Source organism: Eleutherodactylus coqui, chromosome 1 (genome assembly GCF_035609145.1).
Source record: "Eleutherodactylus coqui strain aEleCoq1 chromosome 1, aEleCoq1.hap1, whole genome shotgun sequence".
Taxonomy (NCBI): domain Eukaryota; kingdom Metazoa; phylum Chordata; class Amphibia; order Anura; family Eleutherodactylidae; genus Eleutherodactylus; species Eleutherodactylus coqui.
This window is the reverse complement of record NC_089837.1, coordinates 247,002,548-247,290,905: the sequence shown is the minus strand read 5'-3', so window position 1 is coordinate 247,290,905 and position 288,358 is coordinate 247,002,548. Positions and strand designations below refer to the sequence as shown.

At 45.5% G+C, this 288,358-nt stretch overlaps 3 protein-coding genes across 4 annotated transcripts in view; 1 reads left to right on the top strand and 2 right to left on the bottom strand.

Annotated features, from left to right (window-relative positions):
• MTRES1 (mitochondrial transcription rescue factor 1) overlaps positions 1-15,056 on the top strand; it is a 16,390-nt gene extending 1,334 nt beyond the window's left edge. Inside the window, exons 2-4 of one of the 2 annotated variants that reach the window (XM_066607830.1) lie at positions 11,066-11,519; positions 13,219-13,291; positions 14,548-15,056. In XM_066607830.1, the coding sequence (XP_066463927.1) occupies positions 11,074-11,519; positions 13,219-13,291; positions 14,548-14,763 (735 nt within the window). In that variant the 5' untranslated portion in view covers positions 11,066-11,073 and the 3' untranslated portion in view covers positions 14,764-15,056. Of the gene's footprint in view, positions 1-11,061; positions 11,520-13,218; positions 13,292-14,547 lie in introns of both variants that reach the window. The other variant, XM_066607820.1, reaches the window with a different exon arrangement.
• Positions 15,057-20,375: 5,319 nt separating this feature from the next.
• On the bottom strand, positions 20,376-51,371 carry BEND3 (BEN domain containing 3). Its single transcript, XM_066607807.1, has 4 exons — positions 51,111-51,371; positions 44,067-44,126; positions 33,039-33,241; positions 20,376-30,663 (listed from the first exon to the last, which is right to left on the bottom strand). The coding sequence occupies exons 2-4, from the start codon at positions 44,107-44,109 to the stop codon at positions 28,435-28,437; spliced, it is 2,475 nt and encodes an 824-aa protein (XP_066463904.1). The 5' UTR covers positions 44,110-44,126; positions 51,111-51,371; the 3' UTR covers positions 20,376-28,434.
• Positions 51,372-132,686: 81,315 nt separating this feature from the next.
• LOC136580517 (amine sulfotransferase-like) lies at positions 132,687-236,927 on the bottom strand. Its single transcript, XM_066581168.1, has 8 exons — positions 236,874-236,927; positions 235,795-235,946; positions 205,817-205,992; positions 185,654-185,862; positions 148,982-149,108; positions 141,296-141,390; positions 134,761-134,941; positions 132,687-132,915 (listed from the first exon to the last, which is right to left on the bottom strand). Exons 1-8 carry the CDS (start codon positions 236,925-236,927, stop codon positions 132,785-132,787), a joined length of 1,125 nt encoding a protein of 374 aa, XP_066437265.1. The 3' UTR covers positions 132,687-132,784.
• Between the last annotated feature and the right edge of the window lie 51,431 nt (positions 236,928-288,358).

The following is a 288,358-nucleotide window of genomic DNA, read 5'->3' as shown; positions in this document are numbered from 1 at the left end:
GCGCTTTCTGCACTTGTCGTTTTTTTTTTTCCATAACTAGATGGCGACATGCAGCATGAGCGCGGCGAAGCCGACCCGTGCAAGCTCTGCAACAGCAGGTTTAGGGAACATCACAAGCTGTCTGCAGCCTGTAAACAGCTGGGACCCGGAGACCCCACAGAGGACAAGCAGCTGCTATATTTAACACCACGGTGGACCCTTTTTGCATGAGACTATTGTGGGACGCAGAAGTACTCAACAGTCATCCCAGCAATGATCACTCCTCTGCTTCTACACATAGGCGCCATCATTGATCAGGGAATGGAGGGGGTTTCCCCACGGCTTAAAATTGCTTTACTGCCACTCTGGTTGCTCCTGACAAGACATGTCGCTGCTGCATTAACAAAACTGCAACTCTGACATTGTTTTTGATTTCTTTGACATTCACTGTGTTGTGAAGAACATATGGATTTAATTCTGCGAGGCTGTACAATCTCCACATTTAGGTAACTTTTGTTTTAATAGTTTTGCACTACAAACATTAAAAAATTGTGCGTGTATATACACTATTTGTCAAAGAAAAAAAAAAAAAAATCAAGCATCTACTGTTTCCCTGAAAATAAGACCTTGTCTTATAATAATTGCCTCAAAAAAAAAAACAAAAAAAACCGCTAGATCTTATTTTATTTACCTAGCAGCCTTTGTCCAGGTCCCTCCCGCTGCTCTACAGAGATCCGCGCAGTTCTCTGTCTTTGGACGCTCATACAACATCACTTCATGGTCACAGGATTCATAAATCCCGCCTCCAGGAAGCAATGGCTGTGCAGCAGTCGAAGTACCAACCACAGCCATTGCTTGCTGGAGGCAGGATTTATGAGTCCTGTAACCAGAAAGGAATCTTGAAGAGCTTTGAAGACTGCGGGAACCATGTGGACCTCTGGAGAGCAGCAGGGGGGACCTGAACCGAGCTTGCTAGGTAATGTATTCCTTTTTTTTTGTAGTGTGACTAGGGCTTATTTTCTGGTTAGGGCTTATATTTCAATAAATTGCCCGAAAGTGCTGCGGAATAAGCTGGCGCTATACAAATAACAAGATTTATTTTATTTAAAAGAAGTTGTCGTCTTGCTGCAAATCTCAGCACGCAGTTACATGTCAGGCAGATATACAACCTTGATTAGAGTCGTGGCGTGATTAGATGAACATGCTTACCATCTGAAGCCCTAAGGCTGAGTTCCCACAGAGTGGAATCCTGCCAGAAATCTCGTGGTTTGGCTGCAGCCAAAAACTGCGAGATTTCCGTCGGAAAGCGCAGCTTCAAAACCCGCGGCACTTAGCCGTTTGTTTTGGAATGGCTTGACTCCAAAACATGCTTTTTCATTGCAGCCGGCGCTCCCATAGAGTTGAGCGCCGCTGCAACAGAAAAAACACATTGACATGCTGCAGCCGGGGAATCGGCGCCAACTTTGCCACTACGGATTGGCCATCACGTGTGGACGAGATTTTTGACAAATCTCATCCACATGGCTGGCTTATCCCGGGATTAGCAGCCGCAGTGAAATTCTGGACGGGTAATCACTTCATCGTAGAGGCTGATCAGATTGGTCTGACATGATTGACCCTTCATGAACCCATGCTGGTGAGGAGTTATTCTGTTGTTCTCCTTGAGGTATTCTTCCGTGGCGTCTCTCAGAAACCCCTCAAATATTTTTCCAGTTACTGAACTGACACTTACCGGCCTGTAGTTACCAGGCTCACTTTTGGTCCCCTTTTTGTAAATTGGAACCACGTTGGCAATGCGCCAATTCAATGGTACAACCCCGGCCTTGATAGTATCCATAAATATTAGATATAGCGGCCTAGCTATCACATCACTTAGTTCCCTTAGTACCCTTGGGTGTATTCCATCTGGACCTGGCGATTTTTATCGATTTTAATCTTTTTTAATCGGTTCCGCACTTCCTCCTGCGTTAGGTATGAGATATTTCGTGAGGGGTTCATTTTATTCCCCTGTATCTCGTGTGGCATTTCCTTTTCGTTTGTGAATACGCTTGAAAAGAAACTATTTAATAGGTTTGCCTTCCCTCCATCTTCAATGATTTCTCCTGCATTATTTGTTAAAGGGCCAGCGCTCTCGGTGCAGATCCTTTTGCTTTTAATTTAGTTGAAAAATAGTTTTGGGTTGTTTTTGCTCTCTTTGGCGATCAGTCTTTCTGCCGCCTCCTTAGCAATTTAGATTTTATCTTTGCATATTTTGTTTTTTTCCCTGTATGATTTAGCGCTTCTTCACTCCCTTCTTGCTTTAGTAGTTTGAACGCTTTCTTTTTTTCGTTTATTGCCCCTCTTACCGTCTTGTCGAGCCACATTGGTTTCCTTTTACTTGAAGTTCTTTTATTTTTAAAGGGAATGAACTGCTCACATGAGGTGATTGGGATCCTTTTAAACTCCTCCCATTTGTCCTCTGTACTGATATTTTTGAGGATGTTGTCCCAATTAATGTTACCGATAGTAGTTATAAGCTGATCAAATTTTCCTTTACTAAAGTTTAGTTTGTTTGTCGTTCCCTGATAAGGTTTCTTATTGAGCTGGAAGTTGATTATATTGTGGTCACTGTTCCCCAAGTGCCCCACAACCTGTACCCCCTTTATTCACTCCGGTTTGTTAGTACTAAGTCCAGAGTGGCCCTCGCTCTAGTTGGACCCTGCACAAGTTGGGTAAGGTAGTTATCTTTAATTGATCTCAAGAACTTATCACCCCTGTGAGATTTGCAGGTTTCGTTTTCCTATATTATATCGGGATAATTAAAGTCCCCAATGATAATTACTTCGTTGCGGTTTGACACCTCTTCTATCTGCCTTAGTAGTAAGGTTTCAGTTTCTTCTGTTGCTTTTGGCGGTCTATAGAAGACCCCTATCAGGATTTTGTCTTTTTTTTTTTTTTTTCTCCCTGTATTTCTACCCACAGAGATTCCACATGTTCATCTCCTACACCTATATCTTCCCTTAGCCTTGGCAATAAGTACGATTTAACGTACAGACATACCCCTCCCCCTTTCTGGTTTCCACGGTCTCTTCTGAAGAGGTTGTAACCCTGTAAATTCACTTGCACTTATCATCAAGCCATGTATCCGTTATTCCAACTATATCATAATTTTCATCGGCCATTCTCACTTCAAGCTCACCCACTTTACCGATCAGACTTCTTGCATTCGTGGTCATACAATTTATACAGTTTTTCTTGTTCTTTAAATTCATTTTGTTGCTTATGGTACTATTGGCTCATCTGTCAGTTCTAACTGTACTAACCCCACCCATTGCTTAGACCCAGGTCGCTAGCTACACTGACTACCCCATTATTTCTCTTTTTACCCTCCCCCCCAGTCCCTAGTTTAAACACTCCTCCAGCCTTCTAGCCATCTTCTCCCCCAGCACAGCTGCACCCTCCCCATTAAGATGCAGCCCGTTCCTACGGTAGAGCCTGTAGGCGACAGCAAAGTCAGCCCAGTTCTCCAGGAACCCAAATCCCTTCTTCTTATACCAACTCCGGAGCCACCTGTTTATCTCCCTAAGATCCTGCTGCCTTTATAGTGTGGCCTTAGGTGCAGGTAGTATTTCCGAGAAAACTACCCTGGAGGTCCTCGCCCTAAGCTTGGACCCTAAGTCCCTGAAATCATTTTTGAGGGCCATCCATTGACCTCTAATTTATTCATTAGTGCCAACGTGCACCATGACCGCTGGATCCTCACCAGCCCCTCCCAGTAATCTGTCAATCCGATCCGCGATGTGTCGAACTCGAGCGCCAGGAAGACAACACACCGTTCAATCCCGGTCCTTATGGCTATCTGTCCCCTTTATAATTGAGTCCCCCACCACTAGGACCTGTCCAGCCTGCCCTACGCTCCCCGTCCCCATCTCACTGGAGCAGTCATCCCCCTGGCATTCAGAGGGCATGTCGTGCTGCAGCGGTGCTGGCTCTGTAATGGCATCCCCCTCATCTGCCAGCGTTGCAAACTTGTTGGGGTGTGCCAGTTCAGGACTAGCCTCCCTGGTTCTCTTACCTCTATCCCTCCTTCTTTCTGTCACCCAGCTTCTTGCCTGCTCCCCCTGCTCTTCCGTACTACCATCCGCCCCCGCCTCTACCCCAGCGAGTGTCTGCTCAGTGATCATCAAACTCCTTTCCATGATGTCAATGGCTCTCAGTGTTGCCAGATGCCCATTTAGATCCAGGATTTGGGCTTCTAAATGTTCGACGTGCACGCATCTTGCGCAAGAGTGTGCACCCTCGATCGGCTGATCAAGGACCGCATACATGGCACAAGTAGCACAATGGATGGCATTGCCAGGTATGGAGCTCATCCTAATGGGGATCTACAATGAAATTACTGAAGTAGTGAAGATTGACTTGCTCACACACTGCCGCCTATGCGCAACGGCTCATGCTTTTTTTTTTTTCTTTAAATCTAACTCTTGCACTCTCACTCAATCACAAAATCCTGCTGTACTTACATCTTGCACACAGACACTTAAACACTTACACTCTGATACCCCCTCACTCAGTCAGACACACATACACACTAAGACACACAGAGTACACTTATCTGCTCTGTCGGCAGCTCCTCCGAGAATGTTTCATTTGATTCTGACAACTCCTAGGGGGAGGGATTTCTTTTTTTTTTTTTTTACAATGAGTATGTATTATAATAATATGGTTATTCAAAAAGGAGACTTGGGGATTTAATTACAAACTACTAAGAACCAGTACTCAATCCACACATCACAAAAGAGGAAGGTTCCTAGTTTTTTCTAACATAGCAGTAAGTTCCATATTCTCCCACAGTGCAGTGCTCAGTGTCTCGTTTATGGTCCCTGAGCGACCAGTGACCATCCCTTTGCAGATGCAACCAACTTTTCTGTGATACTCGGAAATTTGCATTTGACAAGACGACTTCAGAATTCACTTTGCATTTGAACAGTGGATTCACGCTTAGGGCAGTCTCATACAGGAGCTTTTTTTCCCCTGCATTTAATGTGTTTTCAGTGCTTTGCCAAACACTGTCAATCACTACCATTGATTTCAATGGGGCTTCTCAGACAAGCAGTAAAATGCAGTGTTTTTACAGGCGCATGTGTTAGTGGCCACAGCAAACTGAAGCGCATTTCTCCTGTGGTGTCACCATTTCTTTATAATGGGCAACATTGCTGCGGTGCAGAAGAAGATGGAGCTTGCTGGTATCTCTTAACCCCTTCCCGCTCCATGATGTACCGGTACGTCATTGGGATAGCGCGAGATCATGACTGACCTCGCCCTATCCCGCAGCGGGAGCCGGCTGTCAGTCACAGCCGGTGTCCCGCTGCAACAGCGGGGGGCCATCGGAGATGTGCCCCCCGCTGTTAACCACCTCCCTGCCGCGATCTAAGTAGATCGCGGCAGGGACAGAGTTCACAGAGGGAGTGCGCTCCCTATGTCTCCGGACGGCTCTCGCGAGAACATCGGGAGAGCCCGGCCTGTCGCCATGGCAACAGGACGCCAGACATATAAGCGATAAGGCATGGCAGAGCAGTAACTCTGCCATGCCTTATCACAGCGATTATAGGTACTTAAATAGGTACTCAGAGGGACTTAAATAGTGTAAAAAAAAAAAAAAGTAAAAAAAAAAGAAAAATGTAAAAAAAAAACCCCTTTTTTTGTGCTTTTTTTTTTTAAGATTAGCATAAAAAAGTAAAAGAAATTAAAACCCCACATTTGGTATTGACGCGTCCGTAGCGACGTGTACAAAAAGGTGAACATGCTTTTTATTTTGTACGGCAAAAAGCGTTAAAAAAAACGCTAAAAAAACAGAGGCAAAATGCTAATTTTTAGCATTTTGCCGCACAAAAAATGCAATAAAAGTGATCAAAAAAATAAAAAAGTTACAGGACTTTGAATGCAGCTATAGAGGAAAAAAAAGATTTCCAAAAAAAGGGGTTTTATTGCAAAAAGTGTTAAACCTAAAAAAAATATAACAATTTTGGTATCGTTGTTACCGTACCGACCCGCAGAAAAAATTTGGTGTGTCATTTATGCTGCATGATTAACGCTGTAAAAAAAAAAAAAAATCTATGGCAAAATTGATGCGTTTTCTCTCCCTGTTATCATAAAAAAAATTATAAAAGTTTTACGATATAGTCTATGTACCCAAAAGTGGCACCGATTAAAAACTACAGCTCGCCACGCAAAAAACAAGCCCTTATACGGCCGCATCCACGGAAAAATAAAAAAGTTATGGCTTTTGAAAAATGGAGATGGAAAAATACCAAAAAAATCGCTTGGTCCTCAACGCCAAAAAAAGGCCATGTCCTTAAGTGGTTAAACTTTCCTCTTTTCAGTGATATGAGGATTCTGCATCCACCCTCTTGTAGTTAATTACAAAACTAAATCCCCAAATCTGATCTTCCTTTTTGAGTAACCTTGTATATACTTTGTATTGCTCAGTTTTTGTTGACAGGCGGGATATGCAAAATCAGCTGATTTATCCATGTGGTTGGCCAAACAAAACCCACAGTGTGGTTTTAATACCATGCTGAATGTATTTGTTAGTCAGAGTACTGGTTTCACAATGCAGTGCTGTAAAAAGACGTATGAGTTGTCACTAACAGGTTAACTGTTGTCAGTCTAATCGAGAGAGCACAAAGTTGTCTTAAAGTCAAATCATGGCGTCCAGAAGTTTCATAATGCGCGGCAGCGTGACGCTGAGCGGTGCAGGCAGCCGCACGCTCTTCACTACGGAAGCAAACATTTTAAGCGTTTATTCTGCACGTTCTACTGGCTCACAAATTTATGGAAACCGGCCACAAAAACCTATGTGAGGCTATCACATGGACTAGCGCGATATCGGGCCATGAATCGCTGCCTGAGTTTTGCACTTGCCAACATACAATTTCCCCACAGATGTGAGGTGGTGGTGTTGTTTCCCCATTACTTTGGGAAGAAGCGATCCTCCACCACAGCTGTGGTGTGATGCGATGCTGCCGCCGGCCCCTTTTGAAAACAATGAGGGGTGCGATGCTAGAACACGTGCTAAGATAGGGTATGCCACAACTTATTTCCCGAATCTCGATGCGGGAAAACGCTGCTCATGTGTATGACACTATTCAAGAGAGTAGGGTTCATATTCATACGTCTCACATTGCACGAATCTCACCCGTGTGAGGGGAACCTAAGGCCTCATGTCCATGGGCACGCTCAGTGGAATCACATAGCGGTTTCCACCTGTGCCCACAGCCATGAGGCCAAAAATGTCATTAATGTCATTATATTCACCTGCCCTGTGTCGCGGCCAAACCTTTTTTTTGCCTGGCGGATTTGCTTGGGACGCTGACAGCAGGCCGTGCCCAATCAGTTTTTTTTTTTCTTAATCTCCTGCTTTCCCGTGGATCCGCGGCACAGCACAGTGACAGATGCAGGTGTGCCGCAGATACCGACTGCTTCCATTGACTTCAGTGGGAGCCGTTCGTGTGGGTGATTTGCAGGAAAATGAGGCATGCTGCGATTTCTTCACCTGCGTGCAACCCACACGTCGGGGAAAAAAATTACACCCGCATGCAGTTATTTGCCCTGCAGATGCTAATGCATCCTTATGGGCTTCTGGAGCTGCGGATCTCCCGCTCGGATTTTAATAAAATCTGTACATGGATATTGGGCCTAAGGGTGCGCTTACATGTGGAAAATCCACACCATATCTGCTACAATGGAAAATCTGCAGTAAAATCCGCAGTATTGATGTGGCTTTTGATGCTGACTTTGGTATGGACTTCATTTCTTCAATTTAAAGGCTGCAATTTGCTGCAAATATGCCTCAAAATCGGTACCAAATGATGAAGATTTGGGTACAGACTCGCACCTAACTTCGTAATGCAACGGATTCTGTGGATTGTGGTGTATGCACATATCCTAAGGGCTCATGTCCACGGGCATATTTCGCCGCATATTACGCATGCGTTGCACAGCCACGTGAATGGAGTCATTGGACATTCATTGATCCCTGCATATGTGCATGTTGATACCCACAAGAAATAGATGGCAGCATGCCCATTTTTGTGCTTGCCACACAGCATGAGCCCTGTACACTTGTATAGGCTGCATGTGAAACAGCGGAGAATTAAAAAGTAAAAACATTGTGCGAGAGATACGCGGGCGTGCGCAGTGCACTTACAGCCATCTGTATCATGTCCGTATAAAGGATGTATTACAATACACTTATGGGGAACTGGCCTTTAAAAGAGTTGTACCAAGATTACAAGTTATCCCCTATTCATAGGGCAGAGGATAATTTACAGATGGGTGGAAGTCTCAGACTGAGACCTCCAACAATCATAAAAAAGGGGGTCCCTTCTTCCGAGTCGTCCTCACTATGGGCTTACTGCACCCCCTGCAGTGAGGAGGAGACCTTCTGCTGTACAGCTATACGCAGTGAATGGAGTTAAGGGACTTGCATCCGCACACATGAGCGTGTAGATGCAGATCACAGCATGCTCTGTTTCTCGGCATACCACGCAGCGTGAGCCCTATGCATTTGTATGAGTGATGTATGCAAATGCTGTCCATACACAATAAATTGCGTATGTGTGGTGATTTCATACGCAAGCGCACTCTCAAACAGAGCGGGGAATTAATAAAACTAAAGCGTTCACAATGCGCATGTGTGTTATACGTGGTCATGCACAGTGCATTCGCTGTCTATATGCGGTCTCTACTGGTATTTACAAACATGGGTAAAACACTGCCTACACCCGTGGGCAGGAGGCTTTAGGGGGTTTAGCTCGCTAATAATGTGACTGGTCAGACAAGACATTTCCAGAGCGTTGGGCAAGCAGTGGACTTGCCAGTTTGCTCCCTAAGACCTTGACTCCCTTCTTCCTTAGGAGATATCTTAAGGAATAAGTATAGGCCGAATGCACACGGGTGTAGGCAGTGTTTTACCCATGTTTGTAAATACCAGTAGAGACCGCATATAGACAGCGAATGCACTGTGCATGACCACGTATAACACACATGCAAATATGCGCATTGTGAACGTTTTAGTGCGCTAGCTGCACATCCACAGAGCAAAGACGCTGGACAGGTCAGCCACGGGTTGCATCCCGCTGCTGCAATCTCGCAGTCGGAATCTGACCCGGCCGTCTGCATTCGGCCATATGCACATCCTATTTCAACCGTCGCTGATTTGAAGCTTGTTGTCACTGAGGAATTCAGTAATATAGTTCAAATGTGTAGGGATGCACGTGGCTTCTTGTGTCCCAGCTTCGATCTTCAGGGTGCTATGGTTGATCATTATGTCGAAAACGGACATTAGATGCAATTTCTAAATGTTTATTTATTTACATTTTTAACAATTTGTTATTGAATGGGCTGCGTACTTGCATCACATTAAAAATGCTCCAACTACTGCACCACCCTGCATATTGTTACACAATATGTGTTCTGCACTTGAAGGACCTGTTCTTTCAGCTATTTCTTCATGGTTGAACTCTTGTTGTTATATTAAGAAATCAGCAGCACTGATGTCTTATGGCTTGCAGGAAATTTGGGTTACCTGTTAGCTTACCTGAGCTTCCAGATGACTCTTCAGATTTATGTTGCCACTTTCTGGCCATTAGGACTTGTGCCCTGTGTTTTCCCCTCTACAGGGTGTACATCTGAATCTCAGTCCTCTCAGGACTTGTTGGAGGAGCTGCTGCTGTGTTCAAAAACTGTGCAGAGAACTGCAGAGATTCTGCACATAGACATAACCTCAATCTGTAGGAGTGTACAGACTTAGCACTGTACATGTGTATCAACAGCAGCAAATATCCCACCATTTGCATACAGCAGGCATGTCTCTGCCTCTCCTTTCTTTCTGTTCAATGAGTAGGATGATTAGTCTCCTGCTCTGCCATCCCAGCGTTTCCTGTAAATTGGGAGAGCAGACGGTGGACAACAAAGTAGGAGGAAGGGAGGTAGCACTTTAGAGTCATTTTTTCAGAACAAACATTTGGTACTGGTGTATCTTGTCTAAACCGGAACTAGAGGTGTGGAGACATGGGTTGGCCTGGCTCAGTGACAGGGAAGGGGCAGGTGATGCCCCAGCAGTGGATTGGCGGATGCAGGAATCAGACCCAGCAGTGTTTGACAGGCACCCCAGCCGCATTAATTCTTCACTGCCAACCGTGCTGTAAACTTTCCAGCCACTGTAGGCTAATGTTTTCCCCTGGCGGCTCCAGTAAGTTTCCCAGCTGTACCACCCTAATTTCCCCACCCACCTCCTGTCACTTATCCCGCTGCTGTCCTTTGTGTCGTTGCAGCTCCTGCGCTGTGTCCTCGGTGCTGGTCTCTGGTCCTCCTTCAGCGCGGCTTAAGACGCTGACACTCTCACCATCGCTGCATGGATGTAGCGGAGGCACAGAGGCCACCGGCGTTCTGAACAGCAGGAAGCTCTGTGAGCGATATGCTCTGCTGCTGTCACTCGTACCGCCGCAATAAGTTGTCAGTGAGCGCCTTGCCTAGCACCTGAGTCTAACACCCAGGACCTCACATGCTGCCTGTGGGGGGGATAGCCAAGCGGTAGACCTGCGGAGAACCATCTGCTGGCTACTGCGGCTAAGACTCGCCGCGGGATGCTGCATCGCCCGTGGACAGGGGGACTTAGACATTTATGTATGTTAAGAGCGATGACCTTTGATCAATATAGACCTTTGATTAGACAATACTTTTTCTAGTTGCCTAGTTATTTCAGGAGTTGTCTGTGGTATAGAGGGTGTATTTGGTAATGTGTAATATTGTGGAGTTCTTGGTAAGCAAAGAGGGCTTTTTAAAACTGTAATATTACCCAAAATTGTAATACGGCTTTCTGCACACTGCTGCATAATAATCTGTAGTCCAGCACATGTAGCCTGCTGTGGAGCCATGATGCAGCACTGTGTACGATTCAGCATGGTATACAATATATGCAGGGATTACTTTTGGAACAGCTAAATGTTATATGGGTGAAATGGAAGCTGCAGAAGTGTGTGTTGCTGGGGATGCCTTACATGTAGTGCATCCATTAATGTGGTGTTTTTTGTTGTCTAGCTAGGTTATGAAATGACTGGAATCAGACTGTCCCTTAGAGCCTTCAAAAATGTGCACTTTTATTCCGGCTATCTTCAGAGCTGGAGTTCGCTGACATCTGCTTCTGCTGGATGCGTGACTTGTTGGACGTACTGTAGGCACCTGTTGCACTGCTTACACCACAGCCAGCCAGCAGCCCGCTCACCACACACAAGGGCCAGTGAATTTGTGACTACTTCACTTGTCAATCCATTTCTATATGCTGTGAGACATAAAAGTAAGAAAAGTCAAAAACGGAACAGGACGCATTCATCTCCTGATGATGATGAAGAGGAGGAGGATCTAGAAGATGACAGTGATTATGAAGATGAGCCGGTGGAAGATCCCAGCATACCAAAGGACTATAAAGATGTAGAAAAAAGTGTGCAGTCATTTCGTTTTGATGTTGTACTCCATGCTGGATTAGACATGTCACGGAAGTAAGTGCTGTAATGCCGCCTTACATGCATATTTGAAAGCTCATGGTTCCCTAACTGGTAGCATTAATTGTCATACATTGTACGTACGGAGCAAATATGTCAGAATTCTGAAATCGAGAAGCTAATGGATTCTGATCTGACACTTTCTGCTTACGATGAGACTCTTTCTAATTAGAAAGAAAAGTGTGTGATAGAATGATTTGTTTTTCATTAACATACACCTAATTATTTTGTGTACTTCTCAGATTATATTTTTGAGAACTGCTTGATGGGAAATGAAGGGAAATTGCGTGGCGATCTCTCTTCATACAACGCGGGTGCTGGCTGTTTCTTACAGCTGACACCCGCCGGCAACAGCTCCAAAAAGCCACGCAGCTCATCGGAGCTGTTAACCCTTTAAATGTCTGTCAATTCTGAGAGCAGCATTTAAATCCCCGACTGATTTTTCTTTCCAGGCTTCCTGAAAGGAAATCGGAGAGCTGTGCGAGTGTCATGGCAGCCATGGGCCTTCTGAAAGGCATTCTGCCATGACAGCCCTGAGGACTATCGAGTGATAACCCATGGGGTGGCTGGATAGACTGCCTGCCCGATCACAGTATGATGTAATGCTACGGCATTACATTATACTGCAGGATCGATCAAAGCATCACAGGTTGTTGTCCCCTAGGAGGACTAAGAAAAAAAGTAAAAATAAGATGAATAAAGTTTTACTAATTATAAGAAAAAAAAAACCTTTTGCCATATTTATAAGAAAGGAATCTAAATAATACAACAAAAATACATATTTTTGGTATTGTTGCATCCGTTAAAGTCTGATCTATCAAAGTAATGCACCCTGCGAAATAAATGTCAGTGGTGAAAAAAGATAAAGAACGCCAGAAATGCGCTTTTTTTTTTTTGGTCACACTGTCTCCAAGACAAAATGCAATGAAAAGTGATTTAAAAAAATCGTATGTATTCCAAATTGGTACCAACGCAAACTACAGGACATCCTGCAAAAAATCAGCCCTCGCATAACTATGTCAACAGAAAAATAAAGTTATGGCTGTCAAAAGGTGGCTTCAAAAGAATTTTATAAAATTAAATATCTTTGAAAAATTATGAAAGTAGTACAGCAAAAAAAAGCTGTGTTTTGGTATCATAGCAATCGTACTGACCCATAGAATAAAGTTATCATGACATTTTTGTTGCAGTTTTTTGCGCCGTAGAAACAAGACGCACCAAAATAGGGCGGAATTTCTCTTTTTATTTTATTTTGCTACACCTAGAATGTTTCAAAGGTTTATTAGAAGTACATTTTATGATACTTAATGTACCATTGCAAATACAACTCGTCCCACAAAAGTAAGCCTTTAGATATCAATGTCTATGGATAAATAAGAGTTACAATTCTTCTAAAAGGGGGGAGGAAAATCCGAAAATGGAAACAAAAAAAGAAAAAGGGCCATGTCCTTAAGGAGTTAAAGGAGTTTCTCAGGTCATCAGGAGTTTTTCCCTATCTTCATCTGCCACCCCTGGCAAAAAGCTGACAAGTCGCTGCAGGGAATATTTAGTATTAGGTGGCGGCCTTTTAGATGTCAACTGTAGAGATTTGGAGGGGGCAGTAAGATTTTTATTTAACTTTGTGAAAAAAATGTAAATCAATATCTGATCTTTGTACCCTCATTTATCCATTTTTACGTTTATATTTTTTTTCCAGCAAAATTGAGGAAGCCTTTTATGATGGCAAGCTACGACTTAATGGAGAGAAGCTATGGAAGAAAAGCAGAGCGGTAGGTACTGGTTGTGCATAACAACCCTGCTGGGGATCATAAACTACCTCTGTTAGTCTGCTTTTCACTGTATTGATACGTTTTTCAGCATGAAGCCCATTCCTGGTAGCTTTAACCTTTCTACTAGGTAGATGTGAGGAACTCTATAAAACGTGTACATAATGCCAATACTTCATATCAGTAAGAGCATCCATGGCTTAAGCTTCCTCCTTATTAAAACTGGTCATGTTAGTTAAATGCACCTTTTTTCATTAATACGAGATGCTTCTGTTATTTGGTAGCATATTGTTTTACCTTAAATAATTTATAAATGGCATAAGTCAAGCCTAGGCTAGTTTAACACAAGTGAGTGCAATATGGGGCCATGAACCCTGCCCCAATATCGTGCACGCCATCCATGCAAGAGTCTCACATAACTTTGGGGATCCTCTGCCGCAGCTGCTGACAGAGGATCGCGGAGTTCTCCCATTCCTTTACAATGAGGCTATGATGTGAGATCATGCAGCCAGATAGAACATGCTGCAATGTGTTTCCCGCATAGCATTGCGGTACCATGCGGGAAAACGCTCATTTGTATGAACACATGGGGTTCATATCTAAAAACGCACAAATCTCGCACGATTTTATCGCCTGTGTCAAGCTGGTCTTACTGGTCCCTACTCGCCTAGTTCTAGGTTCATAGAGCAATCTTGTGCAACTTTTCTAGTTAATTATCTAAGAAAAATGTATATATTAGCTTTTTTGCTCCCTAATCAATAAGCAATCTCCTCTTATGAAACCGTTTTCACATGGCTCCAGTGTATGAAGGAACTTGACAGATGTCATTGATTTAAAAATCCTAATACAATTGTAAGCTTTGAGTGTGGTCTGTATCCATGGAGGCACATTGGCCTGCATAGGAGCAGTATATACAAAATGGTGATATATCTTAATGCCAGTTGCAGAGTAGCTTTATTTCTAATGCAATATTGGAGCAAAAAGCGTTGCAAAGTATCCATATATTTTAATTTCTTTAATGCATGATTGCCGGGATGGGTTCTTTTGATATACACATAGCTGGAAAGAGCTATCTAGTGTGCAGTAGTGTGGCTATATACTGTTAGCGCACAGCTTTTACCGCTAATTGACAGGCTGCAGTTGTAGCCCAGCCAATTGCTGTCCCCCAGCTGTGGGTAGTGCATGTGTCTTACCCATGTGTATGGGCACCCTTAAAATATTGGTAAAATATACTGACTATCTGTTTTAACTGCCCTCAGGTGAAAGTTGGAGACATTCTGGATTTAATTGTTGAAGAAAACCGGGCTGCAGGGACTGTAACTGTGATGAGAACTATTTTGAAAAATGTACTAAAAGATAAAACTTCAACAGATAAATTCAAAGTTCAGCTGAGACGATGGAAAAAGCTCTCTGTGCCAAAAGTGTTCGAGGCTCCAAAAACCACAGTCATGCACACAACGGATTCGGACAACTGACACTAACATTGGGGGGAAAATGCTACTGAAAGACAAAATATTATTGCTATATCTGTGCGTGGTGTTTGGGAGACACTATTCATATGTTGCTGCAAGAGTTTCTTGAATTTTGAAGTGTCCTTCTAGCTTTCACATCCTGTTCATGTCGTTTTTTTTTCTTTTTTTTTTAATACCATAAGGAGTTGTTCTTGCATGCTATTGTATTACATTACACCAGATATTTTAATAAAAACTAGCACACTGTTGGACCCTAAACAGGACGGCTTTACTGAGGGCAGATCATATCAATCTAATCTCACTGATTTCTTTGACTGTCACACAAGTGGTGGATGCGGTTGTGTCATGTCCATCACCAGCTAGATTTCCGTAAAGCTTTTCATACAGCTTATAAAGAAGTTATTGAAAACTGTACAATTATTGGACAAGATATTGAAAATTGGTTAAGATATCAGAGTGGTAGTGTTAATGGAGTGTGGTTGGAACAGGGACGAGTTAAGTCTGACAACAAGGGTCTGTTCTGGCGCCGATTTATTTTTATGTACATAAGTGACATAGGCAAAAGTTTAATAGGTAAAGTTTTCTGATGATACAAAGGTGTGCAATAGGGTTGATACTCCTTGGTGCTGTCTTGAACACAAAGTGATTTAACCTTACTGGATAAATGGCCAAAACGATGGAAACTGCAGTTTTAATGTCTCCAAATGTAAAATAATGAACTTGGGGAGAAGAAAGTCTTAGACTGAGTATCCTATTGGTGGTTCTCAATTATCCAGAATTTCAGAAGAAGGATTTGGGGGTTCTGATTTTGGACATCTTCAAAATGAGTCTACAGTGCAGTCAGGCAGCAGGGAAAGCAGGTACAATGTTCAGCTGCATAGCTAGAGGTATAACCAGTAGAAAGAGGGAGATTGTGATCCTGCTGTATAGAGCTCTGATGAAACCACAATCTGCAATACTGTGTTCAGTTCGGGGGAACTTCACCTACATGAGACCACGATAAACTAGAACGAGTCTAAAGACTGCTACAAAAATGGTGTAAGGTCTCAAGAACATCAGGAAAGACCAATAACTTTATTTATATAACCTCGTGGAAAGGGGGAACATGATTTAAACCTTTAGATATGGTGAAGGTGTAAATGAGGTTCAGGAGGAAAGTGTTCTTATTAGGAAGCTAAACACTAGGATAAGGGGGCACAATCTGAGATTGGTTGGGAGAAAATTAAAGGCAATGTCAGGAAACTTTACTGAAAGTAGTAGATGCTTGGAACAAACTTCCAGCAGATGTGGTTGGAAAATCCACAAATGGCTACATGCTTATGCCAGGCATGCCTGAATTCATCTTAGCAGAGAAATAAAAAGGATGTATCAGGCAGACTAGATTAAGCATATGGTCTTTTCCTGCTGCCAATCTATATTAGCATATATCAGAAGGTACCCCAGGTTATCCTTGCATGTCCTAAATAATTATTCTTTTGGCAAGTTGATAATACAGTAAGTGGTCATAATGAAACTCCCTTGGGCTGTACTTGTACATCCAGTTTTTGATGCAGGATTCTTTTTAGCCAAAGCCAGTAGTGGGTCTAAGTATAAGCCCACTCTCACACAGGCATTTCTAAAAAGGCTGCGTTTTGTAGCATTTTAAAACAGCATTTTTAAAGCACTTAATTATTGCAATGAGTGATGTGCGTTAAAAATGTGCGAAAATAGAAAATACGGCATTTGTTTTAGCATGCATTAGAGACTTTGCTAAACCACCTGTCTGAGAAGCCCCACTGAAATCAATAGAGGCTTAGTACAGCATTTTTAGTGGGCGTTTTAAATGCTAAACTCTGTACAAACTGCCTGTGCGAGAGCGGCCTAAAAAAATGAATGTCACCTTTTTTTAGATCCACTTCTATCTTTGGCTTAAGCCCTCAAAACACCATAGTAGTAGTAATATTTATTTATATAGCGCCCACGTATTCCGCAGTGTTTACAAAAACTGGCAGATACAGAGACAAAAGTACAAAAACCACGGTTGCATGAAGTAATCAATTCATGAAAACAGTAGGGGTGAGGGTCCTGCTCCAACGAGCTTACATACTCCAAATAATGGCGTGATACAGAAGGTAAAGGGGCTGGAGATGTGCATGCATTGGGGAGTGTGGGATGCTATACACATAGACAATGGTCAGACTTGAGCCATATAGTGGCTGAATCTATATGACTGCAGGGGGGTTGGTTGCGGCTAGCAGGGATTGGAGTCAGGACAGGGAGCATGTTATCAGGGGGGCGTACAGAGGGGTTTAGTTTAGGAGATATGGTATGCCTCAAGAGGTACGTTTTTTAGAGCGCGCCTGAAACTTTGTGCGTCAAGGATTCTTAGAATGGTAGAGTTGGAAGGGACTTCCAGGGTCATCGGGTCCAACCCCCTGCTCAGTGCAGGATTGCCTGGATCGTTTGGAGGCAGCGCTTTCCAGAGGACTGGTGCTGTTCTTGGGAAGTCCTGGCGGCGGTAATGAGGGATTTGAATTAAAGGGGCACTGTCTGATTTTGTTAGAGCGCAGGGCACAGGCTTGCTGGTGGATTGAGATGAGGGAGGCAATGTAGGGCGGTGTGGTGCTGTGGAGGGCATTGTGGATGAGGTAAGAGGTTGAATTCTGTATATGATGGGCAGCCAATGCAGTGACTGGCACAGGGCAGAAGCATCTAAATAGCAACTGGACAGGAAGAGGAGCCTGGCTGCCATATTCAGGTTGGATTGGCGAGGGGAGAGTCTGCTGTGGGGGAGTATAGCGCTGGTCAACATTATTGGCACCCTTGATTGTTTAGTATAGTAAAGCTAACATCTTCAGAAATAAGTGGCTAAATATGAACTATGTCTCATTAGAATATTTTAGTAGCATCTCCATGTACATTCAGCAGAATAATTTACTTGTCACTCTACACAGTCATTCCTAAAAAAAAGAAAAGCATTGTATGACATGGGGAGTCTCCACACACTTGTAAATATCTTTGAGCCTCTTCTGTCTGCTGGTAGTCTCTTTTACGGCAATTCTCTCAAGCTCTTACAGGGTTCCTTCCTCAATAGCAGGTTTCAGCTCTCTCCAAAGATTTTCAATAGCATTGAAATCAGGACTGATTACTGGCCCGTTAAAAAACACTACATAGTTGGTTTTTTTTTTTTTTTGTTATCCTCATTAACCATTTCTATGCACTGCTGGATATGTGCTTTTCGTTGTTATCCTGCTCGAAGACCCACTTAATGTTACGCAAATCTTGTTTTCTTACATTAGGTACACTTTGCTCTAAAAGGCTCTGATTTCATTGTTTCTGTAACACATTCAAGGTCCTGGAACACTTACTTAGTCTTGTTTCTTTGTACTATGGCCGCCTTAGTCCTTTAACTTGCTCCACATCTATTCAGAGATCTGAGAGAATTTCAGAAGCGGCTGCTGCCCAAACCAGGGTTCCTTCAACATACCCATTGCAGGAGAGGGAAACAAAGTTGAGCTGGTGGGACCAGCGTGAAACAATTACTGCGGCAGACACAATAGCAACAGCAGGTAGCGGTGATCTGATATTTCTGGACTATTAGTAAAAAATAAATTGACAGAGGAAATAATGTTTAGAATTATGAGTTGCATTTAACTTAACTTTTTTTTTTGTTGGACAACCTCCTTATACAGTGCCATTGTCCTTGCCCTTTGTCCATAGATATGTGCTGTGTATCGTATGGCACCGATTGAAATCTTCACTCCAGTTCAGCCCGAAGTCATTTAAATGTTTGTGATTTGACACATTTCCAACCAACTTTCGTACAGTTCTCTCTCCAATGCTCCCCTTTCCGTCACATCCTGGGAGGTTCTTGACTGTTCCATGAGTAGCAAACGTCTTGATAGGATTTTGAATTGCTGAAGTCAGGATGCCAAGAACTTTGGCTACCGTCTTGTACCCTCTAGCCTGTGTATGCTTAGTAAAAATAACATTTCTGGTCTGCTCAGCACTCCTCATTGCAATTATCAGCAAGAAAAAAGGGAAGAAATGGCTATTTTAAGCATGAAAATCACCATTCATGTGGGCACTGACAAGCCGGGGACAGGTCCATATGAGTCTTTTTGTTTCAAACTGAACAGCAGTGCCATTATTAGTGTTCTGATTGTTACTAATTTTGTACCTTTTTTTTTTTTTCCTGCGAAGGATTTTTAGTGGTTTATGCTTTATTAAACGAGTTTAATTATAGTGCTTCTATAAACACTTATTACAGGAGCTAGTGTACATAGTGCACTTAATATTCAGGGCACAACTGTACCTTTTTTGCCTGGATTTTCAGTTTTACATGTGCTATTTTCTTTGGAAATCCCCTCCACCCATTTCAGTGAAGAAAAAAAGTTTCACATTGCAGCACGCACTGCCCCTCATTTCATGCCGGCAGAGTTGCATTTTTCAACATGTAAAGCACACTGAAAACAGCATGGAAGTATTTCTAGCAATTACTTCTGCATTCCTGCAGTTTCACAGTGTTGCTTCTTGGGTGTCCCACATGAACATGCATGGAAGGGATTTCTCATTGCGGAGCTTAATGTATCCAAGTATTAAAGGAGTGTTTTGGGCATTTACTATGATGACCTAGCTGGATGGCATGTAAATGAGACACAAAATTTTCCACACAGTTTTGCTTTAATTTTGATTAAAAAGATACAGCACCTATAGTGCTTGAATACAAAAGGCTAAATTACAGAAAATAGAACGTTAGCTTTCCTTCACCGTTTGGTGGGTGTTTTGTACACACACTTTTTTTTCCATATAGATAAAAAAAATACTGTGCACCAAAAATTAAGAAACGAAAGAGAATGTCTGCGCCACTCTTAAATTCCTGTTGCCCTGCAGCCTTCCTCTGGCCATGGCACCTTTTGGGACAGTTTTATCCCATAAAATACTGTTCAAAATCATCCCATATCCCCTAAACCAAACCCCTCTGTACCCCACCTGATAACATGCTTCCTGTCCTGACAATTCCTGTTAGCCGTAATCAACCGCCACCTGCAGTCATACCGACTCCGCCACTATACGGCCTGACCATTGCCTATGTGTATAGCATCCCTCACTGTCCACCTCGCCATACAGTGCACATCTCCAGCCCTTTACCTTCTGTATCACCCCATTACTTGTAGTATGTAACCTCGTTGGAGCAGGACCCTCACCCCTATTGTTTCCATCAACTGATTACTTCAGCTAACTGTGGTTTGGTTTTTATTGCCCGTCTTGTACGCGCTGCGGAATAAGTTGGTGCTATATCAATAAAGATTATCATCATCCTCCATAGGTCTTGTTCAGTATGGCGCTCTCCACAAGGAGAAACCTTACACACACATTGGACTGTTACCTAGCCAAGCCAGAATCATACTGCACACTGATGAGGGGCAATAACCCAGAAACAGCTGTATTTACATGGATATTCTGGTTCATCTAACATTCATAGACCTATTGCAAGGTGTGTTAAAAGGCTGGATGATGTCAACACAGAGGGCAGCTACCATTCCATTAGGTGGTACTATGGAGGATTATTCCATCACTCATTTGCATGAAAATAAATATACAAAGTTTGTTTCCTTTCATAAAAATTATTTTTTTTAAATCATGTTTCCTTAACCCTCTTACAGGTAACAACATAAGTGCATTACTGATAGAAAACATTACCATGAAATATTTTATTAAATGTTAAACAAAAAGATGACATGTACACATGAAACTATAAATATAAAAAACAAGTAGTAATGGGTCTGCATATTGAATATCTAACCTGAGAAGTAGCACAGCATTTAGTGCAAATATCACAATTGTTACTGTACTTGCCTAATGCTATTAAAACACGTGTTGTTACTGATATGACATCGCAGAACATTTTACACAATAGTAATTCAGTAGGAGTCACACGAATAAAACGTAGCAACAGGAATGTCGTCCACAGCCAAGCAGAGCGGCCGATTCCTTCAGCTGGAAATCAGCCGAGTAAAAAAAGTCTAATCCGATTGTACCAGAAATATCATTTTGTATCGTACATTATGTGTAACACTGGATTGGTTCGTTAATATGGCAATAAAGCTGACACTTTTACAATTGGAAAGCTCATTCTATAAACCTCGGTAAGTGTGCAATCCAAGGAAAGACGGTATGCGCCCAAAAATAAGTGGGCATTTGTGCACATGCAGTGTGGCCCTGTCCGGGAGGCTGTGTGCACACTCTAATAGACATCAGCGGAGCGCGTGTGCTATGTGCACGCTGGTACCTCGAGAGCACAGTGCTGGAGTTTTGTACCTGGTGAGTGTGGAAAGCAGCTCCCTGGACTCCCCCATTCCCTGACTAGCATAGTTGGTGGGGCTCAAGGGTACTTGAGAGGTGCCCTTTAATAAGAACATTGTCAGTCTCCTGGTGTGCCGCTCATTCTCCTTGCGACTATCAGAGGGTCTCGTCCTCAGGGAGCCTCAATTACATTTGCATTAGGTAGGGCAAAAGAGGCAATCACCACTCGTTTTCTGCTTTTATCTTCAGTAATCAGTTATGGAGTACTTCTGTTAGGCCACTCTCACACAGATGTTTTTAACGCCCGCTAAAACCGCTGCACTAAGTCTCCATTTATTTCAACGGGGCCTCTTCGACACTGTGCTAAAACGCTTGTCTCCAGCGCACTAAAGCAAACGCTGTATGTTCTTTCTGGCGTTTAGCATGTTTTTTATGCCCTACGTCGCTTATTAAAATAAATGAGGTACATGAAAACCGCTGTATATAGCATTTTTGACAGTGCTTACTATGCAGGCAGGAGGAGAGAAAAAGTAGTGACGTCAGCAGCTTGCGTTACCTGTGTTGTTACTGACATCATGTGCTGTAAAAATGCAGGCAAACCGCTCACAAAAACACAGCGTTTTTTCACAAACGCCTTTCTGGGTGGCCTTAGGCCACTATCACACATGCACTTTTTACCATGATTTCAATGTGGCCTCGCACACCTGTGCTCTAACACGATGTTTTCTAACGCACGAATTTTCGAGCGCTGTCTGCTCTTTTTGGCGTGTTTCATGCTTTGTAAAATGCACATCACAATGCTGAGGTGTGTTAAAAAGTGCTGTCGAACACTGTAGTGCATTCGAAAACGCTGATAAAAATTGCGTTGTTTTGCCAACATGGTGTGCGAGAATGGCCTTTGTGTATACTTGTTTGTCTTACTTTATTGTGGAGATGGTGAAATCTTAGATCTATATAAGCAATTTTTGGCAAAAAGTGAGCATTTAAAGAGGCTGTTTCTTGAGGACAATCCTGTTTCATGTGACCAAGTAGCGAAGATGGACATTGGGGGTAAAGGGGTGAATGTCTTCTGCAAAAGACCCCACAACCATTTATTAAAGAATGGCCTTTCTTATGTTGTCCTCAGTCCGCCCATGTATTACATAGTTGGCATGTACCACTACCTTTCCTGTGCGACAAAACAGAATTCTTATGTGCTCTATTGAATCAAATAACAATGGTCTACAATATATTGTTCAAAATTTTGCATTCTTGGTAGATTTATAGTTTTCTATTTAAAATGACAAAGATATCAGCTAAATTAATTTCACTTACTCTTCAAAGGCAGTTTTCCTTAACACTCAAATATCATATTCTATTACCTTGTTCAATGAGACTTATAAAATCAGACAGAATTACAATTAGCATTATTTCAATATACCTAGTAGTGTTTCTAAAACAAAAAGGAAGCAACATTGCAAATAGTATTAAAATCTACTACTCTAAGTTTTTATACAGACCTAGGTGTCTCTATGGTAACAGATAAACAAACTGGTGTACCAGAAAGAAGTAATCCAGAATGAAAAATATAGCTGCTGCTGTTGTTCCCAGACACATTACTATGTCTGTCCTATATTGTAGTTCAGCTTCATTGACTTGGGGAAGAGCTTCAAAAGCAGACGCCACCCATACCTAAACATGCCACTGTTTCTGGGGAAAAAAATATATACTCTTTTTAGTCCTATGCAACTTATTTCGGGTTGTGTGCCAGTTTTTAATGCCATTTGTTGAGTCAATAAAAGACTTCTATTATATTATCCATATCTTTTGCATGCACATCTGGCTTTCAGATAAACAAAATGCATGAAAAACCACCAGATAAACCTGTGTGTGAAACAGCCCCTACACCCTATATAGTATTCTGCTCACTATTTTGCATCCATATTTGTAAGCCAAAGCCAAGAATGGGTCTCAAATATGAAAGACGCAAATATTTCCATTCCACTTTTACTCTATAGGTTCTAATCCTGGTTTTGGCTTATAAATACTTATGTAAACTACTGACCCCAATATTGCCTGGATACAGTGCTTTCATAAAGACAGCTTTTGTGGCACTTTTTGCTGTGTTTTTTTGTGTAAAAGCCAAATGTGGATCCTATAGGAAGAAGTATAAGACCTTCCTTATATTTTCCATATCTTTTGAATCCACTTCTAGATTGGTTTGAAAAGCTGCTTTAAAAACCAATGGATGGAGTAGTGGGACTGCGACCGAAATGGAGCAGTGATGCGCCCACTAAAATGCTGCTCCTTTCATTTGGCGACAGTGGACTTTCATGATCAGTGGGTCCCAATGGTTGGACCCCAATTGCTCAGTTACTTACCACCTACCCTGTGAATAGGGGATGTTTTTTGGTAGGATAATCCTTTTAAAGTCTTAGGCAGCTCTAGGGTGTGCAATCCACCTACACGTGAGGACAGCTCTGACTGAGCTCAAAAGCATTTGAATATGCATAAAAGCAAGTAGGCTATACTGGTTAGCAGCGGTTTCACAGATTGCGTTTAGAGTTTATATTGTACCACCCACTGAGATTTTAATGGTTCAGCATGTGGTGCAACAGGAAATTCGGAAGTCTATCTCAAACAGAGTTCTGCCCTATAAGTAAATGCACTAGGAAAATGCTAAAACAACAAAACAATATTTTTTTTCATAAGTCAAAAGTACAAGTGATTAGAAACTTCGGAATCTTATAAAAAATAAATGTTTTCTCCACTTATTAAAATCCTCCCCTGTTCTCCCCTCCATCCTGTACTAATTGCTCACTCTCCATTTACTGATAAAATGCATACACAGGAATCCATACACCAAGAGATAAACTTAGAGCAGCTGCACAGGGAGAGGATGCAGGGAAAGAGGCTGAGACACGGCACAGACACTGCTGTTGCTTCTAGTAACTGTTTTTCCTTACCTCAGTGCTACACTGTTCAGTACTGCTTTATAATCTACTCCATGCTGCTTCTTCTGATGGTGTGCTATAGAGAGAAAGAGGAGATTCTCTTCCCTGTTTCTATATGTACTGTAAATTGAAGACATCATAGCAGCTAGTCTCCACCCATTCTGGAGTGGGGCACAAGGAAAACTTACAAAATAAAATAAATCTTATTTGTATGGCGCCAATTTATTCTGCAGCACTTTCAGGTAATTTATTTATTACCCCACCACCACCACCAAGCTGGGTACTCATTTTACTGAACTTAGAAGGATGGAAGGCTGAGTAAACCTTGAGCCAGCTACCTGAAGCATTCAGGGATTGAACTCACAACCTTAACATAGCTGTAAGTGACTTGAAGGTGTTGAACCAATATCAACTTATCGCCTATCTAATGGATAAGCGATAAAAGTCTGATTGTTGGGTGTCTCACTGCTTAGACCCCCACCATCCCTGAAAACAGGAGTCCCATGTTCCCCTCTACTCCTTACTTTTGTCTCACTGCACTCCCCTAAAGTGAGGAGATCAAAAGGAGTGGCAGTCACAAATGCTGAGTGCTGCTACATTCATTTTTCAATGAGGCTAACAGAAGTAGCTGAGTACAAGTGCTTGCTTATCTCTGGCACTCCAATTGAAGATGAATGGAGCAGCACTTTGCATGTGTGATCAGTTTCTTTTAATCTCCTCCTCACTATGGGGAGCGCAGTGAGGAGCAGAGGGGGACACGGGACTCTAGTTCTAGGTATTGGTGTCCTTAAAATGTGGCTAAGATATTTACAGCACAGACCTCATATACTGTAGTCTGTGCTGTCCTGTGCAGGCTCCTGCATAGGTTACAGCCATCCTGGAAACAAACACGTTTTTGGGCTTCATCTCTGCAGTTTCTTCTAGCCATGCAGCACAGATTACAAGAGATTTGTGCAGCAAGAACAAAATGGAAATTTTATGCAAACATTAATAATCAAAGCTTAAAAACGTGACCTAGGTAACAAATACAAGATGTCATGTACCGTAACAGGATTGCATTCATCTTCCTTTTTGGTGTTCCCTTGCGTTCCAAACTATACTCTGCTGTCCGCAGCCATCACATGACATCACCTCTGCTTCCCGTGGCTATAGAGTATAATCTAACGCACCCAACTGTTGAGGCCACGGACAATAATTCAAATAGTGACCTGGGGGACAACAGGCAGGGAGTCCATCCATATATCCTGAAACCATCATGTACGATGGTTCCTATTGCTGGTCTAAGTTGAGAGTGTGCTTCAATTAGGGGAAGAAATGCAGATAAACCAAACCTGATGGCAGCCAGGGGTTTTGTTAAATTTGCAAGGGACAGTTGAAATGAAGGAATTATGTCATAAAATGTAAGTGCTAGCTTTTTTTATCTTTATTATATTTGTAATGATTTATATAGTTCTGCTTTTGTGGCTACAATCTATAGATAAACGCAAGTTATGAATATGAACATATTTAAAGTCACTAGAATATTTTGGGAGAATTGTGCCGTTAGCTGCAGTTATGATAATAATGAACTTGCTGATTATCAAAACAAAACTTATCTGGAATGGACCTTGCTTAAGTGATTTTGAAAAATCATTTTCAAAAATCACGATCCACTATTCGGTACTTTGTTTATGAGCCAGAGCATTAAGGCCCGCTATGTCACATCCTAGTGTAAGTAAATCCAGTCACGGTGTCATGACCCAACTATTGCACAGAGCCAAACCTGATGGATTTCTTGTAAATGTCTGGCTGTGACAACTTTAAGCGACGCTAGGCACCTGGTGAAACAAGGATGGCCGAACTGATTCTTTGACTACCTGATAGACTATCAATGCATACTATACACAATGTGCAAGACACCACATGCTGATCTGACTGGCCAGCACTGCTCATATAGACAGCACCAAAGCAGGTGCAGCGTCTTATGGTCCTTTTACACGGGCTAGCGGTCGGGTAAATGACTGCAAGAGCGCAGACGTCTCAGCAACAGTCATCAGCACCCGTGCAGAGAGTTTACACAGAGACTTCACCAGGGGAGAGTTCACACAAAACCAGAAGCCCACGATCCAGCGATGACTGAAAAGTCATCTTATAAACCTGTGAACAAATAGTGAGCGATTTTTGTACATTTACACTGCACGATCATCGCTCACATTTGTTCGTTTGAATGGCCCATTAGACTTATGATGTATACTAATACACAGAGTGCATCAGGTAATCAGAGAAGTTAGTTTACCTACCTTTGTTTCTCCAGGCCCAGAGGGTCACTCTTAGCGTCATAGTACAACTGCATTCACTTATGTTAGGATGCAATGTAAATGAGCCGTAGTGTGATCTTTGGGTGCATGCTAAAAAAAATCGCCATGTAGTACTAGCATAAATGTGGAGAAAGATGAAATTGGGAAATTACAAATATTCTCTGATAAATATTTGTGTAGAATCTGAAATTCGTATCATGCCATCTGAAATGGCACTGTTTTGTGGTTTATGTCAATTGTCAGTGTATATGGTTATAACTAGAGTTGAGCGAACGTACTCTGCCGAGCTTGATGCTTGTTCGAGTATTAGCATACTCGATGGTGCTCGTTACTCCGAGGAAGGGAGAGAAATTTTACGAAAAGCTCGACTCGAATAACGAGGACCCGAGCATTTGGGTGCTCGCTCATCTCTAGTTATAACTTGAAACTCTGATGGCAAGCAAGGTGTCATGAGCCACTGTTTAGGGAGCACCACTTTAATGCTCACTGATGAGGAGCCCCTTGATTTGGGAGAACCTATTGGGGAGGCAGCTTTGACAGAGCTGCATTTCTGTAGCTGCAGAACTCTCAGGTTTAGTAATATAAATTTACCTCAAGCGGAGTTAGTCCTAAAACTTTTGCAGAGGACTATGATCCATGACGAGGCCTAAGTATTACCAGGGTCTTCTGGGGAAGCCCCCAAAGAAAAAGACTGAGAAGCTGCACTCTAAAGAACCCAGCATGTTCACAAATGACACTGAGGATGCACAACAATTTCTTGTCCGAGACACACATTGTCAAACTACACCCCTCCCAAAGGCCACAATAAAACTTAAAGGGGTTATCCAATTCTAAACTATTGATCCTCAGGCCAGGTCGTTAACAGTTCATCAATGGCGGTGTGTCACAGAATGTCTGTGCCACAATGACTTGGGTGCTTAGCATTCGAGACACCATTCTAGCAAAAAGATTTTCTAAAGTGGTTAACAGATTTTAAGACTCAAGCTCAAATGGGGAATGAGTAAAACAAATATACAGGATATATAAATTACACTTATTTTTCCTTTAGGCTTCACTCCTGTTTAAAAAAAATGTAATATGTGGCCCCTGGGCCTATCAGGTTTCCTACTTAAGTCTTGCTGAGATGCAATCATGTTTTTTTTTGTTGAAAAATTAAATATGCAAGGAATTACAGAACTGAAATATGCTATCTTTTACATAAGGTTGTATATTACAGGAAAAAATATCTAATTAATTCTCTGTCACATCTAAAATGTGAGACTCTGAGAAGACACTTTTTTGTTACGTATTAAAAATATATATTACCTTATTTTTCTAAGTTCAACTTCACTTTTGAAGCTCAACAGAATTTTTATCTTTAATAAAATATAGTATTTCTAGCACAAGTAATCAATAAAATAGAGAAACTATTACAATTTGTGGTTGAACACTATTCTGTGGAAAACCAATTCGCTAGAGGACTTATGCAAGACCACATAGTTCACATGATGTTTTCGTTTGTGTAATAAATCTCCCATTGAAGATGAATGGAGCAGCACTCCAAGTCAAGCAATCGATACCCTAGGAGCTTACAAAACATTGTATGCTGCAGAAATATTACACCTTCAAAATCAAATATTAGGAAGGCAAGAATGCAAACTGTAACAAAACCCAGAAACTTTAGGGGAATCTGTCACCTACTTTTAGCCTTATAAGTTACTGAAAGTAGATGTCCTGTTGAATCCTGGGAAGTGTTATACTTCCGTTCCCCCAGTGTTAGTGCTGAAAACTGTGTCTCAATGCATTGAGTGGCGCGCCAAGTAGTCCGCCCGTTCTAATTTTATAGTGGGCGGACTACTTAGCAGCACCATTCAATGCATTATGGAGCAGCGATCGATGCAGGAGGTAAATATAACACATCCCCGGACTAAGCGTAGCTTATTGGGGCTAAAAACAGGTAACAGACTCTTTCATAGTCAAAAAAATACAGAAAGACGAAACAAAAGGAAAAGAAAAAAAAAAAGATTTTAAATGGAGTGCAAATGTGCAGTCAGTCTCACATTCTGGAAAAGTACTAAAATATTGTCCTACACCAGCAATATTCAGAAGAAGACAAAAACGTTGAAAGTAGCACTATTAAATTTCTACAAAACAATTAGAATATATCACTAATGTTTTCTTCAACAGGTGTTGCTTTGATTTTTTGTAGCTTTTTTAAGTATATCACATTTTTTTCTGTTTGGACGTCTGCACCTTTCATCAATACTAGGAATACATTCGTAATGCCATACTTCCTCCATCTTGTCCACAGGGTACACTGCCTCCACATAATGTCGAATTAGCCTCAATCTTACAGGATCGAGCTGCTTCTTATTGCATGCTCCTGAGTGGTTGTATTGAAGTCTTAAGTTTTCTGAAGTAAATAACTCTGGAAAAAGTCTTACTAATAGCCTGGCAGCAAAATTTCCAACAGAAAGACTCTGCTGAACAATGTCCCTAATTTCTTTATCACTTAAAAGATACATTGTAGGCACAGGGAATTCTGGAGGTGGAACTTCAATTTTATCTAGTGGTATTTTGCAGAAGTCCTTCGTGCTACGTTCAGGAGGGAGAGGTGGTTCTTCAATGAGATCTCGGTATCTTTCGGTGTTCAAGTCAAAAGGTACAAAGTCTTGCCTCTCAGGCATTGGAACGTAAACCTTCCTCTGCTGCTGGTAAGATCTCCTTTGTTCAGTATCCCTTCTGCGACACCTCTCATCCAGCTTTCCTACGAATTCCAGAGTCCAAACTCGGTCATTCTTTGCTCTGGGATAAAGTATTTGAACATAATGTCGGATTAGTTTTATGCGAACAGGATCAAGCTGTTTTTTTCCTAGCGATCCACTGCAGTTATATTGTTTTCTTAAGTTCTCATGTGTGAAAAGCTCAGGGAACAAATGAACCAGAAGCCGTGAAGCAAAATTACCAATTGACAAACTAGTTTCATATATATTTTTAATCTGCTCTTTGCTAAGCAGGAATTGTGGAAAAGGTATCTCAAAGTCTGGTTGGGGAATGTCAAATTTATCAAAGTCAAATGGAACAAGCCATATTTTTTTAGATCTTCTTCCTGGCTTTTCAGTGTCTACACCATCTTCTATCTTTACAACAGACAAGTCATCAGGTAAGTTTGACTCAAAACAGTCATCCCGACCATCATCACATTCACTACCATCAATAAACATGCTTTCCAGCTCATCATTTATTCTATGTATACACCGCTGCAGCCAAACATCTTCTTCTTGTACTTCTGGAAAGTAGATCTCTGTATATTGGCGAATCAGCTGCAACCTGTGTGGATCTAGCATAAAACCTTCAGGATCTCCAAAATACCGGTCTCCAAATTTTCTTTGGTTAAATATTTCAGGAAATAATCGATGAAACAAAAAAACAGCAAATTCACCTGGAGATGAAGCCTCTTCTAAATATTCGCTTAGGTCCTGTTGACTGAGAGCATATTCAGAGACAAGGGGATTAGCTCTCTCTAAAATGCCATTTTCTTCTTGCTCCTTGTCAAAGTGAGCATTTTGAGTTGGTGAACTTTCAAAGAAACTGGTGGTGTGCATTCCTTGGTGGGCACTTTCCATTTCTCTTTCAGCCCAAAACCGATTAAATAAGTCATTTATCTGAGGCAAAACATCAACTTGCCAAACCGTATCATTCTTGACAGAAGGATAACATGCTTCTACATAGTTTCTTATAAGCTGAAGATGAAGGGACTCAAGTTTATTTTTACTGAAGAATCCACAAGTGCTGCAGTTTTTAGACAATGCATTACTTCCAAAAAGCTCCGGAAACAGTTGAACCAATAATCGACATGCCAGGTCGCCAGCTGAGGAACTCTGGTCCATCACCTGCTTTAGTTCAGTAGTAGTTAGCTGATATTCAGGTGGTGGATGAAATTCTGCCACCACTTCATGGGGGCTCACTTTTTTCTTTATCCTACTTACCTCAAGAGATAGAAGGTCAACTTTACTGTGGAGCTGTGTCATATTGGAATTAAGAGTGTTGAGGGTAAAAAACATTTTTTGGATTAAGGAATATATGTTTGAGTCATCAATCATGTTAGAACTCATACCATTGTTACTAGAATCTCGTTTACGTAAATCAGTAAATATACGAATATTTGAAGTGCTGATCTGAGTTCCTCTTTCATAATGGTCATTAGAGGACACAAGATCCAATGTAATAGGATTTCTTTTCTCTGTGATTTTATGTGAAATTCCATATAAAGGTTTCTTATGAGAGGAGGCAAATTCATTGAGCATTTCATCTCCTTCATCTGGTGAAGTACTGTTGCACTCAGAGTTATTTCTCAACTCCAGGTTTCCACTTTCAGATTCTCTGTTTTTCATGCATGAAAGCAGATTCTAAAATGCAATAGATATGTAATTAACACATGTGCGCTAGTAGTGAAAACAAAGTTTAGTGGTTTAATTATGAGCATAAATCTATAATTAATGAAAATATATCAAACAAAGTAAATCTTAGCAATATAGAAAGTACAATAAGTATATCTGCTATAACTAAACTATTCATAAAACATTAAACATAGATCAAAGAACACATTTATTTGTGCTATTCATTTAGCATGCCTCTTCATAAGACATACTTAGCAATTAAACTCAATTTATATTTAAAAACCCCCACTAAATGTAAAAAAAAATAAAAAATCATGGAATCACATCATTCACAATAGGTGACATTCAAAGCTCACCTCCTCTCCCTCCCTGCACAATGACCTATTTGCACACATCAAAAAGCATTTTAGAACGCTCTCTGATAAAACTCTATGGGTCCCCTCCCCTCATGTCAAATTGTGCACATGGCCCATTAGGCTGCTGTAAAGCACATCTCTAAATGCTGTTATCGCAGCTCAGGCAAGATGGTAGCCCCCACAGTCATGTACAGACAACAGAATAAAAAAAAAAAAAAAAAAAAAAAAAAATCACCAGAAAATAAAAACATTAGAAAAATGGAAAATGTTTCATTATCTAGTTTTCATTGTACAAAAATAAAGGTGATACATTCCCTTTGAAGCATCATTGTTGACAAGCTTTCATACAAGCCACACACTAAGGCTGCTGGTCCACAGGCAGGTTTGAATTGCATTCCCCACGGCGATAATCCGGCTGCGGGGAACGAAGTGAAAGCTCTCTACAGCGTTGCTATGGAGAGCACTTACCTCTTGTCCACAAGCGGAAAATCGTTGCGATTTTCCGCTCGTGGGCGGCAATTCACAGCATGCTGTGAATTTATAGTGATTCTCCGCAGTCAGCCTGTCTGTCAGATAGGCTGACAGCAGAGATCTGTCTGCCGGCTCCTGCTCCCAGATCCTGGAACTCCGCTGCGGGATACCGCAAAGCCCATGGACAGGCAGCCTAAGTAGTAACGCCTAATGTAAAGGTCACCAAGAGTGGCAATTCATAATTGGCCAGTAAAAATGGATCTTTACGGCCCATTTAGACACAACAATTATTGCTCAAACAACATCTTGCTGTGTTTTCTGAGTGGAATACCAGCTGAAACAATAGTATCAGTGATATCCCGCTGAGAACGTAGCACACGGCACTGATAAGGCTCATCACAATGAGCAAATTGTTAACGAAATCTGCATAACAGCTGCACGTTAGACACATGATTCTCACTCAAAAGACTGATTTTGAGCGATAATCATTGTGTCTAAATGGGCCTTAAGTTTTAGAACTTTCAAATTATATAATAATTATTCTTCTTTAATTAATGACCAAACTCAATTACATACTTACAAGGCTTTTCCAAGACTTTGATATTGATGGTGAATTCTTATTGTAAACCATTAATATTAGATTGGTAGGAGTTTAGACTCCCAGCACCCTCACCAGTCTGATATGGATGGCTTATCATGAAGGACCATTTACATGAAATGATTATCGTTCAGTGTGAATGCGAAGAAAATTGCTCACTTGTTGTTAACGGTTGTTTAAGTTGACTTTTCAGTCAGCTTAAAAAACCTTGTTAGCGCGCTGGCTTGTCGTTCCATCTAAGTTGGCGGTGACGTCAGCACTCACGCAGTCATCCAAAGGACTGTCGGCCTGTGTAAAGAGCCTTAAGGCCTCCTTCCCACGAGCGTGACGGGCTCCGCAGCGTAATATTACGCAGTGAAGCCCGTCACGGCGCCCCCCAGAGCCCCTATACTTACCTGCGGGACATAGCGTGAAATCGCTTCCCCGCCCACCGCCGCCGCGTCACCGCTCGTCACCGCCCACCGCCGCACGTCACCAGCCGTGTCACGTGCACAGCCGGCCGTGTCACGTGACGCGGCCGGACCGCGTCATTTGGCGTCATATGACGCTCGGCGGTGGGCGGGAAAGCGTTTTTTCACGCTATCTCCCGCTGGTTACAGCGGGAGATAGCGTGAATGGACGGCTTCCATTGACTGCAATGGAAGCCGTCAGTGCGTACAGCCCGTCCTCACCCGCAGAAAATAGAGCATGCTGCGGGTGAGGACGGGAGAAATCGCGGTGCGTAATTCCGCGGTGGAATTACGCATCGTGAGCATTGAGCTATTAGGTTCAATAGAACCTAATAGCTGCGTGCAACGCCGCGGATTTTCGCCGCGAATTACGCGGCGGAAATCCGTTCGTGGGAAGGAGGCCTAAGGCTACCAATCTAATAGGAATGGCTTATAATGCATCAATAGCAAAATACTGAAAACCCCGTTTCAAAAATATTTCTCTGAAACATAAAGCTAGGCTTTAATCACCTCTGGGATGAGTCGTCTTTTCTTCAAAATTGTAAGAATTTCGGCATCATTGCGTGAAGTTTCAGACGGGTTATGAACTGGTTTCCTTTTACTGGACTGACAACTAAGTGTTGATTCTGGAATTATCTTCCGCACAGAAATGGAACGGGAACAAAGCAGCTGATCTTCTTCTTCACCTGATGATTCCACTTTTATAATTTTGACTGTAAAATTCAGATAACAGTGACATCAAATACTGAGTATTTATCTTGGTATGTAATGCAGGTAACAGGGATGTAATAGATGCTGACTGGTGCTCAAGGAAGGGAAAAATCAGGAAGAACAGATCACATATGAACTTCTCTAAATATCTTATACTCAGTTTACTAAGCAATTTATTCAATCCATGCAAATCAGTAAGTATTGAGCTTAGGGCTGAGTCATTTAACCAAAAACTAAAATCTCAGTATTTTATTTTATTTATTTTTTAATATCTTAAGTTACTAAAACAAGCTAAAAACGTACCAAGACACTGTTTTTTCTTTACATAAGTGAATCACATACATAGGAATTCCTTATTACTAATCAGAATTCAACTGAATAATTCTGATAAACAGTACTTATCAAGGAATTGCTATGTATGCAATTCCTTCATGTAAAATAATGGGGTATGAACTTTAATTATATACCCATGAAGGATGGGGTTCTACACCCCCACTCATTCCAGTGCCCATGTACTATGCACACACCCCACTACAGCCTCCATATACTATCCTTCCCCTAGTCATTACAATTCCACTCCCTGGTGTCCTGCACACCCCACTTTCCCCGCCCAGTATATTAGCCCCACCCACAGGAGGCAGGGCTGATTTTGATTTTAGAATTCTGACGAAAGTTAGAATTTTGCCTCAGCACAATTAATCAGATTAATTCAAATGCCTAGCCCTCATTGAGCTTGACCTATTATACAGTCTTAGGGCTCTTTAACAAGTCCGTATGCAGCTTTTACATTATCTCGGCCACACCATAAATTTGCATGAGTGGCCGTTTTTCTGCTCTCATGACCAGCGTTTTCTGGCCCATTCACACGACCGGGAGCAACGTTTTTTAGCAAAAAAAATTAAAATACGTCGCACCCTGGAAAACCCTCGCTTTGCCAAAATACTCGGGATGCCTTCCAATGCCTATATAGGAGGCACCTATAAGCCTTTTGCAGTGTTGGACACTCCTAAAATGCCTCCCCCTCCCTTTTTTTTGCAGCACCCATAGGAGTTTATGAGAGCCACCGCTGTATATCGGGCAAAAGATAGTTCCAGAACTTTTTACCCACTGTATTTGCGTTGGTGTGTATTTCGGTCGCGCATGTTCCATTTTTCACGGTACGACGTATATTCACCCGTGTGAACAGATGCATTTGAAAACAATGCCTTAGATGGTTGCATATATCGGTCAGGTGTAAAAACACGCCATTTATGCACTCGTGTGAATGAAGCTTTACTGCTGACCCTGAGATTGCAGTTCAATGCTAATAAAAACAGACTACCCAAGATGATGTCACATCATCCAGAATACCAATCAAAACACTTTTTTTCAAGTTTTGAAAGCCACCATGCACTTTACACTTCACGCACTTGTAAACAATCTGTTGTCTGCAATTCCCCAACACTCCAAAGTAAGGGGTGATATCAAGCTGTTCATATCAGGGAGGCGTGGTTTGATGGTTAACCTGAAGAAGACGTGTCATAGTAGAGTTCTCTGGGACCACTCTTTAAATAGCCATTCTCTGTGGCTATACTGCATCAAAAGTGCCTTATAGAGCCTCTCGAGGACCCGTCTGACAACAATATCACTTTAATGAGGCCTGAGCATGGGAGCAGGGCCTATCATCTTGACCACATGTGGCACGCTCATGAGCGGTGTAGTGCCCAAATAGCTTCCCTTCTCTGCCCGCTATACCCAATCTCTGTATTCCTTGCTGGATTTTTTAGGACAATCCGGTTCTACTGGAGGTGCCATAAGAGATCTGGGCATGGATATAGCGCCTGTCAACCTCAATAGTTGCTGTCCTCGAGTGCCTGCAGCTGCACTCCGTGCCAATTTGGGAGTTGTCCTCTCTGCTCTGGATTGTAGTGGGCAGCCCTCAGCAATGTGGTTTTTCCCTGGAGCTCTTAATACTAAGACAGGCTACTGGGGGGTGAGGCCTGACACTGCTATAGGGAAGATATGCTGGCCCTGAAGTGAGCCGTGGAGATGCTTGGCTCTTGTTTGCATATCAGGAGGTAAAAGCAGGAAACATAGGACCTAGAAATATGGACTATCTGCCTCTCTAACAGCATATCTGCTGCATATAATAGGGACATGTCAAATCAACCTCAGTCTGCTTTGGGAGGGGATGCAGAATCTGACTAAGATCCTATTCAGTGTATATGTACGGGTGCAGCACAGAGACTATTGCAGTTTTCCAGGCTAGTTATAGAGGCGGAGGCAGGATAGCCAGACCACTCTCTCTCTCTGTATCACAGGGCTCTTGAAGCCCCTCCAGTCCACAATAACCAGCATCTCGTGCACCATCCCCTACACAGATGAACCAAATGTTCTCCGAGATGTTAACCACCATAAAGACCTTGTTAGTGGCAAAGGTTGACCTGACACAGGAATTTGTTTTGCTCAAACTTTATCTGCATGAAGTCCGTGAGTGAGCAACTTAAGCTAAACAATGCATCTGACACTTTGGGGCTGATTTCTGATCAGATCTCCTCTCTTAGGCAACAAGTTGCATTTTCGATAAATAGGAGAGGTGACTTCGAAAACAATCTTAGACGAAACATCCGGATTGTGGGTCTGCTGGAGAAAGTGGAGGTTTCCTTTACTGAAACATGGCAGAAAAAGCTCTTTCTTCCCCTTCTTCAATACTGAAAGAACACAGTGTTCTATTGCAATTTAATGATCAGGGTGCTATTCTTCAATCTGTCTGCACTAAATAAGAAATTTTAGATAATAACTCGAGTTTCCTTTTTTTTATGGATTTCTCGGTGGTTCTTTCCAACACCGTGCTACCTTTAACCCCTTAGTGGCCAGCCCATAGTGTTTTTACGTCCTGCCCAAGTGGGTCTTATTCCCTGAGGACATAAAAACGTGTCCTGCAGGGAATAGAGCCACGTGGGCTATGGACATAACAGCTCCATGCTGTCAGTGCCTGCTGGTAGCCGACAGCATGGAGCTGTCATCCTGGGCTGCGGGCAGTCCCCCCCAGCAATGCGATTGGCGCTATCCAATGGATAGCGCCAATCGCATTAAAGTGCAAAAAAGTTTTTAAAAAGTTAAAGATTCAGCTGCCCTCATGGATCAGATCCATGGGAGCAGCTGAAATTACTCACCCACGTCCTCCGCCGAAGATCTGGTCCTCCCGGACCCGCCGACGCTCTTCTACGCATGTGCGCCAGACAGATGACGTCACAGGCATGCGCAGAAGCCCTGGCAAATTTAAAATCTCCTGGCTCCCGCGGTGAGCTGTCCCCGGGCCCGTGATCGCCGCTATCCAATGGATAGCGGCAATCACGAAAAAGTTTTTAAAAAGTACAAGTTTCACCTCCCCTCATGCTTGAATTCATTCAAAAACTGTGGGGTAAAAATACACAGTCCACCCCTAGATAAATTTGTTAAGGGGTCTAGTTTTCAAAATGGGGTCACTTGTGGGGGTTTTCTGTGGTTTTGGGCACTCAAGAGCTCTGTAGGTGTGCTATGGGGCCTAAAAGGTCTTCAAGCAAAATTTCTGTTCTGAAAGCCACGGACTACTCCTTTCATTTTGGGCCCCATTGTACATACGGACAGAAGATTGGGGCCACAATGGGTATATCTCTGAACACAGGACAAACAGGGGTATCTATTTTGGGGTGTCAATCCTCATTTTCATGTGCACTATAGGGAAAAAAATATGTCTTTAAAATGAAATATTTGCAAAAATATGAAATTTTACTTTTTCTCCTATAAATTGAATTCCTTCCTGAAAAAACCCCTGGAGTCAAAATACTCATGACACCCCTCAGTGAATACATTAAGGGGTGTATTTTTTAAAATAGGGTCATTTGTGGGGGTATCTATCATTCTGATACCTATGAGCCTTTGCAATCTTGGCTTGGTGTAGGAAAACAAAGTGTTGCTGAAAAGTAATGTTAAATTTGTACGTCTCCTAAATGGTTAAAAAAAAACATAAAAGTTTTTCAAATGTGCATTCAGAATAAAATAAACAGATGGAAATATATATCTTAGCAAAAGTTTGTACGGTATGTTTGCACATATTTAATATATTACAATTGAAAATGTCAAAAACCGATAATTTTCCCAATATTGGCACTTTTAATAAATATACACAAATTCTATTGGTCTATTTTTATCACCTAAATGAAGTACAATATGTGTCGAAAAAACAATGTCAGAATCACTTGGATATGCAAAACCTTTATGGAGCTATTCTATGTTAAAGTGACACTTGTCAGATTTCCAAAATTTGGCCTGGTCATTAAGGGGTTAATGACACGTTCAATAAACTGCAGGAAAATGGCTACAAGTATGCCAAGCTTTTCTCCGCCAGGTTGTGAGTTATTGATGGAACATCATCCCGACAGAGGCCTTGAAATGGGCACTGCAGCTCCCCAGGTACTTAATTGGAATTTTACTTGAATGGGGAAAATGTTGCTCCTATGGCTAATGTTCTGATTTTATGGTTTGTTCCTTTCCTCAAGATTGATACCTGAATACATGCACTACAATGTTTTCAGTTGTTTGTTTACTTTGCCTTTACAGGGAACACATGATAAACGATTTCCATAACTTTTATCCTATCATGGGTCCCGCGGGGCGACCTCTCTCCATACAGCGCCGGCGCCAGCTGTTTATTATAGCTGACACCCGCGGGCAATAGCCGCGATCAGCCATTTGGCCGATCACGGCTATTAACCCTTTAAATGCCGCTGTCGATTGGTGGCTTGATGGACTGCCTGTCAAATGGCAGTATGACGTAATGCAATAGCATTACGTCATACTGCAGGAGCGATCAAAGCATCGCTGGTTGTTGCCCTCAGGGGGACTTTAAAGTAAAGTGTAAAAAAAATAAAATAAATAAATAAATTTTTATTAATTGTAAAAAAAAAGTTATAAAAGTTTAAATCACCCCCCTTTTGCCATACCTATAATTAAAAAATCTAAATCATAAAATAAAAATATGTATTTGGTATCGCCGCGTCCGCAAAAGTCCGATCTATCAAAGTAATGCATTATTTTTCCCGCACGGTGAACGTCGTCTGAAAAAAAAAAAAAAAGAACGCCAGAAATGCACTTTTTTAGTTACCCTGTCTCCCAGAAAAAATGCAATAAAAAGCGATCAAAAAGTCGTATGTATTCTGAATTGGTACTAGCGGAAACTACAGGACATCCCGCAAAAAATGAGCCCTTGCTCAACTACGTCGACAAAAAAAAAAAAAAAATTTATTGCGCAGAAGATGACCGCAGAAAATGATTGAAAAAAATTAAATGTCTTTGGAAAAAAAAAAAAAATAGTATAGTTACAAAAAACTATATAAGTTTGGTATCGTAGCAATCGTACTGACCCATAGAATAAAGTTATCATGTCGTTTTTGTTGCAGCTTGTGCGCCGTAGAAACAAGACGCACTGAAAAATGACGGAATGTCGTACATTATATGGTACAGTAAATGGCATCATTTCAAAATACAAGTTGTCCCGCAAAAAACAAGCCCTCAAACAGCGACGTCGATGGATAAATAAAGGAGTTACAATTTTTTTGAAGGGGAGAGGAAAAAACGAAAATGGAAAAAGAAAAAGGGGGCCGCGTCATTAAGGGGTTAAAGAGGAAGCTACTAGAATGGTGAGTGGTCTACAAACAATGTCCTATGAGGAATGGTTCAAGGATCTAGAAATGTTTAGCTTGCAAAAAGGATACCAATATCTGAAGAGCTGTCACAGTGCAGAGATCAGCCATACTCACTTGCACAAGGTAAAACTAGAAGCAATGGGATGAGAGAAACTATAGTATCTGTTGAACACCAGATTGTCTCTCCTCCATTGCCTCAAACATTTTTTTTTGCAACTGACCTCTTGCTCACACAAATGTATAGACAGACTGCTTACTAAATATGGACTAGGTCTTAGAAATGTTTTAGGAAATTGACTAAGCTTAGGAGTACTTATAGATTACCAATCAATGATATCAGACAGAGCATGGCCAAGTGATCAAAAGACGGACATCATAGCACGAGCTAAAAGGCGTAGCAAGTTATGCATATGGTAATTCAGGTGACTTTTGGTCACCTAACTTCAATGTATTTGTCTTAAAGGACTAGAAATTCTTTGGCTGTTTTGACAAATAAACAGAATCATCTGTGATTTACACAAGTTCTGTGTGGCGTCTCCGTGATTGTCCGAGCAGCTTGTATTAACCCTTAATATGGAATAGCAAGAATATATATTAGTGCTACATTGTGTTAACAATTGGATGAAACTGAAAGGGAGGAAACACAGATTAAATATTAGAAAAAAAAACAACACATTTTGACAGTGAGGGTAATCAATGAACGGAACAGGTTGCCATGGGACATGAATTCTCCTTCAATGGAAGTGTTCATATAAAGGCTAGACAGACATCTGTCTGGAATTATTTAGTGAATCCTGCAATGAGCAGGGGGGTGGACCCAATGACCCTGGAGGTCCCTTCCAACTCTACAATTTTTGGATTCTATTCAAAGTGGTGAACTTTCTGACATCACGAGAGACAACCAGTCCGTAGTACATAAATTGGTCAACTATTTGTATAGACACTAGTAGGACTATTATTAGGGGCCAAGGGGAACATGACAGACTTAAAGCAATTGACCTGCAGGCCTGAAAAATCTCTAAACTCCTCAATCAAACGAAGGAGTAGCCAGGGAAAGACTACCCTCCGCCAAATAGACTAAGGCATCATGCATATACAGTAAGATTTTCTCCACGTTTGAGCCTCCAGGTAAGACTATATTCATTATTAGCTATAGCTTTTCTGACAATTGCCCTACAGTTTCTGTAAGCTGCATTATATTTTTATTTAGATATTTCCCCCTCTTTCCATTTGATAGACATGTGTTACTTCTCCAGATATTAACAAACCTTTGACACAGATATATGTCCTTCTCCAGTCGGTTGGGGATAGGCCTTTTGATAGGGTTTAGTTGCGATTTAGTGTAAATATTACTGATTTGACATTTCAGGATTGAGAAAAGGTGGAGGACTCCTACTATCCTGCTGTAATTCATGCCTGTGACCTCCTTATACAAATCAAGTGGCTTAATAAATTTTATTACACTCCTGTTAAGCTTAAAAAGATAGGAGCCTCTACCTCAGTTCTTTGCTTAGGGTGCCAAACCTCAGGCCTCATGTCCACGGGGAAAATCAGGCCCGCTACGGATTCTCCATGGAGAATCCGTAGCGGGTCCCTCCTGCCCCGCGGACATGAGGCATAAAAATAAGAATTAACTCACCTCTCGCCCGCTCCGAATCTTTTCTTCGCCGCGGCGTCATCTTCTCTGCGTCACGGCCGGATCTTCTTTCTTCGGCCCGATGGATGCGCAGGGTGACGTCGGTGACGTGCCCCGCGCATGCGCCGGCCCGAAGAAAAAAGATCCGGCCGCGACGGAGAGAAGATGGAGCCGCGGCGAAGGGAAGAACCGGAGCGGGTGAGTAAATTCCGATTTTTGTCTCCCGCGGATCCGGACGGCTTCCATAGGCTTCAATAGAAGCCCGCGGGAGACCCGCACGAAAATGGAGCATGGTCCGGATTTTTTCATGCTCCATTTTTTTTTAAATCACTTTCATTGACCATCCGCGGGTATTTATCTACCCGCGGGTGGTCAATGCATCCTTATGGGATGCGGATCCGCGGGCAGAAGAGTTAAAATCCGCTGTGGATTTTAATTCTTTTTTTGCCCGTGGACATGAGGCCTCAGGGTGTACTTTCCTGTATTCAGTATGGTCATGCCTGACAGTTTTCCCCTGCTGGAGAGAGGTCATCAACTTCATGCACTACAATTTAAATTTTCCAGCTCAGCTGAACCCACAGGTGTGGGTTTTATATCCTCAGTATGGTCCATGGAACTTATGATAAAAATCTTTTTTTCGATTTAGTGCCAGGAAAACAATTATTATAACTTGGAAATCCATTGATGCCCCCTAGGTCGCACACTGGATCCAACTTGCGAATAAATATGTTCCACTATACAAAATTTTATATCTAAATAGAAAGTGCCCACGCAAATTTGAAAAAGTTTGATATTTTTGGTTGGACCTAAGCAGAACAATATCATAAGAATAGTTTCTAGACTGGTTATGGACGAATGTGGCCCTCCCTGTGTCAGTCATTCTGGTGGTTACGATGGGAGATTCCGGGGTATGTGCCGTGTCATGGGTATCATTGCCATTCACAAAGAAAATCTGCGACTCTGTTTAAAATATTGTAACAAATACATTGTCTATTCACTGTTGGTTCGGATTATATTGCTTAATCAACTCTATGATTCAGACCTCTGATAAAGCTATGTATATGTAGTTCAATTGTGACAGATGAGAGACAAGACTGATTTGTTCTATGATTAGGTTTACCTTTATTTCAAAAAGAAAAATAAAGCCTTTGAAATTCCCGCAGAGTTTCCACCCCTGCCCGCTTGCATAGGATTGCATTACAATACGCAATCCTATGCAGAAGGCCGCGATTTGTCCGCAACCACGGCATGCTCTATTTCTGTGCGGGTCTTGCAGAGACCCGCACAGAAATGTAACTCCCGGGCCACCAGCTCCGCTCTGCGCATGCGGGATCCGACCCGACCGTCTGCAGGCGACCTTTCAAAGGCTCAGTAGAAATCTCTGACAAATAGCAACGAGATTTCAGCTTTCAGTCTACTAAGGTAAACCTGAATATGTAAGACGTTATACATTTTCTTCAAACTATTTTATGTATGGGGACTTCTGTGTTGGACATTTTCAATTACAGAAAAATATTAATGGCACCAAAAGGCTTTTGTAAATTACAAACATATCTATGAAAAGTAAAGAATTTTGAGTTTTAAGGATTTTCTACTCAACATGGCTCAAAAATAAAGCTTTAGGTATCTTTTTGAGATGTAGCAACAATACTACATTAGAACGGAAAAAAACACAACAGAAGGGAATCTGGAGTTAGAAAGGAGAATCTGAACATTACTGCTCAAGTTAATCTATTGAAGAAAACAAATGTATTCTGCAAATCACAAACCCATAAAGCCCTTAGCCAGTAGACAGCTTTCTGTTTCACTTATGCTGGCCACACACTTAATTCTCCAACTTCCTCACAAACAAACATGTGCAGATCTGCCATGACTGCATGCCTATTTCATTGAGGAGAGTTGTATAAACTGCTTTAAGACACCTCTACCATTCCTTATCTCTCAGTGGAACGAAGAATTGGACATGCTGAAATCCAAAAGCTGCCCCCATACATATAAGACTGCCAGCTAATAACACCAAAATAAACCTACATTTATCTAGTGCATGTTATCCCAGGCTATAAGCCAAAAGCAATGCCTAATAGATTTGACTGTAAATTTCACCCCGACTGGCACTAATGCTTTGGTATACTAAGTATACAAAACATCATTGTAGCGATCAAATGACAATAATGTGAAGTCTCTAAGTGGTACTAAAAAAATAATAATAATAAAATGTATTAAAGTTTATTTAAGCAAACCATTTAGATAGATGATCGCTCAAAATAGTTTGAATGACAGTTTTGAGTGATCACCTTTGCATACTTTATAGTAGCTAAATAGCTACTTTAGAATATGCAAGCGCAGCGAGACATCGCCACGGCCGCTAATGGAAGTATACAGCTGTTTTGCATAAACAAACAGCTGTATTCTTCTCCACTCTGACTGCCAGTGTCTCCGCTGTGCATCCACAGCAGGACACAGGCGCAGAGAATTTTATCAGCGCAGCCGATTGCTCAATTCTAGCAAGCTAGAATTCAGTGATCAATGACTCGTGCACGAAAACTGCACGTTGTCCCTGCATTTAGACAGAACGAGAATCGCTCAAAAGACGGCTTTGAGCGATTCTTGTGGTGTCCAAAAGGGCCTAAAGTAGTTTTATTTTGCAAAATTGTTAAAAAAAGCAAAGCAAAAGCTGGAGACCTGTCGCCTCTCTGTAGCCCTTCTGATTTCCACACTGGAATTGACTTGATAGAATAGGGGCAAAACTATAGGAAAGTGCGCTATGGTAAAGCACACACAGACTTTATTTACATTTAACAGTTTTAAGGGGTAATAATTACGCATTCAGTCAGGAATCTGATGAAGAACCCACTTCAGGCACAAAATGTATAATTCCCATGTCAATTTATTTCATGTAAATGAAGTCAGTGTGTGTTTTACCACAGCACTCTTTTCTTATCAGCGGTAGCAGCATCCAGTTCCTATCTCTTTGCCCCTGTTCTTTCAAATCAGTCCAGTGTAAAAGCCGAGGTTCAGCGTTCCACAGACTACTATAAATGCCACAGACACACAGTCTAATGTGAATATTTTCTTGATTTTACATGTAATAATGTGGATTTTATAACTATAATTAGGCTTCCATATGACTAGGCTTAGAAGCCAAAGGTGGCCATATGATTTCTTTCAGCCTGAATCCCTGAGAAAGCAATCATAGCGCAGGCTTCTTTCACACTGCGTCTGCAAGTGTACATTTATCATATGAGCTGGGAAAGCTCCCGTCACATATAGTAAACAGTTATATAGACCCCTGATACACCTGGAGACCTTTTGAATGGTTTCCACCAGGGTTCCCTTTTTCACCATGTGGAATAGTTCAGAGGCATACTTTTTTATTTTTTACAATGGCAGTCTATGGATTCCACTAAACATGCATGGCTGAGGCTCCTGGCATAAACACTCCATTGGAAACCAAAATCGCAATGTGAAAAGTGCGCAAGCTTTAATTTTCTTGTAGTGCTTTTTGAAAATAGAAATAGGACATACCTTCAGCATCATCCTCTTCAACTCGGAATTCAACTGAATTCATTTTTCTTTTAACTTTTCCTGTATAAAAAAAATAACAATACTATTGTAACATGGTGCTATGCAGGAAACCACTGCAAACATGAATGAATCTCGCAGTTTTCCCGTCAGTGTGACGAAGCCCCTATGGTTTGGGTAGATAAGCTCTTACCTGAAGTTCTGTTCCTCCTCCTCTGTTTGGAATAGACACAGATAGCTTAACAGGTGCAATATAAGACCCTGGATGATTATCCCGCCCCTAATTACTCATCTGTGCAAGCCAATGGAGACTGCAGACCCCAATACTATATGTGCTTTTGTAAGGCCGGCTGCACAGGAGCGTGACGGGCTCCACCGCGGAATATTCCGCGGCGAAGCCCGTCACGGCGCCCCCCAGAGACCCCATACTTACCAGCGGATCCGCCGTTCTGGGTCCCGCATGACGTTTCCCCGCCCACCGCCGCCGTGTCACATGACACGCCCACCGCGTCACATGACGCGGCCGGCCGTGTCATGTGACGCGGCGGTAGGCGAGAAAGCGTTTTCACGCTATCTTCCGCTGTGTTACAGCGGGAGATAGCGTGAACGGACGGCTTCCATTGACTGCAATGGAAGCCGTCAGCGCGTACACCCGTGGCAAATAGAGCATGCCGCGGGTGAGGACGGGAGATTTCACGGTGCGGAATTCCGTGGTGGAATTCCGCACCGTGTGCCCTGAGCTATTAGGTTCAATAGAACCTAATAGCTGCGGGCAACGCAGCGGATTTTCGCCGCGCATTACGCGGCGGAAATCCGTTCGTGGGAAGGAGGCCTTAATGTTACAACGCTTGTCAACATAACCCACCAATATATCCTCTTAGCAGAATGTATTTAACCTGTTATAATACACATAGAATATTGTCTACAGTTTTGGACATCGATACTAAAGGATATATCAGAGCTTATGTGGGTGCAAAGGCGGGCAACTAAAGTAATAAACAGAATGGGCGGACTACAATACCCAGAGAGGTTATCAAAATTGGGGTTATTTAGTTTAGAAAAAAAGATGGCTGAGGGGCGACCTAATAACTATGTATAAATATATCAGGGGACAATACAGAGATCTCTCCCATCATCTGTTTATACCCAGGACTGTGACTGTAACAAGGGGGCGTCCTCTTCGTCTAGAAGAAAGAAGACTTCTACACCAACATAGAAGGTTGTTCTTTACTATAAGCACAGTGAGACTATGGGACTCTGCGTGAGGACATGATGATGACAAACTCGATAAAAGCGTTCAAGAGAGGCCTGGAAGAACAACAGGTTGAACTGTATGGACGTATGTCTTTTTACGGTCATACATACTACCGTGTTTCCCTGAAAATAAGACCTACCCTGATAATAAGCGCTACCCTGATTTTCAGGGGTGGGTAAGTAGGTGGGCTCGAAATAGAAGCCCGACCCAAAAAATAAGCCCTAGCCAGACTACATGGGGAAAAAAATACTCAGCCTAGCACCTTCAATGAATGGCTGTGATTGATTTATCAAGCGCCGGCGCTGATTGGTTCGTGAGCACTGCCTCAGCCAATTAGAGCAATCCCTTGCTGGAGACGGGGTATTCAAGCCCCGTTACCAACAAGAGATGCTCTGTCAGCGCTAAAGACTACACGGACAGCGCTTGTGAGTATAAGACACCCCCTGAAAATAAGACCCTGTGCCTCTTACAGGGCAAAATTTAATATAAGATAGGGTATTCTGTTTGAGGAAACACGGTATGTGTTTTGAGCGATAATCGTTGTGTGCTCTTTTACAGCACAAGGTGATCGATCGCTCAAATGTTGAGCAATCACCTTGCGCTCTGAGCAGGGGATACAGAAGACAGAGCCGCTTGTCTTCTGCATCCAGCTGTTTCCCACTCTGAGCGCCTGGCTGTTATACCAACGGGTGCTCTCCCAAAGCTTCATATATTTCATTTATTGCAAGATTAACCCCTAGTTGCACTATGTTTGTATCTGTTGAGTTGAACCTCACAATTGGGTTAATATAAATTGTATATATAGAGGACCATACAAATTTCCCTTGCTATGCGATGGCATTATACTTAGCTCCCCTTTTATATAGAAATTAGCCTGCATGTTCAGGAACAACAAAACAAAAAAATTAAAAAAAATAAAAAATTAAAAAAAATTAAAACAAAAAAAAAACCTTTTCCTTATTTCTCTTTGTCAAAAGATAAGTACAAACATGAGCATATATGTTGTTTCTATGTACATGATATTAGTCTGACTTGAAGTATAGCCCCCATAAAGGGATCTGATCCCAGAGGGAGAAAAAATAAATAAATGAATTCCATTTATTTTTTATCCTGGACAAATATACTCATATTGGTTTTCTGCATATATGATGTTTCTATATATATATGGTGCAGGTTTGACTTGCAGTATAACCCCCCCCCCCCCCCCCCAAAAAAAAAAAGGGTCTGGTTTAAATGTACTTTCTTCTCTATGTTTGATTCCTGTATATGCAATGCAGGTCTGACTTATAATTTAACCTCTGAGGGGATCTAGTCCCCAGTTTATGGATCCAAATATGGAACCAATAACTGGCGCGGCAAAGCAACGTTCAATGATATACTGATCAGAGAGTCCTTTTGGATCCATAAACTGGGGACTAGATCCCCTCAGGGGTTAAATTATAAGTCAGACCTGCATTGCATATACAGGAATCAAACATAGAGAAGAAAGTACATTTAAACCAGACCCTTTTTTTGGGGGGGGGGAGGGGGGTTATACTGCAAGTCAAACCTGCACCATATATATAGAAACATCATATATGCAGAAAACCAATATGAGTATATTTGTCCAGGATAAAAAATAAATGGAATTTATTTATTTATCCTCCCTCTGGGATCAGATCCCTTTATGGGGGCTATACTTCAAGTCAGACTAATATCATGTACATAGAAACAACATATATGCTCATGTTTGTACTTATCTTTTGACAAAGAGAAATAAGGAAAAGGTTTTTTTGTTTGTTTTAATTTTTTATATTTTTTTATTTTTTTGTTTTGTTGTTCCTGAACATGCAGGCTAATTTCTATATAAAAGGGGAGCTAAGTATAATGCCATCGCATAGCAAGGGAAATTTGTATGGTCCTCTATATATACAATTTTTATTAACCCAATTGTGAGGTTCAACTCAACAGATACAAACATAGTGCAACTAGGGGTTAATCTTGCAATAAATGAAATATGTGTGCGATATGTGTTTATTATAAGTTTTATTTGTAAGCATTATCCTACCAGTAAGGCAGGGTTCACACGGGGCGGATTTTCGTTGGAAATCTCGCGGTTTGGCCGCAGCAAAAACCGTGAGATCTCCGCCGGGAGAACCGCCGTTTGAAGCGGTCCGGCCGCATGCTTTTCCGTTGCGGCTGGCTCTCCCATAGAGGAGAGCGCGGCCGTAACATAAATAAACAAAAAACCGACTGTAAACAGACATGCTGCTTCTTTTGAAACCGCGGCTGCGGCGGCAGCCGCGGTTTCAACCGGATTTACCGCAGCAGATTAGCCGTCCCGTGTGGACGAGGTTTCGGGGAAACCTCGTCCACATGGCTGGCTAATCCCGAGATTAGCGGCCGCGGGCGGTTTTGTAGCGGGCGGATCTGCTGCGGCAGCACCGTGGCAAATCCGCCCTGTGTGACCCCTGCCTAATAGTTTGATGTTTTTTGTATATTTTCCCTTTTGCCCTATAGCCTGTACAGCTGACAGTCATTGTAATTATTTGTTCTGTTCCACCTATTTAAGCTGGTCCCACACTCTATTCAGATCATACCACTGACGAAGGCTCTGTGCAGCCGATACGCGTCTGGTTAGAGATGTGTATACCTGGCAAATTTTAAATAAAGGAAGATTATACATTTTATTCTGCAAGTAAGCGTGGACTACACTTTTTCCTGCATGGAATTTTCTGCTGTTTAAATCCAGGACCGGGGGCAGGTGAACCCGTTTGAGCAAGCAGTGGATCGTGAGATATATGAAGTGAGCAAGCTGACAGCACAGCACACTATTGTCAAGTGTCTTTTTCTTTTGAGCAAAAAGCGTTGTGTCTAAAAGGGCCTTAATAAAACCATTCACTCAGCTGGCACTGGGAGACTGATGTAGGCTTTCTAGTCCCATCACCATTAAGCATAGCAAAGCAACTGCCAAGGTAAGAAGTGGGAGTGGGGAGCCCACACCGACTGTATCAGACAAACCTCATTTACAAACTAAAGCGGCAGAAGTGCCACCATTAGACTGGGTTCACACAGGGCGGATTTGCGGCCGCTAATCTCGGGATTAGCCAGCCATGTGGACGAGATTTCTCAGAAATCTCGTCCACACGGGACAACCAATCTGCTGTGGTAAGTCCGGCTGGAACCGCAGCCACGGTTTCAAAAGATGCAGCACGTCTATTTACTTTAAATTTTTTTGTTTACTTTCGTCGCGGCCGCGCTCTCCTCTATGGGAGCGCCGGCCGCAACGGAAAAGCGAGCAGTCGGGCCGCTCCAAAGCCGCCGCGGCTTTTTCCGCGGCGGAAATCTCGCGGTTTTTGCTGCGGCCAAACCGCAAGATTTCCGACGGGAATACGCCCTGTGTGAACCCAGCCCTACAGTTTGATATCTGACAGTGTTAAGAGAGGGGTGCCATGTAAAAAACTGTTCCGTTTATATTATGGGAGGAAACGTGACATCAGACATCACAGTAAAAAAAAAATAAAACATTTTTTTTTCATAAGAACACTTTTTAAAAAAAATAATGGCTTTCCTCACACAGGCGTTTTTGTACAGCGTTTAACGCTGCGCTAAATGCTGTACAACGTTCCCATTCATTTCAATGCGGCTGCTCACACCAGCGTTAAAATGCAGTGTTTTCAACACTGTGCTTTGCAAGCAATATATGTTTTATTTTTGGCCATCTTTGAAATGAATGGGCAGAGGTTTTGGCGCTGCTGAAAACGTGGCACAGCTTGGTACTCCGTTTTTGGCAGTATTAAACGTGGGTTCCTACCCTGACGTTTGGGAGGGGGAGCTTGAAATATAAGCCCTATCCCGAAAAGCTACACTATGTGAAAAAAATGTAAATAAGCAATACTCACCTAGCAGACGCTGTCCGGATCCCCGACGCTGCTCTCTGACATTTGTCATCACCGACAGAGCATCTCTTGATGGTAACGGGGTTTAAAGCCCCCGCGTCCAGCAAAGATTGCTCTGATTGGTTCATCAAGCACTGGCTCTGACAAGCTGAGCCCATGGCTCAGCCAATTAGAGGGCTTCCTTGCTAGAGGCGGGGTCTTCAAACCCCGTTACCATCAAGAGAAGCTCTTTCGGCGATGACAAGTACTTGGAGCTCCGGAACACTGTGAGAGGGACCTTGCTAGGTGAGTAGAAGGCCTCCTTCACACAGTCCTGGCATTCAGCTTTGTAAGCTGAAACCGCTGACAAAACGCATGTTAGCACTGCTGAAACCGCAGTAAATGCAGCGTTGAAAAATGCATCGTTTTTCAAACGCCTGTGTGAGGGTGGCCTTACGCTGCTCTCACGCAGATGTTAGTAAAAACGCGGCGATTCAGTTTTTTTTTTGAACGGCGCATTCAAACACGTTCGACAACATTTATAACGCACCCCATCATTGCAATGGGTGATGAGGTGCATAAAAAAAAATTAAAAAAATTGCTGAAACACACTAAAACAGAGCAAACAGCGTTTGAAAATCGTGGTATTAGAAACGCTGGTCTCAAATGCTTGTCTGAGAAGTCCCATTAAAATCAATGGAGGCGTTTTACAATGTTTTTGGTGGGCGTTTCAAACACTGTTAAAAACGCCTTAGGGCACTTCATCATGCGGTGGTAGCTCAGGATATAAATAGGCATATAGCCATGGCAGGACTGGAGGCCTTGGCTGCAATTGCAGCCTATAGGTAACGGTCATTGCGTTGTCACCAATGAGTTGATAAAGGAAGCCTCCTCCCTCTGTCTAACCCCCTAAATCCGGTGGACTCTATAGACCATCTAGTGGTGCGGCTGAGGCCTCGCTGTAACAGGACCCAGCAGTAACCTCCAGTGCCCACACCACTTCAAGTACAGTAGGGCCACCTTCACACCAGCGAGGAAGCTGTGCACGATTTGTGTTGCGAGATGCACAGATATGAACCCCATTCATAAGCATTACTAAGAACGGTCTCACACGGCCGGGTCAGATTCTGCATGTGGGAGCCTGCAGTGGAATCTGTCCCTGGCCGTGCATACCTTTCAATTCCTGTATCGCGGATGGCCCGGTCAGCTCGCCGTCGGTCATACGCAGTACAGTATTTTTTCCTGTGCTGTCCCTAGGCGATGGACACAGGTACCCACGACCTACCCGCAATGTCAACTGCAGATGGGCCGCGGGTCAATGGAAGCCGTGTGGAATCCGCACAAGAATAGAACATGATGCAAATTTATTTCCACAAGCAGGAATTGCAATTGCTACCCGCACATGCGAATGTTCTGTTCTTGTAATGGGTGAGGATCTCGGATTCCACAGTTCACACCTGGTGGTAAGGTATGTGATAAGTGGCGGCAGGTCCTCTACAAAAGGGGGCGATATCAGAACCCTGTATTTTTTTAACGGAGGCAGTTCTAAAAAAATAAATAAATAAAATGTGGAAAATCTCACTATATAAAAAAAAAAGTCCTCAATTTCCATGCTGGTTGTAAAGCTCCCTCCCACAGCCCCCTAGGACAAGGAGGTGACGGCACAACTACCAGTGGGCTCCGGCGCAGCACTACTCCCAGCACCCCCTGCTCTGCCGCGGCGGCTCGGCGGGCTGTGACGTCACGCGGCAGTGTATGAGGGGAGAGCCGGCACGTGACGGGGTGTGCTCCCGCGCCCGCCAGCACTTCCTCACTGTGGGCTGTGCCGGGATTGCTTTGTTCTTTCGTGTGACTGCAGCAGTAAAGTAGAGCTGTAGCCGCCGGAGCGCCGCCTCACCCCCCTGGTGCTCCGGGTGGCGGCAGACTCCCACTCACCTCACATGGAGAGCAGGCTCCCGTGGATCTCCTGCGCGAGGCGCGGTTGTAGAGCAGTTGTACGAGGGGGTGACCGCAGCTTCCCGTCGGGTCCTTTCCCCACCGCCTCCCCCCGGCGTGTCTTTGTGTGCTGCGTGTCCGTGCGCTCTCGCGTGACGTGACGGGACTCCGTGTGTGTCATTTCCGCAGAAGGACACAGGGAGACCGAGGCTGCGGTGGGAACAGCCCCCTGCCCTCTCCACTCAGGCGCTGCCAGGACACAGGGAGCGCTTCTCAAGGGCACATGAGCGCTGCCCGCTGGAGGGAGTGCAGCTCCCACATGACTTTCTGCAAACTTTTCTGCAGTCTCCCAGCAATGTGCCCGGTGTCTAATGCCACGAGATACACGGCCTTTAACCCTTTAAGGACGCGGACCCTCTTTTGTTTTTTCCTTCACCCTCCTATAAACTCCTAATTCTTTTATTCATCCATTGACGTAGATGTCTGAGTTGTATTTTTAATGGTACTGTTTAATGTGCCCTATAGTGTAATGAAAAACGTCTAAAAAAAAGGGAAAAAACCCCCAAATGCCACCATCGTTGGGTCTGTTTTGTCTCTAGTGATCTGCTGACAGCCATAACCTTTTTATTTTTCTGTTGACATAGTTGTGCGATGGCTCATTTTTTGCAGGATGCCCTGTAGTTTCTATTGGGACCATTTTTGAATACATACAACTTTTTGATAGCTCTTCATTGCATTTTTTCTTGGACATGCGGTGACCAAAAAACTGCAATTCTGGCGTTGTTCTTTTTTTTCTTCTCACAACGTTCCCCATGCAGGGTAAATACTGCGTTCCTTTGATAGATCAGACTTCTATGGACGCAGCGACACCAAACACAGTAGTTTTGTTTTCTTAGTTAGATCTTTATTATAAATAATGCAAAAGGTTTTTCTTTTAAACTTTTATTACCTTTTTATTTTTTTTAAGAATTAGTAAAACTTTTACAACTTATTTGTACTTTTTTTTTTTTTTAGTCCCCAGAGCGAATAAGAACTTGTGATTCTTTGATGGTTCCTGCAGTATGATGTAACGCCATAGCATTACATCATACCCTGATCTGACAGGCAGTCTATCAAGCCACCCCATGGGCATGGTTTTATAAACACTCTGCAAAGGCCTTCAGCTGCCATGAGAACCGCAGGCCAACCCGCAATCTCGATGCAGGGGGCCGCACGGGACTCCCAAACATTGGTTGGGGCATTTAAAGGTTAACGACGGCTTATCGGAGCTGTAAGAAACAGCCGACATTCATGTTGTATGGAGTGGGATTGACCAGCCATCTCTCTTTATACATACCCTGACACCCCAGGACGTAACTGTACGTCCTGCTGTGTTAAGAAATTAAAGATGTTCACACATTATAAGGGCTCATTCCCATGGGTTTATGGGTACATCACACAGTGTTTCACCACCCCACAGCTGGTGGCGCGCCGGCTGTCGTCACATATGGCAATAAATGCACTGCACATATATCTCATTAACTCTAGTGCAACCTTTTTTTTTTAAATTCCCCGCTCTGTCTCATAGCAACACCGCCACTTGATTTGTACCTCACTTTAAAATCAAGCGACTATCGTCCAATGTAAACAGGCAGTCACTCATCTGTGAACAACTGCCTTTTCACAGTGCATGGAAGCAGTCGGCCAGAAGATATCTCCAGCACACTCCACCTCCATTCGATAAACAACTATCGCTCCCGTGTGAAAGCACAGGAGCGATAGTTGGCCCGTGTAAGGTTAGGTTCACACAGGGCGGATTTGCCGCGGTTCTGCCGCAGCAGATCTGCCCGCGGCCGCTAATCTCGGGATTAGCCAGCCATGTGGACGAGGTTTCTCAGTTTCTAATCCGCTGCGGTAAATCCGGTTGAAACCGGATTCAAAAGATGCAGCATGTATGTTTACTTTCGTTTTTTTTTTTATTTATGTCATGGCCACGCTCTCCTCTATGGGAGAGACGGCCGCAACGGAAAAGCATGCGGCCGGGCCGCTTCAAAGCCGCGGCGGTTCTCCCGGCGGAAATCTCGCGGTTTTTGCTGCGGCCAAGCCGCGAGATTTCCGACGAAAACACGCCCTGTGTGAACCCAGCCTAAAAGTATCTGTAGGCCACTCTCACTCAGGCGTTCGTAAATGCAGTGGTTTTACTAGGGCAGAGCTGTTTGGTACAGAGTTTAGTGTGAGCACTTGCCTGCGTTGTTGTTACTGCACTAAAAACCTTGTGTGGTGCAGAGTGTAAGCTCTTGCTCATGACCTGAAGGTTGCAAGTTCAATCCCTGACTGGTTCAGGTAGCCGGCTCGCGGTTGACTCAGCCTTCCATCCTTCCGCGGTTGGTAAAATGAGTACCCAGCTTGGTGGGGGGTAATAAATAAAAAATTACCTGAAAGCGCTGCGGAATAATTTGGCGCCATTCAAATACCAAGATTTATTTTAAAAACAAAGTAACAACGCAAAGAAAACTGATGGCGTCACCACTCCCACTTTCCCGCATAGAACGCTGTGCTCAAAAACCTGGCAAAATACTGTACACAGCGTTCTACCGCATTTTTGACAGCATTGAAAATACTCCCTGTTGATTTCAATGGGGGATGCATCTCGTTTAAAAATGCTTAAATGACGAAAATAGAACAGACAGTGCTCGAAAAATGCAGGGTTCGAACGTAATTCTGAGAAGACCCATTGAAACCAATGGAAATGTTTTACAGCATTTAGCACAGCGTTTGAAAGGCCGTGGTAAACACTGTAAAAAGCGTGTGTGAGAGCCGCCTTAGTGTGCACAGAGCCCAGGGCTCTGCTCACATCAGCGTTTTTGCTCTGTTCAATCAAGGGACAGAAAAATGGAAACCCTTCAGTAAATGGACCCTGTTACGTGTGCTACTTGGATCTGTGGTACTAAGATTCCTAGCAGCACAGCTTCATAGGTGGTCAAGGGTTAATGATTGAGCTGGCTGGGTGTGGTAATCTCCAGCAGCCAATCCCCCTGAGCCTTCAGCACATATAAATTCAGTCCTTGTCAGTCTGAAGCTGGTCTTGTACTGTTTGGATGTATCTGCCTGGTTCTCACTCAGATCTGTGTTTGTAAGTAGGTCTGTGTCTCTCTGCTTCCCAAGTACTGTTTGGACACCTGTAGTCCTGGTCTGCAGCACATGCAGCTTCCCTTCCCCTGTACAGGTGCGGCCTCCAAACGTCATATGTCTTGCTCTGTGTGTCAGTTGGTGGGTCCCTGACACAGTTCCCTATGTCAGCTTGACTGACTGTCTATCCCCCTTGGTATGAGGACATATAGACTTGCTGTGAGTTTCATCTGTGTTCATGTGAGCTCTGGGTGGAGTCTGTGTGGTTTGCATTATATGTTAGAGTTCGTGCCCTGGTTGTCTGTCCTGTTGCATGCTTGCTGGGTGATCTGTGACCTGTGTCCTGTTTGCAGCCTGCTGTGTTATCTGTGTATTGCTGGTTCATGTCCGTTTGTACGTTTATATTCTGTCAGTTTTGTGTTAGCTTGCTGTGTGACCTGCTATCTGTGTCCTGTCCTGTTGCAGCGTGCTGTGTGAGCTCTGTCTGGTTCTGCTGGACTCCTGGTTAGTGTAAAGACTAGCGGTATAACCAGGAGCTGTGAAGTTGGCCCGCTAGCTTCCACGTTTTGTACAAAATGTCAACTAATACCTGGTATGTATATTCAGCTTATCCTCTGTTACTAGTGTTTGCATTTTGGCTGCTGTATGCTGTGATTCTATCTCTGTGTGTCAGCTCACTTTGTCCTGTTGTTCAGTCCCTGTCGTGGCATGTGTATGTCTCATGTTGTGTGGCGTAGTTCCTAGGATCAGCTAGGGCCCAGTTCCGAAGACCGCTGGGCCTCCCTTTATTTGGGCGATGTCCCCGCTTAAGTAGGGCCATGTCATCCTGCCTGTAGCACAGGGCCAGTTGCTTGTTACCCATGTGCAACCTGTGTTCGTGCATCCATTCCTATTTGGGTATGATTGTGTGGGCCCCGTGCTTGTGTGCCCACACGATCGTAAAAGACCCATCCTATGATGGAGCAGTGCAGTTCCAGGTGGATTTCTTTGGCTATAATGGGGTCCATCTGGGTTCCGCTAGTCTGACTCCTTTTTGTCAGAGAAAATATTGCAACATGCTGTTCTGTCCAAAAAAACAAAAAAAAACAGCATCAGAGGCCCTGAACGGAGCCTCCAACACAAATATGAATAAACCCTAAGGATGCTTTCAGATGGGGTGTAAAAATACACCATAATCAAAACTGCAGCAAAATCCACGTTTTGCATATGGATCTTGCCCTTTGCAAATCCGTGTCAAATTCACATGTAATGTTCGATTGTTCTCAGTGAGAGAAACTAAGTAATCTTGTAGATATGATACCTTTTTAATGGCTAACAAAGATGCATCATGTTATAGCAAGTAAGTTTTTGGGGATATTGCACCTTCATTCAGAACAGTTTTATTATGTGTCTTATCTCTCCTTCAACCTGCACATGGAGGGAGATGCAGCACCACCTAGTGGATGACAACATTATTACAAGTCAAATTCTGAATTCTTATGAAGTTTTATAGCAAAAAAAAATATGATTTGGAGGAGGACATCCCTCTTGACCTCCTTCAGACCTTTTATATTTTCCACTTATGTAAGAATCCCAGGCTAAGGTTCATTCCATTCTTGAGGGTATCAAACATCACCATAAATTTGTACTCCCAAATTTTTCTGTGAGCGCGTGTCAGCGGGTAAGCGTTTGCGCGAGAGCGGCAGCGAGTGAGCGGTTGCAGCAGCGTGTGAGCAGTTGAGGGGTCGCAGCAGCGTGTGCAGCGGGTGAGGGGTCGCGGCAGCGGGTGAGGGGTCGCGGCAGCGGGTGAGGGGTCGCGGCAGCGGGTGAGGGGTCGCGGCAGCGGGTGAGGGGTCGCGGCAGCGGGTGAGGGGTCGCGGCAGCGGGTGAGGGGTCGCGGCAGCGGGTCAGCGGTCGCGGCAGCGGGTCAGCGGTCGCGGCAGCGGTTGAAGCAGCGGGTGAGCGGTTGAAGCAGCGGGTGAGCGGTTATAGCAGGGTGTGAGCGGTTGCAGCAGCGGGTCAGCGGTTGCAGCAGCGGGTCAGCGGTTATAGCAGGGTGTGAGAGGTTGCAGCAGCGGGTCAGCGGTTATAGCAGGGTGTGAGAAGTTGCAGCAGCGGGTCAGCGGTTATAGCAGGGTGTGAGAAGTTGCAGCAGCGGGTCAGCGGTTATAGCAGGGTGTGAGAAGTTGCAGCAGCGGGTCAGCGGTTATAGCAGGGTGTGAGAAGTTGCAGCAGCGGGTCAGCGGTTGCAGCAGCGGGTCAGCGGTTGCAGCAGCGGGTCAGCGGTTGAGCGGTTGCAGCAGCGCGTGAGCGAAGTGTGAACAAGTCTATCTTCACTACTTCCACAAGTAAATTGTAGATCCCCATTAGGATGAGCTCCATGCCTGGCAATGTCATCCAGTGTGCTACTTGTGCAATGTATGCGGTCCTTGATCAGCCGATCGAGGGTGCATACTGTTGCGCAAGATGCGTGCACGTCGAACATTTAGAAGCCCAAATTCTGGATCTAAATGGGCAACTGGCAACACTGAGAGCCATTGACATCATGGAAAGGAGTTTGGTGCTCACTGAGCAGGCACTCGCTGGGGTAGAGGCGGGGGCGGACGGTAGTACGGAAGTGCAGGGGGAGCAGGCAGTCAGCTGGGTGACAGAAAGAAGGAGGGATAGAGGGAAGAGAACCAGGGAGGCTAGTCCTGAACTGGCACAACCCAACAAGTTTGCACGATTGGCAGATGAGGGGGATGCCATTACAGAGCCAGCACCGCTGCAGCACGACACGCCCTCTGAACGCCAGGGGGATGACTGCTCCAGTGAGACGGGGACGGGGAGCGCAGGGCAGGCTAGACAGGTTCTAGTGGTGGGGGACTCAATTATTAGGGGGACAGAGAGGGCAATCTGCCATAAAGACCGGGATCGTCGAACGGTGTGTTGTCTTCCTGGCGCTCGAGTTCGACACATCGCGGATCGGATTGACAGATTACTGGGAGGGGCTGGTGAGGATCCAGCAGTCATGGTGCACGTTGGCACCAATGAACAAGTTAGAGGTCAATGGAGGGCCCTCAAAAATGATTTCAGGGACTTAGGGTCCAAGCTCAGGGCAAGGACCTCCAGGGTAGTTTTCTCGGAAATACTACCTGCACCTAAAGCCACACTAGAAAGGCAGCAGGACCTTAGGGAGGTAAACAAGTGGCTCCGGAGTTGGTGTAAGAAGGAGGGATTTGGGTTCCTGGAGAACTGGGCTGACTTTGCAGTCGGCTACAGGCTCTACCGTAGGGACGGGCTGCATCTAAATGGGGAGGGTGCAGCTGTGCTGGGGGAAAAGATGGCTAGAAGGCTGGAGGAGTGTTTAAACTAGGGACTGGGGGGGAGGGCAAAACGAGAAATAGTGGGGTAGCCAGTGTAATTAGCGATCTGGGTCCAAGCAAAGGGAATGGGGGACGAGCAGGGGGTGGGGTTAGTACAGTTAGAACTGATAGATCAGCCATAAGTACGAATAGCAACAAAACAAATTTAAAAAACAAAAAAAATGATATAAATTGTATGATCACGAATGCACGAAGTCTGATCGGTAAAGTGGGCGAGCTTGAAGCAAGAATGACTGATGAAAGTTATGATATAGTCGGAATTACTGAAACATGGCTTGATGATAAGTGCGATTGGGCGGTGAATTTGCAGGGGTACAATCTCTTCAGAAGAGACCGAAGGAACCAGAAAGGGGGAGGGGTATGTCTGTACGTCAAATCGAACTTGAAGCCGAGGCTACGGGAGGATATAGGGGTAGGAGACGAACAGGTGGAATCTCTGTGGGTAGAAATACAGGGAGGAAAAAATAACAAAATCCTGATAGGGGTCTTCTATCGACCACCAAAAGCAACAGAAGAAACTGAAGACTTACTACTAAGGCAGATAGAAGAGGTGTCAAAACGAAACGAAGTAATTATCATGGGGGACTTTAATTACCCAGATATAACATGGGAGAACGAAACCTGCAAATCTCACAGGGGTGATAAGTTCTTGAGAGTAATTAAAGACAATTACCTGAACCAACTTGTGCAGGAACCAACAAGAGGGAGGGCCATTCTGGACCTAGTACTAACTAACAAACCGGAACGTATAAAGGGGGTGCAGGTTGAGGGGCACTTGGGGAACAGCGACCACAATATAATCAACTTCCAGCTGTCAATCAATAGGAAGCCTTATCAGGGAGAGACAAAGAAACTAAACTTTAGTAAAGCAAAATTTGATGAGCTTAGAACTACTATCGGTAACATTAATTGGGACAACATCCTCAAAAATATCAGTACGGAGGAAAAATGGGAAAAGTTCAAAAGGATCCTAATCGCCTCATGTGAGCAGTTCATTCCCTTTAAAAATAAAAGAAACTCAGCTAAAAGGAAACCAATGTGGCTCGACAAGACGGTACGAGGGGCAATAAACGACAAGAAGAAAGCGTTCAAACTACTAAAGCAAGAAGGCAGCGAAGAAACGCTAAAATCATACAGGGAAAAAAACAAAATATGCAAAGATACGATCAAAACTGCCAAGGAGGAAGCAGAAAGACGGATCGCAAAAGAGAGCAGAAACAACCCGAAGCTATTTTTCAACTACATAAACAGCAAAAGGATTTGCAGGGAGAGCGCTGGCCCTTTAAAAAACAATGCAGGAGAAATCATTGATGATGACGAAGGGAAAGCAAATCTACTAAACAGCTTCTTCTCAAGTGTGTTCACCAAAGAAAAGGAAATGCCACACGAGATGCAGGGGAATAAAACGAACCCCTCACAAAATATCTCATACCTAACGCAGGAGGAGGTGCGGAAGCGTCTAAAGAAAACTAAAATTGATAAATCACCGGGCCCAGATGGATTACACCCAAGGATACTAAAGGAACTAAGTGACGAGATAGCTAGGCCGCTATACCTAATATTTCTAGACACTATCAAGACCGGAGTAGTACCATTGGACTGGCGCATTGCCAACGTGGTTCCAATTTACAAAAAAGGGAGCAAAAGTGAGCCTGGTAACTACAGGCCAGTAAGTCTCACTTCAGTAACGGGAAAAATTTTCGAGGGGATTCTGAGAGACGCCATCGATGAGTACCTCAAGGAGATTAAGGGAATAACTCCTCACCAGCATGGATTCATGAAGGGTCGCTCATGTCAGACAAATCTGATCAGTTTCTACGATGAAGTAAGCTCTAAGCTGGACCAGGGACAATCTATTGATCTTGTATATCTGGACTTCTCTAAAGCCTTTGACACCGTGCCACATAATAGGCTAATATACAAAATGAGGCAGCTCGGACTGGGCGAAAACGTGTGTAAGTGGGTAAAAAATTGGCTCAACGATAGAAAGCAGAGGGTGGTAATAAATGGTTCGTACTCTGATTGGACCACAGTCGCTAGCGGGGTGCCACAGAGTTCAGTATTAGGCCCCACTCTGTTCAACATATTTATTAATGACCTGATAGAGGGGCTGCACAGCAAAATATCAATATTTGCAGATGACACAAAATTATACAATATAATTAATGCAACGGAGGACAATGTGCGGCTACAAACGGACCTGGATAAGATGGGGGCTTGGGCAGAAAAATGGCAAATGAAGTTCAATGTTGAAAAATGGAAGACTATGCACATGGGCAGGAGAAACGGATGTCACCAATATTCACTTATTGGGGTACCACTAGGGAAAAGTGATATGGAAAAGGATCTAGGGGTATTAGTGGATAATAGACTAAACTGGAGTAACCAATGCCAGTCAGCTGCTGCAAAGGCAAATAAAGTCTTGGGGTGCATTAAAAGAGGTATAGGGGCGAAGGACGAGAACATTATCCTTCCACTATATAAGGCACTTGTCAGGCCTCACATGGAATACTGCGTACAATTCTGGACACCGGTGCTCAGGAAAGATGTCACAGTGCTTGAAGGGGTTCAAAGAAGGGCAACTAAACTAATACATGGAATGACGGGACTGGAATACCCAGAGAGGCTATCCAAATTGGGACTATTTACTCTAGAAAAAAGAAGGTTAAGAGGCGACCAAATAACCATGTATAAGTACATGAGGGGACAACACATGGATCTCTCCCGTGATCTGTTTACACCCAGGACCACAAAGGTAACAAGAGGACATCCGCTACAATTAGAGGAAAGTAGGTTTCATCACCAACATAGAAAGGGGTTCTTTACTGTAAGAGCAGTTAGACTGTGGAACTCTCTACCGGAGGAAGTGGTGATGGCAAAATCGATAGAGGAGTTTAAAAGGGGACTTGATGTCTTTCTGGAGAAGAAGTATATTACAGGATATAAATATTAGGTTAAGTGTCAATCCTGGTATACAGGCAGGTAGGAACTATTAGGGGTTGATCCAGGGAACAGTCTGATTGCCATTAGGGAGTCGGGAAGGAATTTTTCCCCCAAAAGGGCTAATTGGCTTCTGGCCTTGGGGTTTTTTGCCTTCCTCTGGATCAACACAGTAGGATAGACAGGCTGGACTAGATGGACAATGTCTTCATTCGGCCTTACATACTATGTTACTATGACTTGAAATTGCCCTTCAGTATAATAATTCTCATCTGCCCTATGCTGTGTCCCTGACCACAAAAATGTTTTGCCACAGGTAGTTCAGTCCTTTCCTCTAATTAAGAGGCCATGAGCTCTCATCTTGACTCTCAGTTTTTGTACTGTTTCCCCGATATAAAGCCCCCCCAACAGGAGATTTACTGCACAGGATCAGGTACACAACATTGGACGTGGAACATGTGAATGTCTCCGGGATCTTATAGTCTTGCTGTGTGTTGGGGATCCAAATCCTGTCAGCAGTCAGTGTATCTATGTATGTATGTATGTATGTATGTATGTATGTATGTATGTGTATATATATATATATATATATATCAGTGCGGACAGGATACGGATTATGCCTGACCTGCATGAAAGTAATTCAGACTTTTCTATTCCAGAACTCAGATTCCACATAGAGTATACTCCGTAAGTTAGTTAGGAATCTGAAAATGCGTTGAGATCCACCACCAAAATATCAAGAGGGGGGTTGACAGGAAAGATACTAACCGCCAAAACTTTTCTCTCAAAGATGGGCAATTGAATATTCCATTGAAGTCAGTGAATTCACCCATTTAGCCTTCAGGTCAACTCTGGTTGAAGAAAATGACATTTTCCTATGCACTCATACTGGGTTCCCTGATATAGAGGCCCAATAGACCTGGACATTGGCCCTGCTTTAATTCCAATTACATTTTCCTCACAGCAACAGAACTCCAAAGACATTACTATTAAAAACCTCTAAATACTGCTTTGCCCATGCTGTTTATGCTCTCCTTTTTGGGAAATGTGGCTTCTCAAGACATACAGCCCTTTTATCCCCTAAGAGTGCCCTACTGAAGACATATAGCAAAACATTTCTCGAGGTAGGACAGACATTCAACTATGCCATTAATGTGCACAGAGACAGGTGGCACATCGTAGATTGAATGGGGGATTTGGCACGTAAAGCCCACAAGTACTATAATTTGGAAGCATTCAATTTTTTGTGGCCTACAATTTATTGAAAAAGTAAAAATAAGGTAGAGGGCCAGGAAGTCACTTGCAGAATTCAAGCTGTCTTTTCTAAATAAATAGCATTTTTGTTCAGAGGATAAGCCTACTAATGGCCCAAACAAGTGAAACTGAGTGATAATCGCATCCGTTGATTGAACGACAAGAAAGAATTGTGCGGTTCTAATTCGTTGCTCAGTTTCAGCCGGCATAAGAATCAGCACCAGTGTTTCACATAGGAATGTGAAACACTCAATGATTAGTCCATGAAAACTGCACAATTTTCAATGAGATTTGTGTAGTCTGAACACACTGCCAGAGCACGGATGAGCTTGTGATGACGTCACTAGGTTATTTGGTCTAGCAAACGAGAATTATGAGATTCTTGTCACATGTAAAAGGGCCATTAACCCCTTAGTGACGGCCCCATCGGGAAACTACGTCCTCAGTAAGTGGGCTTTAATCCTAGAGGACGTAGTTTTATGCGTCCTCTTAGGATTAATGCCCACTTGCCTGAGGACGTGACAGCTCCATGCTGTCAGTGCCCGCAGGTTGCCGACAGCATGGAGCTGTCATCCCAGGATGCGGGCAGTCCCCCCCCCGGCATAAAGTAAACAACTGTGTTAAAATGTAGATATTCAGCTGCCCTGATGGATCGGATCCATCGGGGCAGCTGAAAATACTCACCCGGCTTGTCCGCGGTGTCCCCCGAATATCGGGTCCTCCCGGACCCGCCACCGGCCTTCTGCGCATGCGCGCCACACGATGACGTCAGGCACATGCGCAGAAGCCCGGGAGCCCCCGGCAAATTTAAAATCTCCTGGTTCCCGGCTCCTGAAGGTAGCCGGGAACCAGGAGATGTTACCGGGGACCGTGATCGCCGCTATCCATTGGATAGCGGCGATCGCGAAAAAGTTCAAAAAGTAAAAAAAAGTCAGTTTCACCTCCCCTCATGGATCGGATCCATGAGGGGAGGTGAAAATACTCACCTCGGTCCTCCCCGATGTCTCGGGACCCGAAGTCCCCATCTGCGCATGCTTGATGATTGACATTAGGCGTGTGCACAGAGGGGCTCGAGCCCTGGGAAATTTTAAATTCCTCTGCTCCTGGCTGCCATGTGTAGCCAGGAGCAGAGAGATTTCATCGGAGACATGATCACTGTTACCCAATGGATAACAGTGACCATGTAAAGTAAAAAAAAAAGTGTAAAAAGTAAAAAAAAAAAAGTTTAAAAGCTTACGTTTCATCTCCCCCCACGGATCATATCTGTGAGGGAGGATGAAATGACGTACCTAAGACCCGCGGATTTATCCGCGGATCTTACCCCAGCTTCTGCGCACGCGCTCGTCGCCACAATGGCAGGCGCAGCACAAAAGCTGTGGATTGACAGGGTAATTTAAAATCTCCCTGCTCCTGGCTACAAAACTTAGCCGAGAGCCTGGAGATTTCACGGGGGGCTGCAGTGAGCGGTTCCTGATTCCTTCTTGGATAATGGCGATCACGTAAAAGTAAAAAAAAGGTGAAGGTTCATCTCCCCTCACCGATGCGATCGGTGAGATGAGATGAAACTTTTTACCAGAGGCCTCCGTATTTGCACCCCGACACGATCCTCCTCCGTGAACTTTCCCGGATTCTGCACATGCGACCGCCGGCAAAACACCGGACACATTCGCAGGAGTCGGGGAGCCCAGGAAATTTAAAATCTCCTTATTCCCAGCGACCAACGATCGCTGAGAGCCTGGAGCAGTGATGGGTGGCCTCATTGAGCAGTCCCCGGTCACGTGATAAAAAGGTAGCGATCTACCTTTGGCCGGTCTCACATGACTGGATAGGATTTACGGATTCAGCATGCGTCTGATCCGCGGTAATACGCAGATCAATCGCATTGGATTACACAATTCCACTCACATTAGTGGGTCGGAATTGCGTAATCCACTCGAAGAAAAGAGAACGCAGCAGGTTCTATTTTACTGTGGATATCCGCAACATAGAGCCCATTGTGCTCCATGGTCGCGGATATACCCAAAGCCAATACGCAACTACTGAGGTCACAAAATACCCCCAAAAAGCATGAGAGGAGGGGGGATACACGGTTTTATTGCCCCATGTACCCATCCCAACCAGCCTCCATAATTACCTCTGTCTTCGGAAATACTACACAGTTCACATTATTACCTTTATCTAAGATTTGGGGAACACCGAAAAGGGCGCGGGGGGGGATTTTTTTAAGGTGTCAATTTTTATTCCGTACAAGTGGGCAATGGGTCCTGGAATTTATTCAGTTGTGCCCTGCAATCCAACGGGTGTTCCCTGCATTACAGGCCTTGCCATGTGTCCTTTAAGTAGATTAGGGCCACAAGGGGTATGTTTTTGAACACGGGACAAATGGGGGTATCCATTTTGGGGTGAAGGTCTTCATTCCTATGTACACTGTACAAAAAAAACAGTTTTTTAAATTGACAAAATTGCCAAAAAAATGAAAATCGTAATTTTTTCCTTCTGCTTTGCTTAGATTTATTCAAATACTGTGGGGTCAAAATACACAATACACCCCTAGATGAATTCATTAGGGGTATAGTTTTAAAATGGGGTCATTTGTGGGGGTTCTTTATCGTTTTGGATGCTCAATTGCTCTGCAAGTGGGCAATGAGGCCTGGAATTTATTCCGTTGTACCCTGAAATCCAACGGGTGTGCATTACAGGCCTAGCCATGTGTCCTTTAAGTAGATTAGGGCCACAAGGGGTATGGTTCTGAACACGGGACAAACAGGGGTATCCATTTTGGGGTGAAAGTCCTCATTTATATGTGTGCTGTACAAAAAAAAACAGTTTGTAAATTGATACAACTGCCAAAAAAATTGTAATTTTTTCCTACTGCTTTGCTTAGATTTATTCAAAAATTGTAGGGTAAAAATACACAGTACACCCCTAGATAAATGCGTTAAGGGGTCTACTTTTCAAAATAGGGTCACTTGTGGGGGTTCTCTCTCGTTTTGGCTGCTTAAGGCCGCCTGCACACGGGCGGAAATCCCGCGGCGGGATTATCCGCGGGATTTCCGCCACTAAAAGCCTGCATAGGAGTGCATTACAATACGCACTCCTATGCAGACGGCCGCGGGTTGGCCGCGTGAAATGTCGCGCGGCAAACAAACCGTGGCGTGTCCTATTTCTGTGCGGGGCTAGCCGAGCCTTGCACAGAAACGTCACTCACCCCGCCGCCGGCTCCGGTCTGCGCTCCTCCCTGCAGGCGCTGGGGTCGGGTCCCACGGCAAGAATTCTCGCCGCCGGATCCGACCCGCCCGTCTGCAGGCGGCCTAAGGGCTCTACAGGTGGGCAATGGGGCCTAAATCACCTTTATGCTAAATTTCTGTTCTGAAAGCCACCGACTACTCCTTTAATTTTGGTCCCCGTTGTGCATCCAGACATAAGATTAGGGCCACAATGGGTATGTCTCTAAACATGGGAGAAACAGGGGTATCCATTTTGGGGTGCAAGGCTTCATTCATGTGTGTGCTGTGCAAAAAAAGCTGTTTTTAAAATGACAGAATTGACAAAAAAACCGAAAATCACAATTTTTTCCTTTTGCTTTGCTTGAATTCATTCAAAAACTGTGGTGTCAAAATGGGTAGTACACTCCTAGATAAATTCGTTAAGGGGTCTAGTTTTCAAAATGGGGTCATTTGTGGGTGTTCTCTTTGGTTTTGGCCGCTCAAGAGCTCTACAAAAGTGCTATGGGGCCTAAAACGCCTTCAAGCAAAATTTATGTTCTAAAAGACACCGACTACTCCTTTCATTTTGGGTCCCGTTGTGCATCCAGACATAAGATTAGGGCCACAATGGGTGTGTTTCTGAACACGAGAGAAATGGGGGTATCCATTTTGGGGTGTAAATCCTAATTTTAATGGGCACTATAGGAAAAAATGTCTTTAAAATGACATATTTGCAAAAATATGAAATTTTATTTTTTCTCCTCTAAATTGAATTAATTCCTGGAAAAAACTGGTAGGGTCAAAATACTCATGACACCCCTCAGTAAATACATTAAGGGGTGTAGTTTTTAAAATGGGGTCATTTGGGGGGGGGGGTATCTATTATTCTGACACTCTTGAGCCTTTGCAAACTTGGCTTGGTGCAGGAAAACAAAGTGTTCCTCAAAATGCTGAAAAGTAATGTTAAATTTGTACGTCCTCTAACTGGTTAAAAAAAAACCACAAAAGTTTTTCAAGTGTGCATTCAGAATAAAGTAAACAGATGGAAATATATATCTTATCAAAATTTTGTACAGTATGTTTGTACATATTTGAGATATTACAGTTGAAAATGTGAAAAAATGACAATTTTTTCAAAATTTTTCCAATATTGGTACTTTTAATAAATATACACAAATTATATCAGTCTCTTTTTACAACCAAAATGAAGTACAACATGTGGCGAAAAAACAATGTCAGAATCACTTGGATATGTAAAGCCTTTACGGAGTTATGCTACATTTACCGACGCATGTCAGATTTCCAAAATTTTGCTCTGCACTAAGGCGCAAACAGGCTTCGTCAATAAGGGGTTAAACGTTTTAGCAGTGTTAGCTAAATTTATGCTTCAGGTATATTTTGGGATTTCAAGTCTTCTAAAATAACCAGACACCTAAACGGCATCTATGTTCCGGAAGAAGTACTACTAGCAAGCCTAGATGTTGAAGCATTGTACACATCTATACCACATAATGGAGGTCTGAGGGCGGTAAATCACTTCCTCGAAGAGAGAGGGATGACCTATCATCAACATAATCTCCTGGTATTGAGGCTATTGGAATTTGTCCTCAGTCACAATTACTTCCTGTTCGATGGAAAATTCTCCCACCAGCTCAGGGGGACCGCGATGGGGAGCCCATTTGCCCCCAGTTATGCAAATCTCTACCTGGGCTGGTGGGAGGAGAAAACCGTCTTCACTGAAATGAACCAAGGGTGGACCTCAAAAATTGACCTTTGGCTCTGATACATCGATGACATATTGATATTATGGTCAGGAAATAGAGCAGAGTTCAATGAGTTTGTGAAGATCTTAAACATCAACGATCTAGGCTTATTCTTTACGAGTGAGATACATCAGGACAGTATTACATTCCTGGACATTAAAATCACCAAAACATCTACGGGACTTCTAGACTGCTCGCTATATCGCAAGCCGACCTCAACAAATACCCTACTGCACTATGGAAGCCACCATCCGTGGTTATTAAAGAAAGGGATACCAAAGGGACAGTTCTTGAGAACAAAAAGGAACTGTTCTAAAGAACTGGAATTTGAAACAAAGGCGAATGATATGGCCAAGAGATTTAGACAGAGGGGATAAACTGTGGACATTATCTCGGAAGCGCGACATACAGTGTCAGAAATGCCAAGAGACGCACTTTTAGTGGGCAGAAAAGCGAATCACCTAAATATAGAGGAAAACAAAATACGGCTAGTCAGTACATATGATGTGGAACATAGCGAGACGAGGAGGATAATCACCAAATATTAGGAATTACTGAGAAGAGATACAGACCTAGTCAGTTGCCTGCATCACAGGCCCAATATTACATACCGTAGAGGGCGAAACTTACGGGATAGATTGGTGCACAGCCATTTTACCCGAATACCAGAGAACATTACCTGGCTTAGCACAAATTCAGTAAAAGGATCATACCCATGTTCGGGTTGCAAGGCATGCACATTTATGGAGAGAGCCAAGACTTTTCGCAGTGCTACTACTGGGAAAGAATTTGAGATTAAAGATCACATAAATTGCCGTTCTACTGCGGTGGTTTATCTAGCGACAGGCCCGTGCCCACGCAATTATGTGGGCAAAACCATGCAGCAGTTGCGCAGAAGAGTTCTTGCCCATGTAGGAAACCTCAATAGGAATGAGCGAACAAGTCTGGCAAACCACGTCCGGGATGTCCACCAAAACAATCCAAACGTACTCAAGTTATGGAACTGATAAGACCGACGGGTAGAAGAGGAAATGTGGATCGTAAACTTCTGCAAAAAGAAACGGCCTGGATTGATCGGCTTAAAAGTTGTGCGCCGGAAGGTCTAAATGAATCTCTATCATTTGCAGCATTCATTTAAAACTTTCAAATCAACAATAATGTAGGTAATCAGTTGAGGTCAGACGAAATTCATCGCAATGAGTAAAATATAGATTGGTCTAACACTTGGCCTATAAAAATTTGATACGTAGGTGATTAATCAGCTACATACTTTTCTAAGAATTCAGACTATACGTCTAATAAACAATACAGAAATAAACTGATGTACGCCTAAATAACCATCTAAGATTACATATCAACTCAGCATCCATTATATGTTAGGGCTGGATAGTCTTATGACTAACCCCCCACCCTTCTTACCTATCCTCAGACTGTATCCTTGTGTGAGACAAATCCACAGAATAATGGAAAAGCCACCAAAAAGCTGTGTAAGATTTGGGATATTGTTAAGCAAGTCCCCAATCATCTTCTCCATGCAAGCGCGAATTGTATCACAGCTAGCAAGTTAAAAGATCGCTGCTATAGATGTGGGTACTTACAGTGGCCATTACCAAGTCCTAATCCATTATCTCCACGCAAGCGCCAAGTTCACTACCGCTAACAGGCATAACAGCGCGAATAGGAGGAATTCTGAGCTCCATGAGAGACTAAGTCTCTCTTAAATTATCTACCCAATATCTTTACTGTGGGAGTACCCACAATAGAAATACAGTGTAATCACAAACTGGTGGTATACATATTTGTGTGTCAGGCCAGACAAATGATAAGAGAAGTCTAACAAAGCAGTCTAAGTACTGATATTCCGGGGTGTAGTAATTAATTTGAATCCCTCAGAACCTGCATATAATTGGCCAAGGGGACCCCCCCCCCCACACACACACTGTATATGCCTGTACCGCATACAACCCCCACAAAGGGTGCATGTGCATTTCTGCGGGTGTGCATGCATTATATAAAAAAATTAATTTCTCCGTAAAGACATAGGGGTAAAAACGATACGTGTTATCTATGTTGAGTCTATGTATGTGAGTGTATAAGCATATTATTTTATCGTTAATAATAATAAAAGCTACGTTTTAAGCTTAATAAACAGTACAAATTTAAATAGGTTTTCTACAGTGATTGAAGATTTATGGCATGATTCCTTACTGACCAGACTTAGGGCGCCCACCCACTGGCGTTTGCGATTTTCGTGCGTGAAAAACGCAGCGTTTACGTGGCGTTTTTCCCGCGTTTCCCGCGCGTTTTTCGCAGCGTTTTTTGCCGCGTTTTCGCGGCGTTTTCACGGCTTTTCCATTAATTTCCATTGACTTTCATGGGTGCATTAGGAGAAAAATAAGGACACATATGCAACTGACAGTTCCTATGTTAAAAATCGCAACGCAACGCAAAAAAAAACGCCAGTGGACAGGAGTACATTCAATTCTAATTGCTCTTGAGAAAAAACGCAAAACGCAAAGAAAAAAAAATCGCCAGTGGGTGGGCGCCCTAAAACACATAAAATGACTGATGTTAGTAAAATGGAAACACTTTTGCTGCTCCAACATTTTTCCTCCTTTTGTGAACACTTCTATATCCCTGGTGTACAATCTACCCCTACTACTATTAGATACTATTTCTCCCTTTGCCATGGAGATGTCCCTGGATGGTAAGAAGGTCCATGCTGCCTTACCTTTCCTTAGTCTCCTGTCATGACCCTATTTATTTAAATAACAATCTGGGATATGAAGTGTATCACAATCTATACACGTTGGAGAGGAATAGCTTGTGCAGAGTTAGGCCTCATGTCCACGGGCACGCACGGTTTCCAAGTTGTGGAATCCTGTAACTGCTTCCATCTGTGCCCGCAGCCATGAGGCCAAAAATTACACTTACTCACCTGTCCGGACACTGCCGGGGTTTCCTCCGTCGCGGCTAGATCTTCTTTCTTCTGCTTGGCGGAAGCGCTCGGCATGCAGCCGCATGCTCGGTGCTCACCTCTTCTTTTTTTTTTTCTTGAATCTCCTGCTCTCCCGCGGATCCCCGGCACACCCACAATGACAGCTGTGGCTGTACCGCGGATAAGACTGCTTTTATTAATTTCAATGGAAGCCGTCCCTGCGGAATCCGCAGGAAAATGGAGCATGCTGTGACTTCTTCCTGCGCAAGTGATCCGCACATTGGGAAAAAAAAAATCACATCCGCATTCATAAATTGCCCTGCGGATGCAAATGCATCCCTATGGGCTTCTAGAGCTGTGGAAATGCCCGCACGGGAGACACGCACGGATTTTATAATTAAAATCCGCTTGTGGACATTGGGCCTTATTATACTCTCTATTGTTAGGATCAACTGTATGCAAGAGATTTGTATATTCTCTTGTGATAGGTGGTTAATTGCAAAAGAGGAATGCTAAAGAAATTAAACAAATGATAAATTAGATTATCAGACATATTAGGAGGACCTGGAAACTGCCTTGCAATAACACCCACAATGTATCCTCCTATTCCTTGAAACCAGTTTTCTGGGTTAAAAAAAGGAAAAATGTGTCGGCCCACCATGAGTGCTTTTTTTTTCTCATGCTCCTTTAGCCATCTATCTTTCATTTCCGAAATCACTTGTAAACTTGCTTACCCTTGGGATTGATAAAATGGCAACTGCCAGATACAATGATTTGACACATTCCCCCTTGAGCTGCTATGAGGTAATTAAGACAATAGTATGTTGGTTTGTTAGCACTATCAATTGGGCTTGGATTGCGTTTGTTTGATTGAGTAATCCCAAAATTGCAAACATTTGGTTATCCAGATAGTCAGTAACCTCAACTAATTTATCCCAAATTTGGATTCACATGGGGAGAACAGAGTAAGTACTGAGCACATAAATGACAGGACCCATACTTACCAAATAAGGTCTACCATTTGGTCTGGGGTACATATCTGCCTTTCTCTTGTAAAGTGTGTATTCAGGGATACTGATATGACAGATCATGTGGCAGCACAAAGGTAGCAGGCATAAGCCTGGCAAGGGTATATAGGCCTGTATGATTTAGAAGAAACCATTTATATGCCTCATGATGACCACAGATTATGTATATGCTAGATGTAATGGCTGCTACTTATCTAGGATGCAAGACAAATGTAATCCGAAAAGCAAAACATTCCAGCCTCTGACTCAATTTTTCTCAGTATTGGGCCAAATGCACACGGGCGGAAATTCCGCTACAGGATTTCCTGCAGAATTTCCACCCATGCCCGCTGCCATAGGATTGCATTAGATAATGCAATCCTATGCAGACAGCCTTGACCGTGTGAAAACTCACGCAGTAAGCAAATCACGGCATGTCCTATTCCTGTGCGAGCCTCGCAGAGGCCCGCACAGAAACTTCACTGGTGACGCGCTGGCTTTGCACATGCACGGCTGTGTGACAGCCAGCGCAGAGCGAGACTCCGGGAAGAGGTAAGCGCCAGGTCACTGCAGAAGCACAGCTTGCATCCCGCTGCAAGAATTTTCGCAGCGGAATCCGACCCGGCTGTCTGCAGGAGGCCTTATTCCGTAAGACATTGAGACCTCCTTACATTGTATAATTGAAACAATGTAGGGATTCCCCTAATATGGGTTCAACTCCTATGCATTGTACTCGCTTATTGGGTAACCCATTGCAATCCTCATAGGGGGTGTGATCTGAAAACAGAGTTGCCCCATTATTGGTGACTTCTATACATGCACACTCCATTCAGGAGGGATAACAATTTGCAGTTACATTCTGTTTGGCAAATGGGATGGCATGGTGATCCCTAGTCCATCTGTGATTTAGGACCAACCACGGGTCACCAAGCCATGTTCCAATCATCACTGAGGCAGACCTGGTCTGGTGTTTTTGTGACAACACAGGGTTACCAAGACTTTAGGGAGGCCGGAACCGGAGCCCGGAGGGCCATAGGTAGAGGCGGACATGACGGGGTTAACGGGGAGGAAGGGGTTAATAATTTTAAAAGAAAATAGGAAAGTATGAGGTAAAGGGGGGGGGAGGGGTAGAAAAGGGGGAGTGAAGGATTATGGGTAGCGAAAAGAGCGCGAAAGAAGGGGGAGGAGTCATTCCGGGTGCAGCAGGGGAAAAAGAAGGGCCTGGAGCTGGCGGAGAGAAGAGTGAAGAGCGGTGAGAGAAAAGTGAAGACAGCGGAGGAAAATAGAAGCGGAGCGGGAGAAGACCGGAGGAAGAGGACTCTCGGGAGAAGACCGGAGGAAGAAGACTCACGGGAGACGACCGGAGGAAGAAGACTCACGGGAGAAGACCGGAGGAAGAAGACTCACGGGAGAAGACCGGAGGAAGAAGACTCACGGGAGAAGACCGGAGGAAGAAGACTCACGGGAGAAGACCGGAGGAAGAAGACTCACGGGAGAAGACCGGAGGAAGAAGACTCACGGGAGAAGACCGGAGGAAGAAGACTCACGGGAGAAGACCGGAGGAAGAAGACTCACGGGAGAAGACCGGAGGAAGAAGACTCACGGGGGAAGACCGGAGGAAGAAGACTCACGGGGGAAGACCGGAGGAAGAAGACTCACGGGGGAAGACCGGAGGAAGAAGACTCACGGGAGAAGACCGGAGGAAGAAGACTCACGGAAGAAGACCGGAGGAAGAAGACTCACGGGAGAAGACCGGAGGAAGAAGACTCACGGGAGAAGACCGGAGGAAGAAGACTCACGGGAGAAGACCGGAGGAAGAAGACTCACGGGAGAAGACCGGAGGAAGAAGACTCACGGGAGAAGACCGGAGGAAGAAGACTCACGGGAGAAGACCGGAGGAAGAAGACTCACGGGAGAAGACCGGAGGAAGAAGACTCACGGGAGAAGACCGGAGGAAGAAGACTCACGGGAGAAGACCGGAGGAAGAAGACTCACGGGAGAAGACCGGAGGAAGAAGACTCACGGGAGAAGACCGGAGGAAGAAGACTCACGGGAGAAGACCGGAGGAAGAAGACTCACGGGAGAAGACCGGAGGAAGAAGACTCACGGGAGAAGACCGGAGGAAGAGGATTGTCCGGGAGAAGACCGGAGGATGCAGCGAGGAGGAAGAGCCTGAAGAAGACGGTATCGGGGTAGAATGGAGGCGTTAATGGAGCGGATCCGGGCGGCGGCGGCTGAGAGAGGCATCGGGTGGCTGGAGAGACTGGCAAGTGAGGGAGAGGAGGCCGCGTCGGGCGCGTGCGCCGGAGAGGCTTAGCCCCGAGCACGCGCCTGTGCGTCGGCGCCGCACAAGGAGCCCAGTTATGGAACCTCCAGCCGGGTTAACCTCCGCAACGGCAGGCGGGGGGGCCAGGGCTGGGAGGAATCCTACCCGGCGGCGTAACGCAGCGTGCAGCTCAGGTACCCGTGCTGGAAGGGGGGCGGGGCCTGCAGCTGCACAGTCGGCTCCAGGAGCAGTTAGAGGGGGGGGGCGCCCCAGCGGTGAGTGTAGCAGAGAGGAGCGCCCCTGTCCCAGATCATCGGGAGGATCCGGAGCAGTAGTTAGCAGAGGGTCCAGAGCTGCAGGTGAGGAGCAGTGTGGACTCAGTGGGGGGGCTGGCCAGGAGACCAAAGAGCGGGGTGGGGAGCAGAGGATCGAGCAAAGAGGGGGACAGCATCAGGCTGGTCCGGAGAATATTACTAATGCCGGTGTTTTGAGTGCCAGCGGGGCGGCTGCGCGCGGAGCGGAGAGGCGGCAGTCGGCAGAGGAATCGGACGGACCGAGCGGGACATGGATGGATTCCAGATCGAGACACCAGGAAGACGGATCGGCGGCTGGTGGGCCCACAGCACCTGCGCAGCCCGGTGAGTTACCCATGCAAAACACTTTCAATTTAGCGGCTAGATCTGTGCCCGCCAGGGGGAATATGGGAATAGGTAGTGGTGCGGTCGGTTTTTCCGGTGCGCATGCGGCGGATAGCGAGATGGACATGGGGGCACTGTTAGGTTGTATGTGGGAATTTTTGCAAAGGCAGGAGATGGGGCCTGCCGGTTTGCCTGTTTCGGCGTTTAGCACGCCGTGTAGTGTGTCGTCTGGTAGGGAGGGCTCACTAACGGGAGCCCCCGCCGGGGCGACTGGGGGAGAACAGGCAGTGGGATCTGGGGGGCCAGGCATTGGACCGTCGCCGGTCGCGGCCTGGAGTACTTCACTGCCAACACCATCCAGTAGGGTAAGTACTATGGGGGGCAGCTCGGGAGGGGCAGAGGAGTCGGTGTCGGGGGTGGCGGTAGCCGTACAAACGGAAAAAGATGGGGAAGCGGTGCGGTTGGATGATAGGGCAAAAGGGGAAGTATATGTGTGCTTCGAGGGCCCCTTAGAGGCCCATCTTAAGAAGGAAGTTAGGGAAAAGATATGGAGGGACGAATTTGTAGAAATATTCTCCCTCTTGCCTTTGGAAAAATTTAATTTAGACAGAGGCAAAAGGACGGAGTACAAGAAGGAGGAGGAAGAAAAACGCAGGTGGCGTTTAATTCCTCAAACTTTCAATAATTGGTTGCAGGCGTTCGCTATCTTGGCAAGTGTGATAGGAGAGAAGGCGCCGGATAACTGCTCGGGCCTCTTCTGCTATTTAGATTCAATAGGCGAAGCATATCATGTATACGGGGGTCAAACCTGGTTAAGACATGATGAACAATTTAGGCAACGGAAGGCTATAAGGCCGTCAATCCGATGGGACCAAAAGGACATTGGTCTATGGCTTCGGTTTATGGCGCCAAGCCGCTATGGGCAGCCTTTTCACGGGGGAGCCGGGCCATCAGGCCTGGCCTCTACCTCGCATGGAGGGAACCAGGGAGGTCAATCGGGGGGTAACAGAGTCGGTTTGTGTTGGCAATTTAATGAGGGCCAATGCAAATTTGGGCCAGGTTGCAGATTTAAGCATATCTGCTCCTATTGTAATGCCGGGTCACACGGAGCAGCTAAATGCTTTAAGAAAGGGAAGGGTAAAGCCCCAGGGGGGGGCTAGAAAAAGGGAGGACGCCGGTGAGACTGGAAGAGATGGTCAGGTTCCTAAATAGGTATCCGGACAGGGAAAAGGCTAAATTACTATTAGAGGGTTTTCAGGATGGGTTTCATATTCCGCCCCCGTTGCACGTAATTCCATTCTCGACAAAGAATTTACTCTCGGCCAAGAGGAATCCGGAGGTGGTTTCGGAGAAACTCGCAAAAGAAATTAGCTTAGGTAGGATGGCAGGTCCCTTTCAGGAGCCTCCCTTGCCGAATTTCGTGATGTCTCCCCTTGGGGTAGTCCCCAAGAGGGAACCGAATAAGTTTCGGTTAATACACCATCTTTCTTATCCAAAAGGGGCATCAGTGAACGATGGCATAGACCCGAGCTTTGTTCGGTGGTTTACACATCGTTCGACGCGGCGGTACGATGGGTGAGAAGGTACGGGAGAGGGGCGCTGTTAGCAAAGGCCGACATTGAGTCGGCATTTCGCCTTTTGCCGGTTGCTCCAGGCAGCATTCGCTTACTGGGTTGTTTTTGGGAAGGAAAGTATTTCGCTGATAGGTGTTTGCCCATGGGATGCTCAATCTTGTGTGCATACTTTAAAGCCTTCAGCACATTTCTAGAATGGGTAGTGAAAGACACTGCAGAGTTGCAGTCAGTAATTCACTACCTTGATGACTTCCTGTGTATTGGACCAAGGGAGTTGCCAGTGTGTGCGACTTTGCTGGGAACATTACAGTGGGTAGCGGACCGGTTTGGGGTGCCATTGGCCCCTGATAAGACAGAGGGACCCACAACTTCCCTTCAGTTTTTGGGTATATTGATCGATACTGAGGCGATGGTGTGCCAATTACCGGAGGATAAGTTGCGGGATTTAAAATACGAGGTGGAAAGGGCACGGAGCTTGCGAAAAATTCCGTTGAAGGGGCTTCAGTCATTATTGGGCAAGTTGAATTTCGCTTGCAGGATAATGCCTATGGGGCGAATTTTTTGTCGAAGAATGGCATCGGCCACGGCGGGGATTCAAGCCCCGCATCACTACATCAGATTGGGGAGGAATGTAAAAGGGGACTTGGCGGTTTGGTCGTCCTTTTTAAATAAATACAATGGGAGGTCCATGATAATCTCGGAGGTGAGTGAGAACGTGGACTATGAGCTATTCACGGACACGGCAGGGAGTGCAGGATTTGGAGCATATTGCCAAGGGCAATGGTGCATTGGGGAATGGCCAGAGAAATGGAGGGAGGAAGGTTGGACAAAGAATCTGGTGTTGTTGGAATTGTTTCCAATAGTGGTGGCCGTGGCGCTTTGGGGCGATCGCCTTCAGAACAGGAAGGTGAGGTTCCATTGCGACAATATGGGGGTGGTACAGGTGATTAATTCCCTGACCGCTTCCTCAACCCCGGTGGTGAATTTGGTACGCCACCTGGTATTGGAAACCTTGAAATTGAATATTTGAATAGTGGCGGTGCACGTACCAGGGATTAAAAATTCAATCGCGGATGCTCTTTCTTGGTTTCAGTGGGAGCGATTCAGGACCCTGGCCCCCGAGGCGGAGGACCGAGGGAGGACGTGCCCATCTCATCTTTGGAGTGTGGTAAGAGAGCAGTGGGGCACCTGATTGAGAGGTCACTGGCTCAGGGTACTAGAGCTGCCTATATCGCAGCTTGGCAGGAGTGGGAAAGTTTGGGTAGGACACATTAGGGCAGGTGAGGTGGAGGAAGATAGAGTGGGGGCGTTATTGAGTTGGTTAGGAAAGGTGGAGCAGGACAACGTTTCGGTGTCGCGTGTTAATCGGGTTAAGGCGGGGGTAGCGTTTGGGTGCAAGTTAAAGGGTTTGGGGGACATAACTAAGAATTTTTTTAGTGAGGCAAGCTTTAAAAGGTTTTAACAAAGGAAAAGAGAGGATTGATTCACGCAGGCCAGTCTCGTTTGAGTTACTAGAGAAGATTGGGGAGGTACTGGAAGGCATTTGTGAGGTATTATTTGAAAAGATATAATTCAGGTTAGCATTTTCGTTGGCCTTTTTCGGGGCATTTAGAGTGGGGGAGTTTGTTTCTCCAAGTAATTCGGTTGGGGGAGGATTACAAACGGGAGATGTAAGGAAAGTTGATGACCATTTAGAGTTGGTCATTCGCCGATCGAAAACAGATCAGGCAGGACGGGGACAGTTGGTCAGGTTGGGAAGGGTTCATGGGTCAATAATGTGCCCCGTGAAGGTGTGGGAAAACTATACTGGGGTAACGGGCAAGAGGTTAGGTCCTTTACTGCAGCACGAGGGGGGACAGTTTTTGTCATGCTTCCAGTTTGCAGCGATCTTTAAGAAGGCGCTGAGGAAGTTGGGTGTAAATGAGTCACAATTTGGTACACACTCGTTCAGAGTGGGGGCGGCTACAGAGGCAATGGTGCAGGGGTTGTCAGGAGAGTTGATCAGGAAGATTGGCAGGTGGCAATCAGGGAGGTATAAATTGTATGTGCTCCCTCAGTTGTTGTAGAGGTTTGGGGGCGGGGCTAAGTTAAAGGGGAGTTGGTCAATATTGTTTTTTCTTTCATTACAGGTCCACAATCGGCGTTAGTTTGGGTTATGGGCCACTCCTATGTTTATTGGGGGGCGGAGAGAGCCAGCGTGAGGCAGGATGGGAGGCAGTTGAGGTTTCCTAGGTCGGAGGCGGTTTTGAGATGGATGGGAATTAGAGGGATGTCTTGGTGCAAGGTGTTACAGGAATTTGAAAGGATGGTGGGCTTAGACAGGGCCCCGGACATAGTCGTATTACACGCAGGGGGTAATGATTTGGGGAAGAGGCCATTCAGGGACTTATCAAAAGATATCAGGTATGATATCTTGAGATTATTAGCGTCGCATAAGAAAATGGCAGTGGTTTGGTCTGAGATTGTACCAAGACAGATTTGGAAGTTTGTACGGACAGCAAAGGGTTTGGACAAAGCACGAATAAAACTAAACAGAGAGGTTTCGCGCTTTGTCGGCAGGAACGGGGGTGTAGCAGTGCGACACATAGACTTGGAGGCTGGCACTGGGAATTATTGGAGACAGGATGGGGTCCATCTAAATGAAATTGGGCTAGATTTGTGGCTAGAGGCAGTGCAGGAGGGAATTGAGCGCGCCTTGGTCTTGTGGAGGGCGGCGCAGGCTTGAGGGCTCAAGCCGTGCTGGCTGTGGCGGTTAATGAGGGGTCCTTGGAGTCATTTACGAGGGGGTAGTGGGGGGAGGCAGGGGTAGTAGAATTACCTCCTCCCCCCTCCGGTTCGGATTAAGTGTAGGTGGGTCTGTCGCCTCTTGGTTGGACAGGGGGTTCCCTATAATAGTGGTTGGTGTTTCTAGCCGTGGTATGGCTAGATAGGCCTGGGGTCGGGAGGTAGGCGACTCGAGGTGAAGTGGCGAGTCTTCTGAGTCAGGTTATTAGAGACGGGAGGCGTGTTTTTTAGGAAAATAGGGTCTCCCAAGTCAGGTTTTTTAGGAGACGGGAGACAGTTACACCTATTTTTCCTTGGGTTTTGTGAGGCGACAGATAGTCTTAGTTGGGAGCTCCAAGGATCTCTCCAAAATAATTTAGGGTTAGGATTAAAAAGTGTTATTTATGTTATATTGTTATGTTATAATAAATTGGCTGCTGTGGCCAAAAAATTAATCCAAAAGAAGTTGTCGGTGGTTATTTTAGATAAGTGTGGGGGGGGGGGTAAAAAGGGGGTAATAGGCTGCAGCAGACGACTCTGTTGTACCGAGTCAAGGGAGGCCGGAACCGGAGCCCGGAGGGCCATAGGTAGAGGCGGACATGACGGGGTTAACGGGGAGGAAGGGGTTAATAATTTTAAAAGAAAATAGGAAAGTATGAGGTAATGGGGGGGGAGTAGAAAAGGGGGAGTGAAGGATTATGGGTAGCGAAAAGAGCGCGAAAGAAGGGGGGGGAGTCATTCCGGGTGCAGCAGGGGAAGAAGGACCTGGAGCCGGACGGAGAGAAGAGTCCCGCCCGCCCGCCCTAGGTGTAAGGGGGGGGGGGGGGGGGATATTAGTATCATCATAGCAGTGGTTAAGGAGGGGTCCTTGGAGTCATTTACGAGAGGGTAGGGGGGGGGAGGCAGGGGTAGTAGAATTACCTCCTCCCCCCCTGTCGCCTCTTGGTTGGACAGGGGGTTCCCTGAAATAATGGTTGGTGTTTCTAGCCGTGGTATGGCTAGATAGCCCCGGGGTCGGGAGGTAGGTGACTCGAGGTGAAGTGGCAAGTCTCCTGAGTCAGGTTATTAGAGACGGGAGGCGTGTTTTTTAGGAAAATAGGGTCTCCCGAGTCAGGTTTTTTAGGAGACGGGAGACAGTTACACCTATTTTTCCTTGGGTTTTGTGAGGCGACAGATAGTCTTAGTTGGGAGCTCCAATGATCTCTCCAAAATAATTTAGGGTTAGGATTAAAAAGTGTTATGTTATATTGTTTTGTTATAATAAATTGGCTGCTGTGGCCAAAAAATTAATGTTGTCGGTGGTTATTTTAGATAAGTGTGGGGGGGGGGGGGGGATAAAAAGGGAGTAATAGGCTGCAGCAGACGACTCCGTTGTACCGAGTCATGTTAGGCTATGACCTGATTGCCTCAACAGTAGATAACTGTTGATAACTGGAGCATTGCTGTGTGTATAGTTTTGGTTATCTGGATAACTTTACGGTCTCATACCCACGAGCGATTCGGAATACGTCCGTGAATTTCCACCGCGGGAGTACTGCGATTCAAAACAAAAAAGTGCCAGCGAGTGATCGCGTTTTTCCACGCGGATTTCTGCAGTCTCCATTTCTTTATATCAATGGTGCCCTCCCGCTGCGGAAATCCATGGTAAAATGGAACATGCCATGATTTTTTTCCTGCTCGTAGAAATCCCCATGTGTGCATTGGCTGGCAGAAACAGGGTTCATGCATGTCATGGAAAACCTGGAATTTGATAAAAGTCATGGAATACCTGGAAATGTCATGGAATTTTCTAATTTTGTCATGGATTTTTGTTTTTTGTCATGCAATTTTTTCTGAGTAATAATAATTTCTGAGGTTCTTGTGTGTTTTACTTATGTTTGTCCAAAACAATTTATTTATTCCATTAGAACAATATAGGCCAGGGAATAAGGAAATTGTTCTGGATAAACAAAACTAAAAACGCACAAGACTCTCAATAATCAGTCTTGAGTTCAGTTCTCCAAATTTGCTAGCCAGGTAGAGGTGCATAAGAATCTGGACTTTATTTCTTGCCATTCTTGGTGGTCTTTTCTGCCTCAAGATGTCAAAAATTCTTTCTTATACCCAAAACAAGGGTTTGCACCAAAAACACATATATCTATGAATTTTAATAGCAACATGCCAGTTTTTTCTGGTTGGACAGTAATCTAGGTGGTTGTAGATTATTTCTTCACAATGGCACATATAGATGGTCTTCCTTCTGTGACCTGTTTGTCTTCCTTCTTTGTGAAGTTTATTTTTCATCTTCATGGCACTCCCAAGCATATGGGATCTGACAGAGGGGTTGAATTTATTACCAGATTCTGGGAGAAATCTAAAAATCAAGATGATCTCTAATAAGTATTAGGCAGGATGCTGCACTGCATGGAAGTGAGGATTCAAAGGAGACACGCAGAGTGTGGCAGGCAATCAGGTGGGGGCTGTAGTGATGCAAATATTTATTTTCGCTGGAGAGGCTTTTTAAATATTACTGCAACACCCCAAATGAACTTACTGTAGGTACAGCCAGAGGCCTAAAACATGTCACAGTGACGCCACACTCTATTTGGACACTCTGGATGATGATGACGCAGAAATAACGGAGACCAGTCCAGTTTAGGTTAGCAATCTGAGAGTGAGCAAATTTACTAACGTTGGAAATTTGCAACAACAGGTTAACTTTACAATCCTTAGGAAATGTATTCATAACAGATATTCAAGAATGCAGCTATTGATTTGATGATACTCTATCTTCAATGCTCTCTCTTATATTACTGAAGATTTGATTTATCAGACGATTTTCCCCACTATTGAATTGGGCTGAACAATTGAGTTAGATTTAACTGTAGAATTTGATGAAGCAGAGAGACAAGTGGCCGTGCGGCTAATCCTGGCTTTATCTTGACCGGGTAGCTATAATTCACTGTTAGACAAAGATGAACCTTGGAAAGGATCTTCTGTATTTTCTGCTGTAGATGCCAAGGGAACGGGTTAGATCACTACACTCTATCTTGGGAAAACAATGTGAGGACATAGCTATACCCGGACTTACTGGTTTCTACTTTTAGATGATCGATGGCGAGGATTTCCAAGAACTTGGTAGTAATGATGGGATGTAATGGGGCTCTTTGGTCATGTTAGGCTCTTCTTTTGGTTTTACAAACTGTGCACTTTTGACACCATTTTTCTATATCATCTCTCATGCCAAACCAGAAAAAGTGCTGGCGGATCACAGCTTCAGTTTTATTGACTCCAAAGTGTCCTGATTAGAGATGAGCGAACGTACTCGTCCGAGCTTGATGCTCGTTCGAGTATTAGCGTGTTCGAGATGCTCGTTACTAGAGGCGAGCACCACGCGATGTTCGAGTCACTTTCATCTCTGAGACGTTAGCGCGCTTTTCTGGCCAATAGAAAGACAGGGAAGGCATTACAACTTCCCCCTGCGATGTTCAAGCCCTATACCACCCCCCTGCAGTGAGTGGCTGGCGAGATCAGGTGTCACCCGAGTATATAAATCGGCCCCTCCTGCGGCTCGCCACAGATGCATTCTGACAGAGATCAGGGAAAGTGCTGCTGATGCCGGAGCTGCTATAGGGAGAGTGTTAGGATTGATTTTAGGCTTCAAGAACCCCAACGGTCCTTCTTAGGGCCACATCTAACCGTGTGCAGTACTGTTGAGGCTGCTTTTTGCAGTGTTGCACATTTTTTTTTTTTTGGATATCGGCCGTGCAGAGCATTGCGTCCAGAGCATTGCGTCCTGCAGTAATTTTACATAGTCCAGGGCCAGTAGTGGTGGTGAGGCAGGGACTGTGAAAGACATATACAGTCTATATAGGCAGTGGGCTTTTCCCAAAAAATTTGGGGAAAAAAATCTATTTGGGCTGCCTGTGACCGTCCTGACTGTACTGCGTCTCTGCTGGGGGTAGTTGTCCTAATTCATACGCAGCCAGCTAACTGTTAGAGCAGGCTTGCGCAAAATTCTTTCCTGCCTCTGCTGTGCGTTCCGTAAGCGAAGTCAGCCTCCAACCACAGGCCAATAAGCGGCACATTTAATTACAGCGTTCTGTTTCTGCACTACTGGTAATACAGCATGCTGAGGGGTAGGGGTAGGCCTAGAGGACGTGAACACGGGCGAGGATGCGGAGGCCCAAGTCAGGGTGTGGGCACAGGCCGAGCTCCTGATCCAGGTGTATCGCAGCTGACTGCTGCGGGATTAGGAGAGAGGCATGTTTCTGGCGTCCCCACATTCATCTCACAATTAATGGGTCCACGCGGTAGACCTTTATTAGAAAATGAGCAGTGTGAGCAGGTCCTGTCGTGGATGGCAGAAAGTGCATCCAGCAATCTATCGACCACCCAGAGTTCTGCACCGTCCACTATTGCAACTCTGAATCCTCTGGCTGCTGCTCCTCCTTCCTCCCACCCTTCTCACTCTATTACAATGACACATTCTGAGGAGCAGGCAGACTCCCAGGAACTGTTCTCGGGCCCCTGCCCAGAATGGGCAGCAATGGTTCCGAATCCTCTCCCACTGGAGGAGTTTGTCGTGACCGATGCCCAACCTTTGGAAAGTTCCCGGGGTCCGAGGGATGAGGCTGGGGACTTCCGGCAACTGTCTCAAGAGCTTTCAGTGGGTGAGGAGGACGATGACGATGAGACACAGTTGTCTATCACTCAGGTAGTAGTAATTGGAGTAAGTCCGAGGGAGGAGCGCACAGAGGATTCGGAGGAAGAGCAGCAGGACGATGAGGTGACTGACCCCACCTGGTTTGCTACGCCTACTGAGGACAGGTCTTCAGAGGGGGAGGCAAGTGCAGCAGCAGGGCAGGTTGGAAGAGGCAGTGCGGTGGCCAGGAGTAGAGGCAGGGCCAGACGGAATAATCCACCAACTGTTTCCCAAAGCGCCCCCTCGCGCCATGCCACCCTGCAGAGGCCGAGGTGCTCAAAGGTCTGGCAGTTTTTCACTGAGAGTGCAGACGACCGACGAACAGTGGTGTGCAACCTTTATCGCGCCAAGATCAGCCGGGGAGCCACCACCACCAGCATGCGCAGACATACGATGGCCAAGCACCCCACAAGGTTGGACGAAGGCGTTCACCGCCTCCGGTTTGCACCGCTGCCTCTCACCCTGTGCCCCAACCTTCCACTGAGATCCAACCCCCCTCTCAGGGCACAGGCACTACCGTCTCCTGGCCTGCACCCACACCCTCACCTCCGCTGTGCTCAGCCCCATCCACCAATGTCTCTCAGCGCACCGTCCAGCCGTCGCTAGCGCAAGTGTTGGAGCGCAAGCGCAAGTACGCCGGCACGCACCCGCACGCTCAAGCGTTAAACGTGCACATAGCCAAATTTATCAGCCTGGAGATGCTGCCGTATAGGGTTGTGGAAACGGAGGCTTTCAAAGGTATGATGGCGGCGGCGGCCCCGCGCTACTTGGTTCCCAGTTGCCACTACTTTTCCCGATGTGCCGTCCTAGCCCTGCACGACCACGTCTCCCGCAACATTGTACGCGCCCTCACCAACGCGGTTACTGCCAAGGTCCACTTAACAATGGACACGTGGACAAGCACAGGCGGGCAGGGCCACTATATCTCCCTGACGGCACATTGGGTGAATTTAGTGGAAGCTGGGACAGAGTCAGAGCCTGGGACCGCTCACGTCTTACCCACCCCCAGAATTGCAGGCCCCAGTTCGGTGCTGGTATCTGCGGCGGTGTATGCTTCCTCCACTAAACCACCCTCCTCCTCCTTCTCCTCCTCCTCCTCCTCCTACGCAACCTCTGTCTCGATATCAAGATGTGTCAGCAGCAGCACGTCGCCAGCAGTCGGTGTCGCGCGGCACGGCAGCACAGCGGTGGGCAAGTGTCAGCAGGCCGTGCTGAAACTACTCAGCTTAGGAGAGAAGAGGCACATGGCCCACGAACTGCTGCAGGGTCTGACAGAGCAGACCGACCGCTGGCTTGCGCCGCTGAGCCTCCAACCGGGCATGGTTGTGTGTGACAACGGCCATAACCTGGTGGCGGCTCTGCAGCTCGGCAGCCTCACGCACGTGCCATGCCTGGCCCACGTCTTTAATTTGGTGATTCAGCGCTTTCTGAAAAGCTACCCACGCTTGTCAGACCTGCTCGGAAAGGAGGTGTGCCGGCTCTGCGCACATTTCCGCAAGTCCCACACGGACGCTGCCACCCTGCGCACCCTGCAACATCGGTTTCATCTGCCAGTGCACCGACTGCTGTGCGACGTGCCCACACGGTAGAACTCTACGCTCCACATGTTGGCCAGGCTCTATGAGCAGCGTAGAGCTATAGTGGAATACCAACTCCAACATGGGCGGCGCAGTGGGAGTCAGCCTCCTCAATTCTTTACAGAAGAGTGGGCCTGGTTAGCAGACATCTGCCAGGTCCTTGGAAACTTTGAGGAGTCTACCCAGATGGTGAGCGGCGATGCTGCAATCATTAGCATCACCATTCCTCTGCTATGCCTCTTGAGAAGTTCCCTGCAAAGCATAAAGGCAGACGCTTTGCGCTCGGAAACAGAGCCGGGGGAAGATAGTATGTCGCTGGATAGTCAGAGCACCCTCATGTCTATATCTCAGCGCGGTGAGGAGGAGGAGGAGGAGCATGAGGAGGATGAGGAGGAGGGGGAAAAGACAGCTTGGCCCACTGCTGAGGGTACCCATGCTGCTTGCCTGTCATCCTTTCAGCGTGTATGGCCTGAGGAGGAGGATCCTGAAAGTGATCTTCCTAGTGAGGACAGCCATGTCTTGCGTACAGGTACCCTGGCACACATGGCTGACTTCATGTTAGGATGCCTTTCTCGTGACCCTCGCGTTACACGCATTCTGGCCACTACGGATTACTGGGTGTGCACACTGCTCGACCCACGGTATAAGGAGAACCTTTCTACTCTCATACCCGAAGAGGAAAGGGGTTTGAGAGTGATGCTATACCACAGGACCCTGGCGGACAAGCTGATGGTAAAATTCCCATCCGACAGCGCTAGTGGCAGAAGGCGCAGTTCCGAGGGCCAGGTAGCAGGGGAGGCGCGGAGATCAGGCAGCATGTACAGCACAGGCAGGGGAACACTCTCTAAGGCCTTTGACAGCTTTCTGGCTCCCCAGCAAGACTGTGTCACCGCTCCCCAGTCAAGGCTGAGTCGGCAGGAGCACTGTAAAAGAATGGTGAGGGAGTATGTAGCCGATCGCACGACCGTCCTCCGTGATGCCTCTGCCCCCTACAACTACTGGGTGTCGAAGCTGGACACGTGGCCTGAACTCGCGCTGTATGCCCTGGAGGTGCTTGCTTGTCCTGCAGCTAGCATCTTGTCAGAGAGGGTGTTTAGTGCGGCTGGTGGAATCATCACAGATAAGCGTACCCGCCTGTCAACCGACAGTGCCAACAGGCTTACACTCATCAAGATGAACAAAGCCTGGATTTCCCCAGACTTCTCTTCTCCACCAGCGGACACCAGCGATACCTAAACAATACGTAGGCTGCACCCGCGGATGGAAGCATTGTTCTCTATCACCATCAAAAACGTGGACCTTTTAGCTTCATCAATCTGTGTATAATATTCATCCTCCTGCTCCTCCTCCTGAAACCTGACGTAATCACGCCGAACGGGCAATTTTTGTTAGGCCCACAAGGCTCAGTCATATAATTTTTGTAAACAATTTTTATACGTTTCAATGCTCATTAAAGCGTTGAAACTTGCACCTGAACCAATTTTTATTTTAACTGAGCTGCCTCCAGGCCTAGTTACAAGTTAAGCCACAATAACCAAAGCGATTAATGGGTTTCACCTGCCCTCTTGGTTGGGCATGGGCAATTTTTCTGACGTACATTAGTACTGTTGGTACACCAATTTTTTGGGGCCCTCGCCTACAGTGTAATCCAATTAATTTTTTGCCCACCTGCATTAAAGCTGACGTTACATCAGCTGTGCTGGGCACTGCAATGGGATATATTTATGTACCGCCGGTGGCTTCCTGGTACCCACTCATGCTGTTGGTCCACACGGAGTTGTACCTGCCTGTGTCTACTTCTAAAGAACCCCAGTCTGACTGGGGCATGCAGTGTGGGCCGAAGCCCACCTGCATTAAACATGACATTACCTCAGCTGTGCTGGGCAATGCAATGGGATTTATTTATGTACAGCCGGTGGGTTCCAGGGAGCCACCCATGCTGTGGGTCCACACGGAGTTTTAACTGCATGTGTCCACTTCTAAAGAACCCCAGTCTGACTGGGGCATGCAGTGTGGGCCGAAGCCCACCTGCATTAAACATGACATTATCTCAGCTGTGATGGGCAATGCAATGGGATATATTTATGTACTGCCGGTGGCTTCCTGGCACCCACCCATGCTGTCGGTCCACAGGGACTTCACAATAGGGAGTTGTACCTGCCTGTGTCTATGAATTAAAAACCCCGGTCAGGTTGGGGCATGCAGTGTGGGCCGAAGCCCACCTGCATTTAATCTGCCGTTAGCTCTGCTGTCCAGGGCACTGGAATGGGATACATTTATGTACTGCCGGTGGGTTCCAGGGAGCCACCCATGCTGTGGGTGCACACGGAATTCCCATTGCGGAGTTGTACCTGCCTGTGACTATTTATAAAAAAAACGCGGTCTGACTTGGGCATGCAGACACCTTGACAGAATGAATAGTGTGTGGCACATAGGTTCCCCATTGCTATGCCCACGTGTGCAGCTCCTGATGGCTGTGGCACAGGATTATATTTCTCATTACTTCTGTACAGCATTGTGGGCTATCGGCCCGCCCCTTTTAAAGAGGGTCGTTGCCTAGCCGTGCCAACCCTCTGCAGTGTGTGCCTGCGGTTCCTCCTCATGGCAGACGCACTTATAAATAGACATGAGGGTGGTGTGGCATGAGGGCAGCTGAAGGCTGTGCAGGGACACTTTGGTGTGCGCTGAGGACACTGGGTCGTGCGGGGGGGGGAGGGGGGTTGGGCAGCATGTAACCCAGGAGAAGTGGCAGCGGAGTGTCATGCAGGCAGTGATTGTGCTTTGCTGGAGGTAGTGTGGTGCTTAGCTAAGGTATGCATTGCTAATGAGGGCTTTTCAGAAGTAAAAATTGTTGGGAGGGGGGGCCACTCTTGCCGCTATTGTGGCTTAATAGTGGGACCTGGGAACTTGAGATGCAGCCCAACATGTAGCCCCTCGCCTGCCCTATCCGTTGCTGTGTCGTTCCCATCACTTTCTTGAATTGCCCAGATTTTCACAAATGGAAACCTTAGCGAGCATCGGTAATATACAAAAATGCTCGGGTCGCCCATTGACTTCAATGGGGTTTGTTACTCGAAACGAACCCTCGAGCATCGCGAAAATTTCGTCCAGAGTAACGAGCACCTGAGCATTTTGGTGCTCGCTCATCTCTAGTCCTGATTGATCATGGTGGGCAAGGAGTACTTGGTTGGCATCTCGACAGGGAATTACTATTTGGTGTAGGCGATGTCCAGAGGCAGAATCAATAGAACTTCGTTATAGGATGTTTTTCTTCAAAAACAGCCTTTTCCACTGTCTCCATAATCTCTGCAGCTCAGGGTCCATAGATTTATGTAATATACTTCTTGAAATGGCTGCAGTGAGCAGATGTTCTTGCAAATCTCCAAAAGGTCTACTTTCCTGCTGTAGTAGGAACTATTTTTTTTACAGTGTCTTCTTTTTCTGTTGGGTGACTAGAGGAACTGGTTTGGCAATTCTGGTGGGCTTGTTGTAGGGTGAAATCTGGCATCTCAATGTCTTCCCATGTGTCCTCTTCAGGGGAATTGTCTAATTCTGTGGGTAGTCGAGAGAGAGCGTCAGCATTGGTATTGCTCTTCGCTGTGTGGTATTTGACTTGGAAAGTAAAGTTGGCATCTTTGTTCCAATGCCCCTGGTTTGGCAGAGTTCAGATGGGCAACTGAATTATTACCTGTGTATGCTGTAAAGGTGGTGGCTGCAAGGTAGTCCTTGAATTTTTCTGTCACAGCCCAGACTAGCGCAAGAGGTTTCAGCTTGAAGGGGCTGCAGTTTTGATTGTTTTTTTCAGCACCCTTTAGTAAGCAGCTGGCATAAGCGACTACCCTTTCCTAGCCCTCTTGCACCTGGCTAAGCACTGCGCCTAAGCCTTTATGCGCTCCCGTTTAACCTCTATACAGATGCTAGCTTTAATCAGAATAGGCAAGAATGGGGGTAGTAGTTTCTTTTTTAGGACCTGGAAGGCCTGCTCTTGCTTTTCTTCCCAGTTTATAGCAATGAGCCTACTAAAAGTCTCTTTTGGATGCCCGCACAAAACCTCTTGTAATGTAGCCGCAATCTGCAAACTTGGGGATAAAGCGCCTGTAATACCCCCACAAACCCTAGAAAACTCCTGACATCTTTCAAGGTTTTAGGAGTAGGCCAATTCTTTACAGCGCTCACCTTATCAGGATCTGGGTTTACCCCCTTGACACTGACAATGTGTCTGAGTCTGAGATAGCACACTTTAGTCTGTAGTAGATAACATTTAGATGGCTTTATTTTCAAGACATGATCAATGAGAGTCTGAAACACTTCACTGAGGTGTTGGGTATGCTCCTCATAGGTTTTGGAGTAAAGGATTACATCATCTAACTATAACAGGACAGACTCAAAATTTTTGCGGCCTAAGCACCTTTACATAAGTCTTTGGAAAGTGCCATGGGCGTTTCAGAGGTCGAAGGCCATGCAGTTGAACTCAAATAGCCTCATAGTGGTGGGGAAGGCAGTTTTTTTCTCTATCCGGCTTACTCATGCGTACCTGACAATATCCACTGGTCAGATCCAGAGTGGAAAAATACGCAACAGATCCCAAGGCCGTCAGGGACTCCTCAATACAAGTGAGAGGATAGGCATTTTTGTGTGTCACATTGTTAAGCTTTCTGTAATCTACACAGAAACGGATGCTTCCATCTTTTTTGACAAGTACTATGGGAGCAGCCCAGGGACTATGTCTCTCCCGAATAACATTATGATCATTCATTTCTTGGATCAAGTTTTTAACATACTGATATGAGGAAGGTGGAATCGGCCTACATCTCTCTTTAATAGGCACGTGACCATTGGTGGGGATAGAGTGGCAAAGGTCCTTGACCTGGCCAAAATCAACGCTATGTCTGCTGAAAGCACCTTCTTTTTCTAGAGCCACATTTTTTATTCCCTGCACCTGATCAGGGGGTGTCTGATTATCCTCAATCTATAGGTCAGAGAACCAGGAGGGAGCCTCAGTGGGACCTGCCTGTGCAGACTGTGCGTCTTGCAACGCACTGTCAGTCTAACTCTCAAACACATCAGTGGGTCTAATGTCCTTAACGTGGGCTCTTCCCAAATGGCCCTATGGATTGGCAAACCGCTGCTGAGCTTATAAGGCTTGTATAGTGGTTTTTAATACAGCTCTCTGGGTCCCAGACACTGCAGGCACATTACTCTGCAGTGCTTCTAACATCTCAGAATAGCAGTTCTTTAATATATTCATGCTAAGCATGATCATTGGTGCATTTTCGTCAGGCACATCTACCACCAGAATCCCTTGCTGGCGTAGCTCCGCCTTTCCAGCTATAACGCTCGGTTCCCAGTACCTCACTACAGGTACAGGCAGGCCATTGCTCGCCACCAGATTAATTAACTGTTTAGGCGGACAGCTGAGAACTTCCAGGGACCAGTATTTTTCAAAGTCATGCTTGCAGATAGTGGTGACTTGTGACCCGGTGTTAATGAGTGCAGGCAGGGGCATAACATCACCTATGGATGGGGGCCTACATACTTAGAAATGCCCTGTGCTACATGTGAACCTATTGTCTGTCCTCCCTGGATGCGGTCCTTCTGCCCAGGGGTTGCCCGTTTAAACGGAAGTACGTTGAGATCGTGTCCGCTTTGGCGGCAATGCTCACAAAATGGCCATGAGGGGTGTAGATAGCTTCTGGCCGGCCGATGCGTTCCCGGTGGTATCCTGCGCTCGGGCCGTACTGGCTGGGACATTGGACGTGGGCTTTGTAGCTCGCTGACTTTCAGACACAGCGCGATAGCACTGTGAGTCAGCTCTGTCATTTGCTTCTGCATCTCTAACAGTGGGGCAGACATATCACTGCTAGATTGTTCCGCCTGTCTGTACACGTCACTCAACACATTCATTTTCATCTTAGGCTCCTCCCCATCAGCGGTCTGGGGCTCCGTACCCAGAATAGCAATGGCCAGTTCCTTGAATTGTAAAAATGTGCTATCGGGGTGCTGTACCGACAGCATCTTTAACTGGTTCCTGAGAGCCTCTGTTAATGAGCCCTCAATAAACTGTTCCCTAAGAGCCTGGTCTCCACCAGCGGACTCTTTAGGGTTGGCCCTTATTACGGCCTTCATGTCCTCCTGCAGGGGCAGTACATATTCTCTTAGGGTCTCCCCTACTTTCTGTCTTTATCTCTGACATAGTGTGTTTATCAAAGATAGCCTGCAGCCTATCCATAATGTCTTTCACCGTCTTTTTGTACTCGTGCGACCATCTCTTAACTTCTCTGACAGCGGGCCCTTCTAGCTGGTCTATGAGAATTTTTGCTTTCTGCTTCATAGCTAATGAGTACAGACATGGCCCCCATCTTCCCCTTAAATTCCTTGAGTGTGGCGCTCGCCATTTTACTTAGGTAGCCATGGTGCTCCTTGGTGATAGGGCATGGTTAGCGGCGCAAAGTTAGGGGTGCTAGCAGCTGCAGGGACTGATTCTGCAGGCACAACAACATCTGCAGGGTCATTGATGGCTTGCTGGTTGCCATTGGAGATACCTTCAACCGACCTCTTGATTTCATGTTTGTAAGCCACAAAAGGTACTATCCTGTTCGTAGCGGCCAAGATTTAGGGGTTGCAATACCCCAAATGAACTTACTGTAGGTACGGCCAGAGGCCTAAACCTTGTCACGGATGACGCCCCACTCTATTTGGACACTGATAATGACGCAGAAATAACGGAGACCAGTCAAGTTTAGTTTAGCAATCTGGAGTTAGCAGATTTACTGACTTTGTAACAACAGGTTAACTTTACAATGCTTTATAACAGATATTCAAGAATGCAGATATTCATTTGATGATACTCTATCTTCAATGCTCTCTCTTATATTACTGAAGACTTGATTTATCAGACAATTTTCCTCACTATTGAATTGGGCTGAGCAATTGAGTTAGATGTAACTGTAGAATTTGATGAAGCACAGAGACAAGTGGCTGTGCGGCTAATCCTGGCTTTATCTTCACCGGGTAGCCATAACTCGCTGTTGAACCTAGGCAAGAATCTTCTGTATTTTCTGCTGTAGATGCCAAGGGAGCGGGTTAGATCACCACACTCTACCTTGGGAAAACAATAATTGTAGGAACACTCCTCCACGCCGACTACGGAAACTGCAACCTCTCCTCACTCGCTCCTGGCTGAGTCTGCCTAACTGCTTTGTGTCACTCCCTTTTATAGACACTCTCTCACTCACTCTCACACTCTCACTCTCTCACTCACTCTCAGGGACCTGGATATGTGCTTCCCGCCCCTGGCTTTGCACCAGTAAGATTAAACCTGACTGTCAGCTAATGGGAAACCAGCTGACATCAGGACTGAGATCTATGGTTAAAGCAGAAAGGGAGCCACAGATAGCACCCTCTGGATCCAGGGATGGCATCCAGACAGGTGAGACGGGACAAGTGTACTGTGAGTGTTCTGTAGTACCCTCTGGACCACTACACTACTTGTGCTTTCAAAATTGGAAAGAATTCAATTCTTAACAGTTACAACCATTTATGTGCTTTTTCTATGCATTAACTATTGCTCGGCGGCTACTTCCATTCAACAAATAATTGTATGAAGAAATCTGTGACTGCAAACTGCATTTGTTCAAAGGATAAGGTTAGCCAACAAGCAACAGCACCCTCCCTACACACCCATAATGATTGTTGTCCTGGTGATCGAGAATTTTCGCGTCCCTTATGACTCTACGCTTTTCACCACTGGAGATGTGGGAGCATAGGCCAGACCAAACTAATACGCCTCTCGCCGCCAGTACGGCGGATTTTCAAAAGAAATGGGTGCATAGGTCAGACCATGCTAGAACAAAATAGAATTGGGGATACAGATCAGTAACTATATATTGTAAAATTATTAATACAATCGCCCATTCAAAGATTGAGTCTCTTAACTGTACTCAATAGATATAAACTGTTAGCTCCCTAGTGGTGAGAGCTCAGAGTGGCTGACGTGTGAGAGGGTTATAGGAGGAACTTCATGGATAGAATAGCAGGACCAGGACAATACAAGGAGGGCTTTAGAAGTATCAATACAGCCTGAGACAAAGGGTCCGATCCCCTGTGTTTCCCACAATGGAGAAACCTTTTCTCCCTCCCAACAAGTAGAGATCCTATCGTAAACAAAAAAGCAGCAGCGCCTCTGGCCTGGATGGTAGGTCAGGGCATAAGTGCCATGTAGTGCTAGTATCAGTATAAGTACAGAGAAGCAGGAGCCTCCCCATGCGCCATATTGCGTAAAATGTTAGAAACACGGTGGAAGGGGGGAGTGCAACCAGTTAGTCAGCACTTTCAGGCAGGAAGCTGTGTTAGTAGTGTAGAGGAGAGCTACATATTTGCAATAGGCTTTTTACTTAGTTTATTAGAATCCATTACAAGACAAATATCAAACAGAGAGCTAAGGGCTGCCACTTGAACTCGCAAGGTCCTGGGACTAAAGGCCCATTTACACTGGACGATTATCGCTAAAAATTTGCTAATCGGCAATCGTTTTAGCAATAACCGCTGCGTGTAAATGGGCGCGAGGCACCCGCTTTTCGGGCACTTTTTGCTGATCATTAAAATCAAGCTCACCTAAAAATCATCTCTCACTTTTATCAGTAGTTCTCCACAGGGGAGTGCTGATAGCATTCTTTGGAGAACAAAGGATCTAAGCACAGATAATAGCCTGGGGCTATTTAGCTGCTTTTAGGGAAGGCTTCATTTGCATACATAATTGGTATTTAAGTAGCTGAGTAGCTACGTACATACCAATTATTTTTTTATGCAAAATAAGCCTGATTTTTGAGCGATTATCTGCTCATGTAAATGGGCCTTTAGGCCTTTATCTAACCCTGCTTGAAAAAAATTCTAAGATTTTTAAATAATCCGGATTGTTTGTATGTCGACTATCGGTTTTATACCAGGCATAAAATCTATTCCAGACTCTGGAATAGATATTTGAGGTAACGGTCTTGCAACTTTTTAATAGCGTATCAATTACCTTGTGAGATAGCCCCGGACTTTTTAGTCTTTGTCTCTCAGTAACCAGGCTGTCAATTTTAGCCAGCGAAATTTGTGGAAGAATACTGGACCCTGGGATAAAAGGTCCTCCCTGAGAGGCAGTGCTATGGGGAATTGTATTGCCAAAGAAGTCGGCATTGGAAACCATGGTCTCTTTGCTCAGGCTGGTGCAATAAATATTGCCGTGGTTTGGCTTTTTTTGTGTTCTTTGCAGACAATCGAAAATTAATGGGAGAGGGGGAAAAGCGTATGCCAGAGACATATTCCAGTCCTGAGAAAATGCATCTAGTGCCACAGGATGATCTGCGGGATTTAGCAAACGGAATTTTCAGCATTTGGAGTTTTCCCTCCGTGCGAACAGGTCAATCTGCGGCTGACCCTACTGGGTCACAAGATGATGAAACACTTCTATGTTGAGGGCCCTATTTCCTGGATCCAGCGTTCTCCTGCTTAGGAAATCTGCTACCTGGTTTAAGGACCCTTTTAAATAGACTGCAGGTAACGAAAGGACGTTGTTTTTCGCCCAGGATAAAATTCTTTGTGTGTGTGTGTATATATATATATATATATATATATATATATATATATATTGTGAGACAGTGACTGACAAAGTGCTGGAGGGTGGATACGTGCCACCGAGTGGCCTGGGCTCGGTGGAGGAAGCCAGCCTTTCTGTGTCAGTAACGCTATGTTACTGACACGTTGTAGTTTGGTAAGTGGCTCCAAACAGCATAGTTTGGGCCGGCTTTTCCTGGAGTGGTCAAAGCGAAGGGTGGGATGGCCACTCCCACGTACCAGGTGAGGCTGGTACCAGGCCTTATAAAGCCTGGGCCTGCAGGTCAAAGACAGAGCATCTGGCTGAGAGCCAGAGAGAGAGCGCGTCTGGCTGAGAGCCAGAGAGAGGGCTCTGTGGAGCAAGGAGCCCAGCGTGTGGGCTGAGAGCGCCAAAGGCGAGGTTGACAGGGTGACGCCCCTAACCTCAACACCCAGGAGGGTGTGGTGAGACCTCCACAGGTCTGAGGACCGGACTGGCTGTGTGCAGCAAGCAAGAAGTATTCTGACAGTGAGTAGTCAGGAACAAGCATATGTATAGTGAGTGCTCAGATGAGCAGGTGTTTTATTTCTGTTTTGGTTTTGTTTCTGCTGCAATAAACCCAGGCAAAGCCTGGACTAAAGAACGTTGTTGCCCGGTGTCACTGTCTCTGGCCGCGGATGCCCACGCTGCTACTGCCCTAAACGCTAATCCCTCACTATATATGTGTGGGTACATACATCTAATCTAAATTCTATCTTGAATCTATATCCACAAAATCTATAATCCAAATGTAATATATGTATATATAATCTACATAATTCATAGATAGATAGACAGACTCACATATATACACACTGTATGCAAATGAGCCTGCAGTTGACAGTGGATTGTGATTTCATCAATCCAACATTCTAAATGCAAGAGCTGGGCAACCATTTAAGTCAGTCTTTGCTGCAGCTGGAAGGAAGCAGAAGTGTCCTCATTGTTTTCCCCTGAGAAGCTACAGATAATTTGTATTTCAGCTCACAAGGGGGAGACAGCGGCCTACAAAAATCTAATTGGCTGATGTGGCGCTTTTTTATTAAAGGTAGGTTCAATTGTTCCATGGAGCGAAATAGGTAGGTTTAGTTCTTGCCAGTTGGGGAATGCTTATAGGCAAGACATTAACACAAGCAAGGCTCACCCTGTGTAATTGTGGGTCAGCTGCTATTAGCACAGTGGTACGAACTATGGAGTGCAGTTGGCATTCACAATGTTCCAACCGTCTTCTACGGCTTGAGGCCACGTCACAGGCACTCGCAAGCCACAATCTCAAGCAGCCTGCGGACAGCACCCACAATGCACCAGGATGGATATATATATCTTCAATCTATATCCACAAAATCTATAATCCAAATCTAATGTATACCTATAATCTACATAATTAATAGATTGATGGATAGATAGGACTGGGGGCACCTACCCAAACCAACTTGCTCGCTAAATTATTTAACAAAAACTCCCAAAAAACTTTTTGCTGTTAAAACGTGGGGTAGGCCACAGCTTTCTTAAACCTTTCGTTTAACACATCTTAATTCTTTTTAACTCTTTCAAGAACTACAACTCTTCCATGCTGTAACATATCACAATTCTTATTATCCTGAAAAACTCCACGGACGTTCGAAATCCCTGATCTCCTTTGGGCTTGCTAACCTTCCACGAATCGCATCTAGCATGGAAGTCTCTCTGTCTGTACCAGCTGTGACAACTTTCAAAGCAGTTCTCTGCTTTCGCCTAACTTTTGACCGAAAACCATTCGATGACCATCAAGGGTGGGTGGGCGGTTACCTTACGACTATTCTTTCTTCCAACTTCCACTGACCGCTCTTCTCTGCCGTCCTTTCTTCCCTTTTCCTTCACTACTACTCTCCTCCCCTTCCTATCTCGCCTCCACCCTTATCTCTTGACTTCACCCTCCCCACTATGCTCGCTCCTTTAACATTCCTATTGCTATAGGCCCCCAGTCCCTTGCCGCCTCGTTATGCATTCTGCTGCATACAAGACTGTGGGGCATCTACCCAAACCAACTTGCTCGCTAAATTACTAAACAAAAACTCCCAAAAAACATCTTTCTGTTAAAACGTGGGGTAGGCCATAGCTTTACTAAACCTTTCGTTTAACACATCTTAATTCTTTTTAACTCTTTCAAGAACTATAACTCTTCCATGCTGTAACATATCACAATTCTTATCTGGAAAATCACAACGAACATTCGAAAGCCCCGATCTCCTTCGGGCTTGCTAACCTTCCACGAATCGCATCTAGCATGGAAGTCTCTATGCCATCTGGGATGCAACATATCCCTATGTCGTGAAATGCCCCACCCCACTAGCCCGAACTGACCCTGCTTCCACTCCATCCTGTAAACCAGACAAAAACGTGTCCATCCCAACCTCGTTAAGATGCACTCTGTCCTGCCTCAAAGCTCCCCTCTCTCTATCCTCCAACTCCCAATGCCTCACTGCTATGCCCCCTAACGATTGAACAAACTGACATTTTTAAATTAATCAGCTTCTGCACCCGCTCAATGGCTTCCTGATCTCTTGCATTTTTCCAGCACCTTCTTGCCACAATGTCTGACCAAACCATGACCGATTCCTGGAAACCTTCTCTAAAGTGCAACATGTCTTGCTTCATCAATACCAGCAGCTCTCCCATCTTCGTTTTTCCTAGGTTGTCCCCCCCCCCCCCCCTCCTGGCATGAGCGACCAGGATGACTCTTCGGGGGGGTCCACCTGCTTATCTGTAAGACTTCGTGCAAGAGCCTGGGCCATTGCAGCCCCCTTATCCTGTGCCAATGCACCGTGATTCTGTCCAATCCAAGGTTCTTTGTTATTGGCCGCACTAGCGTCCATTTTTCGGCCCAATACACGTAGGAATAACCAACGATCCAGACCGTCCATAGTTCCTCAACTGCAAAGAAACCCAGCCAACAGAAAAACACCGCAAAATGTGTAAAACAGCTACCCCGTTTAAAATGATAAAGGTCAATGAATAATCAAGTCCAGACGCACGTAAGACTTATAAGCCTCGGACTTCCATCTTCCTAGGCGGTTTACATCATCTTTATGCATACCGCAGGCATCCACCATAGTGGTGGCCCCTATACGAAAAGAGTGAGTCCCGAACTCTGCTGAGTTCAAGACCAGCTTCCCTAACGCAGAACGCAATACCGCCGAGAACTAAAAACGAGTCAATTGAAGGCTTGAAGCATAGACTAAAAACTGCTCGCCTGAGCACCGAATTGCCATGTATTGTGCTACTAGTTTTACCGGGCACCAACCTGTGCCTACCTTGTTCATCGACAGCCATTCTCCTCTTCCATACGTGTCGTGGATTTTCTAACGCAAACTTTTAACACTCCATCCGTAACAACCACGTCTGTCTTTTTTTTAAACCACCCGACCTAAATATACTTGCTGGAACCAACTCAATAATTCTTAACGCCGCAAAAAAACGCAAACGCAAAAGCCACTCTAAATAACAATGTTTCTATTTCATCCACGCACGTTATTGCCAACACTTCTAACAGGTCAACCAAAATGGAAAAGGTGAAAGGCATCTACGCGCCCCCCTCCTTCTTCCATCCTTTTATTATTTGGCCGAAAGCAAACTCCTTCATCACGTCCACTTTGCCACGTAAACACAGCAAAAAGGCTACTCCAGCCAAATGTTTTCTAGCCACTCCAACTGAAACTCCTCTTCCATGTAAAAATGTTAACATATCTAACGTTGCCGACCAGGCTCTTTCTCCATCCACCACTCTTCCACCAGTATGCGTCAACCACACCGACCACACCGCATTGTAACCTCTCCAGGTCGCCTCTGCAATTGACGTCCGCACCAACTTTAGCAATTCTCTTCTGCTAGATTCCATAAGAAAAGAGGGCAACGTACCCCTTCAGCATCTGCTGTCGGGTGACTTTCCCTGAACGTCTCCATCTGCAAACGAGAGAATGCGTCAGCCACCCCGTTCTCACAACCAGGCACATGTTTTGCCCTAAAGCATATGTTCATTTGGAGGCACCGCAACACAAAATGTCTTAATAGAAGAGGAGAAGAAGAGGATTGCTTGTTAATTGTCTGCACTACCGCGGCATTATCCGAACAAAAGCAAATCTTGTGATCCGCCAACTGTGAACCCCATATCTGCAAAGCCACGATCAAAGGAAAAAATTCCAACAACGTAACATTTTTGGTCCATTGCCTGTCCATCAACAACTTTGGCCAGGGTTCCCTGCACCAATTGTTTTTGAATATAACTCTAAAACCGACGGAACTGACTGCGTCGGAAAACAAACTGAGCTCACGACCCGCCAATTCTTCCTTCGGGCACGCCACCTGCCCGTTGAAGGCATGCAAAAAGACTTTCCAAATATGAAGATAGGCCCGCATACCTCGCGTCACATGCAAAAAATGATGAACCTCCTTTTCCCCCGCTGTCGCCAATGATAACCTCCTCGAAAAAACACGGCCCATCGGGATCACTCTGCAGGCAAAATTCAACAGGTCCAGTAGAACTTGTATCTGACGCAATTTCGCTTTTTTGTAAACCACCAATGCCTCCACTGTCTGTCGGAGCTAAGCCACTTTATCTGTCGGCAACCTAAAGACCATTTCTTCCATGTCAATTTCGATTCCCAGAAAAACTAACTGCATCACCGAAGTTTTTTCTTCTGATAGTGGGACGCCAGCCCGACACATGAGCTTTCAGAATGTCGACAGCAAAAATTCACAATCTCCCGTTGATTCTGACCCCACAAATAAAAAATCATCTAAATAGTGGATGACCCATGGGATGCCCGTCTCGTACTTCAACATCCACTCAAGAAACTAACTAAATAACTCAAAGTAATAGCACAATATGGAGCATCCCACGGTCAAGCACATGTCCACAAAAAAATTGACCGTCGATCCTGCAACCTAACATAAAAACAATCCGGGTGAACCGGGAGCAGGCGAAACGCAGACTCAATGTCTGCTTTTGCTAGGTGTGCCCGCTTACCGGCCGTCCGAACCAGTTTTACTGCGCTATCGAATGACTTATACGATACGGTGGCCTGTTCTTTAGCTATGCCATCATTTACCGACTCACCAGCTGGGAACAACAAATGGTGGATTAAGCAATATTTGCCGGATTCCTTCTTGGGTACAAGCCCCAAAAGGGGAAACACGCAAGTTCGGGAAAGGAGGATCCGAGAAAGGGCCGGCCATGTGGCCCAACTCCACTTCCTTCAACAATTTAACTCTAACCATATCAATATTATCTAAAGCCGATTTTTAAGTTGGGGCATAGCATCGACGCCGGTTGGTGGGAAAAAGGGATAACGAAACCCTTAGTGAAGCCCTCCTTGAGAAGATTTGCCTCCCGCCTCATGTGATACCTGTCGAACCACTGGTGCAGGTAACTGCTTCTTACTGGGGATCGACACGCTGTTGGCAATGCCCACAGGGGCAGGGCCTCGCTGTCTACAGAAGCAGCGAATCGCCGCATGCTACCCTCCGCATACCAAACATTCATGTCGGAACTTGCATGTCGCGTAGAATCTGCAATGTCCCTCATTGTATAACCAACAAGAGCCATTCGGTTAGACGCTGAGCTAATATGGCCTATCCCCGAAACCCGCCACCTGAAGTCCTCATCGTACCGCCACCACGCCGAACCACTGTGAAGCTTGTAAGCGCTATAGATGGTGTTCAAGTACACCATTAACTCTGGCCCTTTGTTAGGCTGATGCTGACAAGTCACGTGCGCTAGGACCAAAAAGGCCTGCAGCCAATTTCCAAACGTTTTTCCAATCTTGGGTTTTTTTTATCCGCTCCTCGCTCGTAAGATCGCTCTTTGTCTACTGTCATATGGTCTGCCGACAACAACGACCATATATCCACATAATTTCCTTTTTTTATTTTATCGACAGTTTCTTCCAACAAACCTCCTCCCAAAGGGGCTACACCACAAAATAAGGAATTTGCAAATTTTAGTCCCTCCGCGGGATCCACTATGTTATCCTTCACGTCAGGCAGGCCCACGCCCCCTGATGACCCGCAGGACACTAAAAGCCCTTGTTCTGGATCCACTTTGTTCAACAATGATTTTAAAACGGCAACTAAATCTCTTTTTTCCACCTCCCCTGCGGGGTCCATTACATGTCTCCACGCTTTATAACAAGATGACTCAATGGCTCGACTGACCTCCAGCGCTGCCAAGGGTGGGATCATCTCTGGCTCTCCTCGTCGACTCCCGCTATGTCCTGGTGCTTGTCGCTGTCTGCTCCTAGGCGATTCCCTTCACGGCACTTCTTTCTATGATGGTCCATCCTGGCCCCGAACTGGCCAGTCGCGTGACCGCTCGTGCCTCCTGCGGCGAAAGGGCCCCTCACTTGTAGAGGATGCCAGCGAGAACGATGCCTGATGGTGATCTCTGATTGGTAAGGCCGATCCGATCGCCTGCTTTCCACGCCACTGCTACTGACTTTACATTGTATCGCGTTCCTCATGAAGCTTGTCGCACATCTCCTCCGCTCGCCTTCTAGGTGCCAAGAGGGAAATGCACTGTATTCTCTTGCTGTTTCCCCTTGACTGCGTCTACCATACTGCCCTTCCTGCCAGCGCTGGCCACGCACTCTGCTGCCCCCTGCTATTTGCCCCATGCAATCTGCCCGTGCCGCTGCTCGAGGGGAAACGCACACCAAGCCACCAAAGGGCCCGAGATATCTATCTCTATTACCAACCGCCGGTGTTTCATGCCTGGCCCTGTTGTACCTGTCCCTGTATTCTCTTGCTGAAGTGAGCCTCTCACTCCTAGCCTGTGCCCTGCGCTCTGACCCATGGCTGAGGGCTTCATAACACACCCCACTCCCGCCCCTCTTCCCTGCCCCATACGCACTGCTGTCCCTCCTGTCCACCTCACTACCTGAGGAGCTAAAAAGTGAGCTGCTCCTGCCTGCTTTGCTACCCGCTGCTCTCTTTCCTATTCCCCTCTCACTGCCAATGCTCCCGTTCTCTGTGCCATACAATGCTGCAAGCCAGGGCCGCCATCTTGCGGCACCACGTGTCGCCCTCCATCTTGTCCCTGGTGCTGTTCCCCCACCTGTTTTCACTCACCAGTGCTTCCTGCTGTCCTGCGCCTGACAGTGTGCTGGGTCTCCTGGCGGACCTCTCCTCCGCCGTTGGTTTGGGCCTACGCTCCTGCTGTATGGCACCCACTGCTCCTCCCCGCTGCCTGCTCCCGCTGTCCTACGCCCGCCGGCGCACTGCTTTCTTGGCTCCAATCCCGCAAGTGTTGCTGCTCTCTGGCTCCTAGCCCCGCACCGATAGTCCGCGCTCGGGCTGCAACTTCTACCGCTGCGCTTCGCGGCCGGGCTCCGGCTCAATCTTGTTGGGGGGTTCTTCCTCCTCTGTGGCCTCCCCTTTGCTGTGCACTCCTTCTGGGTTGCCTGCGGCTGCTCTGGCTGTCCTCGCCGCTGCTCCGTCTCCCTGGCCGACATCGTCTCCAACGCTGCTGACTCCGATCTGCAGGTCGCCAATAGCTTCTCCAACCAACCGGTCCCGTTTTGCATCACCGCCTGCAGATCTTCTTCTGTAAGTCCATTTTTTTCCTTTCTTCCTTCTTCTGTCCACCGCCTACTGTCTTCGCCCGCTGAAAGCTCTTGCACTTATCTTCCGACTCTTCTTTCTTCCAACTTCCACTCGCCGCTCTTCTCTGCCGTCCTTTCATTCCCTTCTTCTCCTTCACTATTACACTCCTCCCCTTCCTCTCTAGCCTCCACCCTTATCTCTTGACTCCACGCTCCCCACTATGCTCGCTCTTTTAACATTCCTATTGCTATGGGCCTCCAGTCCCTTGCCGCCTCGTTATGCACTCTGCTACATACACATAGATAGACAGACTCACATATATACACAATGTATGCAAATGAGCCTGCAGTTGGCTATGCATTGTGATGTTATCAATCCAACATTCTAAATGCGAGAGCTGGGCAGCCATTATAAGTCAGTCTCTGCTGCAGCTGGAAAGAGGCAGAAGTGTCCGCATCGCTGTCCCCCCGAGAAGCTACAGAATATTTTTTTTTTCAGGAGAGCGCCTTTTTAATTCAGCTCACAAGGGGGAGACAGCGGCCTACAAAAATCTAATTGGCTGATGTGGCGCTTTTTTTTTTTTCTTCTTTTTTTATGGTAGGTTCAATTGTTCCATGGAGCGAAATAGGTATGTGCAGTTCTTGGCAGTTAGGGAATCCTTATAGGCAAGACATTAACACCAGCAAGGCTCAAGCCTGTGCAATTGGGGGTCAGCTGTTATTAGCACAGTGGTACGGACTATGGAGTGCAGTTGGCATTCACAATATTCCAACCCTATCTTCTACGGCTTGAGGCGACGTCACAGGCACTCACGCGCCACAAGCTCAGACAGCCTGCGGACAGCACCCAAAATGCACCAAGATCACAGACGTATGAAGACCGCGCGGCAGCGACGACAAGGACCTTGTCAACCGCAACTTATCCTCACTACTCCCACTTGCGCTATCTATCTATTTATCTAACTATCAATCTTGTAGATTATAGATATTCATTATATTATGTAGATGATAGATTTTATGGATATAGATTAAAGATAGATTTTAGATTTTAAATGTGAGAGCTGGGCGGCCATTTTAAGTCAGTCTTTGCTGCAGCTGAAAGGAGGCAGAAGTGTCCGCATCGTTGTCCCCTGAGAAGCTACAGATAATTTGGATTTTTAAGAGAGCGCCTTTTCAATTCTGCTCACAAGGGGGAGACAGCGGCCTACAAAAATCGAATTGATGTAAAATAAAGGACAGCGCTCCAATCCACTACAGATAATTCCGCATATAAATACAGAAAGTGGTATAAGATGGGACTTACCTGGTGTGGGTGGGAGGACCCAGTGTCTGGGTGACCCACCCCACACCTCCAGGTCCCGGAAGGCGTATAAATTAAACTTCATGGCGATCCACGTCCTAGTTTCCCTGCCCCTGTGCTGAAAGGGGGAGAGAGCTGGCCCTAAGCTTGTCACATCGATGCGGCCTAGTAAACGTATAACAAAAAATTTAAATCTTTAATAAGGATCTAACGACGCGTTTCGTCGCATTACCGCGACTTCTTCAGGTACAAATAAACACGCAATCATTCACAGAAATATAAAGGCCCTTTATGGGACTTACATTAAAGATAAAAACAATGGGATGCACGAATGATGTCGGTACACAGGCTCCAATATCCTTCCGGAGCGTACAAATGGTAATAGGAGGAGGACGAAGTACGTCCGATCCCGGAGAAGACTTCCGGGATCCCATTGTGTCGTATGTCCGTCCGAGAGCTCACCCATGATGCGTGTCATGTGACGTGTAGCGTCATATGGCACATTTGCTGTTTCTGGATACCGGGTCTGACGTACAGTATGACGTCATGACGCCCTTGTGGAACGCACATATCCGGACTTATCATCGGCATGATTATTTTTTCTTTTCAAAATACCAATTGGCAATTAATATTGTAAGAGACTACTGAAAGGTATTACTTATTACCATTGTAATAGAAAATAAACCTAACCAGGCTTAATATTTCTAATGGATACCCCAATCCCAAACATTGCCATATTATTACTAAAAGACAAATGTATATACATATATATATACAAATTGATATACATACACATATATTCATATGCCATTAAAACTGAATAGATATGGTTACAATATTTCCTATAAAAACCTATGATAATACATAAAAAGATTTCTTTCCTAATACTAAATAAATTGATAAATACTAAACACATAATACTATTTCTCGTATTCAGATATATATTCTAGAATTCGAATATAAAAACATTACTCTAAAATTTCTCCAGAACTTCATTGAGACCGTGAGGCATTAATGTATTTAATTTAAAAATCCAATACATCTCTTTGATGCGCAAATTTCTTATCGACCGAGAAGAGATGCTTTCCAATGGGATGATCTTTAATCTCGCAGGGTCACAGTTGTGGTGCGTTAAAAAATGTCTCGAAACGCTATGCTTTGTAAACCCCCTTCTTTATGTTGCTTTTATGTCTGGAGACCTTAGCTCTCAACATATTAATCGTTCTACCAATATATCTTTTATTGCATGGACATTCCAATAAATGATCACATTCTTGGTTCTACACGTGAGGTGTTGTTTAATTTGAATCCTTACCCCCTGTTGCTATTTCAAGCGTGCCATGGACAATATGCGCACAACTTTTACAACGTTTAATACCACACCTAAACACCCCCTTTTTCCCCAATCCCAGTCCTTCAACCGATGTTTCCTTTTTCTCTTTCTTAGGATGAGATGGAGCCAGTATGTTCCTTAGTGTTTTATTTTTTCTAAAAATGTACCTCTGTTTATGATGTAATGTGTCCCCCAAAAACGGATCATTCTTTAGAATAGCCCAGTCCTTTCTAATGATCTCTTTAATATCCTTGTGTTGTGAACTATACTTTGTAATGAACGAAGTTTTTATAGACGTATCCATGTGTTTGTCCTCTCCCTCCTGTCCTTTCTTCCCTCCGATTTCCCTTTTGCTCTGCATCTACCTTGGTGTATGCCGCTTCCACTATCCCCCTGGGGTACCCTTTTTCTCTAAACCTCTGTTTTATAATCTGTGATTGTTGTTCAAAATCCAATTTGTCATATCCCCTTTTCATATTATAAGATATCGTCAATATATCTTTTATACAGTGCTAAACCTCCTCCTCTCAAAAATGCCCATAACAAGATTGGAAAAGCTTGGCCCATAACAAGATTGGAAAAGCCTGGAAAAAATGCCCATAGCGGTGCCACGTATTTGTCTATAGAAATTATCACATGTGAAAGAGTTGTTACCGAAAATGAATGAGATAGCTTCAAGTAAGAATTTCCTCTGTTGGATTGGCATAAGGGGATCCTCATTCAATATCTCACTAATCGCCTCCAAACCCTGTTGGTGAGAGATGTTGGAATAAAGGGCTTCTACGTTCCACGAGGGCGTCATGACATCATACGTCAGACCCGGTATCCAGAAACAGCAAGCGTGCCATGTGACGCTACACGTCACATGACGCGCATCACGGGTGAGCTCTCGGCCAGACATACGACACATCGTGATCCCGGAAGTCTTCTCCAGGATCGGATGCACTTAGTCCTCCTCCTATTACCATTTGTACGCTCCGGAAGGATATTGGAGCCCGTGTACCAACATCATTCGTGCATCCCATTAGTTTTATCTTTAATGTAAGTCCCACAAAGGGTCTTTATATTTCTGTGAATGATTGTTTGTTTATTTGTACCTGAAGAAGTCGCGGTAATGCAACGAAACGCGTCGCTAGATCCTTATTAAAGATCTCAATTTGATCTTTTTGTGCGTTACTGATGGATTGTTTCCAGTGAGCGCCGGGCTTTTTTCCTACATTTTTTGTTACACGTAATTGGCTTATGTGGCGCTTTTTTTTAAAGGCAGGTTTAATTGTTCCATGGAGAGAAATAGGTAAATTCAGTTCTTGGCAGTTGGGGAATGCTTATATGCAAGACTTTAACACCAGTAAGGCTCAAGCCTGTGTAATTGGGGGTCAGCTGATATTAGCTTAGTGGTACAAACCACAGTAGGGATGTATCTCTGCAGCAAAGATTTATAAAAGACTTTATGAATCCTCCATGACTCCGGTAACTCAAAAGCCACCGGATTGATGACTCTGGTAACAGGGAAAGGTCCCACGAAACGTGGGCTATTTTCAATGCGGGGGCCTTCGATCTCAAATTCTTGGAGGAGAAATACACCAACTGACCAAGAGAGAAAGAATCCTAGATGGTGCATTTATTAGCACCGCCCTTTAACATAACTTTCCTGGCCTGTTCTAAATTCTGTCGGACCTCACCCCAAACCTCTTGTAGCTTAGCAATTCTAGCTTTAGCTGCAGGGTTCTCAGAAACAGAAGAAACCCCTAACGAACATCTGGGGTGATAACCCACATTACAGAAAACCGTCGAGGTACTGGATGCGGAATTGCAACGGTTATTAATAGCAAATTCTGCCAACACCAAAAACTCTGCCCACTGCTGTTGCTGATCGCTCACGTAGAGCCTGAGATACTGAGTAAGTTTTTGGTTCATGCATTCCGTCTGTCCATTAGATTCAGGGTGAAAGGCCGTAGAGAATGACAACCCCACCCTCAAGTTCTTACAGAACGCATGCCAAAAACGGGCCTCAAGTTGTACCCCCCCGATCAGACACTACATCATCGGGGATGCCATGCAACTGTACCACTTCCTTAATGAAAATGGACGCCAATTCAGGAGCCGACGGTAACTTCTTTAATGGAACAAAATGAGCCATCTTAGAAAAACGGTCAACTACCACCCATATTACCGAATATCCTTGAGAAACGGGTAAGTCGGTAATGAAATCCATAGATAAGTGCGACCATGGTCTGGATGGAACAGGCAGTGGCAGTATAGGCCCCTCAGGGTGTCTCCTCCTATTCCTTCCACGAGCACAGATGGTACAGGCCTTCACAAAACTCCTGACATCCCAGGCCATCCGTGGCCACCAGTACAAACGTCTGCATAATTCTAACGTACTACTGATTCCCGGGTGCCCCACTAAGACTGATTTCTGGACCTCCTCCAGTACCTGCAACTGCCAGGCACTGGGTACGAAAAGCTTCCCTTCTGGAAGAGAAACCAGGGCATCAGCCTGAGCCGCCAAAATCTGGTTGGATATGTCTGACGTCAAGGCCGCCACCACTATTCCAGGTGGCAAGATTCCCTCAGAGTTGGAATCCTCCTGCTCGGGAGCTCCAAAACTGTGAGATAAAGCATCAGCCCTGACGTTCTTAGACCTTGGGATATATGTAATGACAGTTGTCCCCATCCCAGACGGGGTAAGGCGCACCCCTTCGCCTACTTCGCTGACGGCAACTCCACGACACCGTAGGCCGGTCTTTCCGGCTCCTGACATCAGACGGACCGACGCGTAGCTGCACACAAAAGAGGAGTAGCCCTCTCCTTTTGTCCCGGGGGGGTTTGACCTATTTTCTCAAAGCGCTGAGGAGTGGGGACACACACACTGGAGTCAACGCACCGCAGCTGCCCCTCTGCCATTTCCCTTTGGGACAGAGCCACGTAGTCCCCGAGTCCTCACTCTGCCTGTCCACCTGCGCTAGCTGGCGGACAGCTGTCTGACCCAGGCACCCCTTGTGAGCGACTGGGCATACAATGACGCCTCTGCTAGTTGAGGAAGCGTGCAAAGCGAAAACAAAATGTAAAAAATCTCTCCCCGAGGGGCTTGTTAACCAGTGCCCAGAGAAAGACAGCATGACCAGTAAAGAAATTAGTGGCCAAAGATGGTTACCGTGCTGGGATACGTTTCCATACACCATGTGACCCTTTGCAAATTCTGCTTTTTAGCTGAACAATTGCAGACAAATTAATGTATGATTGTAAGTGCCATCCCATGCCACCTCCGTCGCAGTATTTCATTCACCACAAACGACAGCATAGAGGAACTCAGAGGCCAGTACTTCTACATTTTTTATGAAGAAAACAACCCATTTAAAAAATTTTTTTTTTACCAACATTGCAGGTGAGAACCTGAAAGATTTGTTGAGCGAGAGTGCAGGGTAATTTTTTTACCAGGAGTATAGATGAACCCCTGAAAGATTTATGTACCAAGACTATAGGCAAACCCCAGAAGCAATTGCTTTACCAAGAGTATAGGCGAGCCCCTGAAACATATGTGTACCAGGAGTATAGGTGAACCCCTGAAAGATTAGTTTACCAAGAGTATAGGCGAACCCCTGTGTACCAAGACTATATAGGCGAACCCCTGAAGCATTTGTGTACCAAGACTATAGGCGAACCCCAGAAGCAATTGCTTTATCATCTCCTGTACCAGGAGTATAGGTGAACCCCTGAAAGATTAGTTTACCAAGAGTATAGGTGAACCCCTGAAACATTTGTGTACCTAGAGTATAGGCGAACCCCTAAAACACTTGTGTACCTAGAGTATAGGCGAACCCGTGAAACATTTGAGTACCAAGAATACAGGCGAACCCCTGAAACATTTGTGTACCAAGAGTATAGGTGTACCCCAGAAAGATTTGTTTGCCGAGAATGCAGGTGAACCCCTTGCTGTTGGGGTCCCCCCGGGCTCGGTCCTGGGCCCCCTTCTTTTCTCGATCTACAAAGCCCCTATTGGACAAACCATCAGGAGATTTGCCCTCCAATACCACCTGTATGCTGATGACACCCAGCTATACACCTCTTCCTGTGACATCTCTGCACCTTTCCTCCAAAACATCACCGACTGTCTGTCCGCTGTCTCTAACACTATGTCCTCTCTCTACCTAAAACTAAACCTCTCTAAAACTGCCTTACTGGTATTTCCACCCTCCACTAACCGACCTCATCCTGACATCTCCATCTCAGTGTGTAGCGCCACCATAACTCCTAGGCAACATGTCCGCTGCCTTGGGGTCATATTCGACTCTGATCTATCATTTACCCCCTACATCCAATCTCTCGCCCGAACATGTCAGCTGCACCTCAAGAACATCGCAAGAATCCACTCTTTTCTCACTGTGGACACACTAAAAACGCTTACTGTTGCCCTCATCCACTCTTGGCTCTATTATTGCAACTCATTGCTGATTGGACTCCCCTGCACCAGACTCTACCCTCCCCAATCTATCCTGAATGCGGCAGCCAGGCTCATCTTCCTGTCCAGCTGCTACTCGGATGTCTCTGCCCTGTGCCGGTCACTGCACTGGCTGCCCGTTAAATACAGAATTCAATTTAAACTCGCTACCTTCATCCACAAAGCCCTCCACAGTGCAGCGCCCCCCTATATCGCCTCCCTCATCTCAATCCATCAACCAGCCCGAGCGCTCTGCTCACGAAAACAGACTGAGCACCCCTTTAATTCAAACTTCTCATTCCCGCCTCCAAGACTTCTCCAGAGCAGCACTGGTCCTCTGGAATGCACTACCAAAGGCTACCCGAGCAATCCAGGACTCGCAGAACTTCAGGCGTGCTCTAAAAACGCACCTCTTCAGGGAGGAGTACCGCATTCCCTAAACAAACCCCTCTGTACTCCGCCTAATAACATGCTCCCTGACCTACTGACTGCAATCCCTGCTAGCCATCATAAACCGCTCCTGCAGTAATACCGTTTCTGCCGTCACACGGCCAAATGTTGGACCATTGTCTGTGTATAGAATCCCTCACTCTCCACCTCACAATACCGTGCACATTTCCAGCCCTTTACCTTCTGTATCACCCCATTACTTGTAGTATGTAAGCTCGTTGGTGCAGGACCCTCACCCCTATTGTTTCCATCAACTGATTACTATATAACCGTGGTTCTGTAATTTTTGTCTTTCTGTATTTCCCCTGTCTATGTAAGCGCTGCGGAATATGTTGGCGCTATGCAAATAAAGATTATTATTATTATTATTCACTGTAGCTCTAGCATTATGTTCATTATTTTTTAGAAGTTCAGGATACGCAGTGTTAGAGATTTGTCTAAAACAAAAAGAGCTGTAGTGCAGCAAGCAGCATAAAAAGTGAGTTTTGTCAGTATGATATAGTTTTTAATAAACATTGAGGTGTATGTTCAAACTTCAAAGCTAGCTATTTTAATTGATTTGATACCAGTAATATAATGTTACTTAGTGGTAGGGACACAACTATCAACTGATGAGCTTTATAGCATAATTTTAGTCTTTCATTTTTGTCTTGCAGCCCCAAGCTGGGCAATTGGAAGAATACCAGAGTGAAGTGGCCCAGTGAATGGCTACTTTTGGCTTATCCTGAGGGTGAGCCATTAGAAGCTCACAGCTGAACAACCCCCTTGGTACTCCTAGATCCAAGTTATTTTCAACCGTCGCGACTGCTGGTCATACACAGGAGCCTTGTGCAACTCATTGTGCAGTAGTGTCTGGGAATGGGGAGAACGGGGCAGCATCAGGCACTAAGCGGTATTCGCTAAAAGGGTTGGATCACTTCTGTTGAAAAGGGCCAACTTTGTGTCAAAGAGGTCTGGTACTCAATAAATGCTACATTCAACCATCAAGACAGGAATTGGAAAGCTTTCGAACCCACCTGTTTTGATCACAAAAAGAAGAGAGGGGCTGTTCTTCCTTGCACACCTATATACAATCTGAGTTCCACACGAGAGGCAGTCATTGAAGTAACAATTCTTACCTTACTACAGGTCGGGACCATAGAAATAAAAGTAACTACATTGAATCCCACTATATTATGTTCATGTGGATTCAAAGAGGGGATGAAATGGGAACCGTAACCATTGAGCAGCCTGAAAATAATCTGTATTTTAAATTAATAGATCCCACAAAACTAAGTTGCATCTGAGAAGGTTAAAGATAAACCAAATGCTAATGCAGGGTTTTAAGGTTTTATTGAGGATTGTTCCAGAATATTATGATGGACAGGGAGGTTGGTTCTGCATTGATGACCAATATGGAGAACTCTTTTTCCTGGAACATATACGGGGAGGTTGGAGATGATGGCACTTGCTGCAGTGTGTAGGAGTGGCTTGAAGGTGAGCACCGACTTAAGGTACACTTTTGGAATTGCATTCAATTTCACACCTTTGTGGTGCAGTAAAATGTTTTGCTGTTTACCGATAAAGAATGCAGAAGCAGTGTTTTGTTTGTCCACACAGATATTCCAGGAAAACTTCTGTGTGGTGCAGAGTGTTGATGTAACAGAAATGCAGTTCTAAGCTCTCACTCATGACCTGAAAGGTTGCAGGTTCAAGCCCTGCCTGGTTCAGGTAGCCAGCGCAAGGCTGACTCAGCCTTCCATTGGTTAAATGAGGAGGGTAAAAGATGATTTAGGAAGCCAAACCACCCAGCAAAAGCAGTCTGCTTGCACCAGAGAACTTTGCCTACCTTAGATCTCCCCCAAGTTCACACCAAGGATGTGACTCCTGTAACCCCAAGAGCCAACACAGTTGGTGTGGATATTTTCTCTGTTGCTTAGTCTCTGGTAGGGAGACTATGCTTGGAAGAAAGAAGAATAAAACAATAAGTTTGCTTTAACACCTTAGTGACCAGCCTAACATGTTTTTACATCCTGCCTTTGCAGGACGTGTATGGAGGGAGATAGCACTGCCATCGCAGGTGTCAGCTGTTTCTTACAGATGACACCCACAGGCAACAGCCCCGACAAGCCACTCGGCTAATCGGAGCTGTTAACCCTTTAAATGCTGCTGTCAAATCTGACAGCAGCATTTAAATCCCCCGAACAAGGGAGAGCTGTGCAGGTGCATAGAATATAATTTGTCATATTTTTTGATGTTCATGCAGTGAAGGGATTAAAATAGTGACAGATTAAAACAGACAAATCGCAGGGTCCTAATAGAATTCACACCTGGGTTCTAAGGGAATTAGGTAATGTAAACCATTGTTTCTTATATTTAAGGATTTTATAGTGACGAGGTCTGTTTCATTGGATTGGCGTATAGCAAATATGATGCAAAAATCCAAAAGGAATTAAAAAGCGAACAAGAAACTATAGGCTGGTAAGTCTAACTTCTATTATGGGTAAAATGTTTGAGGGGTTTCTAAAAAATGTTATCCAGGAGTATCTCAATGAAAACAGCTGCATAACTACATATCAACATGGGTTTATGAGGAATCACTCCTGGCAAACCAATCTGATCAACTTCTATGAGACTGGACCAGGGAGATTCACTTGATCTTGTACACCTTCATTTTTCAAAAGCATTTGATACTGTGCCACATAAAAGGTTGGTATATAAAATGAAAATGTTTGGTCTGGGTGAGAATGTGTGCAAGTAGGTAACTGGCTCAGTGATAGAAAGCAGAGGGTGGTTATTAATGGCAAATATTGTTATTGGGTCACTGTTACTAGTGAGGCACCACTATATTAATCACCTTGTAGGATTGCACAGTAACACATAAATTTTTTACAGATGATGCAAAACTATGAAAAGTAATTAACACAAGAGAGGACAGTATATGGTTGAAAATGGATCTGGATAAGTTGGAGGTTTGGGCACAAATAAGGTTCAGCACTAGAGATGAGCGAACACCAAAATGTTCGGGTGCTCGTTATTCGGAACGAACTTCCCGCAATGCTCGAGGGTTCGTTTCGAACAACGAACCCCATTGAAGTCAATGGGCGACCAGAGCATTTTTGTATTTCGCCGATGCTCGCTAAGGTTTTCATGTGTGAAAATCTGGGCAATTCAAGAAAGTGATGGGAATGACACAGAAACGGATAGGGCAGGCGAGGGGCTACATGTTGGGCTGCATCTCAAGTTCACAGGTCCCACTATTAAGCCACAATACCGGCAAGAGTGGGCCCCCCCCCCTCCCAACAACTTTTACTTCTGAAAAGCCCTCATTAGCATGGCATACCTTTGCTAAGCACCACACTAGCTACAACAAAGCACAATCACTGCCTGGATGACACTCCGCTGCCACTTCTCCTGGGTTACATGCTGACCAACCGCCCCCCTCCCCCCCACAGCGCACACCAAAGTGTCCCTGCGCAGCCTTCAGCTGCCCTCATGCCACACCACCCTCATGTCTATTTAGAAGTGCGTCTGCCATGAGGAGGAACCGCAGGCACACACTGCAGAGGGTTGGCACGGCTAGGCAGCGACCCTCTTTAAAAGTGGCGGGTCGATAGCCCACAATGCTGTACAGAAGCAATGAGAAATAGAATCCTGTGCCACCGCCATCAGGAGCTGCACACGTAGGCATAGCAATGGGGAACCTATGTGCCACACACTATTCATTCTGTCAAGGTGTCTGCATGCCCCAGTTAGACCGGGCTTTTTAATTCATAGACACAGGCAGGTACAACTCCCTATTGTGAAGTCCCTGTGGACCAACAGCATGGGTGGGTGCCAGGAAGCCACCGGCGGTACATAGAAATATCCCATTGCATTGCCCAACACAGCTGAGGTAGTAATGTCGTGCGTAATACAGGTGGGCTTCGGCCCACACTGCATGCCCCAGTCAGACTGGTGTTCTTTAGAAGTGGACACATGTAGGTTAAACTCCCTGTGGACCCACTGCCTGGGTGGGTGCCAGGAAGCCACCGGCGGTACATAGAAATATCCCATTGCATTGCCCAACACAGCTGAGGTAGTAATGTCGTGCGTAATACAGGTGGGCTTCGGCCCACACTGCATGCCCCAGTCAGACTGGGGTTCTTTAGAAGTGGACACATGTAGGTTAAACTCCCTGTGGACCCACTGCCTGGGTGGGTGCCAGGAAGCCACCGGCGGTACATAGAAATATCCCATTGCATTGCCCAACACAGCTGAGGTAGTAATGTCGTGCGTAATACAGGTGGGCTTCGGCCCACACTGCATGCCCCAGTCAGACTGGGGTTCTTTACAAGTGTACAGATGTGTTAAAAACTCCGTGTGCACCTACAGCATGGGTGGCTCCCTGGAACCCACCGGCGGTACACAAAAATATCCCATTGCATTGCCCAACACAGCTGAGGTAGTAATGTCGTGCATAATGCAGGTGGGCTTCGGCCCACACTGCATGCCCCAGTCAGACTGGGGTTCTTTAGAAGTGGACACATGTAGGTTAAACTCCCTGTGGACCCACTGCCTGGGTGGGTGCCAGGAAGCCACCGGCGGTACATAGAAATATCCCATTGCATTGCCCAACACAGCTGAGGTAGTAATGTCGTGCGTAATACAGGTGGGCTTCGGCCCACACTGCATGCCCCAGTCAGACTGGGGTTCTTTACAAGTGTACAGATGTGTTAAAAACTCCGTGTGCACCTACAGCATGGGTGGCTCCCTGGAACCCACCGGCGGTACACAAAAATATCCCATTGCATTGCCCAACACAGCTGAGGTAATGTCAGCTGGAATGCAGGTGGGCTAAAAATTAATTTGATTACACTGTAGGCGAGGGCCCACAAAAATTGCTGTATCAACAGTACTAATGTACATCCCAAAAATTGGCCATGGCCAGCCAAGAGGGCAGGTGAAACCCATTAATCGCTTTGGTTAATGTGGCTTAAGTGGTAACTAGGCCTGGAGGCAGCCCAGTGTAACGAAAAATTGGTTCAAGTTACAGTTCCAACGCTTTTAAGCGCATTGAAACTTATAAAAATTGTTCAGAAAAATTATTTGAGTGAGCCTTGTGACCCTAAGAAAAATTGCCCGTTCAGCGTGATTACGTGAGGTTTCAGGAGGAGGAGCAGGAGGAGGAGGAGGAATATTAGACACAGATTGATGAAGCAGAAATGTCCCCGTTTTGGATGGTGAGAGAGAACGTAGCTTCCATCCGCGGGTGCAGCCTACGTATTGCTTACGTATCGCTGCTGTCCGCTGGTGGAGAACAGAAGTCTGGGGAAATCCAGCCTTTGTTCATCTTGATGAGTGTTAGCCTGTCGGCACTGTCGGTTGACAAGCGGCTACGCTTATCTGTGATGATTCCCCCAGCCGCACTAAACACCCTCTCCGACAAGACGCTAGCCGCAGGACAAGCAAGCACCTCCAGGGCATACAGCGCTAGTTCAGGCCACGTGTCCAGCTTCGACACCCAGTAGTTGTAGGGGGCAGAGGCGTCACCAAGGATGGTCGTGCGATCCGCTACGTACTCCCTCACCATCCTTTTACAGTGCTCCCGCCGACTCAGCCGTGACTGGGGAGCGGTGACACAGTCTTGGTGGGGAGCCATAAAGCTGGCCAGGCCCTTAAAGACTGTTGCACTGCCTGGGATGTACATGCTGCTCGATCTACGCACATCCCCTGCTACCTTGCCCTCGGTACTGCGCCTTCTGCCACTAGCGCTGTCGGCTGGGAATTTTACCATCAGCTTGTCCGCAAGGGTCCTGTGGTATAGCAACACTCTCGAACCCCTTTCCTCTTCGGGAATCAGAGTGGGCAGGTTCTCCTTATACCGTGGATCGAGCAGTGTGTACACCCAGTAATCCGTCGTGGCCAGAATGCGTGCAACGCGAGGGTCACGAGAAAGGCATCCTAACATGAAGTCAGCCATGTGTGCCAGGGTACCTGTACGCAACACATGGCTGTCTTCACTAGGAAGATCACTTTCAGGATCCTCCTCCTCCTCCTCCTCCTCCTCAGGCCATACACGCTGAAAGGATGACAGGCAATCAGCCGGTGTACCGTCAGCAGCGGCCCAAGCTGTCTCTTCCCCCTCCTCCTCATCCTCCTCATGCTCCTCCTCCTCCTCCTGTACGTGCTGAGAAATAGACAGGAGGGTGCCCTGACTATCCAGCGGCATACTGACTTCCCCCGCCCCCGTTTCCGAGCGCAAAGCAGCTGCCTTTATGGTTTGCAGGGAATTTCTCAAGATGCATAGCAGAGGAATGGTGACGCTAATGATTGTAGCATCGCCGCTCACCACCTGGGTAGACTCCTCAAAATTACTAAGGACATGGCAGATGTCTGCCAACCAGGCCCACTCTTCTGAAAGGAATTGAGGAGGCTGACTCCCACTGCGCCGCCCATGTTGGAGTTGGTATTCGACTATAGCTCTACGTTGTTCATAGAGCCTGGCCAACATGTGGAGCGTAGAGTTCCACCGTGTGGGCACGTCGCACAGCAGTCGGTGCACTGGCAGCTTAAAGTGATGTTGCAGGGTGCGCAGGGTGGCAGCGTCCGTGTGGGACTTGCGAAAATGTGCGCAGAGCCGGCGCGCCTTTACGAGCAGGTCTGACAAGCGTGGGTAGCTTTTCAGAAAGCGCTGAACCACCAAATTAAAGACGTGGGCCAGGCATGGCACGTGCGTGAGGCTGCCGAGCTGCAGAGCCGCCACCAGGTTACGGCCGTTGTCACACACGACCATGCCCGGTTGGAGGCTCAGCGGCGCAAGCCAGCGGTCGGTCTGCTGTGTCAGACCTTGCAGCAGTTCGTGGGCCGTGTGTCTCTTATCGCCTAAGCTGAGTAGTTTCGGCACGGCCTGCTGACGCTTGCCCACCGCTGTGCTGCCACACCGCGTGACACCGACTGCTGGCGACATGCTGCTGCTAACACATCTTGATTGCGAGACAGAGGAGGAGGAGGAGGAGGAGGAGGGTGCTTTAGTGGAGGAAGCATACACCTCCGCAGATACCACCACCGAGCTGGGGCCCGCAATTCTGGGGGTGGGTAGGACGTGAGCGGTCCCAGGCTCTGACTCTGTCCCAGCCTCCACTAAATTCACCCAATGTGCCGTCAGGGAGATGTAGTGGCCCTGCCCGCCTGTTCTTGTCCACTTGTCCGTAGTTAAGTGGACCGTGGCAGTAACCGCGTTGGTGAGGGCGCGTACAATGTTGCGGGAGACGTGGTCGTGCAGGGCTGGGACGGCACATCGGGAAAAGTAGTGGCGACTGGGAACAGAGTAGCGCGGGGCCGCCGCCTCCATGATACTTTTGAAGGACTCCGTTTCCACAACCCTATACGGCAGCATCTCAAGGCTGATGAATTTTGCTATGCGGACGGTTAACGTTTGAGCGTGCGGGTGCGTGGCGGCGTACTTGCGCCTGCGCTCCAACAGTTGCGCAAGCGACGGCTGGACGGTGCGCTGAACTACACTGCTGGATGGGGCCGAGGACAGCGGAGGTGAGGGTGTGGGTGCAGGCCAGGAGACGGTAGTGCCTGTGTCCTGAGAGGGGGGTTGCATCTCAGTGGCAGGTTGGGGCACAGGGGGAGAGGCAGGGGTGCAAACCGGAGGCGCTGAACGGCCTTCGTCCCACCTTGCGGGGTGCTTGGCCATCATATGTCTGCGCATGGTGGTGGTGGTGAGGCTGTTGGTGTTGGCTCCCCGGCTGAGCTTTGCGCGACAAAGGTTGCACACCAGTGTTCGTCGGTCGTCAGGCGTCTCTGTGAAAAACTGCCAGACCTTAGAGCACCTCGGCCTCTGCAGGGTGGCATGGCGCGAGGGGGCGCTTTGGGAAACACTTGGTGGATTATTCGGTCTGGCCCTGCCTCTACCCCTGGCCACCGCACTGCCTCTTGCAACCTGCCCTGCTGATGCCCTTGACTCCCCCTCTGAAGACCTGTCCTCCTGAGTAAGCGTTGCACACCAGGTGGGGTCAGTCACCTCATCGTCCTGCTGCTCTTCCTCCGAATCCTCTGTGCGCTGCTCCCTCGGACTTACTGCCCTTACTACTACCTCACTGCAAGACAACTGTGTCTGATCGTCATCGTCCTCCTCACCCACAGAAAGTTGTTGAGACAGTTGGCGGAAGTCCCCAGCCTCTTCCCCCGGACCCCGGGAACTTTCGAATGGTTGGGCATCAGTGACGATAAACTCCTCTGGTGGGAGAGGAACCGCTGCTGCCCAATCTAAGCAGGGGCCCGAGAACAGTTCCTGGGAGTGTTCCCGCTCCTGAGCAGGTGTTATTGTAGTGGAGTGAGGAGGCTGGGAGGAAGGAGGAGCAGCAGACAGAGGATTCGGATTGGCAGCAGTGGACGGCGCAGAACTGCGGGTAGACGATAGGTTGCTCGAAGCACTTTCTGCCATCCAGGACAGGACTTGCTCACACTGCTCATTTTCTAATAACCGTCTCCCGCGTGGACCCATTAATTGGGCGATGAATGTGGGGACACCAGAAACGTGCCTCTCTCCTAATCGCGCAGCAGTCGGCTGCGACACACCTGGATCAGGCGCCTGGCCTGTGCCCACACCCTGACTTGGCCCTCCGCGTCCTCGGCCGCGTCCACGTCCTCTAGGCCTACCCCTACCCCTCAGCATGCTGTATTACCAGTGATTTGATTTTACAGGCAGCTAATAAATTGGCGCAAGACTGCAGGCCAAATATAATTTTTTCCCTTTTTTGAAAATGAAAGGCCCCACTGCCTCTAGTGAATGAATAATCTAAGTTTAATAACTGTGCTGTTTTCCTGCTAATGTGTCACAGAACGTGAGGGTAGCAGAGTTATTAACTGTGGCAGAGCAGGTATTTTTTTTCCCAATTAAGGAAAGCAAATGGCGAAGCCAGGAGTAAAACGTAGCTGGGTGCGTATGATTTTTACAGGTTGCACACGCAGCCGACACGTGTCCACCGGCGTTAGGACGGACAGAGGCAGGACAAATAGAATTATTTTCACTTGTTTTACAAGCAAAAGGCAGCACTGCGTATATTCAATGAATAATAACTGTGTTGTGGCCCTGCCTATACAATTCTTTCCCTGCAGTATCAATGGAGGGTGGAATGCTCTGCAGAGGCGATTTTGAGAAGCAAAAAAAAATGCAGCACAGCTAACAGCAGCCTGGACAGTACTGCACACGGATAAATATGGCCCTAGAAAGGACCGTTGAGGTTCTTGAAGGCTACACTCACTCCTAACACTCTCCCTGCCTATGCAGCACTTCTGTCCCTAATGCCGGGTGCAACGCTCTGCAGAGCCGATTTTGAGAAAAAAAAAAATGGCACTGCTAACAGCAGCCAACACACAGCTATCAGTGGCCCTAATAAGGACCTTTGGGGGGTCTTGAAGCCTACACTAACTACCAATTCTTTCCCTACAGCAGCTCCGGTACAAACAGCACTGTCCCTCATCTAACTCACACGGCATCTGAGCCGAACCGCGGGAGGGGCCGACTTTTATGTTCGGGTGACACCTGATCTTCCCAGCCACTCACAGCAGGGGGGTGGTATAGGGCTTGAACGTCACAGGGGGAAGTTGTAATGCCTTCCCTGTCTTTCAATTGGCCAAAAAAAGCGCGCTAACGTCTCAGGGAAGGAAGTGAAAGTAACCAGAACACCGCATGGTGTTCGTTACGAATAACGAACATCCCGAACACCCTAATATTCGCACGAATATCAAGCTCGGAAGAACACGTTCGCTCATCTCTATTCAGCACTGAGAACTTTAAGGTTATGCACATGGGCAATGAAAATATGTTACAATTATACACTAATTAGAAAACCTCTGCAAACTTAACTGGAGAAATCAGTGTCAGGGTTAAAAGAGGTCTAGGGACACATGACAAGAACATTGTTCTTCCTCTTTACAAGTTACTGGTCAGACCACACTTGGACCACATGGACCATGCATGGAATATTGTATACAGTTTAGAGCACCGGACACTTAAGAAGGATATATCAGATCGTGAGCAGGTTCGAAGGTGGGCAACTAAATTAATAAATGGAATAGCATTACAATACCCAGAGAGGTTATCCAAATTGGTTTTTAATTTAGAAAAAAGATGGCTGAGGGATGACCTAATAACTATGTATAAATACATTGGGGGTCAGTACAGAGATCTCTCCCATCGTCTATTTATACCAAGGACTGTCACTGAAACAAATGGGCATCCTCTGTGTCTAGAGGAAAGAAGATTTCTATATTAACATAGAAGGGGGTTCTTAACTGTAACCGCACTAAGACTATGGAACTGTCTGCTTGAGGACGTGGTGATGGTAAACTCACTAAAAGATTTTAAGAAGGGAATGGATGCCTTACTTGACTGAAACAATATTATAGTCACTGTTATAGTCCCTGAATAATTCAGAAGGGTTGTTGATCCAGGGAGTTATTCTGATTGCCAGACTTGGAGCAGGAATGAGGAAGTTTGGCTTCTACCTCATTGGCATTTCTTGTCTTCCTCTGGATCAATATTGTGGGAGGGGGTAATAGGCTGAACTGGACGGATACAAGTCTTTTTTTAGCCCAAAATATTGTTAATATGTTACTATGTGATCTCCTATACTTCCTAATTGGACAGATATCTCTTTAGTATAAGTTAGTAGGGTTATACATTGATGCTTATTGCTTAAGTGTTCTCTTCATTTTTTGAATAGTGTATATACAATTATTTTTGATTAAAGAAATCCTCTAATTTCAGGACAAAATTTTGCCATGAAACCAGAAGAGTGAGTTATACTATGTGCTATTGATCTTCTGTGTTGATATCCCTCTGATATGCTGGTTCTGAGTCCTATTTTCAGCCAACCAAGATGGCTGACACAGTCTTCAGACTAACTAATCAATACAGTGAAATGGTAGTGCAAGACTACCAATGCAATATGCATGCTGTCTGACTAGCTAGACATGATCACATGATCATTTCTGGTCAGAGAGCAGTGCACAATGAGCATCCAGTAGCTAGAAAATTGCAGTGGCCATCTTGAGTGGCTAAAAACGAGATACTAAAATAGCAGATTGAAAGTATATCGGCTTATAAGAATAACAGCAGGTAATATACCCCTTAAAGGTCCCGGGACACAATTTTGTCTCCAAACTGGAGGGTCACTTTAAATATATTATGGTTGTTCTGATATTTGTTACCTATTATTCATAACCCCCAGGGGTTACATTTTTGATACAGGGAAGGAAAGCCCCAGTCATTGGTTTCCATCTACCCATAAAGGGACTCCAATATACTGTGTGTTGTTACAGACATGAGTCTTGCAATAGTTAGTCTTCGTCTATTTTGTAGTCTGAGATTTTTCTTATTTTGTTTCTCTCTATTTGCTATTTTATTATTTCTATGTTTTTTTCTTATGTTTTTTAATTATTTATAACCTGAAAATTAAGAAAACCAAGTTATTGTAAAAATCCAGTTTATTATTGTGAAAAAAAGTCAACCACAATATATAGGAGACCACAAGACCATCATCCACTGAAGTATAACAAATCAATCATGTTCAGAGTTGAAGGTTAAGCTGATTTTCAATCCTTAGATACGTTAGACGGTAGGTCCTCGGACCTTTGAAGGTGAATTCTCAAACCGCATGTGTAGTGGCCAAGGTGCAGGGCACACCACTGAGGAGATAGCAGGGGTAGTTGTCAGGGATGGCACGATAGCTCTACCAACTCCTCCCCTGAGGGACGTGTGTGACCCTTTGTCAAGGCCCTGAGAGGCCTCCTCAGGCAAATGCTGGTGGTGTGATTTACCTGTCTATGGGGTTGTCACAGGTGACGACACCGTTCCTTACTCCGCAGTGAAATCCAAATGGGAGAAATAAAGTCCAGACACACACAGACAGGTAAATTGCAGAATACACAGTCGCTGGGAATGGGCAGTAACCGGAATTTTACCTGAAGTTTTCCAACAAGTGAATTTACAGGCAGATGTAGATTAATTACACGCCAGTGCAGGAGACAATTGAGGTCAGGGAAGAGAACATAGGATGACACCGGGTCCACAGTCCCAGTTATCTGATAGATGCCGCTTCTGGAAATAGAACACTCTGGAGGAGGAAAAAAGAAACACTCCACCGAACAGTCACTCTTTTCCTTTGGACATTGCATGGCGGACTTCACCTTTCACGCATCAGGGAGTTGAGGTCCTGGGTAAGGGCATCCAATACCTCTGTTCCTCTTTCATTCTTCACCACATGTAGGTTGAAGGTACCTACACGTGGCTGGCACTCTCTCTCGGAAGAAGAACCGCGAAGAACAGCCTCTTGCACATACCTTCGAAAGCACATATATTAACCAACGTCATGTGACAAGACAAAACCCAAACATTCATAGACATTAACCTCTTACTCGCTGTAGCTGTGCAATATACATAACTAGTGTCGAGACAATTTGCACAATGCATCCACAGTGAAAACATGACGTGAAACAAATACAAGAGAATTATGGAGGGGTCAAATACATAGACTTTGGGTCACTACACATGTTTCTGTAAAAATCACACATATGATTTTCTGAGTGTTTTTTTTGCTGACCACTGCAGGCAGATATTAGCTGTAGATCATAAGGGAAATAATAAATGTACTACAAACTGCATTTTTTGTGGCATTTTGGCTTCTGTATAACAAAAAACAACAAATCTAAAAAATGTTTGAGTAAAAAATGCCACACAAAAAATGCATGTACCAGTTAAAAATATCTCAGGCTTTTTTACATGTGTTTTTTTGGGTTAAAAACGGTACCGAGAATTGTGCGTGAGCAAAGCATGATAGCCTTAGGCTTTATTATTAACACAACAGTATATATGCGCCTAATTTAGCCATGTTAAAAAATTTCGACCATCTGAAGCATTAGAATTAGAAATGATCGAGCACCAAAATGCTCGGGTGCTCGTTGCTGGAGTCGAGCTTTCCGCGATGCTCGAGAGTTCGAACATTTTTGTATATGACCGATGCTCGCTTCGTTTTCATTTGTGTAAATCTGCAAAACCTACGAAAGTGATGGAAACGACACAGATACGGATAGGACAGGCTAGGGGCAACATGCAGGGCTGCATCTCAGGTTCCCAGGTCTCACTATTAAGCCACAATAGCGGCAAGAGTGCCCCCCCCCCAACAATTTTACTTCGGACAAACCATCATTAGCAAGGCACACCTTAGCTAAGCACCACACTACCTCCAACCAAGCACAATTACTGCCTGCGGAACACACCGCTGCCTCTTCTCCTGGGTTACATGCTGCCCAACCCCCCCCCCCCCCCGCACAACCCTGCGTCCAATGGGGACTCCATGTGTCCACACACTACTCATTCTGTTTGGGTGTCGGATACCTCATCGACAACGCAAGGGGTAAACCATCTGCACTGCACCCTACCCAAGTCTGTCAGTGTTTTGGGGACAGACAGGGAAGTCTGTGCGCACCCACAGCATGATTGGCCCACAGGAACCCACAGACGGTACATAAAGAAATCCCATTGCAGTGCCCCGGATAGCTGCGGTTACGTGAGAGGAAATATATGTTGGCTGCGGCCCACAGTCCATGCCCTAGACATTCTGTTTTTTTTTTTTAAAGTGCCAGGCAGGTACAACTCCGCTATGGCAAGTCTGTGTGCACCCGCAGCATGGGTGGCTAGCAGGAACACACAGACGGTACAGAAAGAAATCCCATTGCAGTGCCCCGGATAACTGCGGTTGCGTGAGAGGAAATACATGTTGGCTGCAGCCCACACGCCATGCCCTAGTCAGTCTGGGTTGTTTTTCGGGCCAGATAGGTAGAACACCGCGATGGGAAGACTCAGTGCACCCATAGTATACACAGACCCCTGTAATATTCCTGTAGCAAAGGTATAAGCTGACCCCAGTAACAGTTATGTTGCAGAAGTCTAGGGAGACCCCAGTAACATTTCTGTAGTAACAGTATAGACAGACCCAAGTAACATTTCATTAGCAGAAGTGTAAGGCAGACCCCAGTAACATTTCTGTTGTAATAGTATAGACAGAGCCGAGTGACATTTCTGTAGTAACAGTAGAGGCAGACCCCAGTAACATTTCAGTAGCAGCAGTATATGCAGACCCCTGTAACATTTCAGCAGCAGCAGTACAGGCAGAGTCCAGTATTTGTAACATTTCCGTAGTAACAGTATAGACAGAGCCAAGTAACATTTCTGTAGTAACAGTATAGGCAGACCCCTGTAACGTTTCTGTAGTAGCAGTATAGGCAGACCCCTGTAACATTTTTGTAGCAGCAGTATAGGCAGACCCCAGTACCATTTCTGTAGAAGTAAAGGCAGACCCCAGTAACATGTCTGTCGCCGCAGTATAAGCAGACCCCTGTAACATTTCTGTAGCAGAAGCATAGGCAGACCCCAGTACCATTTTTGTTGCAGAAGTATACACAGACCCCCTGTAACATTTACAAGGCAGAAGTATAGGCAGACCCCAGTAACATTCTTGTAGCAGAAGTATAGGCAGACTCCTGTGACATTTAAGTGGCAGCAGTATAGTCAGACCCCTGTAACATTTATGTGGCAGAAGTATAGGCAGACCCCCAGTAACAGTTATGCAGCAGCAGTATAGGCAGACCCCTGTAGCATTTCTGTAGCAGCAGTATAAGCAGACCCCTGTAACATTTCTGTAGCAGAAGCATAGGCAGGCCCCTGAAACATGTCTGTAGTAGAAGTATAGACAGACCCCAGTACCATTTTTGTAGCAGAAGTATACGCAGACCCCCTGTAACATTTACGTGGCAGAAGTATAGGCAGACCCCTGAAACATTTATGTGGCAGAAGTATAGGCAGACCCCTGAAACATTTATGTGGCAGACGTATAGGCAGACCCCAGTAACAGTTATGTAGCAGCAGTATAGGCAGACCCCAGTATCATTTCTGTAGCAGCAGTATAGGCAGACCCCACCACCGTTGCTGTTGTTGAAGTATAGGCAGACCCCAGTAACATTTTTGTAGCAGAAGTATACGCAGACCCCTGTATTATTTTAGTAGTAACACTATAGAAAGATCCCAGTAACATTTCTGCAGCAGAAGTATAGGCAGACCCCTGTAACATGTAAGTGGCAGCAGTATAAGCAGACGCCTGTAACTTTCTTGTAGCAGAAGTATAGGCAGGCAGGCAGGCAGACCCCAGTAAAATTTCTGTAGTAATAGTATAGGCCAACCTCTGAAACATTGGGATACCATGAGCGTAGGCGAAGGCCGGAAAAATTAGTTGGATAAGAGTGTAGGCGTGGGCCCGAAAAATTAGTGTACCAAGAGTACAAGTGTACCTCTAAAAAAATTTACCAACCGAGAGGGCAGGTGAAACCCATAAACATTTTTTTAAAGATACAGCTCACTGTTGCTTAATTTGTAACAGAGCATGGAGGCAGCCCTGTTGAAAAAATTGGTTCATTTAACAGTTTCAATACTTTTGAAACTTAGAAAAATTGTAAAAACAGTGGGAGATGTAGACGGGCCTTTTGGGCCGCAGAAAAATTGGCCGTTCAGCGCGATGACATGTTGTTTCTGGAGGAGGAGTAGCAGGAGGAGGACTAATGTCAGAAACAGATTGAGAAAGAGAAATGCCCCGTTTTCCTGGTGATAGAGAAGAGTGCTTTTATCTGCGGTTGCAGCAATAAGAATCTTTTAGGTTCTGCTGCTCTCCGCCGGTGGAGAAGAGAAGTCTGGGGAAATCCAGGCTTTGTTCATCTTTAGGAGTGTAAGCATGTCGCCACTGGCAGTTGACAGATGGGTACACTTGTACGTGATGATTCCCACAGCTGCACTAAACACCCTCTCTGACAAGACGCTAGCGGCAGGGCAGGCCAGCACCTCCAGGGCATACAGCGCACGTTCGTGCCACGTGTCCAGCTTTGACACCCAATAGTTGTACGGAGCAGAGGCATCACAGAGGATGGTGGTACGATCAGCTGCGTACTCCCTCACCATCTTTTTACAGTGCTCCCTCCGACTCAGCCTTGACTGGGGAGTGGTGACGCAGTCTTGCTGGGGAGCCATAAAGCTGGCAAAGGCCTTGGAGAGTGTTCCCCTGCCTGCGCTGAACATGCTGCCTGATCTCCGCACCTCCCCTGCTACTTGGCCCTCAGAACTGCGCCTACTGCCACTAGCGCTGTCAGATGGGAAGTTTATCATCAGTTTGTCCACCAGGGCCCTGTGATAATGCATCACTCTCGAACCCCTTTCCTCTTCGGGAATGAGAGTGGAAAGGTTCTCCTTATAGCGGGGGTCAAGAAGGGTGTACACCCAGTAATCCGTGTTGGCCAGAATGCGTCTAACGTGAGGGTCACGAGAAAGGCATCCTAACATGAAGTCAGCCATGTGTGGCAGGGTGCCAGTACGCAAGACATGGCTGTCCTCACTAGGAAGATCACTCTCAGGATCCTCCTCCTCCTCGTCCACAGGCCATACACTCTGAACAGATGGGAGGCAAGCAGCATGGGTACCCTCTGCAGTGAGCCCAGCTGTCTCTTCCCCCTCCTCCTCCTGCTCCTCCCCCCTCCTCCTCCTCCAAAACGCGCTGAGATATAGACATGAGGATGCTCTGACTATCAAGCGACATACTCTTTTCCGCCGTCTCCTGTTCCGACCGCAAAGCGTCAGCCTTTATGCTTTGCAGCGAACTTCTCAGCAGGCAGAGCAGAGGAATGGTGACGCTAATGATTGCAGCATCGACGCTCACTATCTGGGTAGACTCCTCAAAGTTTCCAAGGACCTGGCAGATGTCGGCCATCAAGGCGCACTCCTCGGTAAAGAATTGAAAGGGCTGACTCCCACTACGCCGCCCATGTTGGAGTTGGTATTCCACTATTGCTCTACACTACTCATACAGCCTGGCCAACATGTGGAGTGTAGAATTCCACCGTGTGGGCATGTCTTCCAACCTGTCCTGCTGCTGCACTTGCCTCCCCCTCTGAAGAGCTCTCCTCAGTTGGCTTAGCGAACCAGGTGGGGTCAGTCACCTCATCGTCCAGCGGCTCTTCCTCCGAATCCTCTGTGCGCTCCTCCCTCGGACTTACTGCCCTTACTACTACCTCACAGATAGATAACTGTGTCTTATCATCATCATCCTCCTCACCCACTGAAAGCTCTTGAGACAGTTGCCGGAAGTCCCCAGCCTCATCACCCAGACCCCGGGAACTTTCCAAAGGTTGGGCATCGGTCACGACAAACTCCTGAGGTGGGAGAGGAACCATTTATTCCCAATCAAGGCAGGGGCCCGAGAACAGTTCCTGGGAGTCTGTCTGCTCATCAGAATGTGTCATTTTCATGTAGTGAGGAGGCTGGGAGGAAGGAGGAGCAGCAGCGAGAGGATTCAGAGTTGCAGCAGTGGACGGCATAGAAGACTGGGTGGTCAATACATTGCTGGATGCATTTTCTGCCATCCACGACAGGACCTGCTCACACTGCTCGTTTTGTAATAAAGGTCTACCACGTGGACCCAAAAAATGGGATATGAAGCTGGTGACCCCAGAAACTTGCCTCTCTCCTAATCCCGCAGCAGCCGGCTGCGATTGACCTGGACCAGGAACTCGGCCTGTGCCCACACCCTCACTAGGACCTCCGCGTCCTCGCCCGCGTCCACCGCTACGTCCTCTAGGCCTACCCCTCAGCATGGTGTATTTCGAATACAGCAGACACAGAGCGTTGTAAAAAATTAGGCAATTATTTGCCTGCACTTGGAGGCTGACAGTGGTTATGTTATGCACACTGTAGGCCAAAAAAATTATACGCTAGGCTGCAGAAAGGCCTAGCTGGCTAATAGGGAGCCACTACAACTCCTAGCAGCCACGCAGTAAACTGCACACTCGCACAGGTAGGCCTAAGGAGGAATTTTTTTTTCAGATGGTTTTGAAAAAAACAGGAGTCTAGGTAGCGTGTATATGTCTTTCCCTCTATCAGCGTCTGTGGCTGTACGCTGTGTGTGAAGTTGACAGGACACACAGAGCGGTGTAAAAAATTAGGCAATTATTTGCCTGCACTTGGAGGCTGGCAGCGGTTATGTTACGCACACTGTAGGCCAAAAAAATTATATGCTATGCTGCAGAAAGGCCTAGCTGGCTAATAGTGAGCCACTACAACTCCTAGCAGCCACAACAGTAATGCACATGGTCACAGGTAGCCCTAAGCAGGAGCTTTCTTGGGGTACTTGTTGACAGGATTCTACACTACCACTGTCCCTGCCTCACCACTACTGCCCCTATACTCTGTATAATTGGCTGCAGACTGAGAACGCAATAGTTTGCAGAGCCCAAGATGAAAAAAAAATTGGTGCAAAACTACTCCTAGCAGCCACAACAGTAATGCACACGGTAAGATGTGGCCCTAAGAAGGACCATTGGGGTTCTCGTAGACACTGACGCCTAACACTCTCCCTAATCTCTGCCAGCGTGTGTCTGAGGTGAGCCGCGGGCGGGACTGCTTTAAATACTCAGCGGTCACTTGATCTCGCCAGCCACTCACTGCAAGGGGGTGGGATAGGGCTGGAACGTCATAGGAGGAAGTTGTAATGCCTTCCCTGCATGTCTATTGGCCAGAAAATGGCGCAAAACATGCAGGGAAGGAAATGGAATCGACTCGAGTACCACGTGGTGCTCGCCTCGAGTAACGAGCATCTCGAGTACCCTAATACTCGAGCGAGCATCAAGCTCACATGAGTACGTTCGCTCATCTCTAATTAGAATCCAATGTGTTCATTCAGTTGAGCGACGACACAGGAAATACAAACGTTCAAAAACAAAAATTGTATTGTGCATGACATAGAGCAAGCTGCTGTGGTCATCTGCAACACAGATAATTCATGTATGCAGGGTCTCCTGCCAGGCATACAGAATCCGTTCTGTCTGTGTGAGCCTGGCCTGAGTCTGTATAATCATTTATTTCTGCTGCTATAGCATTATCTGTTCATTTTTAAGTGATTATAAAATTTTAATTTTGAGGGGATCAACTCAGGGTTGCTTTTGGCAAATATATTGGTTTTGGTATTAAACACAGTGGGACCCTGAGCCTTTTCTTTTTGTTTTTCCCTCTTGCATAATAACCATTTCCTATTCACTGGTGGACTCCTCCGACATAACCACTGAAGCTTGTACGGCTCTGATGTTGGAAAGCGTCAGACAGTGTATACTTACAATACTCTGGCGGCCGCTCCGCTACTCCAGCTGAACCAACACGTACCTATTAGAGATGAGCGAGCATACTTGCTAAGGCAAACTACTCGTGTGAGTAGTGCCTTATGCGAGTATCTGCCCGGTCGTCTCTAAAGATTCGAGTGCTGGCTGGGGAGAGCGGTGAGTTGCGGGAGTGAGCAGGGAGGAGCGGGGGGGGGGGGGGGGAAGAGAGAGAGAGCTCCCCCGCCACTCCCAGCCCCCCGCTGGCACCCAAACGAGCAGGCAGGTACTCACATAAGGCACTACTCGCTCTAATAGTTTGCCTTAGCGAGTACGCTCGCTCAGCTCTGGTACCTATCAATTAGTTACTGGTTTAGCCAACCGATTGCACTGTTCTATAATGGCAGAAATAGCAAGCCCTCTAGGAAACCCTCAATCTAAAAATGGATTGGAAAGGGTTAAAAAAAAGGTTCAAATTTTATACTGTGTTCTGCAAGCAAAGATAACCTGTGCTGAAGTTACTGTTGTATTGCTGTTTTAAAGGGTTTTTTAAAAGAAGTATGAAAATGTATAAAACCAATGTGAATGCTTGTAATATGAATGAATAAGGCCTCCTTCACACGGGCGACAAAGTCGCGTTGCTACAATGCTACAAATCGCATGTATGTGAAGCCCATGCTTTCCTATGGGTTCCTTCACGCGTGATGTTTTGTAGCATGCAACAACCTGACACAAAAACCTCGCAGGTCCGGCGATATGCCCACGACACGCGAGGTTTTGTAGCCCATGTTTACCTATGAAGCCTTCCTCCCTGTTGCATCGCATCACACGAAAACGTGACTTTCGTGTGGTGCGATGCAACTTTGACAGTAGAAAATTGTACTGTCAAAGCTTAATCTAAACCCTAGCTGCAAGAAAAAAATTAAAAAAAAAAGACATACATCACCTTACAAGTGCTCCCCACCGCTGCCGCAGCTTCTCCCCAGGTCCCGGCCCTGCTCCTCCTCTCCATCTTGTGGCTGGGGATTGAAAAATCCCTGTCTCCTGGAAACGCTGGCTGTGATTGGCTGACACTTAGCCAATCACAGCAAGTGCTCGATGAATGGCAGTGATTGCACCAATCACAGCCATTCATGGAGCACTGGCTGTGAGTGGCTAAGCATCAGCCAATCATAGCCAGCGCTTCCAGCAGCCGGGGATTTTTCAATCCCTGGCCAGAAGAAAAAGATGATCCATGCCGGGAGCCGAGGAGAAGCTGCTGCGGCGCCCCAACAGCGCGGGAGAGGTGATGTATACTTTTTTTTTTTTCTTCAGTTACAGCTTATTTTTGGGGTAGAGCTTATATTTAAAGCCCCCCCCCACCACCACCCCAAAAATCCTTGCATCCTTTTGCAGCACTACAAAATCATGGTATTGCTGCGAGAAGACCCAGCAATGCGATAAGCCTGCGATTTTCTCACAGCAATGCCATGTCACCCATGTAAAGGAGGACTAAGGATAAAGTATGTTTATGTGGTTTTTGCTCATTCTTTGCATTCTCTGTATCTCTAATTCCTGCTGCTCATCTTACTTGACCACTTTAGGACTACTGTGTGTCATGAAAGATTCAGGGCCACTGGAGCAGGTGAGTGACGAGCTGCTCTGTGCAGGGGGTCGGGTCGGGTCCCACCGCGAGAATTCTCGCAGCGAGATCCGACCCAGCCGTCTGCAGGCGGCCTTATGCATAGTAAAAAATTGCTCACACACGCAGGGTTTTACACCTAGAGTCGTGTGAGCCTGGCTATAAAAAGAGAACGTTAGAGATGCAGATTCTCTCAGAAACAGAAAATTGTGACGGCTTTGAATTTACCACTAACTTCCATACATAATATTATCAAAAGACTCAGAGAATCTGGAGATATTCATGAACCGAGTTGATGGTCAATATTGGATGCTTGAGACCTATGGGCCCTCAGGTGGCATTGCATTATAACTAGGGCCTAGGAATACTTCCAGAAATCATTGTCTGTGAACACAGTTCACTGTGCAATCCACAAATGCAAGTTAAAACTGTATTATGCAAAAAAGAAGCCATATATAAAAACAGAAATGCTGACATCTTCTCTGAGGCAAAGTGCATTTAAAATGGACTGAGGCAAAATGGAAAACTGTTCAGTGGTCAGATGTATCAAAATTTGAAATTCTTTTTCAACACCACAGACGCCGTATACTGCGGACCCAAGAGGAGAGGGACCATCCAGCTTGTTATCAGTTCAGAGTTCAAAAGCCTTCGATGCTATTGGGTTGTATTAATGCCTATGGCATGGGCAGTTTAAACATCTTGAAAGGCACTATCAATGCTGAGAGGTTTCATAACAACATATTCTCCCATTGAAACAACATCTCTTTCAGGAAAGGCCTTGTAAATTTCAGCAAGACAATGGTAAGCTACATACTGCATCCATCACAACAGCATTGCTTCACAGAAGAAGAGTCCGGGTGCTGAACTGTCCGCCTGCAGTCCAGACCTTTCACCGATAGACAACATTTGGAGCATTATGGAACAAACAAACAATCTAGCAAAGACGACACAGGACTGATGAGCAACTCATCAGACAAGAATGGGACAACATTACTCTCCCAAAACTCCAACAGTTGGTCAGCTCAACTTCCAGACAATTACAGATGCAGTAAAAAGAGGGGAAGCTGCACAGTGGTAGACTTGGCAATGTTCCAACTTTCTTGAGATTTTTTTTGCCATCAATTTCTAAATGAGTTAATTTTTAAAAAATGAAACGGTAAAATGTCTCACTTTCAACTTTTGATGTGTTATATGTTCTATTGTGAATAAAATATGGTTATAGAAGAGTTTTAAATCAGTGCACTCTTTTCATTTACATTTTACAGAGTCCCACCTTTTTGGGAATTGCGGTTGTACTACAATGCTGTAAATCGGGTTATCCCGATGATACTGCAGTCCATATATACTCTAAGGCAGGGGTCCCCACCTCCAGTCCTCAGGGACCACCAACAGGTCATGTGTTGCAGCTGTTCTGAGGCCTGCACTTTGCTTGCAGGCGAGACCAGGTTTTGGGTGTGCCCATGCTTCTCCTGGAGCTGAGGGGTGTGGTAGTTGCAGGAGTAATGTAAGCCAGCACCTGGTGCTGAGTAGCTTGGCTCCTACTTAAACAGTGCCAGCATGATCTCCTGTGCTGGTCAATCCTTCAATTACCTTTGGACAGCGATGGAGGAACACACCTTGGCTGAAGCTCCTAGCTAAGTTCTTTTATGCTTTGTTTGGTTTTCTGTTTTACCTTTTTTTTGTGCTAGGGCTTCCTGACAGGGACTGGTCAGTGGCCCGGGCTCGCACTTGTCAGAGCGGTCGGTCCGCCGAGTAGGCAGGGCCCCCTCCCGGGTTAGGGGACGACAGGGAGAGAATTCCCCTTAGCTTTTGTTTCTTTTTGCATAGTTGTGCCTTTTGTTTGTGTTTTTGAGGTTACAAGTCCAGAGGACGCAACATCATGTTTTTAGGATATCCTATAGTAAGAACACCTCTGGTAATATCTGAGGCACTCACTGCCACAATAATTACATCACCTGTGCAACACTGAGAAAAACCTGAAAACATGGGCTGTCAGCGGTCCCCGAGGACTGGAGTTGGGGGAACACTGCTCTAGGGTATACTGTATATAGACTGAATAGACAGTTTATCAAACACACCCAACTAGTATTGCAATCGACCTTCTTGAAAATCTTGGCAATTTGTCATTGCATAAATTCCACTAGGCAGCACTCAGCCATTCATCAATGACAGGTGAGTGCTGCCTGTGATTGGTCACAGCAGTCAGCCAATCACAGGCAGCGCTCAGCCATTCAATGTCTGAGCGCTGCCTGTGATTGGCTGAGCACTGACCAATCACAGGCAGCGCTCAGCTGTCATTTAATGACGGCTGGTTGCCGCCTCTGATTGGTTACAGAGCTCAGCCAATCAGAGGCACCACTTTCTGGAGGTGGGGATTTTTCAATCATTGGCCTCCAGAAGACAGGAGATGACTGCCGGGGACAGACAGAAGAGCTGGACGGCTCTTCTAGGTCAGTTACATTTTTTTTTTTACTTTTCTTTACGGCTAAGGATGATTTTAAGGGAGAGGCTTATATTGCAAGGCCTTCCCTGAAAATCATCACTGCGGGGGTTGCCTGCAACTCATTGCTTTCAATGGGGCGACATCTGCGCTGGCCCTATTGAAAAGCAATGGGATAGGATCGTGGACCTCTGCCATAGCTATGTCAGGAGAGCGCGATGTACTCTCTATGCTTTCAAAAATAATGAGCGACTGAGTGTGCAGTGAAGGCATCGAAAAGAAGAATGAAACCATTAAAAATCATTGGTTTCATTTTTATGCGCTTTCACTCACAACCAAAGATAGCCTATTGCCAGTGTGAAGCCAGCCTAATGTAGATTTACACTAAAATTCACGTGACTTTATGCTGCCTTCCGGGGTCATGTATCAAATTTCCATACAAGGAAGCTCCGATTTTAAAAAGGCAGGTGTCCTAATAAAGTGGCTATTTAGTGTATAATATCATGTAGTAAACTCTTAGCCTCCCTGGATTGGTGGCAACAATTGCAGCACTAATCGCTTAAAGAGGTATTAAGAAATTGAACAGCACAGACTTTGGATCTATTTAGACTAAAAGCACAACATGATGGTAGAGGATGACCATTCACTTTAGGTTTATTATGAAGATAACAGAACTCTAGGATGCATCTTCTTCATTGAGGTCCCACACAAAGGTGATTGGCAGATCTCCCATCTTCTCTTTGTAGACTTTATCAAACATCTCACTTTGTGCCACCGTCATCATATTTTTCCAGTCACCAACAATCCCTGGTAAAGAGCATAAATAAGCTGAGCCAATGGATTTCTGTACAATGAGTGATACAGTTAAGAAAACCAGATTAAACTACACATCCTTACCAGCATCTGACCAGTGACAAATTGTGTTAACAAGTGTACTTACAGCCATTACACCTTTCAATAAATGTCATGAATCATGACACACATGTCAAAGCACTCAGACATGGAAAGAGAGCATTCCCAGGAAATATGTATTTATGCTTCTATGTAATCAGTTTATGATGGAACATTTGGAAGTAGTTCCCTTTAATATCGTGTAAATACATTTTTCACCCAACTAACCAGCATGATTCCTTGTCTTAGGTCTCCACATTCACGCTTGCCCCCTGCCAGGTTGATAATGGAAGTGACTGCTGTCAGTGTTGTGGTATTTTTCGTTACTGAGCCAGTCTATGTTATTAGAGATGAGTAAAAACTATCTTCCAAAATGCAGAGCACTCTGATGTGTTACAATGCTTAACCCCTTAAGGATATGGCGTATTTTGGCAATAAGGATGCAACAAATTTTGGGAGATTTTTATCTCCATTTTTCAAATGCCATAACTTTTTTACTTTTCTGTCAACACGGCTGTATAAAAGTTTGTTTTATGTGGCAAACTAGTTTTTATTTTATCATGTTTTAAATTATGTATTGTATAATTTTTAATAAATTTGAGGGGGCAGTGAGAAAAAACATCAATTCTGCAATTTTCGTTTTTTGCACAGTGTTAATTATACAGCATAAATTAAATGACACATTTTTCTGCTAGTTGGTATAATTATGCCGATACCAAAATTCTATATTTTTGTTTAGGTTTTTCCACTTTTGCACAATAAAAAATTTTTCTGCATTGTTGCATTCAAAGTCTTTTTTTCATGAATTGGGCTCTGTGGGTGCTTGTTTTTTGTGTAATGAGCTATAGTTTTTATTGGTGGTATATTGGGGAATCTACGTCTTTTTAAACTCTTATTGCATTTTTTTGGGAGTTGAAACAAACAAAGTAAGCATTTTGGTCCCTTTATTTAGGGTTTCTTTTACAGTTTTTGCATTACAGGATAAATAGTGTGTTCAATTTTTTCCAATGTACTATTTTTTTTATACTAAGAAGTGAAAGTGTACAGCCTTTAGCTATGCCCCTGGCTCCCCAAAAACATGTCCAGCCAGCAGTGATCCCAGTTCACCAAGTGACCGCTGAGCCAGTACAGTAAATAATTCTTCACAGTCTATAAACAAAGACTGGCAGAGCAGTGAGTCAGCAGAAGACCTCGATTGATGAAGGCTTAAGCTGGCTTCACACAGGTGGACCAGATTCCGCATTCGGGAGGCCCACAGCAGATTCCCACTGTGAGCCCGGCCGGAGACCTGTACCTGAATTTTCTGTATTGTGTACAACTGTGACAGCTTGCTGTCAGTTATGCACAGTTTTTTTTAAACTGTTTGTATTGCTAGCGCTGTCGCTTAGCGATGATGCAGGTACCCGCCACCCAAACGCAATGTTAATTATGCATGGGCTGATGGTTGGATGACCTCTATTGACTTCAATGAAGTCCAACTGCGCAGAATCTGAGGCAAAATAGAGCATGCTCTGATTTTTTTCTCTGCTTGCAGAATATGCAATTCATATCCGTGAGCAAAAAAGTGATTTAACATGCTTTTCAATGCCCATGTTTTGCGGCGGATCCTTTGTGCAGATTAGGATTGATAGCAGATTCTGCAAATAGAGTCCGCCCACATGAAGCCCACCTTAAGAGGCAAGTTCTGTTTTTTTTTGCTGGATTTCCTGTTTTTTTTTTTTTAATTTAAATTCAAGAACAATCCTTTTCATTTTACTTTACCTTTACGCACAAAATCTCCTTTACTATGGTCAATACTGTCACTCGTAAGAAATTTATAATTGGCAAGAGGATCGTCTTTCATGTTCTTAAAAGTTGCTTTTTCCACCACAATGTCTATGGCTTTCTCATTGAGGGTTATACCCACAAATTTGCATATTTTCAGTACAGCAGATCGAAGGTCCTGAAACAGACATGAAAACAATAATCACAATATGCACAGGTAAGGGCACATTCACGTCTGCAGCAAAGATTCTGTTTGGAGCTTTTGGCTGAGATCCAGCAGAAACTTCTAGATGAAGTAGTGCAGCATGCTGTACTATTACATTCAGTAAAATGTCAATCAAAATGCTGGTCACATTCATCATTGTGGCTGAGATGGTTGTATGCTTTGGGCATGTCCAGAACCCTATCGCCTCAGGGCCTCATTCAAAAGTACAATTGACGGATAGCAATAACCGCATTACAGACTGGTTTGGCGATACAAATTCAAATTAGACCTTTATTGAACATAAATATATATGGATTCCTAAAAATTAGTAAAACATCTTATAGCAACATTTTGGACTTGTTTGTGCTGTCAGGCTGCTAGAGGATAATACATCAATGAAGGGTCCAGTGGAGTGAGTTTCCGCAAGCTAGACAGAGCCTATTACAGTCTATGGTGTTGATACAGCGTTATTCAGCTCCGGATCTGGCGGTTTTGGTGCTTTCATTGTTTGGCTCCAAGTGTGGAGCCAAGCAATGGAAATCAGCCGGAGCAGATGTGAATGGGGCCTAATGGAATATTTTATAATTGCCAGCACCATCATAGAACCGGTTTACTAAATGTCTCAAAAGGTTAATATATTTCTGTTAATTATAAAACTTTTGTAACTACGCATTTGATGACCAGTGCTGCTGCTGTGAGGACAAGCATCATGGCTTTAGATGGATTCTGATCTGAGCCAGACTTCAAATAAAGGGAAGATAAATTCCTATGGTTAGGCACTTATCAATAAAGATCACCTTCACCCTGTAACTGATGGCTTCCCTCTTCTAACTGTGCAACCCTTTTTACTACCATATACAATGAATCTTCTCACTTTGAATAACCAGCTATTAGTTCACACGGGGTGAACAGCCTCTTCCAAACTCACAGGCCAACTATTCCTGTGCAGTGCCAGAAGAAAATAAATCAGGAATTGGCACTGAGGATGGTGAAACTTCTTTGGATCATTACTATTGCAGTCAAGTTTATACTGTAGGTACCATACTCACAAGTGGTATCAGGGCAGCAGGGTATTGTTTAAGCTCCAAAATCCTATGGGATACATTGAGTGACAGCATTATTTTAGTGATAGTTTGCGGAATACCATGAAGACCAGAAGGATGAGGCCTCTTCTACACAGCAGATACCTTTTTGGGGTTCAGCTGCAGGCCCAGATTAGAAACTATGTAGAAGAGAAAGAGAGCTTCTTTCAAAAGATACATTTTTCAAATTTGGCATAGAGTTAGTTCTGCCTCAACCGCTGGAGTACTGTATGAACTTGCCTGTGATGCGAGTGGATATCTGGTGAGAAGTTCCGAATATCGTAAAGATACACGACGACACACTCGTAGAGAAGGTCCCTGAAGAGGTCATTCCCAAATTCCTGAAAGATGGCTGAAGCATTTACCAGACCGAAAGACATTACTAAATACTCATAGTGCCCATCCAGAGTGTTAAAGGTGGTCTTCCACTTGTCACCTTTGTGGATGCAGATTAGATTGTAAACTCCTCCTAAGTCAAATTTGGTGAAGATACATGCACCGTGTAGGCGATCAAACAGCTCAGGGATTAAAGGTAATGGATATTTGTTTTTAATGGTAATGGTGTTCACGCCCTAATAATCTGTGCAGGGCCAGAGTGACCCATTTTTATTTTAGAAAAGAATCCAACCCCAGCAGGAGATGAAGACTTGCGAATTAATCCTCCGTCGTGATTGTCTTTGACGTACTCTGCCATAGCTTTGGTCTCAGGGAGTGACAGAAGGTATACTCTGCCTCAAGGCGGTAAGGAACTTGGCAGCAGATCAATCAGGCAGGATGATATGGTGGCAAACATTCTGCCTCTACCTTGTCGAAGAGATCTGCAAAACTGTAGTAGGCTTCTGGCAGACCCTGGAGATTCTGAGGCACCGGAGGGTGTTGAACAGCTGTATTGGAAGCATTCACATGGAATAGCAGGATAACCCCAACGTAAAACCTGGTGGACCTCGGAAGGACCAGCAAGGAAATCTTCTCTGAGTGGAGAATGCCTACTTTCAGACCCAGCGGCTATGTGACAAACTGAACAGTCTCGGAAAGGGTACTTTCATTCACAGTTCTCACCACAAAAGGTTGGTCATTAGTCGAATAGGAATTTGCTAGCAGTCCACCATGGCGTGATGATGAACCAGAGTCCAGGAAGGCCAACATAGTGAACGGAGTGCCAGAGATGAACAAAGTCACGGGTAAGTTTAATCTTGGATAGGACTGATCTTCACTTAAGGTAGCCTCTCCTACTGACCCTAGACTTGAGTTTCCTGGCTTAAGAAAACAAGTACAGACATAATGCCCCTGGGCTTCACAGTACATACAGATTATTGGAACATCTAAATGAGGACTTCTCTTCTGCAAGCTTGAGCCTATCAACCTGCATGGGCTCTGGCCCAATACCTAAAGGGATAGTCAGAGAGGTAAAATGCAGCCTCTGGAACCTGGGTGCCAGTTGGATAGATCTCTTCTCCTGGGCCGCCTCTGTGAAAGAAATTTTTAAAGAAATACGCGTGAATGAGGTAAAATTAATAAGTAAAAGTCACAAGTGACTATGCCGTCAACAGAAATTCAGAGCCGGAGATCCGAATTGCAGTCAATGGTAATGGGTTCTGGTTCTAAACCACCCAACACCGTAATTTTATTAAAAGGAAAGGCGTAACATCATATAGATATGAGATGGATTATACAAATGTTACATATGCAGGCTATATGATTACATACATTTTTGGTTAAAAGACCATATTCCCATGCTAAAATATAATTTTTGGCATAAATACATTGTTAAATGCTGAGGGATTATCCTTTAATTGTTCTGTTTGTAAGACATCAGCAAATACCAGTCTTAGGTGCATCCTGATACCATTTCTGAGATAAATTGGCAAATATCTGTGTCTCCATAATTCCGGGAAAAGAACAAGATTAAAAATTGTTTCATGGTTCATAAACGGGTCATGATAACCTCTCGGAATGCGTTAAAGGCATCATCAAAATGAACCATTTCTTTGAATTAATCTAAATTTCACTAACACCTCTTCCCTGGAAGATCAATTCTTGTAGCCAGAGAGATCAAGGTGTCCAGGCAGGACAGAATCTCATGACCCACCAATTCATCCTTAATTTGACTTGCCAAGCCCTCCCAAAACACTGCCACCAGGGCCACATTTTTCCAGCCCAACTCAAGAGGCCAGGGTTCACAATTGAGTGGCATACAGATGCAGTAGGGAGGAGGCAGCTGAAGTTGTACGACTAGGCTCAAAGACTTTCCAGAACATCTCCACAAACATACTTAGGTTACTGACCACGGGAAAGGTCTCTCCAAAATAGGGTTTATCCAGGCCAGCGCCTGTCTGGAAAGGTGAGACATCATGAAAGCCACCTTAACTCATCTGTTCCCTTCAGACCATGCTAACAGTTTGAAGTGTAGAGAGCACTGACTAGTGAACCCATGGCATTGTTTAGGATCTCCATCGTAGCATGGAGGGGCAGATAATCAAGGATCGTATCCACCCACAGAGCCAGTCTTTGGGGAAGTACCGGAGTTGTGGCTAATGTGGTGCCATTGCAGTAGTTATTATGTAGTTCAGGCGAGTGTTCACATTGTACAAGTATGGCAGTATTTTCTCCTGGCGATCACGCTGTTAAACCATCTCTTCAAACAATTCTTAGAGTCCCCGGCAGGAGGGATCAGCGGGGTCCATGGCCTCAGCGTACGGTTATGGACAGCGAGTGTGAACCCACTGTGCCAACGAACTGGTTTGGCTTTAAGCTAATCCTAAGGGTGTTATTCTGATGATTCCCTGGTATTCACCCTTTAACCCATTTGCAGGGATCTGGACTTCGCTACGGGAAACCAATCAGGCTGCTACCTTCTGGAGTAGTCCCGATGTGGTTGGCAGCTGACCCACGAAAGTCAGAGGCACCGATGCAAAGCACTGTGAAAACAGGCCAAACTGTAATCAGAATCCAGTGCAATGTTGGGGCAGGCAGAGAAACATTATTTGATAAAAGTCCAGGAATCAGGGCAGACACAGAAGTCTGATACAGGAGACGCTTGCTGGGTGACTGAGGCAAACTCACAGCAACACTCAGGCAAAGGAGGAGGATCCCCAGCTTAGTTAAATAGGAGGACAATAGCCTATTACCTTGCAGCTGGGCTGAGAGCAATGGGGAGGATTAACTCCTGCAATGCTGATGGAAAGAATGTAGCGTAGAGTCCATTCATACAGAAACAGCAGAGTGACAGTGAAGACCCATTTAGACACAATGATTATCGCTGTAGGATGTCTATTGAGCGATAATCATTGTGTCATTTACATCCCAAGATGATTGCTCAAATGTTGAGTGATCACCTTGCTCTCTGGAGGATGCAGAAGACAAGCGGGGGGGGCCACTTGTTTTCTGCATCCAGCTGTTCCCCGCTGGGAGCACCCAGCTGTCATACAGCTAGGAGCTCTAAGCGGAGGATGCATAAGACAAGCAGGGTGTCCCCGCTTGCCTTCTGCATCCAGCTGTTCCCCGCTCAGAGTGCCCAGCTGTCATACAGCTGGGAGCTCTAAGCGGAGGATGCATAAGACAAGCAGGGTGTCCCCGCTTGCCTTCTGCATCCAGCTGTTCTCCGCTCCGAGTGCCCAGCTGTTATACAGCTGAACGCTCTGAGCGGCAGATGCAGAAGACAAGCGGGGTTTCCCCACTTGCCTTTTGGCCTCCAGCTGTTTTCTGCATGGAGCGCCCCGCTGTTATACAGCCAGGCACTCCGAGCGGGGTATGGAGAACAGAGCTGGACCCCTCTGTTCTTCATACCTAGCCTGTCATCAGGGAGCGGGATATAGCTGAAACAATAGTATCAGCTGTATCCCCCTGTTAATCCCTGATAAGGCTCATCGATGTCTCTCAGCATGCTGAAAGACGACGATGAGCGATGGCTTACTGAAAACTGCACGATGTCAGTAGTTACATACAACGATTATTGCTCAAAAGATGGTTTCGAGTGAATTTTGAGCAATAATTGTTGTGTCTAAATGGGCCTTAACAGTTTCTTATGACCACTTGATATCAATAATAATAATTACCTTGACTTCTTGTTATTCAATACTCATCACTCACCTTTCTGAAGTGGATTTCAAGTTACTAAGGTTCCAATAACAGACTAGAAATGCAGCGGAAATATTTGTAAAAAACAGGGACTATGACACAGCAGGATATACAGCGAAGAGATCGCTCTTGTCAACTAAATGCTTACTTTTAGCAGGTTGCATTCTGGATATGTAGCAGTTTGCTAACATACAGTAAAATTTTTTAGTGAGACAATGTCCTCACATTTTAGTCGATAGCATTCACCCTGAAACTCAGAATGCTTATGGTGCCTGAAGACTTTTGACCAGTAGTGTATATGAAGAGAGGATCAAGGAAGCAACAGATTGTGCCAGCCATATTAAGTAGGGCATCAAGGAAGTTAACCATACATTCTACATGAACAGTAAAACCGAAGGGTTGCAAATGCTGCCTCCACGGCTTAAGGCTAAGGTTACATGTTGGTTTTTGGCCATGAGATGGGTCAAGTGACAAAAGAGGTCTATAGAATTGTGACATCACACTCATTGACTTGAATTAAGTTGTGGTGTGAGCTGCAAGAGATCGTAACAGCGACCTGCATATTGCAAAAAAAAAAAATAATCAAACCTCAGTGGATATTTTGGGATCTGCTGGTCATTGTCACGGCCACTTGTGGCTTGTACCACAATGGCGTCGATCTTTATGAGTGTACAAAGTCACAGGGCCACTCGACGATCTTTGGTTACACGGCCTCTGTGTTACTATCAGGCTCAATGTCCACACTGTCTAGCACTAGTGATTTACATTCTGGGAATTGAAGGCACTGTAGAGTAATTTGATGAATTGAAGCTAACATTCCCAGCTAAGATGTTAGGTTTGTGTATGTCACACACTTGCCAACTGTACTGGAAGAATTGTGAATGCTACTTGTGCTATAACATAGGATCACTACAATTTGCATTACATTGCATGTATGAAATAATTTTGTTATGTTGATTATATTGATGTTAAGTTGTAAAATATAGTGAAGTGGTGGATATACACTATCACTCTGAGAACAGAGAATCAGAAATCACAACTGTGACAGATTTTATGGATTTGGTTGTAAAACCCTTTCATAGATGTAAATTCCAACCGGATGCCATAGTTGTTAAATTCACTTTATATACTGCACAGGTTGTTATCATCAAATAAACCCAATAATTACCTTTTTCATTTCTTCATATGTTACAAAAAGTATGTTGAAATCCTCTTTATGTGTGTACCAGCCCCTGACATGATCAAACCACGAGCCACCAAAAACTGTAAGATAAGATTAAATGTTTCTTTCCAGAATTTATAAATGCATAATATTTCTAAACTTTGAAATTAAAACCGTATGGTGCTCTAAAGTAATTCACAAAGTGCAAATTTACTAGTACTGTAACTAATAGAATAAAATAAAAAGCGCCTCATATGTGGGACAATTTGGTAAAATAGTTCTCTGCAGGTTACAAGAGCTGCTCACCTGAAGCTCCTGAAGTTCTAGGCAAGGAGAATGTAATCCAGCTGGCAGCTGCTCATTCCTCTTTGCAGGTGGATGCCGTTAATTGCATGAAGCTATGGAACACACTGCCGGGGCCAGGATACAGCGAGGGAAGTAGAAATCCTTTTATTTCATTTGACAGGTTAACTATCCATACAGGAATGAGGCAACAGGTTTCTCCAAAATGCTTTGTCACTGCCGGTCCATGGTGGAGAAGTACGCTGCCTGATTCCTGCACGGATATTTTACTGGTGAAATGAAATAAAAAGATTTATACTTCCCGCGCTGTATCCTGGCCCCGGCAGTGTATTCCATAGCTTCATGCAATAATGTTATTTGAGTGAAAAGCAACAGACTACACATTGACGTTTTGCCAGCAAATACTTTTACGGATACTGCGACAGCCTGCAGTCCAAGATCAATGACTGATCATGCAACCTTTCAAGGACTTAATACAAAATGGAGCACCCGGTCTAAGGAAACGTTTGCGATTGTCATCAAGGCCACATTTGCAATAAATGTAGCAACATTCATTGGTGAACACTACAACCACTGTTAGGTCCAGAAGTTGACACAATTTTCATAATTTTGCTTCTGTACACCACCACAGTTGATTTGAAATAGTTATTAAATTTCAATTTAAGTGTAGAATTTCAGCTTCAAATCAAGGGGTTTAACCAAAATATGGCATTAGTCATATAGGAATTACAGCCATGTTTTACATACTTCCTCCATTTTCACTATTTTCACAGATTCAAGGAATTGTACAAGGTAACACAATTCTAAATATAAGAATTATCTGGATGCTAATACTTTGCAGTCAATGACTGTCTGAAGTCTAAAGCACATCGATATGACCAAATACTGAGTTCCTCCCCCTGAGATACATTCCCAGGACTTTACTGCGACTGTCTTCAGTTAGATTTTGTTCATGGATCTTTCTGTCTTCTATTTTGTCTTCAGCTAGTGAAAAGCATTCTTAACCAGGTTGAGGTCATATTACTAACTCAGGTATTGAAGATTTCCTTTTTATAAAGCTTTTAGGTTGCTTTAGTGGTATGTTTGATATTATCCTTCTATATCAATGCAGCAGTCGAAGAACCAATCACAGCCATCACGTTGTGGAGGCGAGATTTATGAATTGGCTGAGACGCGGCGTTGATTGGCCAATTCATAAATCCCACCTCCACAACTAGACGACCGACTGGTTCTCGAGCTCTGCTCAGCCAATCAATACAGCACTTGATGCACCAATTGCAGCCATAACATTGGTGCATCGAGCGCTGCATTGATTGCTTCTCAAGTGCTGCTCAGCCAATCAGAGACATTGCTTCCTGGTTACAGGTTTCATAAATCCTGCCTCCAGGAAGCGATCTTCAGTTGCTGAGGACAGAAGCAAGCATGCCGGAGCTCCAGAGACCAGCAGGAGGAACTGGACCGTGCCTAATAGGTAATGTGTGGGTTTTTTTTTAAGTAATCTAGCTAGAACTTATTTTCAGGGTAGGGTTTATATTTCAAGTCTCCCCAAAAATCCTGGTAATAGAAAAAAAATTGTTTATAAAAATAGAAAGTGTTCTGAAAAATTCCACAATATTTGGGATATATGGTGGAGTTCCTTAAATACTATTTTTACTCTGAATGCTCCTCAATTCATACTAGACCAATAAACAATCTCATATTCTTGTGTAAACAAGCCTATATGCTTTCTCTGGCACTTGTCTTTGACCCCTATGCTTTACCTTTGGTGGATGATTTTGGGGTCATTAGATTAGGTACATGCTCAATACCACAATAAAATCTTGAAATTTTAGATGATTAATTCAGTGAGCTGTCAGGCAAATTGAAAGTCATAATGTTAAGTCTATAACTTGGGAGTGTGAAGTGTTGCTAAAGGATGTTCATAGCAAGCCATGGAGACACTGCAAACAGTGAAGCTGAATGGTCGGAGAGAGAGACAGCAAACAGTGAAGCTCAATGGTTAGGGAGAGAGACGGCAAACAGTGAAGCTCAATGGTCAGAGGGAGAGAGACGGCAAACAGTGAAGCTGAATGGTCAGAGGGAGAGAGACGGCAAACAGTGAAGCTGAATGGTCAGAGGGAGAGATGGCAAACAGTGAAGCTGAATGGTCAGAGGGAGAGATGGCAAACAGTGAAGTTCAATGGTCGGAGAGAGAGAGATGACAAACAGTGAAGCTGAATGGTCGGAGAGAGAGAGATGACAAACAGTGAAGCTGAATGTCATCTCTCTCTCTCCGACCATTCAGCTTCACTGTTTGTCATCTCTCTCTCTCCGACCAAACAGTGAAGCTGAATGGTCGGAGAGAGAGAGATGACAAACAGTGAAGCTGAATGGTCGGAGAGAGAGAGATGACAAACAGTGAAGCTGAATGGTCGGAGAGAGAGAGATGACAAACAGTGAAGCTGAATGGTCGGAGAGAGAGAGATGACAAACAGTGAAGCTGAATGGTCGGAGAGAGAGAGATGACAAACAGTGAAGCTGAATGGTCGGAGAGAGAGAGATGACAAACAGTGAAGCTGAATGGTCGGAGAGAGAGAGATGACAAACAGTGAAGCTGAATGGTCGGAGAGAGAGAGATGACAAACAGTGAAGCTCAATGGTCAGGGAGAGAGATGGCAAATAGTAAAGCTGAATGGTCAGAGAGATGGCAAACCGTGAAGTTCAATGGTTGGGGAAAGATGGCAAACAGTGAAGCTGAATGGTTGGAGAGGGATGGCAAACTGAAGCTGAATGGTCGGGAGAGGAATCGACAAACAGTGAAGCTGAATGATCGAGGACAGTGAGACAGACAGAGAGACAGACACACATACACAGAGAGACAGAGTGAGAGAAAGATAGAGAGACAGACACACACACACACACACACACACACACACACACAGACCTGTAGGCTTTTTTATATTAGATATCTGCTCCAAATACAAAGTGATGCTCTGAATAATCACCTAACCAAGGAGATTTAGAAGTTCACAACAACCATATCGGGTGAAATGACACAAAATTAACCTAACTATATTTGGTATTACTAAATCAATATATTTTTATACACAATAAAAAAAAATCATTTTTTTCTGTATTTTAGGATTAAAATTATTAAATATATTATTACAATTGCTTCAAATATACCTAACGTATTATGTTTTGATAACCTAATACATTGTAACTGTATTTGTTTGCATAAATGGAATAGATTCTTCAATAAAACAAGTTTAAAAAAAGAAGAATATCTGCGTAGACTTTGAAAAACTCCATCCAGAGGTTGTCCTTAGTCAAATTTGAACTTAGAAATTTAGCACTGCCAAAGTAGCAGCACTAGCAATCGAGCCACCACACTTGTCTGTCCTATGCCGAAGGAGGATAACAGCAATAAGAATAAACCCAAAGAATCAAAAAAAAAAAAATCCCAACCAGATTTTGCCCTTGGCCAAATTTGAATCTCAAACTTCAGCACTGCAAAGTGACAGAACAACCTAGCTACCACACTTGTCTCTTGTACTCCAGATAACAGAAAAATCCATCCATATGTTGCTCCTGGTCAGTTTTGAACATTGAATTCCATCAACACTAACAACGGATCCGAAGGCAAGTATGGGGTCTTGGGGGGGCGCTGTGATGGACTCTGCTGCAGTTTTCCACTTGCAGAGCCCGTCATGGCTGTGTGCATAAGGCCTTAAGGGGAGGGAGAATTGGGAGAAGGCGAAGTATAAGAAGGAAAAATAGAGTGGAGAGGTAGAAGGAAGAGGGAAGAGGGATATGAAGCAGAATAAGATCTGCGCCTTCTTAATTTTTCTCTTTCTCCCCCCAGGAGGAGGAAGCAGCTTGGTGATTAGGGACTAGAACTGTTTCCTTGCAGCAATGGGAATCTATGTTCATGGCACTGGGTTTCTAGGTTCACAGCTGATTATGGACAACATCTGCATAGCGTTTTTATAATCTTTGTGTTCTTCTCCATTTTCTTATATTCTTGTTCTTCTCCATCTTCTCCTAAGATATCATCTAAACTGCTTATTAAAAATGTAGTCAGCATTCATGGTATTCTAGAAAATATTGTTTCTGATCCAAATTCTCAACTTATTAGTTTTGGAGGGCTTTTAGTTCTAAGCTTAGGCCTAGTCCACACAAGCATTCATTAAATTCAATGAATGGCTGAGCGTTGCCTGTGATTGGCTGAGCGCTGTGACCAATCACAGGCAGTGCTCAGCTGTCATTCAATGAATGGCTGAGTGCTGCCTGTGATTGGTTGAGCGCTCAGCCAATCAGACAGCCCTTTAAGCAGGTGGGAATTTTAAATACCCACCTGCCTAAAGAACTTCAGAGCAGTGCAGGGGGACCAAGCGGCTGAATGCGCCGAGCCCCGACAGTGCCGGAGAGGTAAGTATATATTTTTTTAAATCTTTTACACAAGCCAGGGATGATTTTCAGGGAAGGGCTTATATTTAAAGCCCTTCCCCGAAAATCACTGCAGGGGTTACCGGCAGCCCATTGCTTTCAATGGGGCTGCCAGCAGCAGCTCCATTGAAAGCACTGGGAGAGCAATGCGTTCATTTGCCACAGCTGCAACAGCTGTGGCAGGGGATTCTTTACTCTCCGTGGGGAGTGCCATCATTATTGAACACTGTGACAGTGCTGTCACAGTGTTCAGTGATGAGGGGAATCCCCCACGGGGAATATTTCCTTGCAACACGGACCTATGCGGTGCATGCATGTTCTATTTATTGCAGGTGCGGAAATTTGCATGGCTGTAAAATGGACATGTGAATACATCATAGGAAATCAATGATTCTAATAAACACGGGTTTTTGTGCGCACGTAATAGCGCACAAATACACGCTTGTCTGAACAAGGCCTTAATATGCAAATTTCTTCCTTTTCAGCTTATGAGCCTGAAACATAAAAGGCCAGACTGAACATTCTAACCAAACTGTAGAGCAATGTCTACACTGTTGTATTTCAGATAACCAGTCTGAATGTTGGTACTGATCATTTATTGCATATTCAGCAAGAAGCGGGTAAGCCACCCAATCTATAAAAAAATTATTTTCTTTTACTGTAATAATGGATTTCATCCGCGGTAAGACAGCACTTCCGAAGCAAAGTGAAATAAATATACTGGATGATGCATTATAAACTTTGATCATAAATAAACCTCAAATTTATAAATGCACCAGTAATACAATACAATATCCACGTATCTGATGTTTGCAAGTTTTTAGTATTTGTAGTGTGCTTTTAGACCCTGCCTGTATGATAGTACCTGTATGTCAACCTAACTCTGTGCTTTCCCATTTCCATGGACCATGCACAATGCATAGCATGTCCTAATTTCGTCTGTAAAAACAGAAGACAAAAAGGGACATGCAGGGATTGTTTGGCATGTAATACATGTACAGCATACCACCCGAAAATACAGCCATGTGAATTGGCCTCTAAGATGGTCTTCTTGCATTGACACCTCATTGGACCACATATTAAGAGCACCCATGCACAGCTATTAAATGCAACTTCAACACTTGGAATCAGCTCTAGACCATTTATCTCATTCATGTGTTGTGAAATAAGGAAGTAATAAGCTACACTAGACTATAAGAGTGTTTATCAGTCAATTGTTCAATCACTTTTGAGTCTCTGAAAATTGAAGGACTATGTAAAATGGCAGTAAATCTTATATGGTTAATGCAATATTTTTGTGAAACCACTTGAACTAAAACTGAAAGTCTACACTTCAAGCACATGTTAACATATACTTTATTTAATATGGCAACCTACATGTCATAGATTGCTTCCATTGGAGGCATCTGTCATAGCTATTCAGCGGGAAAAAAGTATGTGTTAAAGGTATGTGATTTTTTTAGCCCATGGTGACTGATGGCTGACAGTTGGCACTTGTTTGAGGCATCTATCAGACGTAGACATTTTTAAATTCAACTCGTACTACACATCCCATGATATATCAAGTATGACCGAATATACAAAAATGTGAAACTGATGGTCACTATAATTGTAGTGATGCGAAGCCCCAATAACACTGACAGCTGCCATCATAAGAAAAATTTCTAAATAGACTTTTTTAAACTGCTTCTCCCCATGTGCTTCAGAGTGGATGTGGATGTATTCCAAGCTTTTCCCTCTCTATACCCAGACTGCTGAAGAGCAAGGATTCTCCTCTTGTTCATCCCATATTGTGCTTCCTTACTGCTGAGCCTCTCACATTACTGCTCAGTTACACCCTCCTAAAACTCCTGGTACTGGGACTGAGCATGTTCGGCCAACTAACTGGACTACAGATCACAACACCAGGTAGCAAGCTACAAATATTGCATTTTGGGCCAGCAAGTGCTGAGTGATTATGTGGAAAACCGTTGAAAAGATTTGATTACTTTATATTGAGGATTTTTATTTTGTACTGCATACTTTCTATATAAATCACATTTTATATGTTGAAATACCATTTTAAGTTGTACTTAGCTGCTCATGGGTTTTGCTTAAAATTACACAATTATTAAAGGGGTTTTCCGGGCAAAAATTATTGATCATCTATCCTTAGAATAGGTCATCAATAGTTAATTGACAAGAACCAGCAGCTCGGAATCCCTGGCAATGAGCTGATTGCCCGGCCCAGTATCAGCAGCAGGCTGGATCTGTGTCAGAAAATGTAATAGCTGCTTTAGCTCCCATTGACTTCAATAGGAGTGAAGCTAGCTGCTATGCTTCCTCTCCCAACCCCTATGATACACATCCTGCCAGCTGCGCTGACAGTGGGCCAAGTGATCAGCTGATTACTAGGGGTCTCGAGCAGGGGTCTTGAGGTGTGCCTAGTCCGTGGCACACCTCAATCCCGGGAGGCTTATAATGTAAATAGGTGATAAAGATGTTTCATGGTTCCAAAGGAGAGATGTATTCAAATAAATACAACGCTTTTCGGCTTTCAAGGCTTGCTTGAAAGCCGAAATGTGTTGCATTTATTTGAATAGATCTCTATTTTGGAACCTTGCAAAACATCTTTATCACCCATTTACATTATAAGCCTCCCAGGATTGAGGTGTGCCGCGGACCAGGCACCCCTACGAAGTAAGTCCTTTTCTACCTATATCCATACCACTGGAGCGCTAGGGAGGATGTTTGGGCATGGGGAACATGGATTTAAAGCTGAACTCAGGCAGCTACTTTTCAGAGGCTCCATTTGTCGTTTACTTTTAGAGCACTTTGATATATGTGTTTCTTTAGTATATATATATATATAATGGCTATTTTTAACTGTGGGATCTAGAAATGCTTGACTTAAAAACTAAAAACTGCAATTGATTTGCTTAGGAACAAATCAAACAATAGTTGCATGCTTTCTGTTATTACCTTTCCCTGATATGAAGCGCTCTGTGAATATTTCCCAATTTATTCCAGATTTGAATTTTGGATTCAGGTTGTAGAAGTGGTAATAGGACACCAAGACATCTTTTGGGTTTCGATACACATAAATAATCTAATAAAAAAGGAAAATAGTATTTGTAATTTAAGAGCATTTATCAAAATGTTAATTTAATGCAATTATTTATCAACTGGCTGTGTCGAGTTCTGATTGTTGAATATTGCAATGGAATCTGACTCACCAGCTTTGGATCCACTGTGATTGTCCAGTCCAGCGAGCCAACATGCATGTGCAGGGCAGCGAATGACGCGCCGGCGCTGGGCGGTGACGGATAGACGGCTTCCATTGGCTGCACTGCAAGCCGTCCACGCGTTTTTCTGCGCAAAATAGAACATGCTGCGATTCTGCTCGTGAGCAGAAAAATCGCAATTGATTTCCACTTGTGGGAAGGGGAGAATCCCTTATCATATCTTGTCTATGGATGGCTATTGCTGCGGAATTTGTGGCGGGTTTCTGGCCCCAGATTCCGCAGCGATAATTCATCCGTGGGCAATGGCCCTAAATCAGCAACAAGCCATTCACAGAGTAAACTAAAAGAATAATTTTATAATTAATTAAAAACGTATTAGGCCTCCTGCAGAGGGCCATGTCAGATCCTGCTTTGAGAATTCTCGAATGCATGCCGTGCCCCTGCAAGTGACCACCGCAGCTCACCTGCTCCCAGCGAATCCCCGATCAGGTATGTGTCGGCTGCTGCCAAGCCTGCACGTGCGGAAAGCGGAGCCGGGGCATCACTAGTGACGTTCCTGTGCAGGCCTCTGCGAGGCTCACAGAAATAGGACATGCCGCGATTTGTTTACCACGCGTGATTTCACGCGGTCAAATCATGGCGGTCTGCATAAGATTGCATTATCTAATGCAATCCTATGGCAGCGAGCAATCCGTGTGCAGGAGGCCTTAATGGGCTAACAGGACAGACGCACACAAACAATCTGGGAGATCCCTAGAGTTTAAGGAAATCATAACCCTTGTAGAGTAGGTGACACCGTGATCCTTGTGGATAGTATAAGATTGAGAGAAGTCCCAAGAGACCACTAAAAAATAATGTTGCCACCACTATACCAACATTGAGCTTTTATAAATGAACAGTCGTTTAAACATGGAGTTGCTCTAAATAAACATCCTACATTTATTTCTAGATTGATGAGCTGTTTGATAAACCTATCAGCCAATAAGTGACTATCAAGGAAAGCACATGAACGCCCATTCTACATCTAAAAGGTGTATTTGTGCTTCTGTCCCTGAATAGTGAACTATAGTATCACAGACAGTCTGCTTCCTCCAGATAGTCTGACACTTTGATACTACTACTCTGAACCTACTAATCAGGAGGTACTCACTGTAGTGGTGGCAACACTATTTTTTAGTGGTCCCTTGGGACTTCTCTCAATCTTATACTATCCACAAGGGTCATGGTGTCACCTACTCTACAAGGGTTATGGTTTCTTTAAACTCTAGGAACCTCTCAGATGGTTTGTGTGCGTCTGTCCTGTTAGCCCATTTATAAGTTTTTAATTAATGATTAATAAAATTGTTCTTTTAGTCAACTCTGTGAAGGGCTTTTATAGGTATATTTAGACTGTTTCTGCCCCTGTGCAACAAATACAGTAAAGCCGGGCTCACATGAGCGCAAGTTTACTGCATATTATGCACTTGGTGTATGTGGTAATTCACAGGCAAATACATTGCTTTACACTGGTTCGCTGATATGTGCAAGTAAGAATTGCATAATACATGAGTGCAAAAAAGAACGCAGCATGTTCTATTTTGACGCTTAGTATATGCAAGAGAGACTATACTTAGCTCTAGTATTCCTAGTTATTCTGAAAACACTTGTATCACCAGCCATTGGTTTTATTACTTCTTTGTATCCAAAATTTGTCACCTCTGGTAGTGCAAGCTAGTCATACCAGATATGACACTATGATTATTTTCTAGCTCTTTCCTGGTTTTCTTCATGGAAGATGGAAACCAGAATGGAACCAGTGCTGGATAGTAAAAATGCAGTTTGAAAGCTCTTTATACACGGTTTTCGTCTTTCAGGAAACACATACGTCTCTAGGAGAGACGCGTCAGCCCTCTCCCGCCCACAGTAGTGAGTGGCTGGGCCGATCAGTTGACTGCCGAGTACTTCAACTTGTCCCGCCCGTGGCTTGCCTCAGACGCATGCTGGCAGAGGTTAGGGATAGTGCTGCTGCTGTTGTGGCTGGCTGGGAGCAGTAGTGCACCAACTTTTGTATTACGCATCTAGGCCTGTTCCCAGCCTTTCAGTAATAGTGTTCTCAGCCTGCAGTGCCGTACAATGAGCTCTCATCGTGAAACTGCACTATAACATTTCCTAGCCTACTGCAAACTAGTTCAGTTATATCGTTCTGTCTGCAGTGCATTAGATAGAGGTCTCACCGCTAAACAGTACTGTAATATTTCCTGGGCCACTGCAAAGTATTTCAGCTCTGCCGCTGTGCAGAGCATCTCAATACCCTTTCCTTGGTGGGGTTGAGATAGCCGCAGTTATCAGCACTATCTACTGGCTTTAGAGTCTTCTCCCACTCCATACAGCCTCTCTTATCTACAAGTCTCTGCGAGCAGTAAATAACACCAAGGTATCAGCGCAAGACAGCAGGTTAATTTTTTCAAGTCACAGCATAGATCCTCTGCTATCTACAAGTCTCTGTGCGCGGTGAATTAGCCACAGTTGTCAGTGCTGTACAGTGGGGTAATTTATTTGGGCCCGACTCCATTCTTAATCCGCCATAATGAAGAGTAGGGGTAAGGGTCGAGGATGTGGGTGTCCAAGTGAGGGTGTGGGCATAGGCAGAGTTCCTGGGCGTGGTGAATTACAGCCAGCTGCTGCAGGATTAGAAGAGAGGCAAGTTTCTGGGCTCCACAGCTTTATATCACAATTTACGGGTCCGCAGCTACCACCACCTTACATGTGCTAGTTACCCCACCCACTCACCTACCACCACCTTACATGCAACCGTTACACCCCACGCATCCACCACCGCCTTACATGTTCCCATTACCCCCACCCCTCACCCCCCACCTTACATGCTCCTATTACCTGCCACCCTACATGCTCCCATTACCCCCCCCCACCCCACATGCTGCCCCCTACCCCACATGCTCACCCCTTCCCCCCCAGCATGCTCCCATTACGTCCCTCACCCCCCACCCAAATCCCATTCAAAAAGCCACTTACCTCCAGGACTGTCGCTCGTCCCCTGCAGCTGTCTGCACCGCCGTTCTCGCACGCTGGCTCTGTTGCCACCGGATCTCTAGATGAAATATGCCCCCAGCTCCTGATTGAGGATGCCAAGGGTGCCACGGCTAGTAGTCTTGGATTCTGTGTATTATGTCGCCATTGGAATATGCGGATGGCGACATAATATAATGAATCCAAGACTACTAGCTGCAGAGCCACGGCACCCCTGGCAGCTTCTTGCGGCACTCCTGGGTGCCGCGGCACCCCGGTTGGGAACCACTGGTCTATACTCTTGCTACAGAAAGGTTACTGGGGTCCGCCTATACCAGTAATCGAGAACCTTTTAGAGACTGAGTACCCAAACTGCAACCCAAAACCCACTTATTTAATCAAAAAGTGCCAGCATGTCAGGGGGCGGGACTTATCACAACGTATGATTTTACCCCCGTCGTTCTAAAAAGGACAGGGCCGCTTCAAAATAGCGCGCAGATTTTGACTGCTTTTTGGATGCAGAATTGCTGCAGAATGTCCTCAGCGGAAATTTCTGTGGAAGAATTCTGCAGCATTTTCGCATCCAAAAAGCAGTCAAAATCTGCACCGTCTATTTTGAAACACCCCTGCCCATTTCCGCCACATGTAAACATAGCCCAGTGGTAATAGTGACCCCCCAGCGGCACCCAGCGTAATAGTGACATCTCGCGGCGTAATGGTGACACTCCGTCGGCCCCCAGCGTAATAGTGACGTCCCATGGTGACCACCAGCATAATAGTGATGTCCCATGGCAGCCCCCAGCATAATAGTGATGTCCCATGGCAGCCCCCAGCATAATAGTGACGTCCCATGGCAGCCCCCAGCATAATAGTGACGTCCCATGGCAGCCCCCAGCATAATAGTGACGTCCCATGGCAGCCCCCAGCATAATAGTGACGTCCCATGGCGGCCCCCAGCATAATAGTGACATCCCATGGCGGCCCCCAGCATAATAGTGATGTCCCATGGCAGCCCCCAGCATAATAGTGATGTCCCATGGCAGCCCCCAGCATAATAGTGACATCCCATGGCGGCCCCCAGCATAATAGTGATGTCCCATGGCAGCCCCCAGCATAATAGTGACATCCCATGGTGGCCCCCAGCATAATAGTGATGTCCCATGGCAGCCCCCAGCATAATAGTGATGTCCCATGGCGGCCCCCAGCATAATAGTGACATCCCATGGCGGCCCCCAGCATAATAGTGATGTCCCATAGCAGCCTCCCCCCACCCTGTCACTCAGTTGTGGTGCGCTCTCCTGCGCTTCAGCTTCTGCCACTGTCCTCTATGCCGGGGCCGCTGGCCAGGCCCTGCGCTGCCTGTGCCGGCTTTCTCAGCCTCGCCGCAGTGAATCAGTTGCTTGACAGGTGTATTATGTCGCCACCCCTTACTTCTGGTGGCAACATAATACACCCATACCAAGGAGACGGTGGGGGAGAAGGATCCGGTGCTGCTAGCAATGCAGCTGGGTGAATGCTGGCAGGAGAGCTGCGGCCCCTGCCGGTATTCACAAGTGGTGAGCGGCTGATGGCGGCGCGTGCCAGCAGGGAGGGCTCTGCGTGCTGCCTCTGGCATGCGTGCCATAGGTTCGCCACCACTGGCCTATACAGTTTCTACTGAATGGTTTGAGGGGTTCACCTATACTTCTGCTACAGAAATGTTACTGGGGTCCGCCTATACTCTTGCTACAGAAATGTTAGTGGGGTCTGCCTATGCTGTGGGTGCACAAAGACTTCCCCATCATGGTGTTTTACCTATCTGGCACAAATACACTGACTAGGGCAGAAATGTGGGCCGAGACAGAGGTCCTTGGCGGGGTGAAACTCTGCCATGTTTTGGCACTCTGATTTCTTCCTGTGTAATACCATCTTTGAGCACCGACAGCATAGGCGAGCCCAAGGAACTCACATACTTCCCAGAGTATTGCAGGTTTTACCTCGGTCATGGTTTCTCAGCCTTGTTATGCCACCTCCTCCTCCTCCTCCTGCTTGGGGTCTGGGGATCAGTGCTTGGCAACATGTATTTTCTCTCGTGTAACCATAGTTATCTAAGATACTGGTTTGGGCCAAACGAAAGGAGCGTTACTGCATTAATGAAACGTTCACAGCTGCACTAGCATCTGAGTCCGCTTTATGCCCACGATTACTGAGGGTGTGAGCCGAGGTTGAGGTCCTTGGCAGGGTGAAACTGCCTTGTTTGGGCGCTCTGATTAATTTACGTGTAATACTTTCCTTGGGTTCCAGGGACTTGCCTATGCTGTGGGTGCAAAAAAAGACTTCCTTTTGTGTTTTACCTGTCTGGCACAAATACACTGACTCACTAGGGCAGAAATGTGGGCCGAGGCCCTTAGCAGGGTAAAACTCTACCATGTTTAGGTACTCTGATTTCTTCCTGCGTAATACCATCTTTGTACACCGACAGCATAGGCGAGCCCAAGGAACTCAAAGACTTCCCATTGCGGTGTTGAGCTATCTGACACCTACACAGAATGAATTGTGTGGGGACACATGGATTTCCCATTGCTATGTAACTCACGGCACCTTGGGTCACACAAGGTGGAGGCTGGATCGAGCCTGACCCAGGGCCCGCTCACATACTTCCCACACAGAGTATTGCTGCATTGTGGAGATGTGTAGAAAAGCTGGCACCTGAGTTTCCTTTAAGCCCACGTTTGTGGCTCCTGACAATTTTGTGACGGAGGTGGCACGTGATTGGAATGATGATCGTACGCCAATTTATCATCAATTCTCAACAGCACCGTGGGCTATCGCCCACACTTTCAGAGAGGGTCGCTGCCTAGCCCTTCCAACCCTCTGCAGTGTGTGCCTCCAGTTCCCCTTCATCCATTACGCACCTATAAATAGACATGAGGGTGGTGTGGCTATGAAGCGAACGTGTGGAATGAGGGCAGCTGAACGCTGTGCAGAGAAAATTTTGGGTACACTGTGGACGCATGGTCGTGCGGGGGTGGGGGTGGACAGCAATGCCAGCATGTAACCCAGGAGACTAGGCAGCGGTGTCACCTGCAGGCAGTGATTGTCCTTGGTTGCAGGTAGTGTGGTGCTTAGCTAAGATGTGCCAGCACATGTGCCTTGCTAACAAGGGTTTGTCCGAAGTAAATAGTTAGGGGTGGGGGGAGGGGGGGGGGGTGACGCCAGACTCTTGCCCCCATTTTGGCTTAATAGTGGGACCTAGGAGCCTGAGATGCAGCCATGCATGCTGCCCCTGCCCTTCCCTATCTGTTTCTTCGGTGTTTCCATGACTTTCTGATGTTTTCTGGTGTTTGACAAGTCATCCCTGTAGTGAAGTAAGGGGTAAAGTCCTGGATGGTGTGTATATACCACGGAGATTACTAAACTCCAGGATAAAACTCTGGAGTTTGCATGAGACAGGGGCTGTCCGGGTCACACGTAAATTCCGGTCCAGGAAGTACCTGAACCTGGAACACAGCTGAAACATAATTGAAGGAGCAGGAAAAGCTCAGTAAGAGAGATGGTTGCAGAGTGTGTTCAGCCAGACCAGAGAGAGGACAGACTGTGTGCAGAGTCCCTGGAAAGCTGGGTGGAGTTAACCTGGAGAGCTGAGGGAAGATAAACCCTGAGAAGGGGGGGGGGGGTTGGGTGAGAATCCCGGCATAAGATTACAAGGACTGTTATTTTGTGTGCCTTATGGACATTATGTTGCTGGAGAAAGCCTGTGTTTATGACAGAGTTTGGCAATAAACCACCCTGCTTTACCATCACTTGTCTCTGCTGCCCCCTGACTTTCTACAGCGGAAACATACCTGTTGTGGATCCTGCTTACATCACCTATGCGGAGCATCGGTCCCATACAAAAATGCTCGAGTCGCCCATTGACTTCAATGGAGTTCGTTACTCGAAACGAGCTCTCGAGCATTATGAATAGTTTGACTCAAACAACGAGCACCCAAGCATTTTGGTGCTCGCTCATCTCTATTAGTCTTTTAAAAAGTAATGAATTATAGTGGTTTATTAGGAAAAAACCAAATCAATTTAAGTAGTTTTTTTCAGTGTATTCACTCAGGAAAATGAAGTGTCAAGTGAAATTCAGAAAGACAAATTAAACTAGACATTAAATTAGACCAGTCAAACCCAGAAAGAAGTTAAAAAGAAAATAGACAAAATCACTGGTCCTGATGGCATGCAACCCCAGTTTCTAAGGGAATTAAGTAATATAAGAAACAGTCTATCAATCAAATTAAAGGACTCTATAATGATGGGATCTGTTCCACTGGATTGGCACATAGCAAGTGTGGTGTCCATATTCAAAAACTGGGGTCAAAAAGCCAACCTGGAAACTATAGGTTGTTAAGTCGAATTTCTATTATAGGTAACATTGTTCAGGGGCTTCTAAGATATGATATCCTGGAGTACCTGATTGAAAATAGCTATATAACTCCATATCAGCATGGGTTTACAGCGGGTTACTCAGCTTCTACAAGGATGTAAGTCTTATACTGGATCGGGGAGAGTCATTGAAACTTGCATATCTTGGATTTTTCCACAGCGTTTGATAGTGTGCTGCATAAAAGGTTGCTATATAAAATGAGAATGCTTGGTCTGAGCGAGAATGTCTGTAAGTGGGTAAGTAACTGGCTCAGTGATCAGAAGCAGAGGGTGGTTATAAATGATACATACTCTGATTGGGTCACCGTTACTAGTGGAATACCACAGGGGGCAGTATTGAGCCCTATTTTTTAATATATTTATTAACGACATTGTAGGGAGATAGTACAGTAAAACATCAATATTTGCAGGGGATACAAAACTATGTAAAGTAATTAACATGAGAGGACAGTATACGATTGCAAATGGATTTGGATAAATTGAGGGATTGGGTAGAAAAGTGGCAAAAGATTTTACACTGAAAAATTTAAGGTTATGCACATGGGCAGGGAAAAAAACCATGTCACCACTACTAAATGGGAAACCATTAAGCAAAACTGACATGGAAAGGGACTTGGGGGATTTCAGTTAACTGTAAGCGCAACTGGAGCAACCAGTGTCAGGCTGCTGCTGCAAAAAGGCAAATAGGATCATGGGGTGCATCAAAATAAGTCATGGGGCACATGACGAGAACATTGTTCTTCCACTTTACAAGTCACTGTTCAGACCGTACCTGGAATATTGTGTACAGTTTAATACTCAAGAAGGATTTATTAGATCTTGAGCGGGTACAAAGAGGGGCAACTAAAGTGATAAATGGAATGGGTGGACTACAATACTCAGAGAGGTTAGCAAAATTGGGGTTATTTTGTTTAGAAAAAAGATGGCTGACGCGTGACCAAATAACTATGTATAAATATATCAGGGGTCAAAGATCTCTTCCATGATCTATTTATACCCAGGACTATATCAACAAGGGGAAATACTCTGCGTCTACAGCAAACGTTTCTATACCAACATAGAAGGGGGTCCTTTACTGTAAGAGCAGTGAGTGTTCTGCCCAGCAGAAATCGAAGTAACATAGCAGCCATTTTAGGTGTTTAGTGGTTACAGCACCATCTAGCTCTGTTAAAAATGTATGACACCTTGTTTTTCTATCATAAAGACTAATGTATTATGGGTAGTTTGCAAGGCATTGTGGGAAGGAGGAACTTCCAGCTTCAAGACAGAGCTCAGACCAGCTTTCTGCACCCTCCTCTTCAAATTCCACTATCCTTGTAAAAGTATATCTGGTAAGAAAGCTACCTTTGTTTCTGAGACAGTATGTTATGCAGAGCTGTTCAGTGGTCAGTTGTGTTACTCAGGGAGTTATAACTGTTTAGTTAGCTATGCAATACTATATATAGCAGCCATTTTACCATGTACCTTCATGTTACTGTTATGCGTGTTTCCTATGCATTATACTTATGTCAATTATCTGTGTTCTTATAGTTTTACCACAATCAACGAATGCACACTCGTATTCTACGATCTGTTAACCAATAAACCTGTCAGATTAAGAAGAACAGTTTGTTTATTTGGAAGACAGAAATGGTTAAACTGAATGTCGGACTGCACACCGTGTGAACGTGTAAGAAGACAGAACAGTGAGACTATGGAACTCTACGCCTGAAGACGTGGTGATAGTGAGGGAGTTCAACAGGGGCCTGAAATACTTTCTTGATCATTACAATATTACATATTATAGTCACTGATTACATCAGAAGGATTGTTGATCCAGAGATTATTCTGATTGCCAAGTTGGAGTCAGGAAGGAATTCTCTCCTAAAATGAGGAAAATTGGCTTCTACCTCAGTGGGTTTTTTTTTTGCCTTCCTCTGGATTAACATACTGGTAGGGTAATGGTTTGAAGTAGGACGACATACTGAATCAGTTTAAATTCACTGATTAGACTCATAAAACCAAAAACACTTAAAAGGATTTCTACCAAACCTGCCCATCCATGGACAAACAAAAATACCAAAAAAGGCAACTAGTGTTAGTAGCACTGACCCCTAATTCCAATGTCGCGATGGAGCCAATAGGTTCCAAGTTATAAAGAGCTGTAGATGGTTTGTTGGTTATTTATTTTCTTTTATCTTGTTTATTTTTGATTTTGGCATCCTGAGACATTTTCTAACATCTTGAGAGTGGCAGTTTTGTTTGATTCTGTACAACCCTAGTGCTTACTTTGATCATTCCGAACACAGTCTTCAAGAGAGCTGCAGATAAGTTGCCCTGGGATAAATGGTAAGCCTCATGTAATGTGTATGGGCATGTCTAACAGTATAGTTTACTTTGCCCACTCACACTATGAATGGGAAATAGTTTGTGAAAGCTACAGACGATCTAGATTATCAAATTTGCACAATATGAGGGGGGGGGGGGGGGGTAATCAAACTAATGCAATTCAAAATTAATTGATTCTTGTTTCTAACCAACACACAATAGTTACCAACCAACACACAGTATTTTTTATTTTTTTTTAAACAAAGGGATTGTTTTTAACGGGGCACAATGTGGGGGTATGTAGAAAAAAAATTTTTTTGATTTCGCCGCGGCACCCGTGTGAATGAGAACTTACTGCAGAAAGAAGACGGACACACTTCACAACGGACAACTCCCCGCAGCGCCGAAGAAAGAACACATGACCGGCAATGAAGCCGGTCACATGTTCGTTCTTCCAGCGCTGCAGAGAGACGTCCGTCCTGAAGTGCGGCCGTCTTCTTCCTGCAGTAACATGGGAGCCGATACGCCCGTGTGACTAAGCCCTAAGAAACAAACAGTCTGTCTATCACATTACCTAATTCCCTTAGAACCCAGTGTTTCGTCTATTCTAATCTTTATACGATGGCTCTGCACTTCTTCCTGTGTTAAAATGCTGAAATTTAGTGGAGTTTACATTATCACGCTGCATCTTTTCTGACATTTGGATTTCCTCTGTGAATGCAGTGGAGTAAACAATTTAATAGATTTGCTTTCTCCTCATCACCCTCCTACATTATTTCTTAGGGCTCAGTTCCACGGGCGGCGATCCGCGCAGAAAAACGCCCGCACCGCGTGTGGACGAATATCCGTATGACCAGCTCCATTGCTAGCCATACGTTCTTTCTCTGGCAGGTGGGGATATTCATGTGCACCTGCTGTGCGGGCATTTTTCCGCACGGAAATACGCATGGATTGCTACCTGTGTGACAGAGCCCTTAGAGGGACAACACTTTCAGTAGTAATCTTTTTACTATTTAAATAACTGAAGAACAGTTTAGGGTTAGTTTTACTCTCCTTTGCAATAAGTCTCTGTCTATACTGTTTTCAACTTTTGTCTGCTCTTTATAGCCTTTTTTTTAAAAATAGGTTTTTAGTGCTTCGCAGCCTTGTTTTAGTAGTTTTTAAAATTTTTTTGTTGTTTATTGCCCCATTACCGTATATACCGGCGTATAAGGCGACGGGGCGTATAAGACGACCCCCCAACTGTCACCTTATACGCCGGTATTCAGTGGAGAAAAAAAAAAAAATTTTATTACTCACCTCCCACGGCGTTCTGTCGCGCTCCGGCAGGATGTCGCTCGCTCCGGCGGGCTGTCGCTCGCTCCTCGTCCCCGGCGCAGCATAGCTTTCTGAATGTGGGGCTTGAAATCCCCGCTTCCAGAAAGCTAATACACACGCCGGCAGCCATGACATCATTGAATGGCTGTGATTGGCTAAAGCACACGTGGCTTCAGCCAATCACACTATTCAATGACATCATTAAAATGGGTGTGATTGCTAACACGTGCGCCTTCAGCCAATCACAGCCATTCAATGATGTCATTGAATAGTGTGATTGGCTGAAGCCACGTGTGCTTTAGCCAATCACAGCCATTCAATGCTGTCATGGCTGCCGGCGTGTGTATTAGCTTTCTGGAAGCGGGGATTTCAAGCCCCGTATTCAGAAAGCTATGCTGCGGCGGGGACGAGGAGCGAGCGACATCCTGCCGGAGCGCGACAGAACGCCGTGGGAGGTGAGTAATAAAATTTTTTTTTTTTTACACTTTTTTTTTTTGTATTACCGGCGCATAAGACGACCCCCGACTGCAGAGCAGATTTTTCGGGGTTCAAAAGTCGTCTTATACGCCGGTATATACGGTACATCTTTATTGAGCCATATTGATTCTCCTATTCCTAACCCTTTTATTCCTGTAACGCATGAACTGCTCACAGTAAGTATTTAAGATATTTTTTTTTAATTCTCATTAATTGTCTGTAACCTTATTTTTGAGGACATTCTCCCAATCAATAATGTTTAGGGCATCTCTGAGCTAATCAGACTTGGTCTTCCTAAAGTTTAATATTTTCATAACCTATAAAACACCTTGAGCACTTCCAGTTCCGGCTCCATGGAGTAAGCAGCTGGAGAGGAGCTCTGTTACCTCTGCACACACACCGCTAAGTCAGTGGGACCTGCTGGGGTGTGGTGTATGTAGTGGCAGCGGCGCTACTGGTATCCGTCTCTCTGCAGCGCTTCCCCTACCACCAGCTGTGGCAGATGGGGAACGACAGCAGACCTACTAGGAGCTGCTCCTGAGGCCATCACCGCTTCCCTGCAAGACTTCACCGAGTTAGGAGAACTCAAACCTGCACACTATAAACTGTATGCCTGCCTGGGGAGCTGGGAAAGGAGCAGTGGTGTGGAGGAACACACATTCCTCTCCATCGTGGCGGCAGCGGCCATCTTGCAGCACATGTGGGCTCTGAAACTCACAAAAGATGAAGTGGAGTAGAAAAGGGAGCTGCAGTACTGAGCTGGAAACCCACAACTTCTAGGCTGGACGCATTAGCAGGGAGAGGGGGAAAATAAGGTAAAAAAAATAAAATAAATCTATTAACCCTTTATCTACAGACCGCAGGTCCAATTCTATTGCATCGTGAACAAGGAATATAATGAATAGAGAGGAAAGGCCATAGGAAGGAAGCTGCAATAAGGTTCAATATTTTGATGAAGTGCATTGCCCTTGCTACAATACATAATTCAAAGCTCTGTCCAAACTCTCACTTCAATGCAGTATATACACACACACACACACACACACACACACACACACACACACGACTTGATTGTTAAGATGGGCCGTACTAAAGCAAAGTGAAGGGAAGCAAACGCAAAAGTAACCCTTAAAATTAATCTCAGATTAAGATTGCAAATATAAAGATGGGACCTCATCTGCTGTTTTTCCTGCTTCTCCTACAACATCAGAGCATGACAACCTCAGTGTAAGAGAAACAATAGTGGATTATAAGAATTTGGCAATAGAGGCGGCAAGATTAATTTCTCCCAACATTCAAGAAACTCTGGCGATTACAGTGGCTGGCTCTTTACGCCAACTCCAGGAGGTGATGGCACAACATGACACCTTTTTAGGGAATATAGAACATGAGATGGAGATTGTCATCAAAATACAACTAAATGCATAGAAAAGTTATTACATGCCAACAAAAAATGATGGAACTGTCTAGAGGAGTTAGAACATAGGTCCAGACAAAACATCTTGTGTTTAATAGGCGTCCCAGAATCATATTTACAAAAGGACTTACATCAGTTATGCAAAATCACGATCCGTAATGCCCTCGGGGTTCCCCATACTTGCAAGGTTGAACGGGCGCACTGACTGGGGCCAATTATTTGATCCAGACCAGACAATACAGCCTTGAATACAAACATGCATGCTAGGCCAACTATTGTGAAGTATCTGGACTACATAGATAAGTCCCTAATTTTACGGAATTTCAAGAGCCACAAAAATTTGCTAGAGATTGGGGAACCGAAAATCTTAATTTTCGCAGATTATTCCTTAGAGGTCCAGCGCAAAAGAAAGGCTTTCTCAACAATCTGCTCTGCATTATACAGGAAACTAAAGTTTGCACTTTTATACCCAGCAATATTAAAAGCATTCCAAACAGATGGCACCAGCCTCACTTTTCACGACCTGGAGAGGTCAGAGAGAAAGCTTCGTTTGACAACTCCCAGAACCTCACTGGAGCAACGAGGAGAAAATACCTCCGTCACAACACAAAACGGCAGGAGCTGGCGGGACGACATCCCAGGACCTTCCTCTGCACCTAAGAATCAGCGAGGTAAGACTAATGGTTCCAGCATCAACCATGTGAAGTCTATGGGGCATGCTGTGAGTATGATGCAGCAAATGGAACGGCTACATAAAATGTGGACTGATACAGGACATTAGACAAAATACTGCTTTTGATGTAAATGTCCTTTTTTTGTTTCTTCCGCTATGATGTTTAGCTTCAATCTATGGAGTGGAGATACTAATTTAAATCTAACAGTGAATTCTCACTTCATTTAACTCCACGTCGTGACTTACAAAAGGAGCATAGGGAAAAATGTGATTCCAGCACGGTCGTAACTGTGTTATGATAGGTAGATCTTACTCCTGAAGTTGCTTACGAAGTGGAAGCAAAGGAGATCAATGTATGCTTTCTCTTTTTGGGCTAATGCAAGCCATTTTACCCCTAAAAAAAAACAAACAAAAAAACGCATTTCTTCTGTAATAAATCTTGACATTGCGTTTGACATGGCGGGAGAGAGATGTTTTATTGGTTTTTGGTTAAACTTTAAATATAAGTAGATCGATTTACTGGTGATTTACAGTATTTATACTTTTTATTTCAAAATGTATTTTGAGATTTTCTGCAGTACAAACATTATGAAAAGCCTTTTCATTTTTAACAAGTCGCGATCGACTCCTTGTTTAGACCTGGGGATAACATTAACTTGTCCTTGATGGCTGTTTGCTGTATCGTGACAAAACCCTTGCTAATAACCTTACTTAGCAACATTTTACCCCAATCAACTGCTGTCAATAATTGCTTAATATAGACTTTGAGTGTAACTAAAACTTGTAACTTATATAACAATGTAAGGCTTAAGTAAGGAGAGAGAAGGAAGAAGAGGAGGGAAAAAGAAGAGGGGGGAGAAGAAAGGGGAATGAATTTTGGTCCATATTCCATGGTTCAGCACTTAAAGGGGTTGTCTCGTGAAATCAAGTGGGGTTCAGCACTTCTGTATGGCCATATTAATGCACTTTGTAATATACATCGTGCATTAATTATGAGCCATACAGAAGTTATTCACTTACCTGCTCCGTTGCTAGCGTCCCCGTCGCCATGGATCCGTCTAAATTCGCTGTCTTCTGGCGTTTTTAGACGCGCTTGCGCAGTCCGGTCTTCTCCCTGGTGAATGGGGTCGCTCGTGCCGGAGAGCTGGTCCTCGTAGCTCCGCCCCGTCACGTGTGCCGATTCCAGCCAATCAGGAGGCTGGAATCGGCAATGGACCGCACAGAGCCCACGGTGCACCATGGGAGAAGACCCGCGGTGCATCGTGGGTGAAGATCCCGGCGGCCATCTTGGTAAAGGAAGAAAGAAGTCGCCGCAGTGCAGGGATTCGGGTAAGTAATAAACTTTTTTTTTTTTAACCCATCCCTTGGGTTTGTCTCGCGCCGAACGGGGGGGGGGGGGGGGGGGTGGGCCTATTGAATAAAAAAAAAACAACAAAAAAAAAAAAAACCATTTCGGCGTGAGACAACCCCTTTAACACTTGGGATTAGTTAGGCAGAGTTCCACTCACCAGCCATTGTCCGAACCCTGGCAAGTTGCGGAATGTTAACCAAATCTCCCACGTGGCATGATATGCGGGATATTTCTCGACATCCTTTGCTCGCAACTCTTCCATACGGCCTATTTCGTCCAAAGCGGTCACCCAGTTCACCTTTGTGGATGGATCTTGGGATCTCCATAACCTCGGTATCACTGTTCTCATAGCTAAAAAAGATAAAATCTTAGGGAGCCCCTCCTGTTGGCTCCTATAGATCCCGGAAGGATCAACAAGAGAGCCATTTCAGGTGACAGCGCCAGAGAGTCCTTGTTTAGGGCGTTTGGAAGAAAATTGAATCTCTACATGAGTTTCCTGACCTGCAGGCAGGACCACCATAAATGTGAAAGAGTACCGACCTCTCTTTGGCACCTCCAACACAGGTCAGACAGCCCCGGGATAGTATTTAGCTAGGCGCGCAGGGGTACAGTACCATCTCGTTAACAGCTTGTAGTTGAGCTCCTGGTGGCTACTTGATACTGTCATCTTGTGGGTCAAGCATATGGCTTTTGCCCATCCCTGTCCAGTCACCAAGAAGCCATAGACCGCAGAGATCTCACTTCTTGTCCTCTGAGATCCCTTGCACATCCCTTCCAAAGGGGTGTCTGATGCCGTCAGATCTGCGATCGGACCCAGAGTTCATATATAGTGGCCAATCTGCAAGTGTTGGAACCACGCGCCTGTCACATGCCCTCTACCTCCCAAGAGCGTTTAATGAAAAAAACAAACAAAAAAAAAAAAAAAAAACCCTCTCCGTCCACCACGTCTTTGACCCTGGGGAGCTCAATGCCCAGCCCGTCTAATAGGGGCAGTCCTGCATCTCCCTGAGGAAAGTCCGGATTACCCCTCAGTGGTGTCCAGGGACCCGGGACCCTCACCAGGCCATGTTGCAACACAAGGCCGTCCCACGTTTTCAGTAGGGAGCTTATAAAAGAGGAGACTAATGCCCCCATTATCTTGTGAGTGGCTTGTATGCAATCCCTTATTCTGGGAGCATGTGTGTCCATCAGGGGGATAACTGTCTGCCTCCTGTGCGGTCTTGCTATGCTGGGTTGGATGCTCAGGGTCCCCCTCAATTATGGCAGCAGTCCATGAGGGGGATCTATCGCCACCCCCGTCAGCCCCAGAGCCCGCTCCCAGGGTTACTCTGTACTTATCTGAGCCTGGTGGTGCCAGCTCTCCCATTTCCTACACTCCGCTTGCTTCCTCGCTGTCTGTCGGGTTCTGTGAGCTTCGGGCGCACGTGGTCCAGCGCCATTTTGGGAGCAGGAGCCGACAGCCCATGGCCGCCGAAGGAGCGTTCAATCCTCTGCGGCTCATCCTCCGCTGCCTCCTGTGCCTTCTCTGCGGTTCTCCTCTTCACCATAGGGCCGTCGGAAGAGTATTTGTGCCGTCTGAATCACGGTAGGCTTGGGTTGTCGGCAGGTGCAGCGGGAGCTCGGCAGAAACACGTTTCACTCCAGCATCAGCTAATTCCCGTATTTATACTTTTTATATATAAGTAAATTATATTATGCAAATTATTTCATGGAATGTGAAGGGACTTAGATCCCCACAAAAACGGATGCTAATATTACGTCATCTAAAACTGTTAAAAGCAGAAATTGCCCTACTTCAGGGAACACATTTGACAGAGGCAGACTATTATCGTATGTGAAGGCTATGGGAGGGGAGGTGTATGGGTCGCCAGCAGTTCATTCTAAGGCGAGGATGATGATACCCATTGAAAAAGAATTAGGATTAATGGTACAGGAACAGTGGAATGATTCTAGTGGCAGGATTCTGTATCTATGCATCAAGAATAGTTTAGAAGAATTTAGCATTTACAATATATACAACAAGCAGCAATTTTTTGCAGACTTGTCCATTCTGCTATTAACAGTCACTGAGGGTCTCAAAGTAGTTGGAGGTGATTTCAATTCGGTATTTAGTGCAATAGAAGATCGATGTAGCCAAGCTGTAAGGAGAAATACCCCTAGATACCAAGATTCCACCTTACAAAACTTTAGCAATACAAATTAATTTAGGGATATTTGGCGAGAACTTAATTCGGAGGGACGACAATTCACGCACTTTTCTCACATGCAAATATATAGTCAATTCTGGACCATGAATTATGTATCTCCTAACTTGCTCTCCAGAATAACTAAAATTTACATAGGGGAATTGGTGATTTCAGATCATGCCCCAGTGTTGTCGTCGTCATTATGTGACAAAACCCCTAGGGGTACAGATTATATTTGGAGATTCCCATCATATCTAGCTGAGAATGAGACTTTTTGCTTGTTGATACGAGGCTGGTGGTTGGAATATGTGTCAGACAATGAGGCGCATTTCAACAACTCTCAATTGCTAAGGGATACAGCTAAAGCTGTTCACAGAGATAGACTAATCGTATATGTAATTTCAATGAAAAACTATATCAAAGATAAAATAGATCGCTTCAGTGCACTACTGTATAATGCGTGTACTTTGTTCCAATTTAGGCGAAACATACAAATATACGAAAAATCCTGATAACCCTTGATGATATTAAAACGAACCCAGCAGCTCACCCCTTTCCAGCACTTCTCACAATAGGCATGGAAAAGACGTTTGATAACGTCTCATGGCAACGGCTGAGGGCAGTGATGGATAAAGGTGGCTTCACACGGGCGTATTTTTGTGCGTGCATACGCACGCACAAAAACACTCCTGTTACAGCACGTGCATTCCCTATGGTGTATGTCCATGTTTTTACAGGTGTGCGCCAGTAAAGATAGGACATGCGTGCACAATAGGGAATGCTTGCATTGTCTTTAATGGAACCAGCTGCTGCCAGCGGCTCCATTGAAGACAATGGTCTGCCGGCACCCCTGATTTGTTTTTCAGGGAAGAGCTTTAACCCCTTAGTGACAGCGCCATTGACTTTCTACATCCTGCTGTTGCAGGATGTGAATGGAGGGAGGTAGCGCCGCTATCTCCCTCCATACAGCGCGGGCATCAGCTGTTTATTACAGCTGACACCCGCGGGCAACAGCCGCGCTCGGCTGATCGCGGCTATTAACAGTTTAAATGCCACTGTCAATTGTGACAGCGGCATTTAAATCCCCCCACGGTGAGATCGGGGGGAGCCGTGCAGGTGTCATGGCAGCCGAGGGCCTTTAGAAAGGCCCCAGAGCTGCTTTATGAGACTGCCTATCAAGCCATCCCCGTGGGGTGGCTTGATAGACTGCCTGTGAAAAAGCACTATGACGTAATGCTATAGCATTACGTTATACTGCAGGAGCGATCAAAGCATCGCATGATTTCAAAGTAAAGTTAAATAAAAAAAAGGTATAAAAGTTTAAATCACCCCCCTTTTGCCATATTTATTATTTAAAAAAATCTAAATCATAAAATATGTATTTGGTATCGCCGCATCCATAAAAGTCCAATCTATCAAAGTAGTGCATTATTTTTCCTGCACGGTGAACGTCGTCCGAAAAAAGAAATAAAGAACGCCAGAAATACACTTTAGTTACCCTGTCTCCCAGAAAAAAAACCGCAATTAAAAGCGATCAAAAACTCGTATGTATTTCAAATTGATACTATCGGAAACTACAGGACATCCCGCAAAAAATGAGCCGTTGCTCAACTACGTCGACGAAAGAAATTAAAAAGTTATTGCGCGCACAAAATGACCGCAGAAAATTGGAAAAAATTAAATATCTTAAAAAAAAACAAAAAAAAACACAAGTACTACAGCAAAAAAGATACTATATAAGTTTGGCATCGTAGTAATCGTACTGACCCATAGAATAAAAATATAAGGTTGTTTTTGTTGCAGTTTTTGCGCCGTAGAAACAGGACACAGCGAAAGATGGTGGAATGTCGTTTTTTTCCCCCCATTTCTCTCCGCTTAGAAATTTTAAAAAGTTTTTGAGTAAATGATATGGTACAATAAATAGTGCCATTGAAAAATAAAAACTTATCCCGCAAAAAACAAGCCCACATACAGAGACGTCGATGGATAAAGGAACTACGATTTTTTTTAAAAGAGAGTAGGAAAAAATAAAATTGAAAAAAAGCAAAAAAGCGCCGTCACTAAGAGGGTTAAACATAAGCTCTTCCGTGTAAAAAAAAACAAAAAACAAACATTTTAGTGAAAAAAAAAAAAAAAAAAAAAAAAAAAAAGCCTGTCCGCTGCTGCCATGTCCCCCGCGGGGATGGATAACATGTGGCAAATGTTTTCTTCATCCCCGCGGGGAAAAAAAGAATTCCCTGCTGCACCTGCCGCATCTGTGACAGATGCAGCAAAGGAATTCAAAATTCCCACAGGGAATAAAGAATTCTCTACCGCAGCTGTCCCAGATGACAGCTGCAGTAGCAGATCTAGTTGCCAGCACCCAGTAATTGTTTTTCAGGGAGGGGTTTTAAGTATAAGCCCTTCCCTGAAAAACAAGGCAGAAATAGTATAAAAAAAAAAACAAAAAAAACAAAAAAAAAAACAAACTCACTTTCCTTCAGCTGCCAGGGCTCAGCCACATCCTCTCAGCGCTGTCCCTGGCTCCCCACTGCAGTTCTTTCAGCAGGTGGGGATTTAAAATCCCTGCTGCTAAAAGAGCTGCTTCTGACCACAGGAAGCTCTCGCCTGTCATTCATTCAGTGAGAGCAACCTGTGATTGGCTGAGGTGCTCAGCCAATCAGAAGCAGCTGTCTGATTGGCTGAGCACCTCAGCCAATCACAGAGCTCTTTCAGCAGGCGGGGATTTTAAGTGAATGGCTAGCGCTCGATCCAATCGCAGAGCTTACTTACACAGCGCTGACGGCAGGTGGATTCAAAGCCGAACAGGGAGATGACAGTGGGGAGAATTCTCAAGCAGCTTGCCGCACCGCCGGGGAGACCATCGCCGAGGCCACAGACGCCGGCTGGGAGAGGAGTATTGCATTTTTTCTTTACCTAGTGTATTCGAGTATAGCTAGGCTTATACTCGAGTCAATAAGTTTTACGAGTTATTTGTGGTAAAACTTATTGACTCGGCTAATACTTTAGTATATATGGTACGTATCTGCTAACAGCCAGCCACAGATCGTTTATGTTATAACATTGTACATCTCGGTCCAGACCCTGGACTGTGGAAACGTTAACCATGTCTGAGATTATTGCAATGTTGGATGTGTCCCAATTTGATTAATAAAAACATTTAAAAAAATAAAATCTGCAGCAAATGTACAACAAAATCCACAACCAATATTGACATGTAACAAATTGTGATACAGATTTGCTGTAGATTTTTCCACTGATTTGGCATGGCTCTGCAGCAGATTTTACTCTTTCAACTGAATTCAAACTAAGGGCGGCTTCACATGGCTGTATGCACAACTACACTTTTCTCTTCTTGGGCTATCCAAACTCCAAGCTATAGCGCAGGAGTTTGGAAAAAAACTGCAGGAACATCATTTCTGCCCTATCTTTTGTCATCTGTATTATTAGCGGGCGAGAATCCTGATAGAGAAAATGAAACCATTGAAATCAAATTTTTCCCATTGAGTTTAAGCCCTCAAGAGATTAAATCTGCTGCAGATCCACACAAAATGGTGCAGATTTGCTATGTATTTATTCCACATGTCAATGCACCATAAGGGTGTATTTACACATAGTGGATTTTGTTAAGGATTCAAACCAAAATCCTTGTCAAAATCCACACCATTTGGTGCAGATTTGTTTTTTTAAACGTTAAATTTTTATTGGCATTTTCTGTATACACAGTACTAGAATTTACAACAAAAGCATTGACAGTGATAAGGAAATTACCTTATTCTGCATTCCTAACAATACTGTAAATCACATATTTGAGGGGAAAGCTAGGGGAGGGGAGGAGGGGGTGGGTAGGGGATGAAAGGGGGTAGAGGTATTGCGAAAAAAAATAAAATTTACACACACACACACACACACACACACACACACGCACACACACGCGCACACACACACGCACACACGCACACAAATTGTTTTATGTAATCTGGTTCATCTGTATATTTGTATCATAACGTTATAGAGCAAACATTTATTCAAAACATAACAATTGGCAGTCCATAGAGTTGTATTAGGTTGTTTTCCAGAGTCCCCAAACCTTTGTTTTTTTAATGTGTTGTCTCTCAGCGCCAACCATTTTTCAAATGTTTTTTGCTCAGCCATACCGTCTATAAATTCGCTATATGTGGGAGGGGACGGGGTTTTCCAACGTTTGGCTATAAGTGCTTTAGCTGTCATCATAGCATGGGATAGCAAATATCTGGTGCGTGGGGCATATTTTTCCACCCCTATTAGTAATAAGGTTGTTTTCCCCTTCCTTTTTGTATGGATATTTAAGGTCCTGTCTACGTGGCTTAGAACTGAGTTCCAAAAGTTGCTCAGCTTGGTGCATGACCAAAATAGATGAGAAATTGTACCCCTTTGGTCGCAATCTCTCCAGCATTTGTCGTTGTGGTGGAATCTGGCGGCAAGTAAGCTCGGTGTGTAGTACCATCTTAACTATATTTTTAGTTGTGTTTCTAAAATGCCCATTCCCTTTGTGGAGCCACATGCGTTTTTCTATGCTGTTTCCCATGTTTCAATTGGGATTTTCTCACCTAGTTCTTTTTCCCAATTGAGGATGTGGTTTTTTTTTTTTTTGTATGTTGAAATTGTCGGTTAGTAGATTGTAAAAATACCTAGTGTCTGATTTCCCCATCGGGGGGGGGGGGGGGGGGGGGGGTGTCGTAATTTTCCCAAGAACAATCTTTGGAATTTTTGTATTGTGTATAGGATTTTTTTCCCAAAAAGCTGATATTCTAGTGTAACTGAATAGGTCATTTGTTAGATCGAATTCTGACTTTGTTTTAAAGGGTTTTATCCCCATTTCTGTAGTGAGGTTATCCAGTGTTTTCATACCCTTCTGGACCCAAGGTTCGACGTTTATATCGGGCATGAATAAATTTAATATTCCCAATGGGAGAGCCGTTTTTTTATAGGAGTTGTGTGAGGCCGCTTTTTTTGAAAACTCCTTCCAGGCCACTACCATTGGGGGTGGTTTTTTTTTTAGATCGGAGTGATTTTTCGTCGCTGTAAGTGATGCAGCTAATAATAAATTCCCTTTGAGGGGGTGGATGTAGGATGCTTCCATGCCTACCCAAGCCATCGCTCCGTTGGTCTTTAAGCAGTTTCTGGTCTGGTTTAAAATAGTAGCTGTAAAATATTTCTCTATCAGGTACGTCCGCGCCCCCTTTTCTACGGTGTAGGGTTAGAATTGTAAGGGCTACACGCGGCTTGCCCCCTGGCCAAATAAAGTATGTTAGTTGTCTTTGTAATCTTTTGATTGTATTTTTTGAAATCGGGATTGGCAATACCCTGAAAAGATACAGGATCCTTGGCAGGATCTTCATTTTATATGTCATGATTTTTCCTAGCCAGGAAAGGCCAATCTCTGACAAGCGGTCCAGTTCCCTCTGGATTGATGTCATAAGTGGTATAAAATTTAAGTCCTCCAATTTGTTTAAGTTTGCTGTTATTATTGTGCCTAGGTATGGGATGCCCCCTGATTTCCACTTAAAGGGGAACTCTGTTTGAATAGTTTAAGGTCTTTTGAGATATTCATTCCCAATATTATTGATTCATACTACAAGCTCAACGTAGATAAGATTTTTTCGAATTGTTGTAAGATATGGTGTGCTCCTCTCAGAGACTCCAGGGGTGATGACAGCATGAGGACGATATCATCGGCGAATAGGCCGATTTTGTGTTGTCGGAGTTTTGAAAGATTCCCCTCGTGTCAGGAGAGGTTCTAATCATCTCCGCCAACGGTTCCACCATTAGAATGTATAATATAGGGGAAAGCGGGCACCCCTGTCGTGTCCCGTTAGATATTACAAACTTGTCAGACAAGGCCCCATCAATCAACACCCTGGCGGCAGGGCAGGAGTACAGGGCCCGGACGGTGCGAATTGTGCTCTCCCCGAAACCAAATTTTGTTAGAGTTTGGAAAGCGTATCCCCAGTGAACTCTATCAAACGCTTTTTCTGCGTCTAGGGCTAGCATGATGGTTGGAGTACAAGAAATTTTTGCAGAGTGGATAAGGTTGAGTAGTTTTCTCGCGCCGTCCGAAGCCTGCCGCCTCTTTACAAAACCTGCCTGGTCAGAATGCACAATTATTAGGGGGACAGACAGGGCAATCTGCCACAAAGAATGGTGTGTTGTCTTAGTAGCGCTCAACATCGACATATATTAGATTGAGTTGACAGATTACTGGGAGAGGCAGGTGTGGACCCAGTGGTCATAGTATACATTGGCACCAATGACAAAAAAAAGTTAGAGGTAGGTGGAAAGCCCTTAAAAATGATTTCAGGGCATTATGATGTAAGCTTAGAGCAAGGATCTCCAAAGTAGTATTTTCTGAAATGCTACCTGTACCATGTGCCACACCAGAAAAGCAGAGGAAGATTAGGGAGGTAAACAAGTGGCTCCAGAATTAGTGTAGGAAAAAGGAATTTGGGCTCTGGAAGAACTGGTCTAACGTGTTGTTGGCTAAAGGTTCTACCATAGGGATGGGCTGCATCACAATGGGGAGGGTGCAGTTGTTCTGGGGGAGAAGATGGCTAGAAGGTTGGAGGAGTTTAAACTAGGGACTGGGGGTAAGGCAACCAGAGAGATAAAGGGTAAGATAGTGTAGACAGTGAATAAAGGCTAAGTAATGGAAATTGTGAAGCAGCGGTGGGAGGATTTAGTACAGTTAGAACTAGTAGAATAGTTTATAGGGATCCACTTAATATAAAAAATAACCCAAACCTTCTATTCTAAGGTAACTAATGCTAGAAGTCTGACCAATAAGATCGACAAACTGGAAGTAATGTATGAGGAAAGGTACAACATAGTGGGAATAACAGACCTGCTTGGATGAAAGCTGTGACTGGGCAGTGAACTTACAGTCTGTTCAGAAGAGATCAGAAAAACAGAAATCGGGAGGAGTTTGTCTTTTTGTAAAATCCTGTTTAAAGCCCCCACTACGCAGGAAGATATATGGGAGGGAAATTAACATGTGAAGTCTGTATAGATATACATGGAGTGAAAAACAATTATAAAATCCTCATATTGGTTTTCCATAGACCCACAAATATAACAAAAGCCATTGAAAATCTATTAATGAGGCAAATAAATGAATCACAATGAGGTAATTATGGGAGACTTTAACCGGATATAAGCTGAAACCTGCTGATCTCATAAGGGCAAAAAGTTTTTGTCACTAAATAAAGATAATTACACTACCCAACTTTTACAGCACCCATATAAAGGGGATGGCTATTTTGGACATATTAAACAACAGACCTGGCAGAATAACAGGGGTGCAGGCCAGGGGGCACCTGGAAAATAGTGACCATATTATTTCTACTTGTCTTTCAATAGGGAGTTTTATAGGGAGTTATGAAAATATTAAACTTTAGGAAGACAAAGTTTGATCAGCTCAGAGGTGTCCTAAACCTTATTGACTGAGACAATGTCCTTAAAAAAAAAAACGTTACAGATGATTAATTGGAAATGTTTAAAACATCTTAAATACTTACTGTAAGTATTCGAGGAATAAAAGGGTTAGGAATAGGAGAAAATCAACGTGGCTAAATATAGATGTAAAGGGACTATAAACAAGAAAAAGAAAGCATTTAAAAACTACTAACAAGAAGGTAGCGAAAAAGCACTAAACCTATAAGAAAAAAAAAAAACATTATATGAACAAATAAAAACAGCGAATGTATAGACAGACGTATTGCTAAGGAGAGTAAAGCTAACCCTAAACTGTTCCAAGTATAGAAATAGTAAAAAGATTAATACTGAAAGTGTTGGTCCTTTAATAAATAATGTAGGAAAAAATGCAGAGGGTGATGAGGAGAAAACAAATTATTAATTACTTTTTTCTCCACGAAATGTCAGATGAGATGCAGAATGATAATATGAACTCTCCACTAAAGGTCATCAGTTTAACTCAAGAAGTGCAGAGCCATCTTATAAAGATTAAAATAGACAAATCGCCAGGTTCTAAGGGACTTAATGAATCTTATAGACAGACTATTGTTTCTTATATTTAAGAACTATAGTGATGGGGTCTGTTCCACTGGATTGGTGCATAGCCAATGTGGTGCCAAAATTCAAACAGGGGTCAAAAAGTGAATCTGGAAACTACAGACCAGTAAGTCTTACTTTTATTGTGGGTAAAATGTTTGAGGGGTTCATAAGAGATGCTATCCAGGAGTACTTTAAAGAAAATAGCTGTATAACTTCATATCAGCATGGATTTATGAGAGGTCACTCCTGTCAAAACAATCTGATCAGCTTCTACTAGGAGGTAAGTTCAAGACTGGACCGAAGAGTCATTGGATCTTGTGTATTTGGACTTTTCAAAAGTGTTTGACACTGCCACATAAAACATTGGTTTATAAAACGGAAATGCTTTGTCTCGGTGAGAATGTGTATAAGTGGATAGGTAACTGGCTTAGTCATAGAAAGCAGAGGGTGGCTATAAATTATACACCATCTGATTGGGTCACTGTTAGTAGTGGGGTACCACAGGGGTCAGTACTGGGCCCTATTCTTTTTAATATATTTGTTAATGAACTGGTAGAAGAATTGCACAGTAAAATATCACTATTTGTAGATTATATAAAACTGTGTAAAGTAGTGAACACAAGAAAGGACAGAATGTGGTTGCAAATGGATTTGAATACATTGGCATCTTGGTTAGAAAAGTGGCAAATGAGGTTTAACACTGATGAATGTAAAGTTATGCATATGGGCAGAGGAAAACATGTCACCATTACACACTAAATAGGAAACCACTAGGTAAAACTGACATGGAAAAGGACTTGGGGATTTTAATTAACTGTAAATTCAACTGGAGCAACCAGTGTTGGGCAGTGGCTGTAAAGACAAATTGGATTATGGGGTGCATCAAAAGAGGCATGGAGGCACATGACAAGTGCATTGTTCTTCCTCTTTACAAGTCACTGGGAAGATCACACATGGAATATTGTATACATTTTTGGGCACCATTACTCAAGAAGGACATATCAGAGCTTGAGCAGGTTCCAAGGCAGGCAACTAAATTATTAAATAGATTTGGCAGATTACAATACTCAAAGACATTATCAAATGTTGGGTTATTTAATTTAGAAGAAAGGCGGTTGAGTGGCAACCTAATAACTATGTATAGATATATCAGGGGTCAATGCCGAGATCTATCTCATCATCTATTTATAACCAAAACTGTGACTGTATGTAATGACTGTGGAACCACTGTGTCAACCTATCGGGTGAGTGATTATCTAATCCAGCACAGTTGACAGCTGTGGGAGGTAAGATATCAAATGTACAAACATTGTATGCAGATGGAAACTAGGGAAAGAATCTTGCCCCGGGCTGATAACCAGGAGATGGAAACCCCTGCCTGTAAGCGGAGCTGGTGTCCTGATAAGAGGAAAGGGTGAACTAGATGGATCTCTGTCTTTTTTGGCCTAACATATGTTACTACATGCACATGCAGTTTCTCACACTTGAAAATGGCACCTCACACTGGCAAGTGGAAGCAACACACACACACACACACACACACACACACACACACACACACACACACAACTAGTTCTCTTAACTTCCCAGTGTTGTATAAACGTGAAATTTTTGCATGACCATTCTTTAGGTCCTAAATAGGAAAAGTCAAGGGGTCACAACTTAATTATTCAATGCTAAGTGCAAAAGTTAGTGCACCCCTATGTAATGTACCTAATCTAATTCTAAGTTCCTGGTGTTGTACAAGCTTGAAATTTGGCATGACCATTTCTTAGGTCCTAAATAGCAAAATTAAAGGGGTCACAACTTGATTATTCAATGCTAAGTGCAAAAGGAAGTGAACCCCTATAATGTAACTTCCTGGTGTCGAACAAAATTGAAATTTGGCACAAGCATTTTTTTTTTTTAGGTCCTACATAGGAAAAGTTAACAACTTGATTATTCACTGCCAAGTGCAAAAAATGAAGTCTGCCATGATCATTCATTACATTCTAATAGGAAACGTAAGGGGGTTGAAACTTCAATATTCAATTATGAGAATTAAAAACTGAAAAACTGAAATGATTTGTATACTAACGAGAATCTACCTCACTTCTGTGTATATACTAAGGAGAATCTAACTGATCTGTGTGCATATACTGAGGAGAATCTACTTTACCTCTAAGTCTATATATTCTCTTCAGTATAACTGACCTGTATATCCTGAAAGACTGTAAAGTAGATAAGGAATCAGCTAGAGATAAAGCATATCTTTAAAGGGGTTGTCCCACGGCAGCAAGTGGGTCTATACACTTCTGTATGGCCATATTAATGCACTTTGTAATGTACATTGTGCATTAATTATGAGCCATACAGAAGTTATAAAAAGTTTTTCACTTACCTGCTCCGTTGCTGGCGTCCTCGTCTCCATGGTGCCGACTAATTTTCGGCCTCCGATGGCCAAATTAGCCGCACTTGCGCAGTCCGGGTCTTCTCCTGTCTTCAATGGGGCCGCTCGTGCAGAATGCCGGCTCCGTGTAGCTCCGCCCCGTCACGTGCCGATTCCAGCCAATCAGGAGGCTGGAATCGGCAATGGACCGCACAGAAGAGCTGCGGTCCACGGAGGGAGCAGACCCCGGCGGCCATCTTCAGCAGGTGAGTATGAAGACGCCGGACCGCCGGGATTCAGGTAAGCACTCTCCGTTTTTTTTTAACCCCTGCATCGGGGTTGTCTCGCGCCGAACGGGGGGTTAAAAAAAAAAACAAAACCCCGTTTCGGCGCGGGACAACCCCTTTAAGGTTAAGAAGGAGCCGCAATCTACAGTCTGGGATTCAATTTGAAAAAAAAGGGGGTGTTACCTTTGTGGGAGATATCCTATATGTTCACCATTTTGTATGTATTTTCTGTTATCAACTGTGAATATACTGTATTTTGTCTATAATGGTCTGAACTTCTGGGAGAATGGAACATCACCTCCCCCCCCCCCCACCTCCACAAGAATTGGAGGAGCTAGTGCTGTGTGCTCAAGAACTGGAAAAACCGGTTCTAACTGGCAGAAAGCCATCTAGGAGTGCTTTGTCTTGGACAGCAGAGAGGAGAAGCAGGATGTTCTCCTCATGAGACCAAATTCAAGAATGAACTGAGCGTGCTCACTGAAGTTCCTCCCAGATGGATGACATCACAAGCTACCTCACAAATACCTCCCTCTGAGGACAACCAATCAGCACGCTAAATAATGTAACTGTATACTTCCTGTGTTGAAACTTATTTAAGTTTCAACGCGCGCATAATAAAGACAGACTCTTTTGGGAACACATGATGTAGGCTTGTGGTCTTTGAAGGCTCTCCAGGCCTGTACACATTATTTAATTTGAAACACACAGTATATCTATAATAGCGAAATTTGCGCTAACAAATTTGGAGGCACCGCTGGGATAATGAAGATACAGAGATATGAAGATATTTCATCGTTATCCGGACACAAGGGGACTTCGAAGCAGAGACGGACGGATAATGAGCTCAAACAAGGTAATAAGCTATTCTTATACCTGTACCATCTCTCCCTCTCTGCTATGATCTGCCCCAGGCCGGGTGAGTTGAAATATGATAAGTCTGTATCTAAAGAACTATGAAATAGATATACTGTGTTGTTTTTATGTTGTCTGTGAAGAAAATGTCCTGAGTGAAAGAAGGTGTGAGCTATGGGGGTTTATATATATTCTCTGTAGAAGTGAATGGTGTGAACAGACTGTGCAGGTTAATAAGGAACAAAGAAAGTAGAATAACTTGTTAAAAGAAAGCAAAAAGGAAAGTTGATATAAGCAATTTTAGCTGAAGGTTATAGTAGTGAGTAAAGTTGCTGAGAGTGTCCATGCGGTGAGTTTCCATTGTGCAACATGTGGCTGAAGAGGTCTCCCTTTGTTATGTGGGGGGAGGGGTGCACATGGAGTGCTTGCATTTGCCATGTTGGCATACATCAACTCAAAGGATTTTGGCTTGGAGTAATTGATACCAGACAGCAGAGAGGCCTGTCTGATGGTAGATGTGGGCGCGCCAGAGAAGTCGCCTCTGATTATGGCAGGCCAAGCAGGCTGTTGAGGTTCCACAATGTGGTGCCAAAAGTACAGATCTGCGCCATGAGGTGCGGGAGTAGAGAATCTCAATTAATTAAGGATTTTTCCAATTACGACAAGATGGGCAGGGACGAAATTGTAAGTGCTTATTAGTGGTAAGCCAGACCTGTGTCGTGAGTTGTGGGAAAAAAAAAATCGAAGTATGACTCGCAAGCAAATTCAATGAGATGATGTTTGTAAACATAACTGGACACACAAAAATGGGAAAGGAAAAAGCAAGTCAATGAGTTAAGAAAAGGTAGAAGGTTTAACAATGAACGGTGAAAATAGTTGCTATCTGGAGTGGTGAATATAAGCATGTGGGTGGAAATGGGCATAAGTTGTATTGTGTTTGTCATTGGATAGCCTATTCTGAACAATATATGTAAAAACCGCGGTACATAAGAGTTTTCTTATATACATACTTTGTTCAATATGGGAAGTTCTATGAACAGTAAATACAATCCCAGTTTCTACTTCACATGAGATACTTATCAGTCTGTATATATGAGTGAGTGAAAACCCCAGTGAGTGTGAGTTTGTGTGTATAAATGAAGGGCCCGTATGAGAGTTAGACTGTGTTATATGGTGTGTACTGTCCGGTGGCTAGGAATGAAATGAGGCAAGAAAGACCAAACGCTGAGCCAGACCACAGGGGGTGGAGCTAGGTGATGTAAGGAGATCGGAAGTAAGAACAATAGGAAGAGTCTTGCTCCACCCTCAACACAGATCAGCCTAGGAGAGAAGTGTGTCTCCATTTAAGTGGATGTTGATATATAGATATATATGTATATATGTATATTGTGGTAATGTATAGAGGGAAGGTCACTCTTAGACTCCATGTTAAGTCTCTCACTTGAACAAATGTAGGTGACCAAAGGAGGGGCATCTAATTTTATTTCTGAGGGTAGTTGTGTGAGATAATAGTCCAGGGTTACCACAGTATATTTATATATACATATAGGTTCTTGGAGTATGTGGAGAATTTAAAAATATTGAGTTGTATTTATTTTGAATATCATTGAATTAAGATACGAAAATGAGGTAATTGTGTACTTGACACCTGATAAGTACTTTAGTCAAATTAATAACAAAAGTTCTATTTTATAATGTATCTCATTTTCAATTAACAACAGTATTTTACATGAAAATAGTTACATTTGAAAAATAAAGTACATTTTTGATGCCAGTAATTGAGTATATCCCGAATGGTATCAGGGATACTAGTCCCTTAGTAAACCAGTAATTAACCATCATTGGTGTAGTTGTTATGGTTGCAGATTGTAATAACAATATTTCATCTCCTGTTTGCAGTATGTTTTAGTGCAGGTACCAGAGATGGTGTGGGGCCCCGTAACGTCAGGCTCCCTCAAGGTGTCATAAAATTACTGTATAGAGTGCAAACTAAACATCTTTCAGCTTCCAGACTAACTATGTATGAGACTGCCCTGCTAGCACCCTCACATATCGCAATCAAGAGGGGTATAGTTCCAAATGTCGTTTCATGTCTTTTACTGAATTCAGAAGGTTGAGAGGAAGGGGCAGCAGGTGCAGACCATGACATTAAATAGCAAGCACATGATTGTACAATTGTCTGAAGATTAATGAAAAGAGAAACTAGGGGTCCTAACAATAATGTTGTAATTGCCATGATTAATGTAAATCTTGAGTTTTACCCATAGATGGTTCCAAAAATTGTGGAAATGGACAAGCAAAACAGGCTATGCAGTGGTAACCGACAGAAAGAGGCAATTATACAAAAACCACTCTTTTCCTCATGAGACACTCAGTTACTCAGGAAATAGAGGTGATGGCGCTCACTGAAATATGTAAGCTGGCTGCAGGTAAGACTTTGTCTGCACCGACTTAAGGTACACATTGGGAATCGTACACGATTTCACATCTTATGGGGCACAATGGAAGTTTCATGGGGTCCTTGAGTAAGCCAATCCAGAACGCAGAAGCAGTGTTTTTGTTCTACAAGGTTTTAGCTCTTTCCGCACAGGTGACTTATCATCAAGTCCAGGCTTATGCCACAGAGACAACGACTGAGGCTGGAAGGAACCAGAGAGCAGGCACCGCAGCAGCCTGACTTCCCTTGAATGAGGTAACGGCTGGTAACCTGCTTGCACCTGAAACAGGTGTAGATATTTCTCTGTTGCTTGAATTACAGGAACAGGCCTCAAAAGAAGAAAAAGGAGGAGTGAAAAAGCGAGCGGAATGCTACTGGGATCTGGCAGAAAGGTAAATGCCTGTGCCTCCCCTGCACGCTGTGCTCCATGATGTCACACCTGATCCCTGAGCTAACCCATTCATCCAAGGAGGTAATGTGTGGTATAGTGTCTTCTGCTTGGCTTACCCCAGGGTTCAACACTGCTGCAATAGGGTTTGTATAGGGATGCACGATATGCGCCCGTTACAATCCAGGCCAATTGGTCAAGGTACCTTCTCGGTGCAAGCCAGACTATCTGTATCAGTGACTGCAGAATGATAGCATACAGCTACCACAGGTAGGTGTTTGGAGTTGTTGGTTTGCATAGACCTCTTTTCATGTTATTTGGAGGCGTGGCTTGAGAAAAAAATAAATAAATAAAAATAATTTTTAACACGCCAAAAATATGACCTAAGAATATGTTTTATGAAAGTAATTTTGAATATTTGGGTACACCAGAAGTAATAATAAATAATAAAGGTAAACATTTTATTAGTCATCTACTTGGTTAGAACCACGCCTAAATAGAAGACTAAGTTGAGTCCCTATGAAGGTTTTGTTTGGTAATGCTACTGTAATAGGCCTATGCCTATTCCAGGCCAAAAAGGAGAGCCTTACCTCCCATGTGAGTGCCTAACATCAGGAGTTATATCATCTGTCACTCATAAATGTGTATTCTCCGTGTTTCCAGATCAAAATGCAAAGAATCCTTTCGAGTGCTGTTAACCACTACGGTCTCAGTGAAACTTCAAGAAAAACTAGTTTGGGTTCATGTCAGACATTGAATAAAGATAATCAAGGAAGGAGACAAATGTGGCCCATAATCCTTTGTTATATGTAGGACCCCTGCGGTCATTGGGCTGTCATTTCTCTTCTTCCTCATAAGGGATGTGGTAAATACATAACTACTGATGAAGAGGATTATGACAAATCTAGGAATGTTGCGTTATAAAATTTGCTTAACTTGATTGATTTGCAATGTTTGATATTATATTGTTTGTTTACATAGTAAGAATTCTTGAGTTATATGTCTACTGTATGTAGAAGGTATTTGTGCCGTAATGTAGGAAGATTAGGAATATTAAAAATATTCATTTGCTACAGCAGAAAACTTATCAAGTCTCTCTGGGCAGAGATTGTTGGATGGATAAATTTAAACTACAGATTTTTGTTTTGAAGGGGTGAAGAAAAGCACACAAGACCCCAGATTGTGATTTTGTTTTTGTTTTGTTTGATTTACCATGGACTGAATTATTTTGGATCAAGTTTAAATAGGACTGAGAAAATTTATGAACTGATTTATTTCCACCAGGACATTGGAACTTTCTAAGTGTGATTTGAAATTTAATCTTCTCTAAGTGCATGCTGCACCTATCCACACGCTATGACTATTCAACTGAGCCTGAAGAACTGACAAGTGTGCCTGACTGCTGCTAAATTGCCACTGGGGTGATCCTCATACTCTGCACAATAACCGCCAGCAGATGACGTCAAAGGAGGGTGAAGCATCACCGCTCCTCCCTGAAGACCTTGGGCAACAAAATGCTGTACAGAGGCATCTGCTACATTGGAATAAAGGGGCTCTATAGTCAGCTGTGGATACTTCTGGATATGGAGAATGGAGAAGATTGTTTGATATCAATATAATGGGCGGGGACAGATTCCTACTTAGGGTCTGTTCTTTGGCTAACCAGGGAAAGCAGTGAGGGCACAATAATCCCCCTGCTTCCCTGCATCGGAGATCCTATAGGTTTAGGATCTAAAGAAGATCAAGAGAAGAAGAAACAATTTTACAGGAAGAGACATTTGTATTCAACATCTAACGGTTCTTGAATTTGTTTTCGTTATTTTCTCGAGCCCAGATTTGACAAGATTGGTTTTATGTTGATAGCAAATGGATATATATAGGGAACAGATATTTGGTTGTTTATGTAATATATTTCAGAAGTTGATTAATAGAACTTGAAGATCAAACCATGATATGTCAAAGTACATATTCCAACCCTAAATTGTATGCTAATTTTATGTATCTTGATGAAATAGTTGTATGATGGCTACAAATAGCAAAAGGGTGGATTGTGGTGCAAATAATTGGCTATTTGTGGCCCTCCATTTTGTCCTTCATCCTCCATTTTGTATTTTCCTTTATTCTCCATTTTGTATCTTACATACGAATAGCTATGAACATTCATGTGGCCTTCAAACCTGTTTGGTGTAGGAAGCTTTGATGTAACTGTGAAATGTGACAGAACAATGCTAACTGCATTAACTACAGTTCCATTTGTATAGGTTTGTTTGAACTCTGTCCATATACATTGTATGGCCAGGAATCTATTGTCTTGTTAATCCTGTGATACCATCATCATTGTCTAGGGAATTGAGTTGTTGATTCTGAACCTTTGATCAATGAAACTGGCTCCTTCAGATGGTGGTGGGGGTCTCAGACTGATAACATCTTTACAAAGCTTGGGTATGACTAAGCAAGTTTTAGTGTATAAAATAGGACAAAAAAAATGTCAACAGATACAATAAGGTAGCAGTAAGTGTACCAATGTTTCAGCCATATTGTGTAATCAGACCAATGTTAACATGTAACAAACAATATAACCTGAGATCACACTTGGAAAGCCAGTCACATTCAACATGTTGTATGTCATTTAAACTATGAACAAGGTGGCTTATGCAGAAAACGTGAAAAAAAAAAAAAAAAAAGATAAATCTTTCAGGAGCCATCTACCTAGAATACCGTTGGGAAACTGTAACGTGTTGTGAGGTATTTTCCTTATCCTGGATATCACCCAGCAGTAGGCAGGGATAAGGAAGGTGACAGCTAGGGTCCCCTGTAGGTGGTAGGGAAAGGCCCAAGAACACAAAAATAGGAAGAAAAAAAAAACATCCAGGAGAATGAAAATACGCACAACAAAGGAGGGAATTGTGGGAGATATCCTATATGTTCACCATTTTGTATGTATTTTCTGTTATCAACTGTGAATATACTGTATTTTGTCTATAATGGTCTGAACTTCTGGGAGAATGGAACATGACCCCCCCCCCCCCACCCCCACAAGAATTGGAGGAGCTAGTGCTGTGTGCTCAAGAACTGGAAAAACCGGTTCTAACTGGCAGAAAGCTATCTAGAAGTGCTTTGTCTTGGACAGCAGAGAGGAGAAGCAGGATGTTCTCCTCATGAGACCAAATTCAAGAATGAACTGAGCGTGCTCACTGAAGTTCCTCCCAGATGGATGACATCACAAGCTACCTCACAAATACCTCCCTCTGAGGACAACCAATCAGCACGCTAAATAATGTAACTGTATACTTCCTGTGTTGAAACTTATTTAAGTTTCAACGCGCGCATAATAAAGACAGACTCTTTTGGGAACACATGATGTAGGCTTGTGGTCTTTGAAGGCTCTCCAGGCCTGTACACATATTTAATTTGAAACACACGGTATATCTATAATAGCGAATTTTGCGCTAACACCTTTAAAAAGGTAAAAACTGAGGAGAGTGGGATGGGTGGCACATTCTGCAGAGGGACAGAGGTACATACTGTCTGAGAAGAATCTAACAGTCCTCTATATGTGTATATATTTTATTCCTCGGTTCCTCTGAAGTAACCATGACTCCATAAAATTTTCTGTGCGAACAGGTAAACACCTGTATCAGATTAACTCTGGAGAAGTTGGGTATATCAGCTAGTATATAAAAGCATGAGAGAAGCAAACAAGAAATTGATATAATTTGAAGTTCAAATCCACGGAATTTATCATTCAGCTTAAAAGGTGAATCCTAATCATTCAGATTCTCGCTGGATCACAGCAAATTAAAGGATAATCATTCCATGTAAATGCCAGCAGTGACTAAATGACAAACAATAAGTCATCTATGAATGTCAACCTGTTTACTGTGAATGGAGGTAGGCAGCTACAGCGATCCCCAGCCCGCTCCTCCATTCACTGAGCGATTCTCACTCCTGTGTGAAAGCTTAGGAGCAATTGTCATTGGGACAGTTGTCGGGCACTGAAGGACCTGACAATTAGTCTGTTTAAAAAGACCCTTACTCCCAGCCCCTTTGTTGACAATGGTCCTAAGGGACTGCAAATTCCAGCAATCAATATGTAGCTGTACTAATATTATACGCTTTCTTTTCACAACTTGCCAGGAATTAATTGTCAACTCAGTATTTCAAATTGCATCCGTTTGGTATATGTTGTGCATTCTCACACTGGTTGATGACTGTAACAGGTCTTCCACTGGTACCCACCCTACCCATAAGACAGAGTGCAGTCCGTTTCTACATTATATTACTACATAAGACATTGCACAAGAGACAGGAACACTGGGCAGTAGCATTACATGTCATCAGGAGGGTTTACCCAATGGGTTAATGTTCTACTGATGTGTGATCCTACTGGCTGCACAAAGGTGTTTATTCCTTCACAGTATTTTATATAGTGTTATAGATCTAGCAACTACAGGCAATGGATGTATAAAGAGGTGGTGGTGATGTCTGTCAACTCTACCTTGTATATGCCCATTTTCTATCAGACTATAGCTACTCCAGAAAAGGGGGGGGGGGGGGAAGCACCTTCATATTATGCATTTCCTGCATTACTTTGTTTCCTGCCATTCGTAAAGCTTATCACTTTATTGCTTAGCATACCATATTTGTTTGCTGTATGACAACTGGAAATATATTTGTGACATGGCGAACCATTCTAACTAGCATAATGGGAATTTTTGCCAGATGATTTCATGTAGAGGGTAGAAATACAGACATTTAGTAGGTTTTCTGAGAAGATAAAAATAATATAAGACCAATATTATGTATTGTGTAAAAAGAAGCCATGTATATTAATTCATCTATTAATCAAAACGAGAAACATTGGAAGATAATACTTATGTGTTTTACCTTTCCCATCCTGAATCTTAAATCTTTTGGCATTAGATAATAAGGCAGGTGAGATGTGAAGAGACGAGGAGATGGACGACTTTTAAAGTCAGCATTGCCCAATTCATATTCTATCCATGGCACTCTTAATATATTTTCAACATGTTCTGTTCCGTTTCGATGCCCTTCATTAAATATTAAGCTTAGAGTTTGTTGTGTCCAAACTGTGCCTGCAAAATATGTTATAGGTCTTATTATTTACAGCATCTACTGTAATTGACAGGCTGTAAGACAAGTCTTTAGTTAAAGATAATGTCCGGGACGGAGGGTGCGTTCACACGAGCGCATAAACGGCGCGTTTTTGCGCCCAATCGTATAAACATGACCATCTGAGGCATTGGTTTCCAATGTATTCGTTCGCACGGGCGATTTTGCGGCGGGTAAAAACAACGACCCGAAAAAAACCCGGAACATATGCGACCGAAATACGCCCCAATGCATATTCGATGGCCGAAAAGATAGTTTGCAAAGTAGGAACAAACGATAATACGCTTTCTAGCTCTGGTCATGATCGCCGAAAAACGTTCTTTCCGGCGATTAAACGCTGCGCACGTGCGAATGTAAATACGCCTACGCTCGTGTGACCGCGCCCTAAGGCTGCATTTCCACGAACGTATATCGGCTCAGTCTTCACGCCAAGCCAATATAAGTCGTCCTCATCTGCAGGGGGGGGGGGGGGGCCCTCTCTGCCTCCTCTCTGCACTATTTGCAATGGGGAGAGGTAATTCTTGGAACTTAGCCCCACCTCCGTCCCGCCTCCTTTCATTGGAAATAGTGCAGAGGAGGCAGAGAGGGGGCGGGAGCTAAGTTCCTGCTCCTGGCTCTTCCATCCTCCTCCCTCTGCACATGAGGACGACGTATATCGGCTCGGCATGAAAACTGAGCAGATATACGTTCGTGGGAATGCAGCCTAAACTATTGATGACTTAATTGAAGTGACAGCAGTGCTTGACTGAGCTCTGCAGTTACTTAAGTCTATACCAGGCACAGTGCCATACATTACATAGTGCCTGTGCTAAGTAGAACGCTCAGTCCTATTCATTTGTCTGATGAATATCATAAACATGTCTGAGATTAGGCAGAAGCACTCACCTCAGCTCCGTGGCCTCCTCAATTAGCTAATCGGCCAGGTTTCCCACTGATCAACTATTAATGAGTTGTTCTGAGGATAGGCCATAAATTGTTAAATCCTGAAAAACCCTTTAATTTATTAAGTAATAGAGATAAGCAGGAAGCAAATTTTGTAGAATAGAAATTCTATTTTTTTTCTCTTTTAGGGCAGGCTCACACGAGCGTAATTTCATTGCACATTAAACAAGCATAATATGCTGTGAATTGAGTCAATGAAAGTACAATGATTTTCATTGATCCAGTCACACTTGCATAGATTTATTGCATATAATATGCACGTAACAAAAGAACACAGCATGTTCTATTTTACCATGTATTATGTGTGATAGAGCCTTAATTTTCTCTATGGGTTTGTATGAAAATGCTGTACATACACTATTACATTGCACATGTGCAGCATTTTATATGCATGCTGCTAAGAAACAAAACCAGTAAAAAAAAAAAACAAAAAAAAAAACAACAAAAAACAGGAGAGCGTGTGTCCGATACGCTGTAATGCACAGGCGTATGTGATCACAGTCATGGGAATCGCAGCTCCACACCGGTAAAAAAAACAAACAAACTGCATTTCATATGCAGAATTTTACTATACATTTGTGTGAGCCTGCCCTTAGTTTTACACTGTTTGGTGTCTGTGTACTATATGGTCACATGAGGCAGATTTTGTTGTAAAAAATTACAAGCAAAAAAAGTGTTCAAGGACCGGCAGAGGTTTATTCATCATTGACAAACTAGCCAGTTACGGTCAAACATTTTCAATGATCTTTGTTTAATTTTCTCCTAGGCAATAAAGGCGTTTTCCCATGCATTATATTAATCCACCATCCATATCTGATCTCTGTAACGTTTCACGTGATATTGCTGCATTTTTTTTAACGCGATTGTCAATGGGACTTTCTAATGTTAAAAACTCATTGCACAAAAATTGCAAAGCACCAACTTGCCATGTGTTTTTAACATTAGAAAGTCCCATTGACAAATGCGTTAAAAAAAAACGCAGCGATATCGCATGAAAAAAAAAATGCACAAAAAAACCCGCAAGTGTGCAGGAGCCCTCAGAGTATGTGTCGTCTGACACAGGCGGTGACTAGAGATGAGAGAGCACCAAAATGCTTGGGTGCTCGTTGCTCGAGTCGAACTTTCCGTAATACTCAAGGGTTTGTTTCGAGTAACGAACCCCATTGAAGTCAATGGGCGACTCGAGCATTTTTGTGTGGGACCGATGCTCCGTATAGCTGATGACTTGTCAAACACCAGAAATCATCAGAAAGTCATGGAAACACCACAGAAACGGATAGGGAAAGGCAGGGGCAGCATGCATGGCTGCATCTCAGGCTCCTAGGTCCCACTATTAATCCAAAATGGGGACAAGAGTCTGGTGTCAGCCCCCCTCCCCCCCTAACAATTTTTACTTCGGACAAACCCTCATTAGCAAGGCACACCTTAGTTAAGCACCACACTACCTGCAACTAAGGACAGTCACTGCCTGCGGGTGACACCGCTGTCTCTTCTCCTGGGTTACATGCTGGCATTGCCGTCCAACCCCCCCCCCCCCCCCCGCACGATCCTGCGTCCACAGCGCACCAAAAAGTTTCCCTACGCAGCGTTCAGCTCATGCCACACGCTCGCTTCATAGCTACATCACCCTCATGTCTATTTTCACCACCCTCATGTCTATTTATAAGTGTGTCTGCGATGAGGAGAAATGGGAGGCACACACTGCAGAGGGTTGGCAGGGCCAGGCAGCGACCCTCTGAAAGTGTGGGCGATAGCCCACGATGCTGTTGAGAATTGATGATAGATTGACGTACGATCATTTCAATCCCGTGCCACCTCAGTCACAAAATTGTCAGGAGCCACAAACATGGGCATAAAGGGGACTTAGGTGCCAGCACTTCTACACATCTCCACAATGCAGCAATACTCTGTGTGGGAAGCACGTGAGTGGGCCCAGGCTCGGTCCCAGCCTCCACCTTGTGTGACCCAAGGTGCCGTGAGTTACATAGCAATGGGAAAGCCATGTGTCCCTACACAATCCATTGCGGTGTTGAGCTATCTAACACCTACACAGAATGAAAAGTCTTTGAGTTCCTTGGGCTTGCCTATGCTGTCGGTGCACAAAGATGGTATTACACAAGAAGAAATCAGAGCGCCCAAACATGGCAAAGTTTCACCCCGCCAATGACCTCGGCCCACATTTCTACCCTAGTCAGTCAGTGTATTTGTGCCAGACAGGTAAAGCAACGCAATGGGAAGTCTTTGTGCACTCACAGCATAGGTGAGCCCAAGGAACTCAAGCATGGTATTACACATGAGGAAATCAGAGTGCCCAAACATGGCAGAGTTTCACCCTGCTAAGGGCCTCGGCCTACATTTCTGCCCTAGTCAGTGTGTTTGTGCCAGACAGGTAAAACAATGCAATGGGAAGTCTTTGTGCACTCACAGCATAGGCGAGCCAAAGGAACCCAAGGAAAGTATTAAACATAAAGCAATTACAGTGCCCAAACATGACAGACTTTCACTCTGCTGAGGACCTCGGCCTCTGCCCGCACCCATAGCAATCGTGGGCATAAAGCGGACTCGGATGCTAGTCTCATTAATGAACGTCTCATTAATGCAGTAACGCTCCTTTTGTTTGGCCCAAACCAGTGTCTCAGATAACTGTGGTAACACAAGAGAAAATACATGTTGCCCAGTGCTGATCCCCTGACCCCAAGCAGGAGGAGGTGGCATAACAAGGCAAAAAAATGTGACCGAGGTAGGACCCGAAATAGTCTGTGGGAAGCATGTGAGCGGGCCCAGGGTCAGGCTCAGTCCCAGCCTCCACCTTGTGTGACCCAAGGTGCCCCAAGTTACATAGCAATGTAAATCCATGTGTCCTCACACTATTCATTCTGTGTAGGTGCCAGATAGCTCAAAACCGCAAGGGGAAGTCTTTGAGTTCCTTGGGCTTGCCTATGCTGTCAGTGCACAAAGATGGTATTACACAGGAAGAAATCAGAGTGCCCAAACACGGCAGAGTTTCACCCCGCCAAGGACCTATGCCTCGGCCCACATTTCTGCCCTAGTCAGTGTATTTGTGCCAGATAGGTAAAACACCGCAATGGGAAGTCTTTGTGCACCCACAGTATAGACAGACGCCAGTAACATTTCTGTAGTAAAGCTTTAGGCAGACCCCTGTAACATTCCTGTAGCAAAGGTATAGGCAGACCCCAGTAACATTTCTGTAGCAGAAGTATAGGCAGACCCCTGTAACAATCCTGTAGCAAAGGTATAGGCAGACCCCTGTAACATTTTTTTGTAGCAGCAGTATAGGCAGACCCCTGTACATTTCTGTAGCAAAAGTATAGGTGAACCCCTGTAACATTTCTGTAGCAAGTGTATAGGTGAACCCCTCAAACCATTCAGTAGAAAAGGTATAGGCACACCCCAGTAACATTTCTGTGGTAAAAGTATAGGCTGCCCCGAGTAACATTTCTGTAGCAAGAGTATAGGCGAACCCCTGAAACATTGGGGTACCATGAGTGTAGGCGAAGGCCAGAAAAATTAGTGTACCACGAGTACAAATGTACCCCTGAAAAATTGCTCAACTGCGAGGGCAAGTGAAACCCATAAACATTTTTTAAAGATACAGCTCGCTGTTGCTTAATTTGTAACAGAGCCTGGAGGCAGCCCTGTGAAAAAAATTGGTTTCTGTTAAAGTATCAATACAATACTTTTGAAACTTGTTAAAAAAAAATAAAATTTGTAAAAAAATTGTAAGTAAAGCCTTTTGGACCTCAGAAAAATTGGCAGTTCAGTGTGATGACATGATGTTTTAGGAGGAGTAATATCCGAGAGTGATTGACAAAGCTAATTCCCTCTTTTTTTCCGGTGATCGAGAATGCTTTTTTCTCCGGTTGCAGCGCAAAGAATCATTAGGTTCTGCTGCTCTTCGCCGGTGGAGAAGAGAAGTCTGGGGAAAGCCAGCCTTTGTTCATCTTTATGAGTGTAAACATGTCGGCACTGGCAGTTGACAGGCGGGTATGCTTATCCGTGAGGATTCCCCCAGCTGCACTAAACATCTTCTCTGACAAGACGCTAGTGGCAGGGCAGGCCAGCACCTCCAGGGCGTACAGCGCACGTTCGTGCCACGTGTCCAGCTTTGACACCAAATAGTTGTATGGAGCAGAGGCATCACGGAGGACGGTGGTATGATTGGCTAAGTACTCCCTCACCATCTTTTTACAGTGCTCCCTCCGACTCAGCCTTGACTGGGGAGCAGTGACACAGTCTTGCTGGGGAGCCATAAAGCTGGCAGAGGCCTTGGAGAGTGTTCCCCTGCCTGCGCTGAACATGCTGCCTGATCCCCGTGCCTCCCCTGCTACTTGGCCCTCAGAACTGCGTCTTCTGCCACTAGCGCTGTCAGATGGGAAGTTTACCATCAGTTTTTGCACCAGGGCCCTGTGGTATTGCATCACTCTCGAACCCCTTTCCTCTTTGGGAATGAGAGTGGAAAGCTTCTCCTTATACTGTGGGTTGAGAAGGGTGTACACCCAGTAATCCGTGTTGGCTAGAATGCATCTAACGCGAGGGTCATGAGAAAGGCAGCCTAACATGAAGTCAGCCATGTGTGCCAGGGTACCAGTACGCAACACATCGCTGTCCTCACTAGGAAGAGGACTTTCAGGATCCTCCTCCTCTTCTACAGCCCATAAACGCTGAACAGATGACAGGCAAGCAGTATGGGTACCCTCTGCAGTGTGCCCAGCTGTCTCTTCCCCCTCCTCCTCCAAAATGAGATATAGACATGAGGGTGGTCTGGCTATCAAGCGACATACTGTCATCCCCCATCTCCTGTTCCAACCGCAAAGCGTCGGCCTTTATGCTTTGCAGGGAACTTAGCAGGCAAAGCAGCGGGATGGTAACGCTAATGATTGCCGCATCACCGCTCACAATCTGGGTAGACCCCTCAAAGTTTCTAAGGACCTGGCAGATATCTGCCATCCATGCCCACTCCTCAGTAAAGAATTGGGGAGGCTGACTACCACTACGCCACCCATGTTGCAGCTGGTATTCTACTATTGCTCTACGCTGCTCGTACATCCTGGCCAACATGTGCAGCGTAGAATTCCAGCATGTGGGCACGTCACACAACAGTCGGTGCTCTGGCACCTGAAACCGATGTTGCAGGGTCCTCAGGGTGGCAGCGTCCTAGGTGGACTTGCAGAAATGTGCAAAGACGCGGCACCTTGCTGAGCAAGTCAGACAAGTGGGGGTAGTTTTTCCAGAAACCACTGAACCACCAGATTGAATATGTAGGCCAGGCATGGCACGTCTGCGAGTCTGCTGAGCTGCAGAGCCGCCACCAGGTTACGGCCGTTGTTACACACGACCATGCCCTGTTGGAGGCTCAGCGGCGAAAGCCAGAGGTCGGTCTGCTCTGTCAGACCCTGCAACAGTTTGTGGGCCGTGTGCCTCATCACCTAAGCTGATTAGTTTCAGCATGGCTTGCTGACGCTTGCCCACCGCTGTGCTGCTGCGCGCTACCGACTGCTGGCAACGTGCTCACAATTCTTAATTGAGAGGTAGAGGTGGCGGAGTTGGAGGAGGAGGGGGAGGGTTTGGAGGAGGTGGCATAAAACGCCGCAGATACCAGCACCGAGGTAGGACCCACTATTCTGAGTGTGGGTAGGACGTGAGCGGTCCCAGGCTCTGACTTGGTCCCAGCCTCCACCAAATTCACTCAATGTGCCGTCAGGGAGATATAGTGGCCCTGCCCGCCAATACTTGTCCACGTGTCCGTGGTTAAGTGGACCTTTCCAGTAACAGCATTGGTGAGGGCACGATTTATGTTGCAGGAGACTTGCTGGGCCGGCACACCGGGAAAAAAATAGTGGCGACTGGGGACCAAGTAGCGTGGGACCGCCGCCATCATGTTTTTGAAAGCCTCCATTTCCACAAGCCTGTACGGCAGCATCTCCAGGCTGATTCATTTGGCAATGTGCACGTTTAAAGCTTGTGCGTGCGGGTGGCAGCGTATTTGCGCTTTTGCTCCAACGCTTCCGTTAGCGACAGCTGAACGTTGTGCTGAGAGACATTGCTGGATGGAGTGGAAGACGGTGGAGGTGAGGGTGTGGGTGCAGGCTGGGGGCGCTCGTGCCTGTGTCCTGGGAGGGGAGGGCGGGGGTTGGATCTCAGTGGCAGGTTGGGGCACTGGTGAAGAGGCAGTGGTGTGACCTAGAGGCGGTGAATGGCCTTAGTCCCACCTTGTGGGGTGCTTGGCCATCATATGCCTGCGCATGCTGGTGAGGCTGGTAGTGGTGGCTTCCCGGCTGATCTTGGTGCGACACAGGTTACACACCACTGTTCATTGGGCGTCCGTGCTCTCACTAAAAAACATCCACACCTTTGAACACCTAGCCCTCTGCACGGAGGCTTGCCGTGAGGGGGTGCTTTGGGAAACAGTTGGGGGGATTCTTCGCTCTGGCCCTGCCTCTACCCCTGGCCACCCCACTGCCTCTTCCAACCTGTCCTGCTGCTGCACTTGCCTCCCCCTCTGAAACCCTGTCCTCAGTAGGCTTAGCAAACCAGGTGGGGTCAGTCACATCGTCCAGCTGCTCTTCCTCCGAATCCTCTCTGCGCTCCTCCCTCGGACTTACTGCCCTTACTACTACCTCACCGACAGACAACTGTGTCTCATCATCTTCACCCACAAAAAGCTCTTGACAGTTGCCGGAAGTCCCCAGCCTCATCACCCGGACCCTTACTTTGGAGTGGCCCAGGTAATATTACAGTACTGTTTAGCTGTGAGACCTCTGTATAATGCAGGCATAGAACGTTATAAATGAAGTCATTCGCAGCAGGCTAGGAAATATTTGAGTGCAGTTTCACGGTGAGAGCTGGTTGTACGGTACTGCAGCCTGAAAAAACTATTACTGTAAGGCTGAGAATAGGCCTAGATGCGTAATACAAAAATGGATGCACTGCAACTCCCAGACAGCCACAAGCATAATGCACACGGTCAGATGTAGCCCAGCGAAGGAGCTTTGGGGTTTTTGAAGACAGGATCCCACTCTAACACTTTCCTGAGAAAACTATTGCTGAAAGGCTGGGAACAAGCCTAGATGCGTAATACAACTCCCAGCCAGCCACAAGTATAATGCACAGACGGTGCAGGAGGCGGAGGGGGACCCGGACCTGTGGACCCCTTCATCAGAGGCACCACAGGACTATAACCCATTATCCTACATTCACCTATAAACTGAGCCCTGAACTGCCATCTAGGGGTAGCGTGCCGGTGGCGCATAGATACTACTACACTATGACTGTACCCCATGACTGTATCCTAACAGTTATGCCCCCCAATTCTAAACTGCGCATGAATCCCCCCTGTGACATCCCATAAGTTCAGGCCTGCGCACATCCCCTACTACTATTCCCCAGTGCGATGGCGCCCAGCAAGCAAGCTAAGATAACTAGCAAGTACTCTCGGCCCAGCACCTCAACGGACTCCCGATCTAATGCGCCCTCCAGCCCGCAGAGTGCACCCTCTGAGGGAGTTGCAATCACAGAATCACACTCTGCCCTCGCAGGGGAAAAAAAAAAAAAAAAAAAAAGACGCACTACAGTCGGACTTTGGTCTGCTGTGACGTCCAAAACGCTGAGAGAGCGCACAGAGGTTGAGACGCAAGTCTCTAACTTAGAGGACACTGTTACACCACTCTCATATCAGGTGAGCACCCTCAACTCTAACCTTGTGGTGCAGCGGAAGAAATTGGACGATATGGAGAACCGCTTACGTAGATGCAACCTCAGATTTATAGAATTGCCGGAGGGCGCTGAGGGCAGAGATCCTTGCGACTTCCTGGAATCGCTCCTCAAGCAGGAGTATGGCCCCAACTCTGTCCCCCCTATTCTGCGTTGAGAGGGCTCGCCGCATTCCATCAAGGGCTCTGCCGCCTGGGGGCCCCCCCCACGCACCTTCATTGCAAAGCTGCTTAACTACAGGGACAGAGACAAAATCCTGGCACTCAACCGTGAGAGAGAACCGCTAAGCGTTGACAGACAAACAGTCTGGATTTTCCCGGATTTTTCCTTAGAGGTGCAGCAGAGGCGACAAATTTACAGAAGCAAAGAAAATGCTGCGCTCAAAACATCTTGTCTATGCCATGCTGTACCCTGCCAGGCTAAAGGTGGTCAAGGATAACCATTTCCATTTTTTCGAAAACCCAGAGGAGGTCCTAAACTGGCTTGAACAAAACTGATCCATGCCGTGAGACAAAAATACATATTTGATGCGGCTGGCTGGCCAACGCCTCCCTTTCTTCTTGCACTGTAACTGGAGGGCAACCCCTCTCCTCTCCCTTCCCTCTCTTCTCCCCCCCCCCCTTTTTTCCCCTTCCTCCCTCCATGTTAGATAAGAAGGCCGGCAGCTGAAGGCAATGATACTGTAAAGTAATGTGGACTGCGATAAGGTTATTCTTTTCTGCCTTGGACTGTGGGGGCCTGGTTGGACTAGAGGCCTGTACACCGCCCGTGGCCTGTGCTGAGTACCTATGGTCCACACTGGAGCAGCCCACATCCACATGACCATGTCTCGGTTTATTCACAGGGGGGGTGGGGGGGGAAATTGCATTCCCATGTCTGTGACCGCTGTTGCTGACTTTCACTCCCCTGTTTTATTTGGTTGTTGACTCTTGGGGGTAGGCCTTACGCCCCCTACAAAGTTGTGAGTTATGTGATTGAAACCTGTCCAAAGTTCGGGGGGATTGGTTTGAGATTGGCAAATGTGAACAGATCTTGGTTTATTCTGTAATTTTTATTTGTTGTATTTGGCGTGACTTTTTTGGACGCTTTACGGGGAGCTTGCGGAAACAATGTCCAGCTATTGATAATGGCTAGCATGTACTTAAAACTGGTCTCCTGGAACGTCAGGGGCCTAAATTCTAAAATTAAAGAGCGCTGGTTTTTGACTCTCAAAACTCACTCCCCTCACATACTCCTCCAAGAAACATACCTTAGGGGCTCGAGGACACTGGCGCTTATGTGAGCAAGTATAGGCACAGAGTACCACGCGACTTATTCAAACTATGCTCGAGGGGTCAGCATCTTGGTGGCCAAGTCGGCCCAGTTTGCTTTTCGTCAAATACATATAGACCCTGGAGGACGCTACCTGATTCTACAGGGCACCTTCCATGGTCGCCTCCTCACCATTGTAACTGTTTACCTTACCACCCCCTGCTAATATAGAGATACTCCATGAGGTGATGGCACGAGTGGTCCTCCTTGAGGCGGCCCCAATAGTAATTATGGGAGACTTCAACCTGATCTTAGACCTGGTGCGGGACCGTCTCACTCCAGCTGCTTCCACACAGGCTCAGGTGCCTGGGTGGGCCGACTCCTATTTACAGCAGGAAATATGGCGCATGCGAAATCCACACGACAGAGCCTACTCATATCACACCCCGACCTATAACGCCTTCTCACGTATAGATCTGTGTTTTGGCTCCCCGGACTGCCTCCCCCATGGTCCGCGACATATCCTACCTGCCCAGAGGCATTTCAGATCACTCCCTGCTCCAACTGGTTCTTAGCCTTAGAGTTGAGGGCAGTCGCCCTGTGTGGAGACTGAGCCCACTGTGGTTGGAACAAAGTAGTACACGAATATGTAGAAGAGGCTGAAATGTACTGGGAGGTCAATGAGCGGATGGCCCCGGAGCTAGTGGTATGAGACGCATTTAAAGCCTTCACCAGGGGATCCTTTGCCTCAGCCATAGCAGAGCACAGAAGGTCCCTGGGAGCCAGCCGCTTGGACCTGGAACGCCGCCTTGACTTAGCAGAGGCTAGGCACATAGCAGATCCCTCCCCGGAAACTACTTCAACTCTAGGTGCCCTGCGACGGGAATATAAATTACTACTCATTGAATTCACCAAGAAAAAAAACTTCTGTATTCCCGCCACCGGATGTTTGATCAGGGAGACAAGAACGGCCACTTAGTGGCCTAAGTGGCCTACCTGGCTCAAGAGGATCAGACACTGCCACCAATTACAGCAGTGCACGATAGCTCGGATACTTGATTAATTAGTTTGGGATCGTTTAATAAAGCGTTCGCCCAATTCTATAGGGACTTATATACCTTTAATTTCCTTTAATTTTTCTTTTTCCTGTTTCTCTTTTCCTGATTGATTACAGCTAATCCATTCCAAGGTTAAATTGTTGTTAAGTAATAATTGACAAAGTTAGAAAAAAAAAAAAAAAAAAAAAAAAAAAAAAGCTCTAGCCAGACATTATGTGCCAAGAAGAAATGTGCGTGTATTGACTATTCCTATCCTGTTTTACATACAATGTACTGTTTGCTGAATCCGACACCTGTGGTGCCTGCGGCCTATGTCTGTATGTTTGTTACCCAACTTCTGGCTAAATAAAAATGCCTTTAAAAAAAAAGAAAAAAAAAAAAAAAAAAAAAAGATAAATCCGTCAGCTCTTTCGCCATATTTGTTTTACTAAATACTTGTGTTCCCAATAAAATAAAAATTCTTGATTATCTTTTCTGAAAATTATATATTGGGCAGTTCCTCTCTTATTTCTCCTACAAATTTGTGAATAGCGACAATTTATAAATAGTGACTATAGATGAGCGAGCACCAAAATGCTCGGGTGCTTGTGTCGAACTTTTCGCGATGCTCGAGAGTTTGTTTTGAGTAACAAACCCCATTGAAGTCAATGGGCGACTCGAGCATTTTTTGTATGTGACCCATGCTCCGCTAAGGTTTTCATTTGTGAAAATCTGGAAAACCCAAGAAAGTGATGGGAAACGACACAGCAACGGATAGGGCAGGCGAGGGGCAACATGCTGGGCTGCATCTCAGGTTCCCAGGTCCCACTATTAAGCCACAATAGCGCCAAGAGTGCCCCCCTAACAATTTTTATGCCGGACAAACCCTCATTAGCAAGGCACACCTTAGCTAAGCACCACACTACCTCCATCCAAGCACAATCACTGCCTGCGGGACACACCACTGCCTCTTCTCCTGGGTTACATGCTGCCCAACCAACCCCCCCCCCCCCCCCCCCACACGACCCTGGTCAAACACCGCGATGGGAACTAAGTGGGCACCAACAGCACAGGTGGGTTCTAGGCAACCCAAGACATGAAAAAAAAAAAATAAATGGATCTGAGCGACCAAACATGGCAGACTTGCAATGCGCCCACGACATAGGCCTCGGCCCACAGCTTCAGCAATCCTAGCCTGGAAGCGGACTTTCACTGCACCCAGGACATAGGCCTCTGCACAAACCCTCAGCAATCGTGGGCCTAGAGCAGACTCCAATGCTAGCGTAGCTGTGAACGTCTCATTAGCGCTGTATTGCTCCTGTAGTTTGTCCCAATGCAGTGCCCCGGATAGTTGAGCCAACGTCACATAAAATACAGGTGGGCTTCGGCCCACACTGCATGCCGCAGTCAGACAGGTTTTTTTTTTTTTTTTTTTTTTTTATATATATATAAAATAGACACAGGCAGGTACAACTCCTCTATGTGAATTGCGTGTGCACCCACATCATGGGTGGGTCCCAGGAAGCCACCGGCGGTACATAAAAGAATCCCATTGCAGTGCCCTGCACAGCTGAGCTAACGTCAGATAAAATACAGGTGGGCTATGGTCCACACTGCATGCCCCAGTCAGACTGGGTTTAAAAAAAAAAAAAAAGTAACAGGCAGGAACAACTCCTCTATGGGAAGTCTGTGTGCACCCACAGTATGGGTGGCTCCCTGGAACCCACCGATGGGGTGGGTTGAGTGACAGCATATTAGCCTGCCATGGACAAGTTTGTCGTCCACAGCATTGTCTGGCTGCCGGCATATTTGTAGTGCTTATGGCGGTTGCGCCTGTCCTACTGCGATTTTGCCGATGGCGATTGTGCCTGCCTTGTGGCAATACTGACTATACTGACTATGGCGACCATGTCGGCTTTGAAGAGTAAAGGGTATTGGATTTTTGGCTTTTTCTGTGAATTATTTATAACATTGCAGTGCCCCGCATAGCTAAGGTAACGTGAGATAAAATGCAGGTAGGCTTTGGCCCACACTGCATGCCCTAGTCAGTCTGGGTTATTTTTTGGGGGGCCATGTACGTTGAACACTGATGGGAACACTTAGTGCACCCATAGTATGCACAGACCCCTGTAATACTCCTGTAGCAAAGGTATAAGCTGACCCCACTAACAGTTATGTTGCAGAAGTCTAGGGAGACCCTATTGACACTTCTGTAGTAATAGTATAGACGGACCCCAGTAACATTTCAGTAGCTGCAGTATATGCAGAGCCCAGTATCAGTTACATTTCAGTAGTAACAGTATCGACAGACCCTTGTAACATTTCCATAACAGCAGTATAGGCAGAGCCCAGTATTAGTGGGATTTCAGTAGTAACAGTATAGACAGATAGACAACACCTATGTGGAAAAGCTAGTATTTTCTGAGACAAGAGAGGGGCATTTGATTGCAATGAAAAGGATATATTCAAGGTACTGAAAGTCTGCACTCCTCCTCATCTCAAGCTGAAATATGGAAAGGCTTCATTCATATGTTTTCTGTTATCCATTTCAAAGTGTTAGCAAATAGCAATCCAAGTTTTTGGCTACTACCACGCATCTTTCTTAGGAATTACCAAAAGATGATCACAAGTAAAGGCCTCATCAGTCAGTCCAAAATCATTCAGGGAGTATGTGGTTCTCAGCTGGCCTGCTTCCACCAAGGATCGGTGCCTGCTGCTACTGTGTCCCTTGCCATGCAGGGATGCAGTGTTCTATAGTCACCTGTATGCTTATCTTTGGACTTAGGAGTACCAACAAGTTGGAAGCCACCATTGCTCTACCAGTCGGCTGAAAGCTTCAGCTAGGGATAACGGACTAGTACCGCAGTTTTATTTAGTTGGTTTTTGGAATGTGGCCAGGATTAAGTGGTCCGTGGCGGGGGGGGGGGGGGGGCTTTCTTATTGTGTCGTTTTAGGTGAAATTCTTGGACCACCGCCAGACGGACCACTGCGAAAGCATTTGCCAAGAATGTTTTCATTGTTGGAGGAGGAGGTTTTTGAGGCAGTATGTGTCCTGTCCACGTGTCTGTGGTTATATGCACCTTCCCAGTAACCGCATTGATGGAAAGTTTTCGCGACTGTGGACCTAGTAGTGCAGCCTCGCCACCATTATGTCTTTGGCAAGCCTCTGTTTGCACAAGCCAGTAACATAGCAGTAGCAGCAGTATAGGCAGAGCCCAGTATTAGTAACATTTTAGTAGTAGCAGTATAGACAGACCACAGTAACATTTCAGTCCCAGCAGTATAGGCAGAGCCCAGTATTGGTTACATTTCGATAGTAGCAGTATAGACAGGTCCCAGTAACATTTCCGTAGAAGCAGTAAGGGCAGAGCCCAGTATTTGTAACATTTCAGTAGTAGCAGTATAGACAGGCCCCAGTAACATTTCCGTAGAAGCAGTATAGGCAAAGCAGCAGATTAACATTTCCGTTGCAGCACTATGGGCAGAGCCCAGTATTAGTTACATTTTAGTAGTAGCAGTATAGACAGGCCCCAGTAACATTTCCTTAGCAGCAGTATGGGCAGAGCCCAGTATTCGTTACATTTCAATAGTAGCAGTATAGACAGACCCCAGTAACATTTCTGTTGAAGCAGTATAGGCAGAGGCCAGTATTAGTAACATTACAGTAGTTACAGTATACACAAACCAAGGTAACATTTCAGAAGGATCGGCAGACCGAAGTTACATTTCTGTTGCAGAAGTATAGCCAGACCCCTGTAGCATTACTGTGGCAGAAGTATAGGGAGGCAGAACAGAGTTACATTTCCGTAGCAAAAGTGTATGCCAACCCCAGACACATTAGTGTACCATGAGTGCAGGCGAAGCCCATAAAAATTACTTGGAGTACATTGTAGGCGAGGGCCCAAAAATTGGTGTACCAACAGTACAAATGTACCCCAGAAAATTGCCCATGCCCAATCCAGAGGCCAGGTGAAACCCATTAATCACTTAGCTTTCTGTGGCTTAATTTGTAACTATGCCTGGAGGCAGCCCAGTTAACATAAAAATTGGTTCAGGTGGAAGTTTCAATTCTTTAATGAGCATTGAAACGTATAAATATTGTTTACAAAAGTTACATGAGCCTTTTGGGCCACTGAAAAATTGCCCGTTTGGGGTGATTACGTGAGGTTTCCGGAAGAGGAGCAGGAGGACGAATATCATACACAGATTAACAAAGGTAAAGGTCCCCATTTTTTACGGTGATAGAGAACAATACTTGCATCCGCGGTTGCAGCGAAAATAATCTTTAGGTACCGCTGCTGTCCGCTGGTGGAGAAGAGAAGTCGGGAAATCCAGTCTTTGTTCATCTTTATGAGTGTAAGCCTGTCGGCACTGTCAGTTAACAGGCGGTTACGCTTATCCGTGAGGATTCCCCCAGCTGCACTAAACACCCTCTCTGACAAGACGCTAGCCGCAGGGCAAGCAAGCACTTCCAGGGCATACAGCGCAAGTTCGTGCCACGTGTTCAGCTTTGACACCCAGTACTAGTATGGAGCAGAGGCGTCACGGAGGATGGTCGTACGATCGGCTACGTACTCCCATCACCATCCTTTTACAGTGCTCCCTCCGACTCAGCGTTGACTGGGGAGTGGTGACACAGTCTTGCTGTGGAGCCATAAAACTGGCAAAAGCCTTGTAGAGTGTTCCCCTGTCTGCGCTGAACATGCTGCCTGATCTCCAGACCTCCCCTGCTACTTGGCCCTCGGAACGGCGCCTTCTGCCATTAGCGTTGTCAGATGGGAAGTTTATCAGTTTGTCCACCAGGGCCCTGTGGTATTGCATCACTCTCGAACCCCTTTCCTCTTTGGGAATGAGAGTGGAAAGGTTCTCCTTATACCATGGGTCGAGCAGTGTGTACACCCAGTAACCTGTAGTGGCCAGAATGCGTCTAACGAGGGTCACGAGAAAGGCATCCTAACATGAAGTGAGCCATGTGTGCCAGGGTACCTGTACGCAATACATCTGTCCTCACTAGGAAGATCACTTTCAGGATCCTCCTCCTCCAAAGGCCATACACGCTGAATGGATGAGAGGCAAGCAGCATGGGTACCCTCTGAAGTGGGCCCAGCTGTCTCTTCCCCCTCCTTCTCCTCAACGCGCTGAGATATAGACAGGAGGGTGTTCTGACTATCCAGCAACATACTGTCTTCCCCCGCCTCCGTTTCCGACCGCAAAGCATCAGCCTTTATGCTTTGCAGGGAACTTCTCAATAGGCATAGCAGGGGAATGGTGACGCTAATGATTGCAGCATCGCCGCTCACCATCTGGGTAGACTCCTCAAAGTTTCCAAGGACCTGGCAGATGTCTGCCAACCAGGCCCACTCCTCTGTAAAGAATTGAGGAGGCTGACTCCCACTACGCCGCCCATGTTGGAGTTGGTATTCCACTATAGCTCTATGCTGCTCATGCAGTCTGGCCAACACGTGGAGCATAGAGTTCCACTGTGTGGGCACATCGCAAAGCAGTCGGTGCACTGGCAGATTAAACCGATGTTGCAGGGTCCTCAGGGTGGCAGCATCTGTGTTGGACTTGCAGAAATGTGCGCTGACCCGGCGCACCTTGCCGAGGAGGTCTGACAAGTGTGGGTAGCCTTTCAGAACGTGCTGAACCACCAAATTAAAGACGTGGGCCAGGCATGGCACGTGCGTGAGGCTGCCGAGCTGCAGAGCCGCCACCAGGTTACGGCCGTTGTTACACGACCATGCCCGGTTGGAGGCTCAACGGCGAAAGCCAGCGGTCGGTCTGCTCTGTCAGACCATGCAACAGTTCGTGGGCCGTGTCTCTTCTCTCCTAAGCTGAGTAGTTTCAGCATGGCCTGCTGATGCTTGTCCACCGCTGTGCTGCCACGCCGCGTGACACAGACTGCTGGCGACGTGCTGCTGCTGACACATCTGGATTGCGAGGCAGAGGTTGCGTAGGAGGAGGAGGAGGAGGGTTTAGTGGAGGTGGCATACACTGCCGCAGATACCAGCACCGAGCTGGGGCCTGCAATTCTGGGGGTGGGTAGGACGTGAACGGTCCCAGGTTCTGACTCTGTCCCAGCCTCCACTAAATTCACCCAATGTGCCGTCAGGGAGATATAGTGGCCCTGCCCGCCTGCGCTTGTCCACGGGTCCGTTGTTAAGTGGACCTTGCCAGTAGCCATGTTGGTGAGGGTGCGAACAATGTTGCGGGAGACGTGGTCGTGCAGGGCTGGGACGGCACACCGTGAAAAATAGTGGCGACTGGGAACTGAGTAGCGCGGGGCCGCCGCCATCATACTTTTGAAGGACTCCGTTTCCACAACCCTATACGGCAGCATCTCCAGGCTGATAAATTTTGCTACGTGCACGTTTAACGCTTGAGCGTGCGAGTGCGTGGCGGCGTACTTGCGCTCAAACACTTGCGCTAGCGACGGCTGGACGCTGCGCTGACAGACATTGGTGGATGGGGCCGAGGACAGCGGAGGTGAGGGTGTGGGTGCAGGCCAGGAGACGGTAGTGCCTGTGTCCTCAGAGCGGGGTTGGATCTCAGTGGCAGGTTGGGGCACAGGGGGAGAGGCAGCGGTGCAAACCGGAGGCGATGAACGGCCTTCGTCCCATCTTGTGGGGTGCTTGGCCATCATATGTCTGCGCATGCTGGTGGTGGTGAGGCTGGTGGTGGTGGCTCCCCGGCTGATCTTGGCGCAACAAAGGTTGCATACCACTGTTCGGTCGTCTGCACTCTCAGTGAAAAACTGCCAGACCTTTGAGCACCTCGGCCTCTGCAGGGTGGCATGGGCAAGGGGGCGCTTTGGGAAACAGTTGGTGGATTATTCGGTCTGGCCCTGCCTCTACCCCTGGACACCGCACTGCCTCTTGCAACCTGCCCTGCTGCTGCCCTTGCCTCCCCCTCTGAAGACCTGTCCTCAGTAGGCGTAGCAAAACAGGTGGGGTCAGTCACCTCATTGTCCAGCTGCTCTTCCTTCGAATCCTCTGTGCGCTCCTCCCTCGGACTTACTGCCCTTACTACTACCTCACTGATAGACAACTGTCTCATCGTCATCGGCCTCCTCACCCACTGAAAGGTCTTGAGACAGTTGCCGGAAGTCCCCAGCCTCATCCCCCGGACCCCGGGAACTTTCCAATGGTTGGGCATCAGTCACGATAAACTCCTCTGGTGGGAGAGGAACCACTGCTGCCCAATCTGAGCAGGGGCCCCGAAGACAGTTCCTGGGAGTCTGCCCGCTCCTCAGAATGTCTCATTTTCATGGAGTGAGGAGGCTGGGAGGAAGGAGGAGCAGCAGCCAGAGGATTCTGAGTTGCAGCAGTGGACGGTGTAGAACTGTGGGTGGACGATAGCTTGCTCAAAGCACTTTCTGCCATCCACGACAGGACCTGCTCACACTGCTCATTTTCTAATAAAGGTCTACCGCGTGGACCCATTAAATGTGCGATGAATGTGGGGACGCCAGAAACGTGCCCCTCTCCTAATCCCGCAGCAGTCGGCTGGGATACACCTGGATCAGGAGCTCGGCCTGTGCCCACACCCAGACTAGGGCCTCAGCGTCCTCGGCCGCGCCCACGTCCTCTAGGCCTACCCCTACCCCTCAGCATGCTGTATTACCAGTAATGCAGAAACAGAACGCTGTAATTAAATGTGCCGCTTATTGGCCTGTGGTTGGAGGCTGACTTCGCTTACGGAACTCCAGGAAATAATTTGGCTCAAGCCTGCTGTAACACTTAGCTAGCTGCGTATGATTTTGTAGAACTACTACACCCAGCACACACGGACCCAGAACACTGAGCACAGTGACAGGCAGGCCAAATAGATTTTTTGCCCAATTTTTTTTTAGAAAAGGCCCACTGCCTATATTCAATCAATAATATGTCTTCTGTCCCTGCCTCCACACTTCTGTCCCTGGAGTATTACTGCAGGGCGCAATGCTCTGCACGGCCGATATACCAAAAAAAAAAAAAAGCGCAACACTGCAAAAAGCAGCCTCCACAGTATTGCACACGGTTAGATGGGGCCCTAAGAAGGACCGTTGGGGTTCTTGAAGCCTACAATAACTCCTAACACTCTCCCTATAGCAGCTCCAACACGATAGCACTTTCCCTTAGCTATGTCAGAACGCATCTGTGGCGTGCCGCGGGAGGGGCCGATTTTTATACTCGGGTGACACCTGATCTCGCCAGCCACTCACTGCAGGGGGGGTGGTATAGGGCTTGAACGTCACAGGGGGAAGTTGTAATGCCTTCCCTGTCTTTCAATTGGCCAGAAAATTGGCCAGAAAAGCGCGCTAACGTCTCAGAGATGAAAGTGAAAGTAACCCGAACATCGCGTGGTACTCGTTACGAGAAACGAGCATCTCGAACACGCTAATACTCGAACGAGTACGTTCGCTCATCTCTACTGAAATCCACAGCTAAATACATCAACATCAAACAAATCCGGGAATTTTAGTACAGATTCATATCTGAAATGTCAAAGGAGTGCTTCCTTACACACTGCTGTATACTCAGCATTGATTGATTAGTGTCAGACTGTGTACAGATGTAACTCTTTAACAAGGGGAATGGTAACCTCCAGGCGTCTAATATTTATAGAAAAAAAATAAAAATAAGAGGAACAGCACTGCGCAGAGTTCTAGGAAAAGATTCTCCGGAATTTTTATTTTATGGAAACAGACATATTTATAAAAGTAGGCGAGAGGTACTAATATTTATATTAGGAAAGGCTAAAAGGAGGTACTCAGTTCTGCTAGAAGATTCAAAAATTGGTTTTGAATTTCAGTTCCAAATGCAATAGACGGACTGTCACCTTTGTGCAATTTTTTCAAAAAGTGAATTTTAAAATTTCAATTAAAAAAAATTGTTTTATTACTGTTTTCTACTACAGTACATGTGAATCTTTTCTTACTCTGCCATGTGGCAAAAATTTCTACCTGTGAACTTACCTGATTTTGGGTAGGTAACAAGAAACACATCACTGTCCCTAATTTCCATGTGTTCTACAGCATCTACAAGTTCAGGTGATGAATGTAGGACCCCAAAGTATAAGCCTTTATGTTTAAACATTAGTGCATCCAGGGTTTCCTCAAGTGCATCACGGTCCATGGTTACTTTCTCAAACCTAAAAATGTATAAATATATTTGTTAGCAAATCTTTTAACAAAAAAGTAATAAATATTTGAATTACCTTTGTGAAAAATGTGATTTCTTCATTCAGAAGAAGCAGTGATAGTAGATTGAGTATGGAAGGTCCTGCTTATTTATGATTAATTATTCTTATTAATGTGACTGCTTTAGCCTTTAACCCCTTAGCACTATGGTGTTTTTACGTCCTGACGTTGCAGGACATGTATGAAGGGAGATCGTGTGGTGATCTCCTTCCATACATCATGCGTGTCAGCTGTTTCTTACAGCCGACACTCGGTGGCAACTGCCCAGGCTGTTAACCCTTTAAATGCGACTGTCAATTCCCCAAACAATGTTCAGGGGTCCCGCATGACCCCCTGCGATAAGATCGCAGGGAGCTGTGCGGGTGTTATAGCAAAGTGCCTATCAAGCCATCCCCATGGGGGATGCCTGTCTGATCGCAAAAAAGTAAAAATAAGATCAATAAAGTTTTACAATTTTTTTTTTTTTTAAAGTAATAAGTTTTTAAAATTTTTTTTGCCATATTTAGAATAACAGAATCGAAATAAATCAAAAATACTATAGGACCTGCCACAAAAAAAAATAAAATAAAAAAAAGTTCTTGCACAACTGTCGATGGAAGAATAAAAAAAGTTATTGCGCGCAGAAGATGGCAGAAAATAATTCTAAGAATATATATCTTTGAATAGAAATACTAGTACAGCAAAAAAAAGGTATAAGTTTGGTATTGTAGTAATCGTACTGACCCATAGAATGCAGTTATTGTGTCATTTTTGTTGCAGTTTGTGTGCCGTAGAAAGAAGATGCACCAAAAGATGGTGGAATTTCATTTTTTTTTCAATTCTCTCCACTTGGAAATTTTTTAACATTTTTCAGGATATATTATATGGTACATGAAGTAGTACCATTGAAAAATAAAACTCGGCATATAATGCAACATGGGAGGCTTGGAGGATATTCTGCAGGTCCTTAAAGTGTGATAGGTGGCTCATGGATGGAGTTGCACCAACATAAGAGAGACCAGGAAGGGTAAGATAAGGAGAGGTAGGAGAGGTGGGGGGGGGGGGGGGGGAACAGAAATAGTAATAAAGTCTGGGGTGGGTAGCGAGGCTGGAAGCTTTTTGCTTTAGATTTTCTTTTTTGATATGAGTTTCTCTGATGGTTTTTTAAGATTTGGGTTGGTGTTTTTTTTGTTTGTTTCCCCCTTTTTTTTTTTCTTCTTTCTTATCTGATGAAGAAATATTATTGGTTTATAAAGAATTGTTATGGGTTAATTGTGTTCAGTAGGTCTTTGACTGGCACTAGAGATGAGCGAGCATACTTGCTAAGGGCAATTATTTGATCGAGCATTGCACTTAGCGAGTACCTGCCCGCTCGGGAGCAAAGATTCGGCTGCCGGCGGTGGGCAGGAAGCGGCGGGGAGCTCTCTCTCCCCCCTGCTCACAAGTCACCTGTCACCCGGGCCGGCAGCTGACCCTTTTCTTCCGAGCGGGGAGATACTTGCTAAGGACAACGCTCGATCGAGTAATTGTCCTTAGCGAGTATGCTCGCACATCTCTAACTGGCACCCTTTTGGTTACCTATTAAGAAGCAGGGTGATCAGTTAGAGTCAAACGAAATACCATACGCCGCATGCGCTCCACAATTGTCGTATCCGTGCAGTGGCAGTTGGAGCGCAAGATGCATTCCACATGAAACCACGGGAACTTCGCTGATGCCGATGCACTCTGTGGGACGCGTGCCGTGCTGTCTGCGCATGCGCAGTAATTGGAGCACTTGATGTGTTCCGCCTGATGCCAGGAGGATCCCTGCTGCACATATATGATGTCCACGAGATACCTGCGACAGCCTTTAGTGAATTGCCGCCCTATGATGATAGTCATCTGTGCCCTGCTTCCGGTTTGTGAGTGTTCCATGCCCCATGCTGGAAGAGTGTAACTTCCAAGTAATTTGTTTATCCCATTATTTATATATTCTAGGTATACACTAAGTTTTGTAATGCACAAAAAAGGTGCCACTGAGCACAGAAACGTGTTGCATTCATTTGTTAGCAGGATAGTGGGAGAGAGTACCCTCTGTCCACATCCATGCTATTTTTGTGAGTTCATGTATTGAATAACCTTTTTACTTTCCCTGGTGGGACAATAAATACTTGGATTATACAGAAGTTTTGAGTGCGATGGATCTTTTATACTGCTTATTCCGGTTTCTTTCTTTGGTGTTTTGGATGTTTACCCCCTCCATTTAGCATTGTTGGGGTTCTTCTGCTGCTGCTGCCTATACCTTTACAGCTGAGGGACTAGGAATGGCCTCTGATACTATACAAGTGCACCCAGACTCCAGGTGCTGAGCGGGTAAATCCCTTTTATAGGGATTTACCGAGGAGGAAGAAAGTTACTCTTTCACTCGAGTAACTCACCTTACCGAGTCCACTGTCCCCATATAATAGAGTAATGCAGTGGCAACCCACTGTCACCCAGCGTATATGAAGGTGATCTAATGTAGATAGAATCAACTGAAGGAGAGGATTTGTGTGATTAAGCTCTTCAATTTAGTTTATAGAATTCTATGCGATTTGATTTGAGATTCTCAGTTCAAATTCAGATAGTGCTGTACAATTTTTGGTACTGATTCTATGATTCAGATTCTTTGTTTCATATAATTGTGCAATTCTGATTCAGATAATACCGTAAAATTTTACTTCAGATTATTAATACTGGTCCTTTGATTCAGCTTTGACGCGTTTTCCTGCAGTTCATCATGTTTTTGAATTGATGAAAGATTGAAATCTCTTGTTTGCACTGGATCTCAGTGGTTGATGGTGGAAAGATTCGACCTAGAGATGCCTGCACTAGAATTAGTGCAAGTGATTACTTTTTTATTTGGCTCTCCAAACCATATACAGTAAGCAGTATTCCAATCTATTCGTGATATGATGACAGAATATTCATTTAGGAGCTGTGGCAGAATGCCTGTAATAGCCAGAGATCACTCTTGCCACACAACCCAGATGTGCCAGCGATTCAAAAATCACCGTAAGTTTCTACATACGGTTACCGTAGTGTGTTGCAGCTGTAAGATTATATCCTTTTAGGACAGGTATACCCTTAAAGTCTGGTTACGTGCTCAAGATTGTTACGATCGTGTGGGCAAACTCAGCACGGGAGCACACACGATCGTACCCAAGAAACTCAATATGCATACAGGTTTCACACAACTGACCCTGTTCTGCAGAGGAGGATGACCTGGCCCTACCTAAGCGGGGACATTGCCCCTATAAGGGCAGCCCAGCGGTCTTTGGATTTGGGCCCTAGCTAATCCTAGGAGCCATGCACCAGAACAGGATGCATTCACATACCACATGACAGACCCAGAATACACCACATACAACCACTAGTAACAGATTGGAAGCTGAATATAATTACCAGGTATTGGTTGACATTTTGTACAAGAGGTTGAAAGCTAGCAGGCCACTTCACGGCTCCTGGTTATACTGCTAGTCCCTACAATAACCAGGAGTCCAGCAGAACCGGACACAGTTCACACAGCACGCTGCAACAGGACATAACACAGACTGCAGGTCACACAGCACGCTGACACAAAACTGACAGAATATAAACGTACAAACGGACATAAACCAAATCACTGCAAACCTCACCAGACAAGCATTCATGACTACTCACCTGAGGAACCATGCAGTGACTGACCAGGAGCTGGGTTTATATGTGAGCACAGATCCAGGGGATTGGCTAGCAGACAGTACCACACCATTCAGCTCAATCATTAACCCCCAGAGTGCTGTAGGAATCACAATAGTACAACCCATCTCAGCAGCACACGTAACAGTACCTCCCCTTAAAAAAGGGGCCTCTGGACCCTTTAAGCATAACCAAAAAAATAAATAAAAAATTATGCAACTCCTCCAAACCGCTCACGTGTACAAGATTTATCTAAAAAGGACCTGACACCAAGGCAAAGATGGCAAAATGGGAAAGAGAAAGGAAATTACTAAGCAGGACCACTGCGCCTTATGCAAAAGGCCACCGAACAGTAGCCTGCATAGAATATGCACAATCCAGAGGGAAAGATGGCTACCCTCCCTACTGACATAGCATGAACAGGACTTATCACTACAGGCCTGATGCGGACGCCAGCCTGTCAGCAGGAGAAGGAAGTACACCCTGGTACCTCCCGCACAGGGGTCTACAACAAATTACGTCCACAGGGCGCACCTTGCCACAAAACGGACACCGGAACAGGAATACAGACTGAGATGGAACTCAGGCACAACATGCATGCCACCAAAGTTGTATGGAGCCACCACACCCACCGTACAAGGGGAAGGACCGCCAAAACACCTATCTGGCCTATAAGGAAAATCGTGGCCGGCATCACCAGCTCGCACACAAAATCTGATGTTCGGAGGCTGCACCTGCCAAGGGAAAGGAGAAAGCTGCAAGTGGCTACACTTGCGGTCACAGTACCACACCTACTGCGTGCACCACCCTAGAACGCCAGGAAGGGTACACACACACACACACACACACACACACACACACACACACACGATGTCTAGCCACCTGCAGACACTGGGCCGTCACTGTTCACTCACAACATAACACACTCAGAACATGACTATCCACACCTGATGTCTGGCCACCTACACACACACACACACACACCACACACAAAAGGGGGTGCATTATGTTACAGTCGTGTGGGAAGACAAAGCACGGGGCCCACACGATCGTGACCAAAGGGACTCAATATGCATGCAGGTTTCATGCAACTGACCCTAACGGGGTGCTAACGGGGAGGTAGACATGGCCCTACCTAAGCGGGGACATTGCCCCTATAAGGGCAGCCCAGCGGTCTTCGGATCTGGGCCCTAACTAATCCTAGGAGCCACGCACCAGAACAGGATTCATTCACATACCACATGACAGACCCAGAATACACCGCATACAACATACAGCCACTAGTAACAGATTGGAAGCTGAATATAATTACCAGGTATTGGTTGACATTTTTTTTTACAAGAGGTTGAAAGCTAGCAGGCCACTTCACAGCTCCTGGTTATACGGCTAGTCCCTACACTAACCAGGAGTCCAGCGGAACCGGAAACAGTTCACCACACACTGCAACAGGACATTACACAGATTGCAGGACACACAGCAAGCTAACACAAAACTGACAGAATTTAAACGTACAAACGGACATAAACCAAATCACTGCAAACCTCACCAGACAAGCCTTCATGACTACTCACCTGAGGGGGCCATGCAGTGACTGACCAGGAGGTGGGTTTATATGTGAGCACAGATCCAGGGGATTGGCTAGCAGACAGTACCACACCCAGCCAGCTCAATCAGTAACCCTGAGAGTGCTGTGCTGCTGGAATCACAATAGTACAACCTATCTCAGCAGCACACGTAACAAAGATATGCACTATGATCAACAGACTCTCATTCTTTTTTAGATAAAGCAAGAGGGTCAAAATACCACCTCCCAATTAGGCTAGATGGTCGGATCTTAGTTCTGCAGCATATGTGGGCTGGATTCACACGAACGTATATCGGCTCGGTTTTCACGCCGAGCCGATATACGTTGTCCTCATGTGCAGGAGGGTTGGGGTGGAAGAGCCAGGAGCAGGAACTAAGCTCCCACCCCCTCTCTGCCTCCTCTCTGCCCCTCTGCACTATTTGCAATGGGGAGAGGCGGAACAGGGGCGGAGTTAATTCTCGGAACTTAGCCCCGCCCTTGTCCCGTCTCCTTTCACTGCAAATAGTGCAAAGGGGCGGAGAGGAGGTAGAGAGGGGGCGGGTTCTCAGTTCCTGCTCCTTGCTCTTCCATCCCCCCCCCCTGCACATGAGGACGACGTATATCGGCTCGGCGTGAAAACCGAGCCGATATACGTTTGTGGGAATGCAGCCTTAAGTAAAGTTAAAGGAGTTGTCTAATCACAATTCCTATAAGGGCATACAGACATAACAGGAGGGCCCTGTTATGTACTAGAACGTAGATCAAATTTAGTAGATCTGGCACATCCATGCATTACAATGAAGTCCATCTTCCCTGCAGAAGCCCCTGTATATGACTAGCTTTGACTTCACTAATAATAAAAGCTAATTGCTAGGGGTTAGAGAAAGGGCTACTTTTTTACAGAGCCATAGCTGGAGGGGCAGGCAGGGCATCTGCCTCAGGCACAATAATAAGGGAAGGCACAGGGGGATACCAGCGTACACACAAAGAAATATGTTCAGGGCTGTATATGCAGCAAAGTGGTCAATTGCTGGCGCTTATGAATTCACACCTGCGTTAGGGCATATTTCAGAGTTTCCATGTCTCAGCCCTATTTTTGGAGCATAGAAATGGAAATAAACGGATCTATTTTTTCCCCAATGATTTCTATGGGGTTTCAAAAAACGGAAAGCAAATGGATAGGTTCTGCTTGCTTCCTTTCTATTAGGAGTCCGTTTTTTTATGGACAAATTGCACAGTCCGTAGCTTTATTTTTCCATAAAAAAACGGAAACCTAACGAAATTGAAGCGAATAGAAAACTTTCCATTTGCTTTCCTTTTTTTTTTTTTTTTTTTTTTTTTTAAACCTCATTGAAAGGAAAGGGGAAAAAACAGATCAGTTTATTTCCATTTTCTTCCTATTTCCCAGCTCCAAAAACAGAGCAGAGAGAACGAAACCCTGAAGTGAGCCCTAATGCAAACGGTAATTCACCCTAGCAGAGTATAGACCTTCTAACTCCCCCTTTCAGGTCAGGCATTCCTTCTCTACTAGAATCCCAAATGTGGAGAGCCATAGTTGCAGAAGCAACTACTTGGTATCCACCAAGTATTATGTACAGGTTCTATTAACCCCTTCCCGCCCCATGACGTAATGGTACGTCATGGGAGCGGGGTACTTCCCGCAAAATGACGTACCCTTACATCATGGGGATAGCGCGAGATCATAGCAGATCTCGCGCTATCCCGCAGCGGGAGCTTGCTGTCACTAGTAGCCGGCGTCCCGCTGCGACAGCGGGGGGCATCGGAGATGCCCCCCCCCCCCCGCTGTCAGCCCCTTCCCTGCCGTGATCTAAGTAGATCACAGCAGGGAAAGGGTTCACAGAGGAAGCGCGCTCCTTATACGGCCGTGTCGACAAAAAAATAAAAAAGTTATGGCTTTTGAAAAATGGATATGAAAAAATACCAAAAATCATTTGGTCCTCAACGCCTAAATAGGCCATGTCCTTAAGGGGTTAAATAAAACAGGCCACATGGATAACACCTGCTGGAGGTTGGATGATTGCCTCTGCAACTGTCCTACCCAGTGTGCAGTTACAGCTCTCCACCTCCCAAAGAACTTAAAAACTTATCAAAAAGTCATATGTACCCCCAAAATGTTAAAAAAAGAACAAAAAAAAACTTCTCCCCAAAAATTGTAAAATTACAATTTTCAAAGTTTCAAAACATCTATGACCCCAAATGTTTTTTTCAAAAATATAAGTAGTTTCACACTAAACAAACATGGATATGTCAATGAAAAAAATGAGAAAAGTTAACGCTCTCAAAAACACAGTGATGCAAAATAATTTACCTTAAAGGGGTTCTGTCATTACAATCTGTATTTTTTTTTTTATCAATAAATCTGCGCTGCCCAGCACAGGCTGTTGTCCACAACACATACAAAATGTTTTTTTCAGAAGTACTATTTATTTACCTAGGCTCTAATTCTCACCTCCATGATTTGTTTACATCTTCAGCCCCTCCTGCTAGAAGGTCATCTCCCAGGTCTCCTTGCTGTGATGACCACTTCCACCCTCACAGAGCTACTTCCGCCCAATTGAGTTGTGCCTGCTACACCAAGCTCAGTGTACTAAAGTCTGCGAGTGCTTCAATCTGCCTCTCTCCCTGAACACTCAAGGTTTTCCAAGAGCTATTAGATCTTGTTTGCTATCTCACAGTAGTCACTCCACATGGCAAGAACATAAAATACATGTCTGCTTCCTTTTTCCCCTCTGACTTTCCCCATGCAATGTATTGTATGAGTGCATGTATATTAATGTATCCGTGTGTGTATGTATGTATATATATATATATATATATATATATTTATTTATATAAATATATATATACACACACACTCATGTAATATGCAATATATATATATATACATACTCATGTAATATGCAATATATTATATATACATACACACATACATACAGTCATACGTCTAGTTTCGTTGGTAATCTGTCCGAAAGCAATTGGCCAAACTTGAAACCAATGAAACTCAAAGGAAATTATGCCCATAGGAATCAATGTAAATCCAATTAATTTGTTCTAGACATTCCAAAAAAAACCCACACCACACCACATTTAACAGAGAATAAATATGGTTTTTAATACCAAAAACAATAAGTGAATATAAAAGACTACTTTAAATAATAAATGAACATTTTTATGTTATTGAACATGTTATTGTGTATTATCTACCGGTGGCTGCATCATATGACGCGGTGGGCGTGTCGTGTGCTCTATTGCGCATGCGCGTCGGATTTGCAGGTAAGTATGGGGTCTCTGGGGGGGGGGGGGGGCGCCGTAACGGGCTCCGCTGCAGTATTCTGCTTGCGGAGCCCGTCACGGCCGTGCGCATAAGGGCTAAAGCATAGTATATGGTGCAGAAAGTAAAATAAAATACAAGGAACATATAAACAAAAAATAATAAACAGAGAAAAAAAGGAATGATCTTACATTCGATAACATTATATAATATGCACAAAACTATATATAAATGTTCGTTCAAAGTAAAAAAAAATCTTAAAAACGGGTTAAAAATATTTTTACCTTTGCCTTTCACACATACATACACACATATACATACATACATACACATTAGAGATGAGCGAACGTACTCGGTAAGGCCGATTTCGCAATCGAGCACCGCGATTTTCGAGTACTTCACTACTCGGGTGAAAAGTACTCGGGGGCGCTGTGGGCGAGCGGGGGTTTGCAGAGGGGAGTGGGGTGGAGAGGGAAAGAGAGAGAGCTCCCACCCGTTCCGCGCTGCTACCCCCCGCTCCACCACGCCACGCCCCGCCCCACAGCGCCCCCGAGTACTTTTCACCCGAGTAGTGAAGTACTCGAAAATCGCGGTGCTCGATTGCGAAATCGGCCTTACCGAGTACATTCGCTCATCTCTAATACAAATACGTACATACATATTCATACACAAACATACATACACACATATATACATACATGCACATACACATGTATATACACATACTTTTACATACACATACATACATATACGTACATACACGTACTTGCATGCATACATATACATGCACACAGACACATACATATACATGAATACACACTAACATATATTATACATACATACACAGTTACATATACATACATGCATACATATACACACGTACATATACATACATACGCCTACATTCATACATACATGAACATACATGCACATGTATACATACATACACACATACATATACATACACAAATATACATGCATACACACACAGATATATCTATATATATAAAGCTGAAAGCCCTCACTGACTCACTGACTGACTCGCCAAAAGTTCTCCAACTTTCCGATGTCATAGAAACATGAATTTTGGCACAAGCATAGATTATCTCCAAAATAGGAAAAGTAATTGGGTCCCAACTCGATTATTCAATTCTAGCACAAAAGAATTAGTGTCAAAATTTTACGTACGTAATCTAAATCTCTCACTTCCCAATGTCATAGAAACTTAAAATTTGGCACGGGCATTGATTATGTCATAAAAAGGAAAAGCTAATGGGTCCCAACTCGATTATTCAATTCTATGCGCAAAATAATTAGCGTCCCAATTTTACGTATGGAATCTAATTCTCTCACTTCCCGGTGTCATAAAAAACTCGAAATTTGGCAGGAGCATTGATTATGTCATAAATAGGAGAAGCTAATGGGTCCCAAACTCGATTATTCAATTCTATGCGCAAAAGAATTAGCGTCCAAATTTTACGTACGGAATGTAATTTTCTCACATAGAAACCTAAAATTTGGCACGGGCATTGAATATGTCATAAATAGAAAACGCTAATGGGTCCCAACTCGATTATTCAATTCTATGTGCAAAAGAATTAGCGTCAAAATTTTACGTACGGAATGTATTTTTCTCACTTTCCAGTGTCATAAAAACGTGAAATTTGGCAGGAGCATTGATTATGTCATAAATAGGAAAAGCTAATAGGTCCCAACTCGATTATTCAATTCTAAGCGCAAAAGAATTAGCGTCCACATTTTACGTACGGAATGTAATTTTCTCACATAGAAACTTAAAATTTGGCACGGGCATTGAATATGTCATAAATAGGAAATGCTAATGGGTCCCAACTCGATTATTCAATTCTATGCGCAAAAGAATTAGCGTCCAAATTTTACATACAGAATGCAATTTTCTCACATAGAAACTTAAAATTTGGCACGGGCATTGATTATGTCATAAATAGGAAAAGCTAATGGGTCCCAATTCGATTATTCAATTCTATGCGCAAAAGAATTAGCGTCCAAATTTTACGTACGGAATGTAATTTTCTCACATAGAAACTTAAAATTTGGCACGGGCATTGAATATGTCATAAATAGGAAAAACGAATGGGTCCCAACTCGATTATTCAATTCTATGCACAAAAGAATTAGCGTCCAAATTTTACGGACGGAATGTATTTTTCTCACTTTCCAGTGTCATAGAAACGTGAAATTTGGCACGAGCATTGATTATGTCATACATAGGAATGTAATTTTCTCACTTTCCGGTGTCATAGAAATGTGAAATTTGGCACGAGCATTGATTATGTCATAAATAGGAAAAGCTAATGGGTCCCACCTCGATTGTTCAATTCTAAGTGCAAAAGAATTAGCGTCCACATTTTACGTATGAAATCTAATTCTCTCACTTCCTGATGTCATTTTATATAATGGAAACGTCGCATGGTTACCTCGAGTGGTGTTTCCTGGGTAACGTAGAGAACTATGCAAAATGGTGAACATGTTTTTCCGGTATCTCTAAAGTAACCACGACTTTATAAGATTTCCGTGTGACCACCAGATAAACACCAGTACCAAATTAACTCGGGTGAAGCCGGGTATATCAGCTAGTATCTACACACATATTATATATATATATATATATATATATATATATATATATATATATATACATATATATATATATATATATATATACATATATATATATATATATATATATATATACACATGCATGCAAATACATACACACATATACATGCATACATACACACATACATATATATACACATGCGTGCAAATACATATACATACATTATATAATATGCACAGAATAAAAATGGGTTAAAAATATTTTTACCTTTGCCTTTCACACACACATACATACATATACATACACACATATACATACACACAAACATACATACAAACACATACATATACATACACAAACATACATGCACGCACATGTATACATACATGCACATACACAAGTATATACACATACTTCTACATACACATACATACATACATACACATGCATGCATACATACACATACACACATATATTATACATACATACATACATGCAAATACATACATATACACATACATACACATACATGCATACATCTACATACACATATACATATACACATACATGCCTGCATACACATACATGCAAATACATACATACATTATATAATATGTATATATATATATATATATATATATATACACTACCGTTCAAAAGTTTGGGGTCACCCAAACAATTTTGTGTTTTCCATGAAAAGTCACACTTATTCACCACTATGCGTTGTGAAATGAATAGAAAATAGAGTCAAGACATTGACAAGGTTAGAAATAATGATTTGTATTTGAAATAACATTGTTTTTACATCAAACTTTGCTTTCGTCAAAGAACCCTTCTTTTGCAGCAATTACAGCATTGCACACCTTTGACATTCTAGCTGTTAATTTGTTGAGGTAAGCTTGTGAAATTGCACCCCATGCTTCTAGAAGCATCTCCCACAAGTTGGATTGGTTGGATGGGCACTTCTGGCGTACCATACGGTCAAGCTGCTCCCACAACAGCTCAATGGGGTTCAGATCTGGTGACTGCGCTGGCCACTCCATTACCGATAGAATACCAGCTGCCTGCTTCTGCTGTAAATAGTTCTTGCACAATTTGGAGGTGTGTTTAGGGTCATTGTCCTGTTGTAGGATGAAATTGGTTCCAATCAAGCGCTGTCCACTGGGTATGGCATGGCGTTGCAAAATGGAGTGATAGCCTTCCTTATTCAGAATCCCTTTTACCCTGTACAAATCTCCCACCTTACCAGCACCAAAGCAACCCCAGACCATCACATTACCTCCACCATGCTTAACAGATGGCGTCAGGCATTCTTCCAGCATCTTTTCATTTGTTCTGCATCTCACAAACGTTCTTCTTTGTGATCCAAACACCTCAAACTTGGATTCATCCGTCCACAACACTTTTTTCCAGTCTTCCTCTGTCCAATGTCTGTGTTCTTTTGCCCATCTTAATCTTTTTCTTTTATTGGCCAGTCTCAGATATGGCTTTTTCTTTGCCACTCTGCCCTGAAGCCCAAAATCCCGCAGCCGCCTCTTCACTGTAGATGTTGACACTGGTGTTTTGCGGGTACTATTTAATGAAGATGCCAGTTGGGTACCTGTGAGGTGTCTGTTTCTCAAACTAGAGACTCTAATGTGCTTATCCTCTTGCTTAGTTGTGCAACGCGGCCTCCCACTTCTTTTTCTACTCTGGTTAGAGCCTGTTTGTGCTGTCCTCTGAAGGGAGTAGTACACACCGTTGTAGGAAATCTTCAATTTCTTAGCAATTTCTCGCATGGAATAGCCTTCATTTCTAAGAACAAGAATAGACTGTCGAGTTTCAGTTGAAAGTTCTCTTTTTCTGGCCATTTTGAGCGTTTAATTGACCCCACAAATGTGATGCTCCAGAAACTCAATCTGCTCACAGGAAGGTCAGTTTTGTAGCTTCTGTAACGAGCTAGACTGTTTTCAGATGTGTGAACATGATTGCACAAGGGTTTTCTAATCATCAATTAGCCTTCTGAGCCAATGAGCAAACACATTGTACCATTAGAACACTGGAGTGATAGTTGCTGGAAATGGGCCTCTATTCACCTTTGTAGATATTGCACAAAAAAACAGGCATTTGCAGCTAGAATAGTCATTTACCACATTAGCAATGTATAGAGTGCATTTGTTTAAAGTTATGACTAGTTTAAAGTTATCTTCATTGAAAAGTACAGTGCTTTTCCTTCAAAAATAAGGACATTTCAATGTGACCCCAAACTTTTGAACGGTAGTGTATATATATTCATTCAAAGTAAAAAAAATCTTATAAACGGGTTAAAATATTTTTGCCTTTGCCTTTCTATGAATAAAACACATATACATACATACACACACATATACATACACACAGATATACATGCACATACATACATGCATATGCACATACATATACATGCATACACATACATGCATGCATACATACATATAAATACATATATATATATATATATATACATATAAATGCATACACATATAAATTTCCATATATACATACATACATGCATACATACATATACACATGCATGCATGAATATATACATGCACGCATATATGCAGTTCTATCCTCCATGCCTCACCAGAGGCTGCCTTACCTGATGTGTTCAGCACTAAGTGTCAAGAAACAAGTGTCTTATGCTGTCGAATGATGCAGTTATACAGCATAGTTCGACAGATCAGGAGACAGGTAACATCCACAACTGTCCAAAGCCTGGAGGAAAATACTCTCCTCTTTGCACTAATCTCCTTCACTATCCTCTTTTCAAGTCTTAACACTTTCTTCCAATGCCCAGGCCCAACACACTCCATCCACATCAGCCCCTCCTCTCCTCACCTATGTATGGCTCCCATGCACTGTTCAACTTCCTAAGACGCCTCCAACCTCCCAATACCGCAAAGAAACACCTCAGCCACCCACAAAAATCCCTTAACCATGCACTCACCCTTGCTACCCTGCTACTCCTAGCCGCAGGGGACATATCCCCCAACCCAGGTCCACCCCGTACTGTTCTCTACCAAAATGCCCTCCCTGCCCCATTCAAATGCGCCCTATGGAACTCCCAATCTGCATGTAACAAACTCCCAACTATACATGACCTTTTCACTAGTAAACACTTGAACCTGCTCGCCCTCACGGAAACCTGGATACAGCAGTCCGATTCTACCTCCCCGCTGCATTGTCCTATGATGGCCTGCAGTTCTCCCACACCCCTAGATCAGATGACAGACGCGGCGGAGGAGTAGGCATCATCCTCTCACCAAACTGTACCTTCCAGGTCATTCCCTCAGCTCCCTCACTTACCTTCCACTCCTTCGGGGTCCACACCCTGCGACTCTTCTGCCCACTGCCTCTGCGTGTCGCAGTTATTTACCGCCCCCCAGGTCCCGCCCGCCTGTTCCTAGACCACTTTGCTGCCTGGCTCCCCCACTTCCTATCCTGTGAAATCCCAACCCTCATCCTTGGTGATTTCAACATCCCTACTAACGACCGCAGCTCCTAATCTGCCTCCCGGCTGTTAAGATTTACCTCCTCCCTTGGCTTATCACTAATCTCTAACTCCCCCACTCATAGAGATGGTAACACTCTCTATTTAGTTTTCCTCAGTCTCTGCTATGCTTCTCATTTTACTAACTCCCCCCTTCCACTCTCAGATCACAACCTTCTCTCTTTCTCCATCAGGCACCCTAGCATCTCCCCTGACCCACCTATCTATCGCACCTCTAGGAACCTCCAGTCCGTCCGCACTAAACAGTTTGCCAAAACTATTCAGTCCTCCCTATCCCCTATCTCTCTCCTCCCCTGCCCTAACCTGGCAGCCGAATACTACCACACCACCCTCAGCCGTGCCCTGGATGAAGCTGCACCACCCATGACTCGAGCCGTCAAACGCAGACCACGGCAACCTTGGCTCACGTCCCAAACGCGCTTCATACAGCGGTGCTCTAGGTGCGACGAGCGGCTGTGGAGAAAGTCAAAGCTGCCAGCAGACTTCCTCCACTTCAAATTCATGCTTAAAACTTATAACCTAGCCCTTGACCATGCCAAACAAGTTTATTTCACCTCCCTTGTCTCCTCCCTATCCCACAACCCCAAACAACTCTTTGAGACCTTTCACTCCCTCCTCATCCCCAAAGAACAGGCCCCTGTGACAGACCTGACTGCTGGAGAACTAGCTGCCTTTTTCAAAGAAAAAAAAATCGACATTTGAAAAGAAATCTCTGAAAGCTGCATGGTTAGCCCCGATCCCAGTTTCATCAGCACTGAATCCAGCACCTACTCACTATCTACGTTAGAACCAATGACAGAGGAAGAAGTCTCCAGGCTCCTTTCCGCTGCCCGCCTCACCACCTGCGCTAGTGACCCTCTCTCCTCTCACCTCCTCTGGTCCCTTTTCCCCAGCTCTCATTACTCACCTCACTACAATCTGCAACCTCCCCCTAACCTCTGGCACTTTTCCCTCCTCATTTAAACACTCCATCATATCCCCTCTGCTTAAAAAACCAACCCTGGACCCAACTGATGCTGCCAACTATCGAGCTGTCTCAAACCTCCCCTTCATCTCCAAATTACTGGAACGCCTGGTCTACTCCCGCCTTACTCGCTTTCTCTCGGACAACTCACTTCTTGACCCCCTCCAGTCTGGTTTCCGCTCTCTACACTCGACCAAAACTGCCCTTACAAAAGTAACAAATGACCTGATGACTGCAAAGTCGAGAGGTGATTACTCCCTACTAATCCTCCTTGACCTGTCTGCTGCATTTGACACTGTCGACCATAACCTCCTTCTCACTATGCTCCGCTCTATTGGTCTAAAGGACACTGCTCTCTCCTGGTTCTCTTCCTACCTCTCTGACCGCTCTTTCAGTGTTTCCTTTGCTGGTTCTATCTCTGCTCCACTTCCTCTCGCTGTTGGGGTACCCCAGGGCTCGGTCCTTGGTCCCCTTCTCTTATCCTTCTATACTGCCCCAATTGGACAAACCATCCACAAATTTGGCCTCCAATACCATCTCTACGCTGATGACACCCAACTATACACCTTCTCTCGTTAGATCTCTGGACCATTCCTCCAAAATATCACCGACTGTCTGTCCGCTGTCTCTAACACTATGTCCTCCCTTTTTCTCAAACTAAACCTCTCTAAAACTGACCTCCCTGTCTTTCCACCTTCTAACCAACCTTACCTCAACATCTCCATTCCAGTGTTTGGCACCATCATAACCCCCAGACGGCATGCCCGATGCCTTGGGGTCACACTGGACTCTGACCTCTCCTTTACCTCCCATATCCAATCTCTGGCCCAAACATGCCACATGCACCTCAGAAATATTGCTAAAATCCATCCGTTCCTCACCACGGACACGCTAAAGACACTCGTGGTTGCCCTCATCCACTCCCGGTTTGACTACTGCAACTCGCTACTCATCGGCCTCTCCCGCACTAGACTTGCTCCACTCCAATCCATACTAAATGCAGCAGCTAGGTTCATTTTTCTATGCAGTCGTTATTCAGACGCCTCTGCATTATGCCAGTCGCTGCATTGGCTGCCCATCCACTGCAGAACTAAATTTAAACTCCTCTACCTCACTCACAAAGCTCTGCATGGCGCTGCACCACCATACATCGCCTGCCTACAGTCAGTACACCACCCAGCCCGCTCACTCCGATCGGCTAACACACTCAGACTAAACACCCCTGTAATACAAACCTCACATGCTCACCTACAGGACTTCACCAGAGCAGCACCCATCCTCTGGAATGCTCTACCACAAGGCATCCGGACAATTCTGGATGCACGAAATTTCAGACATGCCTTAAAAACACACCTCTTCAGGGAAGCATACCAAATCTCCTGACCTAGTCCCTCGCCCCTCGCTATGGTGCCCCACCCTGTTTGCTTTCTAATAAATGATCTGTACATGAAATTTCCTATTGCCTGTGTTCCCCACCCCCTGCACCTCCTGTACCACCCCCACCCCATTAGTGTCAAACCGAATGTACCTCACATTGTAATTGTTGTATTGTTTTGCATTTATCCATGCATGAAAGTGCTGCGGAATAAGTTGGCGCTATACAAATAAAGATTATTATTATTATTTTATATACACGCATATATACAGGCATGATGCATATATATATATATATATATATACACACACATGTATATATATATATATATACACACACACATGCATGCATATGTATATATACATACATGCATATATATATTTTTTACATGGGAAGGAAGGACGGAGATTACAAGAAGCACTGCTACCAGAAGAGCAGGATAAGCTTTATTTTTCTATTGGCTAATAGAAATGTATTCTGTCTGACAACAATGTCAGGGGTACATTTCTATTGGCCACTGCTTTAACTAATGAGTGCGCAAGCGCTAGAGCCCTGTCTGGCCCGTGCACTCGCGTCTCTCTCCCTCTCCCTCGCACGTGAGCGCGCTCGTGACGACGCATCACGTGCACTCGCGGCGGAGTCTCACGCATGCGCGAGAGTACAACCCACCGAGTATTCGGCGCTTGGGGGCCAAGTTAAGGAACGCTACGTCACTAGTGACGTAGCGTACATTGAACTTCAGGAAGAAGAATGTAGCGCAATGTACGTTACATCACCAGATGCAGCTAAATCGGGCAGCTACAGGTCACGTGACACAAGCTGCTAGACGATCCAGGAGAAGCTTGGACAGGAGAAGAAGAGGTAAGCAGGCTGCCGGGGAGAAATAGGTAAGTATATAATTTTTTGTTTTTAATGACAGAACCCCTTTAAAGGGATATTCCAGGACTTTTACGATTTGTAATATTGATGACTGTATTGCTGCAAGGAGCAAGACTTAAAGGGGTTGTCCCGCGAAAGCAAGTGGGTCTATACACTTCTGTATGGCCATATTAATGCACTTTGTAATGTACATTGTGCATTAATTATGAGCCATACAGAAGTTATAAGAAATTTTTCACTTACCTGTTCCGTTGCTAGCGTCCTCGTTTCCATGGAGCCGTCTAATTTTCAGCGTCTAATCGCCAGATTAGACACGCTTGCGCAGTCCGGGTCTTCTTCTTTTCTCAATGGGGCCGCTCGTGCCGGAGAGAGACTCCGTGTAGCTCCGCCCCGTCAGGTGCCGATTCCAGCCAATCAGGAGGCTGGAATCGGCAATGGACCGCACAGAAGCCCTGCGGTCCACCGAGGGAGAAGATCCCGGCGGCCATCTTCAGCAGGTAATTAAGAAGTCACCGGAGCGTGGGGATTAAGGGAAGCGCTGTGCGGTGTTCTTTTTTAACCCCTGCATCTCGCGCCGAACGGGGGGGGGGGGTTGAAAAAAAAAAAAAAAACTGTTTCCGCGCGGGACAACCCCTTTAAGTTCAGATTACGCTTTAAGACAATATGGAAAGTTTAGCAATAGAGATGAGCAAACATACTCGGACACGCCCCTTTTTCACTCGAGCACCGCGATTTTCAAGTACTTCCGTACTTGGGTGAAAAGATTTGGGGGGCGCCGTGGGTGAGTGGGGGGTTGCAGCTGGCAGTGGGGGGGAGAGGGAGAGAGAGTTCCCCCCTCTTCCCCGCTACTAACCTCCCCCCCGCTCCGCCACGCCTTCCCCGGCGCCCCCCGAATCTTTTCACCCGAGTACAGAAGTACTCGAAAAAAGCGATGCTCGATCGAGTAATTACTCGAAACGAGTATATTCGCTCATCTCTATTTAGTAGAGATGAGCGAGCACCAAAATGCTCGGGTGCTCGTTACTCGAGACGAACTTTTCGCGATGCTCGAGGGTTCGTTTCGAGTAACGAACCCAATTGAAGTCAATGGGTGACCCGAGCATTTTTGTAGGTCCCACTATTAAGCCACAATACCGGCAAGAGTGGGCCCCCCCCTCCCAACAATTTTTACTTCTGAAAAGCCCTCATTAGCAATGCATACCTTAGCTAAGCACCACACTACCTCCAACAAAGCACAATCACTGCCTGCATGACACTCCGCTGCCACTTCTCCTGGGTTACATGCTGCCCCCCCCCCTGCATGACCCAGTGTCCACAGCGCACACCAAATTGTCGCTGCGCAGCCTTCAGCGGCCCTCATGCCACGCCACACTCATGTCTATTTATAAGTGCGTCTGCCATGAGGAGGAACCGCAGGCACACACTGCAGAGGGTTGGCACGGCTAGGCAGCGACCCTCTTTAAAAGGGGCGGGGCGATAGCCCACAATGCTGTACAGAAGCAATGAGAAATCCAATCCTGTGCCACATCCATCTGGAGCTGCACACGTGGGCATAGCAATGGGGAACCTATGTGCCACACACTATTCATTCTGTCAAGGTGTCTGCATGCCCCAGTCAGACCGCGGTTTTTTATAAATAGTCACAGGCAGGTACAACTCCGCAATGGGAATTCCGTGTGGACCCACGGCATGGGTGGCTCCCTGGAACCCACCGGCGCTACCTAAATATATCCCATTGCAGTGCCCATCACAGCTGAGGTAATGTCGTGCTTAATGCAGGTGGGCTTCGGCCCACACTGCATGCCCCAGTCAAACTGGGGTTCTTTAGAAGTGGACACATGCAGTTACAACTCCCTGTGGACCCACGGCATGGGTGGCTCCCTGGAACCCACCGGCGCTACCTAAATATATCCCATTGCAGTGCCCATCACAGCTGAGGTAATGTCGTGCTTAATGCAGGTGGGCTTCGGCCCACACTGCATGCCCCAGTCAGACTGGGGTTCTTTAGAAGTGGACACATGCAGTTACAACTCCCTGTGGACCGACAGCTTGGGTGGGTGCCAGGAAGCCACCGGCGGTACATAAATATATCCCATTGCATTGCCCATCACAGTTGAGGTAACGTCGTGCTTAATGCAGGTGGGCTTCGGCCCACACTGCATGCCCCAGTCAGACTGGGGTTCTTTAGAAGTGGACACATGCAGTTACAACTCCCTGTGGACCGACAGCATGGGTGGCTCCCTGGAACCCACTGGCGCTACCTAAATATATCCCATTGCAGTGCCCATCACAGCTGAGGTAATGTCGTGCTTAATGCAGGTGGGCTTCGGCCCACACTGCATGCCCCAGTCAGACTGGGGTTCTTTAGAAGTGGACACATGCAGTTACAACTCCCTGTGGACCCACGGCATGGGTGGCTCCCTGGAACCCACCGGCGCTACCTAAATATATCCCATTGCAGTGCCCATCACAGCTGATGTAACGTCAGCTTTAATGCAGGTGGGCTAAAAATTAATTTGATTACACTGTAGGCGAGGGCCCCCAAAAATTGGTGTACCAACAGTACTAATGTACCTCTGAAAAATTGCCCATGCCCAACCAAGAGGGCAGGTGAAATCCATTAAGCGCTTTGGTTAATGTGGCTTAATTGGTAACTAGGCCTGGAGGCAGCCCAGTTAAAATAAAAATTGGTTGAGGTGAAAGTTTCAACGCTTTAAAGAGCATTGAAACGTATAAAAATTGTTTAAAAAAATTATATGACTGAGTCTTGTGGGTCTAAGAAAAATTGCCCGTTTGGCGTGATTATGTGAGGTTTCAGGAGGAGGAGCAGGAGGAGGAGGAGGAATATTATACACAGATTGATGAAGCAAAAAGGTCCCCCATTTTGATGGGGATAGAGAACGATGCTTCCATCCGCGGGTGCAGCCTACGTATTGCTTAGGTATCGCTGCTGTCCGCTGGGGGAGAAGAGAAGTCTGGGGAAATCCAGGCTTTGTTCATCTTGATGAGTGTAAGCCTGTCGGCACTGTCGGTTGACAGGCGGGTACGCTTATCTGTGATGATTCCCCCAGCCGCACTAAACACCCTCTCTGACAAGACGCTAGCCGCAGGACAAGCAAGCACCTCCAGGGCATACAGCGCGAGTTCAGGCCACGTGTCCAGCTTCAACACCCAGTAGTTGTAGGCGGCAGAGGCGTCACGGAGGACGGTCGTGCGATCGGCTACATACTCCCTCACCATCCTTTTACAGTGCTCCCGCCGACTCAGCCTTGACTGGGGAGCGGTGACACAGTCTTGCTGGGGAGCCAGAAAGCTGTCCAGGGCCTTAGAGAGTGTTCCCCTGCCTGTGCTGTACATGCTGCCTGATCTCCGTGCCTCCCCTGCTACCTGGCCCTCGGAACTGCGCCTTCGGCCACTAGCGCTGTCGGATGGGAATATTTACCATCAGTTTGTCCGCCAGGGTCCTGTGGTATAGCATCACTCTCGAACCCCTTTCCTCTTCGGGTATGAGAGTGGAAAGGTTCTCCTTATACCGTGGGTCAAGCACTGTGTACACCCAGTAATCCGTAGTGGCCAGAATGCGTGTAACGCGAGGGTCACGAGAAAGGCATCCTAACATGAAGTCCGCCATGTGTGCCAGGGTACCTGTACGCAACACATGGCTGTCCTCACTAGGAAGATCACTTTCAGGATCCTCCTCCTCCTCCTCTGGCCATACACGCTGAAAGGATGACAGGCAAGCAGCATGTGTACCCTCAGCAGTGGGCCAAGCTGTCTCTTCCCCCTCCTCCTCATCCTCTTCATGCTCCTCCTCCTCCTCCTCCTCACCGCGCTGAGATATAGACAGGAGGATGCTCTGACTATCCAGCGACATACTGTCTTCCCCTGGCTCCGTTACCGAGCGCAAAGCGTCTGCCTTTATGCTTTGCAGGGAACTTCTCAAGAGGCATAGCAGAGGAATGGTGACGCTAATGATTGCAGCATCGCCACACCACCTCAGTAGACTCCTCAAACTTTCCAAGGACCTGGCAGATGTCTGCCAACCAGGCCCACTCTTCTGAAAAGAATTGAGGAGGCTGACTCCCACTGTGCCGCCCATGTTGGAGTTGGTATTCCACTATAGCTCTACGCTGCTCATAGAGCCTGGCCAACATGTGGAGCGTAGAGTTCCACTGTGTGGGCACATCGCACAGCAGTCGGTGCACTGGCAGATTAAACCGATGTTGCAGGGTGCGCAGGGTGGCAGCGTCCGTGTGGGACTTGCGGAAATGTGCGCAGAGCCGGCGCACCTTTACGAGCAGGTCTGTAAAGCATGGGTAGCTTTTCAGAAAGCGCTGAACCACCAAATTAAAGACGTGGGCCAGGCATGGCACGTGCGTGAGACTGCCAAGCTGCAGAGCCGCCACCAGGTTACGGCCGTTGTCACACACGACCATGCCCATTTGGAGGCTCAGCGGCGCAAGCCAGCGGTCGGTCGGCTCTGTCAGACCCTGCAGCAGTTCGTGGGCCGTGTGTCTCTTATCTCCTAAGCTGAGTAGTTTCAGCACGGCCTGCTGACGCTTGCCCACCGCTGTGCTGCCACGCCGCGTGACACCGACTATCGGCGACGTGCTGCTGCTGACACATCTTGATTGTGAGACAGAGGTTGCGTTGGAGGAGGAGGAGGAGGAGGGTGGTTTAGTGGAGGAAGCATACACCGCCGCAGATACCACCACCGAGCTGTGGCCCGCAATTCTGGGGGTGGGTAGGACGTGAGCGGTCCCAGGCTGTGACTCTGTCCCAGCCTCCACTAAATTCACCCAATGTGCCGTCAGGGAGATATAGTGGCCCTGCCCGCCTGTGCTTGTCCACGTGTCCGTTGTTAAGTGGACCTTGCCAGTAACCGCGTTGGTGAGGGCGCGTACAATGTTGCGGGAGACGTGGTCGTGCAGGGCTGGGACAGCACATCGGGAAAAGTAGTGGCGACTGGGAACTGAGTAGCGCGGGGCCGCCGCCGCCATCATATTTTTGAAAGACTCTGTTTCCACAACCCTATACGGCAGCATCTCCAGGCTGATAAATTTGGCAATGTGCACGTTTAATGCTTGAGCGTACGGGTGTGTGGCGGCGTACTTGCGCTTGCGCTCAAACACTTGCGCTAGCAACGGCTGGACGCTGCGGTGAGAGACATTGGTGGATGGGGCCGAGGACAGCGGAGGTGAGGGTGTGGGTGCAGGCCAGTAGACGGTAGTGCCTGTGCCCTGAGAGGGGGGTTGGATCTCAGTGGCAGGTTGGGGCACAGGGGGAGAGGCAGCGGTGCAAACCGGAGGCGGTGAACGACCTTCGTCCCACCTTGTGGGGTGCTTGGCCATCATATGTCTGCGCATGCTGGTGGTGGTGAGGCTGGTGGTGGTGGCTCCCCGGCTGATCTTGGCGCGACAAAGGTTGCACACCACTGTTCGTCGGTCGTCTGCACTCTCAGTGAAAAACTGCCAGACCTTTGAGCACCTCGGCCTCTGCAGGGTGGCATGGCGCGAGGGGGCGCTTTGGGAAACAATTGGTGGATTATTTGGTCTGGCCCTGCCTCTACCCCTGGACACCGCACTGCCTCTTGCAACCTGCCCTGCTGCTGCCCTTGCCTCCCCCTCTGAAGACCTGTCCTCAGTAGGCGTAGCAAACCAGGTGGGATCAGTCACCTCATCGTCCTGCTGCTCTTCCTCCGAATCCTCTGTGCGCTCCTCCCTCCCTTACTACTACCTCACTGATAGACAACTGTGTCTCATCGTCATCTGCCTCCTCACCCACTGAAAGCTCTTGAGACAGTTGCCGGAAGTCCCCAGCCTCATCCCCCGGATCCCGGGAACTTTCCAATGGTTGGGCATCAGTCACGATAAACTCCTCTGGTGGGAGAGGAACCACTGCTGCCCAATCTGAGCAGGGGCCCGAGAACAGTTCCTGGGAGTCTGCCCGCTCCTCAGAATGTGTCATTGTAATGGAGTGAGGAGGCTGGGAGGAAGGAGGAGCAGCAGCCAGAGGATTCTGAGTTGCAGCAGTGGACGGTGCAGAACTCTGGGTGGACGATAGATTGCTGGATGCACTTTCTGCCATCCACGGCAGGACCTGCTCACACTGCTCATTTTCTAATAAAGGTCTACCGCGTGGACCCATTAATTGTGCGATGAATGTGGGGACGCCAGAAACGTGCCTCTCTCCTAATCCCGCAGCAGTCGACTGCGATACACCTGGATCAGGAGCTCGGCCTGTGCCCACACCCTGACTTGGGCCTCCGCGTCCTCGGCCGCGTCCACGTCCTCTAGGCCTGCCCCTACCCCTCAGCATTCTGTATTATGCAGAAACAGAACGCTGTAATTAAATGTTCCGCTTATTGGCCTGTGGTTGGAGGCAGACTTCGCTTACGGAACGCCAGGAAATAATTTTGCGCAAGCCTGCTGTAAAACTTAGCTGGCTGCGTATGAATTTGGAGAACTACTACACCCAGCACAGACCCAGAACACTGAGGACAGTCACAGGCAGCCCAAATAGATTTTTTTCCCCAAAGTTTTTTTGCAAAGACCCACTGCCTATATTCAATCAATATGTCTTCTGTCCCTGCATAAGCGCTTCTGGCCCTGGAGTATTACTGCAGGGCGCAATGCTCTGCACGGCCGATATACCAAAAAAAAAAAAAGTGCAACACTGCAAAAAGCAGCCTCCACAGTACTGCACACGGTTAGATGTGGCCCTAAGAAGGACCGTTGGGGTTCTTGAAGCCTAAAATACTCCTAACACTCTCCCTATAGCAGCTCCACCAAGATACCACTTTCCCTCCTCTATGTCAGAACGCATCTGTGGCGAGCCGCGGCAGGGGCTGATTTTTATACTCGGGTGACACCTGATCTCACCAGCCACTCACGCAGGGGGGTGGTATAGGGCTTGAACGTCGCAGGGGGAAGTTGTAATGCCTTCCCTGTCTTTCAATTGGCCAGAAAAGCGCGCTAACGTCTCAGACATGAAAGTGAAAGTAACCCGAACATCGCGTGGTACTCGTTACGAGTAACGAGCATCTCGAACACGCTAATACTCGAACGAGTATCAAGCTCGGACGAGTACGTTCGCTCATCTCTACTATTTAGCAATAAGAATTTATTCAAATCATGTGATAATCAAGCATACTGATGAATAAATGTCCTACGTTAGTAGAGATGAGCGAGCGTACTCGGAAAAGCACTACTCGCTCGAGTAATTTGCTTTATCCGAGTATCACTGTGCTCGTCCCTGAAGATTCGGGTGCCACTGCAGCTGACAGGTGAGTCGCAGCTGGGAGCAGGGGAGAGCGGGTGGGAGAGAGGGAGAGAAAGATCTCCCCTCCGTTCCTCCCCGCTCTCCCCTGCAGCTCCCCGCTCCGTGCCGGCACCCGAATCTTCAGGGACGAGCACAGCGATACTCGGATAAAGCAAATTACTCGAGCGAGTAGTGCTTTTCCGAGTACGCTCGCTCATCTCTATACGTTAGTAAACTATTAGATCTATATACAAAGGATAATATCTGTATACAAAACATAAAGGTTACAGCTTGCATCACATTACTAAGTATCAAGACAGCAAGTTACATCACATTCGTACTGGTGCATCTTGTATCTGCCGGAAGAATGGGTGAAGACATGGGTTGGCAGGGTTGAGTTATAGGGGGGGGGGGGGGGGGCAGGTGATGCCCACAACAGTGGATTGGCTTATGCACACATTCCTCCTCTTTCTTGCATGTGTACTCCCTGCTGTGCCGCTGTGCTCCCATCTCCACTCCTAGAGGCTCTGTCAATGTCCCTGCACTGGGCTCTCATCTGCGCTTCTGACCCTGATGTCAGTCTTCCCCCAGGCGGCATGCAATGTCCACTCTCGACCCCACTGTCACTTTCCCCACTGGTGTGCCATCATCTGCCCTCAAGGCTCCTGTCACTATCCCCGGAGTACTTCCATCGTTTCCCCTCCCAGCTCCTGTCACTCACTCCGCCGCTCTCCCTTGTCCACTCCCGCCTCCTGCGCTGTCAGTGTCCCCAACGCACTCCCATCAGCGCTGGAATCTGTGCTCCAGTCCTGCTCCTGTGCTACTGAAGCTGAGCCTGCTCTCACTATGGCTGGATGGATGGAGGCATCGCCACTGAAGCCAGCACCACTGTCAACTGCAGCTAGATGAGCAGCAGATCACCTCCGCTTCGGTCCCCAACTGTAACTCTCACCACCAGGCTCTTCTCCACTGGAATGTATCGCCATGGCCTCCCTTCTCTGCTGGAATGTGTCCTTGCTTCAGCCACCAGCTTCCTTCTCTGCAGGAATGGGTACGCCACTGCCGCTGAAGCCAGTCCCACTCTCTGTCTTCCCATCCCCCAATGGGTGACAGCTGCTGTGTAGCCACCGCGAAGGTAAGAAATCGGTCTCGGTCTCTCTTGGTCTTTCTCGGTCTCTCTCTCTCTCTCTCTCTCTCTCTGTGTCATACAAACATGAAATTTGGCATGACCATTCTTTAGGTCCTAAATAGGAAAATCAAAGGGGTCACAACTCAATTATTCAATGCTAATTGCAAAAGTAAGTGCACCCCCATGTAATGTAATTTCTTGGTGTCGTACAAGCGTGAAATTTGGTGCGAGCGCAGACACGTGTACTCTGCGGCGGCAGCACACATAGCAGCGCACCATCGTGAGTGTGACCGGTGCCGTCAGCCCAGTGTTTGCCGGCAGCCCAGAAGCAGATGCCCCAACGCACGTTAGCCAGTCGCCGAGACTGACAGTGGGGAGTGGACACCACTGGAGCGATCATGCAGCCCTGTGTTCCCAAGTGGCAAGGATAGCCAATACACATAGAGCAGGAAAATAGGTTTGTCACGGGTGACGTCACCATTCCTTTACCCACCGGCATAACACTCCTGGTAATAAAAAGAATGCACAAACGATCAATGTTTAAGTACCTCAGTCCCTGGGAATGGTCACTGCTGGTAAAACTTTACTGTAGAAACTTGGAAAACAAGATACACAGTATAACAATACACCGATGCAGGTCACACAGAAAAACAAGTAGATCTGGGAGGAACTCAGGATGACACTGGCCCTACAATCTTGAGACTTGTATGGAACCATTCCTGAAAGGGGAAATTCAGGATGACAGCAGCCTAGTTATCTGCCCGGGATGGCTCCTGGAAAATGGGCAAGGGGTAGACTCTCCACAGGTGATGAATTGAGAATAGTACCTCTGCACGCTCTCTCTCCCTCTCCCTCATTTCTCCTCACGTCTCAACAGTCCCTGGCATACCCAACCTCAGAGAACCACTCCTCTTCCTTCATTCTCTTCACCATCATTCTCTGGCCCCTTCCATAATGTCATACATGTATGTTTAATGTGGATGGTCTGTGCAAAACTGTTTTGTCATTCTGTTATATGTATTGCACAGCTGCAGCGTGTGATGGGTTATTGTCTGCAAAGTGTGACTGTAAATGTATCAATTCTGTCCTGTCATGTGGTATGAGAGAGGTTATAAATGTGAGTGGTTGAGAGCAGGAAGAGAGAGTTCCATGACTTCAGGAGTGGTAGTTGGGAGGTCCAGCTACATAGGGGCACTTTCAGCCTCATGTAGTGAAGCATGAAAAAGGAGGAGAGGTTTCCGGTCTTGGAAGTGATTGTGAGAAGAAAAGTTGAGCCCCACTTGAGCAGAGCGAGAGTGAGAGCAACAGTGAGTGCGTATCAAGGCCCAGTGCAGAGGTACTATCTATGTTTATATTTCCCTACGCTGCTGTCTGAAGTCTGGATCACCACCTAGAGGTACACCCATTTTGTCTATCACGCACGGGGGATCTGCAGTCTGGATCACCGTGTGGAGGTACTCCTAGTCAAGTTTATTTATTTGCCTGCACTGTCATTGTTTCAAAGTTTGCCTTGTATACTGCTGAAGTTACGTTGAGTAAAGTTGTTCCAGGCCCTGACCGTTCCCAGGGACCTGGGATTCTTAAATAAAAAATACATCTATTAAAGAAGGACAGATGGGTTGATGCAACACAATTTTATTAATAAGATAATTGAACAAAATTATATACAATAAATGACAGTTAAACTAAGTTACATGAAATAGGTAATATGGCATACACTTTTACAATATTTCTTAGGCTAAGGTTAAGTACTGATATCACCAAAGGATATATATGAACACATTCACATTACACATGAATATATTTACAAAGCAACTGCAGGAAGAAGCAACGAAAGATAGAGAACCAATCCCATCTGTAGGAACCTTCTTTAAAGGGGTTGTCTCGCGAAAGCGTCATCGCGTAGCTCCGCCCCGTCACGTGTGCCGATTCCAGCCAATCAGGAGGCTGGAATCGGCACACGTTATGGGGCGGAGCTACGCTATGACGCGTAGAAGGGGCGGAGCCAGAACGCCGCTGCTGCCGAGCCGAAGGCAGAAGACCCTTCTGCGCAAGCACGTCTAATCGGGCGATTAGACGCTGAAGTTAGACGGAGCCATGGAGACGGGGACGCCAGCGCAGGGAAGGTAAGTGAATAACTTCTGTATGGCTCATATTTAATGCACGATGTATATTACAAAGTGCATTAATATGGCCATACAGAAGTGCTGAACCCCACTTGCTTTCGCGAGACAACCCCTTTAACAACATCTGTCTGGGCATCAGCTGGAGAAGCGGGCAGCAAAAGACACAGACAGAACCTGTGGGAAACTACACTGTGACAGAGCTCTACTTACAGGTCAACGGCTTCTGTTTTCCATGCATAGTCTCCAATCTTTTATACACTATAAAATTGCTTAGTCATCTACTATGCTATAAGTTTCCTTATTTACAAATTATCCAAACCAGAAGTGAGGAGGGGTAGTGGGTCACATGGACTATAAATTGTCCCTCTTCGCTGATGACCTTCTCCTTTACCTATCTTGCCCCAGCATGAGTATAGCTGTATTATTACAGACGTTCAATAAATTTAGTGTAAGTAACTTTAAAATTAATCTTCAGAAAACAGGGATCCTGTATGTCACCCTGCCGCACTCTGAGGCGTTGCTCTTACAGAAGCAGTTTCCATTTAGATGGCAAATGTCTTCCATTAAATACATAGGTATTCAATTTCCAGCTGATCATTCCCTCACCTATTCATTAAACTATAAACCTTTTTTTATCAAGCCTTGAAAAAGATCTAAACAAATGGAACCCACTCTTCTTGTCCTGGTGCAGGAGAATAAATTCTGTTAAAATAGACTCCCTGCCAATTTTTTTGTACCTTTGCCAGGCACCTCCAATATGGTTACCCAGGCCCTTCATGCCCTAATAACTAGTTTTTTTTGCAGGGGGCGTAGGCCTAGATTAAAATTTAGCATTCTCACACGGGCAAAGGAATCAGGTGGTCTCAGTCTCCCTGATTTCTCATTATACTACAAGGCCAATATAGCAAACTGTATTTTGAATCTCCTAAAAGCATCACGTGTTCAAGCTTTGAGTTGAAATAAAATATGACACAGACCCCAGGTTGCCGCAGGGAGTGTTTTGGATCCTGGAAATTAGGCTCATGGACTTGCCTAATTTGTCCCCCCTGCTCTGACAACTAATGGACGCTTAGTCGGACTTTGCCACGAAGAGATCATTGGTTTCTATTTCTTGCCCTCTTACACTTTTTGTTGGCCAACCCGCAATTTAAAGCTTTTGAACACAGCATGTCACTTTTATTCACACCCAAAAATTCTATTCCACGCTTGAGAGACGTGGTCAGCATGTTGGGGTTGAGACCTCTGGTTGAGTTCTTTGCAGAGACCAGCGCCCCTCCTGGAGCCTGGATGAAATACTTTCATTTGAGTGGATCCTTGGACTCCTTGACAGCTGGGGCAGGTTTAATTAAAAAGCTCACCCCTTTGAGGAGATTAGCTTATCCATGGACTCTCCCAACCAACTAATCTCAATTTTACATAAGATGCTACTGTCCAGGGAGAATGGGGACTGACCTCCAGAGTTCATGAAGGCATGGGAAGAGGAGTTGGGATGACATTTCCCTGGGAGGTCCTGGCAGAAAGATTTTATATTAACACATAAGAGGACATCCTTCTCCAGACTTCAGGAGCTCAATTATAAGATTCTATCATGCTGGTACAGAACCCCGCTGCGCTTACACAGAAGTGTTGTTCTGTCCACTCCCTTGTGCTGGAGATGCTCTAGGGGCCAGGGCAATATGTTCCATATTTGGTGGGAATGCTCTCTAGTGGCAGGTCTTTGGTCGGACACCATGGGCTTACACGATGATATATGCAGCCTATCTGTCGTTCTTACATTTGAGATGGCCTTGTTGTCAGATTATACCTGGTCATGGGACTCACAGCAGATGGGCAACCCATGGTCAGCTTATTATCTGGCGAGACCTTCCTAACTAAAAAAAAAGAATTTAAGTGAACTATATTTCACAGTGTAGAATTAAAAATGCAAATAATTAAAATCCATATACTTCATTTTTGCATTCAGGGTGTTGAAAATCCTATTGTGCCATTAACCTAATAATCTAAACCCATTTTTTTTTCATGTTCCCTATATATACATCAGAACATATTACCATACCCCAACCAACACTTTATCAAGGATATCTAGAAGAAATGAGAGAGATACTGTATCGTATGACAGCACACTGAGTGTATAGTCACACAGCCACAAGTGTTCATTGATAAGCCTAATTAGCACACATTTTTTCCCCCTTTCCAAATTTTAGCGGAAACAATGTAGCTAAATTTGAAACTATGGAAATATTTTAATTGTGAGGGTTTCATTCATTTAAAACTGAAAAAAGCTATAAAAGGGAAAAATACTCCACAAAAATCTATCCACATTGGAAATGTGATATCATTTAAGCAGAAAAAAAATTCTTTATCCACCCAACTTTTCCCGACAGCCCAAGATTCTCACCCCCTCCTCTGTTGAGGAGAGGGCTGACCAATTACGTACCTTTACATCATCTAGCCCCACACTTTGAACTTTGCCAATTGTCTGCTTCTTCATGCTATGATTTGAAATTTGCCATCTCCACATTCACATCACAGACAAGTCTTTTACCACTTTCTTGTATCTTTCCAATAAACTTTCTTTTGAAACTTTTACACACACAAACTTACTAAAACCCATTTAATTCTCGGCCTCCGTTTTCTTTTCCTTCTTCAACATCTCACCTCTGCAATCCACCCAAATAGCATGCCTTTTTCCTCCTGTGTACTGCAATATATCCATATACATTAAGCACAACCCAAACACTGCACAGTTCCAAAACCACAATCAATTCAAAACCTGCAATTCACCCAACACGCTGCACATGGTTTCATTCTCTGCAAGCAATCAGTGTTAGTTTCTCACAGCTGCACTCACACTGGGCCCCCTCCTTCTCCTCCTCCTAACTGGCCTTGAGCACAGCTTCTTCACTGAAGTCTGAAAAAATGATAGCAGTCGCAGATTTGATCATACATGATTAACGTCTTGGAACAGTAAATCTAAACAATAAGTTTTTTAGAGAGTATGTTTAGGAACATATGTTAACAGCTAGGAACATGTCAGTTTGACCCACTGGACAGTCGAAATACCACATGACTAGCTTCTTTAAGCAAAAGCCTTAGTGATTCACTCAAGGTTTATTAAATAACCATTTAATATCCATAAATCCTCCAGAAAGGACAAATGAATACAGTGAAAAGAAGATGGCTACTTGCTTACATAATGGCTAGGCATAGGATAGAACATAGAGTCATATTCATTTCACTAACACCCACATGAACAACAATGATATGAATCCTGATTTTACATATAACAGGTCTATGAGGAAGTTTTTAAGGATGCTATAATAAAAGTTTTGTTTTTAACTTCATATAAGTGCTGGAAGAAATCTTCTGCTTTGGGCTCAGTCATTAGCACTGCTGCCTTGCAGTGTTGAAATTCTAGGTTCAAATATGATCAAGTGCAACATCAAGGCAACCCGTGATCTTATCGTGCGGGGGCAATGTGGGACCCCCGAACATCGGTCGGGGCATTTAAATGCCACTGTCAGAATTGTCAGCGGTATTTGAAGGGTTAACTGTTCTGATGAGCGCTGCGGTTTATCGGAACTGTTGCGGATGGATGTTGGCTTAAAGAAGTAGCTTGGCAGCCACATTGTATGGAGCAGGATCAACCGGTGATCCCCTTTCATACATACCCCAAACCTGCAGAACGTAAATGTACGCTCTCTAGCTATAAGGGGTTTAACAATAATGTGCTTAATATTTCAAGATAAAGTGAATCCAGCTTTCAGGACAGATAAATTGTTAAAGTGATTATCCCACCATAACAAAAGAATCTAAGCACTTCTGTATGGCCATTACAATGCACTTTGTAATATACTTTGTGATTTGTAAATGAGCCATACAGAAGATATATACTTACCTACAGGAGTGCTCCCGCCCCTGTGTTGACAATACCGTCCTCCCTGGTTACGACAAATTTTTGCTTCATTCTTCTCCTCTCGTCGGGCAGGCACAGTAGCATTCTTCTCCTCTCATCGGGCCGTAAATGCATGTCTCATTTCTTAGTATGTATGCGCAGTAGCAGTAGATGGGCCATGAATGTGTGTCTGTATCTTTACGCATGAGCAGTAGCACTTGTCAGCTTGGGAACACACGGCAGATTCTTTGCGCATGCACAGTTTGCACTAAAGCCGATCCAGACAGGAGCATCCACCAGTCCTCAGCTGAAGGATAAGTATTACTTTGAGGGGCAGGTGTCACTTTCACTGCCGGGGGCAGTATTGGGAGGAGGGACAGCTGTCACCATTACTACTCGGGGAAGTGTCAGGGAGGAAGGAGCTGTCACCATTACTACTTGGGGCAGTATTGGGGAGGGGGGGCAGCTTTCACCATTATTACTCAGGGCAGTGTCGGGGAGGGGGGGCATCACCATTACTACTTGGGGCAGTGTCGGAGACGGGGAGTGTCGAAGGGGCTCTGTCACCATTACTACTCGGTAGAAAAGTGGAGAAGGTGGCAGCATAAAATGATGCAGAAAATTATGTCATACAAAGGAACATGTTTATTACGTTTCGACCTATAATTAGGTCTTTTTCAAGCCTACAAATAACAAAGAAGTACTAATAAAAAAAAACACAAAACAAATACGCATCATAGATGCGATATGAAACAAACAGTAAAGAAAATGTATGGTTGCAAACTACATTAAGCACGCAGACAGGTAGTTGTGAAATACATACCAAAGTATGAGAGTCAGTAAATAGTTCTCAACTACAGCAGGCGAGAAAATAGGTTGTTGCAAAAAACATAATACATACCAAACAACATAAGGATCAGGATATGTAGTCCATGTTCCACTGGTTCAATGGGAGCTAATGACAATCTTTATATAGTAACTGGCCACAGCCAAAATGGATGCAAGCCCACCCCTTGCTAGGTCATATCCTGTGGGATGAGGCTAAAAGGTTGCTAGGCAACCATGTAACATGCAGTATCGCAGTTATAACATAGCCTATGTAAGTTGTGTGCCTAGCAGGCATATAGCCGTATAAAAGGGTATAACCCACAGTATAGTTAAATAGACGCGGACAGAGAAAGGCACCAGCTGCTGGTAAAACCGGGGATAAACAAGGCGCAGGCGTCATGACGTAGATGCACTGTGTACCAATATGGTAGGGCTATACACAGCAAAAGCTATGAGCGATGATCATGTGACAGCGTCCGATCTCATGAGGACGACGGGATTCACGTGACCGGGCGCGTGACGTCAACGCGTCGTGTAGTACCAGTGAGTGCATAGTAGCAAGTGACGCATGAACGTCACTCGTCATCTTAGAAAGATATATAGCAAGAACACACTGATAAGAAGTGAAAAGTGTAATAAAAGCCAACGGTATAGCAGTATATAACCAGCATAACCGACATAACCAAAGCCACAAGGGCAAGTGATGAGATAAACCACAAATTTAGTGGTGCAGGTAAAACGCTGTTTAATTCGAAATTTGCGTCCAGTATAGGGGTGTCGGAAGGTGGAGCCACGCAGCATATTGCCACAGCAGCAACAGTTGTGGCACAGGAAGTTGCCATTTTTTGTTGGTGCCAGGGTACTTTGCATGCCAAGGGGTCCAGGGTTAAATAAGGGTCTAGCCAGCCTATCCCTCAAGTTAGGCATGCGTCTGAATGCCATAAGGGGCCTTTCCTTAAAGGCCACTATTTTATCACAACCATTTGTTAGTAAGTGCCAATGTTTATTTACAATGCTCGAGATCTTTTTACTCTTAACCACAAACGTAGAGACGAAAGGAATTCTCTCCATGCGGGATTTGGTTTTAGGTACCAATAGTGTGTCACGTTCAATCATTTTGACTTTGGTCAAACTGATGACATACATCTGGACTCAAGGCTAACAGAGATGTGCGATAGGTTTAAAACCAGGGGCTACCCACCTGATGCAGTGGAGGCTACTTTGACCAAAGTAAAATTACTGAACATGACACACTATTGGTACCTAAAACCAAATCCCGCATGGAGAGAATTCCTTTTGTCTCTACGTTTGTGGTTAAGAGTAAAAAGATCTCGGGCATTGTGAATAAACATTGGCACTTACTAACAAATGGTTGTGATAAAATAGCGGCCTTTAAGGAAAGGCCCCTTATGGCATTCAGACGCATGCCTAACTTGAGGGATAGGCTGGTTAGACCCTTATTTAACCCTGGACCCCTTGGCATGCAAAGTACCCTGGCACCAACAAAAAATGGCAACTTCCTGTGTCACAACTGTTGCTGCTGTGGCAATATGCTGCGTGGCTCCACCTTCCGACACCCCTATACTGGACGCAAATTTCGAATTAAACAGCGTTTTACCTGCACCACTAAATTTGTGGTTTATCTCATCACTTGCCCTTGTGGCTTTGGTTATGTCGGGGAAACCATACAGGAGGTTAGGAGCAGGATCACCAGCCACAAAAGCACTATTCGAAATAAAAATATCAATCTTCCTATTCCCAAACACTTTAAAGTCATAGACCATGTTCCACCCCTCGTTAGGGGAGGTGACAGCGAACATCTCCTGAAAAAAAAGGAACTAAAATGGATCCATGATCTAGATACATTAACCCCTAAAGGTCTGAACATTGAGTACCACTTTATGCCATTTATTTGAGTTACTTCTATTTCATCACTTTTTATTGACATTTATTTGATATTTCTTTATTTTGTATTCATTTTTTCTTTTCCTTTTTTTTTCTTCCCCTTTCCTTTTTTTTCTCTCTATTTGTCTCCTATTTTTTTTCCATACTTTTCCCTCACTTTTCTCCCATTCTTCTCCCATTTTCCCCCCTATTCTTCTCCCATTCTTCTCCCATTTTTCCCCCTATTTTTCCTCCATTCTTCTTCCATTCTTCCCCCCATTCTTCTTCCATTCTTCTTCCATTCTTCTCCCATTCTTCTCCCATTCTTCTCCCATTTTTCCCCCTATTTTTCCCCATTCTTCCCCCATTCTTCTCCCATTCTTTTCCCATTCTTCTCCCATTTTTCCCCCTATTTTTCCCCCCATTCTTCTTCCATTCTTCTGCCGTTCTTCTCCCGTTCTTCTCCCGTTTTCCTTCCATTCTTCTCCCATTTTTCCCCCTATTTTTCTCCCTATTTTTCCTCCATTCTTCTTCCATTCTTCCCCCTATTCTTCTTCCATTCTTCTCCCATTTTTCCCCCTATTTTTCTTCCATTCTTCTTCCATTCTTCTCCCATTTTTCCCCCTATTCTTCTCCCGTTTTTCTTCCATTCTTCTCCCATTTTCCCCCTATTATTCCCCATTCTTCCCCCATTCTTCTCCCATTCTTCTTCCATTCTTCTCCCATTTTTCCCCCTATTTTTCCCCCTATTTTTCCCCTATTCTTCTCCCATTCTTCTTCCATTCTTCTTCCATTCTTCTTCCATTCTTCTCCTGTTCTTCTCCTGTTCTTCTCCCGTTCTTCTCCCGTTCTTCTCCCGTTCTTCTTCCATTCTTCTTCCATTCTTCTTCCATTCTTCTCCCATTTTTCCCCCTATTTTTCTTCCATTCTTCTTCCATTCTTCCCCCTATTCTTCTCCCATTATTCCCCCTTTTTTCCCCCTTTTTTTCTCTGTTTGTCTTTTCTTCCTGTTTTCCCTCACACTTCTCTACATTTGTTTTACCATTTGTTCTTTTCCTTTTTTATTTATTTTCAGCATTTTTTTGTTTTTCTTCATTTTTCTATAATTGTATTCATTTTTTAATAATTTTTTTATTTTTTATATATATATATATATATATTTTTTTAATTTTTCTCATTTTTTTTCTTTTTTTCCCATTTTTCTATTTTCTTTTTTCTTTTTCTCTCTTTTTCTTTTTTTTCTCTATTCTTGAGTGTTTCACGTGGTTCAATTCATTTATCATTCACTTGATGGCTGTAGCCTCCGATTTAATCGGTTTATACAGTATGTACTTTTGATCGAACCCATATGCAAACACCAGTCAGCCTATATTCAATAATAGTCATTCCTTTAGCTGAACACTTTAGGCCTATTTGTGCTTGTGCTAATTTCTTTATGGTTTTTCACCTAAGACTTTATCTGGTCTATTTTCACTTATATACTGCTATACCGTTGGCTTTTATTACACTTTTCACTTCTTATCAGTGTGTTCTTGCTATATATCTTTCTAAGATGACGAGTGACGTTCATGCGTCACTTGCTACTATGCACTCACTGGTACTACACGACGCGTTGACGTCACGCGCCCGGTCACGTGAATCCCGTCGTCCTCATGAGATCGGACGCTGTCACATGATCATCGCTCATAGCTTTTGCTGTGTATAGCCCTACCATATTGGTACACAGTGCATCTACGTCATGACGCCTGCGCCTTGTTTGTTCCCGGTTTTACCAGCAGCTGGTGCCTTTCTCTGTCCGCGCCTATTTAACTATACTGTGGGTTATACCCTTTTATGCAGCTATATGCCTGCTAGGCACACAACTAACATAGGCTACCTACATGTTATAACTGCGATACTGCATGTTACATGGTTGCCTAGCAACCTTTTAGCCTCGTCCCACAGGATATGACCTAGCAAGGGGTGGGCTTGCATCCATTTTGGCTGTGGCCAGTTACTATATAAAGATTGTCATTAACTCCCATTGAACCAGTGGAACATGGACTACATATCCTGATCCTTATGTTGTTTGGTATGTATTATGTTTTTTGCAACAACCTATTTACTCGCCTGCTGTAGTTGAGAACTATTTACTGACTCTCATACTTTAGTATGTATTATGTATTTCACAACTACCTGTCTGCGTGCTTAATGTAGTTTGCAACCATACATTTTCTTTACTGTTTGTTTCATATCGCATCTATGATGCGTATTTGTTTTGTGTTTTTTTTTTATTAGTACTTCTTTGTTATTTGTAGGCTTGAAAAAGACCTAATTATAGGTCGAAACGTAATAAACATGTTCCTTTGTATGACATAATTTTCTGCATCATTTTATGCTGCCACCTCCTCCACTTTTCTACCGAGTAGTAATGGTGACAGAGCCCCTTCGACACTCCCCGTCTCCGACACTGCCCCAAGTAGTAATGGTGATGCCCCCCCTCCCCGACACTGCCCTGAGTAATAATGGTGAAAGCTGCCCCCCCTCCCCAATACTGCCCCAAGTAGTAATGGTGACAGCTCCTTCCTCCCTGACACTTCCCCGAGTAGTAATGGTGACAGCTGTCCCTCCTCCCAATACTGCCCCCGGCAGTGAAAGTGACACCTGCCCCTCAAAGTAATACTTATCCTTCAGCTGAGGACTGGTGGATGCTCCTGTCTGGATCGGCTTTAGTGCAAACTGTGCATGCGCAAAGAATCTGCCGTGTGTTCCCGAGCTGACAAGTGCTACTGCTCATGCGTGAAGATACAGACATGCATCCATGGCCCATCTACTGCTACTGCGCATACATACTAAGAAATGAGACACGCATTTACGGCCCGATGAGAGGAGAAGAATACTACTGCGCCTACCCGACGAGAGGAGAAGAATGAAGCAAAAATTTGTCGTAACCAGGGAGGACGGTATTGTCAACACAGGGGCGGGAGCACTCCTGTAGGTAAGTATATATCTTCTGTATGGCTCATTTACAAATCACAAAGTATATTACAAAGTGCATTGTAATGGCCATACAGAAGTGCTTAGATTCATTTGTTATGGTGGGATAATCACTTTAACAATTTATCTGTCCTGAAAGCTGGATTCACTTTATCTTGAAATATTAAGCACATTATTGTTAAACCCCTTATAGCTAGAGAGCGTACATTTATGTTCTGCAGGTTTGGGGTATGTATGAAAGGGGATCACCGGTCGATCCTGCTCCATACAATGTGGCTGCCAAGCTACTTCTTTAAGCCAACATCCATCCGCAACAGTTCCGATAAACCGCAGCGCTCATCAGAACAGTTAACCCTTCAAATACCGCTGACAATTCTGACAGTGGCATTTAAATGCCCCGACCGATGTTCGGGGGTCCCACATTGCCCCCGCACGATAAGATCACGGGTTGCCTTGATGTTGCACTTGATCATATTTGAACCTAGAATTTCAACACTGCAAGGCAGCAGTGCTAATGACTAAGCCCAAAGCAGAAGATTTCTTCCAGCACTTATATGAAGTTAAAAACAAAACTTTTATTACAGCATCCTTAAAAACTTCCTCATAGACCTGTTATATGTAAAATCAGGATTCATATCATTGTTGTTCATGTGGTTGTTAGTGAAATGAATATGACTTTATGTTCTATCCTATGCCTAGCCATTATGTAAGCAAGTAGCCATCTTCTTTTCACTGTATTCATTTGTCCTCTTTCTGGAGGGTTTATGGATATTAAATGGTTATTTAATAGAGATGAGCGAGCACCAAAATGCTTGGGTGCTTGTTACTCGAGACGAACTTTTTGCGATGCTCGAGGGTTCGTTTCGAGTAACGAACCCCATTGAAGTCAATGGGCGACTCGAGCATTTTTGTATATCGCCGATGCTCGCTAAGGTTTTCATTTCTGAAAATCTGGGCAATTCAAGAAAGTGATGGGAACGACACAGCAACGTATAAGGCAGGCGAGGGGCTACATGTTGGGCTGCATCTCAAGTTCCCAGGTCCCACTATTAAGCCACAATAGCGGCAAGAGTGGGCCCCCCCCTCCCAACAATTTTTACTTCTGAAAAACCCTCATTAGCAAGGCATACCTTAGCTAAGCACCACACTACCTCCAACAAAGCACAATCACTGCCTGCATGACACTCCACTGCCACTTCTCCTGGGTTACATGCTGCCCAACCCCCCCACACGACCCAGTGTCCACAGCGCACACCAAAGTGTCCCTGCGCAGCCTTCAGCTGCTCTCATGCCACACGCTGGCCTCATAGCCACACCACCCTCATGTCTATTTATAAGTGCGTCTGCCATGAGGAGGAACCGCAGGCACACACTGCAGAGGGTTGGCACGGCCAGGCAGCGACCCTCTTTAAAAGGGGCGGGGCGATAGCCCATAATGCTGTACAGAAGCAATAAGAAATCCAATCTTGTGCCACCTCCATCAGGAGCTGCAAACGTGGGCATAGCAATGGGGAATCCATGTGCCACACAGTATTCATTCTGTCAAGGTGTCGCATAGCTCAATCCACACTGCAAGGGGAAAGCTGTCAGCACTCTGCCCTCTACCCAAGTCAGTCAGTGCCTTTGTGCCAGACAGATCAAACACCGCGATGGGAACTAAGTTTGCACCAACAGCATAGGTGGGTCCTAGGAAACCCAAGACATGAACAAAAAATTGATTTGAGCGACCAAACATGGCAGACTTGCACCGCGCCCACGGCATAGGCCTCGGCCCACAGATTCAGCAATCCTAGGCTGGAAGCGGACTTTCACTGCACCCAGGACATAGGCCTCTGCACAAACCCTCAGCAATCGTGTGCCTACAGCGGACTCCAATGCTAGCGTAGCTGTGCACGTCTCATTAGCGCTGTATTGATCCTGTAGTTTGTCCCAATGCAGTGCCCTGGATAGTAGAGCTAATGTCAGATTAAATACAGCTGGGCTTTGGCCCACACTGCATGCCCCAGTCAGACTGGGGTTCTTTATAAGTAGACACAGACAGGTACAACTCCGTGTGGACCGACAGCATGGGTGGGTCCCAGGAAGCCACCGGCGTTACATAAATAAATCCTATTGCATTGCCCATCACAGCTGAGGTAACGTCAGATGAAAACCTGTTGGGCTTCGGCCAACACTGCATGCCCCGGTCAGACCGGGGTTTTTAATACATAGACACAGGCAGGTACAAATCCCTAATGTGAAGTCCGTGTGGACCCACAGCATGGGTGGCTCCCTGGAACCCATCGGCGGTACATAAATGTATCCCATTGCCCTGCTCAGCAGAGCTAACGTCACATACAACAGTGCATGCCCCAGTCAGACTGGTAATATGTACCTTAACAGTAACCGCGTTGGTGGGAAATGGCCTCGCCACCATCATGTCTTTGGGAAGCCTCCGTTTCCACACCACAGTGACATAGCATTAGCAGCGGTATAGTCAGAGCCCAGAATTAGTAACATTTCAGCGGTAGCATTAGGGACAGGCCCCAGTAACATATCACTAGCAGCAGTATAGGGGGAGCACAGTCTTAGTTCCATTTCAGTAGTAGTAGCAGTCAAGACAGGCCAATACCAGTCTCTTTCACATTTCAGTAGTTGCAGTATAGACAAGGCCCCAGTTACATTTATGTAGCAAAAGTGTAGGACAAGCCCACACACCTTGCTGTAGCATGAGTGCAGGCGAAGCCCATAAAAATTACTAGGATTACACTGTAGGCGAGGGCCCAAAAAAATTGGTGTACCAACAGTACTAATGTACCTCAGAAAAATTGCCCATGCCCAACCAAGAGGGCAGGTGAAACCCATTAATCGCTTTGGTTACTGTGGCTTAATTTGTAACTAGGCATGGAGCCAGCCCAGTTAAAATAAAAATTGGTTCAGGTGCAAGTTTCAACGCTTTAATGAGAATTGAAACGTATAAACATTTTTTACAAAAGTCATATGACTGAGCCTTGTGGGCCTCAGAAAAATTGCCCGTTCGGCGTGATTACGTGAGGTTTCAGGAGGAGGAGAAGGAGGAATATAATACACAGATTGATGAAGCTAAAAGGTCCCCATTTTTGATGGTGATAGAGAACGATGCTTCCATCCGCGGGTGCAGCCTACGTATTGTTTAGGTATCGCTGCTGTCCGCTGGTGGAGAAGAGAACTCTGGGGAAATCCAGGCTTTGTTCATCTTTATGATTGTCAGCCTGTCGGCACTGTCGGTTGACAGGCGGGTACGCTTATCTGTGATGATTCCCCCAGCCGCACTAAACACCCTCTCTGACAAGACGCTAGCCGCAGGACAAGCAAGCACCTCCAGGGCATACAGCGCGAGTTCAGGCCACGTGTCCAGCTTCGACACCCAGTAGTTGTAGGGGGCAGAGGCGTCACGGAGGACGGTCGTGCGATCGGCTACGTACTCCCTCACCATCCTTTTACAGTGCTCCCGCCGACTCAGCCTTGACTGGGGAGCGGTGACACAGTCTTGCTGGGGAGCCAGAAAGCTATCAAAGGCCTTAGAGAGTGTTCCCCTGCCTGCGCTGTACATGCTGCCTGATCTCTGCGCCTCCCCTGCTACTTGGCCCTCGGAACTGCGCCTTCGGCCACTAGCGCTGTCGGATGGGAGTTTTACCATCAGTTTGTCCGCCAGGGTCCTGTGGTATAGCATCATTCTCGAACCCCTTTCCTCTTTGGGTATGAGAGTGGAAAGGTTCTCCTTATACCATGGGTCGAGCAGTGTGTACACCTAGTAATCCGTAGTGGCCAGAATGCGTGTAACGCGAGGGTCACGAGAAAGGCATCCTAACATGAAGTCAGCCATGTGTGCCAGGGTAACTGTACGCAACACATGGCTGTCCTCACTAGGAAGATCACTTTCAGGATCCTCCTCCTCCTCCTCCTCCTCCTCCTCAGGCCATACACGCTGAAAGGATGACAGGCAAGCAGCATGGGTACCCTCAGCAGTGGGCCAAGCTGTCTCTTCCCCCTCCTCCTCATCCTCCTCATGCTCCTCCTCCTCCTCAACGCGCTGAGATATAGACATGAGGGTGCTCTGACTATCCAGCGACATACTGTCTTCCCTCGCCTCTGTTTCCGAGCGCAAAGCGTCTGCCTTTATGCTTTGCAGGGAACTTCTCAAGAGGCATAGCAGAGGAATGGTGACGCTAATGATTGCAGCATCGCCGCTCACCATCTGGGTAGACTCCTCAAAGTTTCCAAGGACCTGGCAGATGTCTGCCAACCAGGCCCACTCTTCTGCAAAGAATTGAGGAGGCTGACTCCCACTGTGCCGCCCATGTTGGAGTTGGTATTCCACTATAGCTCTACGCTGCTCATAGAGCCTGGCCAACATGTGGAGCGTAGAGTTCCACCGTGTGGGCACGTCGCACAGCAGTCGGTGCACTGGCAGATTAAACCGATGTTGCAGGGTCCGCAGGGTGGCAGCGTGCGTGTGGGATTTGCGGAAATGTGCTGACCCGGCGCACCTTTCCGAGCAGGTATGACAAGTGTGGGTAGCTTTTCAGAAAGCGCTGAACCACCAAATTAAAGACATGGGCCAGGCATGGCACGTGCGTGAGGCTGCCGAGCTGCAGAGCCGCCACCAGGTTACGGCCATTGTCACACACGACCATGCCCGGTTGGAGGCTCAGCGGCGCAAGCCAGCGGTCGGTCTACTCTGTCAGACCCTGCAGCATTTCGTGGGCCATGTGCCTCTTATCTCCTAAGCTGAGTAGTTTCAGCACGGCCTGCTGACGCTTGCCCACCGCTGTGCTACCACGCCGCGCCACACCGACTGCTGGCGACGTGCTGCTGCTGCTGACACATCTTGATTGCGAGACAGAGGTTGCGTTTTGGAGGAGGAGGAGGATGGTTTAGTGGAGGAAGCATACACCGCCGCAGATACCAGCACCGAGCTGGGGCCCGCAATTCTGGGGGTGGGTAGGACGTGAGCGGTCCCAGGCTCTGACTCTGTCCCAGCCTCCACTAAATTCACCCAATGTGCCGTCAGGGAGATATAGTGGCCCTGCCCGCCTGTGCTTGTCCACATGTCCGTTGTTAAGTGGACCTTGGCAGTAACCACGTTGGTGAGGGCGCGTACAATGTTGCGGGAGACGTGGTCGTGCAGGGCTGGGACGGCACATCGAGAAAAGTAGTGGCAACTGGGAACCGAGTAGCGCGGGGCCGCCGCCGCCATCATGCTTTTAAAAGCCTCCGTATCCACAAGCCTATACGGCAGCATCTCCAGGCTGATCAATTTGGCAATGTGCACGTTTAATGCTTGAGCGTGCGGGTGCGTGGCGGCGTACTTGCGCTCAAACAGTGGCGCTAGCGACGTCTGTACGCTGCGCTGAGAGACATTGGTGGATGGGGCCGAGGACAGCGGAGGTGAGAGTGTGGGTGCAGGCCAGGAGACGGTAGTGCCTGTGTCCTCAGAGGGGTGTTGGATCTCAGTGGCAGGTTGGGGCACAGGGGGGAGAGGCAGTGGTGCAAACTGGAGGCGGTGAACGGCCTTCGTCCCACCTTGTGGGGTGCTTGGCCATCATATGCCTGCACATGCTGGTGGTGGTGGCTCCCCAGCTGATCTTGGCGCGACAAAGGTTGCACACCACTGTTCGTCGGTCGTCAGGCGTCTCTGTGAAAAACTGCCACACCGTAGAGCACCTTGACCTCTGCAGGGTGGCATGGCGCGAGGGGGCCCTTTGGGAAACAGTTGGTGGATTATTCGGTCTGGCCCTGCCTCTACCCCTGGCCACCGCACTGGCTCGGCCTGTGCCCACACCCTGACTTGGGCCTCCGCGTCCTTGCCCGCGTCCACGTCCTCTAGGCCTACCCCTACCGCTCAGCATGCTGTATTACCAGTAGTGCAGAAACAGAACGCTGTAATTAAATGTGCCACTTATTGGCCTGTGGTTGGAGGCTGACTTTGCTTACAGAACGCACAGCAGAGCCAGGAAATAATTTTGCGCAAGCCTGTTGTAACACTTAGCTGGCTACGTATGAATTAGGAGGACAACTACCCCCAGCACAGACCCAGTACACTGAGGACAGTCATAGGCAGCCCAAATAGATTTTTTTCCCCAAATGTTTTTGGAAAGGCCCACTGCCTATATTCAATAAATATGTCTTCTGTCCCTGCCTCAACACTACTGGCCCTGGAGTATGTAAAATAACTGCAGACTGTTGCACTGTGGACTGGAATACAGCGGGGATGTAACAGCCAACACAGAGCCAGAAAATAATTTTGCGCAAGCCTGCTGTAACACTTAGCTGGCTGCATATGAATTAGGAGGACAACTACCCCCAGCACAGACCCAGTACACTGAGGACAGTCACAGGCAGCCCAAATAGATTTTGTTTCCCAAATGTTTTTGGAAAGGCCCACTGCCTATATTCAATAAATATGTCTTCTGTGCCTGCCTTACCACTACTGGCCCTGGAGTATGTAAAATAACTGCAGACTGTTGCACTGTGGACTGGAATGCAGCGGGGATGTAACAGCCAACACAGAGCCAGGAAATAATTTTGCGCAAGCCTGCTGTAACACTTAGCTGGCTGCGTATGAATTAGGAGGACAACTACCCCCAGCACAGACGCAGTACACTGAGGACAGTCACAGGCAGCCCAAATTGATTTTTTTTCCAAAATGTTTTTGGAAAGGCCCACTGCCTATATTCAATAAATATATGTCTTCTGTCCCTGCCTCACCACTATTGGCCCTGGAGTATGTAAAATAACTGCAGACTGTTGCACTGTGGACTGGAATACAGCGGTGATGTAACAGCCAACACAGAGCCAGGAAATAATTTTGCGCAAGCCTGCTGTAACACTTAGCTGGCTGCGTATGAATTAGGAGGACAACTACCCCCAGCACAGACCCAGTACACTGAGGACAGTCACAGGCTGCCCAAATAGATTTTTTTTCCCAAATGGTTTTGGAAAGGCCCACTGCCTATATTCAATAAAGATGTCTTCTGTCCCTGCCTCACCACTACTGGCCCTGGAGTATGTATAATTACTGCAGGGCGCAATGCTCTGCACGGCCGATATACAAAAAAAAAAGTGCAACACTACAAAAAGCAGCCTCCACACTACTGCACATGGTTAGATGTGGCCCTAAGAAGGATCGTTGGGGTTCTTGAAGCCTAAAATACTCCTAACACTCTCCCTATAGCAACTCCAGCAAGACAGCACTTTCCCTGATCTCTGTCAGAACACATCTGTGGCGAGCCGCGGGAGGGGCCAATTTATATACTCGGGTGACACCTGATCTCGCCAGCCACTCACTGCAGGGGGGTGGTATAGGGCTTGAACGTCGCAGGGTGACGTTGTAATGCCTTCCCTGTCTTTCTATTGGCCAGAAAAGCGCGCTAACGTCTCAGAGATGAAAGTGAAGGTAACTCGAACATGGCGTGGTACTCGTCACGAGTAACGAGCATCTCGAACACGCTAATACTCGAACGAGTATCAAGCTCGGACGAGTACGTTCGCTCATCTCTAATTCTGACATAATAGAACTTTCAACACCCTGTATTCAAATTTCATTTTCAGCATTTTTCATCCTGCTGTATGGAATATAGTTTACTTGAAAAATTTATTTTTAGTTAGAAAGCTCACTTAGACAATAAGCTGACCACGGGTTGCCCAATTGTTGTGAGCCCCCCGCAACCAACTATAATCTGTTGATACTAAGCAACAAATGTTCTATCCTAATTTTGATGTACCTGCAGAGTAAAAAGAAAAACAAATTTTAGAAGTAATTATAATAAGGGGCAATGAATCTCTCATATTTAGTGCAGATATCAACTACTGTTGTAGAATTGTCTCCTTCATGCATAAGATTCTGACACAGTTCCTGGTCGGCAGCACTTCAGATGTGCTACAGATTTTCCACTTCTCACCTGAAGGTATTGTAACCTTTACTTTAAGGTGGATGAATAGTTTTTGTTTTTTTGGCTCATATAGGATGATAGTGCGGGCAGATATGAGAATGCATCAAGAGAATTTTAAAATGATAAAAAAATATATCTACAAAAGTATCTACTGATATTCTATTGTATTTTTCAGGTTGTCTTGTTCTCAGGGGTAATATAAGTATGTGACAATGTTAATGAAAGCCATTGCAGTGTCTATGGAGGTTGTGACCCACTTACACAGACCATTGTAAGGTCTATGGGTGTGGTCTCTAAATTCTGGATTATCGGACATTTCTGGACTGACATATAAAATTCATTTTATAGGATTATAAGAGTATAGATCATTCCAGAAGAATCGGAGCCCAGAAAATAATTGGGTGACGTGAAACTTGAATCATGCCATTGTATTTACGCCTCCAGATATCTACATTGTGCACAGAGATAGGGCATACAAATGGCTTACATTAAATAAAACAAGGTTATATATGCACCTGTCATGTTCATGCTTCATATGATGATTTCTCATACAAGAGCACCCCTAAGCACTCTCCCTTTTTTTAGGAGGGTAGCAGGTAATAGATAAATAGCCCAATGACAAACCCCATGTGGTTGACACGAGTGCAGCAAAATAAGTTTTTCAGTATATTTTTCATTTATCGTATGGTTATGTAAATGTATGGAAGCTACATAACTAGACTAATCAAACACGCAAATAATTACTGTCCTTTGCCAGCACACTCAGATAGAAGCAAGTATTATATTTCTGTATTTAATCCTGCAAACGGGTTAAAAAGCATTTAAGGGTGGTTTTATGGGAATTATTCAAGCTATGTTCAGATATTCTTGTTGTTATTGTCATGTTTTATCATATGCATTTCAAAATCTGCTCCCATCACATTAATTTTGCAGAAATTCCTCCACCACCTTGGGGTTATCAGTCTCACTTTTGCTTCATCTTATCTATGCCTGTGCAACTTTTAAGTGTCAGTCTGCAGCTCTAGCATTCTATTCATGAATTTGGAAGTTAAGGATGAGCAGTGTTAGAGATTTGTCTAGAACAAAAAGGTCTGTAGCACATTAACTTGTAGCAAGAAGCATAAAAAGTTAGTTTTGTCAGTATGATATAGTTTTTAATAAACATTGTGGTATATGTTCAAACTTCAGAGCTAGCTATTAATCGATTGCTACCAGTAATATAATGTTACTCAGTGGTAGGGACACAACTAACAACTGATGAGCCATATAACATAATTTTAGTCTCTTTCATTTTTGTTAATAAAAATTTGGCTTTTAGCCCCAAGCTGGGCCATTGCAATCTGGTAGAATAGCAGAGTGAAGTGGCCCAGTGAATGACTAATGTTGGCATAAGCCCTTGGTACTTCTAGCAGCCAGTTCTTTTCAACCGTCGGGACTACTGGTCAAACATGGGAGCCTTGTGCAACTCTGTGTGCAGTAGTGCCTGGGAATAGGGAGAACATGGCAGCAAGGAGCAGTAAGCGATATCCGCTAATAAGTGTTGGATCACTTTTGTTAGAAAGGATCAACTTTGTGTCAAAGGGGTCTGGTACTCAGGTCCCATAAATACTATGGGCAACCATCAAGACAGGCATTGGAAAGCTTTCGGACCCACCTCTCTTGATCACAAAAAAAAAGAGTGGGGCTATTCTTCCTTGAACACCTAGATACAACCTGAGTGCCACACGAGAGGCAGCCATTGAAGTAACAATTCTTACCTTACTACAGGTCAGGGCCATAGAAATAAAAGTAGCTACATTGAATCTACGGGAAAGATCTTTGAACAGATTATTAAACAGCATGTATTCAAGTACTTGGATAAAAATTGAGTAATTAACCAGAGCAAGCATCGGTTTGTAACAAACAAGTCATGCCAGACGAATCTAATTTTCTTCTATGACAGAATCACCAACTGGGTTGATCAGGAAAATGCGGTGGATATAGTCTATCTTGACTTTAATAAAGCATTTGACAAAGCATCTCATAGCATACTTATTAAAAAAATGACCAAATATGGGATTGACAAGGCAACTGTTAGGTGTATTCACAACTGGCTGAGTGGTCATATTCAAAGAGTGGTCATTAAATGGCTGCACATCCAAGTGGAAGAATGCATCAAGTGGGGTACCACAATGCTCTCTCGTAGGCCCAGTGTTGTTCAACATTGTTATAAATGATCCGGAGGAGAGAATTGATGGGAAACTGATCAAATTTGCCGATGACACAAAGCTAGGAGGGATAGCCAACACTAGGGAAGAGAGAGTATTCAAAAAGATCTAGAAAAGCTTGAACAGTGGGTAGCGACTAACAGAATGGTATTTAACAAGGAGAAATGCAAAGTCCTACATCTGGGCAAGAAAAATGAAAAAAGCACATACAGAATGGGAGGAATTGGGCTAAGCAGCAGCACTTGTGAGAAAAACTTAAGTATACTAATATATTATAGACTGAACATGAGGCAACAATGTGATGCAGCAGCCAAAAAGGCAAACACAATTCTGGGATGTATTAAGAAAAGCATAGAGTCTAGATCATGTGAGGCAATTATCCCCCTCTACTCTTCCTTAGTCAGACCCCAACTGGAATACTGTGTCCAGTTCTGGGCACCGCACTTTAAAAAAGACATAGACAAACTGGAGCAAGTTGAGAGAAGGGTTACTAAGACGATGAGCAGTCTGCAAATCCTGACCTATGCGGAACGAGATGACCCTGGAAGTTCCTTCCGACTCTACCATTCTATGATTCTATGAATCCTACTACATTATTTTCACGTAGATTCAAAAAGGGGAGGAAATGAGAATAGCATTGAGCAGCCTGAAAATTCTCTGTATTTTAACCTTTTCCAATCCAATTATTTTTTCTCATTCATTCTCCCCAGCTCCAAATAAATTGGAGCTGGTGAGAATTGATGAGAAAAAATACATTTCCTTGCACCCTCCTGAACTGACAGAGTTCAGGAGTGTGCAGGTGCTCACTGCATCGTGGGGGGTGGACCTGCTTACCTGTCTGGCGTCTTCCGCATTTTCCCTCTGCCTCCCGGCTTGGCGATCATGTGACCGCTGGGGTCAGGTGGCACCCAGCAGTCACATGATCGCCGAGCCGGGAGACAGAAGGGAGAATGCGGAAGACGCTGGACAGGTAAGCAGGCCCCCCCACTGTGCAGGCTCCCAACTCGGCGTTCATGTGACTGCTGGGGGTCAGGTGACACCGGCGGTCACATGATCGCCGTCCGGAATCTCTGTGCATTACATAGCTCTAATTAAGCGCTATATAATGTGTAAAGGAGAAGGCCGAAGGGGTTAAAAACCCTTTATGCCTTCTCCTCGGGGGTCCTCGATGAGGACCAGTGCAGAAGTGTATCTGCACCCGATGTGTCTGATGATCAGGTGCAGATGCACTCCTGCACCACAGTGTCGGGTCTGCCCCGACATCAGAGCGGTGGAGGGAAATTATGATGTCAGGGCAGACCCGACATTGGATTGGAAAGGGTTAAATCAATAGATCCCACAGAACTAAATTGCATCTGAGCAGGTTAAAGATATACCACGGTTTTAAGTTTTTTTGTAGATTGTTCCAGAATATCATAATGGACAAGGAGGTTGGTTATGCATTGATGACCAATATGGGTAATCGGGAGGAAAACAATGAAACATATCTGAGGAGGTTGGAGATGATGGCACTTGCTGCAGTGTGTAGGACTGGCTTGAAGGTGAGCACGACTTGAGGTACACTTTTGGAATTGCATTTCATTTTACACCTTAGTAGCGCAGTGAAAATTTTTGTTGCTTTTTTTGTTGAACCATTGGGTAAACCAATCTAGAATGCAGAAGCAGTGTTTTGTTTCCTGGATAGTTAAACTTTCTATAATAGAAAATACATATAAGTACTCACATCGTGTCTGGTGGGATATCTCGATGATATCCAGGTGCCCACCAGCACCAGGAGTCCGAGTTTGCATATAGAAAATGATTCCCTTCCTCGATCCAGCAGAATGCTGAAGACCCGTCCTGGAGTAAGTAAAAGGCACAACCAGCCTAGAGGGCCCTATAGCAGGTAACAATCAAAAGAAGGGACAAAATTTACTCTGCACTCCACAGGTAGGGAAAGGTTGAAAATGATCCAGAGGATAGTAGGTTAATCAACCATACTTTAATGTAACATTCAACGTTTTTCGACGTATAGATAATGCCTTTTTCAAGCATAAAATATTTCAATTAACAGAGCCAACATTTATAGATGTATTGTACTCACTCTGAGTTGTCACAAGTAAGTACAATACACCAGGCGCCAAGAGGAACCACCGGTGACATCATCAGAGGAGGAGTGTATCCACTGATAGATTAACATAAGGCACATGATACCATGGAATGCAGTATGTGTTCTAAATTCATATTCAGTTGGAGCGCTTTACATGCATTACACTATTACTAGATACCTATCTATTATGTCACTACAGTTCATTCATAAAAGACATAAAAGTAAATAAAATAATTCATTGCTACATTGATTCATCAAAACATACGAACAATAACAAACAATAATAATCGATTAAGATTGTTAAAATATCAAAACCTTATTAGGTATAAATAATGCAAGAGACAAAAAAACAAAACACTTTTGCTAATTAATTGAGTAGGGTAATGATGGAAGTGTAGTGTTTACATTTTCACAAGTTTTTCATTTAGACTGTAGGGGGTTAATGTTTGCAGTCAGAAGATCCAATGCATTTCTTATTTATGGAGTTCTTCTGTAGAATTTGAATGAATATATTCAATAGGTGTAACTTTTAATCCTCTACTGTCGCTGTTATGAAATTCTAGGAAATGGCGTGGAATACTGTGATTACTTTATTTTTTATATTGGACTGATGTTTTGCTAAGCATGTTTTTAGTTTATTTTTAGTTCTTCCTATGTATATTTTGTTACAGGGATATTCCAATAAATAAATAACGTATTTAATGTCACAGTTAGAGATGAGCGAGCACCAAAATGCCCGGGTGCTCGTTACTCGGGACGAAATTATCGTGATGCTCGAGGGTTCGTTTCGAGTAACGAACCCCATTGAAGTCAATGGGCGACTCGAGCATTTTTGTATTTCGCCGATGCTCGCTAAGGTTTTCATGTGTGAAAATCTGGGCAATTCAAGAAAGTGATGGGAACGACACAGCAACGGATAGGGCAGGCGAGGGGCTACATGTTGGGCTGCATCTCAAGTTCACAGGTCCCACTATTAAGCCACAATACCGGCAAGAGTGGGCCCCCACCCTCCCAACAACTTTTACTTACGAAAAGCCCTCATTAGCAATGCATACCTTAGCTAAGCACCACACTACCTCCAACAAAGCACAATCACTGCCTGCATAACACTCCGCTGCCACTTCTCCTGTGTTACATGCTGTCCAACCCCCCCGCACAACCCAGTGTCCACAGCGCACACAAAAGTGTCCCTGCGCAGCCTTCAGCTGCCCTCATGCCACACCACCCTCATGTCTATTTATAAGTGCGTCTGCCATGACGAGGATGCGCAGGCACACACTGCAGAGGGTTGGCACGGCTAGGCAGCGACCCTCTTTAAAAGGGGCGGGGCGATAGCCCACAATGCTGTACAGAAGCAATGAGAAATAGAATCCTGTGCCACCGCCATCAGGAGCTGCACACGTGGGCATAGCAATGGGGAACCTATGTGCCACACACTATTCATTCTGTCAAGGTGTCTGCATTCCCCAGTCAGACCGCGGTTTTTAATTCATAGACACAGGCAGGTACAACTCCCTATTGTGAAGTCCCTGTCGACCGACAGCATGGGTGGCTCCCTGGAACCCACCGGCGATACACAAAAATATCCCATTGCATTGCCCAACACAGCTGAGGTAGTAATGCCGTGCTTAATGCAGGTGGGCTTCGGCCCACACTGCATGCCCCAGTCTGACTGGGGTTCTTTAGAAGTGGAAACAGATGCATTTATAATTCTCTGTGGACCCACAGCATGGGTGGGTGCCAGGAAGCCACCGGCGGTACATAAAAATATCCCATTGCATTACCCAACACAGCTGAGGTAGTAATGTCGTGCTTAATACAGGTAGGCTTCGGCCCACACTGCATGCCCCAGTCTGACTGGGGTTCTTTAGAAGTGGAAACAGATGCATTTACAAGTCCCTGTGGACCGACAGCATGGGTGGCTCCCTGGAACCCACCGGCGGTACATAAAAATATCCCATTGCATTGCCCAACACAGCTGAGGTAGTAATGTCGTGCTTAATGCAGGTGGGCTTCGGCCCACACTGCATGCCCCAGTCAGACTGGGGTTCTTTAGAAGTGGAAATAGATGCATTTATAATTCTCTGTGGACCCACAGCATGGGTGGGTGCCAGGAAGCCACCGGCGGTACATAAAAATATCCCATTGCATTACCCAACACAGCTGAGGTAGTAATGTCGTGCTTAATACAGGTAGGCTTCGGCCCACACTGCATGCCCCAGTCTGACTGGGGTTCTTTAGAAGTGGAAACAGATGCATTTACAAGTCCCTGTGGACCGACAGCATGGGTGGCTCCCTGGAACCCACCGGCGGTACATAAAAATATCCCATTGCATTGCCCAACACAGCTGAGGTAGTAATGTTGTGCTTAATGCAGGTGGGCTTCGGCCCACACTGCATGCCCCAGTCAGACTGGGGTTCTTTAGAAGTGGAAACAGATGCATTTATAATTCTCTTTGGACCCACAGCATGGGTGGGTGCCAGGAAGCCACCGGCGGTACATAAAAATATCCCATTGCATTACCCAACACAGCTGAGGTAGTAATGTCGTGCTTAATGCAGGTGGGTTTCGGCCCACACTGCATGCCCCAGTCTGACTGGTTATTTATACCTTAACAGTAACCTCGTTGGTGGTAATGTGGTGGTGACTGCCGACCTGGTAGCGCGGTTTTATGTAGTTGGTTTTCGGAATGTGGCCAGGATTAAGTGGGCCGTGGCGGGGGGATGGTGGTGGTGCTCTCTTGTTGTGTCGTTAAAGGTGAAATTCTTGGACTGCCACCAGACGGACCAATGCAAAGGTATTTGCCAAGAATGTTTTCATTGTTGGAGGAGGAGGGGGATGTTTTGGAGGCACTATGTGTCCTCTACACGTGTCCGTGGTTATATGCACCTTAACAGTAACAGCGTTGGTGGGAAATGGCCTCGCTGCCATCATGTCTTTGTGAAGCCTCTGTTTCCACACCCCAGTGACATACCATTAGCAGCGGTATAGGCAGAGCCCACAATTATTAACATTTCAGCGGTAGCATTAGGGACAGGCCCCACTAACATATCACTAGCAGCAGTATAGGGGGAGCGCAGTCTTAGTTCCATTTCAGTAATAGTAGCACTCAAGACAGGCCCCAGTAACATTCCCATTGCAGCAGTTTAGGGAGATAACAGTCTCTTTCACATTTCAGTAGCTGCAGTATAGACATTTATGTAGCTAAAGTGTAGGCCAACCCCACACACCTTTCTGTACCATGAGTGCAGGCGAAGAACATAGAAATTACTATGATTACACTGTAGGTGAGGGCCCAAAAAAATTGGTGTACCAACAGTACTAATGTACCTCAGAAAAAATTGGCCATGCCCAACCAAGATGGCAGGTGAAACCCATTAATCGCTTTGGTTAATGTGGCTTAAGTGGTAACTACGCCTGGAGGCAGCCCAGTTGAACGAAAAATTGGTTCAAGTTAAAGTTTCAACGCTTTTAAGAGCATTGAAACGTATAAAATTGTTTAGAAAAATTATATGAGTGAGCCTTGTGGCCCTAAGAAAAATTGCCCGTTCGGCGTGATTACGTGAGGTTTCAGGAGGAGGAGCAGGAATATTATACACAGATTGATGAAGCAGAAATGTCCCCGTTTTGGATGGTGAGAAAGAACGATGCTTCCATCCGCGGGTGCAGCCTACGTATTGCTTAGGTATCGCTGCTGTCCACTGGTGGAGAAGAGAAGTCTGGGGAAATCCAGGCTTTGTTCATCTTGATGAGTGTAAGCCTGTCGGCACTGTCGGTTGACAGGTGGGTACGCTTATCCGTGATGATTCCCCCAGCCACACTAAACACACTCTCTGACAAGACACTAGCCGCAGGACAAGCAAGCACCTCCAGGGCATACAGCACGAGTTCAGGCCACGTGTCCAGCTTCAACACCCGGTAGTTGTAGGGGGCAGAGGCGTCACCGAGGACGGTGCTGCAATCGGCTACGTACTCCCTCACCATCCTTTTACAGTGCTCCCGCCAACTCAGCCTTGACTGGGGACCGGTGACACAGTCTTGCTGGGGAGCCATAAAGCTGGCAAAGGCCTTGGAGAATGTTCCCCTGCCTGCGCTGTACATGCTGCCTGATCTCTGCGCCTCCCCTGCTACCTGGCCCTCGGAACTGCGCCTTCTGCCACTAGCGCTGTCGGATGGGAAGTTTACCATCAGTTTGTCCACCAGCGCCCTGTGGTATAGCATCATTCTCGAACCCCTTTCCTCCGGGAATGAGAGTGCAAAGGCTCTCCTTATACCGTGGATCGAGCAGTGTGTACACCCAGTAATCCGTAGTGGCCAGAATGCGGGTAACGCGAGGGTCACGAGAAAGGCATCCTAACATGAAGTCAGCCATGTGTGCCAGGGTACCTGTACGCAACACATGGCTGTCCTCACTCGGAAGATCACTTTCAGGATCCTCCTCCTCCTCCTCCTCCTCTGGCCATACACGCTGAAAGGATGACAGGCAAGCAGCATCTGTCCCCTCAGCAGTGGGCCAAGCTGTCTCTTCCCCCTCCTCCTCATGCTCCTCCCCCTCCTCCTCAACGCGCTGAGATATAGACATGAGGTTGCTCTGACTATCCAGTGACATACTGTCTTCCCCCGCCTCCGTTTCTGATTCCAAAGCGTCTGCCTTTATGCTTTGCAGGGAGCTTCTCAAGAGGCATAGCAGAGGAATGGTGACGCTAATGATTGCAGCATCCCCGCTCACCATCTGGGTAGACTCCTCAAAGTTTCCAAGGACCTGGCAGATCGCTGCCAACCAGGCCCACTCTTCTGTAAAGAATTGAGGAGGCTGACTCCCACTGCGCCGCGCATGTTGGAGTTGGTATTCCACTATAGCTCTACGCTGCTCATAGAGTCTGGCCAACATGTGGAGCGTAGAGTTCCACTGTGTGGGCACGTCGCACAGCAGTCGGTGCACTAGCAGATTAAACCGATGTTGCAGTGTCCGCAGGGTGGCAGCGTGCGTGTGGGATTTGCGGAAATGTGCGCAGAGCTGGCGCACCTTTCCGAGCAGGTATGACAAGTGGGGGTAGCTTTTCAGAAAGCGCTGAACCACCAAATTAAAGACATGTGCCAGGCATGGCACGTGCGTGAGGCTGCCGAGCTGCAGAGCCGCCACCAGGTTACGGCCGTTGTCACACATGACCATGCCCGGTTGGAGGCTCAGCGGCGCAAGCCAGCGGTCGGTCTGCTCTGTCAGACCCTGCAGCAGTTCGTGGGCCTCTTATCTCCTAAGCTGAGTAGTTTCAGCACGGCCTGCTGACGCTTGCCCACCGCTGTGCTGCCACGCCGCGTGACACCGACTGCTGGCGACGTGCTGCTGCTGCTGACACATCTTGATTGCGAGACAGAGGTTGCGTAGGAGGAGGGTGATTTAGTGGAGGAAGCATACACCCCCGCAGATACCACCACCGAGCTGGGGCACGCAATTCGGGGGGTGGGTAGGATGTGAGCGGTCCCAGGCTCTGACTCTGTCCCAACCTCCACTAAATTCACCCAATGTGCCGTCAGGGAGATATAGTGGCCCTGCCCACCTGTGCTTGTCCACGTGTCTGTTGTTAAGTGGACTTTGGCAGTAACCGCGTTGGTGAGGGCGCGTACAATGTTGTGGGAGACGTGGTCGTGCAGGCCTGGGACGGCACATCGGGAAAAGTAGTGGCGACTGGGAACCGAGTAGCGCGGGGCCGCCGCCGCCATCATGCTTTTGAAACCCTCCGTTTCCACAAGCCTATATGGCAGCATCTCTAGGCTGATCAATTTTGCAATGTGCACGTTTAACGCTTGAGCGTGCGGGTGCGTGGCGTCGTACTTGCGCTTGCGCTCAAACTGTGGCGCTAGCGACGTCTGGACGCTACGCTGAGAGACATTGGTTGTACACCAGTGTTCGTCGGTCTCTCTGTGAAAAACTGCCACACCGTAGAGCACCTTGACCTCTGCAGGGTGGCATGGCGCTAGGGGGCGCTTTGGAAACCAGTTGGTGGATTATTCGGTCTGGCCCTGCCTCTACCCCTGGCCACCGCACTGGCTCGGCCTGTGCCCACACCCTGACTTGGGCCTCCGCGTCCTCGCCCGCGTCCACGTCCTATAGGCCTACCCCTACCCCTCAGCATGGTGTATTACCAGTGATTTGATTTCCCAGGCAGGAAAGAAATTAGCGCAAGCCTGCTGTTAAACGTAGCTGGCTGCGTATGATTTCTGTTTACGTTCTGCACCCACCACACACGTACCCAGAACGCTGAGGTCTGTCAGAGGCAGGCCAAATAGAATGTTTCCCTTTTTTTGGTAAAGAAAAGGCCCACTGCGTATATTCAATCAATAATATATGTCTTCTGGCCCTGCAAATGTGTCACAGAACTGCAGGGTTGCAGAGTTATTAACTACAGCAGTGCGGTGATTTTTCCCAGGCAGGAAAGAAATTGGCGCAAGCCTGCTGTTAAACGTAGCTGGCTGCGTATGATTTCTGTTTACGTTCTGCACCCACCACACACGTACCCAGAACGCTGAGGACTGTCAGAGGCAGGCCAAATAGAATGTTTCCCTTTTTTGGTTAAAGAAAAGGCCCACTGACTATATTCAATCAATAATATATGTCTTCTGGCCCTGCCTACACAATTCTGTCACTGTAGTATTACTGCAGGGCGCAATGCTCCGCACAGCCGATTTAAAAAAAAAAAAAATGCAACACTGCTAACAGCAGCCTGCACAGTTCTGCACACGGTTAAATGTGGCCCTAAGAAGGACCGTTGGGGTTCTTGAAGCCTACACTCACTCCTAACACTCTCCCTGCCTAACCACCACTTCTGTCCCTGGACTATTACTGCAGGGCGCAATGCTCTGCAGACAGCCGATTTTGAAAAAAAAAAAAAAGGGCAACACTGCTAACAGCACCCTCCACAGTACTGCACACGGATAGATGTGGCCCTAAGAAGGACCGTTGGGGTTCTTGAAGCCTACACTCACTACTAACACTCTCCCTACAGCAGCTCCGGCACCAGCAGCACTGTCCCTCAGCTAACTCACAAGGCATCTGAGGCGAGCCGCGGGAGGGGCCGACTTTTATACTCGGGTGACATCTGATCTCCCCAGCCACTCACAGCAGGGGGGTGGTATAGGGCTTGAACGTCACAGGGGGAAGTTGTAATGCCTTCCCTGTCTTTCAATTGGCCAGAAAAGCGCGCTAACGTCTCAGAGAGGAAACTGAAAGTAACCCGAACATCGCGTGGTACTCGTTAAGAGTAACGAGCATCCCGAACACGCTAATATTCGCCCGAGCATCAAGCTCGGACGAGTACGTTCGCTCATCTCTAGTCCCAGTTCATTCTTTGTTTTAATGTAATTATTAGAGATGAGCGAACGTGTTCTTCCGAGCTTGATATTCGTGCGAATATTAGGGTGTTCGGGATGTTCGTTATTCGTAACGAACACCATGCGGTGTTCTGGTTACTTTCACTTCCTTCCCTGAGACGTTAGCGCGCTTTTTTTGGCCAATTGAAAGACAGGGAAGGCATTACAACTTCCCCCTGTGACGTTCAAGCCCTATACCACCCCCCTGCTGTGAGTGGCTGGGAAGATCAGGTGTCACCCGAACATAAAAGTCGGCCCCTCCCGCGGTTCGGCTCAGATGCCGTGTGAGTTAGTGAGGGACAGTGCTGTTTGTACCGGAGCTGCTGTAGGGAAAGAATTGGTAGTTAGTGTAGGCTTCAAGACCCCCCAAAGGTCCTTATTAGGGCCACTGATAGCTGTGTGTTGGCTGCTGTTAGCAGTGCCATTTTTTTTTCCTCAAAATCGGCTCTGCAGAGCGTTGCACCCGGCATTAGGGACAGAAGTGCTGCATAGGCAGGGAGAGTGTTAGGAGTGAGTGTAGCCTTCAAGAACCTCAACGGTCCTTTCTAGGGCCATATTTATCCGTGTGCAGTACTTTCCAGGCTGCTGCTAGCTGTGCTGCATTTTTTTTTGCTTCTCAAAATCGCCTCTGCAGAGCATTCCACCCTCCATTGATACTGCAGGGAAAGAATTGTATAGGCAGGGCCACAACACAGTTATTATTCATTGAATATACGCAGTGCTGCCTTTTGCTTGTAAAACAAGTGAAAATAATTCTATTTGTCCTGCCTCTGTCCGTCCTAACGCCGGTGGACACGTGTCGGCTGCGTGTGCAACCTGTAAAAATCATACGCACCCAGCTACGTTTTACTCCTGGCTTCGCCATTTGCTTTCCTTAATTGGGAAAAAAAATACCTGCTCTGCCACAGTTAATAACTCTGCTACCCTCACGTTCTGTGACACATTAGCAGGAAAACAGCACAGTTATTAAACTTAGATTATTCATTCACTAGAGGCAGTGGGGCCTTTCGTTTTCAAAAAAGGGAAAAAATTATATTTGGCCTGCAGTCTTGCGCCAATTTATTAGCTGCCTGTGAAATCAAATCACTGGTAATACAGCATGCTGAGGGGTAGGGGTAGGCCTAGAGGACGTGGACGCGGCCGAGGACGCGGAGGACCAAGTCAGGGTGTGGGCACAGGCCAAGCTCCTGATCCAGGTGTGTCGCAGCCGACTGCTGCGCGATTAGGAGAGAGGCACGTTTCTGGTGTCCCCACATTCATCGCCCAATTAATGGGTCCACGCGGGAGACGGTTATTAGAAAATGAGCAGTGTGAGCAGGTCCTGTCCTGGATGGCAGAAAGTGCTTCGAGCAACCTATCGTCTACCCGCAGTTCTGCGCCGTCCACTGCTGCCAATCCGAATCCTCTGTCTGCTGCTCCTCCTTCCTCCCAGCCTCCTCACTCCACTACAATAACACCTGCTCAGGAGCGGGAACACTCCCAGGAACTGTTCTCGGGCCCCTGCTTAGATTGGGCAGCAGCGGTTCCTCTCCCACCAGAGGAGTTTATCGTCACTGATGCCCAACCATTCGAAAGTTCCCGGGGTCCGGGGGAAGAGGCTGGGGACTTCCGCCAACTGTCTCAACAACTTTCTGTGGGTGAGGAGGACGATGACGATCAGACACAGTTGTCTTGCAGTGAGGTAGTAGTAAGGGCAGTAAGTCCGAGGGAGCAGCGCGCAGAGGATTCGGAGGAAGAGCAGCAGGACGATGAGGTGACTGACCCCACCTGGTGTGCAACGCTTACTCAGGAGGACAGGTCTTCAGAGGGGGAGTCAAGGGCATCAGCAGGGCAGGTTGCAAGAGGCAGTGCGGTGGCCGGGGGTAGAGGCAGGGCCAGACCGAATAATCCACCAAGTGTTTCCCAAAGCGCCCCCTCGCGCCATGCCACCCTGCAGAGGCCGAGGTGCTCTAAGGTCTGGCAGTTTTTCACAGAGGCGCCTGACGACCGACGAACAGTGGTGTGCAACCTTTGTCGCGCAAAGCTCAGCCGGGGAGCCAACACCAACAGCCTCACCACCACCACCATGCGCAGACATATGATGGCCAAGCACCCCGCAAGGTGGGACGAAGGCCGTTCAGCGCCTCCGGTTTGCACCCCTGCCTCTCCCCCTGTGCCCCAACCTGCCACTGAGATGCAACCCCCCTCTCAGGACACAGGCACTACCGTCTCCTGGCCTGCACCCACACCCTCACCTCCGCTGTCCTCGGCCCCATCCAGCAGTGTAGTTCAGCGCACCGTCCAGCCGTCGCTTGCGCAACTGTTTGAGCGCAAGCGCAAGTATGCCGCCACGCACCCGCACGCTCAAACGTTAACCGTCCGCATAGCAAAATTCATCAGCCTTGAGATGCTGCCGTATAGGGTTGTGGAAACGGAGTCCTTCAAAAGTATCATGGAGGCGGCGGCCCCGCGCTACTCAGTTCCCAGTCGCCACTACTTTTCCCGATGTGCCGTCCCAGCCCTGCACGACCACGTCTCCCGCAACATTGTACGCGCCCTCACCAACGCGGTTACTGCCACGGTCCACTTAACTATGGACACGTGGACAAGCACAGGCGGGCAGGGCCACTACATCTCCCTGACGGCACATTGGGTGAATTTAGTGGAGGCTGGGACAGAGTCAGAGCCTGGGACCGCTCACGTCCTACCCACCCCCAGAATTGCGGGCCCCAGCTCGGTGGTGGTATCTGCGGAGGTGTATGCTTCCTCCACTAAAGCACCCTCCTCCTCCTCCTCCTCCTCCTCTGTCTCGCAATCAAGATGTGTTAGCAGCAGCATGTCGCCAGCAGTCGGTGTCGCGCGGTGTGGCAGCACAGCGGTGGGCAAGCGTCAGCAGGCCGTGCTGAAACTACTCAGCTTAGGCGATAAGAGGCACACGGCCCACGAACTGCTGCAGGGTCTGACACAGCAGACCGACCGCTGGCTTGCGCCGCTGAGCCTCCAACCGGGCATTGTTGTGTGTGACAACGGCCGTAACCTGGTGGCGGCTCTGCAGCTCGGCAGCCTCACGCACGTGCCATGCCTGGCCCACGTCTTTAATTTGGTGGTCCAGCGCTTTCTGAAAAGCTACCCACGCTTGTCAGACCTGCTCGTAAAGGCGCCGGCTCTGCGCACATTTTCGCAAGTCCCACACGGACGCTGCCACCCTGCGCACCCTGCAACATCACTTTAAGCTGCCAGTGCACCGACTGCTGTGCGACGTGCCCACACGGTGGAACTCTACGCTCCACATGTTGGCCAGGCTCTATGAACAACGTAGAGCTATAGTCGAATACCAACTCCAACATGGGCGGCGCAGTGGGAGTCAGCCTCCTCAATTCCTTTCAGAAGAGTGGGCCTGGTTGGCAGACATCTGCCATGTCCTTGGTAATTTTGAGGAGTCTACCCAGGTGGTGAGCGGCGATGCTACAATCATTAGCGTCATCATTCCTCTGCTATGCATCTTGAGAAATTCCCTGCAAACCATAAAGGCAGCTGCTTTGCGCTCGGAAACGGGGGCGGGGGAAGACAGTATGCCGCTGGATAGTCAGGGCACCCTCCTGTCTATTTCTCAGCGCGTACAGGAGGAGGAGGAGGAGCATGAGGAGGATGAGGAGGAGGGGGAAGAGACAGCTTGGGCCGCTGCTGACGGTACACCGGCTGATTGCCTGTCATCCTTTCAGCGTGTATGGCCTGAGGAGGAGGAGGAGGAGGAGGAGGAGGATCCTGAAAGTGATCTTCCTAGTGAAGACAGCCATGTGTTGCGTACAGGTACCCTGGCACACATGGCTGACTTCATGTTAGGATGCCTTTCTCGTGACCCTCGCGTTGCACGCATTCTGGCCACGACGGATTACTGGGTGTACACACTGCTCGATCCACGGTATAAGGAGAACCTGCCCACTCTGATTCCCGAAGAGGAAAGGGGTTCGAGAGTGTTGCTATACCACAGGACCCTTGCGGACAAGCTGATGGTAAAATTCCCAGCCGACAGCGCTAGTGGCAGAAGGCGCAGTACCGAGGGCCAAGTAGCAGGGGATGTGCGTAGATCGAGCAGCATGTACATCCCAGGCAGTGCAACAGTCTTTAAGGGCCTGGCCAGCTTTATGGCTCCCCACCAAGACTGTGTCACCGCTCCCCAGTCACGGCTGAGTCGGCGGGAGCACTGTAAAAGGATGGTGAGGGAGTACGTAGCCGATCGCACGACCGTCCTCCGTGACGCCTCTGCCACCTACAACTACTGGGTGTCGAAGCTGGACACGTGGCCTGAACTAGCGCTGTATGCCCTGGAGGTGCTTGCTTGTCCTGCGGCTAGCGTCTTGTCAGAGAGGGTGTTTAGTGCGGCTGGGGGAATCATCACAGATAAGCGTAGCCGCTTGTCAACCGACAGTGCCGACAGGCTAACACTCATCAAGATGAACAAAGGCTGGATTTCGCCAGACTTCTGTTCTCCACCAGCGGACAGCAGCGATACGTAAGCAATACGTAGGCTGCACCCGCGGATGGAAGCTACGTTCTCTCTCACCATCCAAAACGGGGACATTTCTGCTTCATCAATCTGTGTCTAATATTCCTCCTCCTCCTCCTGCTCCTCCTCCTGAAACCTCACGTAATCACGCTGAACGGGCAATTTTTCTTAGGGCCACGAGGCTCACTCAAATAATTTTTCTGAACAATTTTTATAAGTTTCAATGCGCTTAAAAGCGTTGGAACTTTAACTTGAACCAATTTTTCGTTACACTGGGCTGCCTCCAGGCCTAGTTACCACTTAAGCCACATTAACCAAAGCGATTAATGGGTTTCACCTGCCCTCTTGGCTGGCCATGGCCAATTTTTGGGATGTACATTAGTACTGTTGATACAGCAATTTTTGTGGGCCCTCGCCTACAGTGTAATCAAATTAATTTTTAGCCCACCTGCATTACAGCTGACGTTACCTCAGCTGTGTTGGGCAATGCAATGGGATATTTTTATGTACCGCCGGTGGGTTCCAGGGAGCCACCCATGCTGTAGGTGCACACGGAGTTTTTAATACATCTGTACACTTGTAAAGAACCCCAGTCTGACTGGGGCATGCAGTGTGGGCCGAAGCCCACCTGTATTACGCACGACATTACTACCTCAGCTGTGTTGGGCAATGCAATGGGATATTTCTATGTACCGCCGGTGGCTTCCTGGCACCCACCCAGGCAGTGGGTCCACAGGGAGTTTAACCTACATGTGTCCACTTCTAAAGAACCCCAGTCTGACTGGGGCATGCAGTGTGGGCCGATGCCCACCTGCATTATGCACGACATTACTACCTCAGCTGTGTTGGGCAATGCAATGGGATATTTCTATATACCGCCGGTGGGTTCCAGGGAGCCACCCATGCTGTAGGTGCACACGGAGTATTTAATACATCTGTACACTTCTAAAGAACCCCAGTCTGACTGGGGCATGCAGTGTAGGGAGTTGTACCTGCCTGTGTCTATGAATTAAAAAGCCCGGTCTAACTGGGGCATGCAGACACCTTGACAGAATGAATAGTGTGTGGCACATAGGTTCCCCATTGCTATGCCTACGTGTGCAGCTCCTGATGGCGGTGGCACAGGATTCTATTTCTCATTGCTTCTGTACAGCATTGTGGGCTATCGCCCCGCCACTTTTAAAGAGGGTCGCTGCCTAGCCGTGCCAACCCTCTGCAGTGTGTGCCTGCGGTTCCTCCTCATGGCAGACGCACTTCTAAATAGACATGAAGGTGGTGTGGCATGAGGGCAGCTGAAGGCTGCGCAGGGACACTTTGGTGTGCGCTGTGGGGGGGAGGGGGGGCGGTTGGTCAGCATGTAACCCAGGAGAAGTGGCAGCGGAGTGTCATCCAGGCAGTGATTGTGCTTTGTTGTAGCTAGTGTGGTGCTTAGCAAAGGTATACCATGCTAATGAGGGCTTTTCAGAAGTAAAAGTTGTTGGGAGGGGGGGGGGGGCCCACTCTTGCCGGTATTGTGGCTTAATAGTGGGACCTGTGAACTTGAGATGCAGCCCAACATGTAGCCCCTCGCCTGCCCTATCCGTTTCTGTGTCATTCCCATCACTTTCTTGAATTGCCCAGATTTTCACACATGAAAACCTTAGCGAGCATCGGCGAAATACAAAAATGCTCTGGTCGCCCATTGACTTCAATGGGGTTCGTTGTTCGAAACGAACCCTCGAGCATCGCGGGAAGTTCGTTCCGAATAACGAACACCCGAACATTTTGGTGTTCGCTCATCTCTAGTAATTATCTCTTGTTCTATCTTAATATCTTTTCTTCTGCGAACTATGGGCTGACAACATCTGGATTTCTTTTTACTGCATTTGCAGGATCCTCCTGAATTCTTTCCAAATGAGTTATTTAATATATTCATGTTTTTATTTTTTTATGTTTCTTCTTTCCAGGATATGATGGAGCCAAAATATTTGACAGTGTTTTTTTTTTCTTTCTAAATATTATTCTGGGATTTTTATTGAGTGTTTTTTTAATGGATTGTTCTCCAGAATGCTCCAGTTTTTCTTCAATATTTTTTTCAATTGCCGTGTTGGAAATCATATCAGCTTTTATTACATAATATAGCCAGCAACATGGCAATATAAGAAAAATATTGAAGAAAAACTGGAGCATTCTTCTGTTTGAATTCAACACTGATGTGATCTGGTTTGTGCTGCATGGTATGCGCCTGTTTCAATTCAGACGAACTGGTCAAAGTACCCATGTCTTTCCTTGCTGCGAGCCAGACTACCCGTTTCAGTGACTACTGACTGCATACAGCTATCAGAAAAGTAGCTACCAGAGGAGTTTATATTTGTTTGCACAGACCTCCTCTCAAATAGATGCATGGCTTGTAAAATAAAATAAATAAAAGTGCCAACGCCAAACATACAGCTAAGGCATTGACAAATGAAGTTATATATATATATATATATATATATATATATATATATATATATATATATACATATATATATATATTCTTTGTGTACAGGTAACAGAGGAACCAGCTGCAAGCTTCTGGCTTCCTCCACATATGTTGCTGTGGAGGAAGCCAGAAGCTTGGAGCTGGTTCCTCTGTTACCTGTACACAAAGAGTACAGCAGTTTATATTTATTTCCTCGTTTTCTATTTTATTCCCCTATCCCTCATAGGGTTAACTAGTGGCCGAGGTAAGAGGTCAGGTTCGTCCTTGTCAGGATGGTTAATCCACGGGTTAGGCAGGTCCTTTCCCTGTTTCAGTTTATTAGGGAAATGTGTGATTGTTCTCAGAGCGAGAAACCAAGTAATTTTGTAGATATGATACCTTTTAATGGCTAACAAAATTGCATGATGTTACAGCAAGCAAGCTTTCAGGGATATCTCGCCCCTTTGTCAGACTTGAAAGGTATCATATCTACAAGATTACTTGGTCTCTCCTCTGAGAACAATCACACATTGCTCTACTGGCTAACACGGTACCAAACCAGCTTATTAGGGAGAGTTTGTTTACCGTGTTGGCCAGTATAGCAAAATGTGACTCTATCTATCTATCTATCTATCTATCTATCTATCTATCTATCTATCTATCTATCTATCTATCTATCTATCTGTATACACATATAGATATATCTAGATATATCTTCGTATCTATTCCATTAGCCTGAGGAAGAACCTGAAGTAGGTTTGAAAGCTCGCTATGACATCATGTTTTTTTGTTAGCTGTTAAAAGCTATCATATCTATAAGATCATTTTGTTTTTCTTACTAAGAACTGTCACATTTTACTTCAGTCCTGGTATGAGAATCTCACTTCCTATATGAGCGCTTTATGATAAGAGTTCTCATTAACTGGGTATCATCATGATATCTCATTTGTGCAGGAAATCCCTCCTGGACAAGATGTGCATGTGCAGATGGGTGTTTTTATGTGCAAAATTATGTGCGCAAAAACGCATGTGTAAAAAAACTCATGTGACCGGTGCGGGCATCACGCTGAAAAAACTGCACCTGGCAGCATTTATGCACACATAAAGTGCGCTGCCCGCTATCCCCTGCTGCGGCTGTGAGAGCTGAAAGAGTTCTCTTAGTGCTGAGAGAGCATTCTCTTCCTGGTAACATGGATTGATTACCCCGCTTCTAGCAAGCGAATGCTGTGTTTGGCTCAGAACTGTAGTCTCAGCCCATCACAGCCGGCGCTTGATGAGCCAATCACAGCCATTCAAAGTTGTCATTCATTGTATACACTGATCAAAGTGTTAAGAAAATTGTAGATCAATGTATTAGTTAATTGTTCTTTTATTGGATTGCAGACTAGAAAGATATAGCCTGCTGCTAGTATAAGTAGTGAAGGGGTTAAACGAAACGTTTTCTATACCATTACGGAGTAGACAAACAAGATAAGAGTCTCCAGACTGCCTCCCTTGCATTCCTTTGCACTGAATTCATAATGGTTTCATTGTATGTTATAGTAACGCCTTAAAAGGTGTAACTTATGTTAAACATTTTAGTTTCAGCCTATTATGTATTCTTATTAATCTTGACGGTATATACTTTTCCTGTATAGAGGCCTTAGGGACAAGCCCTATGCGGGTGTACTCAGAGGATCATGGATGGTTCCTAGGAACCTCCATTTTTCTGGTTAGGTAAGGCAACACATTCCCTAGTGGTTAGCTTAAGTTTTTGGGATGGGGAGGATGTCATGTCGTTGACGGTATGGGGGAAGGGCTGTATAGCATGATGAAGCAGCCGCAAAAAGGGGGACTGTTAGTGAAATGAATCTGACTCCATGTTCTATCCTATGCATAGCCATTTTCTGTCAGGTAGCCATCTTGTATGCCTCTTTTCATTATATTCATTTGTCCTCTTTCTTGAGGATTTATAGTTATTAAATAGTTACTCAAAAAGCTTTGAGTGAATAACCGGACCAGGAGATAGCTATGTAGCATTTAGACTGGCCATCGGGCCAAGATGACATGTTTCTTGATGTTCACATATGTTACAAAATATTCTCTCAAAACAATTTATCGTTTATAATTATTATACTTTTGAGTTCTGCGAACCTAATCATGTATGATTCTTTTGCGCTTACATGCATTTGCTTTTGATTTTATATGTTAAATTCCTTATCTTGCATATTCATCTTGTGTTAATGTTTTATTGACCAATGGTAATAAATTAATTATAATAAATTTGAATTATTGTAATCCAAGCATTTAACTCTACAAAAACTGCTGCCTGTCAATCAATAAACAGATAACTCTTGGTCACGTCCCGTGTGGTGCTGAAAGTTATTTCTTATAACTTTGGCTTATCCTCCAATTGAAAGTGGAGCCCAGCAGCATATCGTATAGCAAATAGTTTTGTTTGCACTAACAAAACCTACAAAGAAAAAAAATTAATTATGTAAAAACCAGATTAAAACAGAAAAGGTAGAGAAAGAGAGACTTATTGCCATAGAGAGTAAAACTGACCCTAAACTATTCTTCAATTATATAAATGGTAAAAAGATTAATACTAAAAGTGTTCGACCTTCAAAAAATATAATGTAGGATAAATTGTAGAGAGTGATGAGGAGAAAGCAAATCTATTAAATAGTTTTTTTGCCAGTGTGAAATGCTGAGTTATAAAGTAAACTCTTCACTAAATGTCACCAGTCTAACCCAGGATGAAGTGCAGAGCAACCTAAGCCCTTCACTGCATTTTGTACCATATATATGATACAGTTCAATATTTCCATATGTTTCTTAAGAGAATGGTTCTGCCACTCTACTGCATGGTATAACAGATATGGGACACTCCATGGTATTACTATATAGGTCTCAGAGCAGCCACTAGATGGCATAGCTGGTCAACTGCAGATTTTATAGAATATAATTTGTCATATTTTTGAAAGTTCATGCAGTGAAGGGATTAAAATAGTGACAGATTAAAACAGACAAATCCTTGGGCCCTGATGGAATTCCCATTTGGGTTCTAAAGGAATTAAGTAATGTAATAGACAAACCATTGCTTCTTATATTTAAGGATTTTATAGTGGCAGGGTCTGTTTCATTGGATTAGTGTTTAGCAAATATGATGCAAATATTCAAAAAGGGGTTAAATAGCAAAGCAGGAAACTATAGACTGGTAAGTCTAACTTCTATTGTGGGTAAAATGTTTGAGGGGTTTCTAAGAAATGTTATCCAGGAGTATCTCAATGAAAATAGCTGCATAACTGCATATAAGCATGGGTTTATGAGGGGTCATTCCTGGCAAACCAATCTGATCAGCTTCTATGAGGTGGTAAGTTCTAGACTGGACCAGGGAGATTCACTTGATCTTGTACACCTTCATTTTTCAAAAGCATTTGATACTGTGCCGCATAAAAGGTTGGTATATAAAATGAAAATGTTTGGTCTGGGTGAGAATGTGTGTAAGTGGGTAAGTAACTGGCTCAGTGATAAAAAAGCAAAGGGCGGTTATTAATGGCAAATATTCTGATTATGTCATTGTTACTAGTGAGGCACCACAGGGTTGAGCACTGGGCCCTATTCTTTTTAATATATTAATCACCTTGTAGATTACACAGTAACATATCAAATTTTTACAGATCATGCAAAACTATGTAAAGTAATTAACACAAGAGACAACAGTATATGATCAAAAATGGATCTGGATAGGTTGGAGGTTTGGGCACAAATAAGGTTCAACACTGAGAAATTGAAGGTTATGCCCATGGGCAAGAAAAATATGCTACCATTATACACTAATTAGAAAAACACTGTAAACTTAACTGGAGAAACCAGTGTCAGGGTTAAAAGAGGTCTAGGGTCACATGGCAAGAACATTATTCTTCCTCTTAACAAGTCACTGGTCAGACCACAGATGGAATATTGTATACAGTTTAGAGCACCGGACACTCAAGAAGGATATATCAGAGCTTGAGCGGGTTTGAAGGCAGGCAACTAAATTAATAAATGTAATAGGCGGACTACAATACCCACAGAGATTATCAAAATTGGTGGTTTTTAGTTGATGTCTGAGGGGCATATAAATATATTGGGGGTCAGTACAGAGGTCTCTCCCATCGTCTATTTCTACCAAGGACTGTCACTAAAACAAATGGGCATCCTCTTTGTCTAGAGGAAAGAAAATTTCTATATCAACATAGAAGGGGGTTCTTAACTTTAACAGCAGTGAGACTATGGAACTGTCTGCCTGAGGTGATGGTGAACTCACTAAAAGATTTCAAGAGGAGAATGGATGCCTTACTTGACTGAAACAATATAATAGTCATTGTTATAGTCCCTGAATAATTCAGAAGGGTTGTTGATCCAGGGAGCTATTCTGATTGCCAGACTTGGAGCAGGAATGAGGAAGTTTGGCTTCTACCTCATTGACATTTCTAGTCTTCCTCTGGATCAATATTGTGGGAGGGGGTAATAGGCTGAACTGGACGGATACAAGTCTTTTTTTAGCCCAAAATATTGGTAATATGTTACTATGTTATCTCCTATACTTCCTAACTGGGCAGATATCTCTTTAGTATAAGTTACGTAGGGTTATACGTTGATGCTTAAGTGTTCTCTTATAGTTTTGAGCAGTATATATACAATTATTTTTGATTAAAGAAAACCTCTTATTTGAGGACAAAAATTTGCCATGAAACCAGAGGAGTGAGTTATACTATGTGCTATTGATCTCCTGTGTTGATACCCCTCTGATCTGCTGGTTCTGAGTCCCATTTTCAGCATCACCAAGATGGCTAACACAATTTTGAGACTAACTAATCAACACAGTGCATTGGTAGTGCAAGACTACCAATGCAATGCACATGCTGTCTGACTGGCTAGACATGATCAAATGATCATTTCTGGCCAGAGAGCAGTGCACAATGTGCATCAAGTAGCTAGAAAATTGCAGTGGCCATTTTGAGTGGCTAAAAACGAGATACTAAACTAGCAGATTAAAAGTACATTGCTTGATAAGAATAACAGCAGGTAATATACCCCTTACAGGTCCCAGGATGCAATTTTATCTCCAAACTGGATGGTTAGAGTGGACACCCACTGGCGTTTTTATTTCTTGCGTTGCAAGAGCGAGTGAAAAGACTCGTCTCGCAGCACAAAAAAACCACTGCGATATCGCCAGTGTTTTCAATGGGGCCAGCAGCAGCAGCGCTAGCCCCATTATAATCATAGGGAGTATACCGCGGACTTCTGCCACAGATGTGACTGCTGTTGCAGGAGTTTTCTTCATCCCGCGGGGACTGTGGGGATGAAGGAATCCTCTACCACAGCTGTGACAGCTGTGGCAGAAGTCCAGGATGCCATCGCATTGCTTTCAATGGGGTTGTCACTGCTGCCTGCACCATTGAAAGCAGTGGTTTTTAGGCAACCCCTGCAGCATTATTTTGGGGGAAGGGCTTAAAATATAAGCCCTTCCCTGAAAATCATCCTTAGCTGGTGAGAAAAACAAAAAAAAACCTTTACTCACCTCTCCGCTGCTCAGGCACATCCTCCAGATAGCTCCCCTGCACTCATTAATGAATAGCTAAGTGCTGCCTGTAATTGGCTGAGCGCTCAGCCAATCAGCACAGGCCTTTCAGAAGACAGGGATTTTATGGTTATTCTGATATTTGTGGCTTATTATTCATAACCCCTAGGAGTTACACTTTTGATGTAGGGAAGAAAAGCCCCAGTCATTGGTTTCCATTTACCCATATAGGGACTACAATACTCTGTGTTGTTACAGACATTAGTTTTCCAATAGTTAGTCTTCGTCTATTTTGTAGACTGAGATTTTTCTTATTTCGTTTCCCTCTACTTGCCCCTTTTTCCTTCTCCTGTCCCGCAAGCTTTTTGATAGTATGCATGCCAGGTAGTCTAATTCAAAATTTCTCCATGCAGGCTTGATGACTACCATATAATTCTGTACATATAATGCAAGGGAACCCGAAAAGTCAAAAGTTGCATAGGTTTCAAAAGAGAAGGATCATGATTATGTAGCAAAAAAAACCCAGTTCATTGTGTCCAACATTTCTAAGTGGATCAATAAATACTACACCACTTGATTTTGCAACCCCTATCCCAACCCTAAACTCTGTGGAGCATATGATTTTAACATTGAGGATCCATATGTATTTCTCAAAATCTCAGTGGTAGACTCTGCGTATTCAATAGCTAATGTATACTAACCTAACCAGGCCCTAGATTCTTTCAGAACCAAGATGCTTTAGGACCTTGCCTGATTCGCAGATAGGAAGGATTAACCTTTAAGGCCTTTAAGGATGCGCATCCGCAAATCGCGTGACCGGGGCCGACGATTCGCTGAAAAATTTGCAGCTAGCAGTGCTTTTGGCGAAACGGGCCCGATCAAAGGAGCGCTGTCCAACCCATTGAAATTCAATGGAGCCGGCAATACAGCCAGCTCCATTGAAAGCAATGGGCGGCCAGCGAGCACGGGATAAATTTTCGGGAGGGGCTTAAAAATATAAGCCCTTCCCTGAAAATCATCCTAAAATGTGTAAAAATAAAAAAAAAATATATACTCACCTTGTCCCTGCAGCCGGTGTTCAGCCGCGGCCGGCCGGCAGTTCTCCTGAACTGCTCTGTGTAGTATTCAGCAGGCGGGGTTTTAAAATCCCCGCGTGCTGAATGGGCTGCCTCTGATTGGTCACAGCCCTCACCAATCAGAGGCAGCTCACTCACCCATTCATGAATTCATGAATGGGTGAGTGAGTGCTGCCTCTGATTGGCTGAGTGCAGGGACCAATCAGGGGCAGCTCTCAGCTGTCATTCAATAGCTGAGAGCTGCCCCTGATTGGTCCTTGCGCTGAGCCAATCAGAGGCAGCACTCACTCACCCATTCATGAATTCATGAATGGGTGAGTGAGTGCTGCCTCTGATTGGCTGAGTGCAGGGACCAATCAGGGGCAGCTCATTCAGCAGGCGGGGATTTTAAATACTACACAGAGCAGTTCAGGAGAACTGCTGGCCGGTTGAGTGCAGCCTTGCGCCAATTTCTTTCCTGCCTGGGAAATACCTGCTCTGCCACAGTTAATAACTCTGCAACAGTAAAGTTCTGTGACACTTTTGCAGGGCCGCAACACAGTTATTAAACTTATTATTCATTCACTAGAGGCAGTGGGTTTTTCCTTTTTTAAAAAAGTTAAAAAATTATATTTGGCCTGCAGGCTTGCGCCAATTTATTTCCTGCCTGTGAAATCAAATCACTGGTAATACAGCATGCTGAGGGGTAGGCCTAGAGGACGTGGACGCGGCCGAGGACGCGGAGGGCCAAGTGAGGGTGTGGGCACAGGCCGAGTTCCTGATCTATGAGCAGCGTAGAGCTATAGTGGAATACCAACTCCAACATGGGCGGCGTAGTGGGAGTCAGCCTCCTCAATTCTTTTCAGAAGAGTGGGCCTGGTTGGCAGACATCTGCCAGGTCCTTCGAAACTTTGAGCAGTCTACCCAGGTGGTGAGCGGCGATGCTGCAATTATTAGCGTCACCATTCCTCTGCTATGCATCTTGAGAAGTTCCCTGCAAACCATAAAGGCAGCCGCTTTGCGCTCGGAAACAGAGCCGGGGGAAGACAGTATGTCGCTGGATAGTCAGAGCACCCTCCTGTCTATATCTCAGCGCGTTGAGGAGGAGGAGCATGAGGAGGATGAGGAGGAGGGGGAAGAGACAGCTTGGACCACTGCTGACGGTACCCATGCTGCTTGCCTGTCATCATTTCAGCGTGTATGACCTGAGGAGGAGGAGGAGGAGGAGGATCCTGAAAGTGATCTTCCTAGTGCGGACAGCCATGTGTTGCGTACAGGTACCCTGGCACACATGGCTGACTTCATGTTAGGATGCCTTTCTCGTGACCCTCGCGTTACACGCATTCTGGCCACTACGGATTACTGGGTGTACACACTGCTCGACCCACGCTATAAGGAGAACCTTCCCACTCTCATTCCCGAAGAGGAAAGGGGTTCGAGAGTGTTGCTATACCACAGGACCCTGGCGGACAAGCTGATGGTAAAATTCCCATCCGACAGTGCTAGTGGCAGAAGGCGCAGTTCCGAGGGCCAGGTAGCAGGGGAGGTGCAGAGATCGAGCAGCATGTACAGCCCAGGCAGTGCAACAGTCTTTAAGGGCCTGGACAGCTTTATGGCTCCCCAGCAAGACTGTGTCACCGCTCCCCAGTCAAGGCTGAGTCGGCGGGAGCACTGTAAAAGGATGGTGAGGGAGTACGTAGCCGATCGCACGACCGTCCTCCGTGACGCCTCTGCCACCTACAACTACTGGGTGTCGAAGCTGGACACGTGGCCTGAACTAGCGCTGTATGCCCTGGAGGTGCTTGCTTGTCCTGCGGCTAGCGTCTTGTCGGAAAGGGTGTTTAGTGCGGCTGGGGGAATCATCACAGATAAGCGTACCCGCCTGTCAACCGACAGTGCCGACAGGCTAACACTCATCAAGATGAACAAAGCCTGGATTTCCCCAGACTTCTCTTCTCCACCAGCGGACAGCAGCGATACGTAAGCAATACGTAGGCTGCACCCGCGGATGGAAGCTACGTTCTCTCTCACCATCCAAAACGGGGACATTTCTGCTTCATCAATCTGTGTCTAATATTCCTCCTCCTCCTCCTGCTCCTCCTCCTGAAACCTCACGTAATCACGCTGAACGGGCAATTTTTCTTAGGGCCACAAGGCTCACTCATCTAATTTTTCTAAACAATTTTTATATGTTTCAATGCTCTTAAAAGCGTTGAAACTTTAACTTGAACCAATTTTCAGTTAAACTGGGCTGCCTCCAGGCCTAGTTACCACTTAAGCCACATTAACCAAAGCGATTAATGGGTTTCACCTGCCATCTTGGTTGGGCATGGCCAATTTTTACTGAGGTACATTAGTACTGTTGGTACACCAATGTTTTGGGGCCCTCACCTACAGTGTAATCATAGCAATTTGTATGTTCTTCGCCTGCACTCATGGTACAGAAGTGTGTGTGGGGTTGGCCTACACTTTAGCTACATAAATGTAACTTGGGCCTTGGCTATACTGCAGCTACTGAAATGGAACTAAGACTGCGCTCCCACTATACTGCTGCTTCAGAATTGTTCCTGGGGCCTGTGTAGGCTGCTACTATTACTGAAATGGAACGAAGACTGCGCTCCCACTATACTGCTGCTTCGGAATTGTTACTGGGGCCTGTGTAGGCTGCTACTATTACTGAAATGGAACTAAGACTGTGCTCCCCCTATAATGCTGCTAGTGATATGTTAGTGGGGCCTGTCGCTAATGCTACGGCTGAAATGTTACTAATTCTGGGCTCTGCCTATACCGCTGCTAATGGTATGTCTCTGGGGTGTGGAAACAGAGGCTTCCCAAAGACATGATGGCGGCGAGGCCATTTCCCACCAACGCTGTTACTGTTAAGGTGCATATAACCACGGACACGTGGAGAGGACACATAGTGCCTCCAAAACATCCCGCGCCACGGCCCACTTAATCCTGGCCACATTCCGAAAACCAACAAAATAAAACCGTGCTACTAGGTCCGCAGTCACCACCACATTACCACCAACACGGTTACTGTTAAGGTACATATTACCAGTCTGACTGGGGCATGCAGTGTGGGCCGAAGCCCACCTGCATTAAGCACGACATTACTACCTCAGCTGTGTTGGGCAATGCAATGGGATATTTTTGTGTATCGCCGGTGGGTTCCAGGGAGCCACCCATGCTGTAGGTGCACACGGAGTTTAACCTACATGTGTCCACTTGTAAAGAACCCCAGTCTGACTGGGGCATGCAGTGTGGGCCGAAGCCCACCTGCATTAAGCACGACATTACTACCTCAGCTGTGTTGGGCAATGCAATGGGATATTTCTATGTACCGCCGGTGGCTTCCTGGCACCCACCCATGCTGTGGGTCCACAGGGAATTATAAATGCATTTGTTTCCACTTGTAAAGAACCCCAGTCTGACTGGGGCATGCAGTGTGGGCCGAAGCCCACCTGCATTAAGCACGACATTACTACCTCAGCTGTGTTGGGCAATGCAATGGGATATTTTTGTGTATCGCCTGTGGGTTCCAGGCAGCCATCCATGCTGTAGGTGCACACGGAGTTTAACCTACATGTGTCCACTTGTAAAGAACCCCAGTCTGACTGGGGCATGCAGTGTGGGCCGAAGCCCACCTTCATTAAGCACGACATTACTACCTCAGCTGTGTTGGGCAATGCAATGGGATATTTCTATGTACCGCCGGTGGCTTCCTGGCACCCACCCATGCTGTGGGTCCACAGGGAATTATAAATGCATCTGTTTCCACTTGTAAAGAACCCCAGTCTGACTGGGGCATGCAGTGTGGGCCGAAGCCCACCTGCATTAAGCACGACATTACTAACTCAGCTGTGTTGGGCAATGCAATGGGATATTTTTGTGTATCGCCGGTGGGTTCCAGGGAGCCACCCATGCTGTCGGTCGACAGGGAGTTCACAATAGGGAGTTGTACCTGCCTGTGTCTATGAATTAAAAAGCCCGGTCTGACTGGGGCATGCAGAGACACCTTGACAGAATGAATAGTGTGTGGCACATAGGTTCCCCATTGCTATGCCCACGTGTGCAGCTCCTGATGGCGGTGGCACAGGATTCTATTTCTCATTGCTTCTGTACAGCATTGTGGGCTATCGCCCCGCTCCTTTTAAAGAGGGTCGCTGCCTAGCCGTGCCAACCCTCTGCAGTGTGTGCCTGCGGTTTCTCCTCATGGCAGACGCACTTCTAAATAGATATGAGGGTGGTGTGGCATGAGGGCAGCTGAAGGCTGCGCAGGGACACTTTGGTGTGCGCTGTGGGGGGGGGAGGGGGGGCGGTTGGGCAGCATGTAACCCAGGAGAAGTGGCAGTGGAGTGTCATGCAGGCAGTGATTGTGCTTTGTTGGAGGTAGTGTGGTGCTTAGCAAAGGTATGCCATGCTAATGAGGGCTTTTCAGAAGTAAAAGTTTTTGGGAGGGGGGGGCCCCACTCTTGCCGCTATTGTGGCTTAATAGTGGGACCTGTGAACTTGAGATGCAGCCCAACATGTAGCCCCTGGCCTGCCCTATCCGTTGCTGTGTCGTTCCCATCACTTTCTTGAATTGCCCAGATTTTCACACAAGGAAACCTTAGCGAGCATCGGCGAAATACAAAAATGCTCGGGTCGCCCATTGACTTCAATGGGGTTCGTTACTCGAAACGAACCCTCGAGCATCGCGAAAAGTTCGTCCCGAGTAACGAGCACCCGAGCATTTTGGTGCTCGCTCATCTCTACTCAGTACCTTTTGTTTTATATGAATAAAAGTTTATTATTTCTACATGTTTTTTAATTATTTATAACCTGAAAATTAAGAAAACCAAGTTATTGTAAACATCCAGTTTATTATTGTGAAAAAAGTCAACTATACTGTAAATACCCCATGGCTCCCCGTAGCTTCCACCCTGCCTATCACATATGACCTCTACCCCTGCACCTCCTTACCACCCCACCCCGTTTGCTTTCTAATAACTGATTTGCACATGAAATCCCCTACTGCCTGTGTTCCCCATGCCTCGCTCCCCCCCCATTGTACCTCCTGTACCACCCCCACTCCATTTGTTTCAAACCGATTGTATCTCACATTGTAATCTTGTATTGCTTGCATTTCTCTCATGCTTGAAAGCGCTGCGGAATAAGTTGGCGCTATACAAATAAAGATTATTATTATTATAAATCAAATGACAAAATGTCTCACTTTCAAGCTTTGATATGTGTTATATGTTCTATTGTAAATAAAATATGATTAGAAAAGATTTTTTAATCATTACATTCTTTTTTAATTAAAATTTTACAGGGAGTCCCAACTTTTTGTACTACAATGCTGTAAATTGGGTTATCCTGATGCGATACTCCAGTCTATTTATACTCTAGGGTATACTGTATATACACTGAATGGCCAGTTTATCAAACACACCCAACTAGTATTGCAGTGGACCTTGTTTAAAATCTTGGCAATTTGTCATGGCATAAATTCCACTATGTGTTAAAATCACTCTACAGTAATATTGGCCCATGTGCATAAGATAGCTTCTTGCAGTTGACTTAAATTAGATCGTGGTACGGGCATGCTATGAGCACCTGACAAAAAGTGTTCATCAAGTCTTTTTGCACCACCCAGTGATCTAATTTTTGCACTCTTGCCCACTGGAGTTTTGCCATTCTATTTTTGCCATCTGTGCTAAGGAACAACAAGGTACAGTTCTGACAAATTTCTTGATCTAGCAGCCTTTTTTGGCTGCAATTTGCTTAATTATGCACCATATGTTCATCAAACCCAGTTTGACATCATCTTCTGACTAGAGATGAGCGAACACGTTCGGCCCCGCCCCTTTTTCGCCCGAACACCGAACTTTGCGAACACCTCGGTGTTCGGGCGAAAAAGTTCGGGGGCCGCCGTGGCAGCGCGGGGGGGTGCGGCGGGGAGTGGGGGGTCGAGGGAGAGAGAGAGGGCTCCCCCCTGTTCCCCGCTACTGCCGCCCGCGCCGCCGCGCATCTCCCCGCCCCCCGGCGGCACCCGGACACTTACGCGCGAACACTCCAGTGTTCGCTAAAGCCGGTGTCCGGGTGCGGATGTGTCCGTTACGGACACGTTCGCTCATCTCTACTTCTGACCACTTTTGCAAACAAGTTGTTTGCTTCCACGGGATTCCCCATTGCTGGATATTTTTTTTTTCTTTCATATGGGGAGGCTCCAACTGTGAAAAGGCAGTTGTCCTAAGAAAGTGGCCATTTAGTGTATAATATCATCATGTAGTAAACTCCTAGGCTCCCTGGATTGGTGGCAACAAGTGCAGCACCCACCGCTTAAAGAGATATTAAGAAATTGAACTAGCGCTGTATGCCCTGGAGGTGCTTGCTTGTCCTGCGGCTAGCGTCTTGTCGGAAAGGGTGTTTAGTGCGGCTGGGGGAATCATCACAGATAAGCGTACCCGCCTGTCAACCGACAGTGCCGACAGGCTAACACTCATCAAGATGAACAAAGCCTGGATTTCCCCAGACTTCTCTTCTCCACCAGCGGACAGCAGCGATACGTAAGCAATACGTAGGCTGCACCCGCGGATGGAAGCTACGTTCTCTCTCACCATCCAAAACGGGGACATTTCTGCTTCATCAATCTGTGTCTAATATTCCTCCTCCTCCTCCTGCTCCTCCTCCTGAAACCTCACGTAATCACGCTGAACGGGCAATTTTTCTTAGGGCCACAAGGCTCACTCATCTAATTTTTCTAAACAATTTTTATATGTTTCAATGCTCTTAAAAGCGTTGAAACTTTAACTTGAACCAATTTTCAGTTAAACTGGGCTGCCTCCAGGCCTAGTTACCACTTAAGCCACATTAACCAAAGCGATTAATGGGTTTCACCTGCCATCTTGGTTGGGCATGGCCAATTTTCACTGAGGTACATTAGTACTGTTGGTACACCAATGTTTTGGGGCCCTCACCTACAGTGTAATCATAGCAATTTGTATGTTCTTCGCCTGCACTCATGGTACAGAAGTGTGTGTGGGGTTGGCCTACACTTTAGCTACATAAATGTAACTTGGGCCTTGGCTATACTGCAGCTACTGAAATGGAACTAAGACTGCGCTCCCACTATACTGCTGCTTCGGAATTGTTCCTGGGGCCTGTGTAGGCTGCTACTATTACTGAAATGGAACGAAGACTGCGCTCCCACTATACTGCTGCTTCGGAATTGTTACTGGGGCCTGTGTAGGCTGCTACTATTACTGAAATGGAACTAAGACTGTGCTCCCCCTATAATGCTGCTAGTGATATGTTAGTGGGGCCTGTCGCTAATGCTACGGCTGAAATGTTACTAATTCTGGGCTCTGCCTATACCGCTGCTAATGGTATGTCTCTGGGGTGTGGAAACAGAGGCTTCCCAAAGACATGATGGCGGCGAGGCCATTTCCCACCAACGCTGTTACTGTTAAGGTGCATATAACCACGGACACGTGGAGAGGACACATAGTGCCTCCAAAACATCCCGCGCCACGGCCCACTTAATCCTGGCCACATTCCGAAAACCAACAAAATAAAACCGTGCTACTAGGTCCGCAGTCACCACCACATTACCACCAACGCGGTTACTGTTAAGGTACATATTACCAGTCTGACTGGGGCATGCAGTGTGGGCCGAAGCCCACCTGCATTAAGCACGACATTACTACCTCAGCTGTGTTGGGCAATGCAATGGGATATTTTTGTGTATCGCCGGTGGGTTCCAGGCAGCCATCCATGCTGTAGGTGCACACGGAGTTTAACCTACATGTGTCCACTTGTAAAGAACCCCAGTCTGACTGGGGCATGCAGTGTGGGCCAAAGCCCACCTTCATTAAGCACGACATTACTACCTCAGCTGTGTTGGGCAATGCAATGGGATATTTTTGTGTATCGCCGGTGGGTTCCAGGGAGCCACCCATGCTGTAGGTGCACACGAAGTTTAACCTACATGTGTCCACTTGTAAAGAACCCCAGTCTGACTGGGGCATGCAGTGTGGGCCAAAGCCCACCTGCATTAAGCACGACATTACTACCTCAGCTGTGTTGGGCAATGCAATGGGATATTTTTGTGTATCGCCGGTGGGTTCCAGGGAGCCACCCATGCTGTAGGTGCACACGAAGTTTAACCTACATGTGTCCACTTGTAAAGAACCCCAGTCTGACTGGGGCATGCAGTGTGGGCCGAAGCCCACCTGCATTAAGCACGACATTACTACCTCAGCTGTGTTGGGCAATGCAATGGGATATTTCTATGTACCGCCGGTGGCTTCCTGGCACCCACCCATGCTGTGGGTCCACAGGGAATTATAAATGCATCTGTTTCCACTTGTAAAGAACCCCAGTCTGACTGGGGCATGCAGTGTGGGCCGAAGCCCACCTGCATTAAGCACGACATTACTACCTCAGCTGTGTTGGGCAATGCAATGGGATATTTTTGTGTATCGCCGGTGGGTTCCAGGCAGCCATCCATGCTGTAGGTGCACACGGAGTTTAACCTACATGTGTCCACTTGTAAAGAACCCCAGTCTGACTGGGGCATGCAGTGTGGGCCGAAGCCCACCTTCATTAAGCACGACATTACTACCTCAGCTGTGTTGGGCAATGCAATGGGATATTTCTATGTACCGCCGGTGGCTTCCTGGCACCCACCCATGCTGTGGGTCCACAGGGAATTATAAATGCATCTGTTTCCACTTGTAAAGAACCCCAGTCTGACTGGGGCATGCAGTGTGGGCCGAAGCCCACCTGCATTAAGCACGACATTACTACCTCAGCTGTGTTGGGCAATGCAATGGGATATTTTTGTGTATCGCCGGTGGGTTCCAGGCAGCCATCCATGCTGTAGGTGCACACGGAGTTTAACCTACATGTGTCCACTTGTAAAGAACCCCAGTCTGACTGGGGCATGCAGTGTGGGCCGAAGCCCACCTTCATTAAGCACGACATTACTACCTCAGCTGTGTTGGGCAATGCAATGGGATATTTCTATGTACCGCCGGTGGCTTCCTGGCACCCACCCATGCTGTGGGTCCACAGGGAATTATAAATGCATCTGTTTCCACTTGTAAAGAACCCCAGTCTGACTGGGGCATGCAGTGTGGGCCGAAGCCCACCTGCATTAAGCACGACATTACTACCTCAGCTGTGTTGGGCAATGCAATGGGATATTTTTGTGTATCGCCGGTGGGTTCCAGGGAGCCACCCATGCTGTCGGTCGACAGGGAGTTCACAATAGGGAGTTGTACCTGCCTGTGTCTATGAATTAAAAAGCCCGGTCTGACTGGGGCATGCAGAGACACCTTGACAGAATGAATAGTGTGTGGCACATAGGTTCCCCATTGCTATGCCCACGTGTGCAGCTCCTGATGGCGGTGGCACAGGATTCTATTTCTCATTGCTTCTGTACAGCATTGTGGGCTATCGCCCCGCTCCTTTTAAAGAGGGTCGCTGCCTAGCCGTGCCAACCCTCTGCAGTGTGTGCCTGCGGTTTCTCCTCATGGCAGACGCACTTCTAAATAGATATGAGGGTGGTGTGGCATGAGGGCAGCTGAAGGCTGCGCAGGGACACTTTGGTGTGCGCTGTGGGGGGGGGAGGGGGGGCGGTTGGGCAGCATGTAACCCAGGAGAAGTGGCAGTGGAGTGTCATGCAGGCAGTGATTGTGCTTTGTTGGAGGTAGTGTGGTGCTTAGCAAAGGTATGCCATGCTAATGAGGGCTTTTCAGAAGTAAAAGTTTTTGGGAGGGGGGGGCCCCACTCTTGCCGCTATTGTGGCTTAATAGTGGGACCTGTGAACTTGAGATGCAGCCCAACATGTAGCCCCTGGCCTGCCCTATCCGTTGCTGTGTCGTTCCCATCACTTTCTTGAATTGCCCAGATTTTCACACAAGGAAACCTTAGCGAGCATCGGCGAAATACAAAAATGCTCGGGTCGCCCATTGACTTCAATGGGGTTCGTTACTCGAAACGAACCCTCGAGCATCGCGAAAAGTTCGTCCCGAGTAACGAGCACCCGAGCATTTTGGTGCTCGCTCATCTCTACTCAGTACCTTTTGTTTTATATGAATAAAAGTTTATTATTTCTACATGTTTTTTAATTATTTATAACCTGAAAATTAAGAAAACCAAGTTATTGTAAACATCCAGTTTATTATTGTGAAAAAAGTCAACTATACTGTAAATACCCCATGGCTCCCCGTAGCTTCCACCCTGCCTATCACATATGACCTCTACCCCTGCACCTCCTTACCACCCCACCCCGTTTGCTTTCTAATAACTGATTTGCACATGAAATCCCCTACTGCCTGTGTTCCCCATGCCTCGCTCCCCCCCCATTGTACCTCCTGTACCACCCCCACTCCATTTGTTTCAAACCGATTGTATCTCACATTGTAATCTTGTATTGCTTGCATTTCTCTCATGCTTGAAAGCGCTGCGGAATAAGTTGGCGCTATACAAATAAAGATTATTATTATTATAAATCAAATGACAAAATGTCTCACTTTCAAGCTTTGATATGTGTTATATGTTCTATTGTAAATAAAATATGATTAGAAAAGATTTTTTAATCATTACATTCTTTTTTAATTAAAATTTTACAGGGAGTCCCAACTTTTTGTACTACAATGCTGTAAATTGGGTTATCCTGATGCGATACTCCAGTCTATTTATACTCTAGGGTATACTGTATATACACTGAATGGCCAGTTTATCAAACACACCCAACTAGTATTGCAGTGGACCTTGTTTAAAATCTTGGCAATTTGTCATGGCATAAATTCCACTATGTGTTAAAATCACTCTACAGTAATATTGGCCCATGTGCATAAGATAGCTTCTTGCAGTTGACTTAAATTAGATCGTGGTACGGGCATGCTATGAGCACCTGACAAAAAGTGTTCATCAAGTCTTTTTGCACCACCCAGTGATCTAATTTTTGCACTCTTGCCCACTGGAGTTTTGCCATTCTATTTTTGCCATCTGTGCTAAGGAACAACAAGGTACAGTTCTGACAAATTTCTTGATCTAGCAGCCTTTTTTGGCTGCAATTTGCTTAATTATGCACCATATGTTCATCAAACCCAGTTTGACATCATCTTCTGACCACTTTTGCAAACAAGTTGTTTGCTTCCACGGGATTCCCCATTGCTGGATATTTTTTTTTTCTTTCATATGGGGAGGCTCCAACTGTGAAAAGGCAGTTGT

Coding starts and splice junctions, on each gene's coding strand:
- BEND3 (XM_066607807.1), bottom strand. CDS start 44,109: ATGAATTCAGTTGAATTCCGAGTTGAAGAGGATGATGCTGAAG. Junction 33,242..44,066: donor TGAAGAGGATGATGCTGAAG/GTATGTCCTATT, acceptor TGAATTTTACAG/TCAAAATTATAAAAGTGGAA. Junction 30,664..33,038: donor AAAGACGACTCATCCCAGAG/GTGATTAAAGCC, acceptor ATTGCATTTTAG/AATCTGCTTTCATGCATGAA.
- LOC136580517 (XM_066581168.1), bottom strand. CDS start 236,927: ATGAAGAAGCAGACAATTGGCAAAGTTCAAAGTGTGGGGCTAGATGAT. Junction 149,109..185,653: donor TAAGATTCAGGATGGGAAAG/GTAAAACACATA, acceptor CTTTTTTATTAG/ATTATTTATGTGTATCGAAA. Junction 132,916..134,760: donor AGGAGATTTTGTGCGTAAAG/GTAAAGTAAAAT, acceptor GCTCTTTACCAG/GGATTGTTGGTGACTGGAAA.